This window comes from Notechis scutatus, chromosome 3 (assembly GCF_049901735.1).
Source record: "Notechis scutatus isolate UNSWTSFEM ecotype Mainland chromosome 3, rNotScu1.2, whole genome shotgun sequence".
Taxonomy (NCBI): domain Eukaryota; kingdom Metazoa; phylum Chordata; class Lepidosauria; order Squamata; family Elapidae; genus Notechis; species Notechis scutatus.
The window spans coordinates 47715441-48003798 of NC_142011.1; the positions used below are offsets into that span (position 1 = coordinate 47715441).

Genomic DNA, 288358 nt, shown 5'->3' on the forward strand with positions numbered 1-288358 from the left:
GGAGACCGGCCCCAGGAGGTCACAGGCGGCTGATTGCTTTCTTGTGAGATCCCCCATCAAAGCCCTTTATCTCATCTTCTTACTCTCCTACTCATTCTTTGGCCTTTTTGTAAGAGAACATTGTTAAAATGTTCCTTTTAACAAACAGGCTTTAAAAAAAAGATCCCCACTGATTTCTCCTGAGTAAGTAATAAAAAGAAAGGGGAGAGCAAAGAGCAGAAGAGGGGCACACCCATACAGAAAGAAACAACTGGACAATTAAAAAAAGAAAGGGGCCCCCTCCTGACGGGAGAACAAAAACAATTAACAATTCCAAAGGAAGGAAGAGAAAAGGCTTTGTTCTGGTCGCTATAGCAACAGCTGGGGCCGGGAGAGAAGGGAGGAGTAAGCATCACCATTGAACACTTTCACTTTCCTTTCAGTCATTCCAAGCCTTTTCTCCCATCCTCCAACATTGACAGGGATGGTAGCGACTTACATGTCCTGAAGGCAGATAGAGAAGTGTAGCAATAATATCCAGTCTAATAAATGGACACATAAACTCAAGATGTTTTTGACAAATTGGCAAGAAACGCTAAGGGTTAGGATTGTGTGCACAATTTGGGGAAACTGAACACCAATCCAGTGATTATCAGCATTTATTTTCAATCCTTTTCTTGTTATGGTGGGTTTGGTGACATTTTCATTCTGCTCCAAAGAGCTGTTGCGAGATAATAACAGGTTTGAGGTGCTTGGATACTTTAATGTCTTAAAGTAATACGTACATACATAAGACACTTCCTAAATCCTGCCTTGTATATAAAGTGACTGCTTTGTCATCAGCTAATCAGTCATCAGCTACTTGATGGCAAAAAGTCAGTAATAAAAAAATGCAGAGTGGTAGGGAAATTGAATCCAGGAAGGCATCTTAAAAGAAAACTTATTACTATAATGGTTGATTTCAGCTATCTTTAAGGAAATCGAATAAATACTGCTCAATGAGGTAAAATTATTCCAAATAAGTATGTTGCAAAACAGCCTTCCTCTGCATGGTACTTCCAGATGTGTTAGGATAACTTCCCAAATTCCCCGTCAATGTGGCTACCAGACTATTTATTCCCAGCATATTTTGTTGCAACAGATTTGAGGGGTATAACATTTATCAAGGAGGTGACCCTAGACAATTCCAAGTAACTGTTTCGCCTACAACTGTGTTTTTCAAACATGGCAACATTAAGATTTATGGATTTCAGGATGCTGACTGGGGAATTCTGGAGTTGAAGTTGAAGATGTAAGATTTTGTTAGTTGTATAGAATAGTAGTCACAACACCATCCAGCTTAAATTTATTTTAAATGCAAAAATACTATATTGAAGAAAGCCTACACAGTTATAACTGACATCAAAATACATTCTGAAAAACTTCAGAGGAATTGTTTTAAATTTTATGTTAATATATCACAGCAATAAACCTCAATAAACCTAAATTTGTTGATGATCCCAACATTGTTTACAATACTTTCAAAAAGGGGGATATAGAACTTCAAAAATATGGTAGTAAAATGATATATGACTTAGTGTGATGATACATTCAAATATACTCTGATAAACACTGGTTTTCATTGCCAAGGAAAAGCAACTTGAACTTAGAGTTCAGGTTCTGGAGAACTGAAGACTTATTGTATATATAACAAAAATGAATGGATTGAACATATCTAGTGTAGCCTGTAGACTTCTACTTCCAAAATTACCCAGTCAGCATGTCCCTGCAGAGATTTTAAGTTTTTCTGCACTGCCTATTTGCCTCATACTCAGAACAGGTAGGCAACTGCAGAAACAAACAAGGTTGTCCTCTATCAATGACCCAGTCACTTTCAAAATGACCTATGGGTTACTTTCTCTGCTCCACTTCTGTACTATTCTTTTTATTATTATGTCATTTCCAAGGGAAACTGTCCATTTGGGCTAGAGCACTTCTTATGGTTGCAGGCTAACCTCAACAAATCATTTGCAGAGGAAGGACAGACCCAGTGCTCACCATTGCAGAAATGATAACCATCTTATCATTAAATTACTATAATTGGTGGGACAGTCAGATGTTTTAGAGTGGACTTGTCTAATTATTGAGTCCAAGAATCTGGGATAGGCAAATACTGTGTTTTAAATAATATTAAATATATAATCTAAGGATGTTGTTGTTGTTGTTGTTGTTGTTATTATTATTATTATTATTATTATTATTATTATTATTATTATTATTATTATTATTATTATTATTATTATGGTTCATTGAATATAAGTCAGATGTTTAGACTAGTTTTGGCATTTTTACCTATGGTACCTATTGAGTTCTTCCAAAGAACCTGGGATAGGCAGATGCTGTTTATTAGTGTTAAAAGTATTGACTTTTTAATATTTCCTAGAATATTTCATTCTTCTAGGAGAGAGGCGGGTGCTAACTTTCTACAGATGCTTTAACTTTGAATCTTTATATGTTTTATTTAAGTGTTTATTTTATTTACTTATTTCTTTATTTATTGGAGTGTGTTTATATGTGCATGTGCATGTATGGGTAAATGTTTCATAACAGTGATACAGCCAAATTGAACAGGGTCCTTGAGCATGATGCTCTCAGAAGTAGTGCTGAGCTGCCTAAGCTTTGTCCCACTAGTTTCTTCATCTGATTAAACTTTTATGCTGTTTTGGTTGCTTGTTAGTCTGTTACTCAGTTCTAGAAGAGATCCACCTCCCCTTTCCCTATTTATTAAAACTAAATAAATATTTTATGGTGTAATTACATTGCATTATATTCACTGCTGGGCCAAGCAATGAACATGTATGTCTGAGTGGAGCCATCTTGGGAGATATTTTATTAAGCTCAGCATCTTTTTTAAAAAGAAGAAAGCATATGTTTGTAAGAATGTCAGGAATATCAGAGCCATCTACTTCTTCAGTCAGATTCTAGACTCTTAAAGGCAGTATGCCTTTTTGCATGAACTACAATTATTTTAGAACTCAGCCTTCATATCCTTATTCTAGAATATAATGGTGTTTTTGTTGGATTTCAGTGAGGGCATATTTATTAAGCCAATCAGTCTGGTGCATGAAAAGAATTCCAGTTCAGCCAGAACTAGAGAAGCAGAAGGTTGTGGATATAGAAAACAATGCTATTGCTATCATGGGAGATAAAGACAGATTGCTAGCCAGCTAATCTTTTCTCTTCCCAGGACTGGGAATCTAATTTGCTTGCCCCTGTTGTCCCTGTAAAACCTGGAAGCATCACAATATCATGTATCTCTTCTTTATGCTGGACAAATTGCAATGATCTGGCAACTCAGGTTACATTCAGCTGAATCCTGGGAATGATGCAAACGTGGTGCATGTTTTATGATTGATTAGAGGGAAGAGATGAAGAATAGTCCAGCATTGCTTCCTGTGAAAAGGAACTATTATTTAGAGTTGGGCCTGATTTCTTGCCAGCCAATGGAAATGACCATAATTGAGTTCAAAATTTCAGCTGCTAAGCCAGATGGTTGCTAAGTGAAATTTGCCCCATTTTATGACCTTCCTTGTCACAGTTGTTAAATGAATCACTGGAATTGTTAATAAGTTAGTAACATGGTTGTTAAGTAAATCTGGCTTCCCCACTGCTTGTCAGAAGGTCGCAAAAGGTGATCCCGTAACTCAAGGACACTGTAACTGTCATAAATATGAGCCAATTGTCAAGCGTCCAAATATTGATCATATGATGGTGGGGATACTGCAATGTTTGTAAGTGTGAAAAATAGTATGAGTTATTTTTTTCACTGTAACGTCAAACGGACACAAAATGAATGTAAGTTGAAGACTAGCTGTAGTTTTTTGTTTGTTTGTCTTTGTAGTGCCCAGTTTTGTGAAGACAGGCAAGATAAATAATAAGAGGGAATGAATAATGACATAGTACCAACCGCTTTTCCTTCCTTGGATGTCTCTGCTATAATGAACATTATCCTACTTGGACATACTAAGAAAATTTAAGTATTTGTTGTTCGTTTTATTCTCAGGCTGAATTTAAAAAAAACAATGAAAGAAGCACATATACAGCACAAAACCAAAACAAAGTAATAAATAATCTGCAATGTGGACAAAGAAAACAACCTGTCCAAAGACAATCCCTTCTTCTGCTTTTGATTTTATAATTTGATAATAGGATAGTACGCTAGCTGCTACCAAGGTGCTTGCATGCATTCTTCACAGTCTTACCTGAAAATTCTAAAGTTGAGCAGGGAATTCTGCACTGTGACATCAAACTATGTTGAACAAACTTCTTATAGAGTGTGGAAAGTTCAGAATGAATCATTTTTCTCTGTTAATTGGTCAAAGAAAAACAGAAAGATGACCCATCAGTTAAGCATCATTTAGTTTGTCAACTGTTTATGTAATTTGTGGTTTTGTGTTGTTAATGAAAACGCTTGTGCTGCCTCTTTAGAAACTGCTTATTTTTGGAATGTTGTGTCACTGTTATAATGCAATACTTTTAATTGTGCAAGAGAATGAGTAAATGTCCCTTTTCTTTAGGAAAAGACCAGGAAAATGCACATTGTACATCCTCCCGGAAGCCCATGGAAATGCCTGGAGTCAAACCCAAGCTCCAGTTTCCATGAGCTGATCCAAAAGAACTATCAGATTGCACCCTTGTTCCTTGATGAGGAAAGCATCCCCATCCAGAATGATGGCTGAAACTAACCTGAAATTGGAAAGCTTCTATACAAATACAATTCCATGTGGTTGGGATTCATATTTTATCCTATACTGGTCATCGGGTCAAGACTTCCATCACATGTCCTTCTTGGTTCAGGTGAAGACATAGAGCTGGATGTCATAAGCATACTGCAAATCAACAAATGAGCTCGCTCAGTAATTTCACATAGATATTAAAAAGAATAATTGAGCAAATTGAGCCACAAGTACACTATATATGTCACCATCTGGAAGCACCTGGTCATGAAAGAATCATAAAACTGTGCCCCCAGCCTTACAGAAGGTAGTCCAGAAAGAGACCATGATCAACGATTACTGAGAAAATCAGGAAGACAAGATCCTCCACCCAGGTCATTCTACAGGTTGTCCATAAGAGGATCAGTTGCAGTTTTCATCTCATACCAAAGGCCTGAACCCAGAGTAATTGAACCTTCAAGATAGCTTTGCTATGCTAACATGATACACAAACTTTCCATCTCTGCTACAGGACAATATATGTTTGAGTCAGCGGATTTGGGGGGAAACTGTGAGCAATGAAGTATTAGGGATCCGGGTGATGTATTCCTTGCTAGCCTAGTATATGGTGTCTTGGTAACCGTTGAAGGAAGCTTTCTATACACAATGGTAAAATTAATGCAAAATTTTAGCTCAGTAACTGTTCATCTCAGAGCCAGCTCTATTATCAGGTTGCATCATATCATATTCATGTTGGAAGTACCAAGGTGCTTCCGGGTTGAAAGGATTAGCTGGTGACATCACCGTTGCCTGGGAAATGCCCAGTTGGGGGCTCCTTTCATGTTCCTGTTATTGTGCCCACCAAAATGGTACCTATTATTAGGTATGAATCTATTTCAAGCGTTAAGCTTGGAATATCATAAAAAGGTAGCAAATTAATAGTCTTTAAATTTGTAACTGCTGTATTTTTTATTAAGAATAGTGGGAAATGTTTCTGGGAATTTCTGCCTGACATGCCAAAAGGAGGAAAGTAATTTGGGGGAACCATAATGTGGGATGAGAGGCCATTTGCTGCTGTACTTCAGTTGCTCTACTGCAGTAAATTGACTTTGGTTGGCCCTGTTTTATATAGAGAACAGAAAAAGTGTCTTTTTTTTCTGAAGGAATTAGATTGGTTTACCAAATTAGACTTGAAAAACTTCAGATGACCTATAGCTGGCACCAAAGAGATACAAAAATTTTAATGCTCCCATTTAGTGATAATTCAGTTTTTGCAGTCTAGCTCTATTTTCTGACTATGCAAAGTGAAGTTAAAATTGCTATGCGTATAGTCATACACAATAAACACAAATGTATGTAGGATGCTTTTGCTTCCTATATTAATTTGCATTATATAACATGTATACAACAGGTATTTTTTCTGCTGTCCAAAACGTCTTCTGTATCTGCCAATGAGTTTCATTGTCTGTTTAGATTAATATTTACTAACCACCTTAATGGAGGATAAGCATAAGTGCAGAAAAGAGCAACAAAGATGATTGGGGGCTGGAGGCTAAAACATATGAAGTTGCAGGAATTGTGTATTTCTAGTCTAGTGAAAAGAAGGACTGGGGAGACAACGATAGCAGTGTTCCAATATTTGAGGGGCTGACACAAAGAAGAGGGTGTCAACCTGTTTTTCAAAGCACCAGAAGGCAAGAAACAATGGATGGAAACTAATCAAGGAGAGAAGGAACTGGAACTCGGGAGAAATTTCCTAACAACGAAAACAATTAACCCCTGGAATGGCTTGCCTTCAGAAATTATGGGTGCTCCATCACTGGAGGCTTTTAAGAAGAGACTGGACTACCACTTGTCTGGAACAATACAGAGTCCTGCTTGAGCAATAGTTTAGACTAGAAGACTTCCAAGATCCCCCCCCCCAACTCTGTTATCCTTTTCTAATTAATCCTTTTTAATTTAGCACAATTTATGTTAGTAACTTGGAGACATCTTTCATATTTTAAAATTTATTTCTTATATATGCCAACATATCCTTAGTTTCAATGAATATTCCAATGTTTTATAGTAACAAAATAATAATGTATGATTAATGCTTCCTTTGCAGGCATAATCTACACATTTTGTCTCTTGTCAAAGTCATGTCAGCAATCACTGTAAAAAGCTAAGGAAACCACCACATTTAGCAACAGGATGTACTATCTTGTAGATAACACCATCAAGATCAGAAAAGTGTTATGTCAATTTGAAAGCTTGAACCCTTTTGTATGGGTTGGGTTGCTTCTGAGATTGGGACTGATAGGGAACATTTCTAGTGGTCTCTAATATTAAAAGCATTCATTTTCTTTCCCCACATTTAAAATAATTATAATGAATATGTAGCCTGCTTGAAGAATCTTTTCAAGTTCAGTGCATTTGTCTGTCAGAAATTGGAGAGGTCCCCCAGAACTGTAAATCAAGATTTGACAGCAACGTGTTCTTCTGAGACTTCTGAGCCAATTTAAGGAATTGGAGGGCCCAATGCAACACTAGGTTTAGAGTTCGCTTGCATATGTACAGATCTAGGTTAATCTTGTAAGTACTGTAGGTTCCCACAAAATAAGATGTTAAAGATTATGCATTCAAAATGGAATACCCACAGAACCAAAAGTAAAATTAAAGATGTATTATCAAGAAACCTATCAGATAGAAAACCTAAATACTTTCTAGTCTTAATTTTAAATTTTTAAATTCTTTAGAGAGAAGAAAACAAATGTGTAAAATGCTCTTTCCCTTGCTTCCTATCCAATACTTGTTCTAGAAAATTGCTGCAACAATTGCCTCCATTTCAGCCACACAAGAAAACAGAACAAAACTCCATCACCAGGAGTATCCTCCCACGTCTAGAAATCTTATTTATTATTATTCTATTTATTCCTAGCCTCTATTTGCTGTTCTTTACCGATCAGCTACACTTAAGAGAAGCTTTTCTCTTAGCCCACAACCCCTAAACTTACTCAGGAGTCTTTGGCAAAGGACTGTTAAAAGCTTTTTCAAAGTCGAAATATACAATGCGGGTTCGTATTCTCAAATAACACCCTCTCTCTCTGTTTTTTCTTCTTCCCTTCAGGCACAGCAGGTGGCAAATAGAACAGGAGGGGAAATGTGTGGCCTTCTGTTTCTGGGCGCACTGGTAAAACACACTCCCCACATCCCAGAGCACTGGCACTCTGGGATGGAGTGGGGGAGCAGAGATGCAAGGTGGCATGTTTCTCAGTCTCTTCTCAATCTTAATAGATAGGAGGGCATGTCTGGCCTGAGCAGGTCCAACTGACAATCTGTCCCCCATAGTTGGGGACCTTCCTAAAGTCTGGTAGAATCAGGCTAATCCAAACTCCAGGGGGATGATGTTCCAAAGAGCAGACATCGTGATAGAGAAGGTTAATTTCCAAGGTCCCACAAGATGGTACCCCTTCATTGAAGGAACTTGTAGCATGGATGTGAACAGGAGGATGTACTGTATATCTAACTAAAAAAAGCTATAAAGAGTGAGTTAGATATGTGCTCAACAAACATGTAGACCAGTATATATATTTATGCCGTCTCTTGGAATCTTCTAATAGCTTTCTGTTGTCTAGCAATTGTTTTGAAGAATATCTTGTGCAGCTAATGTCCTCATCAAAGTGACAGAGTAAAAAATTCATGAGGATTATCTTCTTCAGTTTTTATTAAAAATGTGCATTTTTTGATCATTTTGAATTAAATAAGCTCTTTCATTTTAGCAATTTAGATATATTGACGAACCAGGGCCATTTCTAGGAGAAGTCACCGAAGGTCTGTTTCAAAATGCCATAGTGCAGGTCTTCCTTTACATCAAATCTAATTAAATATTTTTCCACAAGAAACATATTTATCTGTTTCTTTTCTCTTTCTCTCTCCCTCCCTCCCTTTTCTTATCCTACTCTTTGTCTCACATATAAGCACAACTCTAGGCTTAATACATTTGCCATAAAAGATGGCCATAGAGAAGTACATTGCGCTAGCTACTTGACTTGAGATTTGCTTTAAGAAGTCCTACAATAAGCATTCTGTATATTTAATCTTGAGATGACTGTTAGGGATATGGCAGCCCTATTCAAAGACATTAAAGGTCCGAACTGTTTGCCACCATCACAAAATTGAAGCTTTGCTAATTAAGAATGGTTTGACTGTGGATGCATACATTTAAGAAAAGGGTAGACAGCCCTTACTATGAATGTTTTAATTTGTATTCCTGCACCAACCAAAGGATTGTGGCTGATGGCTTAGACAACTCTATAATTCTATTATTCTACATATATCTACATATTCTACATATTGCTGTCTATACACATGGGGACTAGGGGTTTTGACACAGGAGCTAAAAAAACCACCCAAATCTATCAATCACATTTAACCCATCCATCAGAGTAGTAAATAGAAACAATGAAAGATTGAAACATCAAACTCTAAGCGACTGATCTGAAACAAGAAGATATCCTTCTCAAGTGAGCTTTTAATAGCTTATGTCATTTCTTTTAGAGAAATATTGGAAACATCTTAAGGCTGGCTTAAATCCAGATAAGAATAGTTCTAATCAAAGGTAGAGTTGAAGATCTAAGAAAAATACAACAGACTAGGGAGTAATACTGTGAAGAGTATTTGTTTTATTAAATTGAAGAGTATTTGTTTTATTCTATTGAAAATGATTTTAGCTATGGTGCTATTATTATAATTTATTCTGTGTGCATGTATTTCCTAGCTGAAGGAGTAGTGGCTGTGATAACTCTTTCAGAAGTCACTATTACTTTCTATCATTGTTCTTTTGTTCATTGTAGAGATTGTGAGGAACGTGTTTAGGAACTCCTTCATGGGAACCAAAGAGATTGGTTTACCTCAACTCAGGTACAGGTAGTCCTTGACATATAAGTTCATTTAGTGACCATCCAAAGTTAAAATGGCACTGAAAAAAGTGACTTGTGGTCGTTTTTCATACTTATGACCATTGCAGCATTCACATGGTCACATGATCAAAATTCAGATGCTTAACTGACTCATATTTATGACGGTTGCAGTATATTGGGATCGTGTAATCACCTTTTGCGACCTTCTGACAAGCAAAGTCAATGGGGAAACCAGATTTACTTAACAACTGTGTAATTAACAACTGCAGTGATTCACTTAACAAATGTGGCAAGAAAAGATGTAAAATGGGCAAAATTCACTTAACAAATTTCTCACTTAGCAAGATAAATTTTGGGCTCAATTGTGGTCGTACATCGAGGACTACCTATATGTGTCTGCTTGTGAACTCTGTTTTAATACTTAAACTTACATTTACTATTTTATTTGTCAACACCTTTGCTATACTTACTGAAGTACCTCTGGGCTGTTTATATTATACTATCAAAATGTGAATTTCATATTGAGGATGTTGAAACACTGATTAAATCCAATGTTTAAAAAGAGCTCATTTATTCTGGGTTTCTGTTCATGTCCTTTTGATGCCTTAATCTTGATGTTACCCAATAAAGCTTTTAGTTTGTTTACATTTTTATGCTGGACACGGTTGCCAGAAAGGTTGGTGGAGCTACCCTGCCACTGACTGAATTAAGGAGAAGTACTGTACTCACATTCCTTCCCTAATTAAGTTGACAGTAATTTTCATAAGACATGGATAATTTTAAATTGCATATCTCATTTTAAATCTCCAGCCTGCCAATAAATCCATACAGAAAACCACCAAATTGGTCAGATCTAAACTATTACCACCATGCATTTATCAAAACTCAAATAATTAGTAATCCCCTATTTCTCTGCTGTAACCTAGAAACAGAGGAACAAGATATTACCGGATTAATTCCAACATCCCTGGCCAATATGACCCATAATAAAAGATGCTGGGAATTGTGATTCAGCAACATCTGGAGAATCACAAAGTCTTATCTGTTGCTCTAACTAAATCAAGCAAACCAATTAAAACTTAACATATGCATTCATATAATACACCAAATTTGGTTAATTTTTCTTGTGGCTTAGCTTGTTGCGTGAACCCATTAAACATTTTAATTAATTACTGTAAAAATGTAAAGCAAGCTCAGGAAACAACAGATGTGAACACAACCACTGAGTTCAACCCAGAGTCATTACATTTTTAATGTAATTTTTCCTGGCCTTGCTTTTTTGCTTTCTTGACTTGCTTCTAACCTGGCTATAGTTCCTAGCACATCAATTTGAAAAAAAGAACACAGGATTCATTGTGTGCCTTGTGATCCTACCTAACAATATCTTAATTTTACTTTGACACTTAACACTAGCTCCGGGATTACTTCCTGCTTACTTCCCATTATGATTTGATTAGTTAACTCGTTGCCCAGTGAGACTGGGTTTTTTTTTTTGTTTTTTTTTTACCCCTGGTCTATTTCTGGCTTACTGCCATCTAATGCAAGAATTAGGTTTGATTTTGATCCTTGGCAGAACACAATTTCTTTGTGGATTTCTGGCACTGCGATGAATTATCTATAAAGCTCTTCATGGGACTGTTGTAGTCTTTTCTTCCCGCCCTGTGAAATCATCAAAAGAGGGGCTCCTCCAGGTCCCAAGCCCTCAGGAAAGGAGGAGGACCAAATTGGAGGACCCTAGTGCTTTGAAGTACTTTACCTGCAGATACACCTAGTTGAATGGCATGGTGGAGCAGAGGTGAACAAAAGCAGTCTCATAACAAAAGCCCCAAAAGAGGTGGAGATTGGAGCACAATGTTACAATACTGTTTTCATTATTCTAACAAAAGGAGGAAAATCCTATGGTTGCCACCAACCTGGACCCCTTATTATTGGCCTTCCATTTAGCAGATGAAAACATTTCATTTAGGAGGCATTTCAAAAAAAAAATATGATGACCTAGGATGCCCTCTACCAGCTTGTTTATTTCATCTCACTGTTTTGTTGTATATTTGATTTTTATTAAATTGTAAATAATTCAGAGTTTTGCAATTGATGTGGCATATAAACAACTGTAATAAATAAATATTTAATGGTCAAGTAAGGGACTCATAATGGCTGACATTCCCTGCAAATATTTAGGCTGATTTCTGTGTGTATGAATATAATTTTGGGCTCTTCAGGGATCATTAATAATAACTGCCCAGCTTTCATTCAGTCTCACTATTATCTCTGCTACATTTGCTTTATCAAAATCCATGTTCTTTTTCTGGACACATTTTTATGACGTATGCCCTAGCAACTTGAAGGATTTAACCATAGAGGGTTGCTGATTTTCCCTCTAAAATAAGAGCAAACCTTTTTTTATGGCTCCAGGAGTGTGTACTGCATATGATTTTTAAAAAACCCCTCAAGATAGCAGCTACAACAGTGCAAAATATCTGTGTGCTGTACATTAAAAAATAGTTGGAGTTTTAAGTATATCACTGTGGCCAGCATCTTTACTTGGTGTGCTGATGAGCAAAGCAACACAAGGAAAAATATGTCAACATAGCTAAGGTAACTGAACAACCCCCGGACATTACTATGACATTGTCTATAATAATATTTCTCAAACATGTCCATTTTAAGGTATGTGGACGTCAGCACCCAGAATTGCTGGCTGGGGAATGCTGGGAGTTGAAGATCATATACCTTAAAGTTCCTGACACTGAGAAAAACTAGTCTGTAATTTCCAGGCCTGATCCAGCTAGTCTCCCATCAGTCTGCTAGGAAATGTTCTGTGTTTTTAGTACCTAATGAGTCCCTATCATAGCAGGGCTTTCTCTATCATAATTGCCAAAAGGTAAGATTTAAAATTCTACAGGAAACCAATAGCCATGCACAGGTAGCTTGTTTCTGCTGAGACATCATATCCGAGCATGTGAGACTCACATGAGATAATAAGTGTATGGGGAATGAAGCCTGCTACCAAGCCTCTGTACCTGGTTATGCTTCGAAAGAGCCACCTATAGGAAAAAAAACTGTGACAAAGAAAGGAAAATTGTTCTCTTTCCTACACCTCCTTGTAAAAGAGATCTACCTGCTTCCAGGATGAAGATGATCTCAGAGAAAGGGGAGGGAAACAATCAATCAACCTGGAATTTTTCTCCTTCCATTTTTCCATCTGCAACCATGCAAAGAATCTTGTTCGGCACTGTACAAAGAGCACCCCCCTGAAAAGAGAAGGCTGGGGGCCGAGGCTGCCAGTGGCTGTGTGAGATAACGTCTACTTGCAAACACTGCTGCCTTTGTATGGCTGTCACTGTCCCTATTGTTTGGGAGCCTCTTGCCTCAGGGATATTGTTCTATGTCTTTTGTTTCAGCCTGGCTTCTTTTTGTTTGACTTTACTTATCCTTTCATTCCTCTCTTTTGTGCTCAGGTTTTCTCTCTCTCTCTCTTTCTCTGTCTCTCTCTGTCTTCCTCTCTCATTCCTCTGTTGTATTTAACAATACTTCCAAGCCCTTTCTGGGGTGGGGTGTGGAAATGCCCTCTGGGTTCTTTTCAGTTCCTTACCTATTGGGGTGGGGGTGGAGGCTGTTGAGAAAGGAGCGTGGAAGGAGATTCCACAGGGCAAAGATGGAAGAAGAGCTAAAGGAGCAGGTGAGAGGCTTTAGAAAATATTGTATAAGGGAACTGTGTAAAATACTCCTATTTTTAAAATGAGCTACAAAATCTAGCCATTATGAATCTCACACAGCCTAATTGCTTGTAAACCTGGATGCTTGAGAATCATAAAATGGAAACAAAGACATATTTGGGTAGTCATGATGATAAAAAATCTGGCCCTTACTATATTTTAAATACATCATTCTCAGTGTGTATATGTCTCTCTCTCGGCATGTATGTCCCTCTATGTGTATATGTATTTGTATTAAAGCTATTGCAAAGGATTAATATTTGTAGATGTTCTATTCCTGCACTGAATACAGATGGAAAAACATTCTAGTCCTTGTGTCACAGATTGGAAAACTGAGGCAAAAGGCCAAAGAATGCTGAAACTTAAATAAATGAATAGATCTGACAGATCTGATGTCTATGTAATAAAAGCAACTGCTTTTGTTACATTTAAATGTTTTAAAAAATAAAATTTCCACACATTTCAATTGATTATTTTTCTTTTGAAAGATTACATTTCTCTCTTTTTTTAAAAAAAACTATGTATTTGAATTGTAAAAGATACATGTAAAGTGAAGTCTCCAGTTTGAACTCAACAGCTAGTGACTTCAAGGATACATTAATGTAGTTTTCTTGGCAATAGTACAACATGGAAATTGTTCTCACTATGCATAAAACAGAAGGAGAAACCATGAAGAATGTGCCAATTTATATGGAGAAACTGGCATTACAACATGGACAGCTATATGTCCCTTTATTTAAGCTGAGGAAAAATAAGTGAAAACTAGAATATTCTTAAAGAATGGCAGCCATAAATGTTGTCATCGAAAGCATCCTTTGTTAAATAAAAAGCATCTATACAGTATTTGTCTCCCTATATCTTTTTTTTTAATGATGTTTTCTTCTTTAATTTTAAAAACAAAATAATAGCAATCCACCCATGGTCATTCTATTTTTCTGTTTAGGTAGGGAAATAGCCCTGAAAGGATGATATTTCAAGTTGTCTGGTATAATAACAGCAATTGTTCTTGTCATATTTCAAATGTTTTGGAAAATGAAATGATGTACATTTCATTTTTTTTGATGGGTTACATTTCATTTTTTCTGAAAGAAATACTTTATTATGTCTTTGAATTGTAAAGTATGAAGGTAAAGAAAAAGTCAAGTCTCCTTCAATCTAAGCTAACTGTTGGTGACTTCAGGGATATGCTACATTAATGTTAATGTAGTTTTCTTGACAATAGTGCAATATGGAAATGTATATACTTGCAATGTAAACATGAAATAGTTCCTGTTAATTATTGGTCAAACCATTTTGAATCGAATGAAAAATGTTCGGAATTTTTCTAGTGTTTAAAATAAACAACTTACATGTCTTTGCACTTATATACCAAACTGTAGACAGCAAGTTCAATTCAAGTTTTATAATAGTTGCGCCCCCTTGAGATAAATGCTCTCATGGGACACCTGTTTTGCATACGGAAGCTCCCAAGTTCACTCCCAATTATCTCTAGCTAAGTAGAAAAGCTTCAAATAAGAGATCATTCATCAGAAAAAGCCAGAAGTCAATGTTTCTTTTCTTTTTTTTTTTAATCCTCCCTCACTTCTCTTCTCCTTGAAAGTACTTTGCCATTGCCTTCTTTTGTAATATTTCCTAAACTTATCAGTTTAGCCTAGCTCGATAGAACAAAATCTGGATAAATTTTGGATGGAATTAGTTTGAATGATAATGTCTTGATGTTATTGTGTGTTTTGTTACTGATGGCTTTTGTGAAAATAAATGCAATTATTTTTAATGTGTGAATTTAGAATCTGGCATATATGGAAGATAACAGGTTGAGGAAGATTCATTTGAGGAAAAAAAATTAAAGATAATATTTATAACCTTGGTATTATGGGTACTGTAAACTATAATTAAATATGTGCACTGCAAGAGCATACAAAGTAATATATTCACATTACATTTCTTCCAAAAGCATAAAATAAGCGTCAATATTCTCCACAACTGTGAAACAATTGAAATTTGAAACTATCTTTTACAACTCAGTTATCCAACATCAGAAGGATAAGAGGGATCAAAACACCAATGCTAATATTTGTAGGTGTAGCAAGGTGTCCTAGGTGTTGTGGAAATACAACTCTCAGAATTCTCAGCCAAAATGTCATATGGAGAGCATCAGTTTGAGAGAGCCTGGATTAATCTCTTCAAAAGATACCTGAAAATAAATCTACTTTTAAAATGTATTTTCTGTATATGAATTTATATACTTGGTGTACTAGGAGAATATACATCCATTTCAGGCTCCATTAGTTAAGTTCAAAAATGGGAAATCAAAGCCAATCAAGGAGAGATCACTTCAAGGCTTATGTGACTTACAAAGCTCTGATACACTGAGGAGTAGCACATTACAATAGCACATTAGATAAATAGAGTCCCAGAACAAAACTGCAAGGGTTGTGTTTCCAGCAGAAAAGAACATAAGACACTAGTAGATCTTGGTGGACATATCAGATAAATCTAATTTTCTTTTGGTTTATTTTGATTCACATGTATTCCTTTGATGTCTTCTGCATCTCTATAGGCTCAAAAACAATAGCAGCATCCTCTGTGTATTTGCACATACAGATTCCTCTCGATCAATCTAGTGCTCACAAATGTAGTAAATTAATAAATCCAACCCAAAAGTATAGAGATTACAGAAGTTTGAGAAGGGGGGCTCACTCTAGCATGCAATATTACATAGGTGGTGTGAAGCCACATTTTCCATATTACAAAACCTATATTATATTGAAGAATAAATAGAAAGGAAAGCAATTTTCAATGTTTACATTATATGGAAAGTCATATGTACCAAAGTCATGCCCCAACAAATAACTTTTATATACTGTTGTAGCACTCCAGCCCCATCTAGTGGCCGGAGGGACAAATATGCCCCAACATACGATCTTTATATACTGTTGTTGCTCTCTAACCCCATCTAGTGGCCGGAGAGATAAATATCAAGTATATTTTTTGAAGCTGACCCACCTCTTTACCCATCAGCCCTCACTCTCAAAACAAGCGCATGCTGGGAAGCCAGACTCCATTTCCTTTAGCATTTGGAGAAGGCAGAAGCACAAAAAAGAATCCATTTTAATCTGTGGCACATGGTCATCCAAGGACAAACCCACATCCCACACACAGAGCATCGCTGGTGAGATTTAAACTACTTGTATTTATTAATTGTTACGTTCAACAGTAACTCAATACTACCTATCTTATATTTGGTTCTCATTGTATGTATTCCTATTCTCCCCAGTTTCACCATATCCTGTTCTTTCAATAAAGTATCCAGATCTACCCACACAGTGTGTTTTATTGGAGAATAGGAAGGTTTAGCTGCATGTCAAGCTGCACACAGACTAACATGTAGTGAGGACAGAACAACTAACATCTTCTTGATCACAAGTGCTTTGACATTGTAAGCTTCCGAAATACAATAGGTGCAAGTATCATTTTGACAGACAACATAATTAATGCTTTCCAAAGCTCCCTGCTCATGTACCACTTTATCTCATCATATCATATCTCATATCATATCATATATCATCATGTCATGTCATGTCATATCAGTGAGCTTTAGCTTTTTTTTCCAAATGAGAAGTGAATGTGCTGCAAAGCAACTTGTTCATTTCTAGCACTTTATAAGGGCTTTCATAACTGGACTGTAAAAATCCAGATGCCTCCCAAATGAGAGCAAACAATTACAATGTTCTGTATCTGTTTGCTAGTGGATACCTGAATTTTTGAAGTCATGAGATGATAGCCCCAATTTTAAGGCCTCGTAATTCTGGCTGTAGTTCAGTAATTCATGCTGAAGTAGTGCCTGGAGTGTGGTGGCTGGGAACGAATGAGGTTAAGGTATTTTGAGATACAAAGACAGTCATTGTAGTAAATGATAAAAGTTAGCTATTTTTCATTCAGGTTTGCTGAGGTATTGAGCAATTACTGGCATATATAGCAATACTGCTGAAGATCAGCAAAGTTTCACCAAAATGTGCTGCATAAATCCATTTGTGATTGTGAGATAGAAATTTGATTAATTAAAGTAACATAAACATAGGCCTTATATATGATCACCTAGTGCTTACTGCAAATGACCTAGTTTGGAAAATCACAGGAGTAAATCTTCCTGCTTTCTCCCCTCACCAGTATCAACTTTCCAAGATCTAAGGATTGGGACTGGAGAGAAATATGTTGTCTACTGGCATTCTCACCCTCTGAAAACATCAGGCAAAACTTAATAGATTGTAGCCAGAAAAAAAATAAACAATGATCATCCCAGGAGACATTAATGCTTCATTTTCTTGCATGGCTTTTCAGTGTTTATATAGTGCTGCCTGAGAAGCCAATTAATACAGGAGTTCAGTGACTAGAAGCCATTTCTATTTCCTATTTCACTGAAGGAAGACATCAAACCTGACCAAGGTGGGAGATTTTGGTAATACAGGTAGTCCTTGACTTATGATCACAATTGAGCCCAACATTTCTGTTGCTAAGTGAGAAATTTGTTGAGTTTTGCCCCATTTTATGACTTTTCTTATGACATTTGTTAACTGAATCACTGCAGCTGTTAAATTAGTAATATGATTGTTAAGTGAATTTGGCTTTCCCATTGACTTTGCTTGTCAGAAGGTTGCAAAAGGTGATCACATGACCTCGGGAAACTGCATACTCTTATAAATATGAACCAGTTACCAAGCATCTGAATTTTGATCACATGATCATGGAAAGGCAACAAAGGTTGGAAGTGTGAAAAATGGTCATAAGTCATTTTTTAAAAATGTGGCTGTAACTTCGAACTATCACTAAATGAACTCTTGTAAATCAAGGACTACCTATAATGTTACATAATAATGGTAATTATTGGTAATAATGTTTCATACTCTTACATAATGTAGGATCATGCTGATCCTACATTATGGAAAGTCTATAAGGAATGAGGGAAAGTCCCTAAGAAACACTTGGGATGTCAGGTTATGCTAAGAAATTAATAAACTAAACAGTTGGGCAGTTATGGCTTCAAATTGTTCTTTTCAGGTGGTTCATTAGGCAATGCACTTTTTCTTGAACCAAATAGACATTACATGAAGGAGAAATCATAAATCATCAGAACTTCTCCCTCCCGACATTACCATCATATACCTGTCAATTAGCTATTCAATATTTGATTTCCTTTTCTCTGTCCATTTATTCTATGTGAAAATAAAAGGAACAGAATGAAGAAACAGAAAACAGAGAGCAGAAGAGGAGGTGAAAAATATTGCCCAACAAAAGGTGAAAAAAGTAGTTGCTCTTATGCCCACAGGAATAGGTGTGAGCCTGATGACTCAGATGCCCATTTCCTCTTTTGCAAAAAGTCCCCATAGTTTATGTGGATAAGAACAAATGATTAGACTGAAAAACATGCATTATATCTTCAAACGCATCTGTAAAATCATGTTATTATCGTTGGTAGTGTTAGGTTATTCAGTGGCAGCAAATGCTGCGGCGAACATTTTAACTTCAAACTCAATTGCTCAATATTTTGTCATCATAGGCAGCATCCTTCATCTCTTAGTTTTTGGTACTAGGGAATCAAACCAAGAACAAAAATGCATGCGCTCCATCCCCCTTCCACATACCAAGATTTAGACATCATACCTAACAGTCCCTCTCAAAATCTCCTAAATTGTAAGTTTAAACATGATATGGCGGGAAAAATGGGAAATAGTGGCATTAACAGGTCATCCATATATTGGTCAAGAGGTTATCTTTTGGCCTAACACGATCCCATGTAAAAGCAGCTGCCATTAAAAAACTGCCTTGATCAATCTTTTAGATAATTCTCACTTGACCTTTTTTTCTCAAGAAATGGAAATCGAGCAGATTCAAGTAATGCTCAAGTCAGAGTAAGGATGTGAAAGTGCTGTCAGTTCATGAGTTGTTGAAGGCTTTGTATGGCAAGGAGCACCACATCCCAAAAACCAAGGTCTGCTTTGGGAAAGAGTTTTGGATATTTAACGGTAAATGGTGTTTTAAGCATCTGCAAGGCATTCATTCTGCCCCCAGGAATACAAAAATGCCCTCAAATCATGGGCTGAACAGCTTCTGGGAGCTGTAAAATGAATGCAATTGGCTACATGCATGTATGTTTTGCACTCCTGTCAAGATAATAAAGAAGCTTAGTCTAAGTATATCATTGGGTTCTAGTACGATGATGAAAAGTGGTACAGACAAACTGTCCCTGTAACTTGATTTTTCTTCAGCACTTAAAAATAACAGAATAACAAAGTTTGAAGGGGCCTTGGAGGTCTTCTAGTCTAACCCCCTGCTCAAACAGGAGACCCTATACCATTTCAGAAAAACAAATGTCCAATCTCCTCTTAAAAACCTTCAGTGTTGGAGCAATTACAACTTCTGGAGGCAAATTATTCAACTGATTAATGTTCTACCCGTCAGGAAATTTCTCCTTAGTTCTAGGTGCTACTTCACCTCCCCAGAAGGAAAAGTGTTGCTTCCTAAATGATTATCTAACACATATGACTAAAAACTGTACAGCAATACCAAAAGAAAGTAGGACTGTTAGGGTGTTTAACGGATCATGATTTCATATCATATCTGACAGTATATGGCCCCAAAAGGGCATATTATGATACACAGTCATTAATTTCACCATGACTTCAACACATATGTCATTCATCTGGATTTCATATCTTAAAGTAATCACGTAAGCCAGTTACGTAGAACTCTCAGGCATTATATGAGAATAAAACAGTTATGGCGCCAGGGCAGTGGATGAGGTAGTTCCCTTTGAGTATTATTTCTGATGCAGCCATTGGCATGGAGGCATGTGTTATTACCAAATATGAAATGCAAAGGAGGTATCATTTGTAGAGGAGAATTGGTCAGATAAATAAGAGATACAAACCCTTCCCACCTGCCAATTCTTCCATCAGTATACATTCATCCCCCTGGACGTTTATAATATTTTCCAACAGCTGGGATAGCAACCTTGAAATGAACCTAATCGGAGGATGGAGGGGCCACAAGCAACATATTTGCAGAAGAAAATCAATGCATAGAGCAATAATTAAGTATTCATTCATTGATTTCCCCTTTTGAATTCATCTTCCTTCCTTTGGGAAACATGGGCTTGAGAACATTGGATTTTTCAGGTCTTATAATACAACCCAGAATTATTAAAATTGATTTAGTTGGCTGATAAAAGTGTTGTTAGTTCTTAGATGCAAAATAGACTTTTGGAGACTTCCTTTAAGTCACACATATCTTAAAGTAATCACAGGAAATCTGACCAACCGAATCAGTATCAAACAGCAGTTCATGGCCTTAACAGGAAAGCTGTCCACCCACTGATCTGAAACTAGCATTGTTCATTAATACATTTGCACTTTTAGATGGAAAGGAAATCTGATAGTGCGTTCTATTTGGCATGGCAATCTTCTTTCAATTGCAGACCCCTTCATGAATGCACCCATTGCCTGAAGAAAGGTTACACACAAAATATTCTGTGAACTGTATTTCTTGAGAAGTAGCTAGTTTAAATTATTTTATTACTTGGCACTAGATAGACAGTCCCAACTGCAAATAAATAAATAAATAAATAAATAAATAAATAAATACACACACACACACACACACACACACATATATATATATTCTTAAGTTTTCGCGGGTACTTACATGTATGGCATTCGGCTTGGTTCGGGTATTTTCCCACGTCATTGTAGTTGTTCTTTTAAAGTTGTAGCAACGTTTCAGCAGAATCTCATATATATATCGTATACACACACACACACACACACACACACACACACACGAGATTCTGCCAAAATGTTGCTACAACTTTAAAAGCACAACTATAATGACATGGGAAAATACCCGAACAAAGCTGAATGCCATACATACATACATACATATTACATATGAGAACTACATGAGAAATGTTAATCTTTTAAAAACTTTACATGGTTATGTGTAATTGTATCAATTTCTTTTTTTCTTTTGTATCAATTTCTATTTTTGCTTAAATCCACCATGCATTATAAAATGTCCCTTCATAGTTTTCAGGTTTCCAACATTGGCTAGAAGTAACTTTCTGCATCTTTGATAATTTCTCTAGTGTCATATACTAAAGATACATCATTGTATTAAAATCAATCTTAAATTATAACATAATTTGAATTTTATCCCATTTATCCACATTTCTGTGTATTATAACCAAAGTTTTGTCATGCAGTTCTTGTTCCTCGTTATAAATCTTAACGTTTTTATACATTTTTGCAATCACATATTCACCATTTGTACATAGTTAATTTTCAAATTCTATCTCCTGTTGTTCAGTTCCCATTATCTACGTAAAAACTTCTTGAACTTTAGTAGTCAATTGTTCTCTTGACTACATCTTAAGTTCATCTTCTTGTATTACTAGATTTGGTTTGTTAACCAGTTTCCTTTGCCTGCTGTTTCTTTTTTATAGAATGCTTCCTATGCAGAGTTCTATAAAGATATTTGGAGGCACAACCTGGGTTTATATTTATTCCATATTCATAATATGGTACATCTCACAAAATGATTTTCTGAAATCTGCATTAACTTTATTATTAAATCCCAGGTTACATTCCTCTAAGGCTCTTTTCCTCCTCAGCAAAACCACTTTCATCCAAACCAAAAAGCAGGTTGCAAAATAGACTATAAAATTAGGTAATCTTTATCCTCCTCTTTCTTTCGCTGTCTTGCCTGATGTGCACTTGAACTCTTCCCTTCTGAAATTATATTTATGTTTTTTTTTAAACTAACTGTATGGTTTTCTCACCAATGAGAAGGAAGGACTCCCTGGAGAAGAGCCTAATCTGGGAACAATTGAAGGCAAAAGAAGGGGATGGCAGAGAATGAGGTGGCTGGATGGAGTCACTAAAGCAGTCGGAGTGAGCTTAAATGGATTCCAGGGGATGGTAGAGGACAAGAAGTTATGGAAGAACATTATCCATGGGGTTGCGATGGGTCAGACAAGACTTCACGACTAACAACATGGTTTTAATCCTAATTATGCATTCCAGAGTTGTATGACACTCACATTATTCAGTAGTTGGAGTGGCCAGATAAGGGATTCTGGTCTTGAATCTGAATGGCATCCATCCTTCTTTGTTTCACTTGTAAACAAATGAAATGATGATCTCATTTGCATGTGTTCATAGAATGTTCATGACAATGTATTTCCTATATTTCTGACTGAAACTGGATTCTACCAGCAAGAAAACCCTTGTCTAAAATGATGCAAATCTGCTTTCCAGGATTAATTCAACATCAATATTACTGAGCAGGAGGAACTGATGACTTCACTTTGTAGAGGGTAATGTGCCATATACTATTAACCCCCACCATAATTTGTATTGATAAAAAATAATGAATTACATCCACAACTTCAAAATGCAGACTGCAAATATATTGAAAATGTGAGAATTATGTCATGTTGTAAAGCCCCTTTTGCAGTGATATCATCCCTAATGAATATGGCAGTTCTTGCTCAATTGCAGTGGGGAGAGCAATAAAACAGTCTTACACATTATAAAACAATACAACTTGCAAAGCAATATGAAACAAAAAGTGAAGCCAATCTGACTTTTGGAGATCATTCTACTTTCTGTTGGCTGGTAAAATAGAAATCTCTGGATAAGGGCAAATTAGAAAGAGTCAAGCATGGTCTTTTGCAGTTATATGGATTCGTACATATACCTGGTAGAATTTCTCCTGTTTCCATATTGTTTTGGAGCCTTTAAAGCAGCAGACAGTAGTACTGTGGGAACCATATTGCTGACACACTACCATAGGATTACTTTTCCAGTTTAAGGCAGGTGTGCCCCCTGCTGTCCATAACAATGACTACATTGTCTACCAAGCTTTGGAAGTTCTTCATACTATGCAGCATTTCTGATATAATTAAATCCTCCTTTCCATTCCATTCTCACAAGAGCCAACAAGGTTTAATTTTCTTTAGGAACCTAAATATATGTCTAAAGAAAATATATGAAGAAAATATCACTGAGCAAATATATGTAATGGAAGCAGAAGGCATGAACCAACAAAACAATACAGCTCATCAGTCTAGAACCCACATTACGTATCTGATATTAACCCAGTTGAGGAAGTCCAGAAATATTTCACAAGAAGTTCTCCACTCCTCTACTCATTGCAGAATACCTCATGCCACCAGACTCGAAATTCTAGACCTAGAAAACCTAGAACTAGGTTTTCTTTGGTCCGATCTAAGTATAGTATATAAAATCATACATTGCAATGTCCTACCTGTCAATGAATACTTCAGCTTCAACCATAACAACACAAGAGCAAACAATAGATACAAACTCAAGCTTAATCGCACCAAACTTGATTGCAGGACATACAACTTCAGCAAGAGTGGTCAATGTCTGGAATACTCTGACTGTGGTTTCTTCCCCAAATCCCAAAAACTTTAACCTTAGACTGTCTACTATTGACCTCACCCCTTTCCTAAGAGGTCTGTAGGGGGCGTGCATAAGCGCACCAACATGCCTACCGTCCCTGTTCTATTGTTTCTTTTATTTTTTATTTTTCTTATATGTATCCATGTATTCATAACTGTTTTTACTTATACCTATTATCTTGTAAGCAATTGACAAAAATAAATAAAAAAATAAAAACCAAGAAGGAAATACAGCAAAATATCATATATTATCTTGTCTTATCATCTTTTTCCATTCAGAAAAGGGTGCTCTATTTGCAATCGAGAGTCATTTACAGAGAATCACTTTTGGGATGGGAAGAAAGACAGACAGACAGCCAGACAGAAAGAAACTCCACTACTTAGAAGGGATTTCCAAAATGTTACATCAATTTCTTGTTCATATGTTCTAGCAGCTGGTAGTCAATTACCTGATTGCTCCTAATCTTGCAGGTAATATATGGCCAAGACTAGAAATACTAATAACCTTATTCTTTATTGATTAGTCTAATTTTATTTAAGTGTTCTAAGGTGAAAACTATTGCATTTTCCTGAATTTATTTTCACCATATAAATACTGGATTAAAAAATATGCCTTTGTTCAGCCATCTATTCATTACACTTGCTTGAATGACTGCAGTTTAATATAACTTTCCTCTATTCCCCTTTTTATATTCCATGCATTACATTTGAGATATTTAGCTTGTTTTTTTCTAAATTCAAATGATCTACATATTTTCTCATAGTAAATTACCAGTAGTTGCACTTTGAAGTGAGGTGATCAAAATTGTTTTGATTTGGTTTATTTCAGTTTAGAATTGTACACTTGTATAGGTGGCAGTTTTATTTTCACTTAACTTTTTTCCTAATGAGCAATGTGAAATTTTTGAGTTTCACAGCATAGTGGTACAACTAATTACTGAATCTGAATGAAATATTACTTTGGTGTACTGGTGCATTTTATGTTTGGATGTTTATTGATTTTCAGATACTTTTTATATATTCATAGGTATTAGGACTTGATTTTTTTAATTAAATTTACTATTATTTTGTCTTTGCTGTATTTTTACATTTTAGGGCCTTTGCTGAAATCTGAAATTTTAGCTGTGCTTTGTTAATAGGTCATACGATTGTACTTCTGATTGCATTTCAGGGCTATTGAGGACAAAAATATGTTCATAGATCATTGACAGTTGAAGAAACAAGAGATACATAGCCTGTAACCTCTCAACAAAGATTGTGCCAGAATCGTATTACAGACTGGGATGGTGCTTCTCATGTGACCTTTGTCTCAGTTCCTGGAATTCCAATTATACAAAAGATTTAGTGAACTATTTAGTGAACCAATTAATGACCCAAGAATCATTTATCACCTTACCAGCTTTAGCATATACAACTGGAATTGCTTTTTTGTTTCTATTCCTTGTAGATAGATACTTGTTAATTTACTATTGTAGTTTATTTATTTGGTCAAATATTTTTTTTCTTTCACAAGGATGGTAACTTGCAGTTCCAAAAGTTATACTTTTTCCGGAAATTGCTATATGGTTGCACTTGCTATAAATATTTCAGATAGTTTTCAAGTAGAACAGAAACATGCTACGTATAGTCTCAAATATAGTGTTCATCTTTACTTCTATTTCTCAAGCAGTCACATACAGTATAGAAAAGCTGTAATTTCCCCTTTCAACCAAGTTTTACTATTGACCTAAGGTTTCTTAAGGATTCTCACTGAGCTTGGTTACCAAACTATTGTTAGCAATTGTGTTCACTCAGTGATTATTAATTCCATGTTTACTCAGTAATTTCACACCTGGAAATTGGTTGTCTTTTATTTTTAAAACTTTCTTGAGAAACCTCTATACTCACAAGGAAGTAAGTCACTCCTCCTTTTATTCTGGGGAATGAAGAGTTCTCTGAAGATATCACTTGCAAAGAGCAGCAATTAAGGAAAGGAACTTTTCACCTAAAAAGCTAGGAAATCTGTATTACCATGTTAACTTTGCTTGTCAAGCTGTTCTTTTAATGTCTTGTGTAGAACAGCGTCCTCCAAAAGCAAAGCAGGGCAGCCAATGTGAATTACCTTAATGTAATTTTCTGTTTGGAGAGCGTCATAGTCCTTTCACATAAACTAGGATCTGATTTCTCAAGCTATATATTCTTTGACTAGTACTTTCTTTAAACAATTGCATCTTCTAATACAACTGTTTATTGCTGCTATTCTTATTATCTGCATTCCAAAAGTTGTCTCCAAATAGTAATAAAGTAAATATATTAACAAAAAATTAATTTATTAAGAAATAGTTACACACCAGTGTAAAAAAGTTATTGAAAATTACAGAAGCATTAAGTTGCTGTCTTCATTCTTGCCTCAGATACCAAATCAGAAATGATAGCATTAAGCTAGCACATTTTTTAAAAGATTAAACGTTAATACTACAACAGAAACACTAGGTATTTTCTAGGTGGAAACACTTTGCAGAAGAGTAATATTGTCTCCTTTTAACATGATTCGACCTGCAAAGGCAAAGAGTAAGATTAAAAATGTAATACATTAAAGCATTTGTGCATTTGTTCTAACAATATTCTATCTGTAGTTTTCCCAAATAATGAGCTAGTTTAAATATCCCATAGCACAATTTTAGCATAAATTTCTCACTTAAAGCTATTCCAATATTTCAGAATAGGATATGCTATATAAGCAAATATAATTACAGTAGGAAAAAAATACACAGTTCTTATCAGTCATGGTGTAGAAATACTGGTATTATTTTAATACATTTTTAGGAAACAATTCCCATATTCAGTCCTGTCCTAGTTTTACAGGAAAATTGTACTATTTTTCTTAATGGACAATATTTGGCAAGAAAGAGGGATTAGTATTCATGTTTTGGCTACCCTTGACTTTCAGCAGTTTTTGATACTATTCACCTAAAGTAACATGCCAATTAAATATATTGAACAGTGAAATGGCAGTTCCAAGCCTACTTTGAGGCTTGTTCACTGATATTCAAATGCAAAATTGAAATTCCTATCATAGATTTTCACAAAATTAAATAAGCTTTTTTTACTAATAACAAAAAAGGATGTCTGATAAGTACTACCAAAAAGCTTACACTTACCCAGCTGTTTTCTTGATTTTGTTTTAGAATGAATTTCCTCAGCATCATCCAGAACTAAATTCATATATTCATCAAAACCCTGTGAACCAGAACAGAGAAATGTGACAATACATTTAATGGAAGGAAGCAACATCAGGGATGGTAGTAAAGATGCAAGAATGGTGGATTCGGTTAAGATTCATCAAATGGGGCAGATTACTTTGTTTTTAAAATATCTCCATCTTGTCCTTTTATCAAAATTCCCACAATAAAATGATGCATCATAAATGAAATAGAATGAACAAGTAACAGAAACAGCAATAAAAAAGTGAATGATTTAACTAAACATTCAGACAAAAATAGTTAGTACTTAACAATTGGGCTAGTTTTAAACACCCCTGAAAATATACTGATGCAGGCTTTCCCGTTAACCCAAGAATGTCCAGATAATACTAGAATGAGTGGTTTTTCATAATTAACTCCAAATGATGATGATTCAGAAAAAAACATGCTTATTGTACTAATTGTTTTCATTTAGGCTGCAATGAGAAACTTAGAACAAAATGCTTTATTTTTGTCATATTTAAGTTACATTTTTCTTTACAAGTATGTGAAAGCAATTGCTACTTACAATGATACAGCCTTCTATCCGCATGTTTACTTGTTCATACAGCCAAACCTGAATCCGGGATCTCTGCAAAGTAAACAGCAAAGAAACCATGACATTGTGGAATTCTGCATAGGCTTAAAATCTTATTTGCATGGCCCAAGTCTTGTGCCTAGAAATTGCAGTAAAACTCTCCCACCTCACCAAAAAAAACCTGATTTTACTGAGTCTTCTCCATTGCCACTTTTCAGTGAAATCCTTATTAAAGCAGAGTTATTTATTCAAGGTGTAATAAGGAGATCTTAATTTAAAACCATTTACAACACCATATAATTTTATCAGAAGCAAAGACTCTGAAAGAAACTGAAAGACTAAGTTCGAACTCACTATTACTGCTTTTAACTTTTTGAGCTTTCAATATTTTTTGTTTCCAACAATGATAATTACTACTTTTTCATATTTCTGAAATGCACAATGTATTTACTGTAGCTATCTACAAAAATTGCTTCAATCACATTAATTGGTCACTTCCCTATTAGAGCTAAAGGAGGAGGGATTGTATTATATATACAAAGAAAACAAAACTTCTCAATGTACATAAATATCAGTAATTATACTAGTATATTGTTAAATTTGAGAAAATATAATTATGTATACTTACATTCTGCAGGTAGCGAAAAATGAGGTTCTATCACAAATAAATTTAGGAAAAAAATACATAAAAAGGCGTGCCCCCATTCATTCTGACAGAAATTCAATATTTCTTCTTCCAACTGTCCAAGTAAACAGGATAGGGAAAGCACCGCAAAGTCTCTTACCCACAAGAACTCCCACAAAATGAAAGCGTCTTGATGGCTGAGGCACCGCAGAATTAAACTTAAACAGTTGCTATCTGAATCGATTTTAGCCACGTTAATCCTATTCCCAACCGGATTAATTATATTTGGGTATTCCATCTAGTAGCATATCCCAGATATATCCAAGGCGGTTTTCTCAGCCAACCTATTTTAGTCTCACCATAACTTACCCGAGCACGCGTGACTGGCCGAGTCACCAAGGGAATAAGCCTTTCAGCTTAGCCACCTCTTTCCACCCTTCCAAAAAGTGCTTCCAGAAAACAAAGCAATGTGCCACTTTCTCGGCGTAATGCCTCCCGCTCTCTCCCTTCGCCTCCATCCCCTCACGGGCCTCGCCCCGCCCTTTCCCAAAGAGGGCCCGTTTCCTCTCCCTTGCCACAAGAAGGATACGATAGGCTGCACCATCACTTTCTGCACCTTCTGGCCTTGCCCGCGGTACGCCATGGCCGACAGTCAGGATAGGCAAACGAGAGGACTTAAAAGAACAGCGCCGGGAAGCCTTTGTTTTTAAAAAAAAGAAAAGAAAAAGAAAGCAAAAAAAAGTGGGGGGGAAAACCGTCCTCCGTTTCCCGCACACGCGCAGCTCCCGACCCGCCGACGTGCTCAAGAGGTTCCGGTGCAGACCGGAAGTGACGTGTTAGCTAGTTGTTTCGTTCATAATGGTGAGAGCGAAGAGATCACAGGTCACGTGGGTGAAACTGGTTTTTTTCTCTCTCTTTCCTCCCCTCCCTCTAATTTTAGCCATCTTGCTTCCGGGCAAGTTGCTGGGCGTCAGGGAGAGGTGCCATCTTAGAGGAGGGCAGCGTTAACGGCGACGACGGGGAGTTTAATCTTCGCCTTTCAGAGAAACGATCGAAGCGCGGTGCTGCGGGAACCGAGAGTTTGCTGTCGTCGTCACATTCTCGGGGTTCGGTAAAGTCCCTGCGCATGGGTGACAAAGACCCGGGTCCCCTTCCCTGTGTCCGATGTAAGGCCAGCGGCTTCCTTGCGTATAATTATGGAATTCTTTTTCGTCAGGGACGCTTTCCTCCCTAGGCCCCGGAGTCTGGGCCTCGGCCTATGTTTATTTCCGGCTTTTCCTGAGCTCTGCTTTACGTTCTCGCCTTAACTTTCCGTTTAACGCCCAGTTCCTAATTTCTGCAAACGGTCTTTTGATGTTTTATTGATTTATTAATTTATTTAGAATCTCTTCTCCCGCTCCCCAGCCCAGCCCGCCTGGAAACCCCCCTCCCCCCCTTTTTTTTACATTTTTTAGGTAAGCGGTACAGCATTACCACTGTATTCCTAGGCCAGCCCCTTTTAATCTTTCTTTGGTTAAATAATTGTTTTTAACCCCATTCCTTAGTCCTTTAAGGGTTTGGAGGGAAAAACAACAACTAGCAAACATTGTGAATTTTGGGGTTTGAAAATTCCTCACCTGATTATTTATAGGCAGTGCTTGTTTGATAATCATATTTTTTAAAAAATAGAATAGTGCTTATTGTAATAGAGACATTGGAGATTTGCTAGAATAGCAAGGTTAATATTAGGATAATTATACTTCCACAAGATGTCATTTCACTAGTGATGTCCTTTGATATCAAGATGTTTTGCATCTAGGAAGTAATTAATATACCTACTAGTTTTTTTAAAAAATAATTTTTCTAGGATACAGTAATTATAGTGGATTAGAAAATGCAGTTCTCTCTAGAATGCAGTTTGGCACAGAGAGACCCAAAACAGTTTATTAATCTAATAGAAAGTAGTAATTTATTAGCATTTGCTGTAGATTAATAGATTTATTTCCTGTATTTTTTTTTTTAAATCCTTGCAACCCACCCACCCACATATGCATAAGCAGAGTAGTACACTTTATCTGACTTTCTTCCTCAATGTGAGTTTGGTGCCTGGTAGCTACAGGAACAGATCCATGCAGGGTTTTTTGACAACTGTGTGAAAGTATTTTATCATTGCCTTCTGTAGCAGTGTAAGTGCAGCAAACTGGAGACTGCAGAGCTGTTATAAAAGAAAGCTGGGCCATATCTGGAAGAACTTTCTTTTATAAGAAGTAATATGGTAAAACCATATTGCTGGAATTGCTTGTTTCTTAAATGAAGTTTTCCATGCTTGATATTTAGTTAGCAAGTGCACAGTGGCATTAGATTAGCTACAAAGGTATATAAAAAGAAAATGCTGGCTATCACTAGATAGCCTCTGTCTAAACAAAAAAGCTGTGACAAAACAAGCAAAATGAGTAGTCCTGAACATGATGACCTATTTTGCCTGTTTTCCTGGCATATAGAACACACCACCAACAGGAATTGCATTCTAGAAGGGCAGTGTGCTGTAACATATAAGGCAGATTCTATAGAATTTTAAAAGCTATCTAATATGTAATATCAAGCACTTTTGTGAGCCAGAGTGGACTTTACTTAATATTTGTATTGGTAGTGATTAAAAAAGCCTGTAATGTAGTTACAGGGCAAAGAAAATTCATTTTATTCTGAATTTACATTTTATTTTCTATGTTATTTCATCAATTGAAAGCTTAGTGTGAAAATATGCCTATTTTATAGGCTGTCTCTTATAGAATAAAAAGGTAGAGTACAAAAGGAATTTATAAGTGATTAGTGCTATCCTTGCATATGTGCCTTGTTCAGCCCTTTGAGATGGTTAGATATTTCTGATCAGTCTATTGCTCTTCCCTCCAAGACCTGCAAAAAGGCTTTCATAGCAAACATACATTAAAGGTAGTGTTTCATATATGCAAACATTATTGTAATCAAATCTCCCCCATCAAAACGCTGTTAAGATTTGCTGCCCTTGGCAAGTGTAGTAGTTGAGGAAAGACTTAATTAGTTGCAACAATTATCAAAGCATAAAAACAGTTTTAGACAACTTACATTGATAAATACTGTCCTATATATTGGTAGGGATAACTGAGAAATTGGATACCAGTACTTTCAAGACAAATCTCTCCACTCAAGACATAAGGTCAGATCATATTTTCACAGTTTTGATTAAATTTTACTTAGAGCTTTGGCAGTTATGTAAATTAGTGCTGTGAAATGGCAAGTTAATTAGCAAAATGATAGCTCTAATTTTGGCTGTTTTGAACAGTTTAAAATGTAGCTGAAAATATTCCCTATAGAGTATTTACAGTTAGGCACAAAGGATCAGGACTATATGTCAAGTCTATAGGCTCAAGCCTATATACAAGAATCTAATTAACTAAAGTTCGGTATTAAATTGACATCAGATAATGGTCAATGGAATTCAAGAGGGATTGGACTTTGCCCGTTAGTGGCAATGTCTTTAAGCTGATGACATGCTTAATTCTACTCCTCAGCTCTGCTTTCTCTTCGATATTTACAGCTTAAAAGAATTGTGTAAACATACGGTAGAAACATCCTGTGTCATCTGGACATGCGAATTGTTGATATTTCATAGTCAAGTGGAGCAACTTGAAATGAGCAGAAAAATTAGAATCTGGGAGCTTCTGCCTTTAGATTATTCACTTTATATTGCTAGAAATAGCAGTTCCCCTCCAGAATGTTAGTGGCCCTCTTTAGGATTTTGTACCAACTAAAAATTACTCAGCTAAAAATGCAATTTAAATACAGAAATTGACTTCCCTGCTGTCAGAGATACAAATTTATTTTTGCAGTAAAAGATGGAGAAAAAATTGTTTTCACATTCTTTAAAACAGTTGGGATTTTAATGCAGCAGTGGAACAGTTCAATAGTTCTGGCTTAATCCACAGGGTAACAGGTCATTTGTTACCCAAATTGGAAAGATGGTATATTCTTAAATTACTTGCAACAAATGGTATGCAAAATGGCTTAGGATATGTACTAAATGGACAGGTACCATAATACTTTTCCCCAAATTATTCAGTGTATATGAAAATGAAATGCTCCTAACAACATTATTTTAATTTTGCTTGTTATGATACATGTGCACCTAAACTTTGTGCACCTAAAGGACAACTTTTTCTACCATTTAAAGACAGTTAAATCTATTGTTTTTAAAATATACATATTTTGTTTAAAATTGAATGATTATGGAAATAATAATATGTATTTGACAGAACCTTTTTCCTTCATTCAGATTTTTCCATCTGGAGTACTAGTATCATTTTGTGCCAGCAAGACAAGTTTATGCATAAAAAAAGAAATGCAAATAAAAAGCAATTTTACAGATGCTGTTTCTTAAATTCCTATTGTTGAATTTCAACACAGACAATATATTTTTTTAAAAAAACATCTCTCTACTCTTTTAGAGTTTGGGAAATATCATACTATGAATATCCAAAGGCAAATTATTTTGTCTGGAGTAAAACTTTCCAACTTACTATTCTACATTCGTTAAAATTACATATGCAAAATTATATTTGGAAAGAATAAATTCTGATTTACACACCTTATTTGCTGTGTGACTGTAAAAACATTGTTAGGATGTTAGCTCAGTGACATCCTTTCAAGCAGCACCTTTTTTTTCAGGGAAATGTTGCACTGACAACAAGAGAACAAAATTAAAATTATTTAAAAAAATGAATAGGTTGGACATAAAATGCTTTATTTTCTTAACGTTATTCTGCCAAATATATTGCTTTGCAGTTGCAAATAATACTATACAAAAGATTTATCCATTTAATCTAAAAAATAATTTTCACAATGCACATGTATGTGTAAGGTTTGACATGCAGTATGAATATATCTATGTTTGTACTGTATGATAAACTATTCATCTAAAAATTTAATTACATGGAAGATTGATTTGTTGAAATGCAGATTATTAATACTGCTCTTGCTTATACATTTTTACATGTATAAACACATAATATGCAACTTTATGTGTGTATATACATGTCTGACTTTATAGCTACTTTATTTTTACTATGCAGTTAATAAAGATCGGGGAAGATTTTTTTCTTTTTTTCAATAGGTGAAGAGATCTTGAAGACCAGAAATTGAAACATTGTGTTTTAATTTAAAAAAAAAATAATCCTGGCTGTGGAAGACGGATCTTCTTTGCAGCTGGTTTGAAACAGAAGTTCCTCTTTAAATGAACTATTTATTTTGAAGAGGCAATTAACCACTGTTTCCAGCTTCCCTGGCTATTCAAATGGACTTACTCCAATAGTTTTAATTCACCCTTTATCTGAATTTTGAATTTGTGTCCTTGGCAATGTGAGGAAGAAAAGTCTTTATATCCCGTTACTATTTTATGGATTGAGTGTTGATTCGACCTACAGGAGAAAAATAACTGGAAGTATTTGAAGATAGTATTTGCTGGTCATACCAAGGTATTTGTCTGTATTGTTGAATTAAATCTGTCTTTTAATAACATTTTTCTTAACCATATTATTTTAAAATATTTCATTATTGTATAGATTTATATGGCTAGAAGTTGACATGACTGAGCTGCCAACAGTCAATAAAATAGCTACAATGATATTAAAGACAAATTGGAAAACATTGCACACATGGAGCAAAGCCCAAATAATACATTAAATGCATTCATTATTCATAAGAGGACTACTGTTGGCAAAGAGCCAGTCCTTAATGCCTTACAGAACACTAAGCAAGCTTGTGTCAGGTTTCCAAGTGATGAAATCCATTTAAAAAGAATAAAACAAAGTCCATCTTCCAAGACAATTTCTTTTATTTAGGAAAGCATCAAATTGGCAAAGTCCATGGTAATTCCGGATCTGACACAACCCGGAATTACCCCACAATATTAGAAGTTAGAAACAACCCCCAAAAGTCACATTCTCCAAGAGAAGTAATTCAACATTGCTTGATATCATAAATCTCCACCTCAAGGGGCCTGAGCAGAACAGCTTGTTTTTCCATGGGAAGAAGAATACCTAGTCTAAACAACTCTATCTCCACTCCTCCCCCCCTTAGGAATGTGGCAAGCCCGAAACTCTTCCCCCCATGACTGCCACAGAGAAAGTAAGAAAATATATACTGAGCCTAACTAAAATGGCTACACATATGTCAATTTCGAGCTTGACAGGCTGCCCATCAATTTCGGGCTTGACAGCTTTCTTGTTCCATAAGGTAGGTGGTATAACAAGAGGCTTTAGATGATATTGCTTAATTGAAGGGACCCAGAGAATGCTCATCCTGCTGGACCTTATGAAACAAGCAGACGCAACAAGGTCATTTCACAAACAAGCCAATCCTATCCCATGACAGGTTTTACAAGTAGTCTTTGACTGTCATTTATCAATTGTTCAAAGTTATGACAGATCTCCCCAGGCTAACTTACGATCCAGGTTTGAAATTTCAACAGCCATACCTCTCCCATCTTGGGATTATATTTTGGATGTGTCTAGCAGTAATTTACAGTAATTTTAGTTTTTCACGTGACCATATTTATATTTGCAGACAATGAATTTACTTAGCAACCAGTGTTCACTTTACAATCACCACATACGCTTAACAACTGCCACAAAAAGGCTGTAAAATCAGATGTCACATGAATTGCTTAACAACCAACACAATTTACAACTCTAATTTCAAGCTCAGTTAAGGTTGTAAGCTAAGAGCTACTTATATAGGTGATAATTAGTATCCTGACTTGCATTTGGGTATTATCACATTGTAAGTCATTTAGAGTTTATAATTAGGGTGTATACGTCAGTCCTCCAAAATAAGCCGTCAAGTAGACACCATAAGGGTTCCAGGAATGCTTCATCGCAGTTGTAAGGCATCTTGCAAATCTATCTCTACCCAATCATATTCAACAAAATTAAATTGGGTTATTTTGAGTTTCTCATGTTTCCTTCCATCTCTGAACTGTGTAATCTTTTCTCCAAGTCTCCCTTAGTAGCTTCTTCATATCTTCCCCAAGATAAGCTTTAATTTTATGTGTACCCATAAATGCATGTACCGTATATGCCGGCATATAAGACGACCCGGCGTATAAGACGACCCCCCAACATTTCCACTCAAAATATAGTTTGTTATATACTCGCCCCTCTTCCGCACGCCTTCCACTTTTGCACTTTTTTTTTTTTTTGAGGCACTTTTGTCTACTGTGGAAGCGAATCCCGTGAAGCTGAAAGGAGCAGCCAGGCTTCTCCCAGCTCCCAAGGAAGCGAGGCTCGCACCGCCCGGGCTCCGCTGAGGTATCCGGCTGGGGCTGTCAGGAGTTGTTACCGCTGGCGCAGCTCGCGCGGCTCCAGTCCGCGTTGCCTCGGGAAGGGAAAGGCAAAAAGGAAGAGCCGCGGCGGCGCTTTGCAATGGCAGCAGCGGCTCCTGGTTTTGCCTTTCCCTTCCCGAGGCAACGCGGGACTGGAGCAGCGCGAGCTGCGCCAGCGGTAATAACTCCTGACAGCCCCAGCCGGATACCTCAGCAGAGCTCGGGCGGTGCGAGCCTGCTTCCTTGGGAGCTGGGAGAAGGCTGGCTGCTCCTTCGGCTTCACGGGATCGCATTCCACGGTGCAAAGTGCCTCAGCCGCGGGCAGCCGCAGTGCTTCCCAATTACTATTTGCCGGCGTATAAGACGACCCGGCATATAAGACGACCCCCCCAATTGGAGGCATCTTTTTCAGGGCAAAAAAGTCATCTTATACGCCGGCAAATACGGTAATAACTTGACTCCTTTAAAAAAAAAAGTACGTATTAAGATTTATACTTTTATGGAAATTGATGTTTCTATCAAATGTAACATTTTCAGTGATATTTAAATATTTTATTCATTTGTTTTTCAGGATTATATTTTAAAGAAGATATTGCTAAATCTGGTATAGAAGATTGTGCCATTTTAAACATCGTTGTGATTAACCATCACTGAAAAATAACAAAATTGTATTCAGCCATTTGTTTCTACACCTTAAGCTTGAAGGAAATTAATTTGAATATGTCTAACAAAGGAGATGATTGTTATTTCTATTTCTACTCTACTTGTACAAAGGTATTTTTCATGGCAGTTGAGCCTTTTAAGCATATTTGTGCTATTTCATGTGTAACTCAATAAGTGCACCATATTCAATTTAACAACCCGCCTATTAATTTTAGTGAATTTCTTGATGTAGTTATGGAAGATATGTACTATGTTTATGTATAGGAAATGCAAAAATGAGTTAATAGAATTTGATTTTATTAGGCAAATATATAATTGACATGTCTCATTTATTATATTTTGGGTATAGTTATTCACATAGTACCAGTAAAGAGCTGATACAACGATCAGCTTTTTTGGATTCTTTATACTCATACAAGTATTACATTATTTTCTAAACCTTTTATATATTCATATATCCACAGTATGGATAAATGGAAAATTTCTCAATTGTTCTTTAATTTATTTTTTTAGTTTGCCATTCCAAAACTGGGGAAGGGGCATCAGAAGAACTAACCCTGCTTCTGGAGCAAGTGAAGTGGAGATACCCACTTTCACATTGCATGCTTTTGTAGTACCAAATGGAACTTTATAGCAAATTCAGTAAACCATTCTCCCATAAAAATGAATGAATGGTTGCTATTCATTGCAGCATTGAAGGCTGGAGTTGCTTTTCACATTTTGAATCATGACTCTTAGGATGTGAAATTATTGCCATCCATCTTATTATTATAGCTGTCTTTATGCTATAAAGAACATTGTTCTTAAATGTAACTTTATGTATATTTGATTGCTCAATGGGATAGGTTTAATTTGATTTAACTTGATTATTTCAATCATAATCAATAATAATTTAAATAATTCATTTGCTAGTCAGGAAAATTCTATTCTCGCCATTTAGAATACATTTGCTTTTTTCTTGTTTTATATGGCCTATAATTTTTTTCCTTGTTTTTTCATTTTTATAAGTACATAGCATGTTCTCTCTCTCTCTCTCTCTCTCTCTCTCACACACACACACACACACACACGCACACACGTGTTTGTACATGCACAGAGAGAGAGAGAGTGTCAGGTTTGTATATATTGGGACGATAAGCTTTTGGGCATTTGGCCTCTGGGTACTACCATTTGAAATGAAACACTCAAGATGTGAGCAAAGTGAAGTTTGTGAAGTATTGGCACTTTTCTCAAATTCCTTGAATTAAAGCTGAAATCCCTTACATCTGAGTGTTTTATTTCAAAGTCAGTGTAAGTCTTGCAGGGAGATCAGCTGAGGGAGAGGTGCTGTGATATGAGTCTATTTGCATGGTGTTGGATTTCACCCATAGATCTTAATCATTCACTCTCTACCATAGGGGGATAATTGCCCTTTTCGTCACTGTGAAGCTGCCCTTGGAAATGAAACTGTGTGTGTGCTCTGGCAGGAAGGTCGATGCTTCAGGAGTATTTGCCGCTTTAGACACATGGAGATTGATGTAAGTGTTTATATAACAGCACAATAAAGCAGTACATTTAATCTGATGGCATTTCGGAGGAAAATATGCACTGTTGAAATTAAATAGATTACAGTACTTTAGTTATGGCCTTGTTTCGACTTTCATAGGGTATTCCCAGACCATCAGTATAAATAATGTTGCACATGTACATATAATGTTAAAGTTCACCATGGATCAGAGCTTCAAAACACCTTTCTAGATAAATTTGAAGTTGGAAAAGTGTCTTTGTTAAATGTTTTAACAATCTAAATTGGAAGAGGCTATATAATCTCTAATTGCAGGTTTATAATATACAATTATTGTATTTACAGGGGCAAAGGTCTGTAAATCATTCTGCCTGTTTTCCCATTGTTTTCTGTCCTTCATGGAGAGAAAAAATAAAAGTGTAAATGTAGAATAGTTAAATGATGAAAATGGTCTATATTTGGAAAAAAAGATGAACTATGAAGGAGTATCAGAGCTTATCACAATACAAGCAGACCTTCAAAAGTTTCAGCAAAGGAGGTCTGGAATGTAAGACCAATTAGACAGTACATCAGATGCCATATTTTGACCCTTAGTTTCTTCTTTTTCATTCATCACAAGATTTTTTAAAATGTTTTAAAATTAAATCATCAATACATTTAAAATTATTATCTGAACTGTATTTTTTCTGTTTTTTATAAACAAATTTTATACATATATTTGAAAAAATATATATACAGTATATATTTGAAATAAAGCAATGTAATTTATAAGTTATAACAAATTTGTTATATTAGATAACAGGTTTATTTGTAAAGGATACTAAAAATTATATATTTCCATTTGTATAAGATTTATTGATTTTTCAAAGTTAAAAAAAAATCATATTCCTTGAAATGTTAAGTGCCTAATTATATTGGAGGATGTAGTTGATAATAAGACCTAGAAAAAATTTTATTTGGCAAACTGACATAAATTCTAATCTATTAAGAGAGAGGTGAAAATGGTTATATAAGATCCAGTATAAGCAGCTGTACTTATATACTGTATGTTTGTGTGTGTTGAGTATTTTCCTTGTTACATCTCCATTCAAAAAAACTCCTGAATTCTGATATACTTTTAGGAGATGTGAGTGATTGTGACCTGAACATCCTTAGAGGACTACCACATGCTGTCCTCTGAGTCTGCCTGTTTTGATTAAAATTGTCTGAATGCGCAGAAGGAAACTGATTTTTTTAAAAAAATTAGGTAATATAATGATATTTTGTGTTAAAATGTCATATTCAGATGCTTTTTTGTAAAGACCATGTTAACTGATAGCATCTTGATGATGTTGCCTGAATGGCTCAAGCCTTGTTTAAATAATTTATATGGCTGTCCAACTTGAAAAGCATGACTCAGGGAAGCTTACAAGAAATACCCCATCTCCCCAGTAAACAATGAACAATAATAATTGGCTTCTTGATTCACATACATACATACATACTCCTAATGGAAACTTATTCATCTTATTCAGCCCCAGTGCTTGGAGGAATAACCATGCTTTTAATGCCTTTCTAAAGATTAGCAGGGTCAGGTTCAATTGAAAATTTAGGGATGATTATTATAGGCATTATTACTGGCCCCCTTTACTTGGCACTATTTTAAGAAAAGGACTCAAAGCATGTTCACTGTATTAGAGTGAGTAGGATATGCAGATATCATTAGGGAGCTTATCCATAGATAATATAGAAGCTGATGAGGAACCAGTGCATCTTGTTATGTGTGCATACTGAGGTGTGCCCATAACTATCTGCACCATTGCATTCTGGACCAACTGCAGCTTCCAGTTTTCAAGGATAAACCGATCTCTCAACCCAACTCACCTGACAGAGTTAATGTGAGGAAAACTGGAGGAGGTAGAAGTATTAGAATGTTCACTGCCTTAAGGGCTTTATAAATTTATTTATTATTTAGTATATGTCTCATAATACATGGACTAGCAATATATATTAACATTTCGCCTAGATTAATACAACACCATAAAATAGAAATGTTAAAAACATCTATGTTCAAATATGAATGTCTGGGCTTAAATGGCCATTGAAGCACAGCATCGTTTATATTTAAAAAAAATCAGATACTGGACTAGTATGTGCCCTCAGCTTACAGTTGGTCACAATGTAATCTACAGTTTGACAAGGACTCCACAGTCACACTGAGGGGAAGTTACTATGCCTCGTTTATACAGAGAGACCTGGTAGATGCTGTGTCAGGTGTGAATCCTATTCAGGATTGTCCATTGCTGACATGGTAGTTCAAAGCCTGGCACCTTTTTGTGGGGTCCTTTATATGTCTAGTGACTTCCAAAAATAACTTTATAGTTATTTATAAAAATAATAAAGATTGGATGAAATAAAAATAAATACACAAATAAATAAATAAGCAAATGGTGTATTATAATAATCTAGTCTAGAGGTGACTAAGGCAGTGACAACAGGCAGGAAAAGTGGATAATGCAAAGTAGTGCAATACCGTGTTTCTCATATAATAAGGCTGGGTCTTTTTTTTTTTTGAGCCCCCCAAAAATGGCTAGGCCGTCTTTTCGGGGGGTGACTTAATTCCCCCCCCCTTGCATCTTTGGGTGGGCAGGCGGCGATGGCTTGGATGTTGACCTCAGCGCTGGTGGGGCACTTTGTATCGGGGTCAACGCAGGCAGCACCATATCCGGGTGTGCAACAAAAGTACTTCCTAATGGCAAGCCCCCCCCCCCATTCCCCCCCATTCCCCATGTTTTAATATAGGCCTTAATTTGGGGGGAGGGGCTTAATTTCATTTCATGCCTATAAAACATGCTGGGACTTCCTATTGGGGGAGGCCGTATTGTTGGAGAAACAGGGTAGTTGCCACATGCTCTTTGTATAATTCTGTGTATCCAGGAGAATCCCCAAATTGTGTTATATGTTATATGTGTGGAATTACATAGTACTATTCAGAGCCAAAGATGAAAATCTCCAGTTCTAAGATGTAGATCCAAAACTCATAGCTACTCAAGTTTTCCCTATCTATCCACTAGCAACAAGCAATGTGCCTTCTGGTAAACAGTATTACTTGTATTGGGTTTTTTTGTATCATCTAAATGCACTGCATGTGCTGCTTTCTTAATTCTGTAAACTTTGCAGGCTCTTCTGTATATAATTAATAACTTGTGATTTGTCTTCAGAAAAAGCGCAGCGAAATACCATGCTATTGGGAGAATCAGCCATTGGGCTGTCAGAAATTGAACTGTGCTTTTCACCACAACAAGGGACGTTTTGTGGATGGGCTTTTCTTACCTCCAAGCAAGAGTAAGTTAAATGTTTTTCCTTGGAAAATTGTGGTAATTTAATCTAAATACAAACTTTCTTGCATTCTATTGTCAGAGTGCGTATACCTCTATAAATATAATAACAAAAACTATTCTGGACTCATTAAGACTATAACACCCCACCGAATCGTTATTATTCATAATAATTACCGGTTCCACGTTAACAAATGGTTTATAATCCAGTGGAAGAGATCCAGGCTTTTGTTGCTTATGTGACAGCAACTTCATCAGTTGAACTTTTTCTGTTGAAAGTTTCCTATTTGATTCAGATAACTTCGTCTCATATACACAAAGAAAACTTCTATGCCAGTCTCTTTGGGAGTAAACTTCTTTTTACAAAATGCAGTACAAGAATAAGAAGTAGTAAGCAGGGTAAGAAGTAAGTAGTAAGCAAAATAAATACAAATGGATGGACAAGAAAAGAAAATGTAATTGCATCTAGTTTATACTAGTACCATTTTCTTTATTGTATTTTATTTTTAATTTATTTTTCACATTTCTGAACCACCATCTGCCTCAAAGAAGGAATATTTGAGGTGTACACAAAATGTTAAAATATAAACATTAGGTATAAAAGTTCAAAACTTTAAGAGGGGGTAAGACTTGCAACTATCTGCTGGCTTCCCATTAACTTTCTGGGAAAGTTGGCAGAGAAGATTGCAAATGGCCATCACATTATTACAGGATGCTTGGCAACTTGTGACCCATTGGCCAAATGCCTAACTAGAAGGGTGATACAATGTTCTACAATGGCCAGAAGTGCTTTACACAGGCCATAAAGTATCGTTTCTGAGTCAATTGTAACTTTGAATGATCATTAAATGACTGTCATGAGCTGTATATATTGACCCTGTATATATTATGAGTAATGGACTGAATTCAAGCATTGCGATTCTGTGAGTAGAATTGTTGAAATCATGGAATTTATGTCAGTTATTACTACTAGATTTTAATGAATGAGTTTGACCAAACTAAATGGATTATTTGATGTTGTTTCATTGTTTAAGCTGTTCTTCTAAACGTGCCTGAGTCTCCAGAAGAGGAGATGAAGACTGCACAACAAAGCAAGCTTTCTGTTCAGTCCAACCCATCACCTCAGTTGCGTGGAGTGATGAAGGTGGAAAATTCTGAAAATGTTCCCAGTCCCACACATCCACCGGTTGTTATTAATGCAGCAGATGATGATGAAGATGATGATGGTGAGCTAAGTGTGATTTGTTCAACCTAACATAATTTTAAATTAAAGGGAGAATGAGTATAGCAGATAAAATCTAAAATGAAGATACTGTTTTCTTGGACCATTTGCTTGGACTGATTTTTCCCCAAACTCATCAAATCAAACTTTTAATTTAAGAAAGATCTTACCTTTTACAAAGAGGAAATCCAGAGATGTTAGCTAGAATTCCCAAATGATTTTAATGGTTGCTTCAGTTGAAGCTTCATCTGGACAAGGTGTTGTTTTTGCTCTCCATGTCATCATATATATTCAGTCACTTGTGTAATTGAACTGCATTGTTAAAGTTGAGGAGGGGAAAAGATGTAAAGCCCCAGGTGAGCGCTATAGTACATTGGCAAATGGCATCTCAGTTATTGCCAGATATCATTGTCTCTGCTTCTGTTAAAAAGGCAACAATACTTCTTTAACAGCTCAAGGATTTGGATCAGTTTAAATCTGGTTGATGAGAGTTCCTTGCTGAGGATTAGGTACTTCTTTCATTGTTCACTAGGCAATAGGATAATATCCCCCCCAAAACCACTTAAAAAGTGAGAAGCATTTGCATGTAAAGTTAAACATGAATCTCAGCCACTTGTTCTGTATTTTCATATGAAAACTGGAATCTATTATTGTTGCAATAATAATCAGTTAATATATGTAGATTCAGGAAACCTTCATGGAATACTGAATATTTAGCAGTTTCCCTTTTTTTTAAAGAAAAGAATTGGAAACTATATAAAGTTCAATAATTTTTTTTTAGTAATGGTATTAGATTAGAATTGCATATCAATAGTAATATAGTAATCAAATCAAATTATCACTTTAAAACCATTGTCAAAAATTAAGAATTAGCAAAGGTAATCAATATAAAAAATCAGGAATATAGTGTAAACCCATGCACAAAATTTAAGTCCATTAATGATTCATAAATTCAGTATCAGACTTGTTTTTTAAATATAGTTACTTTATTGATACCCATTTTTATAGCATGCCATTCTTCTAAAGAAGGTTTAAATATATCTTTTTAAAATGCAGTCCAAAATTACATACTTAATAGTAAGTTGTAGAGTCTCATGATTTAGTATAAAACCCCAAGATATAGCTCAATAACCATCCTAACTTATGAATATAGAAAGTATACATTAAACATTTATTTTAGTGTTAGGGCTACATATCATTTCTGTTAAGAAATTATGGATAGTAAATGAGTAGCACTCCTAGACACATTGAGAAGGGCAACCCGCCGGTCTACTGATTTAAGATAAATAAACAGGATTAGATGAATAAACAGGATTAGAATTAAAGTAACATTAGTGTTCCTTTCAGATCAATTATCTGAAGAAGGTGATGAATCTAAAATGCCTGCTCAACAACCACCTACAGAAAGTCCAAATGGATTGAGGGTAATTTCTACTCGGAAATCAGTGACTAGTGCAAATCAAGATAAAGGTAAGAACAAAGCATGTAGTATTAAGATTATATTAATTTCCTCAATTATCTTAAATGTGGAAAATTTACAATCTTGTCAAATATTGTAAATGTTTGGTTTCTGGAATTTTATATACATTTTTCAATCAGATATCTGCATTTTTCAGATAAAAGTTTTAATTTTGGGATCAAAACTCTTGAAGAAATAAAATCAAAGAAAATGAAAGAAAAATCAAAGCAGCAAAATGGTTTGTTGATTTTATTTCTTTCATAGTGTCCTATCATGTCCTCTTTGATAATTTCTTGGAGAGTGTATTTGTGCATTGTTAAGAAGTCCATTGTGAAGATTTACTTAATTTTGTTTTAAGGTGTTGCTCCTGTATAATCTGATAACACTAATACCTTACTTGGTTATTGCTTAAGGAAATGAAGAACATGACTGTAGTGTTATGTTTTCCTTTAGTTGTAATGATTTATAAGTTTAGTGACTAAGAATATAAAGTTCTGTTTCAGCTGCAAGCTCACCTGGTATTTTGTATTCCATGATATATGCAGCATTGAGGTCTAGAAATGATGTCTATCGACTACGAGTACAATTTGTTCTAAATAAACTTTATTGAATTCAGGTTTTTAAAGATTTTTTTTATGCCACCTTTATTGTTTTAATAAATAATTCAAGGTGGAGAAGATATCTAATACTTCTTCCTCCTCCTATTTTCCCCACAACTGTTAACATATGAGGTGAGTTGGGCTGAGAAAGAGTGATTGACCCAAAGTCATCCAGCTGGCTTTCATGCCTAAGGAGGGACTATAACTCACAGTTTCCTGATTTCTAGCCTGGTGTCTTAACTATTAGACCAAACTGGCTTTTAGTTGGGTTGCTTTCTTACAAAGCATGTAAACATAAGCTTCAAATCATAAATAATGGCTGCTGTGAAAGTTAACATAGCTTTCTTTTTGCTTTCTTCAGATATTCCTTCTGAAATGATTGCTCAACCAGGCCCAGAGAAAGAAAATGCACGGACTGTGGTCAGAACTGTAACTTTATCTACGAGGCAAGGTAAATCTGTCTTTACTTTTTATTTCATTTATTTTTATGTTATTTGTTCTAGCTGTGGAGTAACTACAGTTCTGTTTTTTGTTTTTGATCAGGATTATATGTTTATATAGGAATTTAGGCATGATGGAACTTCATTTGACAGTATTTAAGATTTGCAACAAGACACGGGTCTGAAATTCATTGGTTATAAAATGGTCATTTAACAGAAATATGGCTGCAAAACTATCATGTCGTAATTCACTTTTTTCTTAAGAATGACTTCTATGGAGAAAATAACTTGGTTATTTTTTATATTTAATACTCTTCTAACTTCACTCTTTAATGCACACTAGCATTGCCATGAATAGATAAGTCCTATCTTAATTCACATTCCATGTAACTGAAGGGGGCAATAGTTGTTTATGTTTGTAGTAGGAAAGCAAAAGTTAACTTTTCTTGTATTTCACTGTCCTAGGTGAAGAGCCTCGGATTCGATTAACACTTGCAGAGAGATTGGGGAAAAGGAAGTCTCCCATGGGTGAGTAATCAGATGGGGGGAAAAGGTACTACAGGTAATCCTTGACTTATCACCACAATTGAGCCAAAAAGTTCTGTTGCTATGTGACTCATTTGTTAAGTAAATTTTGCCTCATTGTATGACTTTTCTTACCATAGTTGTTAAGTGAATCAATGCAGTTGTTAGGTTAGTGACATGGTTGTTAAGTGAATCTGGCTTCCCCATTAACATTGTCAGAAGATCACAAAAGGGACATGACCCAGGGACATCAACTGTCATAAATGTGAGTGAGTTGCCAAGCATTTGAATTTTGATCACATGATCATGGGGATGCTATAGCGCAGGGGTGTCAAACTCTATCTCATTGAGGGCTGCATGGTCAGGGTTGTGTTTGACCTTGGAGTGGGGTGGAGGTTGTGGCCAGGGTGGGCATGGCCAGCTCAATGTCATTTGTGTCGGTGGCGCCTGTGGTGGCCTGAGTGCTTTGCCAGCAAAAACGGGCTCCTGAGCTCCGTTTTTGCCTGTGACTGCCTCTTCCAACCCTCTGCCAGCAAAAACAGAGCTCGGAGGGCCACCTGCAGCCCTCCTGAGCTCCATTTTCACGGGCAGAGGCACCGCGGGCCAGTCCTTCACTGGTTCCAAGGCAGCCCCATGGGCCAGATCTAAGCAACCTGCCGGGCCAGATCCGGCCCCCCAGACCTTGAGTTTGATACCCCTGCTATAGCGCGGTCATAAGCGTGAAAAATATTCATGTCACTTTTTTCAGTGGTGTCACTTTGAATGGTCACTGAATGAACTGTTCCAAGTTGAGCTCTACCTGTACTGAAGGTCTGTTCCCCATACCATCATTTGCTGTATATCACAACCATGTTTCTCTTTATCTATGCATAGATATACAAAGTTCAAGGAATGTATTCCCTTCATTTCTAGCACTTATTGAATTACCTCTGAATAGAATTAAAAGCACAATGGATTTTTATTGTATCTTGACTAGAAATATTCAGTTAATCTATTTATTGCATTATGAAATTATTTTTATATGAAAGCGCACTGGGCTCATACCTACTGAAGGCAGATTACAGTATTGTCTAAGTAAATAAGGCCTATAATTTCAAGTAGTGACATATGTGTATAATGCATAAGTAGTAGAAATATTTAAATTTTTAAAAAATGAAACATAAATTTATTATCTTTTTACCATAAGGCACCGAGACTGGAATTCCATTAAAACGTAGCCTTGCTGATAGACTAGGGAAAAAAATGGATTCACTTGAAAGTACAGAAAAAACACCAAAAAGAGGTATGGCTGTTCCATCAATAAAATATATTTTATTTATTTCAGGTATAGATTATATTTAAAAATAGATAATATTCAACTGTAGAAGTGTTCTTAATGTTTGTTTATTTAATATATGTTTGATGAAGAGAGCTTAGAAATAATAACTCATGGTTATGCTCTCCTTTTAGCTTTTCCTACAGCAACTAAATAACTTCAACATCTTCATAAGGCTACTATTTATTCTTAGAATAAGTAAATCATAATTACATAATGAGAAAGTCTCTGACCATTTTTCATGGATAAAATTTAATGTTTTAATTTTATGTAGAAAATATGTTTCTATAGCCTTCCAGAAAATTTTCTCTAAAACAACTCCAAAGTTATATATCATATTTATTGTAGTAGTATGTGTACTTGAGGCTTCAATATATTAGATGGGGTAATAGGTAAATGCATCATGCATGTAATGGTGCGTATAAATTGCAAGAAGCCATGTGTTTGATTCCCAAAAATTTTTTAAAATGAAAAGTGACTATCACTGACTTTATCATTCTTGATTTCAGTTCAAGCTCCCAGAGCTCTTAAAGAAAGACTGGGATTAGCATCTGACCAAAGCAATATGGAAACAGGTACTAATTTTATTTTAATACAATAAAGCTTTCTTTCTATAGTGAATTTTTGCTCAGCTGAATCCTCTGCAAATTTGTTTAAAAAGCATCTTTTTTGGACTGAATGTTATGCCTTGCTGGTTGAATACTGAACTATAACTTAAACTTTTTAAAAAATAATCAGCATTGTATTATAAATTCCTTTTTTAAATTTTAGAAGTTCTGTGTTTGTTGAAATGAAGAATTTCGTTCATCTATTTTTATCATATATTTAATATCTTACAATTTTTTATTTTGAGCTTTTAGGTCATTATATGAAAATCTGGCAAATATTGAAAAGAACTATTTATATTTTTGAAGTACAAGCCACTTAAAGTGAAACAGAGAATAACAATAGTTTGTGTGTTTGTTTTTGTCTCAGTAAAACAATTGGGGAGTACAACATTCTAGTGGGCAAAAAGTGTGAGATCTTAATGAAATTTAAAATATAGTCCTGGTATAAGTTTTAATTATTTGTTTTGGTGATTCAGAGTCTTTTGCCAAACCAACTGGTGAAATCTATATTAAAACACTGGAAGAAATTCGCTTGGAGAAAGCTGGCCAAAAAATGGGAGAAATGCACCCCAAACCCAACGTTGAAGTGGCTTGTATAACAAATCCCAATCCAGTGTCAAAACCTCCTACAGTACGGATCAAAACTTTTTCCGAAGTCTTGGCTGAGAAAAAACAAAGGCAAATGGAAGAGGAGCGAATAAAAACAGAAACAGAGACTGTTTCCAAACCAAAGCATGAGTGTGAACCTCGGAAAGAAGGGCTTCTGAGTACAGCTGTACCTAAAAGAAGAAAATTGGAAGAGTCTTCTGTCAAAACCAAGGACTTTAGGGAAGTTCATATCAAAACTCTGGAGGAAATCAAGCAGGAGAAAGCTCTCCGCATGCAGCAAGGTTTGGAGAGCACATCAAAGACACAGATACAGTCTGAACGAACTATAACTGGGAGAAGAATGTTGCATGTTACAAAGCTGACAGGTATCAAACTTTCCTTGTTAAAGTCTTTAATTTTCTGAAGGATGCATTCAGAATGTATTCCTCCCAGTTTCATCTTGAAGCCAATTATATAGGAGACAGATAAATGCTCTTGGTCTGGATCTTAAAATACAGCAGTACCAGAACTCTTCATGTTATATGCTAGGTGCGTTAGTACCATGCCAAAAATAAAGATGGAGGAAACTAACTCTTACTGTTCCTCAGATTGATCTCTGTATTTCAGAATTGAGAAGCAAAATAGGTTTAACAATTCCCAATCTCAACCATGTCTATTTCATTTTGGAATTCCTTGCTTATTTTTTTAATGGCAAACCAAGTATTTACAGTGATTTACATTAGTTCTGGAAGTAAAGGTATAGTAAATAATGAAATACTTACATGTTTAGAAATTATTATGATATTCATTTACATTATCAGAACAGACTGATGATTGCCTTTTTTTAAAAGTCATGCTTTTGATTGTTTAACATACTAGAAAAATGCATTTCTGAGAAATTCACAGGTTAGAATTACCAACTACAAAAATCATATGATTTGATTTAAATACGATATAAAAATGGTTGCCATGCAATCGTGGTTTGTGATCTCTTCAGAATTATAAATAAAATATAGATAATTCTCAAGTGAGAGAATTATCTGTGCTTCATTTTAGTCTTATTAACAGATTTTGATTAAGCAAACAACATTGACAATAGTCTACTGTGGATTATATCAACAAATTCCATAAAATATCAGGATATTTATCCATCAAGTGCAGCTTAAACAAATGTATTCCTAAACATGCAAGTAAATTTATAACAATGTCTGAAAAAGAAAAAAAAAAATCACATTTCAAAATAACCAATCCAAAAGCCTGAGCTAATGTGTCATGACTAAAGTGAGTAATTCTGAACAACACAGCCCCAAAAGATCCAGTTGAAGCAATTTAGTAGACGAGAGTGGTCCAAAATACGCCCAAGCTGAATGTGAGATCAAGCAACAAGTTAAAATAATTTATACTAAAAAAGTGACATCTAATACTTAAGATAGTTTTTCCAATAAACATAATGAATAGGGGTTCAGTGGATTCAATTGCGACAGTATTTAGTTTTGTATTTGTATTGTCTATTCAGAATCTCTATAAATATCAGCTATTTAAAGCTCAGATCATCTTGTATATCATAGTATTTTATAATTATGGATAATTCTAAAGGTTTCCCAAACTTTCAGCACTCTACACAAAGGTGGGTAGAAAAATTCCAAAGTAATAATAATACGCTTCTTGGCTTCAAAACTTGGGAAAGTTTGTTGAAAAGTTCAAAGAAATTGCTTATTCTTCCATAGTGAGTTCTGTGCACTCTACAAGTCATATCATGCTATCCTGCCCCCATATCTCATTTTCAGACCTTCAGAACACTTGGATGGGAGTTTGGTAGCAAAACAGTACAATTTTAGCAGCTCAGTTCGCAATTTTTAAAACATGGGGATTAATAGTGAGAATAATGACAGTTTGCCTCCGAGAAGCCCATGTGTCCCATTTCCACCTATGAAAAGTTTCAAAAGGCAAAAAGTCAGCTGAAAACACTGGTCATAATGCTTTTAATGATATCTGTGACTTCCTGCAACTTTCCAGAGGGATGGGGAACCTCTGCTGCCCTTGAGCAATCAAAAGCTTGGCACTGCCCTACGTTCTGGATTTGGAATGTATTTTTTTTTTATATATTTATTTAAAAATTTGTATCGTTGCCTACTCACTCATAGTGACTCAGTTTACCTACAACACACAATGTAGAAAAAATGATTTAAAAAAAACCTCAATAACCCCCACCTCGGCAGCAGCACATGATTAAATAAGCCATTGTTATTCCAAACAATGTTATAGAAAACTGGTGGTGGCATTGTAGTTCTTTTAGAATTATCCCTATGATTTGTCAACAGCTCCTGAAAAGGAAGAAAAAACTCTGGTATTGAGGTCTTCTCCAAGAATTTCTATAGGAAAGATTGCTACAAAGGTGAGCTTCATTGTACTGTAAGAAGATAGCTTTTGTGAATGCACATCATCAAGATAGCTTTTGTGAATGCACATTGTGAATGTATCATCCTTTTATTTAGTATATTTGGAAACTAACATCTGGTATTTTAATTAGGAGTATTTGACATGATAAAAGAGATATCATTCTCACTCTTCTGAGTTAATTAGATCCTATTGTCATGAATAATAACCAACAGTTGAGGTTATGCTACGAAATAGACTACTGATTATAAAACAAAAATACTCTTAATGAAGATCAAATATTTAGTATAGAATTTTGTTCCATACAATTGTATTCATTCATCTGTTTTCAGAAACAGGATTTAAGTAGGAAATTATAATCAAGTTGATCTCCACTTCAGTTGCATTTCTTTCTGACTTTAGGCTTCCACCAAGAAGCGAAGCATATGTATAGTCGCCATAGATCAGGAGCGTCAAACTCAATTTCATTGAGGGTCGCATCAGGGTTGTGTTTGACTTTGGGGGGCTGGGGTGGGCGTGGCCAGCTCAACGTCACTCATGTCAGGGGCGCCTATGGTGGCCTGAGCACTTTGCCAGAGAAGACGGGCTCCTGAGCTCCATTTTTGGCAGCAACGGCCTCTTGCAATCCTCTACCAGTGAAAATGGAGCTTGGGACGGCTGCATGCAGCTCTCCTGAGCTCCGTTTTCGCTGGCAGAGGCACTGCGGGCTGATCCTTCTCTGTTTCCAGAATGGCCCTGCGGGCCAAATCTAAATACCCCGCAGGCCAGATCCAGCTCCCAGGCCTTGAGTTTGACACCCCTGCCATAGATTGTGCTTTTAAATAAATATAAAGATATATTTATTTTTTATAAAGTGCATAACACCAAAAACGTAGATTGAGAGATACTGTCTGCCCTAAAGGCTGTAATAAAGATTTATATTTGATTTGGGTGGAGTGATAAGAGCGTGTGCATTTTTAAAGGACTTACATTAATTGCTTATTGGACATTTGTTTTTTAAAAAGTATTTCTTTTGTATCTATGCAGCCTTTGAATGATAGTGTGAGTAATTCACATTCTAAAGTCTATGTGAAGAGCTTAGAAGAAATAAGGAAGGAGAAGCAACGGTTAAAGCAGCAGCAACAAGAGGAAAAGTCCCAGGAACTACAAGTGACTGTGCCACTTGTTGGGGAAGAAATAGCAGAAGGAAAAATGCCAGAAGTGACTACAAATTCTGAATCCTCAGTGACTATGGGGAAAACGCGTCCACTTTCCAAAAGATTGTTGATGAGATCTCAGGAGGGAACATCAGAAGACCTGAGACTTTGCCCTCAGGTTGCAGAACCAAGAACGAAGGGTAAAGTTTTCTTTCCAGAATACTTCCTTGTTTTTAAATAGAAAACATTTCTGATCTGCAAGTTATACTTGAATATTTATCAAGTTCTTGAGCTAATGGCAAACTGTATAATTAATTTCTTTTCTTAATATACTTTGGACTTAAGGAAAAATCAATAATAATGCTAGTTAGGTATCAGCAATTGCTTGTCTTGAGAGATATTATCTCAATGGAAATAAGCACAGTATTGTTGAATGTGTTCTAGAAAATACATCTGGAACTTTCTTTTTCTATTTGTGGATCAGTTTATTCTGATTGTTTCAAGAATAGCATTGATAGTCCTATGGAAAGTAGAACCATTATATATTGGATGATATCAGTCTTCCCCACACTTCAACTTTGCTTCAGGTGTATACATGTCCATACTGGTGGAACAAGGGTTCAACAATCTATATTATTAACAAACAAGAGCAAAATCTTCAGTTCTCAGAAATCATTATTATGTAAATTTCCCCTTTTCAGCATGCAGAATGCTGACTTCATTTTTCAACAATTATTTCTTCCCATTGAGAAGCTCTGCCTCTATGATGAGACATATCTAGTCCTACGTTCTCTGCAGAATACTATGGTTTTTTTTATAATTCCTTTTTGTGTGGGAAGCACTGAAGTGTGGGAAGAATGCCTAGATAGTATTTTGTCATCACTATAGAAATGTAATTTTAAATATTTCCATACATTAAAATTTGGAATTGATTAAAATAGGTCTCTTCGAAGAAGTGTATTTCCAAACATCTTGTGCAACATTAACAGAGAGGTTACAACTCCATTCTCACTGGATTGCTTTTATATTTCAGTCAAGCCCAAGATGAATGTGAAACCATCTGGAGTGAAACCCATTTCCCCAGCAAAACAGACACTGAAGCGAAAAACATCAGAGACTCATCCCTCTGTGGCTGCAGTGAAGCCCCTGAGTCCTATTGCAAGCACAGAAATGAAAAAGTTTGCTTCTGAAAACACAGCTCTGGTAAGAAAACAGACTCATGCTATTGGATTGTGCTACTCAAATTCTGAGATGACAAGGGCATTAGATTGTTTTAGATATACTTTTCTATCTTACAGGAGTAGCAATTTTATGAGATAGTTGAGAGGACTTTTGCATCTAAACCTCTTCAGAGAGTTCTCTACTTATATTGATAGAATATGAATTATTTTGCATAAAAAAAGAACAATGGAATGGAAGTCCAGGAATAAAATAACTGGTGATAGTGAACTTCAGAGAGTGAGTTTATTTTTTATTTTATTTTCCTTAGGGAAGCACACCAGATCTTTCAAAGGACAATATAACTACTATGCCTAAGAGAGTGGATTATAACAGGTAATTATTATTTCTTTATAGCCATTTTGCACATGATTGGAATTTTCTCATACAGCAGCAGGACAAAATTGAATGTTTACTTGGCATAAATTGGATCATATGATATTTATGTTCTTTCTCTTCACATTTATAAGTAGCTATCTGGGTAATAGCCAATGAAAGCAGATTGAGGAAAAATTCTGTAAGAACCTTGAATATACTAGGTCTGAAAAATTTTAAGTACCTGGTTGCTAACTCTGAAAGTATTTGTCAAAGAAATATCTTTAATATGTTATAAACATATTTTTAAAATTCAATTATAAGTAACTAGCTGATAAGGTTTTCTCCTAGTGATTTCTGGCTAGTCGTGATAAAACAAAACTGAAATATTTCTTTAAATATGGCTGTAGATTAGAAAGCATCATAAGCATCATGTGGATACTTCAAATTTCTTAAGTGAAATCTAACTTGCTAATAGTTTTGAAGATGCACTGTGAGTTTGCAGATAACAAAGTTTAAAAGGCAGAAATATTCTAAACCAATTTGTAATTAATCTTGTAGGATTCCCAAGTCAACAGACCATGTATTTGTTTTTATAGTAATTTGTAGGTTATCTCTGATTTAAAACATTGGTAATATTTTGGTAGTTGTACAGTAACAAATAGACATCCTGTGCTATCCTAATTGTTTCACTTGGTATCTGTTTTTGCAGCTTAGCCCTCTATATCTGAAGTAGAGACTTAGTCTTAAGTCTTAGTCTTAAATCTTAGACTTAGTCTTAAGTCTCTACTTCAGATATAGAGGGCTAAGCTGCAGAAACAGATACCAAGTGAAACAATTAGGATAGCACAGGATGTCTATTTGTTACTGTACAACTTACTAAATTTCTTTAGATACTAAAGAAATCTTATATTAAAGTAATTATATTAGACTTTCAAAGTGCTACAAGTTGTTATGGTGTTTTTATTATATCTGATATGTCCATAGCAATCTAATATTTTCTGTGTATTATATGCTGCTTAACTTAATATGAACATTTAAAAGCAAGCAATAGGCTATATAGTGGAAAAATATCAATACGAACTGTTTATTGCCAACATTGCAGTAATATCTAATGGCAGTTTTGTGGAATTGTAGAGTTAGAAGATACATTAGAGATCATCTAGTCCAAACCTCTTCAGTGCAGAATTTGGTAGAGTATTTTTAACAGGTGCCATCTAGCCCACGGGTGTCAAACTCTTGGTCTCACATTGCCATCGTGTGATGTTTTGTGACATTTTCCCTCTTTGCGGAGCTGGGGTGGGCATGGCCTACACATGATGTATCCAGCCCGCAAGTGGCCAGTTTGACACCCCTGATCTAGCCTCTATTTGAAGACCTCCATCAAAACAGAATTCGCTATCTTACGGGATAGCATGTTGTATCAGCTGACAGCTAATGTGCCAGAACGTTCTTCCTGATTTCTAGCCTGAATTACCTACTTGTAGATTTAACACATTGTTTGGCTCTGGGGCAATATAGATTAAGTCCAATCCCTTACTACATGCTGTGAAATATAGGCCCTATTTTTTCCTGCTAGTCTGCACATCCTGGGCTTATTATATGGCCTAGATATTACTACAACATAATTTGTACTTTACCTACCTCTATTCTGCCTATAGTTAACTTGGTTAACTTGTCCATGGTTCCCCCCCCATTTTACTTGAACTGAAAATCCTGCAAAGGTTTACACATGATGTCTGTTTTCTACTTGCAGATGTATAATTGTTTTGTTTTTTCCCCCCTCTTCATGAAGCTCTGAACTGTATATTGAAAACCAGGTAACCTCCACATTGCAAGCAGAGGTAGCAAACCCAAGTTCCTCCCGTGCAGCAGTAGCAAAGACCCGCAGACTGAGCTCAACAGGACCTGGGAAGATTCAGTCTTCAGTTGAAGATGACTTTGATAAGCTGATTTGGGAAATCTCAGGAGGCAAATTGGAAGCAGAGATTGATTTAGATCCAGGAAAAGATGAGGATGAGCTCCTGCTTGAACTCTCTGAGATGATTGACAGTTGATTTGCTACACAGCTTCATTTCGAGAGAAAATAAAAACTACATGTTTTGTTGGATTACCCTTTCTCCTAGAAGAGTTATGACAAGTCTTAAAGCACACTTGAAACTGCTTGAAGAACTTGGCTGCATTACTTTGTTTTGAATTACCCTGCTGGTCAGAGATATGCCCCAACTATTGCTCATTTTAAATATTTTCAGAATGAAACCATGAACATTTCATCTAGAGAAGATCCAAGACCTACTCATAATTCTACATAGGAACTTTTTTTCATCATTATATTTTTTACTGAATTGTCATGCCTATTTTTCAGCTGTGTGGCTCATAATTTATCTGTATTTCAGAGCTTCCTTTTGCTTTTGGGGGTTATTTCGCAGTTTGGAGTCACTTCTTGGGTTATGTAAATTTTAAAAAATCCTAAAAATGGCAGAACTATTTATAATGCAGAGGAAAGGAACATAAACTTGGACCAAGCCTACTACATGTGCAACTTCTATCCTTATACTGTTGAAAATGAAGCAACATTTATATAGAAGATGGAATAGCACATTTTATTCTCATCCCATTCATCTTGTGCCATTTTGACTGATTTCATCTAGTATATAGAAATTCATGGGGAAAGTCACACCCCCTTTGTAATTTATTCATTTGAGAGATAATTTAAAACTTGCCCTGAATGGAGAGTATGATGGCCTGTACTGCTGGCGCTGCATGGGTCGTTTTAAGACAACCTTGGGACTGTTGCCCTCTGACATCTTAAAACAGCTTGAGACATCTCTGCTGAGCTTCTGGTTCTTTAGTTGCTCACTTAACTGTCCCCCCCCCCCCCTAACATTATTTTCAACCACATGTCTACATTGTATTTTCTGAATTTTCTCATGGACTCAGCTATGGCCAAATGAAGATTTAGGAATATTGTGTATCCTGAAATTCTTGTATTTTGTATATTTTTTTCCATTCTTAATACTATTGTTTTTAATTAGTTTAATTATCCCAACCCTGCCAGTTACAATTTATGGTTAAGAAATAATGCAGGATGTGTTTTTTGTTTATATTCCTAGCGGGGGGGAGGGGGCAGTTGCTTGATTCTAATGTAAATATATTAAGCTTTATAGGCAAGGGGGGAGAGACGCAAAAAGACTTAACTTTTTTAAAAGGCTATCCTGAATGAACTGTTTGTCTTCACATTGCTACCAAGACATTGGAAATAATTCTTCAGCAAACTGAAGGGCGATAGGATTTTTAGCTGATTGTAAATGAAAACTAGCAGGTGTCTGACTGAGACTGAAAGAATTCTCCATGCTGTTGCAGGTGTTCTAGTTTGCTTAAGCAGAATCATCTCTTTGAGGTCGGTTTTCTGCCCTTTTCTCTCTCCTGCATAAGAGAAATCCACTGCGTTTTTACATATTTTATTTTTTCCTGTACATATTTCTATTTAAATCATTGTATCTGAATCAGATGTTTAAACAGTTCAACAAAATAATTTGTGTTTTAAATAAAGCTAATGTAAGAAAAAATAAATTGTAAGTATTGTTCCTATATGATGGTAGAGAACATAAGTTAGTGAAACTTACTAGAGTAGGCTTAACTAGAATTTGGTAAATCGTAGTTCAACACTGAGAATCCAGGCGTTGGCATAGCATATTAAGTTTGATCTGAGTTGCCATCTTAAATCATGTTTGGTTATCTTGTTACATGAACAGAATAATTTGTTAATCAGAATATAAGGGTCAATGTCATAGTGGTATAAAGGCTAACAATGCGGTGGGTTCTAGTGACAAAAATATCAAGTGTGTCCTATGATAATTTTATTCTGCAGGTGTTAAACTACCATGCAATAACTATCTTGATATACTTTGAGCCTCCTTGTTAATCTATTTTTAACTTTAAAGTGCTTACTAAGTGAAAAAAAGTATTTTATGTGCAACTATATTTGCATAACTTTAACATAGTTAACCTAATACAAATTTTCTAGCTCTATGACTCTTTCATATGATATATATTTTTAGTCCCTGAGGATACAAGAGAACTTCCAGGTTTAGAACTGAAAATTTGGAACAGGGAAAACAAGAGGAAGAGAGGCAGGGATAATTAGGAAGTAAGTGCAAAATATATCGTTAGAAAAAACTACACTGTGGTTTTGAAACTTCACCTCTTTTCCCCAAAAGCGGAAAGGAAATTACAATTTATTAGAGGGTTATATCCTTCTTTCCACTTTCCAGCCTGCATCAGTAATCTACAAGACTCTCAAGGCCAAAACTTGTTCTGCCTTTTACACGTATCAGATATTCCATATGTTTTGAGTACTTTTCATTTACATTAATCCCAAACCTCATTTCATATTTATACACTATGTGGTTGTAGAAGCCTGGATAAAAAAACAAAAGGCAAAGTATTTAACTGAATTGTGTATTTAAAATGCAATACTGTTCATGTGAAGTGGCACTTCAGCATTTGAATAACAATGGGATTTTTTTTACCAATGAATTACAACTTTCACCTATAAATCAATTGGGGAGAAAGATCTAACATTTCCAGATAATATTCAGGCAAATGATGGGATTATTCAATTAAAAGGTGATAAAAGACTACATTTATTGCTGTCTGAAAGTCTCTTAGGATTTTTTTTGTATAAAAATGAAAATAAACTTGTGTTTGGACAGGATAGATGGTAGAAAGAGTAAAATGTAACTTTAGAGAGAGGTTAACATATATTTGTATTTAAAACACTGGTGAAGAATATTGAATGCCACTTTATACTTTTTAATTTTTTTCCTTTTTTGCTTTTTGATCACTTTTTTTCTTATTTTCTAGTAATTTGTGTTAGTGTTTACCTTCTGGTTTAAAATGTTTTTTGAAATTATAAAAAGATATTCAAAAAGCACTAATATCCCTTTACTTTACATGTTGAAGTGTTTATGTAACATTCTTTTTTTATATAACCACCTAAGTTTCTTTTTCTGGCCACTATGCACTGGAGTAATTTTGGCGTGCTATTAGCTCTTAATTCGATGTGGTTTTTAATTTAACTATTAAACAATTTTAGCATCAGGAATGCAAATTTGATTACTCATCTTGTAAACATATTTCATGAGGCTGCCTTCTCAAGACAGTTGAATTTTGCAGCCGGTTATAACTTTTTCAGTATGAGCTTTTGTCTAGTGAAACATTCTGTACAGGTTGCAAGTGCCTGACTATGCTTCATGTCAATTATTTCATTTTGTGCTGAACAGTTCATGAATGTCAACCTGAGAAGGGTACCAGAAACCAAAAGACCATAAGTCCTACCTTGGCTATGAAAGCCAGCTAGGTGACTTTGGGCCAATTACTTTCAGTCCAACCCACCTCACAGGATTGTTGTGGGGAAGGAAGTAGTATTAGGTATGTTCTCTGCCTTGAGTTATTTACAAATAAAGACAGGTGTGGATAATTCAATTCCTATATACCGGAGGAGCACCTAACCCCTAAGTGGCATGCTTGGAGAACAAGCATTATAAGAGATAAAACCAGAATTAAGCTACAGATGTATCTAAATGGCAAATCTTTGACACTTTTTTTTATACACCAGTGTTCACCAACATTCAGGAACTGTTCTTGAAAGCACACTGTTCTCACACAATTTTTGTAGGCTGCGGAGGCCACACAGCAATGGGGGGTGCTTGTCAGACCTGCCCCAATCTGATCCTTTCTTAGGAAAGAAAGACCGACTCCACTGGGTTGAAGCTAAAGGTTCTTTCATGAAAAAGATATTGACTACAGGTAGGTCAGGCTAGCTCTGGATTTTGCATGCCCAAAAGATACAGAAAGGCTTCCCCTCATCCCAATCCTTCCCCCTCCCCTGGTGACCAGTCTGTCTTCAGCCAATCGGAACTCCGCTAGATGTTTTGGGATAATAGGCATTCTTTCTCAGGGTGCCTGGCCTTGGATTCCAGTGCAAACTGGTGCTGAGCTTCTCTGGTCTTCATCACCTGTCATTCCCCCTTCCCTATTTCCCATCATGTACCCACACAGCTTTATTGCCCATTTATCCTACAACCTCCCCTTCCCCTTTCTAGCCTTTGATGGCAGACCTGACAGTGCTTCTGTGAGGCGTCCAGGCCCTCCCAAAATCTTGTGAGAGGACTGTGCCCTTGCGTGGCTTCCAGAGTTTCTGAAAATTGCATGAGAATGGGGCATGGTTTTGGAGGCTGCAGAGGCCATGGAAGAGCATAATCCAAAGATGCACCAAGAAGGCCTTGTGCTTACCTGGGAGCAGTCTTGAGTTGTCTACAGGGGCCTTTCAACAGAAGATAAATGACTTGTGGCAGATCCTGGGGAATGCTGGGTTGTGGGGGCAATTGTGTCTTGGGGGATGATGGAAGGCAGCCCTTTTGAGTGCCAGCAGCTGTGCTAAAGCTGAAGTTGAGGCCTTGGCCTTTACTTCAGGCCCAGCCTCGGCCCTGCTGCTGAGTCCCACTCTTCAGGATGGCCGGGGTGGGTGGGGGTGGGCATAGAGAAAGGTTTGGGAGTTGGGGGCGACACTCCAGCAGTCAAGTTAGGCATTTTTTGAATTTTGGACAAGCCCGAAGGTTCGCCATAACTGTTCCATAATGCTTAGTTGATAACCATTCATTTGGTGACTGAAATTATGATGGTACTGACTGAGGTGGCTTACATACAATCCTCAAAGCTGTAGACATTGCAGCATCTCCATGGATCTTCATTGCCAGGTCTCAACAAGCAGTCCGCAGGGAAATTGGCACGAGATCACAAATGGTGGATCATGTGATGTGCCTAATGACCATAAGGGATTCACTTAATGACTACAATTGTAACCGCCAGCATTGCTGTTCTAAGCTGGCATGGGCACATTGTACTTTTAAGTCACTTAGAATTGGAGGTCTTGATCCCAATTACTATTATAATACTGAATGTCCTAAAACTATCATCCAAGCAGTAATTTTTGAAGTGCTTCTGGAAGTTTCCTCTATCTTGCTTGGGCATAGATTATGCTATTACAATTTTTTTATTCTGGGAGAATGAAACAAGCCATGGCACAAGCCAATTTATAGGACATATTTTAAAAAATGTAGTAGGGCCAGCAGAGTAGATTTTCAGGAAATTGTTCATTTCATCACTGAATGCAATTTCATCTTACCCAAGTTGAGATAAAAAAATATATACTAGCTAAATTAGATTCACAACAATTCAGAGACCCCTAGGCCCTGAAAACAAGTCAGAAGGTAGCTGCATAACCTAAATGAATTTCTGCCCTGAGGCTATGTTACCACTTCTGATGTTGCAAGAGTAAGATTCTCCTTACTGGGATTTCAGCCTGTGTGGGGCCACCTCCAGCTGTATTGACAATCATAAGAGTTGGTGTATCATCTAGTTCAGGGGTCTCCAACCTTGGCAAGTTTAAGCCTGGAGGACTTCAACTCCCAGAATTCCCCAGCCAGCTGGCTGGGGAATTCTGGGAGTTGAAGTCCTCCAGGCTTAAACTTGCCAAGGTTGGAGACCCCTGATCTAGTTCTAGGTCATTGTTCAAGCATAGTTCTGATTTAGCTCTAGGAAAGAATCTTTTCTTGCCTTGTAGCAGGAAAGATAAACAGCAATATAAAAGGGTTTCCTCATGAACCCATTTAGTAAGTGGAGCCACCTGAAGTCTAATACATCTAAAGAAAACTAGGTTAAACGAGAAAACATTGTGAAAGTACACACTAGATACATACAGCACTGTCCTGTAACTTGGAATGAGACTTCTCACATCCCAAACAATGAACCACAAATATGCACATTTTGGGAACAGGGGATTAAGGAGAAGAATCAGCCATCAGAGCAGGGGTTGGAAGTAAGAAAGAAATGGGCTTCATTTTTGGTATCTTTTTATTTACAATATTAAAAAATGCTTGCCCATAAATGGATGGCCTCACAAGTTCAGTCTGGATTTGTCAGTGATACACTGTGCAGGACCAAATGACAATGACAGACATCAAGGACAGAGGCAGCAAATACTTGGCACTGATATCTATTGAGGCTTTCCTCAGTTTCACCTTTATTTGTAATTATTGTTATTATTCATTCATGTCACAAATTGAGGCAGTGCAATGATCCGCTTGGTCCAGTTTTTGTTTAAAAGTAGGCAAATTAATAGCCTGAACAAGGCATTACAATACCATTTTCTAAAAATTTACATCAGCCAATCAATGAAACAGGTTGGAGAGTTGAGTTTAGCTAATGGCAAGGCCCAAAAGCAGCTAACAAATTAGCCAAAAAATTAAACAAGAAATGATTTTGTTTTCTCAAAGGATAAGAAATTATTCCACAACAGTGAAGATCAAGAGAAAAACTAAGGTCAGTGCAAGATATTGCTGTCTTACTTAACTGGATTTAGTTTTAATTTTGTCTGTTGAAACCAATTAACTCAAAAAACATACATTGGCATATAATATGATTTGGGTATTTTCTCACTATCTCCTCAGATCTCTTCTTTCACACCTGCATTCTTCTGTTTTTCAATACCAACTCACAGAAGATTGTTTTAAAAAAACACATAACTCTTCTTTCCCCATTAATATTTTAGAGTTTATTTAACCGATTCAAAAGCATGTCTTCTGATGGAAACTAATCAAGGAGTGAAACAACTTAGAAATAAGGAGAAATTTCCTGTTAGAACAATTAACCAGTGGAATGGCTTTCCTTCAGAAGTTGTGAGAGCTCCATCACTGGAGGTTTTTAAGAAGATAGGTTCTCCTATTTGAGCAGGGGGTTGGGCCAACTCTGCTATTCTTTTAAAATAAATGTCTATTTGAGAACTATCTGCATATACTTTATCTTTCAGTGGCCCTTTTCAGGCATTTGGGAATACATGGCATCTACACAAGGCACAATGGGAAGAGCAGTAGCTCTGTCCCTTCCAATCATGATCAGCCTCTCATCCATTGGACAGAAATTGCTTGTGCTAACTCTTGGAGGCTCTTCTTGCAATTTAGAAATCTGATTTCTTCAGAATAGTAATTCAGAGTGCCTCTTCTGATATAGAAGGCTTTGGTAATGCAGAAAATCTCCATATTTTTGAGCAAAATAGAATGGTAAAGAGGCAAAATTGTATCTGTAATGCTACCAAATGTGTAAAACTTAAGAGGTTGATTAGTATATATCCACTTATCTGTATGGAGTTATTCAAGGGTATATCTATTTCTCTCCCTCTCGGGAAATTTGAGTCCAAATATGGCATTACCATTGGTTGGGACCCCAATATCTTGATACATTTTTTTAATCATGCAATTCAAGGAACAGTAATTGCAAATCGGTAGTGTTATCAAATTTGCAGAAAACAGCAGCATACCTAGGCAGTGGTGGGCTGGTTGGAAGGCACAAAAATGGCAGCTTTCACATCTGATAAAACTATGGCATGTAAAAGAGCACCAATGACATAGAAATGAATAACCACAGAACACGTTCACTACAGATAACAGATGACTATCACTTGAATTTTAATTTGGTTTTGTGTGGCAGCATAGGAAGCACCTAGAAATGCATCGCAATGCAGCCAGTTTGAATAGCTACATCGTGTTTAAATTTACTTGAAGTTTTTGGAAGCAAAGATAACTTTGGTGACATTTAAATGCCATGCTATATTTTAGTAAGGGTGTTTCATTCAGAGATTATCAGAAGTGGATCACATGTATGAGGAGAAACTCAGGATCCTCTGGAAATCCCTAGAAAGTTTTGCAATTTCTACAAATACTTTGCCCTATTTAGATACTACTTTACTGGTTTCAAAGAGAGCAAACTTCTGTGTTGTGCTGTCTGATTCGTTTGTCTGGTTGTGTTTTTAATCATGCTGCTTTGGTTGAAGGAGCAGCCTAGACCTCTCAAACAAAACAAAACCAGCCAAATTGCATAGGATTCTACTAAAAGCAGCATATTTAAGCTCATGCACCTAAGTGTGTGGTCTCAGGAAGCAAATGGTATGCTAAATTATTTACCCCAATTTTGCTTTCCAAATACTGTATATATAGCGTGGTTGGAGAAGACTTTTTCTTAAGAAAAGAACCTGAGAAACCTACCTAGGCAAATGTTTTTCCCTCCACACATTTAAATAAAACAATAATATATAGAGAGTAAGGTTTGTGAGACAAGAACTACTAAAGTCTCAGAAAGATTTATTTCCCATATTCAGTACAAAAGCAGAAACTGTTGTTCAATTTTTAAAGGGCTTCAAGTTCCCTTGCTAGGTTGTTATTATGACTATTTGTACTGTTTTTGTCTGGTTTTTTTTAAAATCATCATAACCTGCCCTTTATTTGAATGAAACCCATTTGTAAAAATAAAAGAAGTTTCTAAATGTGTAATCAATGTGGACAAAATATTGATGGGGATGGGTTAGTAGCAAACTCACTGAATCTTAACTTTCTCATATATATGGTGTTCCTCCGAGTAGAATTTCCCTCTTCTTACATACACTGGATTCAGTCTATACTCTTTATGTCCTTCCTAATTATTATCTTTATTTTAATTATTTTAATTATGCTTTAAAGCATAAATTATTTGAATTATGCTTTAAACCATTTATATTTAGCTGCTTCTGTAGAATTACACTACTGAACTAGAGTGAATTCCTAATCAAACCTTATCTCCAGTTTTCCTACAACACAGCTTCAAGTCCTTCCCATTAAGGATGCTTGATGAAGGGATTTTTTTCATTGAATGAGGGCTTTTTCTAAAGACCTATCTATCCAAAATATGGATATAAACATTAGACTTTTAGAAAATATCACATTGAAGGTTTGCCTCAGTATAACCACATTGTGCAACAGGACAGTAAAAGCCATGACAATGTTCACGAAGTAATTCTGTTTAATAATCTATACCTACTCTGGATATGATAATATTATATAGTTATATAGTCACATAATATATTGCCAGAAACAAGAACAAATTCAGCTATTGAAAGAGTTCATGCTAAAAGTGTAACATATGAACCGGCAACATTTTTTAATTTAAAATTAGAATTGCAAAGCATTCTGCCTTTTCCACTTTAAAATATTCATTTCAATTTTTGCATGAGTAATTGGCATAGATCCTTAGTCTTGGCTAGAATTTGGTAGCTTTTTCTGGACCTTACTCAGAGATGGCAAAACCGACACATAATATGTTGTGCAATTAACCATCTTAGATATTTTTTAAAAATCATGTCACCTTTTAAAAAGTGTATAATTTGAATTTGGTCCACACTAATATTTTTAATAATTGATACTATTGCAGCTTCAGTAGATGATCAGTGACTTTATAAACTGATGGGACACATATTGAAGACATCACAATTACATGTGGGCACAGTTTATTCTTTCAATGCACTTGTGCACTGATTCTGCTTAACAGCAAAACAAGCTTTATTAGTTCAAAATCCTTTCCCTTTCTGTTGCACCTTACATATTAGCTTAATTTCCTTGCAGTGTTTCCAACCAGGGCATTATCTATATTTAAAATTTCAAATGTTACAGAAAAAGCTTTGTCAACCCCATCCCTCTCTTTATTCTTTACTGAACAACTAAAAAGAAAAAAAAAATCCCAAGAACCATATAAATACATGCAAAACATTTTACATAGAGATTAAATAATAACAAAATGCTATTACAGATCAGGTGCACTTTAAGCTGGACTCTAGAATATGGCAAACACACTAGGGTACATATTGCTTTGAAACCACACTTTTTAAAAAAACCATTTTGTCATGCATACCATATAATATTCAGTCTTTTGTTTGGTCTTTTTCTTTTTTTTAATACAAAAATACCATTGCTTATTATACTAGTTATTGAAAAAGGGGAAACTTAAAATTCTTATATGCATGCTTTTCAAGAGATTTAAATAAACATATATACAGAATTTATGTTAATACTGTATATGTATTTATTTATGGGCAGAAAAAAACCTGAACAAGTAGTCTTAGCCATGGGTTTAAAGGGCACATGAATCTGTAGACTGGACTCCTTTTGTTTTTGGTTAATAGGAATATTGCCAGCTACAAAGCACAACAAAAAGTTAAGTAGAATAGAGTATTAGTGTGCAGCTATATTGGTTGTCACATTGAAGCAATTCTAAAAGCATCATGGGCTGAAGTGAGAGTTTTATTTATTTCCTTTAGCGGTAGAGTGGTAAATCCTCCATCTAGACGACCCTCGTAAAGACTATATAGTCTGGTGAAGCTCATTCATAAAAGACTTCCATGACACATCTAGAAACTGTAATTGCCTTCCTGTACTTTTTAAAGCTGTGCCTGTTCTTAGGGTTATAACAATCCCACTAATTGCTGTAATCTCATCAATTGTAAGTCAGATAAAAAATGCTGAACTAGGAGTGCTCAGCAAATACTGATCCATTAAAAAACACTTTTTAAAAAATGCGGTCATTGAATTGGAATTATTGGAGATCTTTAGTGGACTTGCTTGCAGCCCCGTTATAATGGGTGTTTGTGTTGGTCCTTAGATCAAAAGTCTAAATGAACACTCAGGAGTTTTATACTACTGCTCAAATATTACCCAAAAAAATGGTTATGGTATAAATCTTCATTTAGATTGCCCATGGCTAAAATTACAATTAGATTTGTTTTCTTAGAAATGCCTTTTAAAATAATATTTTCCTAAAACGTATTGCACAAAACTTTAAAAAATTAAACTAGATCCCTGTGCAATAGAATAAAAAGAACCAACTGCACAGTTTTAGCTCCTGAAAATGGGTATTTTTTCACTGCACGTAGGAAACAATGTAATGTCTTTGGTACCAATGTGCCAATTTGTTTAACAAAAAGAATATATTCCTATTATTAAGAAACAGATGAAAAACTGCTCTAGGGCCCATTTCCTTTTTTAAATAAATAATCCCAAGCATAATAATGTACACAAGAGGATACTACCTCATCTTCCATCTGGCATGGCACAATCTTGAATTATTTCTCCCTCCCATTATTATTTGCTTCCTGCAAATATAGTTTTGTTTCTAACGGCATACTTACTGTTGTAAGAAATTATAATCTAACACCACTCCCACCCAGTAAGGATAGACTACACTTATAATTGGAGTTGTGTGAAGGAACTACTTTATTTGGATGCTAGCTACATCCAGAAGAATGCTGCATAGGGTAAAAATAAAATAACATAACATAAAATAAAGTGTGCACTTTGTACTGAAGAGCTGATCTTTGCTGAATTGGGTTTACTTGCCTTTTCTCAGATGGCTGATGTAGTCAACTTTGGACAGAACTGTTCAATTATTTTGACATAAGGAAGGAGAAATCCTTCTTTTTCTCTAGACAGAGGATCAAAAGTATTAACGGAACCAGCAAGGTGGCCAATGGGTGAGGGTGCGCATCCATAAATCTGCAAAGTGGACTCCTTGCTTTCATCTTAAATCCTCTCTCATGGCAGCATATGCTACAGGTTTTTAATAACTTCAGCCAGTCAACTTCAGCTAATTTTATAACCAAAAACTAAATTAGGAAAAACTCAACTATTTTACATTTAAAAATGTATGCACTGTAAAACACTTATACTTTAAGCAACTTGCCATATCAACATAATTTATATAAAAAAACAGTTTCGTATAACACAACTGACTTTATTACAAAGATGGCTGTTTAGAGAAAGGAAGCTGACAAGAGTCTGACCAAACATTCATTTTCCACTGCCAGCCATGTGACTACATTCCACTGCAGTTACGTAACTCACAGCTTTGTTTCTTTTAAACAAAATACATATGGCTGACTTAAAAATATACGTTTCTGATCTAAAGAAAACTATATATTTTTTGCATAATATTTATATAATTATCCCCTGTCCCCTGAGGAAACTAGACAGAAAAAAGGAAAACAATGGATAAAAATGTAGGTCAGATAGCTCACTGCAATCTGTCAATTACAGATAGTTGGAGTGAGTTTCTTCTTCCAAAAATTGTTTCAATTAAAAAAACCACCCAAACATAAAAATAAAATCAGTATTCCCTCCCCCAAATAATTCACAAATATTCACGCAGGCGCCTACCCCCCCGTTTTGTTTTTGCAAGTATTTAAAATAGAAAAATGACCTCGAAGCATTGCAATGTTTTGAACAGAATGAAATGAAAAGGGGCGCCCTTCCCCTTATCTGATAGGTTGCACAACAAGAAATGGAGCTCCACTCCCTAAGTCCTCCCAATTTATATAGTTCAGATGAAAGGAATGAAGGGATGTATCTGGAAGGAGGAAGGAGGGTGAGAATGACTCAGGGCCTTATTTGCAATTCAGAGGATGGAACATGGGTGGGCTTTTTTTTTTTTTTTTTCAGATAATGGCAGTTTGCTGAGCCCAGCATACAAGCCCTCTTTACAGCAACCCTGGAAAAGAACAGCTATGGAAAAGGAATCTTCATCAGTCTACTTTGAACTCAGGATGAAATTCAATGACCAATCAATCAGGTAGAAGGATTTGGGTTTAAAGGGTCGAATCAAGAGACGATTTACTTTCCTTCTTGGTTCATTTTGTCTTTGCTTAAGGAACACTTATCTCTTGGCAAAGGACTGGACTCCTACAAATATGACAGGCAGTGCTTTGGACAGTGCTTAGACAAGGCACAGGATTTTCTGCTGTGCGTTCTTCCAAAGGAAAAGGAAAAGCAATTTAAAAAAAACTAATTTCCAGCAAAAATTTGCACACACTTGAATGCTGGGAAGATGGCCAGACAAGAAAACTTTCGAAAGAAGTAGGAACAATTAGGTTCTCTTTGCTTCCAGGTAATATCTCCCAAGAAAAGCGCTGCGAACTAACATAAGGGGCTAGATTAGTGCACGTTTGGTTTGATGCCCCACAACTCTTGCAGAAATTCTATACAAGCAGTTTCAGCAAAACATCCTATTTGCTCCCCGGATGGCTATGATCCGTAAGGATAAAACAGTGACCTCCCACCAGACCAGCATCTCAATATTGCAACTGTATCAAGATGAGACCAGCAAGCATCCTTTCAGTACAAGATGGTTGGGGGGGGGGCGGGGCGGGGGGAGGAAAAATCGATAACAAGAAACAGGGAGAATCTTATCCTTATCAACTAAGGAAAGTGCTTTGTGCCACAATACTACACAGTATGTCCCAAATGTACGGAACTGATTCGTTTACATTTTCCGTATGCACAAAAACATTCTGTGTAGGTATGTGTGGCCAAGACATTTTCCTGTTATTTTTTCACTCTTCAGCATTCAAAAAGTAGTTAAAAAAACCTGTAAGAACTGACAGACTCTTATTAGAGCTGGCCTTTATAGCTTGCACTCTCCAAAGAACTGGCTCCTTCTAATTATCCAAATAAAAATTGGGCAGAAGTAACAAACCCATACTTGTTCCACCTTGTTTGGAATCAGAGGGGTTGAGATGTTACTGATGACATATTCAGAATGATGTTCAGAATGATGAAGTTCCAATTAAACAAGTAATATGTAATACATAAATGTATCTCAGCTAATATGTAATTCCAAAATATTTTGATCTGAAATCATAAAAAAGTAAATTTCAATTAAAAACCAAACCCCTTAACATTTCAATCTCTCAGGATATATGGCACTGCTGTATCTCCTTATGATTAGCTTTATTCCTTTTTAAAAAATATATTTTAAGACTGTCTATATATTCCTTCTTATCTTTTGTGACTGACACTACCCTGGAAACAAAGAGATAATAGAAATAAAATAGTATAAGGATTGATACCAGTTCTTCCCCAGCTTGTTCTGCGCAAGACTGGGTTCACATCTAACTCCTTACTCAGATCACCCCCCTCCCCCTTAATAACATTTTTATGACACTCATTGTCATCTTCCCAAGGACATATAAAAGCATCTAGGATTCTGATTCCATAAACAAAATTAAGGACATATCTTGCAACTGTGCCATAGATGCTACACATCAAACTTTTAAAGGGTATCTAGAGCTTCTCTATTTAAGCATATAACTTGAGCAAGTACTACTACAGACATGTGGTACCAAACTTGAGAAGATGATGATCACACTGGTGATTTCTTTCATGAGGGAGGCACCTCTGCCAAGCAATTGGTTGAAAATACAACTCTACCTAGGTGATACCATGATTTCTGCAGCCAAGAAATCATAAAGAGGATGCAGAGGAAATTGGCCAAAGTAGCTGCAGTGTATGGTCAGATATTGGTGCCTTTGTTGCCTAAAGAAAGGGGAAGCAGGAAGGTCAAAGTTCAGAGATCAAACTGATGTTTCCAAGCTGTGTAAAGGGCTTTCTGGCTCTGGAATGGTGTCCTCAGCTGTATTGCCGTCCATTGCATTGTTATTTGTGTTGAGAGATGAGGACTCCCCTGGGCTCTCTTCACTTTGCTTTTTAAGTTCTTCAGCTTCCAAGTCTTCATCAGTGCCATCGAGGAATGGGTTCTGAGGCTCGTCTTCCTCGTGGATGAACTCTGGATGAGTCATGAAGTTATGAATGGAGCTTCTGGATTCGGGTTTCTGGAGGCCTTCATACAGGGAGCTACGGAACGCATTCACCACCTTGATCTACACCACAGGAGGATGAGGGACGAAAATAAAAACAAGCATACAAAAAAGTGAGTGATAGCAAGAGGCAATCTTTAAGGATTTCAGGGGAGGAAGAATGCAATAAATATAACAAAAACAATAGAAGCCGCAATAATAGTTTTGAACAAAAAAAATATATCAATATGAGAGAGCATCTATGGAGAACCAGGATGACCACAATGGTCAAAAATCAGGCACTGTACATGTGATGGGGCAATCAACTATGAGGCGGCTTCAGGAGCTGCAAGAAAAGACATGTCACATTTCTAACAGTAATTCTGAAATGCATGGACATTCAAAGCACAGTTATTCTTCAACAAAACCATCCATATGGAGCAGCTCAAAAGCAATTAGAACACACACATTCTCAAAGTGCAGACTTGCTTCAAGGCAAAATTGGGGTGGCAAAAGATGGTGCTGTCTTTAAATTCCCAAACCTATAAAGATTTAATTGGCTGAAATGTGTTGCACACAAAAATGGTCAAGACCATGTACTGTAGCAAATTCAAGCAGAATGACGAACATATCAGTGAGCATGCAGTAGTAAAGAGGCTATTAAACTGGAACCCAGACTAGGAGCTCTTGTGTTTGGAAACTGGCCACTCATTTCCAAAAGCAATTAATAGACAGCTTATTCAACGAGGATGTCCAGCACTCACTGCTGCTTTGGGAAAGAGCCCATTGCTTCTCTTAGTTTGTGACAGTAATGTTCAAAGGTAAGAGTAAGGCAACTAATGCCTAAAGGATACAAGTTCCCTACAGTTTCCAACAGCTGAGATTTAGGGAAGATGGAAATGAATGAGGTCACAAAATCCCATGCTCTCTCTTTGGTTATTTTGATAATGTCTGATTCAGATTTAAGACATTTCTGTCTTTCCATTCCTTCTTCTGATCACAGTTTCTTCGGTCATAGAAATAATATAAATCATATATGCATACCAAAAAAGCATTATTGATATTGGGATTCAGACATCTTCCCTCTGCATGATGAATCATGTTGCTGCGAAAATCATGCTCAAACAAATCAACATATCAAACATGATGATCAAAGCTTGCTATTGTTCATATTAACCATAAACATACATTAGAGGCAATACTATCAGCATTCTACTGAGACTTGAATGCAAAACATATCCCCAAAGCAAATTAAAATAGTGCATCTTAATGCAATCCACATTTTATGCACTGATGAGCTAAAACAAACCAAAATGGTGTAAAATGAATCTCAAATTCAAATAACTGTTCAGGCATATTTATAGGAAAAATATGTTTTATATCCAATTATTCATAACAACAAATACATGGTAGCAACACTTAAAAGCCTTCTCCAAAGCTTTCTTCAGTTCTCAGAAATAGGTAGGTGGGTGGGAATAAATTTGCTCAATATTTTCAATCTCTTATGGCAATCGAGCATTGTAACATACTAATTATATTAACTTATTTAAAGGACTCCACAGTATTTTGAAAATGGCATTTTAAAGGAACACGATGTGATTTTTTTTCTTGTGCTACATTTACAATTTACTTGGATGCCTTATGTATCCATATATTAGTTGTTAGTGCTTCTCTGAAAAATGGTACTGGAAAGTAACTTCCAGTAACACATGGTGGGGTGATGCTGCACTGCTTTCTTTCTGCAGCTCTCTTGCCCAGTAGCCAGATTTAAAGCCACTGTGATTATGACAAAAATCTTGGAGGCAATGTGATTGTAGTGCAGAAAAAAAATAAAGGGGGAGAGGGGAGGAGAAGGGTGTTTCTCTGTTATTTAATTCTTCATTCTCCAGCTCCTACTGCCCATTTTCAGCATTTGAAACAGCTACTAATAAAATGCAAATTAAAATAAGTTAAAAAAAAGTGGATAAAAATAGGCATTTTGAAGACTTTCTTTATAAAAGAAAGAGAACAAACACAACTTCCAAGAATGCCTTGTACTGTCTAAGAGCATACTAGATGAATAGACCTCCGCAAGCAGAGGCATATTTAGAAAGAACCTCTCTGGACATCTTTATGATGGAAAGGTTTGTATTGAAACAGGTAGTCTTTCAAATGCTCAAGCCTTAAGGATTATACTTTGCAAAGAAGCCAGAAATAGGGTTTCAGTATCCAAAGTGGCAAAGTTCTGATTTAAATAGAACAAACTATTAAGATGGCTAAAGCATGCTAGAAGTTTCCAACATATTTAATATTAATGGGTATGAAGACATCTCCAAATCTGATAGAATTTCAACTGACTGAATTAAACCATGAATCTAATACTAAACACTTTCAGGGCCAAAAATACTTAATGTCAAACATGCAAATCCAACCTACGTTTATTTTAGTTTCATAACATAAAATGTTGTCTCAATTTTGTTCATATTGATTAATACAATGTGCTAAGATATATTCGGCTTTATTTTAGTCTCTATGTCTTGGTGTGTTGCATGAGACCACCTGCGATTGTATCCTTTAATGTCTGGTTAAGCAAAACATCATTTAAGTATAATGTATGAACCTGTTATGTTCATGAAGCTAACTGTGGTGCCAGACTAGAAATAGAAGCCAGCTGGGTGACTTTCCCAGTCATGTCTCAACTCAGCCCAGTTCACAGGGTTGTTGTGGGGAAAATAGGAGGTAGAAGCATTAAGTATGTATGCTGCCTTAAACTGACATAAAATAAAGCCAGGATAAACCAATTAAAAAATTATAACTCAATTCTTTTACTATGTCTTTTCCTCCCCTGGCTCTTTCTATGCTAAGTGATGATCAACAATAATCAAATGTTTAGGCACACCTGGGCATATTTCAATGAATTCTTAAAACAGCAACTAATATAGATTCCACAGGTCACATGATTCCAAAAATTCTATTAATCAGCTACAGGTATTTTTTATTTCTTTCATTCATAACCACCTTTGATTTCAATTTCTTCTCTGTCTATGAGACATTAGCGTGTAGGATACACTGAATTTTAACTGAATCCATTCTTCCTTCTGCTTACCCAATATTTCCCATGCCATTGATTTTCACATAATAGAGGCAATCCATATTTAATATTGGCATGGAGGGGCCCATGGTTGAAAGGAGAAAGAACAAGTATTACAATCTCAGAGGTTATAAAAGTGAGACTATTTGTTCAATAACTTTTCTTCTACCCAACTAAAGATCTAATAAGTCAACCATCTTTGGGGACTCATTAACAACTTCATTAAAAAAATATTGAAGCAACTGAAATACTATGCATTCAAATTTGTAAAAGGATGTAATGTTTACTTCGTATCATTTGTGTCAGTTTCTGTTAGGGATTCATTGAAATATACAATTTGACTAGGGATGCCCAAAGCTTTGTATGCAACCTCTGATAATAATATTTCCTTTCTTTTGCTCTCAGAATCTGATAACTAAAGTTAAAGGTTATTTTAAACATACAGGATTCATTCAGCTATCATGGCCAAAACCCACTAAAATATTTATCCTTTATGAGTGTCTTGAAATTGGCTACTTCTTGCAACAATCATAATTCACCAATTTCACTGATTTGTTTATTTATATGTCAAATTTGGAAACTGTAATATTACAAATGACTGAGCAAGTATATTCATATGCAGAATAAGTACATAAGCTCTCAATTGCCTTAATGTTTACTACTTGCTTAGCCTCCAGTTTCTCCTCATGATCTCTTGCTAATCCTTTAAGTTTACTGTCAAGTTTTACTTAGCAAGTTGTGCTTTTCTGAAATTTCTGACTTGCTTTCATTTTAATGAAATAACATACTGGGGTTTCTCATGGACCCAATTTCAAAATGTATCACATCATAGGTTCCCAATTCTGTCCTACAACGTGGAACTCAAAATCATACTGTTTTAACATAAAATGGGCATCAGGTTTTGCTTTTTTTCCTACTTAAAGGTAAATGAGAGGTCTTGATTTAGATTGCCATCCTAGTATGGAAAGTTCAGGAGCTTTATCCTTATTGTGATCCTGATCCATATGGTAATTTCTCCATTCGCAATTTGCATTGGTAGAACAGCTTCCATGTTTCTTCTTCAATGGAGGTTTTTTTTAAGCAAAATTTGAATGTTCAGCTCTTTCCAATTTGAATTGGGATTACAGGCGATGGGGGGGGGGAATCATATAAACATTTTTCTCCCCATACACACACAAGGGTCTTGAAAACAATAAGGTAGAATAGTTAAATTATTGAATTTGGATTTGAGCACCACTGGGTGATTTGCAGAACACTCTCTCTGCCCAACCTATCTCATGAGATTGTTTCCAGTGAATAAAGATTATTGGGAAATGTCAGATTTATTCTGATACCCATGAAAACATTGTTTTGATCAAATATCTTTGGAGAAGGTGCAGGATTGCCTCCTTAGTGTATTTTTCTGACTTTATGTAAATACCGCAAGAGATTAGAAAAAAGCATGGCTCTTTTAGAAGATAACAACAAATACCATGAGACTACTGTATCCTATTTGAATCTGAATATACTGCCTGCTACCATAACTCTACAATAACTTAAATTCCCAAAATTTATCCCGAAGAGTTGGGAGATCCTTTTGAAAAGGCTGAGAAGTTACAAAAGGAACAAAAGGAATGATGAAGAAAGCTTCTATGAAATTCACTTTCAATAAAATTTAAACTTTCTGAAATACTAAAGAAACTTCCCTAAATGACAGCATATTGTAAGATGCTCAGAGTCATTGATTGAGATAGGTGACTATAAAAATTGATTGATTGAATGAATGAATAAATGTATACTTAAACCACTTGTGGGATTCCATGGCAAGTGCAATGTTTACTGGTTATTTTGGGGCAGACTATATGAAAAGGGTCCCATGAAGATAAAGAATTTGAAAAATAATATTCAAGGGCTTCACTAGAGCTTTTCTGGTCTCAGTGGAATCTACTCAGAAGGGCCCACTAAGTTATGAGAGAACTTAGGCACTGAGACTTCCCCATCTGAGGTAACTGATGGCAGGAGGAAAGGGTCATACAACCTACACCTGTCTCCCACAGAGATTTCCCCTTACATCATCAGTCATGCCAAGTATCTTTCCCCTCTTCTTTTCCCTATGGGATGAAATTTGAAAGAGTGGGGCATGAGTAGGCCACCTACCCTTCTTCATGTTATTAATGCTATTTTAGGACACTGAACTAGTACAGAGTTTTTAGAAATCTACATCATTTGTGTCCAGATCAAACATACTGCAGTTAAAGAAGAAATAAAGCATGCCTTCAATTATTCATTTCTTCAAAAGAATCTTCCAGATAATAATCTTCCAAGTACAAGTCTCTGGAAAAGAGACTTGTACTTCTCAACATACCTGATCCCTCATCAAAAGGAAAAAAGTATCCATTAGTTCCACAGCTATCTACTTGTGTCTGTTTCATTAGTAGTAGTATTAGTAGACAGAACATAAAAACAGATGCATTTTCCATTTTCTTTTCAGTGGAATAGGCCCTAGGCTATTTAGTTTTCCTCTGAAAATCTAAGGACATTAATTCCTTCAGAATCTTATCAGAAAACAGTCCATAATTATAAACTACCATGAGCAAGACATACTCCCTATTGCAATTTGCTGTTTTTCTAAGTCACCCTTCAAGAACACTGCAATTGTTTTAAGGACTGCAGAACTTTCAAAGAGGTAATGGAAAAGAGAGAAAGAAGGAAGGAAGGAAGGAAGGAAGGAAGGAAGGAAGGAAGGAAGGAAGGAAGGAAGGAAGGAAGGAAGGAAGGAAGGAAGGAAGGAAGGAAGGAGGGAGGGAGGGAGGGAAGGAAGGAAGGAAGGAAGGAAGGAAGGAAGGAAGGAAGGAAGGAAGGAAGGAAGGAAGGAAGGAAGAGCAGACAGATGAAGGAGAGACATGGACAAGTAGGTTTGTAAGGGCAGCAAAAAAGATTGAGACAACTGCATAGACAGTGCATAAAGACAAAAACATAGTATTTGGTATAATTATTATATAGTGGGAAATTATATTCCCATTTAAATAAGATTTCTTCTTCATATATAAATTAATGTTTCTGTGAGTCATAAAAATGTGAGGTTCCTTAAATGAGGTGCACAAAATTTAAAACAAGCCCGGATATATAATTCGTAATAAATCACTTCTTTCTTTGGAGGCACAATCAGAGAAACAAATGCCAGGGATGTGCTCCTCCAGAAATGATAACTGTATATAAATAGCAATATTAGTTAAGTGCGTGATATAAATCATTTTCATTTTTTTTTCTTGGATTCTTAAGAAAAGTGAGGTAAACAAAGGAATGAATGTTGCATAAAAACATATACTGAACATAATTTTTTTTTAAAAAAAGCCAAAACAGTAGATAACGTACGACCATAGATGCAATACTTGTTTTAAGCTAATTTTTCTGGAGAAGAAAAGGATGGTATTTGTTGAATAGCAAAATACAGCTGATTGCCAGTTCCATGAAGACATATAAAGCAGCACTTAATTAAAATGGGAAAAATTAGTAAGATCCCTTTTACAAGTATTATTTTGCAAGACATGCTGTAGCCCTCCCATCTTTTCTTGGAGAAATAATTACTGCTTTAATATATAGAAAATTTAATTTCTGAACCATTAAACTGCTTAATTGTGTAGAAGCACAACACAAAATTTAGGAATTCATCATATGGCTGTGTCAAGAAACCGAATATAAAATGGTGACCTTGATTGGTATACAGAAAGTTTTATAAATAATCAATTCACTCCAAACGAGAAAGCTAAAAAAAAATTGTAAATGGCATTTCATAAATCATGTGATAAATTCAGTATTTTAGCTAAATCAATTTGTTAAAAAATTCTAAATAAAAAGTATACCTAAGCTTATCTGCTTTGTGACATATACTTTTTTCCTCTACCTAGTTATGGTTGAAATGCTTGCGTGGAAAGGGAGTTTAGGGTGCAAGGAATGTCCAATGACTTTTAAGGAACTGGAATAAAGCTTTCAGAAAATGTTATGTTGCATGTTTATTCAGAAATAATTTCCACAGAGTTCAGAAAGGGTAAATGTTAAGTTAGTAAAACATGCAGAAGACTGCCTGTTCAGTGGCAAACTTGCTTCCCATTATGGAATAATATGAATACCAAAAAGCTAAGCCTGCTATTGCACGCCTTTATTTTCATCTTTTCAAATCTATGGTGGTTATTCCCTTTATTATATGTTCCATCTTTACCTCTAAGAAAGACATCAGACTTTTTATGGGAATATGGGAATTCTAATTCAGTCCTGCAGAAAGGAAAAGAGCTGCAATAGGGAAGGACAAAAGGCAGAGAAAGAACCAGAAGGAATTTTAAAACAACGTTAAGGATGCAAGAATTTTTTTTTTTTAAAGTTATACACACAGAGAAATAGAGAGAAAATTGTTTTTTTTATCCCGTACTTCCTCCCAATTCTCAAGATAAGAAACCATGAATCCAATTATAGGTTAAAAGAAAAGGAAAAAAAGAACAGGTTTGGTTAGCTTTGTGCGAGTGCCTTTGGTGCTTATTAGGAAGTCATGCATTGAATAGACTATCACTCACTGCCCGCAGGAGGAGATGCAGCAGCAGCAGCAGCAGCAGAAGTGGTGGGAGTGGAATTGACGGAGGAAAGAGCTACATGGGTTGGGCTAGAAACATTTTTTACATCGTGGTGTTGGCTCACGATGGAAGGCTGTCTCCTGAGGGCTCCCTGTAAAGAGGAGGCGCCGGTCTGGAATGTGTAAACTACGTCCATCTGCAAAGAATCAGAGAGTAAGATAGCTTTGTCCCACAATCAAAAGAGGAAAAGGAACTAGGACAGTGGAAGGGGAAGCTGACAGACAAAGGATACAGATACATACCATAAGGAACAAAAGTGGAAGGGGAAAATGGAGAAACCCAGTACACCCCCACACAGTTTCAGTAGTTAATCCAAAGGGAAAGTAGTTAAGCAAAGAGATTCCAGTCTTTTTTTTTTTCTTCCGTTCCTCAATTCAACCTGCTGTCTACTAGAGTCTAGCATATGTGAACATAATTTTTTTTGGGGGGGAGGAGAAAACGTTTCTGCAGTTGCTCATCTTATTTCTGTAAGAAATCCTAGGGATACATTTAGACTTTTAGGAGAATGTAACTGCATACATGTGCCTACAGAATTATTATGCAGAGTGAAGCAGCAGGGCAAAAGAACTCGAAATAAAGGTACTCTGCAAGTACAGTGCGACGTGGAGATAATGTGCATGTAAGCAGAATGCTGTATGATGCAAAAGTGCAGCATGCACATCTGGAAACATCAGTGGGATAACACATTTCCAAATGTTTTTTCTAATACAAATGTTCTTAAAAGATATCGATGTCAGCCCAAAACAGGCAATATAAAAGTGTGTGCTAAGTTTATCTCTAACGTACAAACTCTGGGATCACAGTGGGACATTTCTTTTTAGCCAATGTTAGGAAATGAGTAATATAGTAACCAAGCAGAATTAATCGCAGCTGACCAAGTCATCCCAAAGCAGCAAACACATATTAGCATGCAGGGGTTTCACAGTAGAAGATTTTTTTTCCACCTTATTATTCCAGATTTTGCAAATGCAGGCATAGAAATGCTGCTGTCTTGATACAACCCCCGGTGTTCTAGGTTACTAGCAAACGGTTTTGTCTCGATTTGGAAAGTAAGAAGGGAAAACATGGTGTATTTTGTAGTTCAATCATGTAAGCAGTAAAAAAGAATCCCAGCTATATTTCATGGGGAGGATGAGAGAGAAAGAGAGATAAATGTAAGCTATTTTGGGAAAACTGCAATTCTGTAAGCTTTGTTTTTCAGACTCAAGGCTGGTTTGCATGCCATATTATTAATAACAACCACCACAACCACAACCACCCCCCTGAGATGTGTGACTTTTAGTGTTTGCCATAGCTGGCAGTATTTTTAAATTAGTGGGCATGGAAAGCTCCATCAATGGACTGATCCTTTGACAAACTGGACATGGTCACCCCTTCTTCCTCCTTATTAGCTTGATAGGGTGTCTCCCCTCCCCGATTTTGTTATACCACCATTATAAGAAACTAACTCAATTTTATAAATTCCAATTTATATCTATTTGTACCTACCATCCACAGGTGAGTCTGGAATAGAAAGAGGAGGGTATATACTTCTGAATGGTTCTCCTTCCAAAGATTTTGAGCAAATCAGCTTAATGTACTAAACCAAGCTATGTATTCAAGCATTCTGTAGTTCTGCTCTTGAAAGCATTTTGTGCACTTCATGTCTCACAACTACCTCTGTGGCATATCTCAGGCAGAGAGTGACATGCAAATGTGACTTTGCTTTGCTAATAAAAGACAGTACCAGAGTTCAGTAAACACATGCAGTCTAGGATATTTTCAGTGGATTCATTGCCCTCATCTACATCTTTTGTTTTTAATTTGTACCCATAATCATACATTTCGTTTTATTTTAATCAATGCATTGTACAAAGACCCATTTTCAAGATGACATACATTAAAATTCCCAGGCATAAGTACCTTCAAAACAATGTTCCTTCTTTTAGGACCACATTTTCTACTCTGGCGATAAACTCCTACAGCAATATATCTCAACCATGGTAACTTTAAGATGCATGGACTTCAACTCCCTAGCCAGCCATGGAGAATTCTGGGAGTTGAAGTACCTTGCATCTTAAAGTTGTCATGGCTGAGAAACATGTGTCCTTTAGTAATGAATGTAATATTCTCTTCAGAATCTTTTGGAGAGGGGCAGCTTTCACAAATCCTAATAATAATAATGGCTGTGCAACAAATTATAATTTTATCAAGGAGAAGAGAATACTAACATTAATTTGGCTTTTGGGATTTCTAGCCATAAAGCTCGGTGCTTCTCAATCTTCAAATTGCCCTCTTTCCCATGCTCCTTCTTGTTTACTGTACCAATAATCTCTCTAGATAGTGGAACTAAGTAGTCCTACAAGATCATTTGGCAGGCAGAAACAGGAACACCACCTTCCTTTCTAAAATTTGAAGGCTGGATAATGGCTGAGCAAAAAAATATATATCTAAGCAGCATATTGTCTTTATTGTCAACCTTGCATTAGCATTTCATAAAAATTAGCACGACTATGTACCCTTCTCACACTTGCTTATCTCTTAGAATAGATCTGTTGTGAGGCAGGTTTAGGGAGAACTTTCCCCAATGCAAGGATGGAGTCCTAGAAGTACTCCTCAGCTGAATACATCCATTTAACTCCAGTTGCACAAATGTTGCTAGTTTAAACATATGGCTAATTGATCTCAATTACTTCAGCAACAGGGATGTCATATTCTTCCAATGTATGTCCTTAGACTGGTCTTGCTTAAAGCAGGGCTGTCAAACTCCCGGCTCATGGGCCAGATGCGTCACACATTGGCCATGCCCAAGCCCGATTTAGCGAAAGGGAAAAAACTTCCAATATGTCAATATGATGCTGCTGTGACAATGTGAGTTTGACACCCCTGGCTTAAAGCAAAGCAACAGCACTACTGCAAGCTGCACTGCATAAGGGAGAAAAAAATAGGTGCCATACCTGAGTCTGTATTCTGTTTAGACCACGGAACCACAGGATTTGTCCACGTCGAAGCTCCATTTCAGCATGGTCAATTTCATCTACACCTTCATTCAACTCTTCTTCTGCAATATCTTCTTTGGTAATCCCATGACCAGCCTCTTTCAGGAACTTCAGTTGATTTGTTGGAATAGTGCTGATCAACTATAGAAATGGAATGTTCAGAATTAATTCTTCGGTAGCTGTTCTGACTTTATTGTTCAATAAGCCTGAATATCTAGTCAGGTGATGATTCCCAACAGTTCTGTACATTTGTAACATGCCATCCTCAGTTTAATTGGCATTACATTTTTTTAAAAAATTACTTTCTAATTCATTTCAAGTCTGTCTTTTGGACACCTTCAGGGTCTCAAAATGTCCCATGAAATAGCAAACACATTTGTAACATCTTTGAAACTGGCTTTATAAGGCTGTTCCGTGTATTTGTTTCTGGAAAGGATTTCAACTTCAAAAGAAAAACAAATGTTCAGGTTTAGAAGGAAAACAACATTTTTTTCTCAAGAGAAATAATGAAATTATAGGGATTGAGAATCTAATAGCATATGACTTTCCAGAGTTACTGGTGAATTTATTCTCACCTGAAAAACTCCCCATACTGATTTAATTGGAATATTTGAGGATACAAATATCAATTCACATATTTACACAAAATGACCCCAATTGTATCTTGTAAGTAACAGATAGCCTGGGACCGCTATCCTTCCATTTTTATGTATCCCCTAATTCTATGATATACTTCTCAACTTTAAAAAATATGCCACAAAGCATTAAAATTTGATTTTAATATAAAATAGGATAGAAAGTTATGAGTAAAATGAAAATGGTACTGTTACAATCACACATTAAATTTGGTTATGTTGGCAGCTAAATTGATAATATTGTTATTTAAGCAGTTAACGGAACAAACACAAAAGTAAAAACCCTTTTAGGATTTTTGCAGAGAAATGAGATTGGCAACAATTAACACATAACTGAACAACATGCAGGAACAAAACTAATTGTTTAAATAAATGTGGAATATTCACTTTCTTACCTGTCCCCAAAGCAGCTCTCCTACACCAATGAAAATACACCAAAACCACTGACTCAAGGTAAGTCCAGAGCAACTAAATGGTTTACCACCAAATTCCACAATAATAATCTGAAATATCGGGAGAAAAAGAGAACAATGGGAAAATATCAGTAAAGAACAGTCAAACCAATCAATTATAAACAGTGTATTCTTTATGCAATTTAAGAACAGTACTAGCCTAGCCTTTCATAATCCATTGTCCTTCAGATCTGTTAGAATGGAAACTCCCTATATTCCCAGCCAGCTGACTTTAGAAATGGAAAACTGCAATATATCCAGCAAAACCAGGTGCTAAAACTGGCTTTGGCAAACCACCATCCAAAGCAATAAGCTGAAATGCATATAGTGAAATCAAGCCTGGCAATTCTAGTGGGTGAAGGAATTAAAATGAAAGAAAACATCTGCATGATAAACCTGCTGACTCTAAAAATTGCAAACCTTCAGTCAATATTGTTAACCTAAAGCAGGGGTGTCAACCTCAAGGCCTATGGGCCGCATTGGAGCCACAGGCTGCTTAGATCTGGCTCGCAGGGCCGGCCTGGAAATAGCAAAGGACTGGCCTGCGGTGCCTCTGCTAGTGAAAAAGGGGCGCAGTAGGCCACGCATGGCCCCCCATGCCCTGTTCTGGCCAGCAGAGTGCTGCAGGAGGTGTCCGTTCTGTCTGCTGTCCGTCCCTTTGCTCTTCCCCCTACCCCCCGGAGGACAACTACAATGCTGATGTGGCCCTCAAAGAAATCCAGTTTGACACCCCTGACCTAAAGGAATGAAAAAATGGCTGCAATCCACAACTTCAAATGAGGAAGAGGAAAGGGAACAAAAATTTATATTCTTAGACATGAGATAATTTTTGGACTCTATTTGTTGACAGGCAGACTCTTCTAATAAATGCTACTACCAATTGGGATGGAGGTTTTCTCATCTCACAGAGCTCAGAAATAAAATCGTTTGTCATGTAAGAAAAAAATGAAATACACCTAACAGGTTAAGTAATAACAAATACACAAAGAAACAAAAACTGTTAGAAAATTCAGATATACAAAAGTTATAAATTGGAAGTTTATCTTATACGAATATTTGCTAGAAATAACATGTAGCTACATTGCTATGTATCAAAGGATGCATCCTAAGAAGCAAACATAGGATGACACTATAATAATTGATCAATGTGTGATCAACAGGAGGATTAGTGTCTTTCACATCCAGACTCAACCATGAAAGTGGAAGTGGCAGATCCATTCAGGGAATTTATTGTAATGACTTCCAGTAGAGAATGAATTAGCCCAAGTCTGATAAACCAAATGAATTCTATTTCTGATCCAAATCTACTGTGATTATCTCTTACCATAGTCAAGGGAAAAAAAATCAATATCGGGTTCCAGATAAGAACAAATTTTCCCATTCTCCTGATCTTAAGATTTTAAAAAAATGTTTTCCTTTTCTGCTTTAAATTGTTTTTTCCCTCACATCAGCCCAGTAATTTGACCCAGCATTTCAAGAGGAAACTTTCAAACACAACCAAAACAGTTGCATATTCTTCTTACACATAAATGGAGTAGCAAACAGTTTTGGTCCATCTAATAAGATGCAGAAGAGAAAGTTCTTTTCATGAGGGATTAGCCTTTCTAATGTCCAAAAGGATGAATCTTCTCAGTCCTGCTGCCACTTGTTTAGAACATGTTAGACTGGGCTCCATCCTGATTATTTTTCAGAAAGTTCCCAAAATGTGGCTTTTCCTAAGACTGTACACTTGTCAGTGTTTCTCAATCTTGGCAACTTTAAAATGTGTAGACTTCAACTCCCAGAATTCTCCAGCCAGCCTTGCATAAAGTTGCCACGACATTCAGTAAACATTACAATTTAGAATATGTTTGGTGGGAGAATGATGGACTTTTCCATTTCACAATCTCTCCTTTCCTGCAATCTCACCCAAGCCCATTTCATTTACCTGAGCAACAAAGGTTCCTAGCACCACTGTACAGAAGATTGGATTCCGGAAAATGGCCTCAAATACGTTTCTTTCCCCATGAATTTTGCGAGCATTGATTTCATTGAACAGTTGCATCATGACAAAAGTGTTGAAGACAATTGTGTAATGTTCAGTGGGTGGAGAGTGGAGGGGAACATTCCGGCCACTGTCAATATCAAAAAAAATTTCACCTGTAGGAAAAGAGTTTGAACAGCACATTAACATATTCTTTCCATCTACAGATATTCTTTATGATACAATTACAGAGTAAAATATGCCACATATACACACTGGAACAGAACTAGTGGCAAGTGTCTTGCATTCCATGACCCTGAAAGGTATAATTTTCATCATCAAGCACTCTTTTTAAATATTGTTAAATTAAAGCTTAAAAATACAAAGATTCAAAAATGACTTTACAATCTTTTTGCATGGTTGTTAAGCAAATCACCATGGTGATTAAGTGAATCAGACAGTTGTTAAATGAAGCTAATTTCCCCCATGGACTTTGCTTATTGGAAGCCAGCTGGGAAAGTCATAAATGGTGATCATGTGATTCCAGGATATTGCAACTGTCATAAATACATCCTGGTTGTCAAGCGCCTGAATTTTGATCATTTGACTGCAGGAATGCTGCAATAGTCATAAATGTGAGGACTGGGGATTTTTTTTCAAGTGCCATCATAACTTCAAACAATTATTAAATGATCCTAAGTCAAGGACTACATCTAAGGCAATTTTATATTCCCCTTTTTTAACTTTGAAAGTTCTTGATGCTTACTCCCTTTAAATAGTGACCCAGAAACTTATTTCTTTCTATTTTCTGTCTTTCTCAGCAACTCTTTACTTCATATAGCACACCTCTTTTGTAAGTCCAAGATATGAAACTTGTCCAAGTCATTCTTCTGATGTATTATTGGTGAATCCCATTTAATTACTCCGCAATCAGCCAGTTTCATTTGTAAGTCTTGTGTAACATCTTTTTCCATATCATTCTTGTATTTGTCATTTTTAAATCTATATCCAAAGCAGCCTGGTTCTCAGTTGTTATTTGTCTTCTAACTCCTCTTTTAAACTCATTGTTATAATAGCAGAGAATTTTTGGAGAATTTTTTTGAGTGCGTTGATGCTAAATATCCTTGAGTTCTTCCGAAGTCAAACTACTTTTCTCCATTCTGTACTGTCTCTTTTCCTTTAATTATAATCTTTACCAGCTTCTGACTACCTCTACTCTCCAGACTTCAAAGATTCCCCATATGTTTTTTTAAATTCACAACATTTTCTCACAGGAGGATTTCTTACACTTAGGTTCAAAATCTTCATATATTTTTAATAGAATTTTAAACAACCCACAGGAAGGATTCTTATAATTAGTTTCTAAATCTTATTTCCAATCCATCTGGCCCCTTCGTCCATTTAAAACTTCAAAATTGTTCCACTCACCCCTTTGCTGCTTATTTCAGAGTGAAAAATGTTCTTACACATACATACTGTATATACTCGAGTATAAGCCTAGTTTTTCAGCCCATTTTTGTGCTGAAAAAATCCCCTCGGCTTATACTGGAGTCAGATTCCCTCTGAAAAAAAATGGTGTGGAGTCGCGGCCTCCGGTGGCAGCGACTCCCAACACCAGCCGGGAAGGAAAGGCAAAAAGCGCTTTGCCTTTCCCTTCCCGGCGGCGGGACTGGGGCCGCGCGGCGGTAGTGACTCCTGACTCAGGGGCCTCCGAGGAGGGGAAGAGAGTGACTCCTGCCTCCCGCTGTCATCATCATCATCTTCTTCTTTTGGGTTAGTGAATCAATTAAACCTTTCATGATAGTGAGATCGTTTCCCAAATTAATTATTTTTATTTTTGAAATTTACCAGTAGCTGCTGCATTTCCCACCCTCGGCTTATACTCGAGTCAATAAGTTTTCCCAGTTTTTTTGTGTAAAATTAGGTGCCTCGGCTTATATTCGGGTCGACTTATACTCGAGTATATACGGTACATCTTCTTTTCTCAAGGACAGAAATATCACCCAGTATGATGAAATCTGTCTGTTGTAAAGGTTTCTAATCTCTAAAAAGCAGTTAATAATCAGTTTCCTGAAGTGATTAAGAAAGGAAGTGGGCAAATTCAGCGTTCGCTTGAGCACTGAATTCATATGTCTTGGGCAAAACTGACTTTTCCCTCAGCTCCTAGAGCAATTAAGAACCCATTGAAAGGAGACTGCTGTCTTACAGTCTCCTCATTGGGAGCATCTGTTTGAAGCACTTATGAGTGATCCCAGGTTCTCCTCTTTATCCGATATGGAATTTCAAGGTGCCAATCTGTTTGCTGGCTCATTGTTTTGCCATGGTTGTCAGTGCTGCAAAAGGGAAGCTGTCTTCAGGATGGCATAGCTTTCCCCAAAGTCCTTTCATCAAGAACTGTTACTAATTTTGTTACTTTTATATTCCATCTTTTTCAGTAGGAGCTTGCAGCATCTTCCTGTATTTTTCACCCTTTATCACCCTCTATTTTTATTCAGCCACATTTGGTAGGGAGAGAGAGAGAGACAGACCGTGCATGAAATTTCTATGGCTGCAAATGTACTTGAACCTGGATCTCCCCAGCCATATACAAGAGAGAGGGGGGAAATGATCAGCTGGACCCTTCTGTTTGGGAGGAGAGGATGCCAGCCATCATGAAGAAGGGATGAGACGCTTCTTTTTAAAGAGGCCCTCCTTGGATCCAGCAATGTTTGATAACTATTGACTAGGTTCCACTCCTTTAGACTGATGAGTATTAGCAGGTTTCAGTTACTGAGTCTACTAGAGACTTGAGCAATTTTGGATGAGACAGAAACTGAATTATTAATTATAATAATTATTATTAATTATTATTAATAGCTCAAATCTATTAAGATTTCCAAGTGGCTCTGGATACCACAGTATACTCTTGCATTGCTTGAAGGAATTGGGGACTGCTGAAGGCACTGCTTTGCAGTGTTTCTACTCCTCCTCAGGGGTAGACAGGAGAAATTGGTCTGGAAGTATAGTGATGACAGGTGACTACTCCTTTGTGTGGTACTGCAGGGATCAGTCATCTCCCTCTCTCATTTAATATGCACCTGAAACCAATAGGAGAGATCAGTTGGCAGTTTGGGATGTGAAACCATTAATATGCTGATAATATTCAGCTTTGTTTTGCCACCTGGGACCCAGTTGGGGGCTGGATGAGATGAAACAAGCTGAAGTTGAACTAAGCAACAGCAATAGCACTTAGACTTAAAAACCACTCTACAGTGTTTTATAGCACTTTCTCAGCGGCTTACAAGTGTCAACATTGCCTCCAACAATTCGAATCTTCATTTTCCTGACCTTGGAAGGATGGAAGGCTGAGTCAACCTTGAGCCAGGATTGAACTCCTGGCAGTGGTCAGAGTTAGTTGGCTTACATGGAATGCAATATGGAGTGGCTGTTTGTGACTGTTCCCTGTTGGCTCTGTATTGTCTCTTCAAGAGATGGTGTTGATGCTGAGAAAGAGTTTTCTTGTGTGCATGGGTATTGCTGGGTGGCCAAGGAGGGCTGTCTTTGCTCAGCTACTCATATTGCCTGGAATAGGAAAGATTTGGCTACAGTAACTCTTGCCTCTTATGCCTCAACTGGTCTTCTGCAATGCATTCTACATATGGTTGCCTTTGAAAAGCTCCCAAAATTACAGCAGCCTGGCTGCTGTGATTATGCTTGTTTCGATGATCATACTGTTCCTGTATTAGTGAAAGTACTAACTGTTGAGATAGAAAGTTTTATGTGGATTGGCACCAAGATTGCTCAATCCAACCAGAGTTGACTTGTCTAAGGAATTATCTTTAAAAAGCTGCTAATAGTGCCGCATATTGTGAGGTAATGACCAGAAAGTGCCACTTTTATATCATGGTATCAGTTCTCTGGAACAGCCGCCCATGAAGCTAAATTGGTCTTCTGTGATGTCCTTCTGGAAATTAAAGAAAAGTAGATTCTTCCAGAGATCCTGCAAGTAATCTGTCTTTGTCACGGTTAATTATTATACCATTTAAGTGCCATTCATTTATTCATTTGCTGGAATTACATGTCACATCAATCATAATAGACTGAGATAACAATAGAAAATATAATAATGTAGTAATATAGTAACAGCAGTAATTAAATACAATAAAATAGATTACAATAATGCAAAATAAGAATATACTACATTGATACTGACATTTTTGTAGTTTGAACATTGATGTATTATTCATTTTTAAACATTGTTTCCTTAAAGATTAAAAAAATTAGTGGTACTTTTAATGAAGAATGTTTCCTTGACAGTTATTCTGAAATATTTAATAGAATCAAAATAATGAAAAGTAGCCAAATATTTACAAACCACCATGGAAATTTTAAGTTTTCCTATAGAAAATGTACAGTATGGTCCTACCTTAATTGAATAGTATCTGATAATTTATCAGAGAGTTGGACAACATTATTATGAGAAATATCATTGAGAAAAGAAAACCCTTATTTTTCCAGTTATTAAAGCAAAATTAAAAAATAAAATAATTGTTGACAATTGTTTATAATTTAATGTAATACAGCATAACTAGGCAGCAATTTAGTATAACTAGAAAGTGTGTTCTTTTTTTTTTTTTTTTTGCTCTGCTCAATTTCTTGCTCCTCTTTTAAACAAGTCTTTTGTTTTGATCCTGTCTTACTCTTAGCCTTCCTGCCAACTTCTTTCTCTTGTCTTCTGCCAGCCTAGTCTTGGCAAATTTTGCATTCCAAAAAGTCTCCAACTTCCCTAATTAATATATTCAAATTAAACTAGTGAAAAAAAGAATACAGTTTATATTAATTCACTCTCTGAGTACAAATGGCTCCTCATTTAAGCAATGTTAGAATTACCTAAGAGGCTGCTGGAAAAATAGACTGTTCCCTTAATGGAATTGCCTTTCTTTATGCTTCAATTAAAGTTGGTAGATAATTATTTGAAAACCTTCATTACTAAAAACAAAACAGCTTCCAAAATGGAAATGATGAGCTATAAATATATGTATTTCTCAGCCACAAAACCAAAGAAATATACATACAGACTCTGCCTTAGAGTTATAGTGAGATTCTTAGACTTCAACAGCAGTTATTTTTTGCTGCTGCTGTTCCACCCTCCCCTCTGAATTTCTGCTGGTTCTGCAGTAGGTGAAAAAGCACAGAGCCTCTAACAGGAAAAAAGCAAACAGAATAATCCAGAAGTTTTCCTCTGTATGAATCTAGTTTACTGATGAATGGAATAATTCAGTTTAACAGTGCAAACATAATGCTTCCAGTTAGAATGAAATATTTTTTCACTGGAAGCTGTGTGCTATCTCCACTTCTCTTCTCCCTATATACCAATGACTGCATCTCAAACGATCCATCTGTTAAAATGCTGAAGTTTGCTGATGAGACAACGATGAATCTGCATACAGACAGGAGGTTATACAACTTGCCTCGTGGTGTAACCGGAACAATCTGGAACTGAACACACTCAAAACTGTAGAAATGGTAGTAGAAGTGGTAGACTTTAGAAGCAACCCTTCCATACTACCACCTCTTACAATACTAGACAACACAGTATCAACAGTAGAGACCTTCAAATTTCTAGGTTTTACTATATCACATTACTGAAAATGGACACCTAACGTCAAAAACATCATCAAAAAAGCACAACAAAGAATGTTCTTTCTGTGCCAACTCAGTAAGCTCAAACTGTCCAAGGAGCTGCTGATACAATTCTACAGAGGAATTATTGAGTCTATCATCTGCACCTCTACAACTATCTGGTTTGGTTCTGCAATCCAACAGGACAGACACAGACTTCAGAGGATAATTAGGACTGCAGAAAAAACAATTACTACCCACCTGCCTTCAATTGAGGACCTGTATACTGCATGAGTCAAAAAGAGGGCTGTGAAAATATTTACAGACCCCTCACATCCCGGACATAAACTGTTTCAACTCCTTCCCTCAAAACGACGCTATAGAGCACTGCACACCAGAACAACTAGACACAAGAAGTTTTTCCCCGAAAGCCATCACTCTGCTAAAGAAATAATTCCCTCAACACTGTTCAACTATTTACAAAGTGTACACTACTATTACTGTTAATCTTCTCATCACTCCTTGTCACCCATCCCCTCCCACTTGTGGTTGTAGGATTGTAACTTTGTTGCTTGTATCCTTACGATTTATATTGACTGTTTCCTAGTATGATTTGATTGTTGATTGTACCCTATGACTATCATTAAGTGTTGTATGTTATGATTCTTGATTCTTAACGAATGTACCTTTTCTTTATGTATACTGAGAGTATTTACACCAAGAAAATTCCTTGTATGTCCAATCACACTTGGCCAATAAAGTATTCTATCACAACTGAAGCTGTACCAAGTTCTAAAAACACACAATACGATGAGGAACATCCAGTTTGTGTGGAGTCAAATTTATCAGGAGAAACCTCTCAGCCTTCTCATTGTCACTAAGTGCAACATAAAACGTGATTCTTCAGAATTTAATTTTGCAGGTTTTCTTTCCATTTTTTGACTATTCCTGTCATAAGCATGTTACAATGTAATTTCATTCATACTAATTAAATTGATACCTACTGTTTTGGCTGATACTTTAAACAGATATAAGCTTCTACAGCTGATGCTGAATATTAATATAAATTCTGTTATAATCAAGTACAATAAAGGAATAGGCAGTAAACTTCATCCCGAAGTAAGCAGTACTAGTAATCAAAAACCAATTTTCCTTGGCTTGCACTCATGACAATTTAAGACATAAAATTGTGTGGTATTATACTATTTATCAATAACTACTAGTTGCCCTTAAAGAACATGACATCTGCATTCAATATTACTGAGAGATTGAAATATGTCTAATGAAAGAGGACAGAGGTCAATCAGGTGTATCCCCTGAATATTGAAGTATCTTTACCTATTTCTTGGCATAGATTTTCACAGAGGACACTTAATCAAATATGAAAAACAACTACATGACCTTTTTTCATTTTCTCAAAAGCACCAGGAGACAAAACATGTCCCATAAATTGAATTAATCAGCTGAGAACTATCATGGAGATCTTTTAAATAGGTTTTTTTTCTCACTATCTTGGAAGAGCAAACAGATAGAATATAATTAGGGCCACAGATTTGGATTGCAGAATCCAGAACACTGGATTAAGCTGTAAAAAGAGAAAGAAAACTGTTTGCTATCACCCAGAACACTGGGTGATAGCAAAGTTTTCTTTCTTTTTTTACAGCTTAATGGTCAACTGGATTTTTGCAGCCCAGACCTTTTAGCCTTATTTAATCCAACAACAGAAAAAAATGATCCCAGATTACTTAGCTGTTCTATATACTACCCTCTACTCACCTGCAAAAAGTAATGTGAAAATAATGGTGAGCTGGTACACGGCATGTCCCAGAATGTTCTTCATCATGGTTCGGGAAATTAGTGGCTTGTTGCGACCATATGGCCTACGCAGGAGCAAAGACTCTGAAGGGGGTTCTGTGGCAAGAGCTAATGAGGCAAAAGTGTCCATGATCAAGTTCACCCACAACATTTGGACAGCCTTCAGAGGTGAATCCTGCAAAGAAAGAAAGAAAAAAATCCTTTCAAAAACTACTGTAATATACTGCAAACATAGTTCATGGCTATTCTTCCCCTTCCCCTAGTTCTTTAACTTGGGAATTGACTAGTGCTGAATTCATACATCTGGCTTACTATGATAATCCAAGAATGCTAGCATTTCCAGTCCAATATTATTACTGTTAATACAATGATTAAATACTTTGTTAGTTTAGTGTTACAGTATGTCAGAGACAACAAGCATCTCTTTGTGCAGCTTGAATGCTCTTCTTCAAGTTGTTCACATTCCTAATTTCAACTGAATAAAGGGGAATGTCAATTCTCTAATTCTAGTACTGTAGAAATCTTTGCATAAATGTGATGCAAAAAGAACTGCTGCAATCTTCTGATGAAAATATAAATAAATTGTTTATCACCATTAGCCATAGTAATCCATTATACACTGAATTATTGTCTCTATCACCTCTATTTGTGACCTTCCTGGGGTATCTAACTGGCTACTGTTAGAAAAGCTAAATTAATAGACTTTTGGTTTCCTTCTGGAAAATAAAGTTCTTTTTAATCTAATTCTCTTATCTTTGAACTTTTTATCTTTATGTGCATGAAGACGAAGTTTTGATTGTTGTATTTGAAAACCTCTAATGGAGCCTAGATCAGCTCTAATTCATTAGTAAAAGCCCAACTCTTTTAGCTATGGTTACCTGTGTGATGCAAGCACCCGTGAAAGCCACAATCACAGCCACTACATTGACTGTCAGCTGGAACTGCAGGAATTTGGAAATGCTGTCATATACATTGCGGCCCCACATTACTGCCTTAACAATGCTTGTAAAATTATCATCTGTCAGGATGATGTCTGAAGCCTCCTTAGCCACATCTGTGCCAGCAATGCCCTGAGAAAATAAAGACCAGACAGAGGAAAGACAATTAGTCAGAAAGGAAGCATTATATTTGTTTATGTTCAATTTTAAGACTTGCACCCACAAAATGTTAAATGTCAGTTCATTTCAGATGTGACACTGCAGTGTACATTATATGGAAACATCTCATTTTTCCAAAATATCCAAATGAACCAACACAAGGCTCTTTGACAATTAAGATACCTAATCTGTATTAAGACAATTAAGATACCTAGCTTACCTTTTTCCCCTTTCAGATCAAAAACTGTGAGGAAAAGCTGGCCATTGCCTGTTTGCTTGGGACTTGTTGGTAAAGAACCAAAGCAGATGATTAAGGAGGCTGTTAGGCTTATTGCACAACTCAGTTACAAACATGTGGTGGCAGTCAGTGACTAGAAAATCTTTGCCTGTTAGAATAGGCCAGCAAATCTCAAACCCATTAAGTAGGTTCCCTGTAGCTACCAATTTTCCCTAATGCTTGCCTGCTGTGTCCTACTGAGCCCAGGGATGGTGAAATTTTGTCTTGGGCTGCAAGATTTCTGATTTCTACAACTGAACAAGCTAAACAGAAAATAGAACACAATGAAAAGAACTTTAACATATATACAATGTTGCAGGTTTCTTTTAGCCAGCCAGCCAGCATTATCAGTTATTAGTTCCATCATGCAAAAATACACACAAAGAAATAATTATCTCCTTTTTTATTTGCAATGTAGTCCCTAGAATATTAGCTCATACCATAGCAAATCCAACATCTGCTTTCTTCAAGGCTGGGCCATCATTGGTGCCATCTCCAGTTACAGCTACCACCTGCCTCCGTTCCCCAACAGTACTGTCAATAATTCCTGAAAATGAGCTTAAGGTCAGTAGAAGATAAGCAGACCCCTAGGTTTGCTGGCAAAATTCTAGAAACAATTTACATGATTATCAGATAAAGCCCTGACTATCCTAAGGCTATGATATATGGACTGTATAGTTTTCCAAGAGATTAATATCTTGTCCACTAAGACAAATTGATGAGACATCTTTTTTAAATGTGAGGAATGTACAAAGGGCTTTATTTTTTGTTATCATGCCCAGACAGTGGAATTCCCTACTTCTAAGAAGTTAATATAGCATATTCCCTTGCCAACATTCTGCTGCCAAATGTGGATGGAACTGTATTGCTCAGATTGGTGTTTAACAAATATTTGGGTTTTTTGTTTTGTTTCTGATTTGCTGCTTTAAAATAAATAAATCAATATTTCATATCTAGTTTTATTTTTCATTGTTAAGGAGTTTTCACTGTGTAGGTTGCTTCAGGTATTTCATTTTGGAGCCGAATGCCAAAACATGAATACATGTCAATTCAGCAAATCTGGCTCTGTAAATGCAATGTATCTGTTCACTTTAAGTTTTCACATAGTGCATTCAAACCTCTCTCCCTCCACTTATCTTCTGACATCATCTTAGAAAACAAATGCTACCTCTTTGGTTGACCATACCTTTCACAAGGGTGTGTTTATCAGTTGGTGAAGAACGTGCCAAGACTCGAAGTTTAGGCCAGATTTTATCCAGTTGTTCTTGCTCCACCTGCAGAGCAAAACCCCAATAGGACAAGCTAGGTTAGCTCTGAAAGGGGCTTTCGAACCAGTCTTCCCCCTCTTCTGAAAACATCATCCATTTTCTCAGAAGAATTTCATCTAATGCCCAATGAAGAATGGCATAATAATTGCAGGTGGTATGGAAAAACCATTCGGTTAACATTAACACGGATCTGACATATCATCAGAGAACTGCAGGGTGAATACCTTAGAAATCAGCAATATATGACAACAGCTACTCCACTGTAGCAGGCCATAGCACAGGGGTCTCCAAACATGGCAACTTTAAGACTTGTGGACTTCAACTCCCAGAATTCCTCAGCCAGTTTGGAGACCACTGCCATAGCAGATACTTGCAACTTTAGAGAAATGGGCAAAGAAGCCTTCTGTATACCTAACAATACTATCTATTAATCCCTTTCTCTGATAGCTAATGTGCTTTGAATTCCAAAGATTCATGGTTCCACTGAGACCACATGAATGAATGAATCTATCATTTTTTCCATTTAATTAAAGATGAAATTAAATGAATTTTTTTTAAAAAAAAAACTGTGTAACTAGAACTGAAAAAGGATAGTAAAGAAATAAAATCTGGATATACTATGGTGATTAAAATAAACTAGACATGACGAAAAAGAAAACTATTTAATTGGCAAGGAAAAAAAGAGAAAAAAAGAACTGCTTAATAATTATAAACAGCAATGTAAAAATGAATTCAGCCTTTAAGTTTATTTTTAAATCTCGAAATATAGAAACATAGTGCTTGATCTTTTCATTTTTTGAACACTCTCCAAAAAAGTTAATAGACTCATATCCTGGATCTGTAAAACCTTGAGATTTTTTTTAAAAAATTATATAAAATTATCTTCTTTGCCATACACTAAAACTCTTCCTAAGATGACAAATTTCCATGTTTTAGGGATGCACTTTGCCATCACATTGGAATGAATAAATCACTTAAAACAAAGTCAGAAATCACATGTAAAAAGAGGGGTCAGCGTAAACAAAATATTGATTTGTTCTCATTTATATTTAAATGCAATGCAGTGAAATAAAATAGAGCTAATGCGATTATTCTCCATATTTTAAATATTTTTCCCTCCTGCCCCACTTGGTAACATGCTTTGGAGATCTCAGCTTTGAAGAAACTTGATCGGCTTCAATCCCTTCCTCATATTACCTCTCCTTTCTCATTGCGAATGAGCCGATTGAATTCCTTTCCTTCCAAGCATAGGAAGTCCTCTCCGGGCAGCAAGATCCCACACTTAGTTGCAATGGCACGTGCTGTGTTGATATTATCACCTGTAACCATCCTGACAGTAATACCAGCACGCTGGCACTTCTGAATGGCCTCAGGTACCTATTGGCAAGCCATGAAAAACAGAACCTATAAGCAAGGGACCATAAAGTAGGCCAAAAAACATGAGGACTGAAATAAGAAATTAGGGGAGGAAACTGTAATAGCAATAGCACTTAGTTATATATCGCTTTACACTGCTTTATAGCCCTCTCTAAGCGGTTTATCAGCATATTGCCCCCAACAATCTGGGTCTTCATTCTACCGACCTCGGAAGGATGGAAGGCTGAGTCAACTTTGATTTGGTGGGATTCAAACTGCTAAACTGCTGGTAGCCAACAGTTCGCAGAAGTAGCCTGCAGTACTGCATTCTAACCACTGCGCCACCATGGCTCTAATAACTTATATTGTAATGATAAATTTATTCTTCAGTCATGGATTGCGCCATGGCATCGTAATCTGTTTACAAGGAGGGACAACCAACATGGTTAAAAAAGGACTATCTGGGTTTGCAGAAACACAAAACATTTGGAGAACAATTCAAAGAGCACTAAGGTCAGGTGAGGAGAAATTGAAAACCAGAGGTTGAGAAAGGAGAATTCAGGGGCTGACATACCAAGTAAGAGCACCCTACTCTACAACACTTGATTATCAATTCCACTTACCTGAACAATTACATCATGAAACCACAAGTCAATGGCATAAATTGGCTAGTCAAGTGTTGAACAAGAACCAGGGAGATCCCCGTTCCAGTTGCCCCTCATGGAATTCTTTGGGGGCAGCCACTACCTCTTACTAATTTTCAATGAGCTCCATTGGATTCTTAAAATAGTTAATATGATAATGCAAACATGACATAATGCCCAGAAATTTCCTGCTTTTAAAAAGGAAAATATTCTGTATTTACTCAAAGTCCTAATGTAAATCTCATAGCAATTTGTGAGAAGAAACCAAGTTTATAATTGCTTAAAGTCAATGTAACCTATTTTGTGTTTTGCAGGGACCGTGCAACTTGCAATGGAAGGTCAAATATTTCCATTAAGAAGTGAGAAGCTGCAGATTATTCTGAATGGGACTATACAGATGTAATAATAGAAAATGCTCAAGCATTAAATTGCTTTACATTTTTCCTAATGGGCCTGTGAAACTTGTTCTTCTTCCTACTACTCTGCCCTACCATAACTAATAATTTCGTGAACCTGGGCAACACACATGTATTTCAGTGCAATACAACATGCATGCTGGATTGTGGATTCTCAACATAAATAGTCAGGCAAAATATCTGTGCTAAATGATTTCTAGAACAGACATCTTTGCCTATAAGATATATAAACTTCTTGCTTTTCTTCAAATATACAATGCTGTTAGGGGTCAATTTTATCCCTCTCCTGCTATGGGATGGTATATAGAAACAGATTAATGTCCACCTCTTGACTGCATCAGATCATCACTGCTTATGTTAACTCATTACAGATCAAACCATACATAGAGTGATAGTAGTGCTGAGGACTGACTGAGAAGAGAAACATCATTAAGAAATCCGCAAATTGAATCACCGCCTCCAGACTAGTGCATGCAAGGCATCTGTGAAGCCATTTGCAATCCCAGATAATTATGGGAACAGTGTACAGGGGGCAGGTTCTGAAATGTAATCAAGTAGAAGTCATAGGATGATTTATTTTACGTCAGTTGTCTGCTTGTCACCCCTATAGCAAATTGTGAGAGAAAACAGAGCCTGGGAAGAATGAAATAAACCAAAGATAATCAATTTTCCTCAGTAACCAAAATTTCTTCCTAGAATATATTTGGATGCTTTAAAGAGGAATTTGTAAATTATAGTTGCCATTTTTAGGGCAGATATATCTGGTGTTTTCTAATAGGTACACAGAATGCATAATTTTTAAGTGAAGTAGTTATCATTTTCCATTTTTAGATGTCTATGCATCTTTTCCTGACAGTTTCCAATACCTACAACAATTGCAAAACAGGGTGAAATTCAAGAAGGATAGATTAGTCTTTGTTCCTGCAAATCTCTGAAAGAAAATGTGGGACCTTTCCACTATCTCCCTGCTAGGTAGGTACAAAAGACCAAAACCAGAACAGAACTGTAATTCTGCTATTAAACTCACAAGGGCTCTTCCCACAAACAGCAACCTTACTGATAACACAAGGTTGTTATCAATGAACACAAGGTCTTTGTAACTGAGAGTGGCACAATCTTTAACTGCTGGTGGAAAATGAGCAGGGCGAGGAGCATCCTCTAAAGCAGGGGTCATTTTCAAAGAACCATTTGGACCAGTTTCCCACAGAAAACACCGGGAGCCACAAAACCTGGGTGGGCGTGGCCAACACAATGTTACTCATGCCCACCCAGTCACATAACACTCCCAGCCATGCCTATCCAGGTATTGTGGCTCCTGGTATTTTCTTTTATCTGGGAAACAGGTCCCTCTCTCTCTCTCTCTCTCTCTCTTTCCCTCTCTCTCCCTCTCCCTCATCTCTCTCTTGCTCTCTCTCTCATCTCTCTCTCTCCCACCCTCTCTCCCTCTTTCTCCCTCTCTGTCTCTCTCTCACTCATCTTTCTCCCTCTCTCATCTCTCCCTTTCTCTCTCGCTTTCATCTCTCTCTCTCTCTCTCCCTCTCACTTTCAGTTCTCTTTCTCCCCTCTCTCTCATGTGTGTGTGTGTGTGTGTGTGTGTGTGTGTGTGTGTGTGTGTGTTCCCTGTTGAACAATTTCCAAAAACAGGCAAGGGTTGGGTTGTTGTTGTTTTTGGCTGATCTTGTTCTTTCTTCTTCTTTGAGTACTTTTTACGATATGATTTAAATCAAGAGTCATTTCAGATTCCCAGATAAATGACGATCTTTCATCCCCCTGCTGTAGCTCCCTGACGGCTGAACACACCACTGGCTGGCCCCACCCTTCGCCCTCCCCTCCCACTCACTCTTTGTCTAAGAAGCGAAGGGTGACGGTGGTGGATGGAGACTTGCATCGTATTCCAGAGCGGGAGTGAAGTGCCCCTCTACTTGCATCTTCTTCTGGCCCTTCTTGGTGCTGTGCACACCAGGGAGGTGCACGACTTTCTCTCTGCTCCGAGGCACTGGCTGGGCTGGCTGCAGCTGATGTCCACATCATAATGGGCTCCAGGAGGAGGAGGGGATGCTGTCTCCCCCATTGTGAAGCACACTAAGTTTAAATGGGCTGCGCAAGGTGCTGCAAGAGCAGCGAGCAGGCCATAGAGGCATTGAGAGGAATATGGCAAGATGCACATCTTTCTCTCTGCCCTGAGACACTGATGCTGCTGCTCTCACTGCCTCCATGGCCTGCTCTTGCAGCACCTAGTGCAGCACTTAAATTTAGCGTGCTTCACAATGGGGGAAGACAGCATCCCCCTCCTCCTCCTGGAGCCCATTACAACATGGAGCATCAGCTGCAGCCGGCCCAGCCAGTGTTTCAGGGCAGAGAAAAAGTCATGCATCTCCCCAGTGCACGCAGCACCAAGAAAGACCAGAAGAAGAGACAAGTAGAGGGGCGCTTTGCTCTCCAGTCTGGAATACGGAGCGAGTCTCCATCCACTGCCGTCGCTCTTCTCTTCTCAGAGCAGGCGAGGAGTGACTGCGAGAGGAGAGGGAGGGGAGGGACCAGCCATTGGTGGGATCATCCAACAGGGAACTGCAGGAGAGGGCCCAAAGAGCCGCATGTGGCTCTGGAGCCGCATGTTGCCGACCCCTGTTCCAAAGGCATTCATTGATACATGAACAGAAATAGAAAAAAACCCCAAAAAGTTCAGGTAGCTCAAGAAAAAAAAATCAGAATTGCATAAAGAAGTAGATCCAAAGCAAAGCAATGAAAAAACAAAATAAAGGATAAAAGAATAAACTACAGGAAAATAAATGGTGAAAGACAATAGTAAAAAAGCAGAGCAAGTCAAAGAGAAGGGACTGGAAAAAATAAGATAACAGGTACAATATCAAAATGATCAAGGGGAGCAAAACAGGGGTGAACAGGCAGCATGGAAACAAAATTGGAAACAGCAGAAAGAAAAAAGAATGAACATGCATAGAATAAGATTATAATTAGAAAAGAATCACCATTTTATACTGTCTGTGTTTGCTGGACTTCAATTCCTATAATGTCTAACTAACTGGAGGATGCCAGGTTGGGAAAGCTAATTTAATATTTAATGTATTATGTGCACACAGGAAAGAAAGTTATCCTGGTACCTCTGGACGAACAGGATCCTCAATGCCAACAACAGTGATGCAAGTAAGGTCAGACAAAATCTCATTTTCAGCATCCCAGTCAGGTTCAACAACAGCAGAGAAATCCCGGTAAGCTAGACAAATAGTGCGCAGCCCCTGACAAGCCATTGGTTCAATCACTTTTTTCACCATCTCATCCCGGTCTTTCACTTTAAATAATCGAGTTTCCCCATTTTTGTCCAAAATTTTTGTGCACCTGTGTTAAAACAAAAGGATTAAGCACATATTTCAAAAATTATGTTCATACTTTACAAGCAAAGCTTAAGCTATTTGTATATAACCTATCAACAGGTTGTGTGTCTCACATGTTTTCTTAAGGAATATATTAGACACATTAATTTTCAGGTAAATTATTAATTGTGTGAATTCTTTAAAAATGGAGGCTCAAGAAGTGTGATCAAAATGAATTTCTACAAACAGAATGTGTAGAAATGTGTGCATATGGAAATACAAGGGATTTAAGCCTTGAACTGCTAACTGAACCCACATACCTACAAATCTGTAACTTAAATAAAATTTCTTACAGCTGCTAATTTATACTGGAAGGAAAGACTTCGATTACTCCTCGTCAATGAGTTGGGGAAAAGCATTGGAATATCCCAGAGTTCATGCTGGCTACACTGGAAAAGCTTTTAAAACAACTCTTTTAATGTTAATTCAAGCTACTATCTTCATTCACTTGAGAAGGTTGGAAAGACAATCCTGGCAGATGAGAAGAGTTGATTCCAAGATATCGCAAATGGAGGTCAAACATATAGATGCAGCTTACATTCTACTCATAATGACTGAATATTTTTAAAAATATTTTTAACATTCAGGAATGGAAGAGAATCGCAACCTCTTTTCAAACTGTAGTCTATAACTACAAAAGATTAGCACAATAATAAAGCCAATTAATGATGTTTCATCAATTACTTTTATTTCAACCATTTCTCAGTTTACTTAGTTGAAACTTTTCCTGAGTGAAACATCTGAAGGAATCGGGTGAAGAGCCTGAATTAAGCCCATTAAAGCCTTTCCTGGAGAACTAGAAACACACAAGAGAGAAGATATGCTAATAGAATTTTAACTGGAAATAAAATAGAGAAGTTAATAGGTTTTCCTTTCTCTTCATACTACCATAGGTTCTTTCAGATATTTCATACTAAATATTCATAATTTTTTTGAATTGTTCCCATTTAGAAAAAGCACTTCTTCACTACCAGGTTTGCTGTATCTATCTCATGAATGCATCTTATTAAAAATAATGTCCCAATAAGCATGAATAATACCAGCATTGAGAGGAACATTACTTGCGTAGGATGATCTCAGAGGCTCCTTTGCTGTACATGCGAAAACTCCCATCCTGGTTTTTTAGCACTGTACTCATAGATTTACGGACAGAATTGAAGGTGTAGACCTTATAGAGCTTTTCTTCAGGCACCTCACTACGGACAGCTTGATAATCCTGCTTCAAGTCCAGAACAAAGCCCAAAAGTGCACACTCTGTCTTATTTCCGACTTGACGTGGGAGTCCTCCTTCTTTCTCTGGTGGCTAAAATCCCAAATCAAATATAATAAGAGAAATATAGTACTTTCTTGGACCATAGTCACAATTATTTAATCTCTCACAGAAAGACTAAAACTTCAGTGGGCAGTTGTGATGAGATAGAACTTAATATCTGATTAAGATAATTAAGACAAAAATATCTGATTAAGATAATTAAGGTAAGAAAGCTTGTTGGTTTAGAACTCTATTAAGCAGGCAACCAGATTCCAACTGGAGCATACAAAAGGGCATGAATGCAATGGGCTTCTTCCACTAGCACTCCTCAGGCAGATGTGAAGATTCAGAAAACAGAATTTAAGCTCTTTCACTATCCATCCATCCTTTTTTTTTTTTTGAAAATTTTATTTGGGTTTTCACAAAAACAAAATACAAATAAAACACCTTTCTTTGAAAATAGCATGGTCCCAGGTTATCACTTCTTCATACAGACACAAAACTCAATTTCATGCTCATTTTTATATTCTATTCCATATCTTATTACCGTTTTATATTTTCTACATAGTTTTTCCCCTCTTTTAATTTTCTCAACTTTATTTTAATTATCTCATCTCAGTTCAAATCATTATATTTATACTTGTCCTGTTTCAATTTCATATTATCTTTTCTTATTAAACAAATTTTTCCCTGTAGTTACCAATTGGAGTATGACACCTTTATATCTTTTAATTTTATCCATTCAAACTCTTATTTAAGCTTCAATGTATACCTTTAAGATTATAGCATTCAATATAATACATAACTTCCAATCGAATTCTGCTTGGTACATTCTTAAAATACACACTATATTCTTAAAAAGAAAAAATTATATATATATATATAACACACATTCCATTTCAATTCAATTCTATCATTAATATTCATTAAAATCTTAACATCTTTAACATTTCAATTAAATATCATACTTCCTTGGGAACACTTATAAACTTTCCATAGTTAATTCTTTTTTTTCCATATTTCTCACTTATATTTTTATAAATCATTACTAATAATTAAAATGTTCCCATTTAATTCTCTCAATCACTTTAATTCATTTAATCACCTTTCCAAAGTCAAATGAACTACATAGTTGTGTTATATTGCCCTTAACACCACTTACTCTTATCACAATTCTAATAAAACAGAAACTTCCCTGAATTCATTTTAAAACAAAACAGGCATTTAACACCTCAAATTGTTTACATCCAATTCCAAACAGTTTTATTAGAAAATAACAAAAATGCAATAGAATTTGTGGCAGGTATTGAACACTAAGAAATAAAATTTCAAAGAGAAAAAAAATGCTAAATTACATTTTAAAAACCATCAGCAAGTTAACAAGATGGCTGCTGATTTTAGGGCTGTATACTGATATATCTATGGGGCATGAGCCACATGGATAAGAACATTACATTTACTTGCACTTTATTTAATAAGTCTTTTCTAGAGATCACGCATGAGCAACAAATGCGCGCCCATACACATTCTGAACCACTTTTCTCCCTAAATCCAGAAAGCTGACAGTACTCAGAGGCATCCTTGCAGGAAAAGCAACTGTAAGCTATATACATAGATTAAAGGGGTAGAGCTTGTGCCACAACACTGTTTTTGTCTTTTTAATGAAATCTTGCAGATGCCTCTGATATTCCTAGTTATTTTTTACCTTTCAGAAATTGAAGACTTAATCTCTAAAAGTTTCATTTTCTATCTGTGAAAAGAGAATATTAGAATGTTCTTATCTGATTGATTTGTCCATTGGATTTTTTGAGAAAAGTTCATTCACTCATTTCTCTCTCTCTCAGAAATCACTTCTCAATGTTCAGGAGGGAAGTATATTTTGTTAATACATGCTGATTATTGTGAATGTGAAATGAGGAAGAGAAGGATTTTTATCATTTATACACCCTCACACTCAACTCAAGGCAGTGAACATATCTAATTCTCTGGTCTCCTATTTTCCTCACAATGACAATCTTGTTAGGGATAACATTGTTTACCCTAACTGGTTTGGGTAAAAAATAATAAATAAGTTATCATGGTTTGTTGGTTAAAGTGTGTGTAACTTTAACTACAAGAATGTAATTAAGAGTGTGGTTGTAAAAGCACCATAAAAGAAGCAAGTCAATTGCAGCTCTCTCTCTCTGGCTTAATGATCCCTAATTACTGGATGGATTGATGACTGCGTTTTTCCTTACTGGAACGGAGGAGAGAAAGGAGTGTTGATTTCTCAACGGAGAGAAGAGATAATACGGACTGATTTATTGTAAGTGAACTGACATTGGCTATTCAACACGGACTTTACAAATTGAGTATCCCCGACTGGACTGACTGAAATGATACATGACTAATGGACCGTTTATTTTGACTATGCTATAATTCCTAATGGAATAAACTATATTTTTGATAGCATAAGCGTATCTGTATTTTTTTACTGCGTGTTAACTAAAATACAAACTTATCTCACACATTTACCTGTCTGCCTATCTGACTACGCTACACATTCTGTTTAGTTTGTTTTCCTTAACACTCGTTGGGGAATTCAGGCTTAACAAATCTCTTAAAAGAAATTGTTGTTGTTGTTGTCTTAAAAAGAGAGTGACTAGCCCAAAGTCACCCAGCTGGTTTTCATGAGTAAAGGAGGTATAGAACTCACACTCTCCTGCTTCTAGGCTAGTAACTTGACCACTACACGAAACTGGCTCTCAATATTTCCTAAGCATTAATAATTTAATTATTAATAATGAGCCACAGTGGCACAGTGGTTAGAGTGCAGTACTGCAGGCTACTTCTGCTGACTGCCAGCTGCCTGCAATTTGACAGGTTAAATTTCGCCAAGCTCAAGGTTGACTCCATCCTTCTGAGGTGGGTAAAATGAGGACCCAAATTGTTGGGAGCAATATGCTGACTCTATAAACCGCTTAGAGAGGGCTGTAAAGCACTGTAAAGCGGTATATAAGTCTAAGTGCTATTGCTATTGCTAATTTTCCTCTTCTGTCATATTAAAAAAAGGCTTTTTCAAAGGCTCCAAAGCTAGCATCTAAAGTTACTAGTGGGCATGTGCAACTAAATGAAACATAATCCTGATTGTGTACCCTGGACTTGATAAAAGATATTAAGTATTAACCCCCAAATAAACTAGAACTTACCAAGATTTTAGAGGTATAGGCTGAATTTATTGAAACACCATTGACAATAATGTCCAGGACCTTGGGCAGAATAGCTTCTGGGTCAGGAATCTGTCGGTAGTGGGTATCTCCCACATAAGCTTGCACCACAGTCATTCGATTCATGGTAAGGGTCCCAGTCTTATCTGAGCAAATAGCGGTGGCATTTCCCATTGTCTCACAAGCATCCAGATGCCGAACCAGATTGTTATCTTTCATCATTTTCTGTATTAGCAAAACATTAAAAAAATACTGAAACAGATTCAAACTACTCAGTGGCACAGAGAAGATTGGTAATCAAATTAACATGAAGATGCACATATCAGAAAAGGAATGAATAAAATAAAAGATTTTTAAAAAACAAAACAATAAACCAGGGCTGTCAAACTCCGGCCCGTATGCATCACATGCTGGCCATGCCCACGCCCGGTTTAGCAAATGGAAAAAAAAAGTCCTGATCTGTCACGTGATGCCACTGTGACGTGAGTTTGACACCCCTGCAATAAACCATAACTTTCAACAATGAATCTAGAAATTTTCCATCCCCTATTGTGTAACATGGTAAAATTAACAAACAGAAGGCTATATGGATACAAATCTCTTTTTGTATCTAGAAAACTTTCTGTATCTAGAAAAGGCAGGTGATCCAATGAGTGAAGGAAGCAGATGTAACATTTGAACTAAATATCAGGATTGGTATAGCTGCTGTTAATGTTAATACTGTAAAACTGTTTTTCAAAATTCATCTAGTTACAGAACTACAGACATGTCTGCCTAGAATTTCCCTTGCATATTTTTGCTTTTTTAATTTTTCCAAAATAACATTCTTTCAAACATCAAAATATATATTTAAAATCCACTTCATAAAATCACATTTATAATGCCTCATATTGTGATGTCCAAAAATATAAGTAAAAATATAAATCCACTATCAAGTTGTGTTTATCTATTGATGATGCAACCACATGTTCTCAATAACACTACAGAAATGTTTTTCAACTTTTCAACTTCTGAGTCTTATCTATAGACCTGGAACTATCCCATTCAAATTCTGTTTTAAAATTTTTAATAGTAATTTCATTAAAAATAACAACTATAAAAGTAAAAACTTCAAACTAAAAAAATGAAAAAGATGCAGAAAAAAGCAAGAAAATAGACAAAATAGAAAAGGAAGAAAAATAAGAAAACAGTAAAGAAAATATATAAAGAAATGTGTTTCCCCGTTATCGCAAGTATAACAATTTTAGTAACTTATCACTTTCTCTTAAAATACAACAAATAATCTCTTCTTCCCATATCCTACCTGTAAAAAATCCTTAAAACCTTATCATTTAAGTCATGATCAGCAAAAATACATTAAGAGTTACCAGAGATAACAACCAATCATCAATCTCAAACTTGATCAAATAAATCAACTCATCAAATCAACAATTCATTCCTTTTACTTTTAATAATCTGGACCTTTAGTCTCTTCAAATAATACTGTAAAACTTGATTACTTTTTCTTTTTTCTTCTCCTCACAAAACTCATCCAAGCTTTAACAAGCCTCTTTTGTAAATCTAATATAAGAATATTTTCCATGTCACTCTCTTATATAGTTATTTGTATACCCTTTTTTTAATGATTAAGACATCAGCCAGTTCTTATTCTAGACAAGCTCAACCTGCTTAATTTTCAAACAAAATATCACAGACAGGTGTTGCCATCTGTTCAGTAAGATACACGTCTACTTTTTTAAAAAATGCATCTTAATGAAGAAACAAGGCAGAATAAATTTACAAATGAACGCAAATGTATTTCATTGCATCTTATGTCCCTTATCCCACACCCAAACTTAGCCTTTTCACAGTAAGAAGAAAGTACAGTAATTTAACAATGCATCCCAGCCCATCCAACTTCCTGTCATGTCTAGATCCAAAAGCCTTAGAATTTCCTGCGGAGTTCCTATTCTCACCTTCACAGAGTAGGCCAAAGAAATAGTGACAGCCAGGGGCAGGCCTTCAGGAACAGCTACTACTAGCACAGTGACACCAATAATGAAGAACTTGACAAAGTACTGGATATAAATGGGAGTACATTCAGCCAGCCATGATCTTCCTTGAATCCCAAAAGTGTCGATCACAAAATATAGCACCAAAATAATAACTGTGATTGCTGACATAATCAATCCTGAGGAGGAGGAAGAGAAAAAAATGGTCACAAAGGGCTATTTCCAGCAGATTACAGTATTGACTGCATTATGGATATAACTGGAAGTAAGGCAGCAGATCTGGGCTAAGGCTATTTTATTAAAACAGGAAATGTGCATTCTTCCAGATATCGTTGGAAATATCATTTTTGTGTCCATACTTAACCAGGGTTCATGTCAGTCATATAGATATTCTAAGCTTAATATGTTACCTGAGAAGGTTGGCAGGCAACAAAACTGGAAAACATTTCCATCAGGGGCGAGTTATGCCACATGAGCTAAAGTTGAGTCTGATTCATATGCGGTAAAAATACACTAAACTAGAGAAATATTGGGTTGGAACAATACTGAAAAACTGTGTAGAACCTATGTCCTGTAGTATTTGAACTCAGACTGCAAATTCTGCTGATTCATTAATTTCTGGCTTTCTCGAATCTTACCATACCATACTGTACGGTACTGTACCATTCATACTGTTAGGAATGATAGTCACCTAACAGTTGGGTTGGCAACATATAAACCAGGATAGACATTTAATACTGTTGTATCTTTAAGAGAATGTTGTAATTGTGATTGGCTGAGGTTCCTCCAACGGCCATAAGATGGAGCCAGAAACCTGGTTTGTTCTTTTTTGTATTTCCTTCGCTTTCCTTTTGCCTGATTGTCATTCTGCTTGAATTGCTGTGAGTCTTGCAACTATTCGCAAACTCCATTTACTGAACTTTGTTTATGATACTGGTAAAGGACTTCGTTTTTAGATTATCCCTGGACTGATTATTTTGAATACTAACTGCTTTAACTGCGTATGATTTGGACTGTTTGTTGGACTTTGTTTACCTGTTTACAGGAAGTAAAACTTACATTTTACTATTCAGTGTATCTGTGTGCTGGTTGTGTTATTCATCATCACTCTCACTATGTTTCCCTGAGTGCAGTCATTCCCCTAACGGGGAATACCTCAACACATACCATACCATACCACACTACACCATACTGTACCATACATCATACCACACCAAACCAATCATATCATCTGAGTCTAGTCTTATAGACAATCACCAAGCCAGCTGATGTACTCACCTGCTTTTCCAATCTGAACTGCCAAGCGGGTAAGCTTTCCCTGCAACACTGATTTTTCCTTCTTTGGGACCTTCACCTTTTTCTTCTCTTTCTCCTCATTTTCCACCCCTTCTTGGCTTTTCAGTGGTTGGATCTCCAGGGCCACTCCATCCTGAGTTTTGGCTGAATCCAGGATGAAACAAACATGCAGTGAATGAGAAGAACAGTCGTAAAAACATTTCAGATGCAACAGAAAGAACAAGAAAAATGGCAGAGTAAGAGAGAAAGAATCCCAGCGCATGGGAACCCCAACAGCACTCACGGAAACTTGGTAATTTGGAAACCTAGAAAATCAGGCAGTTCTGCTCCACATTCCTGTGGAACTGGTGACTAAAGCAGATTGTGAAAATCCCCCCCTCTTAATTAAATATGTTTCAACAGTTAACTTGCCTATACCAGGAAGGAAGGACAGCCTTGATAAAAAGGTTTTGGGGGCTGGCTTCCTGAGTGCCTCAAATGTCTATGCAAGGCATCTCCTCTATTAGCATTTCTATAATATGTGTTCGTCAGTATTCATTTCACTGAGGTAGTAAAAATGAAAAATCTAATCTGTGAGCAGCTACAAAGTTTGAAATTAAACCTAGAATTTTGTTGTTGAACAAAGCCACTGTTGTCAACTTGAGAGACAACCATAACCAACCAAGCTAAATTTAGCCTACATAGATGAGAAAGTGAAAAACAGCATCTGTCCAGTCTTTATGGATGGTTTATGGTTTGAGAAATTAATGCAAAAGAAGCATATAAGCTATTCAAATTTCTGCACTCTTAATAGAGGGGAAGGTCTTTATTAAAAATAACTAAAATAAATAAGTATTATAAATTCTTTCTTTAAATTGTGATTTCAAAGGTATATTCTAGAAATGAATTCCAAAAGCTATAAAGATTATTTTCTGATCAGGCCATATCTTTTAAAACTACTGTCTTCACACTTATATAGGTATCATATCTTGAGGGTGGGGAGGAGGAGTAAGAGGAGAGGAAGGTTAATTATAAAGAGGTTAGGACTGGGTCAGTCAATGAGAAATGAATCAGTTAGTCTGTTCAACCTCCCCTTCACCCATCCCTTCTAAGCTCTGTGACTCCATTCCTAATATTTTTGGAACTTCTAAAAATATAGTTGGCAGATCCTCAACTGGTGCATATCAGCATAACTGCAGCAATTTATTTACCTACCAAAATCAGAGATTCAATCCCCAAATCCACAGAATTAATAAGAGCTTTAAAAAAAAAACTAAAATCAAATGATGTAGGCTTTTATATTATGCACTTCTTTTAATTATTTATTGCTCATTGGGGTATTTGTATGCACTGAGAATTATTTTATGCAGACTGAAATATAAATTTCTCATCAATAAACAAAGGCAAAATGCCATCAATTCCCAAAATCATGTGGGTTCAGAAGAATGTGGGCAGTACTACCCAATAACTGATTTGCACAGTTAGGATTTATGGACATGATGGGAAGGGGCAAGGAAGAGGATAATCAATGCCAAAATAATCCAAGATTTCAAGGCCAGAAGGAGGGAAAACTCAAAACTGTGGAGAAAAGGAAGAAAAAGAGAAAGGCAAGAAGGAGAACAGACAGGTACAGAAATGAGCTTCTTCACCATAGCCTGGAAAGAACAGGGGGTGATACATATCAGAAAATAAACACTCACTTTGATTCAAAAGCCCATGAGAAGAACAGAGTGCCATGAATACGTATGCTGGACCCACCACACAAGGGTCTGATTTTTATTTTTTATTTTAAAAAAGATCAGATTTGGAACTGGAGATAGAAAGCCAACCCACATCATCTTGGGAAGTAAGTAATTATCCCAATTGTATAGGAACTCACTTCATATCAAATAGTCCTTCATGCATATTTAACTAAGAGATTTCCATAAAGGTTTTACATCTTTTGTGTTTCGTTTTAAAACCATGGTACAGTGGCCTAGTTCTTATAGTGCGTCAGGCATGCATGCAGATATCAAGGCATACACCTCATAGCATCGGCTCAAAAATTCAGTACTCAACTAGATGAAGATTGTGTAGTACTAGATATGGAATTCTCCCAAGTAAGGATGGCTATACAGTGGATAGAAAAAAGAGTGGTGGGTGATAAGCATTGTGGTAATCATGACACTCTCTTCTAGAACAACAAGGCGAGATTCCCGCCGTAGCGACAAAGAGCACAGACTCATGGGAAGAAGGAAGGAGGAATGCTCAGTAGTTAGTGTGGTGCTGGTTCAAAGGATGGAGAGGCTGGTTACCTTTGTTGCGATTTTCAGGGGCTCCGGTTTTTTTACCTGTTTAGACAAAGAGAGAAAGGGTGGAGCACTGAGCGCATGATTCTTGACTCTGATGTCCCTGATGGTGAGGGCACCTTTATGTGGGAACTCAGTGCTCTTATGTGGAGGTTGCAGATATCGAGAGGTAAGCTATACTTGATAGAACTGCCATCTGGACTGACAAATGCAAAAGGCCCAGAGAAGTTCAATGTTTCTCCAACTAATTGCCATTATGAACTCCCTCTTTTCAATTCTTGTGCTCACTCTACTGAAAACAAGCAAGTATAGGAACAACCATTTGAATCAATGGAATAATTTGCTGTTCAGAGTGACAGATTGTATTATGACTGAGCTATCAGCACTAAATATTAAGGATCAGTTCTTACACTGAACTCCACTAAGTTAATTTTTTTCAACAGTGTGGGGACGACATGTTTTTTTCCTATCACGCTGAGCTTAACACTACAACATCTATAATACAACTCACACTCCACTTTGTGGAGCTATGTGGAATAGGGGAATAGAAAGATCGGGCTCTACTCCCTTGAGCATCATGCTCCCTGTTGCTGTCATGATGAATTCTCTATTTCAATCCATATCAAAAGGAAAGACAGGGGACTTCAAGAAAATACTCATTTATTATTAATGCCTAGAATGTTCTACTTGCAGATTTATTCTTTGGCCTCAAGGAGAAGATATCACCCCTATTTCTGCTGAGGTCTGGGTAAGAGTCATCTTGAATGGTAGCTGTGAATCCCCACCCACCCCACACCCTGAAAGGAAAAGATAAAGGAGCAGCTACAGCCCAAATGTTTTCCATTTCACTCATTTGTGTATTCAAATAAAAAATAGGAAAAATAAGCAACTTCTGCTTAGAGGGGTAGATAGAATGACCTTATCTGGCTGCTAACAAAACTGCACCACCATCTTTCCTCAGTCTTAGCCTCATTAAGTCCTGTCCTTTTAACACTGTTTCAGTGGGGTGATGTTGGAGAAGCTATCAGCAGATCATTTTTGCATATCCCTTGGCTGGCCAAGATGGAATTAAAACTCAGATGTCTCTTATGTTATGAGCAAATCAGACCAGCAAGCAGGTTTTTGTTTTCATAAACCACATACCAAAGTTCTGTTTTCTTTGTCTTTAGTTGAAAGCGAAAAAAGCTTCAAAATCTTATTTGGATAAGCTACCATGCACAATGCTTTGTGATTTAATAGAGGCTGAGTAGTCCAGTAGAGGTTGTTAAAATTGTTTGGGTTCAGATTAACTATTTTGTAATAAACACATACACTGATCACATTTACCATTCTCCAGTGATCGTTGCTCAGCGTGAGCTTATTTCACAATATGGAAATATGAATGACACATTTAAGAGGATTGCTCCAAGTATGAATAAGTTTGCATTAAGTAGTGGGTGCAGTAATGATTCCTCTTTAATAAAAATTTAGTCACATGGACTGTGGAAACCACTCTACACTAGCTAAAATCAATGCTAGGTTGAAGGAAAAAATAATAGAATGTCCCTACAAAATGCTTCTTAAGTAAATGTTTCAAAGAGTTTAAACAATAACCTAGAGAAATGTGTACTTATCTTTTGAGTGTACAATCTTTTGGACAAGGAATTTTATCATGCTCCTGATACATCAACTTTATTTTTTAAGAGTGAAAGTACATAAAAAAGTTCCACTAAAGATATATATCCACCATCGAAAACATGTTACCAGAAACTTCACGGAAGTTCATCCAAGCAGGAGACAAAAGCAAGACTTCTCTATACCACTATTTGACCCCAAGTAACTTGATGTGCATAGCTATAATATGATCATGGTTACATATTCAATTGACCTTAGTTATGATCTTAATAATTTTATTCTGGGATGAGAAACCTATGGTTCCTTAGTGTGTCCATAGTGGTGTGTCCATAGTAAACAAGTTACAATTGAAGGGCCATGGATGCTCATCCTTGCTATCTGTTAAGAGCAAACCTGTTTCTGTCAAGTGCCAATTGGTAGGCAGGCAAAAATGTATCAAAGTAAAAGATGTATCAGCAGGATTTTTCTTCTAAGATTTGTAGCAGTACCACAAAACCAATACAAACAAAAAAAGGTGCCCTCAAATGGTAGTAGAGAAGTAAACAATCTTATGTCAACTGGATATGCTCACTTGTCATAGAAAGCAGGCCAGGTATTAAAAATAAAGGATTTGGGTGGGGGAAGGAGGCAATACAATGGGATATTTTGTAAAAGTACATGTTGTTCAACACCCTATACGCAAGTACTTGGCACCACAACTGCTCATTTCAGGTCCCCTTGTCTTTTTCAAAATTCACTTGTGCTTGATGCAGATGATGACTCAATAGACAAAAATCTGCATGTTGTTTCCAAAACCAACTTTTAGATGACAATCTTCTATTGTCTCCATTTCTTGGCATTATTGAGCTACTAGTGATCTGTGAGCATGATCCTTGACCCTCTAATCTCTGGCATGCACAGTGCCGATTACATGTTGCGTTTATAATAAGATGCTTGAACCTTCAGGTTTTACCCCCTTATAAAACTCAAAAACTTCCAATGTCACTAAGGAACTTCATGCTACCAACATCAAGAATGGCTTATGGCTCTTACCTTTCTTGGCTTTTTTCTCCTCATCCCCTTCACCGGCGCCCAAAAGAGTAAAAATTATTCCAGTCTGTGAGTTGATACCCACAGCAGTCACCACCATTCGACCAGAGCCCTCCATTACATGAGTGCCTAACAAGAACAACAGGTGAAGCATGGGAAAGGAAGAAAAAAAAGAGGCAATGGATAAAACAATAGAATCAATTCCAAAATATAACCTAAAAGATGTTCACATCATATCTGGAAGATGAAATTTAATCTCTAGATCACTTGTTCATATTGATGTACATGCATGCATGAATTTCCTGTCTGTGCTAGCTTCAATATTCATAGTGCATATAATACATGCAAGGAAATATATATATAATGACAATTGAATAACTTTTTTATTTTTTAAAGAAGCATGAAAGGCTCAATCCCATTGGCCAACAAGAGTTGGATAAGACTAATTCTTTTACTAAAGCATTCTTGAATGTTGTTATGCTACTTCTCCAGGAAGAAGTAGAAGTTGAGGGATGCTATAGAGAATGTGATGACCCATAGTCTCTCAAAATAACCCAAAACCCAAAACATACATTAAAGTCCGGTAAGGCCTTTAACTTAACTTCACTGTTTTAATTAGGCATAGTTTAAAGTCACAAAAATAAATAATGAGGCAAAAACGAAACCAAAACAAACCGCATTAACAAGAGTTCCGAAGCAAGCCAAGATAACTAATCATACATTCCAGGAAGATAACCGAGGAGAGTCCATGGGAAGAAAGACAGCAAAGATAAACCTCTTTCAAAGAAAACACCAAACTTTGACTCCAGCAATTCTGACTACGCAGTTACAAACTTATATACATAGCTCCCAGATGCAAGCCATGAGGAGGATCATGGTAATCTCCTCCTGAGTAGACCTCGCTTTTCCCTGATCCTCTCCTCCCTGCGTGACCTAGGATGGATAGGGGATGGGCCTGGATCCTCCTCTGGTTGCTCAGCTGGCCTCTGCCCTTCCCCGGCCTTCTCCACCACCTCTGGAGCCACACTCCCACTCCCTGTTGGCTGTTCCTCCTCTTCCTCAGAGTCAGTCTCCATCAGGGGCATGACAGAGAATCAAGTATTCAGTATGATTATGCTACAGCTTCATAGTCAAAAAGAATGGACCAGATAAGTGAAGCTTGTACATGAGATGGTTCAAAGATCCCTGTGAAAAGCAAAATAAATGTTGAATGTTTCCCAGAATGTGGAAAATCTTGCCTAGCTTATCCTAGAGAATAATAAAACAGCTTCTTTACTACACAACTACCGGCATTTTCATAAGGGCAATTATCAGCGTACGGGATATATTTGCACCTAGGTGCCAAAAGGCTCAAGAGATCTGAACTATAAATGAAGTTCCAATTTCCTGCAACCTGACAGACTTACCAGAAAGCAGCATAGGGTCTTTATCCAAAGATTTCTTCACGTGGTCAGATTCCCCAGTCAGAGAGCTCTCATCAATTTTCAAATCATTTCCTTGAATCAAAATGCCATCTGCTGGCAACAGATCCCCTAAAAAAGTCAGAAAAGCAACAGATCACCAGTTTTCTACACCAAATCAAGGCTTTAGAAAATCCATCAGGCCAAAGCCAAATTAACTTTTGTATTTTTTTTTAAAAAAAGCTTAACTGATGACAGAGAGGGGCATGTAGTCATTACTGGAAATGCAATATGTTAGGCAGCATCATTTTTGCTGAATTCAGCAATAATAGGAAAAAAAATTCCTGCCTGTACTCAACTAATTTGCTTTGGAAAAAAAAAAAGTTGAATTCCAATTGTACTGAGAGAGAGAGAGAGATAAATTGAGTTTCCACAGGCTGTGTTCCTGCTAAGCATTATTCCCTTTGCATGTAAGAATTCCATTAGGAATTGAGGAAAATCCATCCATCCTTCAGCTGTGAGACATAATTGCAATTCCACAAACAAATAAGGGAAATTCAGATAAGCAAGTATATTTTGAAGGCTTTGAAAGAGGGTAGTCATCAGGACACATTCATGTAATTAATAAAATAATATTCAATGTTAACTTTTTTTCATACAAGTTTCATTTGAACAAGTACCATAAGGTTATCCAAAGTGCAAAGTTTATATATCTGCTTTCCTGCTTGTACTCTTTCCTATATGCCAATTCTTCAATATCACTTTTAATCAATCTCTTTTTCACAAGAGACCACACATTCATTAGGCCCAAGAGAATTATATAACTGGTTGAATTTCATTCATGTGAACCATATACATACAGTATATAACCTTTTTCTGCACCTCATAGACTTTTTCCCAAGGGGCTTCATGGTACATCCTGATGCTGAACCCATGTACTTCTTCCAGACAGTTAAGCACTGCATCTCCTAAACATCTTATATTTCCTATAGGAGAATGATGCTGGAAGGTCAGCATGGTGCATCTTGGAATAATGCTGTCTTTATTAAGCTGCAGATGAACTACACTGCTGATCTTCTCATCCCATTTTAGTTAAGTGTTGAACAGCAGCAGAAAATTGAGGAAATAAGGACTGGAGCTGGCTTTCTGTGCATATGAGTGCAGAAAGAAAGAAAATAGGAGCACAGCAATTTTTTAATGTAGACAACACACATGGTATCTTGACTCACATAGGTTGTACAGTATCATCCCTCTCGTCATGATACTTCTTCCAGCAGGAAGCAAGGAGTTGGATGTGCATGAGATATTTCCATGGATGGCAAAGATTGTTCACCTGGCTTGTGAATGATAACTGACAAACCTAGAAGCAGCACCTATGTCTTAATGTGTATATGTCCCTTTGGTTTTAATCGCACAGTGATAACTATAAGCACAGTGATAATTTCAATACATGAGAAAAATATTCTGGAAAATTTATAGTTACTCACCATATTTGATTTGAGCAATGTCCCCAACCACAATCTCAGCTACAGGAATTTGGATCACCTGTCCCTTACGGATGACAGTAAATTTCTGCTCCTGCTCGATGCGACTCTGCAGACCCCGGAATTGTTTCTCTTTGCTCCAGTCATTGAAAGCTGTGACCAACACCACAATAATAACTGAGAAGAGGATGGCTGCTCCCTCAATCCAGCCAGCCTGAGCTTCACCTTCATCTTCTGCACTGCCCTTTACTTCTCCACATACTTCCAAGAGAAAAGAATGGTTTAAAATAATACTACATTGAAATAATACTTGGAGAATCACAGAATCAGTATTTTAGACAGACTCAAACTTGTTATATTCCATAATAATTCTACAGACAACATTAAATACAAAGAAGGCAACATTTTTGTTTACTAGCACTTTGCATCCAAAACCCGAAATGAAAAAAAATATATACATTATTTTGTAAAGATTCCAGAGATATTTATCTGTGAACAAACTTCACAGGGTATAATAAGCTTCAACTACTGAAGGTAATTGTAAAAATATATTCTTAGCTTTACTGCGACAATGATTGCAGAAAAATAACCCATCAATCTATATCAGCTTCATGATTAAAGTAGAATTAATTCATTGAAATAATAAGAACTGATGGAGAATCAAAGGTATCGAAGTATGTTAATAACACTTTAAGGGATATCTAAGACACATAAAAATGTCAAACTGTTCCATTCCAGAGGTAGTCTGGCTCTGAAATGGTTGGTTTTTTTTAGAATTACTTCCAAAGTAATTTTCAAATGAAATCATTCAAAAAAAAAAAAATCCAGCAATACAATGCAATAAATATAACTACAATTCAAAATCATGAAGTACTGTATAAAAATAGTTTAGTTAATAATGAAATTTATACAACTGAACAAAAAAGGCTTTTAATTCTTGTCCACATTGTGAACCCCTTTGATCTCAATAAAAAAGATCATTTCATACAGTAGGCATCTCAATCACGAATGATTCTATGTAGCATGATAAGGAAGGATATTTCCTCAAAAAACAAAGGCTAGGTAGGCCAGTAAAATGGTCTTGCATGGAAGAAAGTGGCTCTGGTCCAGATCAGTTGAAGACCTCTCTATTCTCATGCAACATCCCTACTATATAAGATGTCTTAGTTAGCAGTGGGCTTCTGAGTTCAATTTAAGGTGTTCTGAAATAAGCAAAACTGAATGATCCCCGAAGTCACAACATTGTCATAAATCCTTTGATCAAAAAAGGCACAACTGGAAGAAACCACTGTTGCAGTGAGCAAGTTAAGAAGGTTTTTAAAAATTACACTGAAAGAAAGAGAAAGCCTCTTAGCTCTAAAGTTAGGTAACATAAGCTGGTCTGTTTTGCCACCATCTGGAATATGTTATGACTATTTTAAGCTTTACAAAACAGAGTAACAGAGTTGGAAGGGACCTTGTAGATCATCTAGTGCAACCCCCTGCCCAAGCAGGAGGCCCTATACCATTTCTAACAAATGGCAGTTCAATCTCTTCTTGAAAGTCTCAAGTGATGAAGCTCCCACAACTTCCAAAGGCAAGCTGTTCCACTGGTTGACTGTTCTGTCAGAAAATTTCTCCTTATTTCCAGGTTAAATCTTTCCTTGTTCAGTTTCCATCCATTATTCCTTGTCTGGTCTACAGGTGCTTTAGAAAATAGATTGCTCCCTTCCTCTCTGTGGCAGATCCTCAAATATTGGAACACTGCTATCGTATCTCCCCTGGTCTTTCTCTTCACTAGACTAGCCAAGCCCAGTTCTTGTAACTGTTCTTCATATGTTTTAGTCTCCAGTCCTCTAATCATCCTGGTTGCTCTTTTCTGCACTTTTTCTAGAGCCTCAGCATTTTTTTTTATAGTGTGGTGACCAAAACTGGATGTAGTACTATAGGTATGGTCTTACTTAGGCTTTATAGAGTGGTATTAATACCTTACTTGATCTTGATTGTATCCCTCTGTTAATGCAATTTAGGATTACATTGGCTTTTTTGGCTGCTGCTGCACATTGCTGGCTCATATTTAGCTGGTGGTCCACTAAGACTCAAAGATCCCTCTCAGAATTACTGCTGGTAATCCTGGTTTCACCCAGTCTATATGTATAATTTTGATTTTTTTTTTGCATAAGTGTAGGACTTTACTTTTCTCTACATTGAATTTCATTTTGTTAGATAGGGCCCAGTGTTCAGGTCTGTCATGATACATTTGGGTCTTGAGCCTGTCTTCTAGGGTGTTAGCTATTCCTGCCAGCTTAGTGTCATCTGCAAATTTGGTAAGTTCCCCTTCTCTCTAAAACTCATCTTGCTGCTCCCTGTTTTAGTGGACAACCAAAATAGAACCAATGTTTGGCATTAAAGAACTACTTGCTCTCCCACAAACCTTACCAACATGCAGAGTCCCTTTCAGGAAACCTTTCCTCAGCCCTTTGCTTCCTGAATTTTCTAGAGGACCCTCAGGAAATGCTCCTTCTTGCTTGAGGCATTCAATGTTTGGAAAAGGAGGTTCTCTCAACAGCCAATCATCTGTCTTTTAAATGCCAAAGACAGACAACATTTTGTTTTCCCAGGCATCTAAAAAACTACCATCTGATTCTGCCACTGTGAGGTTCTCCTGTACTTGTAGCATCTTCTTTTGTTCCATTACTTTATTAGTTTATTCCTGATGCTGATTGTTAGCTTCTTGAGAATATATGGCCCTTTTCTTTGTGGTGTGCCTGTTCCAATCTAACAACCATGGGTATACACAAACACTTAAATAAAATAAAATACTCATAATACTAGCTTTTACAGCAGGAAAATGCTGAAGAATTATTCTAAGAAAAACTATTGCTTCTCTAGCAATAAAATAGTTGTATCGAATATTTTAAGATGCAGAGAAAATGAAGCACAGAATCTTTTTCCACATGAGAATTTGAGAGAATTTAAGTATAGGAATGATGGCTAGAATCAATCTGGAATCACTGAAATTTATTTTTCTTAAATCTTATAACAGAGCTATTACAGATAAGAATTTCCTTTCCCTCATGCCATTGTTTTCTTTCTGTTTTTTTTAATTCCTGCAGCCTAATATAATTGTCCTTCAAAATTAATTTAAGGCATTTTTAAATTTTAAGCATACCTGCTTGATTTTGGAAGGATTTAAGTTCCTTGGACTGTGAGATTACTATTATATATATATGGCTCAATAGTAATTATATTCAAATAAAAATGTTTTAATTCTATCAAAATCAACATTTCAATAAGCAATATTTAAAAACAAAGCTATAAGTTAAACAGTGGTATGTCAAAAGAAAAAGATATTAATATCTTAAAAGTGTCTCAAAAATTAAATCATAAAATGAATTACTTATATAATCAATCAATCAATCAGTCTATTACAGTCTTACACCAGAGACCAGAATAAAAATGCTCAGTAGATATACAATTAAAAATTCTAGTATAAAATATAAATAACAATTAAAATCTATAATAAAATCCAGCCTTCTCAATTATACTTGGTCTAACTACACTAAAATTACAATCCATAAACTATGTGGCCTGTTGTAGGTTCAATGCTAAAAGGGAAAAGACTAAGCGATTCAAAGGTTTTGTCACATTTGTTAATGTAACTATAGTGGAGAAGATATTGTTTGCAACGAATCCCCAGTGCCGCTGCGCAGAATTTGGCCATCTGAACTGTAGTTATGGACTGTTGCTTGTGTAAAATAAATCAGCTAAAATAATATAGAATATTTAATTTCTGTCTCCGTTTATGTGTTTAAGATTGTATAAATATTTGTGCAACTGGAAGACAATGAGTTATTTCAATTTTTTAAAAAAAGTGAAAACTGAAGTGATTTAGAGAGAATTAACAGACTCTATTTATAGAATGAGTTTAATAAACCATAAAAATGTTTTATAAAATCACATTGAAGATCAAGAGTCAAATTATCTTTTTTGAGAGGACCAAGTTATCTGAAATAAATAATTCCAAGAAAAAGAAATGCATCCAAATCCTTCTGTGAAAGAAGTACAAATCAAATGGGAGAAATACAAATCAAAGGAAGGAAAGAGAAGAAGGCCAGCTGTAAGGATTCAATGGTGTACCACTGAAAGATCTGAAGGTCTCAATTTACGATGGATCATTCTGAAGGTCTTATCTATGTGATCACTAAGAATTGTCATCAGTCTGATGGCACATAAGCAGCCAATTAAAGGAACCAATCGAAAATGACAACAGCTAGGCAAGCTATTACAAGTTGGCACATCCAGCAAAAAAATATTCCATTTGTGATAAGATAGGATAGCCTAGGGAATATTGGTATTTGTCTGTGAGATAAGGGTATCCTAAAACCATTTCATATACTGATAATACTTATAAACATACAAACAAATCTGAATATGTAAACAAGTCAGACTTATAGCATTTTAAGATGAAGAGATACAAATTAACTCTCCTTTCCGTGAGAGTTACAGCAGTCAACTGTAAAGCAAACAGCTAAGTGCCTAATTTGTCACCTGTTTTTCCATTCAAATTGTTTTATAGATAAAATGACTTGCTATTCCAATTAAAAAATGTATTCAGAAGGGCATTCCACAATTTATGAAATTAATTTGGCAAAAGAAATGCAATTCTCAAGTTACAATCAAAAATTTGGAAACATCTAGCATAACAGTCTGACAGTTTGAACAGGTTTTGGTCTTTAAAAAAAACCTAAATGGCAGCAGCAAAATGTCAAATGAAATTTAATGCAATGAGAGCAAAATAATGCACAATGCAAAGAGCTATTTAACTTAAGTACAGAATACTGAGCTCTGGAAACAGATTTTGGAGTCACTGCACGTTGTTGAAATTGCTCCCAAAGATTCTGTTAATACAGGAGACAGATCCATGAAATGAATTATCAGGCGACTTCATAAAAAGCCAATTTTATGTAAAATACAACTATTCCACAGAACTGTAAAGGCTGTAGCATAGCTGTAAAAGCTACTAGCATAGATGTCTATGGAGATTCTCAGTTATCCAGGTCATGGTTGTCCCAAAGGTGCTGTTTCAAGAGGCAAGTGGACGTTCTGGTTTTTCTTTGAAGACGTTTCGTTTCTCATCCAAGAAGCTTCTTCAGAAACCAGAAAGTCCAATTGCATCTTTGGGACTACTAGCATAGAGTAGTTAAAAAAAAAGGATATAGGACTACCTTTTTGGAGTGAGACTATTAACTACTGCTGTGACAGTTCTATGTCAGAGAGAGACAGAAAATGACAAATTGCTCTTCTTTTAAACCTTGACTTTTCTACTATATCAAACTTTCAGCTCAATCATTTCTAATCACAAGATGTTGGGCTAAATTAATCAAGTGAATTTACACAATTTATCTCATCTTAAGTCAGGGGTCTTTAAACTTGACAGCTTTAAGACTTGTGGATGTCAACTCCCAGAATTCCTCCTCCAGTCATGTTAGCTCAAGAATTCTGGGAGTTGAAGTCTACAAGTCTTAAACTTGCCAAGTTTGAAGACCTTTGTCTTAAGTGATCACTAAGGAAATGGCCCCTCAATAACGTTAAATTAAGGTGCCTCGTCCATATTATCAGAATAAACATCGCAAATTTTGGAAAATGGAATATTTTAAAATAAGTTATACTTCTGAAATACTGAAAAACACAGCTAACATATTTATATTAAAAACCTAGTGACCAAATGTCTGCCTATCTAACTTTGTATGTACAAAACTTTCTGTCCTGCCTTTGGTAATGATGTATTACATTATCTCAAATACAAGCTCTTGTAATTTATTCTGTGCATTTGTAATAACATAGCTACAGTAAGAAGAACATTAATTAATTTAATAACCTACTGAATCTATGTAAATAAAAAGTTAATTAGTTTCATTTCAACTGTCTGTTTTCTTGTGCAGAAATAGTTTTCAGGATATGTGCCTTAGAACAGCCTTCCAAAACTTGGCAGGATATGTGCCTTAGAACAGCCTTTAGACAGAGCTCCTTACTTTCCTCTTTAGGCTAATGCTCAGTTTACAGCTCCAAGGATTTACATCCATCATCTCCTTTTATAAAAGATGAGTTGGGGTGGCGGAATTGAGTTACAGCAGTGAAACTAGAACTTCCAATAGAAATTTTCCATAGGAAACTGAAACAAATTTCAGTGACAGCAAAAAACTTTGCTGGGTTTCTCACTATGTCAAAATTAGCCACACAGATATCTTCTCCAAACAGCATTAGCCAGTTTCAGTTTAAAAAATTCCCTAGTTAAAAGTTGATAAATAGTAAGGGATCTGATCATCTCAAAGCAAGATGCTTCTGGATATCTTAAAAATGATTAGACTGGGCAAAGCATTTCCTTCAGTTGTCCTCCTTTAGTTTTCATGGTGTCAGAAATACACTTTAGTTTCAACCATCAATTCGTAATAGTAATACTGACACAATCAAGAAAGGAGCAAATATTCCCCTTCCTTTGCTGAATGGCTTAGAGCAGTGTTTTTCAGTGTTTGGCAATGTTAAAATGTGTTGATCTCAATTCCCAGAATTCCCTAGCCACAATTCTGGGAATTCAAGTCCAGACATCCTAAAGTTGCCAAGTTTGAAAATTACATGGTTTAGAGAGTTGTCTTGTAACCTCTTATGCCTATTAGAGTGTCATATCTTACCACTGATTCTTAGGTGATTATTTTAAATGCGATCATAGCATTTTCAATTGTATAATCAATAGTCACCAGCCAAAAGTCCATGACACTCACATAATACTGAAATATTCTTTCAGTAGATTGGCACTGAAATATAGTCTGATATTTTATTAAAGTTTGAAACATTGCACATTATAAACTCAAAAATAAACCCTAAATTATTGCAAATAATATTGTCTTACTTTTTAATTAACAAAATGGCATTATTTATTTCCTGTGACTTGGCTTGTTTTACGCTTTTTAATGGGTGCATCAATATAACTTTAGTTAAGGTAGTTTCCAAAAACCATAAAACCATGTCTTACATTTCTATTCCTTATGGAAATGAAATTATTATAAACTTGGCATTTATGATTTTATGCACTCTACAATTTTAGCTTATTTCAAACTGACACAAACACTGTTTGGGTGATTCAACTTTTAAAGCCATTTTTGGACGAGTATATGATCTATTTCAATCAAATGTTCGTAACATAGGTGATATGCCAACAAATGTACTTTATTCAGACTTGTGAAGGAAGGCAATTCTTCATTTCTTTTATAAAATTCTGAGTAGCAATTCAAAAGTTACTGGCAAAGACCTCTATGCTGTATTCCAGCACCAGGATGTTTATAAGCAAATGAATAAGAAACAGCCTACAGTAGAACTAGATTATTTAAGTTTTATTTCCTTTAATGGGTAATCAGAATATAATTGCAGTCTCCATTTGCAGTTTAAACCTTTCATTACAAACTTAGAGAAGGAAGTTTAAATAAACAACCCAGGATCTTTCCTTTTTATTATAATGTAGCATAAAGAAGCTTCTAGATATTTCAAAACCTTGGTCCCCCCATTTGAATTTTGCTTATTTCAAAAAGGAATATTTTTCTTCTGTTATTTCAATTCACTGTAATATACAAATAGTTATTGGACTATCTAGTTTATATAAGAAACACAAATTTCAAACAAACCTGTGAAAGCATTCACCATGAAAGAAATCATTACTATCGTCATAAAACTTAAGGAAAACAATTCCTTCATTGGTAATGATGAATGTTATTAGTGATATTTTTATAAACACCAGAAAAGTTATGTTCTCTGCAAGAACATGATTTTTTCAGGTGAATATTGATAATCTTCCTCAAAAACACTTGTTAATTTAAGACTTGAGTTAAGGCTTACCCATATTAGTTAAGCCATCAAAGATAAGAGAGGGAAGCCACATCATAGAAAATATAAATTTCCTTTATAGAATCAAGTAGGGACAGGATGGCATAGAATATCTTGCTTTTAAAAAAAATAATATTATGTATACTGAAATATAATAGAACATATTATAATTACTATGTATATACATATTATAATTACTATGTATACACAAATGTTAGAAGTTGAAAGATTAAGACTATGTATATTTAAATGGTACTATCATAGGAGCCTCTGTGGCGCAGTGGTTACAGTACAGCAGGGTCCCCAACACACGGTCCACGGACCGGTACCGGTCCGCGGAACAACTCCTACCGGGCCGCTGGTTGCTGGCGCCGCCATCTTTTTTGTGAAAAAGTGCTTCCGGTGAGCTTTCCGGTAGAAAGCTCACCGGAAGCACTTTTTCATCAAAAGATGGCGGCCAGCGCTTCGATGAGCTTTTCCGGGAAAGCCATTTCTACCGGAAAAGCTCACCAAGGCTGCGCCACCATCTTTTGATGAAAAAGTGCTTCCGGTGAGGTCACGGAAGCACTTTTCATCAAAAAGATGGCGCGCCCACCTGATGCTGGTACCGGGCCACGGCGCCCAGCTGATGCCGGTACCGGGCGCGGCATAAAAAAGGTTGGGGATCACTGCAGTACAGTATTGCAAGCTACTTCTGCAGCCAGCTGCCTACAATTTGGCAATTCAAATCCCACCAGGCTCAAGGTTGAGTCAGCCTTCCATCCTTCCGAGGTGGGTAAAATGAGGACCCAGATTGTTGGGGGCAATATGCTGATAAACCACTTAGAGAGGGCTGGAAAGCAGTGTAAAGCGGTATATAAGTCTAAGTGCTATTGCTATTATTGTATGTAAAGTATTCTAATACTTCTAATCATGGGACATGCCTATTAGCATCCAATTTCCTGGCTTTGTGAAGCTTGAGACAAATAGCCAAATGAGTATGTTTTTGGATCAGGCGTTATGTTATCCTCACCCTGAATTCATCATTGTACAACAAGCTAAAGCAGACAAAAAGTCTTTGATGCTGCCAGGAACAAATTCAACTGAGGAGCGGGAAGTGGGGAGGAGACAAAATTCTATATTTTATGGTCATCAAAGTGAAAGAGCAAAGAATTAAAGAATATTAAACCATTCAGCTAACACAAACTCAGCACAGATAATATTCTCATAGAGGGACTAGGAAACAGCCAGTAATCTTTCATACTCAAAAATATTGTTTATATGAAATGTGATTTACTTTATTGTCGCAAGGTGAATCATCCATTCAGAAGCAGCAAGCCCTCAGGATAAAGGAGAGACATATTTCAGCTGGTCTGGGCCTCATTTTTAAGCTATAGGAGATTCCTATAGCATTCCTTACCCTTCTCTGCCTCCCAATGTTTTCTCATGTTGTCTGAAATTTCAAGCACTAAAGTTATTAAGCAACCTGCTCTAATAATTTGGCAGAAATAGTGAACTAGCTGAGCATGTTTATGCTTCTTCAACTTATGCGGGGATGTACAACAGCTGTACAATACCTCTATCTGCCCAACACTTTGCTAATGTTTATTAAGAAAATGCAGTTCACTTACTTTCATTGTCACCATCAGGAGGATGATAGAAAGAGAGACCCAGAGAAATTATGGCTGCAATTTCCAAGATGATTAATGTGACATCCTGCAATGCTTCCCAAACTAACTGCAGGAAGGTTTTGGCCTTTTTAGGTGGGATGAAATTCTGGCCAAATGCTTGTCTTCTTTTTTCTAGATCTGCTGGGTTCCCAGACAAGCCTGCAAGCAAGGAAAAAGGAAATTAAACATTACATCAAGAACATGAAATCCCTTTGATCTCTTTTTCTAAAGCATCTTCCATGTTGTCCATTATTTCTAAAACTTAATAATTTCCTGCAAGTGAAAACATAGTGCTCTTTGATACTAAATTGTGCCTGCAAATAAATCTCACGGAAGAATGCTCTCTAAAATAAGTTGAAAACCTGGGGAATGAAATGAAAATTGAAACAAAAAGAGGTAAAAACATACACCATAGCTCTGAAGAACCTAAGTGATTCCAAAATTGAATATTTCTATTTCCAATATTTAGCTCTGTCATGGAGAACATCACTATTGTGATATGCTGTGCACCATCGTCCCCATGCTGCCCTAGTTTATGACTATACAGATAGAGAATCAAATATTAGCTATGAAAAATGAGCATTCTACAAAAAGACAACAAGTAATCCCATAGGAATCAATAAAATCAAGTTTCACTAGACTTCACTAAGGCCAATCTGTTTTACTTTCTCATTTTAAATTCCCTTTCAGCAAGACTGACTAAATAGCATTATTAAAACTACAAGCAGGAAGGCTACATATGCCCACCAGATATTTCAGTCTACATTTCAGTGTTGGAGAACCCAAGCTTGACCTAATTTTCCTTAGTCTAGGTATCCTTCTTGGGATTTCAACATTCAGAATTCCTTAACTTACATGGCCATTGCTGAGAAGATCAGAATACAAAATACAAGAGTTGGAAGGGACCTTGGAGGTCTTCTAGTCCAGCCTCCTGTTCAAGCAAGGAGACTTTAGAATAGAATAGAATATTCTAATAGAATATTCTAAGTCCAAGAACTGAACTCCACATATACTACAGAGCAGGATGTTAATTTCTCCTGTAAATTTAATGCTAAGCTTTAGGAGTAGGTTACTACCACTTTCCACTCACAACCTATTGCTACACAGCCAATTTAAAATTGTAGCTAATTAAAGCCACTATTATAAAAAAAAGTTTCAGTTCATATGACTGTGAAGAAAATGCTAGAAAACATATGGGCAATTTCTCAAGGTTGTGCAGAAATCATAATGGCATCAGTCTGATGCCATTATGGTCTGCATTCTGGAGAACCTCTTTTCATATATCCTTCTCAATTTATTTTAACTTTTCAGAATATCTTGGGCCAAAGTCAACTGCCCTAAATGACAGCTGAACAGATTGATAGTGATCTCTGCAGCTGTCTTTTGGGTTTTATGCTGATTTTCACACAGCTGTTTAAAGTATTTTCAACCTGTCTTTTTCCCACTTGTGTGGAAAATTCTGGAAAACTTGACACAGAATGAATTAAGACATCAATATAAAACCAATGCAGAGAAATTCAAATTCCTTTATTTGAATAAGTGATTTCATTTATTGGATTGGGTATTTTGAAATATTAAATAGGTACACCTGCACTTTAAAAATTAAATTCCTACGTATGTTCTCTAACAAATGCCGTAGGAATAAATAAAATAATTTATTCCTGTATTTAAATATTACTTTCTTTCGTTAAGGGTTTTCACCATGAGACTAATATTTTGACTGCTTGAGGGATAGAAACAGCTGCCTATAATGGGGCTTAATCTATATTTTTATTGAATCATATTATCTCACAGTGTTATCAGAGCAGCTCTTAAAAATGCCAATGCAATCTAATTTAATTCTATTTGCTACCCAAAGTCACTTGTTGAGATGGGCAATCCACATAAATTTGATTTAAATAAATGACTGATTTCTCTCAAATTATGATCAAAACAATAACACAGGTGATGAGATCACCATACCGAAAATTCTCACATGATAAGCTATAATGAGATATGCTCATTTATTTATGGTTTTGTAAGTCAAAAAAAGCAAATTATACAAAAAATGATATATTTAGATGAAAGCATTTATATATAATGTTGAGAGTTATCTATGTAACGATTATGAGATCCCCAAAAGGCACCCCTGACTTTTCCAACGTTATTTACCTGTATCAGAAAAGGTCTATATTTTTCTTTCTTTTATGGTCCCTAGGCCATTTCATCAGAAGAACAACGCCATCACAAAACTTAGCTAATTCCCATACTGAGCCATATATATTATACTGAGGCAAATATATTATGGCCTAGTATGGAATATGGGGATGAGGTGAAGTGGGGACAATAAATTGTCAAGTTGGAATGTAAACAGTGACTGGCTTTGCTCATGTATAAAGTTGGAAGTTCCACTCTAGTTTATCAGCAAGGTACAGAGAAAAGTTGAAAGAACTGCATGTAAGGTCAGCCAATTTCCTGGTCACCAAATAAACGTGACAAATTCTTCAGCACACAATAGAAGAATGGGAACCAACCAGCCAAAGAGTGAAACAACTCCTGTCCCTCTTCTCTTCAAATTTTATCACCTTATTTGGTCAAGCAATATTATGAACCACTTACCACCAACCTATAAATTTTTGAAACTGAACAACCTGCATTTATGTGCTATATAGTAAGTTAACATACATTCAAAACTTGCAATTATTTAATTTATTTTGCTACATTTATATAACCAGATTGAGAATGGGATGCTTTTGGGAGAGAGGATTGCAGCAGGAGCTGTGATGCTTCCTCTTCTATAGGGATAACTAAGAACCATAGTGCTATAGAGGCTGTTAGGTAAAACCTAAATATTACAAAGAAAACATCTGTTTTTAGTGCTTTATTTTGCTAAATTCAAATCATGTAGGTTAGCACATACAATATGCCTGTTTTACTGTCAGATTGGATTGGAAAAAAATGGCGGGGAACAAACACCTCAGAGATCTAAAAGAGTTGTCACTGGGAACTTTAAGAAGTCTAAAAATATTTCTTCCAAACTATTCACTACTCTTCTAATAAACTCTGAATAATAGCTCTGAAACGTTTTAGAAATAAACATTACTAAAAGTAATAGCCTCTGGCTTTCATACTATCCTTTGACTTATTGCTGAAAGCACTTCACACATAAAGTTTTTCTCTTTGGTTTTCCTAATAGAATGTTCCCAAAATCAAACCATTTCTTATATGATGCACAAACACAAAGTGGAGGTGGGGTGGGAGGAATGAAATTAGATATCAGGATTTCATTGTAATTGATGACAGTTTCAACGAACTGGTTTGTTGTGAGTTTTCTTCAGAAATAACATTCCATATTTCTTTCTTCCGTATTTTACCAAAGAAAAATATTTACAAATCTCAATTGGTACACTGCTACCCCAAAAATCTAAAATCAAAAAGGTTTTAGTCTTCAGGATGATGAGTACAGTAATTCATCTGTCCAACAACTTTGTATGATAGGTTTTAATTTCCAGGATCCTAGCTCAACAAACTAATTGTTATATACCACTGTGGCTTTTATTTATGAAGACCAAGCAAACTAATTTTAATGAATACTCAAATACCTCTAGGAAGAACTGATATTTCTCAAGAGAATATATGGATTTGTGCAGGGATAAGAAAACAAAAACTTTGAAAGAAAAAGAAAGTGAGAACATGCTATATTTATCCACAGCTCTATCTACCAAGCCCCCTGCAGCTTAAAGCTGTATAAGTTTCAATCTCTCAAGATCATCACTGCAACTTTCTGCTGTTAGAGCAATGAAAACTTCGAACTGACCCTTAAAACATTCAAGAGCTGGATTTCTGACAGCTCTCATAATGCCTTGCCCAGATAGAAAAGGTCAGAATAATGGTTCTGCATAGTAACCACCTGCATGCCAGTTTCTGTGATAGATGGAATGTGCCTCTGGATTCCCAGCAGCCACACAAATTCAGGAGAATTGTCAAACTTTCCTAAGAGATCCACATTCCCGCCCCCTCACAATACATGAAGGGGCATAAGAAAGAAGAAGGAAGTTTGAGTAACTAAAACTGCTGGCCTCAATACACACAGATAGAGAGAGGGAGGGAGGGAGGAAGGGAGGGGGAGAGACAGAGTGAGAAAGAAAGAAATACATTTTTATTTTTAACCCTAAGCAAGCTGTTCCGAAATAGTGCAGCTCTTTTAAGAAAAGATTGAATGTTACCCAGTGTTTCAGGATTCTAAGGGTGAAGCGGGCACAGAGATGCTGAATTTACACACAAAAAAGAGTTACTATGCTGCTAGATCACCCAAAGACAGGGACAGGGCCCTGAGGCAGAGTAGCAATCTTCAAGGAAGGTAAACCCTCTCCTAAAGCATGAAACTACGGAATTGTCTACCACGTGGTTTAGGAATACCTTCTAACTCTGCCAAAAAGAGATTACACAACTATACTTATGGCTATTATGACGCCTATGTATTGTATCAGCACTAGAGGCAATAGTAATTATGGAAGCATGTATGGGAAAATGCTTATTGCACTCCTGTCTTCCTGTCAGCTCCTTATGGACATCTGGTTGGCTACCATGGAAACAGAATGCTGGACTTGACTAAAAATGCTGGACTTGACAGCAATGCTCTTCCGTTCTCTTGAAGGCATTTTCTGACAGAGGAATCATTTCTTTGCTTCCACTCTCCATGTCCCCAGGTTTATATGTTATTAATAAGAATCACTTCGGGGTTACTTATTATTTTTACTTTCTCTTTCTAATTGGAAAATAATAAATCTAGCAGCATCGGAAAAACAAGGATGATTGGAAGAAGATGAGGAAAGAGATGAAACTCTGTCCTATCTGGAATGAAAGACTTGGTTGTAAACTTCTCTGGGGCTATATTTATATAAACATATGCAAGGCAAGCACAGTCTTACCTTGTCATTCCGTTCTTTTTCTAACAGGTTGAAACATGTTCACTGAAATAATATAGTCTCTCAAAGCTCTCTTTTCCTCCATTTACTTTAAAGGATATACAGAGTCATATTGCAAAAAGACAATAGGCCTTCCAGAAAAATGAAAGGAATCAGTAGGTCACTAATAGAGATACATATTCCACTAGACTTTATAGGGTCAATCTTTTCTCTCCTTACTTTAATTCCCTTCTCAGCAAGAATAATCAAATATTTTTGTATTCAAATAACCTTGGAATAGCAGGAAGATTGTCTGTTTTTTATTTTAAAGCACTCTCAGTTTCATGGTATTGAACGTGCAGTTTAGGATCCAAATCATTGGGAGGATACAAACTTGTGTATTCCTGATTAAGATACTTAGCATAGCTTTTCTCAATATGTGAGCCCTCCAGATGTATAGATTTCAGCTCCCAGAATTCCCTAGCTAGTATGCCACTGCTGATAAATCTGGGAGTTGAACTCCACTATCTACACAATACCAAGATTGTAAAATGATGATTTAGCTCAATAAAATAACTTCTTACATAAGAATGGGGAGGGGGGTAGATTCCCACTGGACGTAAGCTATATGCATTTTGCTGCTAAGATACAGAAACAGGTTTTACCACTTTCTGCTCACAACCTTTTGCTGCCACATCCAATACTTGTATCCAGTAAAAGTTTCTTCACAAAGATAACTTGGTGAATGTTTATCTCTTGAAATAAAAACAGAAATACAGAAAACATCTGCAATAATTATCCCCCTGGGTCCTAAAAGTATTTAATATAAATGTATGCTAAAGCGCTCTCTCTCACATACACACATACACACACACACCCCTACTTACCTCAGATCCACATTGCTGGCTGTTCCATATGCCAGTATAAGTCCCAAAGGTGCTTTTTGAAGAGGCAATTGGACTTGTTTTTCTTTGAAGATCCCAGAAGCTTCTTCAGCTCTGACTGGATGGTGCATTCTTTTGAATAACAAGCCAAACGTCTTCGAAGAAAAACAAGAAAGTCGTTTCCTCTTCAAAAAGCACCTTTGTAACAACCATGACCTGAATGACTGAGAATCTCCATAGACATTATCCAGTATACGGAATGACATTATCAAACACTGATAAACTAAAAATTAAAAAGACTAGTAAGTCTGTTTCACATCATCCTTTTTAATTCTTTTGGGATACTTTCTACCACTTCAGTTTCCTTCTGTCTTTTATCTGAACAGGGGGACAAAGATCCAGCCAAATCACTGGACTGAAGTTTCTGTCATTTTTTTCTAAGAATGACTTCAGAAACCAGAAAGGTTGGGGAACACTGATCATCTTATCTCATCATCAAAACCATAAATCATAAATTCATTTTTTCCTTTTATCCTAAAAGTCCATATGGGGTTTCCAATCAGCAACAAATAAAATGCCATTTCTCTAACTAAACAGGTTGATTTGATCCCCTTAATAGGTCCCTTCATTTTTACCAACCATATCTCCACTGAATACTGCCAGATCTTTCCATCATTCTGCATAAATTAATCTTGCTGTGGTTATCATATATAAAAACTATGGTTCACTTGACTTTTCCAAAAGAGTGGAATAATAATGGTCTAAGGGAGAGGACCATGCTTATGAAATAAGTAGAGGAGTTGGGAAGAAGGTAAGTTTTGGGGAAAGCAAGACAGTTTCAAAAGAGAAATGGTTCGCAGTGTTTTCCCTGGTGGGTTTTAGTTTTTTAATGATTTTATCAGTTCCCCGAATAACAACATTTTAATTCTGTATAGAGTTCAATTTCTTTTGGGAAGATATAAATAATCATGCCTTTTGATGATGCATAGAGCGAAAAGAAAATTGAAAGCATTTGTTTGGTGGCCATTCTTGCAGCTAGTCTAGAAACTCTTTGGGAATTCTATAAAAAAGCATTCCCTATAACCAAGAAGTTAGAGGTAGAACAAGGGTGTTAAACTTGATTTCACTGTGGGCTGCATCAGAGTTGTGTTTGACCTCGGGAGCGGGTGGGTGTGGCCAGCTTGGCATCACTTGTTGAGGCTCCATTTTCAGTGATGATGGCCTTCTGCAGCCTTCTGCCAGCAAAAACGGAGCCTGGTGGGGCCACACATGGCCCACCCGGGCTCTGATTTTGGCTACAACGGCCTCCTGCAACCTTCTGACAGGAAAAACGGAGCTCCCTGAGCTCCATTTCCATTGGCAGAGGCACTACAGGCCGATCCTTCATTGTATCTGGTCCACGGGCCTTGAGTTTGGCACCCCTGAGGTTGAATATGAACATACTGTACAATTTAAAGATTTTGTACAGTGACTCATTCTCTCTTTAGCTACTATCATTTCTCAATAAGTAAGTTAAAATACATTTCTGGCTTTAAAATGAAAAAGATGGAGAGAAGGGAGATCAACCTGTGGAATTAAAAAATTTTTTTTTTACACTGGACAAGATATTTCCCCTCCTACACATATTTCAGAAGATCTGCATTTGGCTGTCAACCAAAACAGATGGCATCCATAATACAGGATGTCAGTAGGAAATTTAGTATTTTAACTATTGGCAATAGCATGTTTGTGGCTAAGAGACACAGGAAATAAGCCACCAGAGTTGACAAGGGTTAAAATTTTGACCATTTTCCCCTGTTTCCAGAGGGGTTGAGTATCAGAGGCTTAATAATCTATTTTCTTTAGATTCCTGATGAAAATCAGAAAGTGCAAATAATGCAATCTTCAGGAATATCACAGTTCTTGTCCTATATAATTTCCAGTTGTGGATGAAGGCAGTACATGACTGAATTTGTTCATATTCTTGCACATATACTGCTTGACATGAAAGTTTCTGATATATAAAATTTTCTTTCCCATAACTGAGCAATCAGCTCATATAACTCCTGATCTCCAGGCTGAATTTTTACACAAGTTTTGTCAAGCCTGGTAGTAAATAGCACTCTAGTTAAGGGCTAGGATATTCAGTGAGGGTTAGGCAGTCCTTAAGAAAGAATCTTAACCTCTTTAAAAGAATTATCACCTCTGCGATAATAAATTATCCTGTATTGCTAATAGGTAAAAGGCAAGTTGACATTTGATAGATAGACCTTCCCTCAGCATGGAATTATAGGAGTAGATAGAAATGGGGTCAATAAAGCAACGGGGGAGTAGAAGAAGACTAGCTATTACTGCCAGCGGGTGAATCATGGTTTTATTTGCTGACACTAGCTTCACCCAAGGAAGATGAGAAAGTTTTTCACGCCAAATGACTCATGGCACATCTTTACTCCACAGAAGCCGATACCTTTGACGTGCCTTCTCCCTTTTCTCTCCCATTTCTCAAAATCAGCCAGACTCACAAAGAGGAATCTTTCTACATAATATTAATTCTGTATAAAAGTCAATACCAGGTACTATTTGTTATTGTTGTAAAAGAATCTTAAACCTCTCTCTTACATGAAAGTCCAGCATTTCAGATTATTTTGTTGGTTTTTATTCAGGTATTTTTGTTATTTGGTTTAGTTGCATTGAAAATTATTCAACTTGTATTTTAAATGTATGGTTTAAAAAAGATCATTTATAAAATGGAAAAAGATCAACCTATCTTGAGACAAGAGGTGTTTTTTTTTTAACAGAACAAAACAAATATGAGGATACAGAGAGGCGCCCATGTTCAGCAATAAACTAAAGCCAATGGAAAGGAAAGTTAACTTTGACCAAAACAAGACATTCCACACTCTCAGATGCCACTTGGTTCACTAGGCTACCTTATGTGGTATTTCAGAAGCTCCATTCATTCTATTCATTTACTGGAGAATATTTCTGAGCTTCTGACAGCTTCTCTCATCCCCCACCTCTCTCTTGAAAACAGCATTGGACAAGCAAAAGCATTTATTCGATCATTTACTGTATATGTAAACTTCAAGAGCTGATCGCCTAAACATTTCAGCTTCCCTATGTTCTTCCCTTTGGAGAACTGTGAGGCATAAAAAAGCCAGCCTCAGGAATTTGGCAAATTAAGAGTCCAAAAGCTTTGCTTCTGTTTAAGGTTATAGTGGGTTTAATGTTAAGTAGAGGAAGGCAAGAAAAAAAAAAAACTGGAACAGGTAAGAATTGGGCACTCACATTCCTGGCAATAGAGACTGCTTGGCTGGGATTCAGCATTGTAAATTGTCCACAGAGAACTCTTATATTTTAATAGTGGAAGACAGAAAGTCTCAGCAGACAGCTTGAATCAGCAAAATGCACTCAATAATTTCCTCATTACTCACAGGAAAGTTTCTGGGCTTCCCATACAATTCATCTGAGCATCATCCAAGTCTCCCATTTGGTACACAAGATAGCTAATCTCGAGAGCTCTATCCAGACAGCAATGTCCCCACGGCTGATTTAGTGCTTATTCACAGCACTGGAGATGAAGTACATGTCAGGGAAGAGGAACAGCTGTGAGAAGTGGTAAATGGCTGTTCCACCAACCAAACTTCACAAACCATAAACCCCAGTGCACCAGAGTACACTGGACTACACTGCAAATATTGAAGTATTATTTGAAATATTGCTGGACTATAACCTCCATAATGCTAAATCATACTTGGTTAGGGATTATGAGTGTTAAGGAGCATCTAGAGTGCTCTAATCTATTATGGTTTCCTTCTTTCCCCAGGAAAATGCATATACGATAATAATAACAAAGTGTGGTGCATGCAGGCATAACACCCTTTCTTAGCCACACCAACACTTCCTGTGATATTGGTATACTAATGATGGCCTTTAAGTGCAAGAATTAGCAGAATCATTTAAAATATTTTTAAATAAGATACCAAGTTTAGAAAGATCATTAATTCCCTGTGCTAGCTGCTTTTTTTAGGGCATTCAGTACATAAAAACCTACAGCAGTAGCATTCACTTTCTACTAAGAATGCCAACAATAATACAAATTAAGCTGCACACACTCAAGTAAATTATAGGTATGATTTCTTTCATAAACCAAAACACTGAAAGCTGGGAATTGGATGGCTTTTTGAAAAAACAACAAAGGAATGATGACTAAACACATTATCTTTTATCTCTACTTCTAAAATGCCTGGATGGTTGCCTTAGAAAAATCAAATGAAAAAAATAAAAATAAAAAGCAAGTTATCTCGGGATTCTGGCTTTTCCAAAAGTCAAGGGTCAGTTGCTCTTCAACTTAAAGGTCAAGGATTGCATTCTGCAGGAATAACCTGCTGGAGACTATATTATATGCCAATGGCAGATGAAAACAAACAGTACTTGAGCAGAGAGCAAAAATGAGTGGAGGCATCATTTTTTTTCCTTTTCCTGTGCTTCTTCTCCCCCCCCCTTTTTTTTTTTACCCTTTTCTGCTTTTATTTTCTTCCAAACAGCAGACTGTTAGAGAAAAGACTTGCCTGAAGTCTGACTCTCTTTTAAAGGACTTTTGAAATTGTCAAAGAACTATATAAAATGAAAACAAAAGCTGTTATAGCCATGTGATTACAAGTTGCCCACAACTGACTTAAGGCCCATTTAGTACTTTAACTAATTTTAGCCCATCCCAGATGCAAAGAGATCTGAAAAGCTGCACATATAGGCAAATGTAATTTTTTTTTGCCGTGACCATAAATATGTAGGTATAATAATGGAGAAGAACTCATTATCTATAAGGACAGAAATAAGACAGATGATCTTTGGCTTCTTCCAGTCATTATTCAGATATTGAAAACAAATTTCTGCAGTGAATCAACTTTTAATCAATTTGGAAACTTTGCTTTTATTGTTCTTTTAAGAGGAAAAAAAAACTTTGGGGAGAGAGGAGATCTGTTTTAACTATCAATCCATTTCCCCCAAAATCAGTATCTTCTCATTCAAGAAGTTTACACTGCTAACATGCTAAACCTATACTTTTATATAAATTATGTAATAATTACTACTTTAATAAAGGCACTATTAGTTGTATTAAATTACTACTTATTTACTATTTGTTTACAGCTTTTTGACAAATACCACTCCTGTGGGTATACCATAAACACTAAAAGACATAAATAATAAAACCATATTAAATTATTATATTACTGTTAAGGGAAAATTTCAGATTTACTAACTTTTAAAAGGCCAAATTGAAAGTATGTATCTTAACTCCTTTGGATGGTACAGACCAAAAATGAGGGTGAATCATTTCCAGAAAGGAAACACTCCACTATCTGGAAAGGATGCAGGAAGGTGTATTTTCGGTCAATGAGTGTGATTTTGTTGGGTAGAGGGGATGATCTCATAAATACTTGGGTTTGTTTATCATAAAACCACTCTAAAACCATTTGAAAGGCTTAAATACATGAATATCATGCACCGAGCCTGAAAGGCAACTAAACAATCCAGATTTTTAAAAATATTTTGGAGTGATATGAACTCAATTTCATGCACCTGTTATGGTCATGCTTTATACCAATTTGAGGATTAATAAAGATCAGCGGTGACAGGGTGGCTCAGTGGCTAAGACGCTGGACTTGTCGATCAGAAGGTTGGCAGTTCAGCGGTTTGAATCCCTAGTGCCGCATAACAGAGTTAGCTCCCATTACTTGTCCCAGCTTCTTCCAACCTAGCAGTTCGAAAGCATGTAAAAAACGAAAGTGGAAAAATAGGAACCACCTCGGTGGGAAAATAACAGCGTTCCATGCGCCTTCAGTATTTAGTCATGCTGGCCATAGGACCACGGAATCGTCATCAGATAGCGCTGGCTCTTCGGCTTAGAAATGGAGATGAGCACCGCCTCTAGAGCCGGAAATGACTAGTACACATGTGCAGGGTAACCTTTACCTTACAGATCAACATCCACATTCTTCAAACAATTGGTTAGATTGCATGCAGTGTGAGCCCAGAATTAATTTTCTTGGAAAGGCCATCAGCACAGTGGCAGCTCTGTGACAATTTTTCATGGGATAGAAGAAAGAATGCCAAATTACCAGGAAGGCCTGATCATTATTCAACCTCTGCTTAGCAATCAGTACTTCATCTAGCAGTTTTCCAATCTATTCTCCGCTAGATTGGAGGGGGGGGGGTTACTGTCTGTCCACTTGCATTAGTCCAAAGTGCCATATGGATCTGAAGGTGAAATGGGGGTATCTCTGAAAGCAGAATGGAGAAGAAAATAAGACTTGATGAGGCACCCAGGCTGGACCATAGCCCAACCAGTGGTCTACCCCCAGATGTATATGTTCATCACTTGGCACAGGAAAAATACGCTTCAGTGATCCAGATTTGGCATTTCCACCAGGACAGCCCTCCTCTAATTACACTTTAGGATTGTCTTTCCCTTGCCACTTCCTGTTCCCAATTGCAGCTGTGAAATATGCTAATCTGCTGCTTACACTACAAAACAAGAGAGCTAATAATAACCTGCAAGTTTTCAAAGTGCACACAGAGAAAAGGGCAGAAGTTGGTGTCTTACCGTTCCTAAAGCAGCTGCCATTCCACACTGGCTGTCCCTTATATCAGTGGTCCCCAACCTTTTTGTACCAGGGACCAGTTTCACGCAGAAACACTTTTTCAAGGACTGGGGGGAGAGTTCAAGGACGGGGGAGTCTGAGTTTGGTGGTTTGCTTGCAGACGTTTCATTACCAGACTAGGTAACATCTGATGTTGTTACCTAGTCGGGTAATAAAACGTCTGCCAGCAAACCACCAAGTTCAGGGAGTGCCAATGCCTCCTCATTGCAACCCTGAGCGACAGATATTCTCTTCTATTGGGACATTTAAAACGGAGGGTTTCAGCTGCAGATTCAGGAACTGCGCCTGGCTGAGGAGCGCCTTCAAAACTGAGCACTGGGCGGTGGCGGCCCACGGCTGTCTCCGCGGCTCAGGACAAGTCCCTGCAGGACGGCTGAGAAGCCCCGCCTCTCAGCCCTGCCTTCCTCAGCCTCATCCCTCAGGTGTCTCCCTCCCTCCCTCAGCCTCATCCCTCAGGTGTCTGCCTCGTTCCTCTCTCAGTCGCTCTCTTGCTCCTCCACCAGCCCAGGAAGAAACTGCTTCAAAGAAGCCGGCAGGGTGGCTTCCTGTCGGCGCAGCTCCTCCGAGCGCCCGTTCACCCTACACAGCCGCCAGCAGTTCAATCCAGTGCTCCGTTCTGCCTGCCTGCCTTCGTTTCTGGTTGTTTCGGAGCAGCTTCGGCTGAGAAAAAGAGGCGAATAGTTATTATTCTCAGCCAAAGCTGCTCCGAAACAACCAGAAACGAAGGCAGGCAGGCAGAACGGAGCACTGGATTGAACCGCGGGCGGCTGGGTGGGGGTGAACGGGCGCTTCGGAGGAGCTGCGCCGACAGGAAGCCACCCTGCCGGCTTCTTTGAAGCAGTTTCTTCCTGGGCTGGTGGAGGAGCGAGAGAGCGACTGAGAGAGGAACGAGGCGGGAGGAAACCGAAGCCGCTGAGCCGGAGAGCAGGACAGGCTTTGGTTGCTTCCTCCCTCCCCTTCTCTCCTTTGTGTTCTTGATCCCTGATCCCAGCAGCATTCACCGAAGGCGAAGAAAGCCGCCATTTTTATTTTATTTTTTATTTTTATTTCTTTGCGGCCCGGTACAAAGTGATCCACGGACCGGTACCGGTCCGGGGCCCGGTGGTTGGGGACCCCTGCCTTATATGACTGGATTTGGCCCATTTTCTTTATAGTACTAATGCCTTCTCTACGAGGAATAACTCCTCATTCTAATTGAAGGCCAAATTTTCATTCATTCATTTCATTTTTCCCCTTAAAACATAGGTCAATTGCAATTAGACTTTTTTTTCTTTTTACCAAGTAATGCTAAAAATTTCTGAATGGGTTAACAATCCATAAAAACAGAGGCAGACCAAACTTTTCCGTCCAATAAATTCTAATTTAGTGAGAAATAATCAAAAATCTTATTTTGAACAGTTTGAATACTAGCTGGTCCTTTCCAGCAGGCTTTATCTTAATTACACCTGTAATCTGTGGATTCTGTAAATAGTGTGGCTATTTCCAGTTTTTACATGCAACTTGTTCCGCTTCAGTTCAATGCAAATGACACATTGATGCAAATGTCATAAATGATACAATCTGCATCTGTGTCATTGTATTTGTGCTATGTACATGCCTGCAATAGACTTTCTGAAGTCAGACACACTATCCCCCAAATTAGTCCATTAAAATGAGATTTCAGTGTATCACATACTTGTTAAAAGTGCCTCTCCTCATTTACTAGGCTGAAAAGAAAACTACAAACAAGATTACAGATCTGGAAAGAGGAAAGGAATGATAAGGTTTCGTACCCCTTCTAGGTTATGTGTAATTTATTTCTATTTATGTGTAGCTTAGGTCACTGAGGAGAGACATCTCTCTAGGTTGTTATTGTTAAGATATTATACAAAAAATTCACAATTAAATGGCTATAGAATTGACAGGACCTTCATGCTATTTATTACTGATTTCGGTCTACAACTAGTTTTAAAGCTGTACAGAAAGACACTGTTATCAAAAGCAGCCATTGTTTTTTCACAAGTTGCTTTACAATTTAATGAAAATTAGACACATATACTTAAACACACACACATACATACATAACCACAATATAAATATTCAGAAAATTCCTTTAAAAAGTTATAATTTCTGTGTCTGAACTACTTTACTTCCATTTTTGAAGCATGCTTACTCTTCCAGGAAATGAATTGCTATTCAAATCAATAATTTCAGCTTGATTTTCTATACTATCAATGGAAGTAGTTTCACATTAGGAATCTTTAGAAGATAAAAATTAGCATAATTAAAGTAAATATACCAATCTCTACCATAACATATTTAAGAGGCAAGAACATTTATTACATTTTTATGTCCCAGAAATGCCCACAGACGGTTTCTTTGAAGGAAGGCTTAGGTACAATAAAGTTCTTATTTACAAACTTCCTGTTCTGTTTCTAAAGTAGAACAGGGACAGCTGGCAAGTTTTACATATAGAAGCACCTACAGTTTGCCTTGGAAGGCTATATATACCCTGTAATTCAGTGTTTTAATATGTGGTGACTTATTCATGAAGGAAATACGTATTCTTCTTCTAATCTCTGTTGGATTAGATAGCGACCAAAAAATTAATCACTACTCTACCCAGCTTTTTAAAAATTTATTCATCCTATTTTCTCTGTTTTTTCTTCCCATAAACACTATAAATAATTTAAAGCAGTAAAGACACCACATTAAAACCCAGAATCAAAAGATGACTTACACTTAAAAATGTTTTGGATTTTTTTCACCTAGCTTTAGTGTTTGGCCAATAATAATAATAACAACAACCAAAGAGAGGAATCTTAACTATGGAGTATAAAAGTTCTAGAATTTCCTGTTCATTTTTAGAAAAATAGAAATAATCCCCCCCCCAAAAAAAGCTATTCTGGCCTATGGTTGCTCCCTGCTCATTTAACATTTCTTCATAGCCACAGGTAGTCTTTGTTTATCAACCATTTGAAAACAATATAAAGGTAACTTTATGACAAATTCTTGCATGGGGGAGGGGGAGGGAGGAGAGAGATACAACCAAGTTTTTAGAATCCATGGAAATGCTTGTTTTCCCACCAAGGTAATGCCTCCTTACCTTCGACTGGTGAAGTCTTCAATCTCTTGCAAATATTATGCACTCCCCCATAGGTATCATTTATTCGGGTCACAGCTTCCGAACTGCGAAGCTCCATAAGATTCCGTAAGTCCATAACGGAGCAGCCAAAGTCCCCTTCATAGCTGCCTTCTGCCACAGAGTTCCCAGGATGATGATCTGCAGAGTTATTTGTCATCTTGACAACAAGGGAGTGGGTTCAGTGAGGAAACAGGCCAGAAAAAGTTGTGTGCTCCGTTTTACCTCTAGATCTCTTTCCTCTACCAAGAGCAGGCAATGAAACTTTTGGAGCTCCACATGAAATGCAGTCCAGTGTTTGGTAGGGGGTTAGACACAACTCCTCGGGGAAGAAAAAGGGTCTCATGCAAGATTGTAAGACTGCAGATCCAGCACTTCCTTCTCTTGCTTCCTAGGTGATACTAGTGGAATTAGCCAAGTTCAACTTCTTCCGATGAAGGTGTAAACAAGATGCACATGTTACTGTGGAAGCAACCTTAGCAACAACCAGCAGGCATCTCCCAAAGAGAGAAATGGGTTCCCTGGATACCGTCTTCAACCAAAACTGCAAGACAAGGATTTGAAGCAAAAATTATAGTTAATAAAAGGCCCAAGAGGCCAGCTAATGTGCACATGGGTGCAGCAGATGTAAAAGCAATAGCATAAGTATCAGAACGGGGAATAAAATTGCTGGGAGATAGCAATGTTTAAAGAACAAGCTGATGGAAAATGCAGGCTTCTAAATTGACCACTTAAAGGGCTTTTATTAAAGTAACCATGGGAGACATTCCTTAATAGTTAACCCCTATTTAGTCAAGTGTTATCCTTTTATCCATATGAAGAATTGCAACTGCAGCTTTTATTTGTATTTTAAACAGTTAAAATACAATCCAAAATACTAAATATACCAATAAAAACCTGCACCAGCATATGTAAGATAATGTTTCATACTGCATGCAGAAGACCATTTCATTTTAATTCATTTAATGATGGATAAATCACATTTTACGTCAATATATTTATGTCTCCTCCATGATGAACGTGATATTAAATTCATTTGCATCCTTAACACATGATTTTTAAATGGCACTCACCAAAAAGTTGAGGCTATTTGCATTGAAAAGACTCAGTTTGTGTCCCAATACAAATAATAGGGATAATAGTACAACTGAGAAAGATAAGCCGCCCCCACTGACATACCCACCTGTAATTCTCTTGACAGTTATCAACTCCTCTACAAGTAGCTGCTATTTGAATTTTAAAAATCTGTACCTTAAATTGTAACTGTGTATTGCTCTCACTAAATTATTTCCCTAAGTTGTACAACACCACTATTGCCATACAGAGGGTAAACAGGCTTTCTAACTAATGTTAAATATTTTCTCCCAACAAAGAAGCAATTCTCTCTAGAATTTTTATAAACAAATCATCCTTAAATCCAAATTATGGTTAAATTGGCCTGGGCTCTCTGACTCATTTGCTCCATGCATTATATAATGATTTTCTGTTTTGCTATCACATGTCTCCTTCCCCTCTGAATTTTTGTTCCAGACAAAACACTTTCTTCATTAGAAACAGATTTATATCTGATCCATTGATATGAAGACTTGGTAACATAATCATCCTAATGTTCACTACAGATTACAGTAGATTCCCAGGTCAAGAATGGCAAAGATTAACTTTTTACAACACAGTCTGCTCATCTAAGTCTCCCATGTACCAAGAACAGCCAATATTTTTTCAGCCATGAATCAGTTTTACTTTTTCACAGAAGCACATTCACACGTAGAATATCACAACAGTAATAAGGGCACTGTTAAGGGCAATTTGGGAAAAAATTTCCGGAAGACTCCAATAAGCAAGTTAAACTTATTCTAGAGCAGGGGTGTCAAAACTCGATTTCATTGAGGGCCACATCAGGGTTGTGTTTGACCTCGGGGCAGGGGGACAGGGTGTGTGTGTGTGGCCAGGGTGGGCATGACCAGCATGACGTCACTGTGTCAGGGGGCACCTGTGGTGGCACGAGCACTCTGCCAGCGAAAATGGCCTCCCAAGCTCCATTTTTGGCTGCCATGACCTCCTGCAACCATCTGCCAGTGAAAACGGAGCTCAGGAGGGCCGGCCACACATAGTCCTCCTGAGCTCAATTTTTGCTGGCAGAGGCACTCTGGGCCGGTCCTTCACTGTTTCCAGGGCAGCACTGTAGGCCAGATCTAAGCACCCTGTGGGCCAGATACAGCCCCTGGGCCTTGAATTTGATACCCCTGTTCTACAGCATTTCTAGTTAGAAGATAGCAAGAAAATTGCACCACCCCAAATCAAGGATCTTGCAGCTGGATTTAGATGGTGGCTCCATTTTGGATAGTTCAGAGGGCTGTTGAGTTCCCAACAGAAAGCCTGTAAGTTTCTTGTCTTTGCTGCTGTCTTCTAACATCCATCTTTTTGAAGTGTGTGTGTCTATACAGTATTTGTGTGGGTAATCTGACTTTCTTCTTTTAAACCTGCAAATTTCCTGAGTTATCTATAAACTACACATCAGCACTTTCCTTGAAACCAAGCATCATTATAATTCTTAGGAGGAAGTTTGCATTAAAACAGAGAATGAAAATGACAACCTCTGCAGCCTTCTGAGTTAAAGAAGATATACTGTCATCTAGATACAATCTATTATTTGCTATTTTGAATCAGAAAAAGACATAGCAGAAGCTAATAGCCAGGTTCTACTATGTACCAGTGCATCCAATAGTGCAAATGACAATATGCCTAAGAAAATCGCCAGTTGCAATAGGATAGAAATAGGAAAAGTATAACAGATGGATGTTGGTGGAATCCGGAGGGATAATAAGTAAGTCTTCAAAGGACACCCTGTTTTGCTCCTTAGTCGCATCCTCCTCCAACCTTGATAACAAGGCAAGAATTGCTAGCAACCCTGTCCCTGCATCCAGAATTCTCAGTTTATTGGAGGAGGTTACTGTTAAGGTTATGTAACAGTAAAGCTTGTGAGTCAATGTATCTCTCATTCACTCCTCAACAGAAAAGGACCTATCTATAACACTCCATCTGTTTGCAGGATTCTGTTCATACTGTACGGCTAACTATTGGCCCTGAAGTATCAATGGAGATGAATAAATAGAAATAAAGTCCCCTTGGCCATTTGGACTCGTGGGAACATTAGAACTTAGGAAAATAAACAGAGACCATTCTTGCAAAATAGAGTAGTTTGGCCATTCAGAACCTGGCAATCAGCATGGAGCTGACCAAATACAACAATGACTAACTTGAAGGCAAAGAGTTGAGGAATGAGTTCTGTCTCCAACACTCAATTGACTTATTACCTTCAAATTTATTTTTGTGCTGGGTGGGAGGGAAGACAGGCAGGCTTCCAAACAAAGCATTGGTTTGCAAATAGCCCTCCATTTTTCTTAAGAAAAAAATATTCTTATTTTTAAAAGCAATTCTAAATGCATTTTTAAAAATAAAAATAATGCTGGATGCTGTCATTTTGCTGCTTTGTGGTGTGAGAGTTTATTTTTAAAAGTTAAAACAACTTAACATTTTTTAAAGGCAAACAGGACAATTGCGATCACATAAGAATCCATTCTGAAAACCCCCAAATGTTTTGGTTTATGAAATACTAGCTCTATACCCGTGCTTCGCTGAAATTATATGATCGGGCTTAGTTTTTGGGGAGGAAAATAAGGGGAAAAAAATGTGCCTCTGCCTACCAGCATCCATCAGTATTCATCTGGCTAGCATCCTGTCAGTGTGTGAGAGAATTCAGGGCTGTTTGGAAACTGAAACAGTATTTGCTGTGTGAGCAAGGAGGAGACAGCAAGGAGCCTGGGTGTGGTTTAGCTCAACTGTTTGGTACTAAAGCTGCTTGGTACTGTGAAACTAAAACTGAAACAAACTCCTCTCCTCTGCTTGTGTGGAACAGATTTCTTTTCAGGTGGGGAGGGGGAGTAGAACTCCTTAGCATCAGAGCGTGTTAATAATAATAATATATGAAATACTAATGCTGTGATTGTCATTTTGAAAAATCCTTTCTTAGTGAGCACCTAGAAGCCAAGAGGAACAAACATGCCAAATTTCAAGCTTGTAGGCTTTACAGTTCTAGAGATTTTGTGATGATGCATGAGTGGTATTTCGCTTTTATATAGAGAGATTTGCAAATTGTATTTGTGGGTCATACATGTATTTAATTAGTACACTGTATGGAAAGAAATTTTTATTTTCTTTCATTGTATTTTATCGAATGAGAAACATCTCCTTTCCCAATATACGGAAACCACTTACCCTTTCTCTTGGGCCATGTTTCTGATCTGAGCTGTACTTTTTCCATCAGACTATTTATTACTGAAAATATGCATTCCATTAACCATACATGAACAATTGCTTTAGATTAGAATAAGATGGAGCTTCCCAAATGTTCTTGGCTCATGGCACTACGAGCAGTTTCTAAACTGTGTACTGTGGGCCCTATGGCACCCTGGCATACAGCTTGGAAACCATGAGAATAAGAAAATAGTCATGACCAGGAAAAGAAAGATGTAATAAAAAGCCTAGAAAAAGGCCCGGAAGCTTTCTTACTTGGGATTCAGGTTATAGCAATGCACCCAAATTGTGTTTCTTCCAGTTCTATGGATTCTGTACTTCATGATCCTCAGCTAATACACCCCAATCTCTAAATCTGAAGTTTAGATCAATACCACTGATGGAGAAAAAGCAAAAAATGATACAGAAGTGTTGTATTGCAAGAGAAGGCTCCTTGGGAATAGCAACATTCCCAAGAGTTGGCACTGGCATGGATACTAATAAGTCCAGACTGAATCCAAGATGGGATGGTTTAGCTCACAGGAACATAAAAGCATACACAATAAGTTAATCTATTTACTACAATTTTTCTGACAGCTAGACATGTGTTTTGCCCTGGAACTTTCAACTTCGTTTTGCTTATTTGGATTTATTGATCCCTACCTGGGCATTAACCATGTTTTTTGTCCCTTTAGATATACATCTTGATTCTTCATTTACACATTGGACTGGATCACTTTTTAGCCTAGTGATCCTTTAGTCAAACTGAATTCTTCTCACTTAATCTTTGCTATCTAACTATCTCCCCTGCCCTCATGTATCTGCCCGACAGAACAGAAATCTAGAGCATGGATATGAAAATAAGATTTGGGGTTTTCCCCCTTCTGATTATAAATTATTTTATTTACTTATTTATTGAATTTATATTGCCGTCTATGGTGACTCAATAAACAACAAAAACTAACAAAAACTATAAAAACTAACAAAAAGAATCAAATAAATTAATATAGTACAATATAACAAAATCACCCCCCAACTCCCACCCCGGTGACAGCAGATCACACAAGCCATTTAATGGGCTCCATCCCACTCTGGGTTCCCCAGGCCCATTAGCAGGACCAGGTCTTCAGTGCCTTCCAGAAGAGTATTAGAGTAGGGGCCGTTCTAATCTCTCGGGGAATGATGTTTCAGAGAGAGGGAGCCACCACGGAGAAGGCCCTTCTTCTGGGTTCCACCAGGTATATCTCCCTCGGGGATGGGACCCTCACATTCCCTGCCTCCCCACTCTGATGGGTCGTGTAGATGTGACTGGCAAGAGATGGTCCCTCAGATAACCTGATTCCAACCATGAAGGGCTTTGAACCTTGAACTGACCCAGAAGCAAATCGGCAACCAATGCAGTTCCCGTAGGAGTCCACATCGGGGTCTGCACAAAACCATGTGGGCTGCTACATTTTGCACCAACTGGAGCTTTTGGATGCTCTTCAAGGGCAGCCCCATGTAGAGCGTGTTGCAATAATCAAGATGGGAAGTGAACAGGGCATGAGTGACAGTCAGTAGGGACCGTTGGTCCAGGAAAGGGCATAAGTGGTGCACAACCCACAGTTGTGCAAAGGCCCTCCTGGCCACGACCACCACCTGCTCTTCGAGCAGGAGTCGTGAGTCCAAAAAAAAAAAACACTAGATTACGCACAGGGTCTCTTTGGGGTAGTGCCACTCCATCCAAGGCCAAAGGGGACAATTCTCCCTGAGCCAATGAATCCCAAACCCAGAGCCACTCAGGTAAATTTATATATGTAAATTATGTATATCTTTCCCTTTTTTGTTCCTTTTACAGGGAACAAGTTTGATCCACAGATACAATAGGTGTACAAGATACTTTGGGCCCACAAAGTTTCAGAAGTGTATGACCCACATCTGTATGGAAAATATGCATTCAGTTCTCAAAAATGTGTAAAATAATGATTTAATGGTGAACGTTAGGCTAGGTCTAACATCCAAGCTGACAGTTAATTTAGTCAAGGAAACCCACTGTACAAATAATATGGGTGTGGGGAAAAGAAAATATTAGGCACACTTTCCTAAGTTCCTCTGAAGGAGGAAAGCTTTATCAGAAAAACTACAAATTAGGATTTTAATTTAAGCAAAATTCAGGGCAGACTTATTTATTCATATAGTCACTAGGCAACATCATCCACAGTTGCTTTAGTCTGCTCTCCCCTGCCCCAAAGCTATCAGGGAATCATTTCACCCTAAATCTTACAGCCCCCAACCCTTCCCTACCATGAACACACTTAGTAGATGCTGAGCTATTGCCCATATGGGCTCTAATGCACAACGTTATAAGGGCTGTAACTGGTGGTTGCCTTGGCTGAAATCCCAGGCCAACCCAACGTCTTCTACTACTGCTACTTAAAAAATCTCCTCCACAATTGGCATCCACAATATTCTGGTTAATCCACATTTAGCGTTGTTTTCTTTCCAAGTGTACTGTTAACCAACTGGACATTTTTTATTCATTCCTTGAAATTATCATTTGATTAACCTCTCAACCAGTAGGTGGTAGCAAAGAACTGGAAGTTTTATACAGGCAGTCTTTGACTTACAACAGTTCATTTAGTGACCATTCAAAGTTACAACAGCACTGAAAAAAGTGACTTATGACCATTTTTCACACTTACAACCGTTGCAGCATCTCCATGGTCACATGATCAAATTTCAGATGTTTGGCAACTGGTTCCTATTTCTGATTGTTTCAGTGTCCTGGGGTCATGTGATCGCCTTTTGCAACCTCCTGACAAGCAAAGTCAATGGGGAAACCAAATTCACTTAACTACTGTTTTACTAACTCAACAACTGCAGTGATTCACTTAGCAGCTGTGGCAAGAAAGGTCATAAATGGGGCAAAATTCACTTAAGAAATGTCTCACTTAACAACAGAAATTTTGGGCTCAATTGTGGTTTCAAGTCGAGGAATACATGCATCTCTTGGCTACTATGTAGGGTCATCTGATTTGTGGAGGTGCAGCCAATGGATAAGTTTAGCTACGGGTATTTGAACAGAAGCTGTATACTACCTTAAGAACATAACATGAGGAGAGGAGACAAAAAGCCAGAGCTCCCAGGGAAGCAACAATCACTGGGGAAGAAAATTCCCTGCTTAATGTAATTGATTCCTTTCAATTACATTTGTTAAACCTGGCACAACCTGATCACTTTAAAGCAGGGGTGTCCAACCTTGGTAACGTTAAGCCTGGAGGACTTCAACTCCCAGAATTCCCCAGCCAGCTTTGCTGGCTGGGGTATTCTGGGAGTTGAAGTCCTCCAGGCTTAACGTTACCAAGGTTGGACACCCCTGCTTTAAAGGTTTTGCATTCTATAGGTCAGTCAGTCAATCAACCCTTTGAAATATAAGGCTGCAGAATTTAGAGTTCCTAATTGGGACATAATTTTCAGAGTGTAGCACTTGAAGCCACCCCCTGAACTATCTCAGCTGCAGGATGCTGAGATATAGGCAGAGGCAGGCAAACATGTCTTCAAGAAATGGACAGTAGGCTCTTCTCAGATTATACTAAGTTGAAGAGCAATTACTAACTGTACCCATGTATCTACACTAAATACGCAATAACTTTTCAATTTCAGTTCAAGCCTGACCAAATGGAATGCTAGCGAAGTAGTTGGTTATGGATACCTTATGTATAGTTATGCTTAGAATAAACAGAGAAAAAGCCAGAATAACAGAGAATAGCAAGGCATAAGGATGGCAACTTAGTTTTGAGAATCTGATAAGAAGTCAAGAGATCTTGAGCCTACTAATACTGAAACAGGAGGAAGGAAGAGAACAAATAACAGGCACTATCTTCTCTGCCTACAAAATACATTGAAGCCCATTCAGAAAAGCTTTTCTGTCCTGTCCTCTGATAGGAAATTTTAATAGCTGTTTGACAGATAAACTCAACAAATGCAATTCTACACTCAAGAAAATGTATCAAGGGAAACTTCACCAGATGAATTGCAGCCTCAGAGCTGGCATTTTGCTAAATTGCTGCTTCACTGATGTAGGCATGCAGGAAGAAATCGTAACAGCATACAATGCAGTCAAATAAAAGCATCCCTGAACATTATTTCCCCCTATGATGAAAGCAGTAACAAGAAAGCATGAGTCCCGAAAAATTGCTATAGCAATTGAGAATTCTATACTTACAACTGTATTTTTGAGATATGTCATTGAAGTGCTCAATTTGTCTTAATCAAATCTCTCTTTTCTGACCTGTCTGTATTACTCTTTCATCTTCAAAAAGGATTCATTCCCTACCAGTAGGACATTCTCTGTTTCCTGCTCCAAATTGCCCTTGGACAGGTTCCAAGTATGGAGATGGAGAGCAGACGTGTATGGAGTAAGCAAAAGAGGTAATAGATGAAGAAGCCATGGAGTAGATTTTATTTAATACAGGAGCTGGAGTAAGAGTTGCACATTTATTTGTCCACTTGATTAATAACATGTAGTCCTGAACTATGTCATAGAGGTAGCAAATATTCATCTATGTGCAAAGGCATTAAAACTGCCCATAGTTTGGAAGCTAAGAAGCCAGATCCAATTAAACTAGCCCCTGTTGTTTAACAGCTTGTTGAGGGCAGCGGTGAGAGATTGTATTTTTCTTTTACTAATGTTTTCTTCTTTAATAGTAAATAACATCTTCTGAAAAGACTTCAGAGGTTAAGGGTGAAAAAAAGCTACTAATTAATATTGTGATGGTGGAGTCCATAATTACCCCTTGAGGAGCCTGCAGGGTACCAATCATTAACTTCCCATTCTAAGCAGCAAGATGCCTTTCCTTTTCCGAAGTAGAGCTCCAGGGATTCCTGGCCACAGGTTGAAAGAAAGGAGATTAAAAACAAAATCCCTCTAGGGGAAGAAAATGTTATCCACTTCAGTTTGATTTTAGGAATGGTCTTCTAAACTAGTACGCCAATGTTTAAGATCAACTGTCAGAAAGGAATCCCGAGAGACGGCAAAGAAAACTGCAGAACAGTTGCTTCCCCAGAGGACTGCGATGGGAGGATTTCCATTATTTTTCTATGACCTTATCATCAGGTCACAGAATTTGTCTTGTATTTTTAAACAGAGCCAGAAAGCTTCTTCTCTAAAGAAGCAACACTGCTCCTCAAACAAACCCTTCATCTAAGAATAATGATGTCCCTAAGGGGGGGGGGGGGCTAAGCTCTTGAGAACCTTGTTCTTAACATACATTCATTAGAGAAAAGAGATATTTTAGAAGAGCCATACTAGTCTAGGGTAACCAATCATCAGAAAGTAGCCCATTTTCAGTAGCATGTTATTACAAACATCAAAAGGTAGTGCCTTTGCCGAAATTATAATTATTATTATTAGGCATGAGCTTTTATAAATACACCTGGTTCCTCAAATCCATGGAATTGCTAAACTTTTATAGAATTTAAAATGAGATGCGATGGGGGGAAAGGGAGGGGGAAGTCAGAATAGTTATGGAGATACAGGTTTCATGTCAGATTACAAGTATCTTGTCAATTGACAGTTATACTTGTTGAGACGTCCTGAAATAGTCTGAAACCTCTTAATGTACTGTGTATGCAAGTTCAGCAATTTCTCATACAATTATGTTGTTAAAGTTTCTTTCCCCCCGAAATGGATACTTTGAGATCTGTAATGGAGTGTCCTAGAACAGTGATGGAAAACCTTTTTGTTGGGGTGGGTCGAAAGCGCATGCACGGGCGATAGCGCGCGTGCTGGCACCCACAATGCAATGCGCCCCTCCCTCCTACACATGCACACGCACCCCCCACTTACCTGGACTGCACATGCGCGTGTCTCTCAGCTGATTTTCGGCCCGTTTGAGGCCTTTTTGAGGGAAGCCTCTGCAGCCTCGGGAGGCCGAAAAACAGGCCTTCTGGAAATACAGGAAGTGCTGAAACGGGCCCATTTTTTGGCCTCTAAAGGCTGCAGAGGCTTCCCTTGAGACCCCAGGGAAAATGGCCTCTCCTGGGCTCCAGAGGCCCTCCGGAGGCTGAAAACGGGCACCTCCGGTATGTCCGAAAGGCCCATTTTTTGGCCTCCTGAGGCTGCAGAGGCTTCCCTCAAGCTTCCAAGAGGGCGAAAATGGCCACAAACGGGCAGAAAGTGCTACCTGTGGCATGCATGCCATAGGTTCGCCATCACGGTCTAGGAGGTTGAAGTACTACGATATTACTTTGTCCTTTTTTAAAATCCTCTTGATCTCAAATTTCTTCTGTGCAGTTTAGTCTATTTGTCCTTTGCAGAATTCAGAGGGCAATTGCTTGAACATGATGACGTTCATCATATTAAAGAAGTAACATATGAAAATACCTCAAAACATATATATGTAGTAGTTGAGATGCGTGATGGTGGTGTTGGTATAAACGTGGGGACAGTAGACATTGGGGTTTGTTATAGACTCTGGTTCCCATATTAGCATCCTGCTGTTTCTTATTTGTGAAAATCTGTTTCAGGTGTCTGTATGCAAGTATGGGTATAGCGCTAAATACCTAAGCGCAGTGTCCAGTATGGGTCATAGCGTAATAATGTCTTTTAGTGGTGTGACAATCAGTAATGTTTTGTTCTGTTTCTGTGGTCTCTTTTAATAGATAATCCCCAAGAACTGATCTGGTTCTATTGATTTGTCTATTGACCTAGTTGGGTGGGTAGCTGAAACTGCTTGTTCTATCCATCCCAACAGATTCAAGAGAAAAGGCATCTTGCGAGTCGCATCTGCTAAGGAATTCTATCTGAAGGAATTAAAAATCTTTTCTGATATGACACCTGTCATTTGGAACATCATCAAGGTGAGGTTAGCCCCAATCCTTGTGACTTTCTGGAAATCCCTTAAAATGGTTTGGTGACCAAAACACTTCCAGGTATCAGATAACACTTACCAATTTCTGCATAATTTGCATGCCAAAAACATTTTTCCTATTCTGAAATCGCTTTTTAAAAATCCTAAATATACATCCTGAATAGTAAGTTTATAGAATATGGTGCAGAAATATACAACACACAAACTTCCATACAGAGGGAGACATAACTGCATTTCAGAATGAATCCCTGGCCATCACACACTGAGTAGTTTTGAATCCTATAGAAGAAAAACAAACTTGCAATTGCATTGTGTTGAAATAATACTTGGGATGGAATTCAGGGTTTTTTAGATTTAAAAGGTTAGCACACTCATTCAACATATCAGGCAGAATATATCTGAAGCACAGGAAACAGGCATTACAATGGAATGAGGAACACACCAAAATAGTAGAACTTAGGAAATTGTGGAGTCAGGCAACACAGAAACCAAATCGCATCAAGTAAATAGTTATATTACCACCAGAAAATGCATAAATATTTGGAGCCCATCACTTCTTCTGGATGTCCATGTGCTTGTTCAAATTGCTGGCAGGCACTGTCTTGAAACAGCCATGTCTTTAAAAAGCAGGAGGGAAAGGAGTGCCCTATAATCTGTCTAACAGTAAATTCTTTCCAGTGGAAATTCACCAAGATTTCTTCTGTAATAGCTTGCTAGCTTCTGGGATTTGTAGTTCAGCTCATCCATGTATAGAAAAGAAATGATGACCTTGCAATTTTAACTTAAGGGTACAATTTTATATGTTTATTGGTATTATTTTTTTGTCATATGTCTTCTGCCTTGAACTTGGAGGGGGATTTTGGGGGGGCATGTAATTAGGTATTTTCTAAAATGGAATAAAGGTAAAATTATTATAGTGAAAGGAGATTAAGAACAATGGGAAACCCTAAGAGATAGAGACTACTCTGTAAAGGAAGTTCAACCTTGCAGTCAGTCCTTCTGAAATCTGTTTTAACTTGAATCCCCTAAAGCAGGGGTGTCAAACTCAGGTTGTCAAGGTGGTGTCACGTGATGTACCCCCTTCGCTAAACCGGGCGGGGCCAGCACGTGATGAATCCGGTCCACGGGCTGGGTTTGGCACCCCTGATCTAAAGGTACCTAGCAGTTCTGGATCCTCTGAGGAGAAGAAGCCGTCATTAAAGGCAAAGAAGTATCATCCCACATTGTAAAATATATATTCTTTACATTCACAGTGCATCGGGTTGAGTTTGTGGCACTCTGGTGTCTGAAAACATCAGGTACAGCAGGTGACCCAAAGTCACTGCACCCAAATCTCTGGAAAACCATAGCTGGCAAAACGTACCCCAAAGTGGGCAATCTTCCTTAATCCTTAAGCACCCTCAGACAACCTCAGACAACAGCACATAATATTTCAGCATTCTCATTATGAAGCAACATCTCAAAACAGAGGAGGATTTTGGTAGGCTTGGAGAAGCCCCTTGGAAGGAAAAGGTGTTGCTTGATATCCTCAGGCGCTGCACTAGAGTCAGTTAATATTTGGCAAGATGCACACATTTCAAGGCATTTCAAGGCTCAGTATGTGCAGCTTTCCCCATAGTCACCAATCTTCTTTTAGAAAACCAGATAACTACAGAATGCTTGACACTTTTCCCCCCTAAAGCACTCTCTCTGCTGACCAATCACTGCAGCTGTCAGTCTACAAGCAATGGAGCGTGTAGCTGAAATCATATCCTTCAGATATTTTGCACCATTCAGGGTAGACAAGCAGGTTTTCAAAGGATCTACTTGGAGAGATCAGGAAATTTGAAGACGAGTGGAGACCAGTTTGTAAAAAAATGAAGGCATTGTACTCAAATGGGTTTGCAAAGTGTAAACAGGAGGCATGTATCTATGAGTATGAAGTGCACATGAACATGAAGGAATGACTGCAGGACTGAAGTGAGAGGAGGTTGCAGCAAGCACAAACAAAGGCTGGGCAAGCTTCAAAATCAAAGCTGCAGAAGCCTGAACAATTAAAGTTATGGGCTTAACTCAAATGAGAAAAAAATGGTGAAGGAAAAATAAAGTGGATGATGTTACATGAAATGAGAAGGTGCATCAAAGAGGCTTTGTAAGGTTCAGATTTCAATAATATTAACATTTCTCCTTATGTGCTCATTCCATTCCCCTCCCCATTTCTTCATTCTAATTCTTCCTTATTCTTACCAAGCCCCATCGTCATAGTGAGGCTAGCAGCCAAGCCTCTCCCCAACTAGTATGTTCACCCACTCACCTCACCCACTCTTCTCCTTACCATTTCAGAGTTTAACCAAGTGAGAAATAAGAGGGGGTTGGTTAGAAAGGGGGGTAGAAGGGAGTAAGAACAACTGAGGGGTAAGGAGAAAGGGGAAAGGGGGAGAGGAGTAAACAGCTGATGAAAAATGATGGCTGATGCAGTGCTGCAGACAAACCTGCCTGGAATAATAAACGGCTGCATTACACCTCTGTCCCGCCAGGCAGAGATCATGATTTCAGTGGAAGAGGGAAAGCCCTTCTAACAGCAGATGCAAGGCAGCCAAAGACAAGCAGCAACAGAAAGGACGCTATCTTGGGTTTATCACAGGAGATGAATGATATGGATGAGACCCAAAGTCTAGGCAATTATGAGCAGAACTGAGAAAGAAAAAAAAAACCCAGTTTATTCTAATGTCTGATTGAAAACAAAACAATACTGGTTACAGGATGAAGGGTGAAAAGGGGGGGGGGCTCTTAGGCAGTAGTGTTTGTTTGTTTTTTGACAATATTGTTTGGTTTAGTTTAATTTTCCACATACCTTTTAAAAATGGGGAGTATGTGAAAGCTGCTGGGTTTTTCATGTTTCTCTCAGTTTCTCTCAGTGCAACCTAATCCCATGTCCACTTATTTGGAAGGAAGACCTACAGTTGGATTGATTTGCAAGTTAATGTTACATATGTGAAAGGACTAAGAAGAAAACTGGCAGGCTAGCATCCTGCAAAATAGACATTTAACCTTATTTTATCTGCTTTTCTTTCACAATCAATCAGCAATCATTCATTCTCCTCTATATTTCTAAACTGAGTATTTTATGAAGGGCACAATTTCTTTGGACAGAAATTAGATCATGCCAATATTCCAAATTGCACTTTTATTCTCCATGATAGAGAGAGCCTTTCTCTATTACATTCATGCTAACATCAATTCAGGAATGCAAAATAAAATTGCTAAACATTCTTCCTCTCTACCAAAGTAATCAGGAAACAGAAACATTTGCAAGGAAAGCAGCTTCCATTATTAAACATAACTGTAAATCACAGTAAATCACTTTAAAATATTTAAAACACACAATCTAAAATACACAATTAAAGAGTCATTTACTGACACATTTATAAGGACTAGCAATAAAGCTACTCAATTTAATATGACAGACAAACTGGTTAGGAATGATGGGAGTTGCTATTCCTCATGTCTGGAAGGTGTTACTTCAACAAAGCAATTACACATGGTCACGCATGTACACCTGACCTATTTGGGAGGGGGGCAGAGAAGCTATACATATATGTCCAAATAAACGAACATGTAAATAAAATGATCCATCCTATCATGTAGCTTCCTTATTTCTTATTTATGCAACTTCCAGTGATGATTTCTTAAACGAGCTTTTTTCTCACAATAAAATCTTATTCCTGTTTGAACTCTGAAGAGTTGCTATATTCAGTGGGAGATGTGTCTGCATTGGTCTGTAATTTTAAATTATTATTTTAACATGGAAAGAGTACACATATTTAACAATCCTTGATTTTGCCAGAGACAGTTTTACATGACAATGCACTGCCTTGCTTCCACTGGGAAAGTGAATGCACTGAATGCTGATTTGTATTGATTTTTTATTTGTCATCATAACTATACATAACATTTCCCCAACAGTAGGAGGGGATTGCAAAACAATAATGAAGGTGTGGCTTTGAAATGATGACAGTTGCTTCATCTATTTCCTTTAAGGAAGGCAGCCTTAAACTTGAATTGGAACTGTTTAAGACTTGAGACAGCTAAAATCCCACCATGGAACCCAGTCACTTTTTAAAGTCTTTGACTACAAGTTTTCAACCAACGATATACAGGTAGTCCTCAACCTACGACCACAATTGAGCCCAGAATTTATGTGGCTAAGTGAGAAATTTGTTATGACTTTTCTTGCCACATTTGTGAAGTGAATCATTGTAACTGTTAATTTAATAACATGGTTGTTAAATGAATTTGGCTTCCCCATTGACTTTGCTTGTCAGGTCACAAAAGGGGATCATGTGACCCTGAGACATTACAACTGTCATAAACATGAACCAGTTGTCAAGCATCCAAATGAAAATCACGTGACTATGGGAGTGCTGCAAGGGTCATAAGTGTGACAAAGGGTCATAAGTCACTTTTTTAGTGCTGTTGTAACTTCAAGTGGTCACTAAATGAACTGTGGTAAGTCAAGGACTACCTGTAATCATGAAAAGCAAAACTGGTTCATTTTAATAGAAACAGAAAAGGGAGAGAAGCAAGGTGAATGTTTGCAGTAAATTCAATTCCCATAGAAGTAACCTGATGACCAGTCCTCAAGGTAAAATATTTACTGGTGTAGTAGTAATTAAGTGGTGATTAAAGTTTGAAAGAAAGGCAGGGCCATTCCACATGTCAGGATCAGGGGTGGGATTCAAAATTTTTAACAACTGGTTCTGTGGGTGTGGCTTAGGTGGTGGGTGTGGCTTGGTGGTCATGTTATTGGCTGGGTGTCGCCAACTCAATATCACTCACATCGAGGCACGCATCTCCTCGCCTGGCCTCTCATGACTGTGGGGATGCTGCAACAGTCGTAAGTGTGAAAAATGGTCATAAGTCACTTTTTTCAATGTCATTGTAACTTTGAATGGTCACTCCACACAAGCAAAGTACCAGCAAAGGAGGGGGGGAAAACTCCAGAGACGTTCCTGAGACAGGAAGTCTAGTCCTGCCAAAAATGTAATAAGGGTTAACGGAGAGGCAGTTTCTGTAAGCAATACCAGCATGTTTCCTTCCTGCCTTCCTTACAGGATTAGGCCAGTAATTTCTTCTAACAACCTGTTCTCTGAACTGCTTAGAATGTTAACAACCGGTTCTAGCAAATTGGTGCGAACTGGTAGAATCCCACCCCTGTTCAGGATCCCATGAAGGTAAAAGCCAGGGTCTTTAGTTGTTTGTAAGTCAGTTATTTCCAAGTCTATCACAATATGCTGAAATGCTGCTGCATACCAAATAACATAACCCCCTAGGTGGGTTAAGCAGGAAAAAAAGCACTCCTTCTCAAGGACAGAAGTGATTATAGCAGATCTCTTTAAGGAAGCAAAAGCAGCAGAGATTGAAGAGAGCAAAAAATCAAGTGCAGAAGATTATTCTAGGGGGGTTGCAGTGAAAATTTCCTTTGCTAATCCAGCAGTCATGTCTAGTGCCCTTGACATTTGCTTGCCAATAACAGGATCCTTCAACAGCCCTACTGTTGCTTCTGCTAGCCTCTGAAATACAGCACTTATTCTCAGCCATCCTGTTGAGCCATTTGGCTGGCACTTATTGAGTTACAGAAGCAAAACTGAACTAGGACCTGAAAGTTGCTCAAAGAGTTTGGTCTTCTGATCGCAACTGCTACTGAAAGCTGCCATATGAGATACTTTTCTCTCTTTGAGTATCCATATTCAACAACTGAGCCAAGATGATTCAGCAAAAATGCAAGAATGTCTCAAAGAAGAATCCAGGAGGAAAAATTATGAATCCTTTCCACATCTCTACCCTTTTGTAGGAGTTACCTTAATTTTAAAAGCAGTAAATTAAGTAAAAAAAAAAAAAAAAAAAGATTAGCGCAAACATAAAAGTGTGGAGAAAGTAGATTGGACTTTTTGGAGACACTAATTCCTGTACATTATTAGTGGTGGCAGCAGCTGTCTAATCCTACCTTGGTGCCAGGTAAGAAGCAACACTTAAAGCAGCATGATAGTCCCCAGACACCTTTGGGAAACATCTCAATTTTCCACCATTTTCCAAAATAGTGTTATGCCAGAGGCACTGTGGGAAATTCTGGCTTCTTAAATCAGACATGATATTGATATGAGTAATGCAGGACAGACATCTGACATAATCCTGCGATCCCAAGCAGCTGTCTCCAGAGCCTGAGCTGGATTTATAAACAGTTAGAGTACCATGTGGATAATAAATAAGAATGCAACTGGCATGTGCATGTTGTTTTGAATACAACTGCAGCAAGACACTTCTGCCTACAACTGTCATAAATAACATAATCTATATCTAAGTCCCTGGAAAATCCCAAGAGAGAAAGGCTTTTCATGCAAAAATTGCTAACAATTAGAAGCAGCCTTGTGACAAGGCAACAGCTAAATACAAATGGGGCTTGAGGAACTGCAGAAACTCCATTTGAATCTGGCTGCAAAAACTCACACCAAGGTGTCTGGCACATCCAGGCATACTAATAGCTGTGAGAAGCCTGTCACTCATCAATGCATAGCTACGAAGTTTGTTTCAATGCCCTCTTCTTTCCTTTTCCCCAAAACTTGAACTTTCAGACCACCTAGGTCAGGGGTACCTCCTGCAACCTTCTGCCAGTGAAAACGAAGGTTGGTGGGGGCGCACCGTTTTCGCTGGCAGAGGGCTGCAGGAGGCCATCATGGCTTAAAATGGAGCCCTCCCGAGCTCCATTTTTGCTGGCAGAGGCACTGTGGGCTGGAGCTTTGCTGTTTCCAGGGTGGCCCATGGCCCAGATCTAAGCACCCCGTGGGCGGGTTACAGCCTGGCAGGCCTTGAGTTTGACACCCCTGATCTAGGTTGAAGTATGTTTTTCTTTACCTACCTGCAACCCGCATACTTTGCTTTCCGTTGCCATGGAAAACTTAATATAAAGATCTGCAGAAAGTGAATATTAAATAATGCTGGTTAAGCTTCTCCCCAGGTCTAGGAAGAAGTACATATATATGCCCACCAATTAGACCATGGGGTTGCAAATGTGTTTCCAAATGTTCACATGTAACAATTCTTTTCAGAGATAGAGAATATATGTATTTACGGTAGATTAAGGTAAGAAGATGCTGCTGAATCCCTCAGTCTAGTCAATGGGGAGAAATGCTCAGAACTATAATTTAACACTGTATAGAAATCCCACCATTCCCTAGCTCTGCTGTCAATCCTTATTACAATGATGATAATTACACATTATTGATTTAGCTGACTCCAATTTTTTCCAAGATACATAATCATTTTGATTATAGGAATATATAAACAAATAAACAAAATTTCTCTTGAGCAACTTACCCAATTCAAGTTCCTTCTGATACATTGAGCTACACTTCTTGTAATTCCAAGCTGCATATTTACACCAGCGATCTTAGCTAAGAATGAGAGAAGATTGGCTACTCTGCAGTATTTGTACCATGCATCCTCAGCTTAGGGATCAAAGGTTAATGCATGGTTGCCATTTAGAGCTGACTCTCACCTGTATGCAAAACAATTATGCAAACAATTTCCCAACATCTGTTCTGATCCATCTTTACTGTTGCCATAGGCCAAAGTATCTCATCCTAATATAGCACCAACTGAATCTTATATTGCCAAAATTGTTCTCTCTCTGTAATATCCAACTGGGTGGTGTATCATAGGGCAACACTTCTTGAACTAAGGAACTTCAAACAAGCTATCTTACAGAATGTGTTCAAAATCTAGGACTTACGGGATTGAAATTTGACAAAGTTGTTGCTGCTTCAGCATCAATGTGCTGCAGTAGTTAGCCATGGTCACAAGATAATAATCTCCAATGTTCTCTTCCAGCTTCACACAAGTCAATAGAGAAGTTCACAGGAAGTCTAAACTCAGTTGTGATTGCTAGCCCTCCCTGATAGCTTCCCAGAAGCAAAGTCAGTGGGAACGGTATGCAGGTGTGCTAGTGGAGGAGGGTGCATGGGGGTGCAATGCAGATTGGGGAGGATGCACGGAGGTGCAGTGCACAAATGGTCAATTGGGGGGGAAACAGGACAAAAAGGTATTAGGGAGGTGGGGAGTTACTTGAGCAATTTGCTATGGTTTCCCCACTGGCTGTAACCCTGTAAGCTTCCCACAAGGAAAATCAGTGGTGAAGTCAGCAGGATATTGGAAATTTCTCTTGCTTCCACATTTTTGCCCCGGCCATTCAGTTCATGTGTTTAGGTAAGTAAAAATTTCTGAAATGACACAATTGAAATGATGATCCAACAGGAGATGTGTTGTCTAATTATAAATAATACCCTCTCCCAAATATGGGATAAGATCGTTAATGTGCTTAAACAGAAAGAAGATTTCAAAAGAATCAAGCCACTGAAAAATAAATTCAATGGTGTATCTATTTTGAAAGAATTGGCTAAATGTAAACTTTCCCAACATATATAGTATACATACATACACACACACACACATACATACATACATACATACATACATACATACAGACACACATATTTTCTTTTTCTTTTTTTTCTAAAAAGTCTTTTTTGGTAATGATACTTTCACTCTCCAAATTGTGCTGTTTTGCACAGGATGATTGCAAGGCTCCCATTACACCTTTTAATTAGCACTCGGAACCAGGGCATATTTGAGTCCCAAGCAAGGTTGACTCACCTCTGCATAAGTTATTTTGTCAGGAAAAAGAGAAAGGGAGAGAATTATGTGAAGTCAAGTGCCAAAGAAACTGCCAAGGGGATTGGGGGAAGAAAGAGAAAGCTGAGAGAAAAGATGTGTTAAGTGCTACCTCTGGGGGTTATTTCTGGATACGAGAACACCATGTGGAGATAGCACTGTTGATTGTACTGTTACGGGGAAAGGCACTCAGTTCTGTCTCTCTTTTTCCCAGGCTATGGTGGAATTTGGTCTTAGCTAAGGGAAGGTTTTATATCAATGAGCATCCCCAGTTTGAAGAACGAAAAGAAGCGTAGTCATGTAACAATTTGGATGTGCTAATCTGGATGTTAGTTCTGCAATAAGAAAAAGAGAAAAAGGACATAGCTGGTTGTGTCTGCACCTAGGATTTTCACCAGAGTTAACTAGCCTACTAACCTAAATATAAAACCATCCAAAATTAAACAGTATCAAGGATGCTCTAGAAACTTTCTTCCTCCACAAGACAATAAACCTCAGGGTTTGAAGATCTCTGTCAATGTCACTTCAGTAGTGAAATGCATGTTAATTTAATGTCTATTTCACTCTAGAGACTCACTGTCCAAGCTTGTCTTCTCAACAAAACTGACATGAATAATGATGATGACATGAAATTGGCACTCATTTAATTATTTTAAAACAACACTGACAGAAATTTTACAATTCCCATTGGATAAAAACCTAACAGGCAAAATCTCAGTTACAAGTAACCACTATCAACAACCAAAGCACTACTTGACATAAGGCATTAATTAGTTTATGTAATTAACTACTAGCATTAATGATTTTTAAGAAGCACTCAATCAGTAATTGAAGAACAAATACACTAGATAATATTAGCCATGATAAATAAACACAGAACGACCATGCTCAGCAATAGTGTAACTCTAACAGACAGTGGGAGCTATTGAAAATGGAAAACGGATGTAGCTCAAAGATCAAGCACTTGTTTTGCAGAAAAACTCCAGATTCAATTTTGATATCTTTAGATAGATTTAAGAAAAATCCCTACCTGAACTCCCTTGCTCAAAACAAGTGAGCTCTACCACTGGATTACATTGCTGCATTCTGTAGTTTAAAGTTCTCTTTTCAGTTTGCAATGGAAAGATGCTGACATACCTTAGGGGGAACTTTTATGAAACCCTTTCACACTTCATTCAGCATGCTTCAGGTGTATAAAGGTATGTGAGAATGACCTTGGGAGACTGAGGGAAGAACTTCAGCCAGAGGCTCAGAGCCTCCAGCAAGAATGTGGTGTGGCAAACATTTCAGAAGGCACCCTCCCTAATTTACTGGATTATAAAGAAGAAGGGATTAGATTTGTATTTTCAGACTTGCAATATTCTGTTATTGTGTCCTTACAATACAATAGAATTAATTCATCTGGGCGTACTTGCTGTCTGGACTATCTCAGAAGACTGACAAGCTATTTGCATAAATAAACCTGTATTATTTCTTCCTAGCTTTCTAACTAAAAAAAGGACACATAGACTTTTAAATCATTTAATTGAGACTTGGGGTGGATGGCTATAGGGGATGGGTGGAAGAAGAGAGGAATCCTTTCACAATACCCATTAGGAGGGTCTCACCACACTGCTGCTTCAGGACAGCCTCTCAACATCAAGATCATTTGTTCTTTTTCATGATCCAGAAACTTCATCTGCAGCTGAAATACTTATCTATGCATTCAACAAAATAGAGTATGCATCAAATAAAATAGATAAGGAAAGACTGGAAGGATTCAACTATCTAATGTGCCTTCTGCTTGGCATGCTTTTTTCCCCCTCTCTTACAGCTTATTAAGCTGGTGAAGCCCTGACCTAAGCAGTAAATTTATAAAGCTGCATATTAACTTTAGTCAGACATTTATCTTGGAAGGTTAATTGAAAAAGAGGGAGAAGGACAAGCCATCCTTTCCTAATCTATTCTCCCAGTAATACAGAATTTTATGGCAACTGTTTCCATGGGCCTTTTAGTGATGCGTCAACCCTCAAGTCCATTCTGCCACCACTGCAATTAAAAGTATGTAAACCAGTGGCCATCCTGTCCCAAACAATTCAGTTTTGGTGAAGGGAAAGGAGAGATGTTGAACTGTGTTCTTCCAACCCCAAGCAGGTTCCCTCAATAAGTCAAATGAGAAAGTGTCCTGAAAACCTGAAACTGAGAATTTTTCCTGTTCACATCACCATGCAAATTTGTTTTTATAATACCCTGTTATATTAGTTTCTCAGCACAAAAGGGAATTGAGGCACACAGAAGAAGCTCAGCATCCTCCAAAAAAAAAAAAAAAGCGGGGGTCGGTGGGGGCGGGCAAGGGAAACTAGTTTCCCAGGTGAGTGGAAGCTTGGAGCCTGAGAGTTTGGAGTGAAAAGAAAGTTCAATTAATTTGAAATTCAAAAACTTTCACTTCATACAGAAACAGATCTCTTTCTCGTACTTCAGCTGCCTACAGACATGCGACAACAAAGACACCTCTCCTTAGAGAAATATGCCACTCCACAGTACACCTTGTTCCAATATGCTCGGTCTATGTATACATGTAAGTAACACTAATCTACAATAAACCAGACACAGGAACACAAGTAGAAGTCTATGGGCCCAAGGTAGACTTCTCCTATAGGGTCTCTTACCCCAACATTAAACCTTACTTAAAGAGCTAAAGGTTATATTTAAGAGAGCAGAGCAGCTTAAGCCCCTGGGGCTTGCATACAGAAATACTCTCAAGAAAGGCAATGATTTAGATTAGATAAATTTATTGTCATTGTGCTCAGGAACCTGAGAACAACGAAATAAGGTGCTCTTTCGCAACATACAACTAAACAACACCAAAAGACATATACAAATAACAATATAAAACAAATTAAAACAGATAACAATTAAAAACTGTACAACCAGGATATATATATGTTAAGACCACCAGATTCATAACTCTGCATTTAACCTGATCACAGCACTTGGGTAAAAGCTATGTTGAAATCTACTTGTCCTGGCTTTCAGCACTCTATATCGTCTTCCTGATGGTAGGATCTCAAACATTGGGTGGCCTGGACGCGAAGGGTCTCTCAAGATCTTTTGTATCTTCCTTCTACATCCCATGTTGTACAAATCCTCCAATGTGGGAAGAGGACATCCGCTGATCTTTTGTGCCCTTTTTATCACTCTTTGGAGTGCCCTTTTCTCCGCCTCTGTACAACTCCTAAACCACACACAGAGGCAATAAGATAAAATGCTGTCTATAGAGCTTCGATAAAAGGCAAGCAACAGACTCTCTGGCAGTTGTTGTGATCTTAATAGTCTTAAAAAATACAGTCGTTGATGAGCCTTTTTTTCTAGGGCTAAAGTATTTGCCCCCCATGTTAGATCCTGTTTCAGGGTGATACCTAAAAACTTACATTCTGCCACCTGTTCTACCAAAACACCATCGATGTACAACGGCTGAATGTCTGAACTGCTCTTCCTGTAATCCACTATGAATTCCTTCATCTTATTTATATTAAAAATAAGATTGTTTACTTTGCACCAGAGGGACAGCTGATGAACTTCATCCCTGTACGCAGACTCATCATTATCAGAAATGAGCCCCACCAACGTTGTATCATCTGCAAACTTAATGATCTTATTACTCAGATGAATGGAGGTGCAATCAGACGTATAAATAGTGAATAAAAGTGGACTCAATACACAGCCCTGAGGAGTGCCAGTATTGAGGATCTTCGCAGAAGAGATATGTCCATTCATCCTAACCCTTTGTGAACGATGTGATAAAAAGTTCAGAATCCACCAACATATGGAGTCCGGTAGCTTCAGATCTTTAAGCTTAGACATCAATCTGTGGGGTAATATTGTGTTGAAAGCAGAACTAAAATCAACAAATAATATTCTGACATACGTTCCTTTTTTCTCCAAGTGAGATAGGGCAGTATGAAGAACAATATTGACAGCATCCTCAGTAGATCTGTTTGTTCTATAGGCAAACTGATAATTGTCAAAGGTAACAGGAAGGCAAGAAATAATACATTTCCGAACTAACTGCTCGAAGCACTTCATTATCACAGAAGTCAATGCCACCGGCCTGAAGTCATTTAAAGCATTTGCAGGTGACTTCTTAGGTACTGGAACAATAATAGAAGCCTTCAGACAAGTTGGAACAAGAGACTGTAGCAAAGAACGATTGAAAATCTCAGTCCACACCCCGGCTAACTGATCTGCACATTCTTTTACTACACAACCAGGAATGTTATCAGGTCCTGCAGCTTTTCTAGAGTTTACCGCTTTCATTATACACCTAACATCATGCTCCTTCACAACAAGAGGAGCACAATGCTCGGTCCACAATGGTAGTGGTGATGGTAACTCCACTTCCAGTTGGTTCATCTCAAACCGGGCATAAAAGGTGTTTAATTCCTCTACCAACTCATGTTCTCCACCCATACTAGCCTTTTGTGCTTTAAAATTAGTTAACTGCTGAATCCCCTGCCAAGCTTGTCTCAGGTTATTATTAGATAACCAGTCTTCTATCTTTCCCTTGTATGCAGCCTTGGCTTGTTTAATACCACGCTTCAAATTTGCTCTAGCCACACTATACAGTGAGGCATCTCCAGACTTAAATGCCTTATTTCTCTTGTACAAAAGGGACCTAACAGTGCCAGTCATCCATGGTTTTTGGTTTGGGTAGGATCAAATACACTTGTTCGTCGTAACAGTATCAATGCAATGGGCCATATATCCCAAAACTGCAGCTGTATAATGCTCTAAATCTTGATGTTCAAAAATATCCCAATTGGTTTGCTCAAAACAATCTTGAATGGTAGCCTGACCCATTTATTGAAGCAGAACAGTGCCAGCAGGTGGTATTAATGTTAGGTTATAAAAATCTGGATTAATGCTAGATGGCAGCAAAATGCTATCTTCCTGATATTTTGTCTGTAGGGTCAGCTAATTTCAGTCCCACATTCCCTGCCATTCACTTCTACTTGCACTTTTTTTTTCATCAATCATACTGCCATAGGCAAAAGCCTACCTTTTTCTGGGGGCATGAGTTCATCCTGTAGCAAACTACAAACAGCTTTGGGTTAAAAAAAAAAGACTGAAAACATCCCTGCTTTGGCTACTTTTATGCTGCTGATTAAATGAGTTAATCATCGGTCAGATTTGAGAAGGCCATCAAAGCATTGCTTACATCTTATCAAAAGAAGTTAATGAAAGTTAAAGCTCAGATATACAGAACAGACGCTAATCAAGAGCTGCCTGTCTTAGAAGTTACTACTAAGGGTTGTTTCATTATGAACAAGGAAGTGAAGTGAGTTAAGCATTTACACATCCACTTCAAAGGAGATATGGTACCATTTATCTCCATTATCTACCATTTCCATCTGATTAAAGAGAAGGAAAAACCAGAAGGAAGGAAGAAATTCCCAAGAGAACGGTTTTCCTATATTTGGTGAGATTTCCTGGGAAAATCAAGTATAAGAGAAAGGACAGCCAAAGCAAAATTAAGAAGCAGATTTTGACTTTAACAATAGTTAAGTTAAAGTAATACCAAAGGGAAATTTCAAATTTTCTTGCATGACAAGGCCCCAATTTTTACCATTACAGAGTCTGGCCTAAATGTTAAAGCTATCATACACATACACACACACAGAGAGAAAAATAAATGAAGTACCGTATTTATCGGCGTATAACACGCACTTTTTTCCCCCTGAAAATAGGGGGCAAATGATGTATGCGTGTTATACGCCGATATAATGTTAAGAAGCCTTCGGTGAATGCTGCTGGGATCGGGATCAAGGACACAAATGAAAGAAGGGGAGGGAGGAAGCAACCGAAGCCTGTCCTTCTCTCTGGGTCAGCTCTCTCAGTCGCTCTCTCGCTCCTCCACCAGCACAGGAAGAAACTGCTTCAAAGAAGGGGCTTTCCTGTCGCCGCAGCTTCCCTGAAGCGCCCGTTTCTCCCCACCCCCACCCCGTCCGCCCGCCCGCCCGCCGTGCTCCGTTCTGCCTGCCTGCCTGCCTTCGTTAATGGTTGAATCGGAACAGCTTCGGCTGAGTAAAAGAGGCGAATAGTTATTATTCTCAGCCGAAGCTGCTCCCAAACAACCAGAAACTAAGGCAGGCAGGCAGAATGGGACACTGTGGATTGAAGCGCGCGCGCGGGGTGGGAGTGGGGGTGAAACGGGCGCTTCGGAATAGCTGCGGCGACAGGAAAAGCCCCCGCTTCTTTGAAGCAGTTTCTTCCTTGGATGGTGGAGCAGCGAGAGAGCGAAGCCTCCTTCTCTTCTCTTCCCCCTCCCCCATCCTTGCAAAAATTTTCTGCTTGAAACCGGTCCCTGGTACAAAAAAGGTTGGGGACCACTGATTTACCTTATAAGTGGTAATAATATTAATAAAAAAAAAAGTTCTGAGCTACCCTTATTTTGCTTCAAAGTTTTTATTTAGAAATTTAATTTTTTTCCCTGAAATTTCCCTCTTAAAATGAAGATGCGTGTTATACGCCTGTGCGTGTTATACGCCGATAAATACGGTAGTTTAATTCAACTACCAACTGCTCCATGGGAGAACACATAATTTGTATGATGAAGATTCAAGTTCACACTGGGGTATTTGGGATTAAAAGTTAAAAGAGAAACCATACGAAGGCTTCTGTTGAGAGAATGCAATGCAATGCCAAACAGAATTAAAAGTATTTTTTCAAATGGACAAGAAATTGATCTGGAATTAGGCAATTTCACAACTTAAGGGTGGTTCTGCTGCATGAAATTACAACCCATATTGCTTCTGGCTTCTGAAGAAAATGGTTCTCTGAGTCCATAGGGCAATTTTAGACCGGCAAGCCAATTCAAACTGACATTTCTCTGATAAAATTTATCTCCTGCAGTGATGAATCTTGTTTTCAGAATTTTTTACTTTTAACTTGAGATACACCTGATGCAATTTTGACATCTGCAAGGCTACAAATAAAAGGAATACCCAAGATATAAAACAATGTGGTGGGTAAACTTGTTTGGACCGAACTATGGATAAAAGAAGACTGGGATACCAAACCACTCCATTATTCTGTATTTGATAGACTAACTGCAAGTTACAAGGAAAAATGATGTATCTGAGTTTCAGTCCGGGAAGCCCAGCTAAAATCAAGAGTCTGCAATGCTTAGGCAACAATCTTGGTGGCTTTGTAGTATGTACCTTGTAGTATGCTCATTCTTCATTTTTTTTTGTTTTGAGGGCCTAGGAAAGTCGCCTAAAGGTTTTTCCTTTTCCTGACTTGTCTGCTGTTGCTTTGGGAAGCATAGCAACCATTGAGTGTGTTTCACGCTCCAGCAGAGAAGCAGAGAAAAACTATTCTAACTTGCCTTTTCAAACCTGACACCCTCCAGTTATGTTGTGGCTGTCAGCTTTAATCTCTTCTGATTGCATTTTAAGGAAGCCTCTTGGCTTTATAGTATGTACCTTGTAGTATGCTAATTCTTCCAGTATTGAGAATTGTTAACTCCTCCTCTCTCACAATAACCCTGTAAGGATGTCCATTTGAGCACTGCTGAACTATTATATTTCAAATAACATGTTACATGGGAGAGAGAAGACTAGATTGTCTAATTTTATTTTTTATTTTAAAAAAAACTGCTATCAGAAGGTACACTTTTGATCATAGCAACAAAGATGGGCAAGGTTTTCTAACCTTTCTTCTGGGTGTATTTCCAGTCAAAATTGTACCAAGCAGCACCAGGCTGCAGGAATTAGCAAATATGTATAGACAGCGCAGGGAGTAAAGTATGCACTCCACCTCCTGGCTGAATTTCAATGTTAAAAAAAATAGTGGGAAAAACTGACTGTAAGAAGTAGCATTGGCATGGCTCACCCAATGAGTTCATACAAAAGCAAAGTTTGAATCAGAGGTTTTGAAGGCTCAAGAAAGGAGGAGGTGTTGCAATTTAGCAACTGATATAATGAAAGGACTTTGCCCTTCTCTTCATTCTTCATACCAACATATTTGAGCTTTGACCATTAACTAGTAAGAAATGCTAATGATTTCTGCAGTTAGAAATCTAAGCCCGTATACCAAAAGTGAATTTGAATCCCTCCTAATAAGAGTGATCAACATTATGCTTTTGTTCAGTATAGCCCAGCCTCAGTAGATACAGACCTTCACATAGAAATGGTTCATATAACACATATAACTTTTGGTCCTGCCAACCAAGGGAAGCAGTTGTAACACTCTAGTTGTGACCTAACAAATGTGATGGGCTTCAGTGTCCGTTATCCATGCTGCCTAGATATTATAGAAGCTTAAATCCAATGTATCTGGAAGACACCAAGTTGGGCAAGGCTGTGCTTGAGCCATCTGGATTCTCTGAATCGATTTCCCACAAGCTACGGAAAATCCTTCTTCTCTATTTAGCTAGAGAAGCTGCATGCCTCATGCAAGTTTCCCCCAATCTACTTTGATGTGAAGGCACACCAACTGGCCTTTTCATTTTCTTTTATACCCAGCATCTGAGACCTGTCACCACTCTCTACTACCTTTCTACAGTAAATGCTGAAAGAGGGAGGAACAAAGGCAGCTAGGAAACAGATCAAATTAAAATCTCCAGCCTCCCACATGGCACTGACTCCTACACACCTCCCTGCCAGCCATAAGCTCTTCTGACGAGCTGCAACTTGAGAGGCGGTAATGGGAAGCAGGAGCTGTTACCATAGGAAGCACACTTAAAGGCAACATTCGCTCTTTTTAAGAATGTTTACTGGTGATGGGAAAGTAGAAGAAGCAATGGTGCAATGTTTCATATGATTTATCTTGATAACATCTCCATCAGCAGACAATGTTTCCCCAGTAAACCTTTCAGAGCTGGGAGACTGAATTTGTGAGTTACTAATCCCTGAATTACTGTTCCCATGAGGCATTTTGGCATGGGCATAAGTCCTCAGGCAGAAGTGAATAACTATACAAATCAGGGTACCTATTCACTGTGGCTTGCGCCAATGATCAATTGTGCACATTACTGTCTAAGATTGGTATTTGCTCAATACTCAAGGTCTGCAGCTAAAATATACACCTGTAAAGCCATAGGTTTACATTTCATGAAATGGACAAGATTTAAGATGACGCAATACGGTACTCTGATGAAGCACACAAATTATTCCTTATATGTCATCAGGTTAGGATTGACTCTTGATGTCCACATAGGATTTTGTCTATGGTAAACTGTCCCTAACCTAGTTCTTCCAATACTGTACCCCATTGCCACTATAACCAAGTCTATCCACCTTACTTCTACTTATCCTCTTCTTTTCTTTCCTTCTACTTTTTCCAGCATTAGAGCCTTTTTGGAAAACTAGGACTTTGTATAATGTGTTCAAAGGAGGGTATCTTGTGACATAAGTTGGGCTGAGGGCGAATGACTGACCCAAGGTCACCTTTCATGGTTAAGGAGGGACTTGAACTCATGATCTCTCAATTTCTAGACTGCTGCCTTAACCACTAGTTATCTAGAAATAACAATAGCACTTAGACTTATATACTGTTCCATGGTGCTTTACAAGGGAAAAAAATGAGGAAGATGAGTTATTTGTAAAAAGAATAAAGGATATAAATAAACAAATATATAAAGAAACAAATCAGTACCATAGTCACTGATTCTTCCAAAACTATACACAACATTTGTAAGGGCAAAATGCAAAGACACCATGCAGGTAAAACTACTCTGATGAGGACAGAACTGCCAAATTTACACTGAAATATAGATATGCTCCAATTTGTCTATCATTTGAGTTCTCAGAATGAATCAGAAGATCACAAACCATTCAGACCTCATTTTTAAACAAACAGCAGCTAGCCAACCAGCTATAACAGGATTTTTATAAAGGCAATGGATTCAAGTTTAAGACAAAAAAAAAAGAAAAAGAAAAAGCTGCTAGAACCATGATGTTTAAAAGCTTCTTAAGAAGTCCATAGACATACAAGGGAATAGGGGTATAAACTTATGATACATATACATGAAATTTATTCTCCAATTTAAAAAAATATCTACTTCATTTTCATCCTTTAAAAAATAATAATAAAAGTTCCCTTGAAGAGAATCCATCGGGTATCAGAACAGAATGCACATTTCCATTCTGTTTTCTAGAGAGACAAAAGCAAATCTACATTTTGCTTTCCATGTATCAAGTTAAAATTATATGGCATTAAGGGGAAAACAATCTACCTCCAACAATTTTTCCATGGTCACGAAGCATTCTGCAATTATGAAAATGGAGCCAACTATACAGAGAAATTTGTCAGATTAATGCTCACTGGCCATTTTATTCAGGGGTAGAGAAACAACTTAAATTATTGTTATCTGTGACTCAAGAGGTGTTTCTAATATTCCTGTCTCAAGGTTTTTCCCCTTAAGACACCACTGTATACTCTACATTAGACAGAAGGGGGGGTTAAGGGAGCTGGGGAGCCTCTAGGAAGATTGTTAGGGGAAACTTTTCCATCTAAGGCATTGGTATGCTTCTTCAAGCATCTGCAACAAATCATCTGTAGCCTCAGTCTTTAGTGCTACTGCAACTGAAACTGGGGACAGTGAGAAAATGACACTGCCAGCGAGTGTACGAAACAGGGTGGAGAAGTTAATTTTGTAAACCAAAACCAACTGAGCAATTATTTCCATTCCACCAAGACCTAATGCCAGTTCTGGGTCAAGATTGCTCATAATAGCCATCAAGCAGATGTAACATGGGCTGAAGAAAAGAGGAAATGGACTGGATACTGAAGAAGGAGGTTTCATACTCAGATCTATTACCCAAGACAAATCCATTGCTCCATACAAAAACCACTTCCCTCTTTCTCCCTCTGAAGGAACATTTGTCTATAAATTCATGTATCATTCTTAGCCATGATTTCTATAACCATTGCTTGGGTTATAGTTTCCAATGCATACTAAATTCCACCTGACCAGATAGCTTGAAATAATATATGAACTCAGTCCTTGTTTTTTTTTTAGTCCATAAATTCTGTCAAATAGGGAACCCTCCATTATATACACAATAGAACAATTCCAATGTTCTAAGGAAGATTTTGAAGAGAGAGAGAGGGGGGGGAGGAAGGGAGGGAGGGAGGGAGAGAGAGAGAATTAAAGAAGAGCAGGAAATTGAGATATAAACACATACTGAGACCTTACTATTCATTGTAAATTAGTCTCATTTATGCTATCATTTCGTCCTCCACACCTCTTCATTTCATCCTCCACACCTCTTCATCACCAGGTAATAGTCTAAAAGCCTAAGATTGCATGAAGTATTTTAAAAAGTGGACCCTTTTATAAAATACACTGCTCAAAAAAATAAAGGGAACACTTAAACAACACAATGTAACTCCAAGTCAATCACATTTCTGTGAAATCAAACTGTCCACTTTGGTAGCAACACTGATTGACAATCAATTTCACATGCTGTTGTGCAAATGGAATAGACAACAGGTAGAAAGCACAGGCAGTTAGCAAGACATCCCCAATAAAGGAGTGGTTCAGCAGGTGGTGACCACAGACCACTTCTCAGTTCCTATGCTTTCTGGCTGATGGTTTGGTCACTTTTGAATGCTGGCGGTGCTTTCACTCTAGTGGTAGCATGAGACGGAGTCTACAACCCACACAAGTGGCTCAGGTAGTGCAGCTCATCCAGGATGGCACATCAATGCAAGCTGTAGCAAGAAGGTTTGCTGTGTCTGTCAGTGTAGTGTCCAGAGCATTGAGGCGCTACCAGGAGACAGGCCAGTACATCAGGAGACGTGGAAGAGGCCGTAGGAGGGCAACATCCCAGCATCAGGACCACTACCTTCGCCTTTGTGCAAGGATGGACAGGAGCACTGCCAGAGCCCTGCAAAATGACATCCAGTGGGCCACAAATGTGCATGTGGCAAACGGTCAGAAACAGACTCCATGAGGGTGGTATGAGGGCCCAACGTCCACAGGTGGGGGTTGTGCTTACAGCTCAACACCATGCAGGACGTTTGGCATTTGCCAGAGAATGGGCGTTGGGAGAAGTTACCGTGAACGCCCTTTCTATCTATGCTGCAAGAGAGCCCAGGATGGGGTTGACTCCTTCCTATGACATCATAGCTGTGTCTGTACTAAGATATAAAAGCCAGCCCCCGGGAGAGACCCCAGCTTTGGCGAAGATACTTGACAGACTGAAAGATGTCTCTGAAAGCCCAAAATAAATGCAGAAATATGTCTTACCCTCTCCGGACGAATCAAGGGAGGGGCTGGGCTCTCTCACAGCATAGATAGAAAGGGCGTTCACGGTAACTTCTACCAACATCCATTCTCCTCCATGCTGCATCGAGAGCCCAGGATGGGACATACCAAAACTTGAACCACTCGTTGAAGCACCCGTCTGCCGAAGGCTGCAGTCGCCGAGGCAAAAGCATCCAGATGATAGTGTCTGATGAAAGGAGATGGGGATGTCCATGTGGCCACACGACAAATCTCCTCCAAGGATGCTTGAGTCGCCCAGGCAGCAGAAGTGGCCGTGCTTCTGGTAGAGTGCGCCATCAGACCTCGGGGAACCAGAAGGGCCGCAGCTTTGTAGGCCTGCTCAATGCAAGACCTGACCCACCTGCTAATAGTAGGAGAAGAGGCCTTGTGCCCCAAGTGAGACGGGAAAAAAGAAACAAACATGGCTTCCGACTTCCTGAAGGAGGAAGTGCGCTTAATGTATGTTCTAAGAGCCCTTCTTACATCTAACGTGTGCCACTGCCACTCTATGTCATGGTGCGGGAGAGGACAGAAGTCAGGCAAAACAATGTCCTGGGACCTGTGAAACCACGTGTTAACCTTCGGAATAAATGAGGGGTCCAGATGAAGAACAACCCTATCATCGTGAAAGGAACAAAGGTCCTGTCTGATGGAAAGAGCAGCAAGCTCGGAAACCCTCCTGGCAGAATTGATGGCAACAAGGAACACTACCTTCAGAATCAGGAAATGGAGAGACACTGTTCTAAGGGGTTCAAAGGGGGACTTTGTAAGGGCATTAAGGACCAAAGGAAGGTCCCAGAAAGGATACCTGTGAACCACCGGAGGGTGCAGGTTGGAAGCCCCTTTCAAAAACCTCCTGACTGAAGTGTGATGGGATAAGGAAGGAAGCGAACCCCATGAAAGGACTGAGGAGAGAGCCACAACCTGCCTGCGTAAGGTGTTGGGGGCCAAACCTTTCTCCAGCCCATGCTGAAGGAAGCTAAGAACTTCTGCCAACTGGGCTGAAGCAGGAGAAAGACCCTCCCTGAGGCACCATCGGGAAAAAGCCTTCCAGGTGGCATCATAGATGCGCCTTGTAGAAGGTTTGCGAGAAGCCAGGATAGTGAGGATGACCCTTTCTGGAAGATCAGCCTCCTCTAGCCGCTGCCGCTCAAGTGCCACACAGTCAGCTTGAACCACTGGGGCTCTGGGTAGAGCAGGGCCCCCTGGTGAAGGGAGATTAGATGGGCAGGGATCCTCCAAGGAGAAGCCACCAATAGGTTGACCAGGTCCGCAAACCAGGGCCTCCTTGGCCAATAGGGTGCCAGGAGGAGGAGCTCCGCATGTTCCTCCAACATCTTCCGAATTACTGCCGGAATTATGGGAAGCAGGGGAAAGGTGTAGAGGAGACCCTTGGGCCATCTGCACCGAAGAGCATTGGTCCCCTCCACTCCCTGGCAAGGAAACCTGGTGAAGAATCTGGCGACTTGGGCGTTTTGAGGAGTGGAGAAAAGATCCACCTCCAGTGTTCCAAATCTGAGGGAAAGATCCCTGAATAGAGATGGAGGAATGGACCATTCTGCCTGGTCGACTAGGCTCCTGCTGAGCCAGTTGGCCTGGGAATTGTCAACCCCGGAGATGTGGTCCGCCGAGATCGATAACAGGTGTTTCTCTGCCCATAACCCTAACCATAGAGCCTCTCTCATGAGGGCTTTGGACCTCGTCCCCCCTTGCCGGTTGACATGAGCCTTTGCAGCCATGTTGTCCGTAAGGACTAGAACATGAGAGCCGGTCACTGATTTCCTGAAATGCTTGAGAGCCAGAAAAATGGCTCTGAGCTCTAGCCAATTTATGGGAAGGGTCTGTTCGGATCTGGACCAAACACCCTGAGCTATCTGGCCCTGCATATGGGAACCCCAACCCAGGAGGCTGGCATCGGTGGTTATCACTAGCCTGTCTGGGTCCCTGAACAGGAGTCCCCTCCAGATAGATGGGGAATACCATCAATTGAGAGATCTCCGGATTTGTGGTGGGAGTGAGACCTTGATGGATGAGTGGCTGGTTCCTGCTCGTTGGTAGGCAAGCAGGAACCATTGGAGGGCTCGGGAGTGGAGCCAAGCCCACGGGATGATGCCAATACAGGAAACCATCTTCCCCAGAGGTTTGGACAGCAGTGACAGGGGGACAATTTGATGTTGCTGGATCTGGCTGATGATCAAGGCTCTTTCCATGAGCTGGGGACAGGAAAACCTGGCACGACATGGTATCGATGACTGCTCCCAAGTGTTGCAATTTGGTTGTAGGAGAGAGCTGGCTATTTTTGGTGTTGATGGAAAATCCGTGGCTCTGGAGACATGATAGGGTAATTTGCAGATCCCGATGGGTTGCAAGGATGGAAGAGGAAAGAATCAAAATGTTGCCCAAGTAGCATTGGATCCTCACTGGAATAGAACGCAGAGATGCCACCAATGCTGCCAGAACCTTTGTGAAGACCCTTGGAGCCGATGAGAGGCTGAAGGGAAGTGCTCGATACTGGTAATGGGTATTCTGATAACAGAAATTGAGAAACTGGCAATGATGAGGCCAAACTGGGATGTGGAGGTAAGCCTCAGTGAGATCAATGGAAGAGAGGTCGTCCTCCCGAACGCTCTCTAAAATAGAATGCAGAGTCTGCATTTTAACTCGCCTGTATTTTACAAATTGGTTGAGAAATTTTAGATCAAGTATGGCTTGCCACCCCCGAGGCTTTGGGAACGATGAAAAGGCAAGAGTAAAGTCCACGTCCCCGTTTAGATGGGGGAACAGGTTGAATAGCCCTGATTTCAAGAAGGTGCTGAATGGCCTGATTCATGAGGGCTTGCCTGGAAATGTCCCGAGACACAGGACAGATCAAAAAATTTGGGGGTGGGGTGGGGTTAGGAAGTCCAATTGTAACTCTGACCTAATAGTACTGAGCACCCAGGCGTCCATCGTTGACTTCTCCCATTTGGAGGCAAAGAAGGCTAGGCGACCTCCGATGGATGGGGAGAACGAGGGATTACTTACAGCGATGGAAGGAACTACCCCTCCCCCCTGAAACGGCCATTTACCAGTAGAAGGTTGTTGCCTGCCAGATGTTTCCACCCGTTGGTCTTGGCGTTGGGAGTATGGCCTGTGAGAGCGGGGGAAGCGAGATGAGGTCTCCGCTCGGAAGGCAGGAGGGCGATAAGGAGCAGGGCGATAGTCGGCTTTCTTCCCAGAGGAAGAGAGAATTTTACGTTTATCTCTGGTTTCGATTAGATAAGGTTCCAGAGCATCGCCAAAAAGCTTATCGCCTGCGAATGGACCTGAAGCCAACTTCCATTTTCGGCGTGACTCCGCCCGCCAATTTCGGAGCCATAAAAGTCTTCTTGCTGCTACAGAAGATGTCATGGCCTTGGATGCAAATTTGGTGGAATTGAGAGTGGCATCCGCAGTGAATTCCGCTGCTGCAATAATCTTATTAAGGTCTTGGTGAGACCAAAGGTCAGAAGCAGGCAATCTATTCTGGAGTTGGTGCAGCCACCGTATGGATGCCCTGGTGAAGAAGGATGCTGCTGTTGAAGCCCGAACAGCCCAAGCAGCAGCCTGGTGATTGCGCTTGAGGGTCTGTTCGGAATGTTTATCATCTGGTTTCAGGATATCTTCTGGCTCCATGGAGTGCCAGAAGATGACAACGAGGCTAGAACCAGAATGTCAACAGAAGGCACTGCCAGGGCATTGTCCAGAGCTGCACTGACATTGCAGAAACGCAATGTTCCTTGACCATGTCCAGGAACAAAATGGGAGAAGGCAAAACCTCTGCATGCACTACAGGCTTGCAGAAGAGCAAATCCCCTTGGCTAGAGGGATTTCCTTGTGGCTCGGGAGCCACTTCCTCTGGCGACAACTTGGCAGTGACCAATGCCTTGCTGAGTAATGGTCTGAAGAGAGTAGGTTTGAACCAATGCAGAGGATGTCTGCTCTGGGCGAGAATCCTCTTCCTCTGAAAGATTTTGGTCAAAAATCTCACCCTCTTCACACTCTGAATGAGAAGAGTAACTGTGTTCAGATGGTGAAGGCCTTCCTTCCTCATCAACCTCCTCCCATTCTGAGGTCCTGAGGCCTGTGTAAATCAGGATGATGAGGCAAGGAACTTATAGATTGAGAAGGGAGAAGGGCCTGAACCCTTTCCAGAGGTTGAAAAATTTGCTTGAAGCCTTCAGCCAATCCCTGCCTAATGGCTGATGAGACTACATCTTGGATATCCCTTGGCCTATGCTCAAAGGTAGAGGCAGAAGGCCAAAGGCCCGCTGCTGTGGGAGTGAAGGTGGCTTCAGGCCTAGATTGAGGAGAGGTTGGAGGCCTGGAGGGAGGGGGAGGAGCATAGGGCACAGAAGCCTGTTGGAAATAAGGCCCAGGTCTGCTTAAATCCTGAGGATCTGACTGTACAGCAAGAGCCTCAGGAGACCAGGATGGAGGATGGAAAGGCTCATAGATAACTTCTCCTCCCCTGGGAGGGCTTGGTTGGGGCCCATGAGTATCACCTGAAACATGCTGTAGTTGCACTCCCTTCTGTTGAATAGTTCTGTTGAACTGCCTCTCTAAAGCTGCATGTCTGCGCTTCTCTGCCCTCAATTCAGCCTGAGTTGCCTTCTTAGGGACTAGAGCCTTAGCTTTGATTTTAGCAGCCACCTCCCTCTAGACTGATTGGGTGCGTTGCCTAGGTCTTTTTCTCCTATTAGGCTTAAGAGACTGTTCCACTGGGGGGGAAAGCTCTGCCTGAGCCTTATCTTGCTCCATTTGTAAAATAAAGGCTCTTGCGTTGGAAAGAAGCTGTTTAGAAATTTTTCTATTAAGCTAAGCCCCTTAGGGTATAAATGGCCCCTGGGCTTACAAAATGGCCGCTCACCTCGTGGTGGAAGGCTTGAATCCAAGATGGCCACTGGCTACAGGAAAACAGGCTCCAAGATTGAAGAATCGCTCCTTAGGCTATACAGAGCCCCAAGCGAAGTCAGCAAGGGAAAAACACAGCAACCAGCTACACCAGGGTCCTCAACCACCGGGCGCGGACGGACGTCCATGGAGCACTCTGTACCGGTCGCAAAGAAAATTTTTTTAAAAAATGGCGGCTTTCTTCGCCGGTGAATGCTGCTGGGATCGGGATCAAGGACACAAATGAAAGAAGGGAGGGAGGAAGCAACCGAAGCCTGTCCTGCTCTCTGGCTCAGCAGCTTCGGTTTCTCCCGCCTCGTCCTCTCTCAGTTGCTCTCTCACTGCTCCACCAGCCCAGGAAGAAACTGTTCAAAGAAGCCGGGGTGGCTTTTCCTGTCACCGCAGCTCCTCCAAGCGCCTTACCCCACCCCACCTGCCCGCGCGCATTCAGTGCTCCGTCTGCCTGCCTGCCTGTCTGGGAGCAGCTTCGCTGAGAATAATAACTATTCGCCTCTTTTTATCAGCGAAGCTGCTCCAAACAAAGGCAGGCAGGCAGAACGGAGCACTGGGTTGAACTCGGGCGGGCGGGTGGGGGGGTAAACGGGCGCTCGGAGGAGCTGCGCGACAGGAAAAGCCACCCCGGCTTCTTTGAAGCAGTTTCTTCCTGGGCTGGTGGAGCAGCGAGAGAGCGACTGAGAGAGGAACGAGGCAGACACCTGAGGGAGGGAGGGAGACACCTGAGGGAGGGAGGGAGACACCTGAGGGATGGGGCTGAGGGAGGCAGGGCCGAGGCACTCCTGAACTTGGTGGTTTGCTGGCAGACGTTTTATTACCCGACTAGGTAACAACATCAGATGTTACCTAGTCAGGTAATGAAACGCCTGCAAGCAAACCACCAAACTCGGATCCTCCCCGGTCCTTGAAAAAGTGTTTGTGCTTGAAACTGGTCCCTGGTACAAAAAGGTTGGGGACCACTGAGCTACACGATCAGCTGGATGGAGCTCTTATCAGTTTGCCGATCATGTTTACGATCGCTCCAAACTGCAGGCGTGGGGGGAGGTCTGCAGACGCTGCCCAGCTTGCCTGCACAGAGCTCTGTGACACTGCTCCCAACGTTGCAGGAGAGAGACCTGCTCTCCTGGAAGAGCAGCTGCCCAGATCCCTGGGAGCTGCTTGAAGAGAGGAAAAAGGTACTGAAGATTGCTGGTGATTGCTATCTAACAGAACGCTTTCAGAGACACAGCTACTGACTGAAAGGAACTGAGTCAAAAGCTGGGGTCTCTCCCGGGGGCTGGCTTTTATATCTTAGTACAGACTCAGCTATGACATCATAGGAAGAAGTCAACCCCATCCTGGGCTCTTGATGCAGCATGGAGGAGAACACCAAGATTGGCAAATTCGCCACTGGCGCCCTGTGCTCTTCACAGATGAAAGCAGGTTCACACTGAGCACATGTGACAGACATGACAGGGTCTGGAGACGCCGTGGAGAACGTTCTGCTGCCTGCAACATCCTCCAGCATGACCGTTTTGGCAGTGGGTCAGTAATGGTGTGAGGTGGCATTTCTTTAGGGGGCTGCACATGTGCTCCATGTGCTCGCCAGAGGTAGCCTGACTGCCATTAGGTACCGAGATGAGATCCTCAGACCCCTTGTGAGACCATATGCTGGTGCGGTTGGCCCTGGGTTCCTCCTAATGCAAGACAATGCTAGACCTCATGTGGCTGGAGTGTGTCAGCAGTTCCTGCAAGATGAAGGCATTGATGCTATGGACTGGCCCGCTCATTCCCCAGACCTGAATCCAATTGAGTACATCTGGGACATCATGTCTCGCTCCATCCACTCACACCACATTGCACCACAGACTGTCCAGAAGTTGGGGGATGCCTTAGTCCAGGGGTGGGAGGAGATCCCTCAGGAGACCATCCGCCACCTCATCAGGAGCATGCCCAGGCATTGTAGGGAGGTCATACAGGCACGTGGAGGCCACACATACTACTGAGCCTCATTTTGACTTGTTTTAAGGACATTACATCAAAGTTGGATCAGCCTGTAGTGTTTTTTTTTTTCACTTTAATTTTGAGTGTAACTCCAAATCCAGACCTCCATGGGTTGCTAAATTTGATTTCCATTGATAATTTTTGTGTGATTTTGTTGTCAGCACATTCAACTATGTAATGAACAAAGTATTTAATGAAAATATTTCATTCATTCAGATCTAGGATGTCTTATTTTTGTGTTCCCTTTATTTTTTTGAGCAGTGTATATACTAGTAGCAAAACAGACAAATAGAAGAGACAAATCCCCTGGCATGGTATCCATTGTGGTACATGCTGGTTTTAGAATCAGCCTGGTTAAATCCTTTTCAAAGAATGGAACACAGCCTTTATGGAGAACCTGACATTATTAAAGAAATGGGGATAGTCTGCCTCTTTGTTCATTCTGACCTTGGTTTGGCTCTGTGGAGAGCTCTTGAGATCAGTTGGGAAATTAAATAGAGAGGAAACTACAGGGTGTCCTGCAAATATAAGTTATTTGGGACAAATTATTACCACCTCAAATAGCTTGCACCATTTTTTAAATATAAAGCAGAGATACATACAAACTCTTAAAGTACATATTACTCATATTTAATTATTTGTTCATATAAGGAAAAGTAAAAAAAAAAAAAGGAAAATGACAACAGCAATTTAATTCCAGACTGTTGCCAAAGACAATGAATGAATGTATCTATGATATTACCAAGAATCAAGCTCAATTAAGTTTTTACTATAAAGGGAGATTGAATTATTCCTTTTGTAAATCATCAAATCAACTAAAGACTCGGACTTTTAATATGACAATCAACATCAAAACATCTACAGGATACAACCAAAATTTAAAATGCCCATGTAAAAATTTAGGGGGAAAATAGAGCTGAAGCACACAGTAAATTAAAGTAATAAAACTACTCCTAATGGTAGTAATATAGATGATGAAACACAACCACCAAATACTCCTTGGAAGAATTCCAACACGAGTAGATTCCAGTAGGCTGTCATAGATGGAGCTAATCTTAATTCTAAGAGGTGCTCTTCAAGCTGATCTAAGGGCTGTGACAGAAAAACCTCACAGCTGATTTAACTTCCCCTTTTAACATTTAATGAAAAAAGTGGACACTTGGAAGATACAGTTCAAAACCCACAGGATAGACATCTGTGGTTCCCAATTCAAATTTTTGGCTTCAAAATTCTCACCTGAATATATCACTACATTTCAAACACAATTGCCAAAAATTAGCAGTACAGTTCCCCAACGCTTCCCTAAAATGAATGGGAATAAATGGAAATAAAATCAGATGCCATTCATTGATTTTTAGGAATGCATTTGAGAACTTCTCTGTACTACTGAGATGCTCTTCTTCTAATATTACATCAAAGAAAAATTAAAATAAGAGCTCCATATCAGTTCTTTCCCCAAGTAGAATTGTGGTTATAGTAATATAAAAATATTCCTGAAGTTAATTAGAACTTTCCTGATTTTAGATTCAATTTACTTTGCCTTTTTATAGTTTTATTAAACATTAAATAACATTTAAAAAGAATGAAAAAACAAAGGATTTCATGAAGATTATAACTTTCCAGCGTAACATGCTGAAAATACTGCATTGCTACAACAGATTAAACAGTGAACTGTTTAAGAATGAAGACCAAGAACTTCAAACTATTTTTTTGCTTTTAATAAAATTAATCATGAACTTGACTGATTTAATCATGAACTTGATTCATTAGTATCAGTTTTCCTCAAAAGTGGAAAGTAAAAGAAATGATAGAAATCAGTTATTGTAACATAGGATAACTTTCAAATAATAGTAAAAGGGGAAAAATGAAAAGAAACCTAAAATTAAATCTTTATTTCAAGAATAGGTAACATTTGGCCTACCAGTTGTGTTGCAATTCCAGTTTGTATCAGGAATGGTGAGGCAACAAGTATTTTCTAATTCACTTGGAGAACCACATGTTAGTCATTCCTGTTGCACCAACAACAAGTTTAAAGTCAGGCTAAATAATAAACATTAAAACCTGCACTGAGAAAAGTTTGAACAAAGGTACAAACTCTGGTCATTAAAATTAGGTAAATATCGTAGAATTCAATGGGAACAACAAGACCATATAGTACATAGTAGCCCAGTGCCATCTATTTTCTCCTCACTGTTCCATCACACTGGAGAACAAACACTTGCAGATAAGAACTCTACTTGTCTAGACAGACTGTGCAATTTAAAATTCTACATCTACATATTTAAAGCATCACACTGCACAAATTACTTCTCCAAAGTACAGAACCAACAGAGTTAGCAACAGGAGTATGGACAGTGAAAGAGGAGTCATTGCACACACATATACAACATTTTCATTTTACAAGATAAAACCACACAAACCATCCTCAAAATTTGTGTCATAGGGTATATTACCTGTATTCTCCATAAAAACTGAATGGATAAAGAATGGTGGCAATTTTAGAAAACAGAATTTATGTGAAAGCAACCAAACACAATGTCCTATTACTGTAATAGCAAGATACAGGTGAAAAATATAGAACAGACTGTGGGAGTTTTCTCCCTAATCAAGTTTAAATTGCTTACGGCTGCCGTTGTCCCTAGCCAGAGAAGCTAGCTTTTAAATTTTGATATTCTCCAAGCGTTTTGGGAGTTATACTTCCAACTATTCTGATAAGTATCAGGTTGGGGAAAAAATGGTCATAAATTCTTGATCTCATGGATTAAAGAAATCAGAATATAGTACAAATCCTTTTAGGAATTTATGAAACAGCCTTAATCTAATCACTAATGTAAACATGATATAGAGAAGTTTACAAGTGAATTCAGGTTCTTTCAATTAAAAATAGTTGTGCTGAAATCTTTTTATGAGAACTGGTAAAGAAGAGGATAATTAACTCACTCTCACATCTACGGTAACTAACTCACATTTCCCATCTTTTTATGCAGTTCAAATTACCCCAGCATAAAATGTTATTCATCTGACTGACACCTGTATCTTCCCAAAGGGCAAAAAAATACAGAATGCACATAGTTAAAATATAATGGGGGAAATAAAATCCATTTGATCTACACAGCTGCTCCAATAAAATTTGGAGCCTCCAGAGCTGTTTTTAAAATGGAAATTAAATTAAAAAAATCAAATTGATCGTTGATACAGGACTGTGTAGATTACTTTATTTAACCTAGTACTATTTACCCCAGCCTTCATAAATCTGTAAATGAAGAGATTGAATCCAGTGTGGGAAGTGAACTTCCAGAAACCACTTTTCTGGCTTTAATTCTTGTTCCAGAGCAACAGAGAGATGTATCCACTATTTCTGTCACCTCCAAATTAGGCTAACAGTACTGTCCTTCCTCTCTCCTAGCTCCCCAATTAAACAACCACTCAAAGACAGAACACAAATTGCTCAGAACAGAATGAATAAACCTAATAATTATAGTGCTGGAAGAAAAGCTGAAGCAAGCCAGAGTGTCTTTGAACTCAATAAACAGAGAAACCTTGACATACATGTAGGGCTACATTTAGCAGAGGCCAAGGAGGCAGATGGTGTGAACTCCACCCATTTTGCCTGTACAAACACACTAATGAAAACCCATACCTGGCAGTTTAGCTTCACACCCTTGGCTCCACCTTTAGTGGGTTTATTTCCCAAGCATGCCTCCTCAAAGGAAAAATAAATGTTTTCAAAGAAGCTGCTTGCATTCTGGCAAGAGAAGATGATTGTTATAACTGTTTGGCTAGAGGTCCCCTAGTTTAACCACAAACTCACCTATGATTTAGTCTGACATTCTAAACAGGTCTGGTGCAAACAAGCTTTCTAAAGCAATCTTCAAGACTGAATTGCATGGGGCTTTAAGCTCTGAATCTTCTGGTAACAACCTTGGATGAATAATTAAGAGGACTCTTAAGCCAATATCTTACTGGGTGCTCTTCTTCAGCTGAGAGCTATCTCCTCTTCAACTAAGTTGTTAGAAGTTACATGTCAGCAAGGAACAGAACCAAAGCAAAAGGTAGGTTGGCAGGTGCCTTCATTCCTTTTTCTCACTGCAAGCTCAGTGAGCTGCTGGCAGAAAGAAAGATTCTTGTCTCGGGCCTGAATTAACCACTTACAGAGAGCATTTAAAATTTTACTGATGGATATAGCAAATAAAGGCAGGGTCTGCATGTGGCTTAGGGTCACAGAAGGTCCATTCCTGGCTTTGGCTATTCTTAGTTCCTAATTACAACATGGTGATGGTCAATGAAATAGCTTGCATACATGAAATCTGTAAAGTTAATGATATTGATTGATATTTCTTATTTCATGATATATAAATGATTTCTGGAAACAGAATGTTATGTTCCCATAATATAACATCCTGCAAACTGATACCACTACCATTTGAGTCTAACAAATTTCTTGTATCTGTTTCCTGGAATGTTAATGGATCACTTGCATTCATGTCACCAGGCAACAGGATCATGTTAAAAAGTGGCTCATGAGTGACAGAGTTTAAGAAGAGTGTCAGAAAATGCACAAGATCAGGAATGGGAGAAAGTACTACAATTCTTCATAGTCCATTGAACAAGAAAACTAAAGTCAAACCATTTGGCAAAATCTGATTTCTCTCCAGAGTAACACCCCAGAGTCAGCTGATAAAATTGTTGGTGCAGTATCTTTGAAGAGGTTCCAAAATATTAATCCTTCTTCTTTCATCATTATACTATACACACATGTAGAATAGATATAAGTAAGAAATAATTCAGCTGCAGACCAGGCCATCATACTTTAATTGCAGGAATGTCTGCTTTAAAGTGTTTGTGTCTCTCACAGCTTAGTGCCTGGCAGATGTGAGGGGCTGCATTCCCAGTTAGATGGCCACTCACCATGCCACACTAAAGGAGGAGTTGGGGAGTAGTAGTCCCAGCACATCTGGTAGAAGCAGCAGGACAGAGGAATGCTGGTCTGTCATAAAGTGCTTTCCAACCGCACAAAGGTCGTGAGCCAAGGAAACATACTGCCCTTCCAAACCTAGCCTCATCTTCTGCCCTGAAATTATTAACAACCACATGGGTATCAGGATTACTCATCTGTGCAACACTATTGAAGGCAGAAAATAATCAGGAAGAAGAAAAAGACAAAGAGGGAAAAACAGACAGCAGCTAAGTTTTCCACATTTTAGAAGAAATCTGTAACTTTAAAACAAAGAAACATAACTTCAGGAAAAGCCAAACAATTATATTCTATCATGCAAACTTATTTCTTTGATTAAAATAATGACTATTTTGATTTTTGCAACTTACCTATTTGACTTTGGTTGCAGATTATTTGTCACTCGTGATCGTTCTACGATGGGCATACATTTGAGAACTGGCTACCAGAACTGTCTAAAAGCAGAATTGGTGTAATGGAAAGATTCTGGCAAGCATTGCCTGTTTATGCAAGCCTTTTACAAAATCTACATGGCAATTAGCTCTCCAAAGGAAAGTGGATGGAAAATGTAATGTGTTGCATAGGTGGGTGGAGTAGGACTGAAACTGTCTTTTAACCCTTAAAATGATTCTTGCTAGCAACACTTTTTTCCTTGTGGGGTTTCGTTCTTCAATTCCTTGAAAGAAAAAAAAGAATGACTTCCATTTGGCTGTAGCAGCCTGAGAAGGGAAGGCCTACTCTGGGATTCTCCTAAAAGGTTGGCATTGGTTCTCCTTCAGTTATTATTCCATAGCAGCTGCTCCAAGAGGCTACCTCAACATTTTTTCCTTCTCCTTTCACCATAACTGCTTCCTTGAGTATTATATCTTTTAGTAGTAATCTCAAGAATAGGCAATGCCTATTCAGAAGCCATTCTGGAACCTCTCAGATTGAAGATCACATTAAAATTATTGCAATAAATACATACACAAAGATACAATTGGAGGGTGTCTATTAGAAGAGGAAACTGATCCCAGTTTGCCTATGCTTTATTTTATCTATAATTGGGTTTTCCTCTATAGCCCCCATGCTTTATTTATGCCATTAGGATGAACAGTGATCAGACTTCTGTGAAAGCAATACCACATCAGATGGAATTATACTTTTCCATGCTACCATTGCTAGTGAAATCATGTCAGTTGTTTACAGCAAGGTGATTTTTGTGCTGCAATCGTGTTCCACCTCAATTGTTTGTCTTCCTATGAAATCCTATAGAATTGATTGGGGGGGAGATTCATAAAAAGAAAGCAAAGAAGAATCTTGGGGTTAAAGGAATGAATTATTTTAATTCCATAATTATAATTTGACAACTTGACATTTGAAGCTTGCCTACAGAATGACATATCCAATAGCCTTCCAACTATGTTTGAAACCTTTCTTGCAGTTTTTTAAAACTTTATTTATTATTACATTTGTTTGTCACCCATCTTACAGTTCAAGGTGACTCTGAGCAGCCTACCATTTGCATGGGCAGTGATGGGCATGCAGTGGTGCAATTCAACAGGTGTTACAACCGGTTCGGCGATTGCGCGCACGCACCAAAAACGCATGTGCACACCATTTTAAAAAACCCATTTTCAGCTATAATACTTACCTTCTACTGCAGCCCCAGTTGAGTAAAACAGCTGAGGCATGGCAAAACTGCTCTGCCATGTGAATCAGCTATGCTCCAAAACAAGGAAATAAAGCACAGGAAAAGAGCAAGTGCGGGCGGGCAGGGCCAAATAATCACCAAATGAATTATTGGTTCTCCCGAACCGGTCCAAACTGGTAGAATCCCACCCCTGTGGGCATGTCTCAATATGCCCAATTAAAATCTCTGCTTCACAAGCTACATTGGTTGCCACTTTGCTTCTGGATGTGATTCGAGGTGCCGGTAGTCACCTATAAAGCCAAACATGGCACAGGGCCTATTTACTTAAGGGGCCGCTTATCTCCCATAGTATCTGCTTGATAGTTTGATTTGGTAGGGTTAACATACTCTGGGCTCCAACCAGGGGTGGGATACGGCAGGGTTAACTATTGGTTCGATGATTTACGAAGTTCAGTGATTTATGATGTGCTTCCCTGCACGCTGCGAGCAGACACCTGTAAATCATCATCAGCACGCTGCGAGCAGAGAAGCAGCCTTTGAAACAGCCCTCTTTTCCTGCTTTTTTAACTGCAGCTGTGCCTCGTTCGGCAGCTGAAGTTGAAAAATCAGGAAATAAAGATCAGGTAAGAGCCTGGGTGGGCAGGTGGGAAAAAACATCAGCAGACATAGAACCGGTTCTATGTCTGCAGCTCTTCAGAGCTACCAGTTCTACAGAGGTGGACAAAACCGGCAGAAACCCACCCCTGGCTCCAACAGTTAAACACTGTACCACTGCTGTACCACCCTATACCACTGCTTGTCCTCTGGAATGAGATCTCCCCTTCCTGGAATTTCGAAGGGCCTAAAATGACTCCTTGCTCAGGAAACTAGACTTCAGAGAGAATGACCGTTGTCCATTTCTTCCTTTCTGTTCCCTTCTGGGTTTTCACTTATTTATTTTGCCATTGTTGTTCCATTGTCTTCTGCTCTTTCTATGTTTCTGTATTGTTCTATTTTTAAAATGTTTTAACAACTGTTAACCTCCCAGAGTCCCGGGAGTTGGGCATTATATAAATTTAATGAATTATCATTAGTCATATTCAGGGCAAATTCTACTAATAAATTTAATATAAATTACATTCTGTCAGCAGTATCTATATATAGATTTTTTTGCTAAGATTTCACTATTATTTTTGTTGACTCCTGATGTATGTAATATTGCAGATATGTTTTATTCACCATGGTAATAATTATTCTGTCTTGGCCTTGTCTAGCTAAATCTTTTCCTGGAAGAAGCAGAAATAATCTAGTCTTACACCAAATTATTATACTGCATTGCCAGGAACTACATGGAACTAAAATAATCCTCTAGCAATGTTCAAATAGAAATTATATATTACCTCCAAGTGCATTGAATTGTTATTTGAATCTACAGGAATAACCAGCACAATTCCCTTTATGTGCTGTGTGAACCACTCTTAATGAATTCCTCTTAAGGCAATGCTACTTGAGACTAAAGAAGGATTTACAAGACACTTCATTCCATATTCCTCTTTGCACAATAGCAAAAACTTGAACACAAAACTGAAAAGAATATACACCACTGCAAAAATAGTAGGAAAGATGACAAACTTGTGGAATTGCTATTGCCAACCTACAAACACACCAGTTACTTTTGGATGCAAGTGAAGTGATGCCTATTCTGAATGTTTTAGGACTAAAATAAAAATTTAAAAATGACTGTGTCTTTTCCTCTTGCTAAAAGGTATGAGACAGCCATGACTGTGTTTTAGGAGACAGCTGGACCAGAAGAAGTTTCATCACTTTAAAGCCTTCTAGGGTATAGTATAAATTGATCAATGGAATTAAAAGTTTTGGGGCGGGGGGTATGGGGAAGTAAACTGAATGAAAAAGGGCTACTGAGAACAATTTAAAAATAGAGGTGTCAAGAGGCACCATATAACATCTAGCTAAAGCTAAATTCATCTTCAATTTCTAATACTCATCACGTAAAAGAGCCTCTTATTTTTTTAAGAAGTCTCACGTGCATATGCCCAGATAAGCTATTTTATGTAATTATCTGTATTTTGGATAAAGATGGTAAAAATAACCACACACTTGACAATGGCAAAACCATTTTGGATTGAAAACAAAATGATACACAGCCTTTGTGCTCCTTCTGAGTTGTTTGCTTATAAGAGAAAACGCTGCTTGGGAAAACGCAGTTCCACAGCACTTTCTCTGAAATGCTTGCACCATCAAAGGTTTCCTTGGCAATAGCTTTGATAAACTTGAAATGTTTTCTTCCATGGAATAATCAATGCCCAATTACACTTAGAAGCATTATTTTATTGTTAATGAGTTCACCAGTCAAAATCCCACTGGGAGAGACAATAACCTGCTGCTTTTCCTGAATCACTTACTGAACCTTCATGAATAAATAAAGAACTCAAACCCCCTATATATTCTATGCACTTCTATCATTCCATGTCTAGCTCCAAAATTATATAGATGTACAGAACAGTTCTTTATCTAGTCCTATTCTTCTCTTCGCTCTACAGATTTTATGTCTGCTGGAGATCTTAGAGAAAAAAATATAGTTATAAAGTGGTCTGGGAATTAACATTGGAAACAGCCTTAAGGTGGCTTCACATTTAAAATTTCTTTATAGAAAGGCACTATAATAATAATTTAAGGGGGGAAAAAGAAAATATGTAGATTCAAGAGGACTGCACTGGTACACATATTTCAGAGGACATATGAAGTAGAAACCTGACACTATAATTGGCTATTCATCAGTGGTGGGATTCAAATTTTTTTTCTACTGGTTCTGTGGGCGTGGCTTGGTGGGCATGGCAGAGGAAGGTTACTCCAAAATCCCATTCCCTCCCCACCCCACTAACCTGCTTTCCAGCTCTGTTCTCCTGTGCAGGGCAACAAAAGAAGACCCAGCCAATCAGCTGGGAGGCAGAGAACAGATGGGGTGGGGCCAGTCAGAGGTGGTATTTGCTGGTTCTCCAAATTACTCAAAATTTCCACTACCGGTTCTCCAGAACTGGTCAGAACCTGCTGAATACCACCTCTGATAGTCATGCAATCCTGACATGTAAAGCATCAGATGGGAACTGTATTGTCTATGTCCTCTGATTCCTCTTGCCTATAATTTAATGAAAAGAAACAGGCTGCCTTTTAAAAATCAGCCAATATATTGGGGATTTTGACAACTAAACTAAGATAGACCCCCACCTCCTCCATATTTGCATTTTCCTTACTTTTTCCATCTTTATCCATTTTAAACCAATTTTAATGTTACAATTTATTGTTTTAATGTTTTAGATGGATGTTTTACTGATTGTAAGCTGCCTAAAATAACCTCTAGATGAGATGGGCAGCCTATAAGTTTGATAAATAAATAAATAAATATAAACTATATTAGGGCTTTTTAATTAAAAACTTACAAGCTTTTATAGTTTGCTGTAAAAAACCAAATTCTCTGATGGGATTTGCTGCATTATTTATGGACGTAAAGGTGATCATCACACATACAGCAGAATCACTGCTGTGTATGATATAAATAGAATTCCTAATGCCTACCTGAGATTTCCCCAGGATATAATAAACAAAAATGCAGTGCATTAAAAAAAAACTTAACTTAAAGTCCCAGATTTATCATTCTGAAACCCCAGAACTTTGCTCTCCAGATTCCAACATAGTGAAGACTGCTTTGGTTAACAAAACCAAACTTCGGAGATTATCTACACTGAAACAGGAGCTTCAATTTGCAATCTCTCTTTCTCCAAGGCCCGGTCAGCTCAGAAAAACATTTGTCATCTGAACTTTGTACAGGGGGTAAACAGAAATACAAAGAGCCGGTACAAATTAAGGGGGAATAAATAAGGATTGTCTTCTGGAGAGACCCAGCTAGCTTGCTGTTAAGTTCCCCTTTCCAGCAAGGCCTGCTCCTGGGAAAGTATAGGCTGTTTTCCATATATATCTGCAAACTGTTCCATGTAATAAGACAGCTAATTAAAGGGAGGGCAAGAGAAAAAGACATACGCTGAAAACTAAAAAGCAATACTTATAAGAAGAATAATGCCTGGGATGGGAACTAAATTAGAATCCTAGAGAGCTGTGTTTATGGTAGTCCTGGAAGATCAGTCCAAATCAGGAAAAGAGAGGTAATTCTCAACAATCATGAAAATGCACAGAGAAGCAACATTCAGGGTGAATGTGTTAAAAGCCAATAATCTAAAGAAGACAATGTTAATTTAGGCAGCTCTGAGTATATTGTGTTTCCTGTTATTTACTTCAGAACAGGTATTTTACTTGGTAATTTCTAGTATTATGCTTCAGGTAGGTTTTATCTTTGATTTTTAATGAAACATTCCTCTGCTATTAATGTAGGCTACATCAGTTTGACTGAAAATGCTTTATGCTCCTGCTTTTAGTTGAAAAGCTTTAGGTATTGGTTTGATAAGTTTTATTTTTTAAGTATAATTTAAGAAAACATTTCCTTTGAAAGAGTGAGTGATTAACCTATGAAACTATAAAATAACCTTACATAGTTTGTAAGAAGAGAATTTTTGCCTGACATATATGCAGCAATAAAGTAGATTCCTGAATGAATCTCCCTGGAATAAGTATATTGCAGCTAGGGAAATGTCCAGTTAACCATCTTTATCTCATAGCAAGGGAAAACTCCCAGTTTACGCCAATTGATGACTATTTCAGGAAGGAGAACAAAGAATTGGTCACTCTGTATTTACTGTCCTTTTAATTTCCCAATTCGGCTTCTATGTTGTGTTTTAATAATTTTATCTCTATGGGGCAGTCAAGTTGTTTATTTATTTATTAGTTGTGGTGATTGATTTTATTCATTTTTAATCTTGAGTGTGTTTCTTTTTCTGCATGTAGCTTGTATCCTCATTGGAAGGAAGAGCAATAGTATGGTGGTCGCTAGATCCAAGTTTTCATGAAATACTTGTGGTTAAATTGGCCTTTGCTTGCATTTCTTGGCAAATGTGCCAAGATCGATTGGCACTGCTATTAGTATTAACATGAAATGCTGCATAGCTACAAACAAGGCTGATAATCTAGACCAGTGATCCCCAACCTTTTTTATGCCGCGGCCCGGTACTGGCATCAGCTGGGCGCCGCGCCCGGTACCAGCACCAGGTGGGCGCCGCCATCTTTTTGATGAAAAGTGCTTCCGGTGACTCACCGAAGCACTTTTTCATCAAAAAGATGGCGCGCTGTTGGTGAGCTTTTCCGGTAGAAATGGCCTTCTACCCGGAAAGCTCACCGAAGCGCTGGCGCCGCCATCTTTTTTCATGAAAAGTGCTTCCAGTGAGCTTTCTACCCAGAAAAGCTCACCGAAGCACTTTTTCGTCAAAAAGATGGCGGTGCCCAGCAACCAGCGGCCCGGTAGGAGTTGTTCCATGACCTGCACCGTCCCCGGATCCGGTGGTTGGGGACCCTGATCTAGACAACACCTTTTTATCTTACTAAAACACATTGCAAAAAAGCCTTAATCAAGGAAACCCATGAAGGAGGTGGAGGTTCCGTTATCTTTGGTTTATCTGGTTCAGTAGCCATTGAGACATGTATGGATGTTAAAAACTTTAGCTGATTTACAGACAGGGTATGATAAACTGAAAAATCTTGAATTGTGGAATGTTTGATGCAAATATGGAGTTGAAATTTGATGCAAATATGGAGTAGAAATTTGGCTGCTGAATGCAGTAAAAGTGATATAATGGGGGAAGTAAAGAATGTATAAAACCAAACATTTAGTGAACATTCTCAGTTTATGCATACTTGGTTATTTAATTTATTTATGGATAAATGGAGAGGAATGATTGTGGTGCCATCAGAAGTGTGTTGGTTGGAGAGTTAAGTGTATATGCAGTTTTGTATGCGGACCATGTTCAGCATATTTGTTGACTAAGAACTGAGGTGATTTCCAGTGAACATTAGATAAATGATACAATGTAAGAAGTCTGACACTAAAAATTAATGTATCAAAGACTAAGATAGCTTTGTTTAAGAGGGAAAATGGAATTACAATTTTATACATAAATGAAAAAGAAAAAAAAACCTAGTAGCAAGTAAATGAATTTGTATACCTTGGCTGACTGCTTACTAAAGTCAGCAAAAGAGAAGGACAAATTTTAAGACATGCACATGTTGTTAGAAAGATAGAAGAAATTATGTGGTCTGTTGAATGAATATAAATGAAAGTGAAGTGAAATTAAAATGTTTATATAAAAGTGTGTGCTTTTGCAACTTCCTATTTGAATTGGTAACTATCGGTAGGTATATCAAGAAAAACAGAAGTTAGTGAATTCATGGAAATAGGGTCCTTAAGTGCAAGTTATAAAAAAAAAAAAGGCAAAGAATGAATGGATACTGAATTGACATGGGTTGATAAAAAAAAGTGAGTGATTGTATGAAAGAAATATTTTGAAGTAGCTTGGTAAGATACAAATAGTCCCTGATTTATGTCCATTCATTTAATGATAATTTAAAGTTTTGGTGGCCTTGGAAAAACTGACTTACAATCTGTATTCACCACCTTGGCAACTGGCTCATATTTATGATCAGTTACAGATCCTATGGTCATGGGAGAATGACTTACAATCCTTTTTGCTGATTTCCTGTTGGATGTCTTTAGGCCAGCCACTGACTCTCATCTCACAAGATAGTCAATGTGGAGAAAATAAGAGAAGGAATCATCATACACACAGTACCATTGTAAATTGCACAAAATAAAAGTGGAATATAAATCAAATAAATACATTAAAATTTGCTGCAAGTCCATCATAAAACTTCTTGTTTAGTAGAACAGAAAGCAGAGTACCGATTTTGTAGTAAGGCACATAGGATTTGAATCTCCTCCTCGCCTCCTCTTTTTACTATTTAAACAAGTAATTCTAAAACATATTGATATGGTCTTGAGACCATTTCCATACCCAGCAGGATCATCTCCGAATTGTATGTTTAGGAAAAACAAAAAACCTAAAGCCATTTATCATTTACCATCAAAAGTAAGACAAAAGAAGATGTGGTTCAGCTGGTCAAAGGGATGGCAAGCAAACAAATGACCCAAAATAAATTAATTTTCCAAGAGAAAGCAGAAGAATAAAAATCAGACAGTGAAAAAGTGATTTTCCTGGAGCATCAATCTTAAAGAAGTGGCCATTCTAGAAGAAAAAAAGGTGTAAAACATTGGGTGTTCTACACCAATCTCCAGGAGACAGTAAGAAGAAACAAAATGCATTCTTCAGACAAGTTCACCCATTGCTGCTGAAGGGAAGGGCAGAGAGTACAAGCACAGTCTCAAAGCACAATCAAGACACCAGAACAATTTTTGAACTACTAGAAGCACAGTTGGAAAAAGAGGGTAATAGCAGTCACATGCAATCTGTGGAAGTTCTGTTCTCAGATATTCCATGGGAAGGAAGAACTTGTTCTAGGCAAAACACTGCTGTCTCATTTCTTGAGAAAGAAAACAGCCATTTGGGGTTATCTAACTCAGACTACCCTTCCACAATCAACAAAATTTCTCAGAGATAATTAAAAGATACATTAAAATAATATCCCTAATAGCTTCAGAAGTGAATTTCCATAGGGCATATCTGATAAGTGTGTGCCATCAAAATCAAATCATGACAAGTTGGCAACTGAAAGCTAGGCTCCCCCAACTGAACCCCAATTTTCAGCAGCAAACCATGTATCTTATGAGACAGATATATCATATAATTGCACAATTAGCAATTCTTACACACATACAGAGCCTTGAATTGCAGATAAAAATATGGCTTCATTTAATTATTTTTCAGAGTTCTTACTGTAATTTAAGAGACCCATTGCTTCTTATTTGAAGGAGGTCAGGAATTTACTATACTCTAATAAAGTAATCCACATATGGTCATCCTTTACTGTTCAAATTTCACCTGTGAAAGGAATTCCCTCTCAAAAATCATTTGGGTCATGTGAGGGATTGGAAATCCATTAAATTTTTGCCAATGATCTACCTTTGGACATATCTCTGTGATGTCTGTTTGAAAACTAGTTTGCAGTTGGCATTTTGGCTTTTACTTTTTGTTGAATTTTTAATGAGGCAAAATTGGGGCTTTAATTTCTAAGATATAAGCACCTTTCTCATCCCTTTAAAAAAAATTCAGAACAATTCTTCCTTTTGAGAGCAGGAGTCAAAGAACAAGAGCCAAAAACTTAGGGATATTGGCCACATAGTCTTTACTGTATAGATTGTCATGCTACAACAGCTGATAAGTAGCAGGAATCCAGCAATTCAAATCTCAACTGAGTTGTGTTATTATTAGTGATCTCTCTCTCTCTCTCTTACACACACACAGAGAGAGAGACAGACAGACAGACAGACAGACACAGACACACAGACACACACACACACAGGAAGTCAGTATAAGAGAGTTTAGGCTTAGGAAGCATAAAACCACAAATGTTTTCTCTGTAGTAAGTCCTACTGTGACCAGTCATACTTATTCCAAGCAAGTATGCTGAGATGGATCTGTTTATTCCAGCTAAGTTTGCATAAACTGGATGAAAATATGGGAAAGAGATAATTGAAATGTTGAACTGGGTTCTTTCCTCTTCCTTGCCACAAGAAAGTAAAATCTTGATACAAGACTTTTATGTTGGCCAGGTAAAAAGAAATTTCTTCATCCTTAGCCTATAGTAAATCTCACTGAATTTCTTAGTTCTTACTCCCAAGTAACTATGTTGAGGACTTCTAGTCCCATTCAGTCAGCCTTATTACTATCTTCTCCTTCATCTGTAAAGGTTAGTTATTGTACTGGAAAGATTGTCCATTTATTTATTTTGTGTGTTGACGAATGTTATATATGCCCAAATTAGTCAACTCAAAGATTCTTCATAAGTCTTTGCAAAGATGAAGGATCTTGATCTTTCAGACTGAATCTTCCTTAGAGTGAGGACTATGACTTTTTTCCTCACTCTGTTTCAACTATAGAATCTGCTTTCGTTATTTGAAACTTCCCACTCTCTGGGATTGTAAGATACTCTTCTTCCAGTTTCACAGGGAACTATGTGGTGAGAAAAAAGGGACAATCTTTATTTCAGACAGATACAACAATGCCTTTATTTGGAAAGGATGTCAGAATCATAAAAGTGTGCTGCTAGAAGGTATCAGAATTAGTTCAATCCTGTGCAAGGTGCAAGAAAACCAATTAAACCATTCTTGAAAAGCAGCTATCCAGCCTTCTCCTAAAAATGCCAAAAATAGATAAGATTATTTCATTATTTTACATCTCTTACCATCAGGAAGTTCTTCCTTAATATTTAAACAAAATCTAGCTAGCCATAACTTATAGCCATTATTCTGGTTCTATTTTCTGCAATGATTAAATTATTTATATATTTATTTACAAGGCTCATTAGCCGTTTCAAATACAACTATGAATAGCATATGATTCCAATTGTTGTAAACTTAGATGTAAAACAATCAAATCCCGCACTATCAAAAATAACCATTAAAAAAAACAGTATGGAAAAAAGGGAATAGTCACAATCAATGGGCCAAATCTTAAAGCATCACTCCTCACTAGAGGAAGCTGTCATAATATTCTGGCTCCTGAATTCTGATGGAACATCCATTCTCAAAGACTATGTTTTTGAAGACAGAAGGAACCATTGTTGTATCAGGGAAGAAGCTATTTCTGACAAATGATAGCCAAGACTGAAAAGCCATCTTTTTGAGATAAATGACTATCTTTTCTATGTATCTTTTAGGTTATGAACATTGAGATTATGTCCCCATCTTAGTCTTATTTTCTCCAGACTAAATATCCCAAGTTCTTTCACAGGGCATGTCCTGTGTTTTCACAGGATATATCCTGTATAATTTTCAACTTATTTCTCTGTTCTTATTCATTCTCATCCCATCTCCTAGCCCAGCGGTCCCTAACCTTTTGGGCACAAGGGACTGGTTCTGTGGGAAAAGGTTTTCCATGGACCGGAGGGGCAGGGTTTCACATGCTGCCTGCATCCCGTGGATGGGGCTTTGCTTATTTACGTGGACCAGTTTCTGGCATGCTGCAGCCCAGTACCAGTCCACGGACCAGGGGTTGGTGACCTCTATCCTAACTTATTGTGCTGGAAAGGAGATCGACATTACTGCAATCTTTATCCACTCCATATACCAACAAATTCTGGTATTGACTATTCCTGAATTCATTGGCCAGAAAAAAACATTAAACAGGGCGCATCTTGGAAACCAATTCTAGCAAATAGTTAAGTGGATTGTTTAAAGTAATCAGCAGTTGACAGGAAAAACGCAGATGGAGGCCACCTTGGCAACAGAACATTTATTCCATATGTTAGAGTGTGCTTGTTTCCTTTGCTACAAACCCACTTGCTTGCTTTCAATTCAACTTTTGAAAACTGTAGGGAATGCTAACAACAGGCAGCAAAACATTACAGCTATTCTTCATTCCCATAGCAGCCACAAAGCTGAAACAAAACGAGAGATGTGAGTCACAGGATTTCCTCAAATCCAGCTGCCTTCCTCACAACCATAACAAGAAGACAATGTCAATCATAACAGTTTGACTTCTCTGGTAAGACAAGACTACCCCTAACCAACAGCTAAATCTGAATCTTTTCTTCAGTGGGTCATTACAAAGCCAGCACACACCCCACTTCTTGAAATTATACTTTATTGCGGAGAGAGAATCCTTCTGGGAATCTGTGTGTACAAAAGACCACAGCATACTGATACATACACTCTGCGCTGCAGCCAATCAGTGCATTCTGCAGAGATTTGATGCATTACACGTTCAACTGCAGCACACTGCAATGACATCAGGACTGCATAGCTGGCTGCCCGAGACAGCAGCACAGCCAAAGGAAAATAAAGGTAAGGGGTGTGGGTGTTTGTGTGAACAATTTTTCTCCCATCAACTCCTCCCAACACAGAGTGGGTTCAGTTCCAGTCAGTGTTGCTAAACGTGAGTTTTTCTGCAGCACAAAGTGGCCACACATACTACCAACATGATCCCAGATGGCAGTCAAAAGAAGCAGCCTTACATCTGGAGATGATGAGTCTGATCAACTGCAGATGGTAGGCCTAGATGAAGGAAGAAATTGTACAGCCAAACACTAGAGGGAAAAAAACAACAAATGTAAATAGAAGATGTAGGCAAGAGGGGGGCTGCCCAAAAGAGATTACATCTGCTTTACTTGATAGCTGCTAACAAATGGTCACTACAAGATTGGCCAATCATTCCCAGTCATCACAGGGAAGTTCATCATCTATTTGTTTAGATTTACATTTGAAATTCAGGATTCCAAGAATGCAGCTACAGTTGTTACAACCAATGCTATAAGGAAACCTCCACAGCCATGAATGCAATAATTACTTTTTTCCAGCATTTAACACATATATGCTGTCTCTGATAGAACCTCTATGATATTTCATAAGTTTGAAAGTTAAGTATCAACCACTATTTGCCAGAATGCCAGGAAGAAGAAAAGAAAGGAAATGCAACACAAAGAGAGAAGAACAGGTGGTACAGGAGGGATAAGAAAAGAAGGCACAAAGCCAAGAATCTTATGGTTCCTTACTCAACACTAAAATACCCCTTATTTGAACTTGTATTGCATTGTGAACTCATAGCAAAAAAACCAAACAAACCACACACATACTTTTTCAGATGCAAGGGTGTGTCTTTTTGTACAGCATCTGAAAAAACAGGCCTTGCTTGACCGTAACTAGAGGCAGAACTTTGGCAATAATGCTGTGGGTGGAAGCAGAAGTTTGGGAAACAACAATATAGCAGCTGCATTATTTGCCACTTCCCACATCTGCATTTAAGCTTTCATAAATACCATTGCAAAATAAACAAAGGCAAAGGAACCCAATAACCATTTCTGAGCTCAGTAAATCTACAAAACATTTATGACAGGCCATGAAGTAATAAAAATGTCAAAATACTTACTCTATATGGAACTCAGATATGGAATTTATTAGACTGTTGGATTAAGATCAGATCAGATCAGTTAAGTAGAACGGAATTCAAAGAGTGATTTGGGAGACTTGGGGTAGGATGCAGTGTACGCACAATGGGGAAGATCTATGTACAAAGGGAGGGGAAAACCAGAATATGCACACACAGAAGCTGTTCTGTTCTACTTTTAATTAATATATAATGGGGGGAATCAATGGGATCTTGACCGGACCAAATCAAGGCATGAAAGTTCAATCAAGTCTAAGCAGGTTAGTTTGACCAGGTAGAATCCAGCTGGCATAAGTGAGTCAAATCAAACCAGAAGTCATATTGTGAGAAAGATGACAGAAACTAGAACTCCATGAGTAAGTTCGGGTGAACTTATCATTCCATCTCTTTTAGAGGACCTAGCTAGAAATATAAAAGGCCTTCACTTAATTCTTAAACTGCTAGGGGTTTATCCTACAACTTTGACAATGATGTCATAGATTGGGAAGACCTTGCATATGAAGCTGATTATGAATTCCTAGGGGAGAAATCTAAGAACTACCCACAAAGTCTTTTGTTGTTTTCTGAAAGATCTACAGTATGTAGTCACTGTGGGGAGAAAGTACAAATATGAAGAAAAAACTAAATTATGGCTTCTGTGTTCAAAGAGAAATGCTGCAAAAGTCTTTGCGATGTAAAGATTAATTAGATGGCACAGACAAGCAGATCATAAAGCTCCATTGTTAGAACACCCACATATAATTTTTCTAACATCATTCATGCAGCAGCATATTTGAAAAAGATTTGGTTTGCTTTAAAGGTGGATTGGAATTACATCAAAAACAGCTTACTAAAGGTAGACTGTCAGGTTTTTTTCCCCACTATCAGCTTTCTAGCACTTTCTAACTGCAAAAAATAAAATATGAAAATGGATTAAAATTAGCTCCAACAAAGAGCTAAAATGTGAAACTACCTTAAGATGATGGAAGACATCAGTATTCTATGGATATGCAAATTGTGTTTTATCTGCCCTAAAGGTAGGAAGGAACAAGCATGAAAAGATAAACATAGAATAACTAAAGAAAGGATTCTAAAGGAGGGACAAAATGAAATGTGCATGTTGAGGTAATTCCCCATTAGGAGAATGAGCGCGTACAGGGAGACGTATTGAGAGAAGTGTTTGAATAATACACACACAGCACACAGATATACTGTACAGTAAATGTAGGTTTTTACTTCCAGAAACGTTTAACCAGTCCAAACACAGTCCAAAGTCATTCACAGGTTAAATCAGTCAGTTTTCAGTCCAGGGATAATCTAATAACAAAGTCCAGTGTCAAAAACAGTTCAGTATCAGACTTACATCAAATCCAAGAATAGCAGTCAATAGAAGGAACAGCAATACTCTCCAACAGAAAGAAAACAGAGACTCACCCACACTCTCTTCTGAGACTAAGACTAAGACAACCCAGGTTTCTGGCTCCATCTTATGGCCGTTTGAGAAACCACACCCAATTACAGTTTTGCATTTTCTTAAAGATACAGTACTAAAATGTCTATCCTGGTTTATATATTGTCGAACCCAAATAGCTGTTAGGTGACTTATATTCCTAACAGTGTATGACAAAAATTAAAATATTTTTAAAATTATTTTAAGTAATTAAATTGAATTGAATTGCCCTGCAATTCAGTGAGTTGTCTTGCAGCGAGTTGGCCGTGGTGAGCTGTCCCATTCCGCATCTAGCCAGTGTTCTCTTTCACACAGTGGCCTACTAGATATATTTAGAAAGCCCATAAATAAATGGGCAGATCCTCTTCCATTGTTGTTCCTGTGCACCTAGTAGGTAGAGGTGGAGAGCCTGGAGTTCAGTAAAGCCTGGCATTCCACAAGCAATTCCAACAACAAGACACATTGACCAGCCTACAAACCCCTCAGAATCCAAACCAACCACACAACCAGTCAGAGGCAGCACCGACCCTCAACCAACCCATGCAACCTCCCCCACCAGCACTTCCCAAATGATTATAGAATTATAATTCAATAAAACTGGAGAGTCATAATGTGGTGTAGTAATTACACCACAATTAAGGTATCCTTCCAGGACCAGGGAGACCTAGACCTCGTCTTCAGCTGTGAAAGCTCAAAAGATGACTTTAGACAATTATTGTCCCAGCCCAAACTACTTCCCAGTTAGTTGGGGGGGGGGGGAATTGGATGAAAGTGTGCTGTTTAAATAATCATTTATTTTAATATACAAAAATAAAGAAACAAGACACCAAAATCAGAAAAGGGGGGAAAAGAAGGAAAAGCAGAAAAAATATCTTATAAGGCATATAAAAGCAGCTCAGTTTTTAAACACAGCATTAAGGCTTGAGCATTTGGATTTATATTGATTAGTCTTTCCATTATATTCATAGCCATTTCATAAGCAGAGAGTAAACGCATAATCTATCCAAGACTGTAAATATAGTGTGGCACTACCTTTCCATTGTAAAATTGTAATCTAAATGCATGGTTCCTCATAAATGAATACTGATAGATTTTTGGCATCAACAGTTAATTTGAAAATCAGATGCTAGATGCAACTGGCAGAATATTTCATCAGCATTCATAGTCAGTTATAGAAGCTTTATAAAGGAAGTTCTTAAATATATTTTTATAAAAGCATTACTATAAAGCTCTAACAATGTAGAAATAAACAACACCAGAGCTGGGAACTTCACGCAAAACAGAGATGTCATGGACCGAGATACAAGCAAGGAATTCCCCATGCTCATACCCTGGAGAAAACACTGGTATTTCAGAAATTACCCTAAGCCTAAATACAAAGCTACTACTGTACTAGGAATATTTTCAAAAGAATGTCAATTGTTTTATTGCTCCCATGAAGCCAACTATTCAACTGCTTTGAATGGCATAGCTAAATTCTATTTGTCATCCAGCAGATGTCCCAGTAACTACAATTTCTTAGGAGAGCAGGGGCCTGTGGATTTAAAAACCTGACCTTCAGCAAGAAGTTTTTTTTGTTCTCAAATATCCTATGTTCCAGGGAACACGTCAGACAGTCTGTCCCAAAGGGTGAGTTTAGTTATGGGAGCAGGTCATCAGGTTACTGCCACAGGTTACTACAGAAAGGGAAATACCATCATAATAGCTGCATAACCTCAGAGTAGGATTTGGGATTCAATGAGTAGCTTATATAAATGAGCAAAGTTAAAACACAAGTACTACGGTATAAAAGGTATCCATTGAAATGTACTCGAAACCTTAGGCCTATTTTTTTAAATTCTCACATTCAAAAATTCAGTGGGTAAAATTACATATTAATCCACATAAATTGGTGCAGAGCATTTATTTCATGCTGTCATCCCAGAAACTTTTAAAGCCTCTTTTTTGACAGAAGATTTGGCAAAGCAGTAAAAACAGAAACTTGCTCCTTTCTTCGTAACAGACTTCATCTGTGCTGAGTCACACACTGCACCTTATTTTGGAAGCAGCAAACAAAACAAGTGGAAACATGGCTGAACAATCCAATTAAAAAAAAAATGTTTACCCATCTTCAGTACGAGCTTAAAATATGAGAAAACTCAGCATAACTTCCAAGAAAATAAATCTCCTATTTTTGATAATTATCAACTTAACAAAAATGTATTATGAACATAGATGTGTATTAAATATTTCATTTCTCCTCCATGTTTGCCCCTGTTGGAAAGTACAAATGAATGGATCAAAACTAATCCTATGCAGCATTTGCCTTGATTACTAGAGAAAGAGAAAATAATGAATAAATCTGTATAGTAGGACAACAGAAGGAAGAGGTACAAAATCTTTCTCTATTCTTTTATTTGAATTTCCAGTGAAACAGCAACCAACTGTAACAATACTATGCCATACCTTTTAGAAGTTAATGGTTGATGTTAATACACAGCTTCACAAAATTCATTTTATAGTTGATCAAAACTAAAATCCTGAACAGTTACTAGATAGTTACTGATGAATGAACAAATATAAAAGACAGCTAACTCTTAAAATTGAACAGCCCCATCCAATTTGGTGTCCCATCATGATCAAACAGCCCCAGATATGGCTAGCAAGAAGGATGGAGTCATTCATTTATAAGGCAGGAGCTTTGCTTCCTACTGCATACTCACATTCTCAGTCATCCAGGTCATAGTCGTCCCAAATGTGCTTTTTCAGGAGGCAACTGGACTTCGTTTTTTTCCTTTTGAAGATGTTTTGCTTCTCATCCAAGAAGCAAAACATCTTCAAAAGAAAAAACAAGAAAGTCTAGTTGCCTCCTGAAAAAGCACCTTTGGGACATCTATTGCAGGGGTATCAAACATGCAGCCCGTGAGCCAGATACAGCCTGCGCAGGCCACACCCACCCGAGCTCCACAAGGGCAAAAACAATCTTGATATGTCATAATACAGACCGCGATGCAATCAGATTTAACACCCCTGATCTATTGGGATGAAAAATGAGGACAAGAGAGAAAAAGAGATGCCTACTTTTGTTGTAAGACCCATCTATTACTGACATATTACCCCAAGAGACTGCAGTTCCTAATAGACAAATCTTATCTTTAAATGCAAATACAGGTAGTCCTCGACTTACTACTATTCATTTAGTGAACATCTGAAGTTACAACAGCACTAAAAAAATAAGTGATGACCATTTTTCATACTTGTGACTGTTGGGAGCATCCACATGGCCACATGATCAAAATTCAGGCGCTTGACAACTGGCATGTATTTATGACAGTTTTCTGGTCCTATGGTCATGTGATCACCATTTATTTACCTTCACAGCCAGCATCCAACTGGCAAAGTCAATGGAGGAAGCCAGATTTGCTTAACAAGGTGCATAATTCACTTAACAATTGTGGCAAAAAAGTTGTAAAATGGGACACAACTCACTTAACAATTGTGTTGCTTAGCAGTGGAAATTTTGGGTGCCATTGTGACTAAAAGTCAAGGACTACTTGTACTTGCAGTGTTTGACAAAGGCATCTAATATGAGCAAAAAACAAGGTGACTCAATGAAAATATGTATCATAAGCAAGATGTCAGGGTTCCTGGAATGGTATCATCCTTTAACTTTTTTTCCTTTGGCTGATCCTAATGGAGCACAGGAAACCTGCCGAGCATGGATTTGTTATACCAGTTTTTGAGGACAACATCAACAGTCCTTATTAAAATTGAAACTGGAACAATATCAAACCATAATATCACACAGAGAATATCTTTTAACAGCTTTTTGGGATTCCTAGCTGAAGCAAAATGGTGCAAAATGGGTGGGTCTGTGTCACATATGTGGAGAAAACATACGGTTAGCCTTTAAAACTGTTTTCCCCCCCTTATATCAATTTAAAGGCTTATACTAATAACATTATTACATTTCTGTTTCCAGGTTCAAGATGGAGACAAACACCATCCATGATATTTGGCAATTGCATGCCAAAATTTGGTGGCACAATGGGCATATCTGGAAACTACAATAGACCCTCAGGTTGCAACCCTAGCCTTCAACAATAATATGACAATATATTTGTTCAATAAAGAAATAGAAAAGCTATTCACAACTAAGATGCTTGCACTTAGCTATCAAAAGTATCATTTTTCAGCAAGCATGTAGAATGTAGAAATCATACCCAAGTCCTCTATGGGTAAGGTTCATTTTACTCCCTGGAAAGTAATAAAACATTTGAATGTCAACAATTATATGACCAAAGCTAATCTTACAACCTACAGTAATTCAATTTTACAAGAGTTGGTAACTTTCTCAAGCTATTTTAACCAGGAGCCTATGTAAGCTATATTAAATATCCTTGCCGATGATAGCATTTTTCATCTTCAGAGATAGCAGAAGCTTTATTCTTGCAAATAACAGATACACCTGTGGTTACATCTTAATGATTTTATCTTTGCTTGTTAAACTAAAATATGAAAAAGCTTTTTAACCCCACGCAAAGGACCTTTCCTCTTTTTCCCCCTAATTCACGGAAAGAAGTTGGGAAGTCTCTACTAATATCTTCCTGTTTTATCTATAGCAGGAGCTATGAGTATCACCTTCAAAGATCTATGGAGTTTCTCAGTCATCCAAACATGGTTGTCTCAAAAGTGCTTTCTTTTAAGCAACTGAAAATTCTGTTTTTTCTTTAAGACGTTTCACTTCTCATCCAAGAAATTTCTTCAGCTCAGTAGTGAAGAAGAGAAAGAAAGAAGTTCAGAGAGAAAAGTTTTTTTTAAAAAAACCCTCACAGATCTTTTTGCAGATCTTTTACCCAAAACCTGTATTGATCCAGATACTGCAGTCTCCAGGAATTAATGAATGAATTAAAAAAGATTGCAAAATGTGTGTGTGCGCTAAAAATCAATGGCCAACTAATCAATGAGTACAGAGGACTAACCACAGGATTTCATCAGTCTGAGCACCTTCTTATTTTCTTGCCCTGAAACCATGCTTAGCACTATCTCTACCCATCGGCAGGGAAGTCCACAGGCTGGCCTGGGAGTCACTCTTGGCTCCTAAGGATAGATTGCTTATTTTTAGGTATGAGAACTGAATGAGTCAGCAAGTATCCCTCACTCTCAACACTTAAAAAGCTGCTACATATTCCCAGTTTGGGCACAGCATCGAAGAAAGAATTTTGAATCTGGGATCAGTGCCCTAATAATACGTGAAGACATGAGCAATGCAGCAATTTGTTTGTCATAACCTAGAGAAAGAGGGTCCTACTTTAAGAAGTAATAACTTCATTATGGGAAAATCAAATAGTGAATGACCTGGTATCTAACCCACAGCAGTTGATGGCATAATAAATATGCTAGTTTTACATTAGGGGGAACATGTTTTCAAATTTATGCAGGGTACGAAAATACAACACAATATGCCTCGTGTAAACTGTTGGTGCTGATTTCTCATTTTCTGATTGGAATCTCCATTCTTCTCTGTGCATAGTACAACCATGTAATTAGCAGTCATTCAACTCCAGTTGGCAACGAAAAAATATGACCAGGCAGCAAAGATATTGGTCTACAAGTTCTGCCAGCCTTTAACTGGTAAAGGAATTGGGACACAGATGGGGGATAGCAGACCAATACGCCACCAAGTCTAAAATATGGGTTTTCTTGGTTTGGACTGCTGTATTCTCTCCATGTATTTCAAGCAACCTTGTTATCAACAAGCACAATAGCTAACATTTCTACAAAGCAGATAGGACCTGAGAAGTTGTTGACAGCTTCAGGCCTTCCTATCAGGTGAGAGGTTAATTCTGTAAACAAAGTCAGCCAAATTCTTTTGTAAGACAAGTGGGCAACTACCACCAAACTGGTTTTACTAAAGTTATTCTGCCAAAAGATAACTAACCTGAAGTGGCTAACTATGAGGACGATGTTAAAAGTCACAAGATAAAAGAGGCAAGGTTCATTCATTCATGAGTGTAGGGACCAACTATTTTTAAATACACTTTAGATCTCTTTATAGCTGATTTAAATGCTAAGAATGGAATTCTGAATTCTTGTATTTCCAGGAAGATAATATAGATTTCTGCTTGGATTTCTAACAACTGTATAGTTTTCAAAAGTTAAAAACAAAAATTTTCCAAGAGTTTATTAGGGCTTTGTTCAAAATGTTGCCATTTTAATTTCAATTTAGTTATGACAAATCGTTAGGATTGTAGTAGAAGGACTACACACTTTGAAAGCCTTCTTCCTAAGAAATGATCTATACAGAAAAGCCAGATGGCGTCTCAGACAATCAAAATTCAATTCCTGCCTTGTCTCCATCGGCCTGAGTGCCAGTACCAACCCATCTTCATATTATTCACAAATATTCCATGTAACATATATTCAAGAACCATTGTTTTGCCCATCAGTTGTTACCAACATTGGTCTGCTTTCATAGCCAAAACCTTTACCTTATGAATTAAGGCACAAAAGCCCTCTGATCAAGTTAATTAATATATATATCAACAGCAGTACATTGAGTGTTGTTCAAGTTAGATAATACATATGCCAGGTAGATTTTATCACCATGGGATAGTCCACACAAACCTGAAATTGGGAAGTAAAGGTACATTTATACTACTTGAAAAATCTGTAACTCCTCTCTAAAAGTGCAACTAGTTTTTAAAAGATGGGCGGAGGGAGAAGGAAAAGAATACAAATGGATCTCATTAAGAATTCAAAAAGCTTCTTACCATTTTTGATAACTGCTATCAGTCAAGTCAGCCTCCTAATACTCATACTGTGAAGTCACTGCTTTCACAACCAAGTTTCCCTGGCAGACAACAAATTGCCGGGCATGGGGGAGGCAGGAGGAGATGAGACAACCATCATATAGCTGCCCAGAAAGATGGATTAATAAGATTTGTAAAGTTAGAGTAGGCTTTCTCATTCTTTTAATTTAAAAATGATATATTCTCAAATGTTATTAGAGTCCTGAAATTAAAACTGAGATTAAATGTTTGGGTTTTGTTTTAAAATGATCATAAGCATCATCACGAAATTTACAAAAAGATTCTGTATGAGGAAAATCACACATGTCCACTTGTATAAGACCAAAAGATATCTGACTCCTGATCTACAGACTCCAATGACTACATTTAACCTTTTGCAGAAGTCTTGGCATTGAATGTCTCATTCTTTAAGACTGAAACCATATATAACTTTTCTCGGTATGCTCCACACTTCTTGTTTATGAACCACCCTAGATTTCTCAACAAGACCTTTCAAAGTTTCTTTTTAACCGTTAAGCACGTAGGCATCCCTGACCTACTCCCCAGGCTGGACTGGGGCCACATAACTTGGGAGCACTGCTGAGTGCAATAAGCTTCCTTTTCAAAGAAGTAAGAAAGAAACAAGGAGACAGATACCTGCGTTTATTTGTTTTGAGCCACCTACATACGTTGGATACAAGATGGGCAGCAAATAAATTTCATAATAAATAAATAAAATTTATTTACAATGCTGATCTACATGGGAATGCTTTTAAGACTCACATTTTAGGGATTATGTAAGATGTGGGTTAGCTAGGCTTTAAGAGAAAAACAGATATTCTAGGGAACTTTATATTTTCCAAAAATGTTATTACCCAGCAAATATTTCACAAGTCTGAAATTGTTTACTATCACCACAAATCTGGATGGGATCAAGAGTGAGATTCTCCCGGTGTAACAACCGGTTCACTAATTGCGTGCTTCACGTGCATAGCTATTGTAATTGCTTACCCTCAATGTTACTTCAGGTAAGTAACACAGCTGAGGCATGGCAATCCGCTCTGCCGTGCTGAGCAGATATAGGTGAATACAGTGCAAGGGTGGGCCGGTGGGCCCACTTAATTGTCAGATCGAACTGGTTCGGAGCCAGCTGATCATTGCAGCTAGGGGTTTGCCCAAACTGGTCCAAACCAGGAGAACACCCCCACCCTGGATGAGATACCTGTAAAATCGGATGCCAAAAGAATCAGCACAATTGCTAAGCTAACTATTATGGGGGCAAAAAGAAAGGAAACAATCTGCTTGGGTGATCATAAGATTTAGTAGTATTTAAAAAGATGGATTATTCATGCAAAATCATTCTTTTGTTCCATTCTATGTACAAAATACCGATCCATCTTTGGTTTTCCCTACTGGTCTGTCAGTAGGACAGATTTGGACAATAGCATCACCTTGCTTGGCTTTATGGGCATGTAAAACAGGAGTCATAAAATAGATGCTCACTGTCATACTAGTTAGTATGTGCCATGACATCATCATCATCATATCATCACACTGTGTCTTTTTTTCTTCATATTCCATATGAAAGCTGCATAGTTTCTGTCTTTTATCTTTCAGATTTATTTCAGAAATAGCATAAAGAAAGAGTGAGACTGGCATGTATGAGTCTTTGTGCACAAGACACAAGAATCTTTAAGAAAAGATTCTAATCCCATGGAAATTTTATTATCTCTGATATTAAAGTCAATAGCTATTAATTAAAGTATCAGTTGTTTTTATTAGTTTAGCCTTGGAATCTTGGCAAGGAACAAAAAGTCATCTCCATTGATTAAGTAGAGGACAATATTTTTCTTGATCTTGTGGATGCTCAGGCAGGTAGCCAAATATACATATAGAAATATACACAACGAGATTTATAAGTAAAGGTGTGTGTATGTGTGTGTGTGTGTATTTAAATATCTTTTTCTGCGTCCATATCCAGCTTAGTAATCCAGTGGTTCAACAGTCAATCCCTCTTCCATTTGCTATAGAGAAAGGAGATATCTTTTATTTTAGAATAGAATAGAATAGAATAGAATAGAATAGAATAGAATAGAATAGAATAGAATAGAATAGAATAGAATAGAATAGAATAGAATAGAATAGAATAGAATAACAGAGTTGGAAGGGACCTTGGGAGGTCTTCTAGTCCAAGCCCCTACTTACGTAGGAAACCCTACACCACTTCAGACAAATGGTTATCCAATCCCTTCTTAAAAACTTCCAGTGTCGGAGCATTCACAATTTCTGGAGGCAAGTTGTTCCACTGATTAATTGTTCTAACTGTCAGGAAATAGGAACTGAATAAGTTTATAATTACTATAGGAGCAGATTATGGAAAGCAGAACACATGTGTTTTATTGTAATATTGGGCTACAAATCCCATTGTGTTCAGTATGAACATTGTCCAGGAATGATGGAGACTGCAGCTTAAATCACCAAGACCCAGATAATCTATTTTTAGCTATCACCAGGAGTCTCTGAATACTGTTGGATTTCCTTGTTCATAAAATACTTTATTTTGAAGAATGCAACATTTTAAGACTATTGTCTATAACATTGCCCTTATGTTTAGAACCTCTAGTCCAATGAAATCATGTATTTTTCATTCTTCTGAAAACTTATCAAATTTTACAACTCCATTTCTCTGAAAGTCAATATGATTGTTGAGCTGTGATCAATATTTAGAAATGCTTGAATGGAAAGGCATGTTGGAATATCTAGAAATATCTAGAAATGCTTGAATGGAAGTGCATATTTTGCTTTTAAATTGCTTCTATGAATAAAAAAATTGAGTTGACAAGGAATATAAGTTTATGTCAATCCTGTAATTATGAAATATATCCTGCAAGTATTTCTTCAAAAGAAGAAATGGAAACAATCCAAAGTGTCAATATGCCTCAGATTACTAAGAGACATTTCTGGCAACAAAATATTGTATTTTTCTTCTTTCGGCCCTTCTATGATTTTCCAAAGAAACTACCAGTATTAACTTCATCCAATATATGTTACCAGATTTTCAAAAGAAGTACTGCATGGTAGAGCTAAGAATCCTTTAGGCTTTTATCTGAGATGGATATACTGTATTATTTTGCAAATTATCTGAAGAGAATATAATAGTAATCAGGCAGAGATGTGTTGCAGACTGAACCTCAGCTCATTAAAAAGCAGATGTTGAATACTGTGGATATATCTCAGACATGAGATCAGCAGAATTCAGTTGTGTTGAAAAGAGGGTATGGCTGGTGATTTTGCATGGAATGGCTTAAGAAGTAGCATATGGAAAAAGCAATGACAAAAATTCCCACCTACCCACTTCCTTCTACAGGAACTTTCCACAGGACACTGCAAGAGAAACTCTTCTATTCATAAAAACAAATCTGGCTCTAACTATTAAAATCAGCCACAACTATTGTTCTTTTTTCTATCCCAAATCTCCTTATCTTTTGGAATTTATACCAAGAAAGACCCACAATCCACTTAAGAGACAGCAGCACTTCTAGAGCTAGAAGTAGTACAACAATATAAATATTACTGTAACACTCCAGGGACTTATAATCCATTAAAGCCCCATCATAGCCAATCAGACAAATGATAGACAGAAGCTGGCACATCTCAGCAGGCAAAGCTGGCAAACTCTGCCGAGATGCACGTAAAGGAAAAAGAGCACAAGACTCGAAGACTAAGAGTCAAACTATGAATTATATAAAACAGTCAGTACTAGAACTCTTGATGGTATGTGTGATTTTATTTTAACGCAGTCACACGAGGATCTACAGTTGATCACAGCAGTAACCCTGGAGATTCTTCTTCTTACATCCAAGAATATGATGCTGCTATCAAGCCCTTGGGAAAAATAGAGGGACTTACCAACTGCATTTGGGCTGGACTGAAATGCTGGGCTTTAGGAATGCACAATCTACCCAATGAATAGAAAATAACACAGTAATTAAAGCAGACTGTTTTAAGTATTACCTCACCACCACACAAATCAATATAAAAGCCAAAAAGATTCAAACCCCAGTTGACTTTTAGTAATGCTGCTTAATTAGCTACCCAGTACTACATTCTTCTGGGTGGAATTGTACTGTATATGACCTACTTGAAAAGAAAGATGGTATCGGCTAGAGTTATGCAAATATGAAGTTTTTCCAGTATTACAAAAATATTATTTGTCTATCTAAAAATGATACTCTATTAACTGCCATTTGGTGACTCTAAGGTAGAGGTGTCAAACATGCGTCATCATGGCATAGTCATGTGACATATCAGGACTTTTATCCCCTTTGCTAAACCGGGTGAGGGCAGGGCCAGCACGTGATACATCTGGCCCATGGGCTACGAGTTTGACACCCCTGCTCTAGGGGCTTAACTTTTATGGAAGACTATTGTAAAAATTACAAGACACTTTTAGTCATATTTTACATGCGTTTAAAGGAACAACTAAATAAAATAACTTCCAGTTAGGCTCAGAACTATATTTGGGAGAGAAATTGTCTTTTAACTCCTTAAACAGCAACAACAACTACAAATCCAAAAGACAGAACATCTGTTGAGACTACAGCAGAGTATTCAGCCGGTTCTGACCAGTTCTGGAGAACCGGTAGTGGAAATTTTGAGTAGTTCAGAAAACCGGCAAATACCACCTCCAACTGGAGATTTTACAGTATCTTCCCCAGCCACACCCACCAAGCCATGCCCCACAGAACTGGTAGTAAAAAAAAATTAATCCCACCACTGGACAACAGCATTGGGAAGGAGACCCACCAGCTCACCCAAACACATAAGCTTCAACTCCCAACATTCCAATCACCAGGGCCATATTCTGGAAGCAAAAGCTTGCTATCAGATTGGGAAAGGCTGATCTAGTCTGCTTGTCTTTCAAATTTTTAATATGGTACTGGGTACTTGTAGTAATATACCAAGAATCACTATAACCCATCATCAAATATTAGATTTGAATCAGAAAGACCAAGTTAACCATGAAAGCTTATTTAACAAGTCATACTGTTCCCAGACTTAAGTCCTGGAGAACTAAACATGTTTTTAATGCCTTCCAAAAGTCAGGCAAGGTTAAGACTAACCAAATTTTAGGAGGATGTTATTCCAACTAGCCTTCCTTTCTTACTGTTTCAAATAATAATTCCTGTTGATAAATAAGAACTTCTACATGGGTGTGAGATATATTGCTGAAATTGTCATTGGTACAATGATCCTTGAGTATTAATTTGTGGCTAAGATATATGTGTGAATGTCCTTTCCTTAACTAACCAATTCTGTCTCAGTTAGTGTTGAAGCTTTCTAGCTTCGCAGGCTTCAATTAAATCCTAGACACATCATGAGGACAGGTGAAAGGGCTTCAGAGTATCTCTGCCACCCACAATAAAGTAAGCTTTTGAAGAAAATTTAAAACAATTTCTCAACCATTCTGAAAATAATATTAAAAACAAAAGGAAGAAAATACTGATGAAATTCCAAGGCAAATTTCAGCTAGTTACTTTGAAGGGCTGAGTACTGAAGCTTGTTTTGTGAAATGTTTTAATAAAATGATGCCAGCGAAATATAGAGAGATATTTTGCTGGACCTATGTCCCCAGAGTAAAGGAACATTACATTTCATTGAGCACCTGGAGATAGAATTTCCACACCTATAAAATTAGCATTAAGCTTCTTATTTCATTTTCCAGAGATTTATCCTTGTTATTCTGCTGCAACTAAAGCAATCAAAGCTTTGAGGCATCTAAAAAAAAAAAAAGATATTCTCTGCTAAATTTCACAGTTGATCTTGTGCCTGAAATGGTCTTAGAATCACTAGGACAACTCAGAAACCAAGCAAATGCCTGTCTTTCCTGTTTCCTGCCACATAAAGTAATTTGCCTAGGGAAAAGTTTTGTTCATGCAGAATTTAATGTTTACTGGTAGCCATAAAAATAAAGAGCAACATTATACATTATAGCCCATTCTTTACTCTTCAAAAAATCAGGGTGGAGAGTATATCCTTCCTGTCATAAAACTGCCCAAGCAGATTTCAGACAACTTACATATTAAGGACTTTGTGCCGATTAGCCAGGCTTCCCTCATATGTATTTTAAAGAGGATCCATAGATCATGCATTTACAATTCTCCTGTGCGGAATGTCCTTTTGAGAAAGCTGGAAGAGGAACACAAATTCCCTAAACACGATTCCTTCATATATTTTTTTAAACGGCCCACTTTTGATCTGGATAATGACATATTGGAGAAGTACATTTATCACAGTCTAGCACACATTTGTTATGTCAGTTAAAAAGTCCCCCAAAGCAGAGATTTGCCAAACTCCTTCCCCCTATCTATTTTTTACTGCTAGGAAAGTTCAGAGACTAATAAAGCAGCAGGCCGCCAGCTCTTCTGGCAGCCTTGATATATATACATCATGGGGCTTATATACTGTACATCCACATATACATTCACCCAGGGGGGATGATGATGATGATGGGACACTACTGTCCTTGTTTTTTCCATGGGATGAGCTTCCCACCAGTTTAGCTACAAAGAAACAGCCTTCACTTTCCTCAATGGAGAAGGCTGTTGGGAGGAAAGCAACACCTCTCTTTTGCAAATCTTTCAAATTCACTTTCTTGAAGTTCCTTATTGCCAAAGGTGATCAGTTAGTTGAAATGCTTGCCTAGAATAATCAAACATTTTCCTGTTATATAGTTGAAGGGGGAGGCAGGGCGCAATAATACATAAATTTAGAGAAAATATTTTGACTTACAAACTCCAAAGTTTTTTTCAACTTCATTTCTTAATTGGAAAATTCTCAACCTACATTCTCAATCTATTTTTAATGAGCAAAATGATATATGTACATGAAAGAATGTTACTGTACAATGTCCTATGCTACCAAAAATATTATGTTATCAAGATGGAGCCCCTCCCTAATTAAACACATCCATTCCACTCTTCTACTGAACAAAAAGTAACTACTTTTTAAAAAATCATCAGTAATGAACAATATTGCTTGGATTATACTCACTTAGCACTAAATAAATTACTTTTTTATTTTGTACAAATTCTACAAATTGTTCAAAGAAACGGAATTTTGTTTCCTTTTCAAAAAGTTACTCAAGAGAACATAGACTTTATCTTATGGTTACTGACCACAGGACCAGAATGTATTAAGATCAAAGATTATTCCAGTCAAATAGAACTGGTTATCACAGAGTTTGTTGACTGAGGTAACAACTATTTCAGCAATTGTCCAAATGCTTAAGATGTATATGATGCTGACTGCACACACAAATAGTACTAAAATAGTGAATTCATACATGTAAATATACCCATTTTGAATGCTACATTTTGCAAAGGATAAAATTGGTTAAGAAATGGTACAGCAAGTAAGAGAAATTAAAGCAATAAGAGAAAAGGACATATAGCTAAAGCTGGTTTACAAGCACATTGTAATTCTATATTTCTGTCTCTATAGACTATACTTGCAACTATCACATCCAAATGCTGTTTTATACATTGCCCTTTATTCTTTAAGCTTGTCATCTCCCCTTTTCAAGATCTCATCAACTTCATCCAACCACAACTTTCTTTGGCTTCCTCTTCCTCAAGTAATTCACCCTCATCCTCATATATTTTGGTAATTCAATCTCAGTTGTTCTCTCACTACAACCAAACACTTGAAACATATTTCTTTCTATTTTTGCTCATTTTTAACTGAATTTAAAGTGGATAGAAAGACACTTTTGCTTCTTTCCACAAATATTCCTTATAAAATATTTCAAACATGCCATTACCTTTCAACCAGTATTTGCACATCTTATAATATTTCCATCCATTGTCTATTATCAGTAAACATATTAAATCTATCAAGATACTTGCTCTTTTATTATTGGTATAACTTGCAATTATGCACTTGATTTTCATCAAATATATGTATTTGATCCATTGATTTTGAGGTCCATATTTTTTGCTATGTCATCCATGAGACATAGAAGGTCTTGGGAATCTATAAGCATAGTGTTGCTTCTTTTGTATTCAACAAATAACTAGCCTAAATTACAGGTCCATTTCCTCACTCAAAAATCTACATTGTCAGTACAAGTAAATAAAGATGAACAGCAGATGATGAACTGTCTTCTAGTCCGACCCCTTGCTCAAGCAGGAAACCTATACCATTTCAGATATATGGCTTCCACTGATTAATTGTTCTGTCAGGAAATATCTCTTTCGTTCTAGGTGGATTTTCTCCTTGATTAGTTTCTATCCATTGCTTTGGAGAATAGGTTTACCCCCCTCTTTGTGGTAGTCCCTTAAATATTGGAACACTACTATAGTTCAGTAATATCTGGGAAATCATTAAGTTCCCCATCCATTCTGTGGTTCTTTATCAGCATTTAGAATTATTACAAACACAGAGATACAGAGAACAGTTATACAGTGAATTACACAATGCTTTGAAAAATGGGGGGGGGGGTAATTTACATTCTGGATAAAAAGTTTGTCTCTCAACAAGACAAAAGAAAAATTCTGACTCTGTGCAATTAGCATGGTAGAAAACCATTACAGTAATGTCTGATATATTTAGTAGCACCAAAATTTATTACACTGACAAAGAGGATAAATCCTCTAATGTGCCTCACAAATCAACAACAGATTTAATAAGCCAGCATAGTAGTTAGGCAAAGAGCATTTCTACAGCTCATCTTACAACTGGTAGCTCATCTGTGCTGCTGTAGTCCATCTGCCCAGTTCCCTGAAATATCAGGCAGAAGAAAGTGGATTCAGTTGTTTGTTGTTTGACAAAAGCAAGTCAGTAATAATAATAATAATGATACCATCTAGCTTGTTAATCTTTGAATGATGATGATGACCAAGTCTCTGAACTGTGAACAGACATTTCATTTTTTCCCATTCTTTGAAATTCTTGTGCTTCTCTTCAAGAATTGCTTGTCACAGATGGTTTACCTTATTACAAAAATCACTAAAATATCACTGAGTTTTATCATGTAGCCTTAGGCAAGTTATTATTTTTCATCCTATATTTCCTTACAATAATGCTGCGAGACCAGAGAACTATTGTGAGATTTTGGAGGAAGAACAAGGTGCACATATAAGAAAATAAATGATATTGGTGTTCGAGGACTGCATTAGGGACAAAGTGATCCTCCTCAAAAAATAAATTAATCAATTAAAACATCAAAATAAGTATCAGTAGTCCAAAAGAACAAGAACAGAGGCTTTTGGATGATAAAATTGTGGTAGTGATTATAAAACATACAGGTAGATTACAGATATACACATCATGTTGCATTATGATTGTTTAACTGCAGGTAAGCCTAAACTTGCCTGAGGAACCCAAACTGGCTGGGGTCACAAAATGTGCTAAGGCCAATTCAAATAAACTATATTTTGGTAGCACTTTATATCAAATCAGCCTGTCCTTACTTTTTAATAGTGTCTAGCTAATTGTTAAGAAAAACAAGCAAACACCAATGGTTGGTTGTTTGGCTGTGGTATTTTCTACACTAGTATAATTAGCAGTGTAACTAAATCCATCCTCATGAGAAGTATACCAAATGATGCAAGACAGATACCTATATGTAATCAGAGCATTTGAAGTAAATGGCTGAAAAGGAGTTCCAACTCTAACAGCATTTGATGTTACTTGGAAGGCTAACAGAAAGCTATCCAAAATTGCCAAGGAACAACTCATAGGTTCTTCTTTTTCATCATACTACATCATACACAGCTGATCCAAAAACCAGACCAAAAAGAAAATATCCCACATGACTACATATATGATAACTTCATTAATGATTTAAATCAGATTTTACTTTTAAGGACAAGAACAAAAGGATTTTTTCTAGAAGCTATACAATTCTCCCCCACCCCCACAAAAAAAGTGGGCATCTGGATTTGAATTCCAAGTTGTGAGGATAATTGCTATATTCTGATATACAAATTTATCAAAGTCAATACCGTAATTAATATTTTAAATGTGGGCTACAACTCCAAAATGCTAAAAGCATGGCTTTATGTTCAGAGATCTATCAGTGATTTAGGAGTTCTGAGCCCTCTCAAGATATAGCTTTTTGAGCTTTTCATTAAACACAATGTTCAAAATTTAAAACTTTGTTGCTAGTTCAAACCTTAACATAACCCCACAAAATAGCATTGTGTAATGTTGAGAAACGACTTCTATATATGCTCAAAATCCTCAGATCCTAGGTATTTATAAGATTGTAACATTATTCCCCACTCAAGTACGTGAATGACTGTAGAAGATGATTCATGCTGTTGCCTACTGAGGTGTGAGATGCTTCTTTAAACTGGCAGGTTGATACAAACTAAGAAATTGTGCTAAAAACCACACTGAGAAGAAAATCAACAATATTACCACATTCTTAGATCCTGAGGCTGCCACCCTACTACTGCTTGCTGATCCAACATCCCTAGTTGGTCAAATCCTTTTTGGCCAACCCTTACTATGCTTTCACTGTGGTTTGTTTTACCCTTTTGCAGGCAGACAACTATAACTTCTTACTGCCTTCCATGCCCCACCTCTGTCTTGTCCCAACTCAGCCAAAGACCATCTGCAGCTATAACTTCATGCTTCCAAACTCCAGATGTATTAGCCTCTTATTCAAATTCTTACAATTTAATTTATAGATCACTGAGGGCTGACCTTGAGTCTGACACAAAAGCAACTCCTTTTATCTTCAGGGTTGTTTTTAGAAAAGGAAGATACACAACTAATTTCTGCTCTTTATCCCTTCTTGCCCCTGGAGTGGTGATAGATAGGGCTGGGCTCAGGGCTGAGATTCAAATTTCGTAACAACTGATTCTGTGGGCGTGGCCGTGTGACTGGGTGGGTGTGGCTTTTGGCAGCACCCCAATTTTTGGTCCTTCTGGGCCTCAGGGAAGCCCCCTGGGGGGTATTTTTGCTCCCATGAGGCTTCCCTGGGGTCAAGAAAGGGAAAAAAAACAAAGCGGGGGGGCATGCAGCACCCCCCGTGTTCCATTTTAGGGCCTTCTGGGCCTCAGGGAAGCCTCCTAGGGGTTGTTTTTGCTCCCAGGAAGCTTCCCTGGGGCCCAGGAAGGCAAAAAGTGGAGGGGGCCAGGGGGATGCTGTGCTCCTCCTCCATTTTTTCCTAGGCCTCAGGGAAGCCTCCTGGGCGAAGCAGTAAGTAAGTGAGGGAAATCCCAGCACAGCTGATCATAGGAATAGCTGATCATTGGGAGGGGGGAAAAACACTTAAGGAGTGACTGGGCAGGAAAGAATGCAGTCAGCTATGTCGGGAATGCACACAATGTTGTGCATGTGTGATGAGGACTGATTGGGCAGGAAGGGGAGGGGTGGGCTGAGAAGGGAGGGGCCAGCCAGGGGCTCAATTTGCCGGTTCTCCAAACTGCACAGAATCATAACAACCAGTTCTATAGAACTGGTCCAAACTGATAGAATCCCACCCCTGGCTGGGCTGCACCATCTGAAGCAGCTGTTAACAGACTGCAGCTATATCCAGAGAAGCCGAGAGATTCCCACAAATTCCCTTTCCAGCTTTTTCGAGAGAAACATGTTTTGATGTTTTCTAATGATGATTCAGAATAAATTCAAGCGGTTAAAGTGTTGCATCTCTTTTCTTGCTGAACTTTATTGAAGGTGTGCACAACTAAAATGCAGTAGATGCAGCTCAGCTCTACGAACACTGAGCATGCAGCAGAGAGAAAGGAGGGGCAACAAATGCCAGGACTGCAGGAGCAGGAAGACCCCCCCAAAGCAAGTGGGAGGGCGGGAAGCAATTCCACCAACCCAGTCCATTCCCCAGCAGTGATTCACTAACAGATGGGTGCTTCCCCCAAATGAGATTGTTTTCCCCTCAGGGGGCTGGCAGGAAGCCAGACAAGACTATCTTGGTGCTAGTGGGGGAAAGCAGGAACTTGGGTAGCCCCATCTGCTTTAAAGCCATTTGGCAGCCCCAGTTATCAGATGTGATAGACTGCATAGGTTCTGCACAGCTACCCAAAAGAGTTGCTAGGGTCAACTTCAGGGAGGGAGAGAGGGGCAGCGAGGAGGAAGTGGAAAATAATGGCATAGGGTGGAAAGTATCTCCTAGAAACAACATCCCCCACCCAATGTCTAACAGTACAAAAATAAGCCTCATTAAGTTTTATAGGCTGCACTCCAGGCATAGAGGGACCATTTAACATGCAGAGAATTGTTTCTCTAGTCGCTAGTATGTCCTTGAAGTTCCTTTCTCCACCCCACCTCCCTCAAATGTTTTTTTTTTGGGGGGGGGAGTTAGAGATGAAATCAAACCACACCAGTTCATCATACCAGAATGCATATTTGTAACAATTAGAAATTTAAAAAAATTAAAACCCAGCTTATATTATAAACCTTATGTGTTTTCTTATTCTTTATTGTTTAAATCTACTATACTCTCCTTGAATTTTAGGTGGGCATTCTGGATTGCTTAAGAAAGAATAGTTTACTTCTTAAATCTGATCATCAGCGTAGTTAAAGGGTAGCTGAATACTGCTGTCACTGCTTTCTTCCCACCCTCGTTCTACAACAAGAATTTGTCATTTGGATAAGGTTTATATAGGGGAAATACAAATGTTATCTACCACAGCAAAGTGAAGCAATGTGTTTTTTAAAAAAAGAATAGATCAGGGCAGGGCAGGGCAGGGTTGGGTGTGAAAAAGATAGTCCCTTCAAATTATGGAAGCTTACTAGCAGGAGAACAAGTTACACAGGCTCACTCTTCTTCTTTACTGTTTACATTTATGAAGGCATAGCCCCAAGTTGCTTCCACCATGGGCTTGCCTGCTGCAGTCCTTTTTGGAATAGATGGGCCCTAATGATCATGAAATCATCTCTTTTTCCCCTTCCAATAGAAAAGCTGTCTCTCTCCCCACACAAGTCTATGTCCTGGAATGGCTGAGGCACTGTTGTGCCTGGGCTCACAAGGATAATCAAAAGCAGCATCTGGAACTGTGAATTTGTTGGTGCCAATGGAAGTTGTTTCCCTAAACTGAATCCCTATGTATGGAGGGAGGACAAGAGTAATGGGGAAAGAACTAGGTGCTTTAGAATTACATAGAACTATGTGCAATACAGTATATTTCCGCAATAGCAACTGGTTGCTAGTCCTGTACCATATGTCCTGTGTTTGTAAGGTAAACTCCTATATGCCCATCTCTTGGACCACCTCTCCTTTAGTCTCCTGTAAGCTGTCTAGTTCTTGTTCCACCCAACCCCCCACCCCTTCTTCTTGTGCCATATCCGTCATATCATGTTGGCAATCCTATTTTTATCAACAGCCGCACAAAACAGTGCTGTGGAGTTTTACCCAAATGCCTATCTTTTTTGAATTCCAAAACATCCAGTCCCTTTCTTGCTCCTGGTTTCCCTGGCTTCATTTTCTTTCCTTTCCATATTTTCCAGACTTATTTTAACACCACTTGCTCCTAACTTTGAGCCTTTCCCCATCATATTCTTTTATTCTGACTTCCATATGTTAATGTTAATCAATCATAAGTGGATGGGATCTTTAGTCAAAGAGAAATCCAAAGAGGGAATCTGAGGTGGTTTCTAATTTGCTGTTGGCTTTCTTCTGGATTAGCATCCTGCCAAATTTTTGAAATTCCATTTTTGATGCAAAACTTCATAGTGAAAGAGAGGAGAAATAAATGGCTCATTAAAAAAAAAAAAAAAGCCTTCCAGCCATTATTTTCCTGTTTTACACACCTACTCAAAGCTATAGTAAATTAACTATAAATTGAAGAGAAATCTTCTTGGGGAAGATATGGGGATGGGCAGCTGATTAATTTAGTAATTGGCTTTAGTTGGGATAATTTAGAAAGGTAATTGGGTGCATTTGCCTTGTAAAGAGTTTAAATAAATCCTAGCCATTACTTCAAAATTTTGCAGACAGAAAAATGCATACGCATTTTTATCATGAATATATATATATATAAACGTCCGAATCCGCAATCTTTCTTTAGGCAACCAACACGGCTTCGGCTCCACACCCCCATTTTATAACAAAATCCCCCTTGTTGGGGCTGCAGACCGTGGCTAGGACCCGTACGGCGAAAAGAGAGGGGTCACCTTTCAGTCCCGCCGCGCCCCTCAGAGGCGACTGATCAACTGGCATTTCTACGCTTCCTCCTTACTCCCCCGCCCCACCCGCATCCGCCTTCCCTCCTTCTGCATCGGTCCGTCTGGCCAGCCAGTCCGTTTGTCAGCGCAGAATAGGAGACGCTGCTCGCCGCCGCCGCCGAAGAAGGAGGGGTGAAGGGCCGGCGGGCGGAAAGATCGCGCCCTTTCCTTTCCAATTGAACATCCAAACGGTCTTTGACACACAGACCCAGTCCTGTGCTCCCCACCGGTAAATAATCAGGTCACTGTGCCAAAGACCAGGAGGCTGAACGCAGCGCGTTACATACGGTGGAACTGCACGGCCCTTCCAGTTGGCTTTCTTTGCGTCGTTGGAGCTGAGCCACAACCCCGAGGCTCAAAAGCGGAACGGGGGTCTCTTCCCTTGGACGAGGTGCTGTCTCCCACAGCTCCGGCAGGGCATCTCCGCACGTTTTGCAACTAAGCTGCTTGGGCAGATTCCGTTTTTTCCTCTTTTCCCCCCCAGCCCCGTCCCGTTTAACGCTTTTATCCGCACACCAGCTAGACGGTTTCTTCCCCTCGGGAATTCTCCGCTGCCTTTTCCCCTCCCCACCCACCTTCGCTAACAAGAGAAGTGTTGTAACGTTGAGGGTGTAGACTTTGTCAGGGCGACTCGGGCGGCTCTAATCTATCAGAGGCAACCATTCTCCCGTCCGGGAGGTTCTGCATGCAACAAGGATCAACAGCCAGAACGTGTTTGTTTGTATTTTTTTTTGAAAGTTTCAACCCAACAGAGACAGGGAAAGGGAAAATCAACACTAGAAAACAAGCTGCTTACTACTCGGCCTTCCCCCCTTGATTTTAATTCATGACTAAGATCCACCATTGAACTTATTCTCCGAAACCCTACTCAGAATAGATCGAACTTCAGACACGCGCGAAAGTCCGAAGATGTTTTTTCAACAGTTTTGCATTCCACACGTTTTCACTGGTTCTGTTTTACGTTTCTCCAAGCGCAGGGAATACCCTAAATTTTCCACCGCTAATTATAGCCGCAAAACTATGTAGCCTTGTCCCTCTGCCCACCCCGCAAGGGAAACAAGACGAGCCGAGGATATTTTGGAGACAAATCCTCCAGCCACCTTTACATTCGCCGGCCAAACAAAAAACAAAAAAAAGAGAGCTTCAACTAAATTCCCGTCTACTCCACCCAAATCTGCCTTTCGTTTTTCTCCCGTCTCCCCTCCTCTCCACCCCCCCCCCCTCCCCAAGTTTGCTTTCTGCCAGCAAAGCGCCAGAAAGCAGGCGTGGGTGATAACGCTTGCAACACTTTTCCCGTGCCCTGCTGCCTTATTTCCTCGATCGGAAAAGCAGGCTAGCAAAAAAGCCAACTCAGTCCTTTAGAGGAGAGGTTGGGGGGGGGAAGCAAAATACCTGATTTACGGTTGCCCCGGGAGCGCGAGACGAGCAGACACGGAGGGACTCTTTCTAGACAAGCAGACAAATCCACTCAGCCGCAGCTCCAAGTCGGCGGCCTCGGGGAACGGCGTGCAGCCAGCCAGACAAATGACCAGAGCAACGGCTCTTGCGCGATCGTGGCGACTCACGGGCAGAGACCAGTCCCACTGATTTCCCTCCACCTCCTGCAATTCTGGCTTCCACAGTCTGGGAAACCCCCCTGGATTTCCATAAGGGGAGGGCGGAAGGGGAGGGGAAACCTTGAGAGAGCTACTCGATTTCCGATTCTGCCGACCTCCTGCTGAAGTTTAGAACAAGCCGCGAACTGGAGAAAGGAGCGAAAGGGCTTGCTTCTCCTATATAAGGCTCGAGCGGGGATCTTCAAACTGGGCGATGTTTATTCTAAGGAAAATGAGGGTCTCTCGGAGAGCGCCCCTCGCTTTTCTTCTCGTCTTCTTTTCCCCCCAGTCTTTTTAAACCCAGCCCTCCGTGAGTTGAGTCCCTCCTGCTCTGAGCCGTGGAAGCTTAAGAAAATGTTCGTCATGGTAACACCACTGCCTAGTCCTGCCAGATTCAGCCCCAGCCTCCGGAGAAGGAGGAGCTCTGTTAAGGTGGTTTCAAACGCACCAGGCCCAGCCCTGGGACTTGGCTTTTTTAAGGGGGAAGAGAAAAGAGTGCTTCCAGAAGAGCGCCGCCAAGGCGGGAGAGAGACGCGAGAAAAAAAAGAAATTCAAAAGCGAAACATGCGAGTCAGGCTCCCCCGCCCCCTCCTTCGGGTGTGGACCCGAAAGGCGAAGTGGATTAAACACCGCTGCTTGGGGAGGTGGGGACAGAGTCGGAGACAGAGAAAAACGTGAAGCTTTCAATACTTCTCTTTTTCCAACCACTATACATTCTTCCTCTCACGGTTTCTAACAGCAAACAGATTCATAAGATGAAAAAGGTGGGGAGGGAACCCCTGCAGTCAAAGGTGACTCCACCTGATGACTGAATGTGCACGGGCACGTTCCTGCAGCTTTCTTAGCAACATGCTGCTGCACCAAGTGGTATAGCTAGACTTTGGACAGAAAAAGGTGTTATAATAGACATGTGCATATTTACATTGGTTTTATAATGCTGTTTCATTATTTGTCTTCCAACTTTTCCAGAAATTCTTGCACTATGAAATACACAACAAGTGTGACATTTATTCTCTGTCTTGATACCCTAGACAAAAGCCTATTACTAGGGCACAAGCTGAACGTAATTTAGCCTCTTTTTAATTTTTTTTCTTCAAAACTCATCCAGCAGGCAAAGAAATATATAAGCTTTTGTCATATCTGATAACTGAATCATTGCTAAATTGATTATAAATCGCAAAATTCAAAGTATAATCTTGTGCTTTGAAATGCAATTAAGTTCTCGATTGATCCACATCCAGTAATTTAGGAGTGCTGATGAAGTATCTTTCTTCAGCTTTTTATATCAGATAATGTAAAAATGTTGCAGACACCAAAGGCAGTTGTGCAATCTCAGAAAAGATGCAGCTGCTTTAAAGAACTTCAGATAACTGCTACATAACTCACCCATACACTCCAAAGATTTTTTTTAGGATAGATCTCTATGGGTTGGTCTGTGTGTGTGTCTGTGTCGCAGGCTCATCATCATCATCATCCCTGAAAAATAAAATAAAAAAAGCTCTGGAAGAAGACAATGGCATCTCTTCTGATTTGTTGCCAAGAAAACTACAGGGAGTATTCGTGTAGAGTCAGCAGGAACTGGGTACAATCAACAAGTCTTTATCTTTATTTTTTTCTTTTTCTTCAGTTAGTCCAGCCAGTCAGCAGAAGAGCACAAATATGGTCATGATGTTGACAAAGCTATAGCCTAACTTCATAATGTAGATGGCTTATGAAGTATAAAATAACTTTTACAAGCATAAAATATCTTACAAGCATAAAATAACTTTCTTTAGTTGTGCCATGGGGAAGACAGACATTAACTCCATGAATTGAATGAGTCGGCATATCAAACCCATTGATACCACTGATTTCAGTGGTAAAATTAATCTAGAAGTCTTTATCTTTCTTTCTTTTCTTAAGCTAGTCCAGCCAGCCAGCAGAAGCAGCAATCAAACATTTAATAGCATAAACTAAAACTTTAAAACTTGTGGTTATGCCATGGGGAGGACAGACTTTAACTCCATGAATTGAATGAGTCAACATGTCAAACCCTATGCATAGGTTCTGGTAAGTGTATTTAAAAAGTTCAGATTTCTCTGATGTAATCAGAGAAAAGTAAAATCAACTTTACCATTGATTTCAATGGCCAAGTTAATGACTTACATAAGTGCTTCTCAGTGAAATTATTAAAACTTAAAAATAGGTTGCACTAAACAATATTTTAGCCTAGTTTGTAGTCTAGTTTCTAGTAGATGAATGGTTAGTGGCAGGGATGGGATTCTACCAGTTTGGACTGGTTCTATAGAACTGGTTGTTATGATTCTGCGCAGTTCGGAGAACCGGCAAATCATGCCCCTGACTGGCCCCGCCCCTCTCCGCCCATCCCTTCCCTCCCTGCCCAGTCAGTCCTTATCACACCTGCGCAACATTGCATACATGTCCAACATCGCTGACTGCACTCTTCCCTGCCCAGTCACTCCTTAAGGTATTTCTTTTACCCCCCTCCCGATGATCAGCTGTTCCTATGATCAGCTTTGCCAGGATTCCCCTAGCTGTCTTACTGCTTGCCCCAGAGGCTTCCCTGAGGCCCAGGAAGGCAAAAAATGGACCGCTGCGTGCCCCTTCCAGGCTCCATTTTTTTTCTTCCTAGGCCCCAAGGAAGCTTCCTGGGAGCAAAAACGGCTCCCCAAGATGCTTCCCTGAGGCCCAGAAGGCCCCAAAACAGAGCGTGGGAGTGCTGCACACCCCCTCCAGGCTCTGTTTTTTTCCCTTCCCGAGCCCCAGGGCAGCTCTGGGAGCAAAAACACCCCCCAGGAGGCTTCCCTGAGGCCCAGAAGGCCCAAAAGACGGTGTGTGGGGGGGGAAAGGGTGCTGTAAAAAAAGAAGAAGCCATGCCCACCCAGTCACAGGTGGCCATGCCCACCTAGCCATGCCCACCTAGCCACACCCACAGAACCAGTTGTTAAAAATTTTTGAATCCCACCCCTGATTAGTGGGTTGTATAACTTCTTGAAAATTGGGTTTATTGGATAAACCTAATTGGTTAGAGTAACATATAAACACAGCTTATATTTAGCCAGGCTGCAATTTTTTAATTCTTCTTTTCCAAAAAGGAATTGTGGAATCCCATGGAAGGAAAACCTGAGTAAGAACTGACTACTGAATCAAAGCAGCACCTGAAACATTCACCCAAACTAAGGATTCCTTTTTAATGATTACTTGTACTGGAGGCTGCAATTATCATGGGTAGTTATAGTACCATGACCAAGGGAAATGAAAGGAGAAATGTCAAAGAAACAAAGATCCTTTTCAAAAGAACAAGCCATATCTGTGCCTGAAAAAAAGTTCCTTATAAGATTAAAAAAGGGAAGAGAATAAGGAGAAATGCAAACGTATTGCTTTCTCCTACCCATATATGGAAAGTCCCTAAAGGTTATGTTGGGTCAGCCTTGTGAAGATTAGACCAGAAGGAAGGCAGAGTATATTATAAGGATTGTACACTTATTTTATGTATACACTACATCAGATCAATATATACCATTACATCAGATCAATAACTGCTGAAACAGTTCACAGTTTTTCCATTTATTTTTTTTCCTCTAAATTGTGATAAGCTGTACTGGTGCTAATACAAGAAGAGGAATATCATACCTGCAATATCCATCCAATCCAGAAACTTCGAATGAAACTAGTTTTTTTTAAATTGGGATTTGGGAGAAAAGACTTGAGGAAGGCTAGTTTTGAACATGGTAATTGCAGTAAGGGTATTACATGCTCAACAATGGAGAAATACCCACAATGGAGCATTCGATTGTGAATATGGTGGAGTTTGCAGAAATGGCAAAATTGACTTCTTTGATTAGATCGGATCAAAAAATTGGAAACCCTTTATGGACTTTTTGCTGAAAACAGAAAAAGTGAAAGATGATTTCTGAATTTGTGACTAAAAATAATTAAATATGAAACATTATGAACTACATAATGTAATTTTAAAGAAGGAGGAGGGATATGAACTTACTTTGTAACTGTTGTTTCAAAGAAGTTTGGAAGTAATTTCTTTAATTAGTTTTTTCTATCTGCACTAAAAAATTAGTTTTTTCTTTGCACTTTTTCCTTTAAAGTTTTTCCCCTTAACTTTTCTTTATATATTTTCATGCTTATCTTTTACATATGTAAAAAACTTTAATAAAAATTATGTTCACTTTTTTATTCATCTCATGCATAATATGGCTTTGTGACATAGCATATTGTGTCAACACAACTATAATAGCATATGAATCATAGTTTATGGCTTAATCTGTGTGAAGCAATCAAGTCTGATTTAACAAACCATGGCTTAGCATTAGAGGTAAATCAGATTTTAATGTATCAACCAAGGCCATCTTTTAAGGAAGAAGCTGGTTTGAACTGTGCTTTTGATTATCTGTAATAGGTCAGTCAAATTTATGAAAAGCCTGAGCCTAAGGTTATCCACTCTTGTCTTATGACTTATTTGAACACAATCTTTCCGTTTAAGGCAGAATGGGACTGGATGTCATGTGAAAGCATTCACATTTCATGATTCATTAGAAAGAAAGCACAGTTCTCTATCCAAGGACAGATTATATATGGTGAATATATGTTAATTCCCAAATTGATGCAAAATTCACTGATGTTAGAAGCAAACTGATACACAACAAAGCAGATTTGTAACCATGACTGAGTCCATACACCATACTCAGTCAAAATATGATTTCCTTGTTTTCAACTTCACATATCCTGGGAATCCAGTTAGTGAATCTGTGAACCAGCGTTTATAGTTTAATATATTACATCAACCCAACCAGTTGTGGTTTACCCATTAAGCCATCATTATTTGCTTATGAATTGTTATATTATAAAATAGGGGGAAGGAATAAAGGAAGGTCTCACAAGAAGTAAAAGACCCTTTGCATCCTTTTGACTGAAAGAGACCATGGCTTTGCTTTCTCCTGTAACTCCTGAAGATTGTATAATTCTAATGACATCGTATTATCTTTCTTTTTCTGGATAGACATGTTAAGCCAGAACTAGAATACTATAAAGCCAAAATTAAGCCATGTTTCTTTTTCCTAGAACTCTTGTAGAAAATATTGCAACATTTGAATGTCTACATCTCATGAATCTATTAAAAACTAAGTTTGTCCAAGGGCCTCCACTAGCAAATACTTTTGAGTAAGGGGAAGAAACTTACTAAAGTTTGCTGTTAAGCCTTTAATAACAGTTAGCTCTTCAAAAATTAAGGAAAGATATACACATTATAATTCCCATGTGCCTTTAAGTTGTTCAAAGCATTGAAGCAGGATGTTGGTACATTTTTGGCAGCTTTAATTGCTTTTGTGTTCTGTTAATGATAACTACTGTAGTTTCATAGAAGAAAAATATTGCACCAGAGGATATAACTTTCTAACACTGTAGAATTATGATAGAAAGAGTATCATCAGGCAAAAGGGCTTCTGTCCTGCACCTTCTTTGATTCATCACTCTAGTTCTTGCAGCATCCAGGTTTTTCACATTAATGAATTTATAATTTCATTGCTATCCCTACTAGGTACTGTGGGACCTCTTTGTACTTTATGTTTGCCCCTTTGGCTCTTTCAACTCAGTAGTTGTTCCTTTTGTTCAGCTAAGAACAACTTATCTGAATATATGCACTCCGTATTGAACTTGAATGTGGACTTGAATTGGAGTACTCTGAACTCTGCCACATGGCAGCAACCTTCACACCAGATTGCATGTGTGATTGCATGTACTCTGAATGTAAGGAGATTGGGAAAGCTGCTGTTTCAACAATCATTGAAGAAAATATAGGAAGATTCTATCGGTTTGCAGATTTTTTATTGCATCATTGCAAAATAGTGCTAGATAAATCTGTCCATTTGGATTTTCCCACTTTCTCATTTCTCCTTGTTCATGCTGTCCTCTTTCTGTAACCTTTGCAGTTTTGTTAAAATAATTCAAAAATGTATTTTTATACATTTTACACTATTAATTTTGTGCATACTATTTGCACCATTTCCCCTAATCAAATACTGTTTTCCTTAATCTGATTTGATTTTGCACAATTTCTCCTAATTTATGTATTTAAAATATTTCTTTCCTATGCATTTTACTTTTTAGTTGCAAACTACAACATATAGTCTGGGAAAATATGTATTTGTAAATTTGGTAAGTTTGCATATGTTACTTTATGACCATAATTAGTGCAGATTTCTAGTTTGCTGTTTCAGGTTTTTAGATAACAACTACAGCTGCAACAACAACCCAAACCTAAACCGGGACTTCCGGTTTGTCGGGCTTCGCGAGCGGCAGGGATTTGCGAAGCTGCGCGATCCCTGCTGCGCTAGCCGCTTTTGGGGCTCCGATCCGGACGGGTACGGAGCTAGGCTGCCCTGCAGGGGCAGCTGAAGGTAGGGGATCCAGAGAGGGGTTTGGGGATGTTGCAGACCCCTCCCGGCCGGCAGAACCCCCTTTTCCCAAGACAGTTGCAGCGGCGGTCCGTAATGGCCGCCACAAAGAAGCTGGCAGCCGGGTAAGAATGCGCAGGAGGAAGTGGAGAAAGTTTTTGAAAGGAGAAAGTTTTTCTTGGTTCCTAGGACTCTAAGACATATTTAACAAAATTCTTGAAAAGTATGACTTTCTGAATGATACCTTCTAGAAGAGGAAAAAAGCGGAAGTTTGGTGGTGCTGAAAGGAAAGCTTACCCTCCTTTCCTACGGAATAAATAAGTGGATATTAAGAAACCTATTTTTTTAGGGTGAAAACTGGCTTTAAGCGATGAGTGGGAAAGAGAGGACTAAAAAAAATATTGGTATGCTAAGACTGTTGGAGGAGATGCCTTAAGGATTTGAAGACTAAAATATATTGCAATAAGACTTTAAGAAACAGATTTGGACTTTCTTTGTCTCTGATTGATACTACCCCAGAAGGAGAAAGTGAGAACTCTGCCTTGGTTTGGACTGATTGATAACTTTGGGACTGTTTTATTTTTCTTTGGAATATTCTGGTTGTTGTAAGAAGAAAGAAGGGGAAAAGAAAAGAAAAGATTTATAATGGCTCTTTCTATTGAGGAACTGAGAAAAGATTATGAACAAGCAAAAAAAAATGGTAAAGCTGGTTTGAAAGAAGCCTTCCTTTTTTTTAGAAATGGCGCTTATTAACTATCAACAAACATTACAACAGATGAAGACAGCAGAAGAAGAAGAAGGAAAGGAAGCCATTTTTAATAAATCTCAGAACTCGACCAAGAAAGAAGTAAGAGGAAAGGAAGAGAAATAAAGGACTTAAGATTTAAAAAACACTTAAGAAAGGGAAAAATAAGGTGCAAAATCAATATAATGATAGTAAACAAAAGGGAAAAGGAACATGACAGAGAAGGGAAGCCAGTAAGGCAGAGGCTAGAAGAAGGGGGGGTAGAAAGGTTTGTTGGGAGAAGAAAGGAAGGGAAAAGGTGGAGAAAAGCTACAAAGTTTTGAAATTAAATGGGAAAAAGGAATCTTTTTAGGGATAAAGGATAAAGTATAATTTCTTCAAAAAGATTTTGCAAGGTACATAAGATGATATTGTAGTATTGTATTAGAAATAGAAAACTTAAATGGTTTAAGAGTTGATAAGAGATTAAAATGGTGAAATGTTTAATAATGATTGGTTTTAAAATTTAATAATATGAGGAGGTTTAGAATATTGAGTTTTAATTAAAGAGTTTAATAAGATTATGGTATTGATGTTATTATAAAATTTCTATTATAGTATTTGTTTTAATATTTAGATTTATTGTTTAACTATGTATTTAATTATTCTGGATGTACTATTTAGATAGAATGTACCAAGCAAAATCGGATTGGGTATTGGGCGTTATTTTAAAGGTTAATTTGATTAATTTAGGGGGGAGATAGAAAGGCATCATACTCTGATTAGTGATTTCAGGAGTTATCTTTCTTTTTCTGGATAGACATGTTAAGCCAGAACTAGAAGGGACTATAAAGCCAAAATTAAGCCATGTTTCTTTTTCCTAGAACTCTTGTAGAAAATATTGCAACATTTGAATGTCTACATCTCATGAATCTATTAAAAACTAAGTTTGTCCAAGGGCCTCCACTAGCAAATACTTTTGAGTAAGGGAAGAAACTTACTAAAGTTTGCTGTTAAACCTTTAATAACAGTTAGCTCTTCAAAAATTAAGGAAAGATATACACATTATAATTCCCATGTGCCTTTAAGTTGTTCAAAGCATTGAAGCAGGATGTTGGTACATTTTTGGCAGCTTTAATTGCTTTTGTGTTCTGTTAATGATAACTACTGTAGTTTCATAGAAGAAAAATATTGCACCAGAGGATATAACTTTCTAACACTGTAGAATTATGATAGAAAGAGTATCATCAGGCAAAAGGGCTTCTGTCCTGCACCTTCTTTGATTCATCACTCTAGTTCTTGCAGCATCCAGGTTTTCACATTAATGAATTTATAATTTCATTGCTATCCCTACTAGGTACTGTGGGACCTCTTTGTACTTTATGTTTGCCCCTTTGGCTCTTTCAACTCAGTAGTTGTTCCTTTTGTTCAGCTAAGAACAACTTATCTGAATATATGCACTCCGTATTGAACTTGAATGTGGACTTGAATTGGAGTACTCTGAACTCTGCCACATGGCAACAACCTTCACACCAGATTGCATGTGTGATTGCATGTACTCTGAATGTAAGGAGATTGGGAAAGCTGCTGTTTCAACAATCATTGAAGAAAATATAGGAAGATTCTATCGGTTTGCAGATTTTTATTGCATCATTGCAAAATAGTGCTAGATAAATCTGTCCATTTGGATTTTCCACTTTCTCATTTCTCCTTGTTCATGCTGTCCTCTTTCTGTAACCTTTGCAGTTTTGTTAAAATAATTCAAAATGTATTTTTATACATTTTACACTATTAATTTTGTGCATACTATTTGCACCATTTCCCCTAATCAAATACTGTTTTCCTTAATCTGATTTGATTTTGTACAATTTCTCCTAATTTATGTATTTAAAATATTTCTTTCCTATGCATTTTACTTTTTAGTTGCAAACTACAACATATAGTCTGGGAAAATATGTATTTGTAAATTTGGTAAGTTTGCAAATGTTACTTTATGACCATAATTAGTGCAGATTTCTAGTTTGCTGTTTCAGGTTTTTAGATAACAACTACAGCTGCAACAACAACCCAAGCCTAAACAATTGTAAAATAAAATGAATGAGAACAGAGGTTTATCATTATAATAGCAATGCATGATATTTTTTCCTCCTTCTGACACTTTCCTTATCAGTTCAGACTTCTAAAAAAATATTTGCATAGTAGATATTTTTTCTGTACATGTTTTGCATTTGACCATGTTAGGGGTGTTGCATGTAAATTCTGCAAATATATTGTATAATTAACATATGAAGACCATCCAAAATCAAGTCCACAGAAACATTTACTAGGATAGGATAGGATAGGATAGGATAGGACAGGACAGGACAGGACAGGACAGGACAGGATAGTTGGAAGAGACCTTGAAGGTCATCTAGTCCAATCATCTGTTCAGGTAGGAAACCATATACCATTTCAGACAAATGGTTGTCTTGTCTCTTCTTAAAATGTCCAGTGTTGGAGCATTCACAATTTCTGGAGGCAAGGTCTTTTCATTGATTAATTGTTCTAATTGTCAGGAAATTTCTTCTTAGTTTTAAATTGCTTCTCTCCTTGATTAGTTTCCACCCATTGCTTTTTCTCCAGCCTTCAGAGGTGCTTTGGAGAATAGTTTGACTCCCTCTTCTTGGTGGCAACCCCTGAGATATTGGAACACTGCTATCATGTCACTCCTAGTCATTTTAAATAAACTAGACATAGCCAATTCCAGCAACCATTCTTTATATGTTTTAGTCTTCAGTCCCCTAATCATCTTTGTTGCTCTTCTCTGCATTCTTTCTAGAGTCTCAACTTCTTTTTTACATTGGTGACCAAACTGGATGAAGTATTCCAAGTGTGGTCTTACCAAAGCATTATAGAGTGGTACTAACACTTCACATGATCTTGATTCTATCCCTCTGTTAATGCAGCCTCGAACGGTGTTGGCTTTTTCCGTAGCTGCAGCACACTGCTGGCTCATATTTAAGTGGTTGTCCACTAGGATCTTTGAGTTATCTTTAGCTATAACATTGTTATTCATATTATTTGAAGCTAACAAAAATTTTAGGACAAAATTTCTGGAGGATATCACTTTAAAGAAGAGAGATGATATACTAGGAAGCCAGCAATTGTAAACAAATTATTTGAATAAAGTACAATGGAACCTTGGGTCATGACCGTAATCCGTTCCAGGACTTCAGTCGCAACCCAATTTGGTTATGACCGGAAACAAGACTGACTGCGCATGCACAGACAAAAAAAAATGGCATGGAAGGGGAAATTGCCATGGCAGGGAAAATCACCGCAGTTGTACTTGATCGGCACCCAAGGATCTGTTCGTACCAGAAGCAACTATTTTCTGAAATTTTTGATCATCACCTAATTTGGTCACGAACAGAAGCGTTCGTGACCCAAGGTTCTACTGTAATTATAATTGTGGTAGTCCTAATTTTGGTTCAATCAAAACTTACCTTTTGTCTTGGCACCTGCTTATTGATTGAGACATAACTCAGGATAGTGATGATAATAATAAATGATTTGCAATTCATTTTTTATTTGCTGTGATCAGGTTGGGTAGTGCTAAGAAATATTTGTATTGAAAGGACCTGAGTTCCACACAAACATTTTGTATTCTGTCAGTGTACAGGTAGTCCTTGACTTATGACCATAATTGAGCCCAAAATTTCTATTCAGTGCCGTTGTAGCTTTGAACAGTCACTAAATGAACAGTTGTAAGTTGAGGATTACCTGTATTGATGTGATGTCTCTGATTAAGTCTTCATTTGGTGGTCATCAGAATTTTTGCTTCTTAGGTATGCCAGTCTGGTACAAAACTGGTTGGTCTGTGGCACTCTCTGTCTTCCCTTTGAGGATTGTCCCATAGCTACCTGAGTAATTGGAAAACACATGCCTGTATAGCTGACAGTTCACAAAGAAACATTTTGCAAAAGTTTTAAGAGATCAATGTAAAAGTTACTAAGTTTTCTTCTCACTTTCACAATCCATCTATTTTTCAGCTCTAACATAGCGCAACTTCTGTAATCAGAGCAACTGCTGAGTATAAGGAACAGCACATAGATTTTGAATCACAGTGTTTTACAGCTGATATTTAAAAGAAGCATGTGGGGGTGGATAAAAGAAAAGTAAAATCAATCTTCAGGAAGAGCACATTTGCCCCTCACATGGAGTATTGATTCAGTGGAGAATTAAAAGGATGCAACGGAGAGAGTTAGAGGGTCAAGGAAAACATTGGTCCTCACCTAACAGAATAACTGCCATACAGGAAGAATGAACTGTTGGGAGATATCCAGACTTTGAAGGATCTTACAAATGGCTTTCCTAGAGAAAAGCTGCCTTTTTAAAAGTACAGCAGTAAACATTGCTTAAAGCAGGGGTCGCCAACCTTTTGGACCTCAGGGACCACCAAACTCATAATTTTAAATCCCAGGGACCACTAACCTGTTCTGTGGGCATGGCCTAATTTGTGGGTGTGGCTTGGTGGTCATGTGACTGGCTGGGCATAGCTTGCATATAAATATAAATATTTTTATAAATATTGAATTTTTTATTAAAAAAGAGCAACTTTTACCCAAAAACAGGCAAAGCCAGCAGGCAGATTGAGTTGCTCACAGAATCACAGATTCATTCAGAAATCTATCTGCCATCGGCTAGCTCACTCTCAAATTTGCTTGTCATGAGGCTGCGCTGAATACTAGAACCTTCAGTCCTAAAGGAGGTTCGGTTGTGCTTAAAAGCAGAGCCGAAGATCTAAAGACTAGCTAGAAAGCAAGAAATCCAACCATTTCCTACTTCCAAGCTAATCTAAATCTCCCAGCACAGCAGAACAGATGATGGTCGGAAAAAGGAAAAATAGCAATTTAGCAGGCAAGTTTGCTGGGTAAGGAGTGAGTAGGCGGGGAGGGTTCATGCGGGCCATGTAGGCTGCGCAGCCTTGTGTTTCTGCGCAGCCTGGATTAATTGCTTTGGGGGGATGCTCTGGGGGTGAGATTTCTCTACGGCCCACCAAAATTTTCTCATGGACCACCGGTGGGCTGCGGCCCACCGGTTGGTGACTGCTGGCTTAAAGCATCCAGTTTGGCCACCACAACACAACCATTAGACATAAGACATAATAGCATTAATATATTGAGCAGATTGGACAGCCTCTCCAGAAATAAGCTACACTCTGGCTAAAACATCAATACCTACAGCCTTACCATTATGAACACTCTGAGGGTATTTATTATATCCTTTTCATCAATTCTTTTCTTGGACATTAACAGTATTTTTCAGCATAGCATCATTAGTATACAGATCTCTAAAATTTTCCTTCCATTCTTTCAGTTCAATTCCATTCAAAGTTATTTTCTCGCTTTTAATTTAATTCACTCTGCTAGAGTTGTTTTATTTATCTGATGGAATGCCTTTTTTTCTTCATCAAAATCACTATACATTTTACCTTTTTAATATTAATCATTTCTTGCTGACTGCATCTTTTACAATTATCTTCCCTTTCTGTACAAATTATGTAGTATCTTTGTTCCATTCATACTTTTTTTGTAGCAATTATTCTCTTATATGCATTTTTCTCATCCACAGCTGCTTTCATTTCATCATTTCACCAATGGTCCTTTTTAAATTATTTTTCAATAGCCTAACTAGCCTAATCATTCCTTTGTAAATTTTAACATAAATCTTTCCATTCTGTTCCAAGGATATACCCCATCATTTTTCTTTATGGTTCCTTTCTTTTTGACTATTACATGAATTGTTCAGATTATCTCTTTCCCTTAGCTTCCCAGACATATAGCTCAACTATTTTTCTATTTTTCAATTCATTGATTAATTTATATATAAATAATATAAATATAAATATAAATAAATATATAAATATATAAATATATAAATATATAAATATATAAATATAAATATAAATATATGTGTGTGTGTATATATATATATATATATATATATATATATACACACACACACACACACACACACACACACACACACACACTCCTCTTATATTCCATGTCATGATCTTTTATATGCTATGGCCAACATCAGATGGATACATAGCCTTGAAAACCTGACTCTTTCCCCAGGCACTTGCCCAGGGTATTGAATAACCTTCTTTTTTTTTTAGATTACTATGCTTTTTGCTGTTTTTTATTTTTTGTTCGCTTTTTTTTAAGGGCTGGTGATGAATCTGTTTCAATCTTATGTACGAGGACAAATCACAAGTTGGGGAGTCATAAACATGTGTTATATAAATAAATAGATGTTGACTTGTGTTGCCCTTGTAATAGCAATACTGGGAAAATTGAATGCTATGAAGACAAATCATCCAATTTAAGCAAAATCTGCTATTTCAATCAGACCAAATGTGATCTACCTAAATGTAAGTGGTAAAACAAATGAAACTCATTTTCCCTTCTGAAAATGGAAAATGAGGCAAAAATGAAACAATCCCATTTTGGGGGGGAAACGTGGGAAATTTTAAGAGACTGTAATAAAAATGCTGAATTGATAAAAATTTGAAGATGAATTTCACAAAATTTCATAAAAATCGAAGAACTAACAATAGCAGAAATGGTGATTTATTTTATTTATTTATTTATTAGATTTAGGAACAGTGAAAAAGATTTAAAAGGGGACATTTGCTGGAAATTATCAACTCCATGGCTTTTGGCTAAAATATCTGATTAGCTTATATCCAATTATAGCCAAACAGCTCAATGACATATTGTCGTATTGCATATAGGAAATATCAGCAACTGGTTAATAACTGGCAAAAATTATCTGATTAAGAAAGTTTCAACAAAAGGGACAACACCCAGAAACTACAAACTGATAACATGCTTACCTGTAGTGTTTAAATTACTGACAGGTATAATATTGGACAATATCCAAGATTATTTAGAAGAAAATAATATCCTTATAGTATTACAAAAAGGAAATAAAAGGAAAAGCCGAGATATAAAAGTTCAAGTTCTGATTGATAAAATGGTTCTGCAAAAACCAAACATCCAATTTACCTGTGATCTGGATTGATTATAAAAAGCTATTTGATTTGTTACCACATCGTTGGATTATCAAATGTTTGGAAACAACTGGTGTCAATAAAAACATTACAATGTTTTTAGAAAAAAAATAATGAAGCAGTGGAAGATAGATTTTGAGGGTGGAAATGAAAAATACAAGTGTGTCAGCATTAGGAGAGGCATTTCCCAGGGTGACTCATTATTATCCTATTATTTGTTACAGCTATGATTCAACTGTTAGTGATTTTGAAGAAAATAAATCTTGACTATTAAACAGAAAGAAATGTTAATAAAATATCTTTTTTGCTTTGTATGGATGAGCTGAAACTTTATGAAAAATCAAGAATTAAAATTCAGTCATCGACAAATCCTGAATATAAAAGGAGGGGGAGCGTCAAACCTGAGGCATGAGGAGATGCAGGGGCAATCTTGAATCGAAACAGACTGCTCAGGAAGGATGTGAATCACTTCAATGCAGTGTCCTCAATTCTAATCCCACAGCCAGACTAGAGGTATACTATAGTCAATGGTATCAAAAGCTTCTAAGAGATCAAGAAGCACAAGGATGGATCCACCATCTTCATCCGGACTCTATCAAAAATCAACTTTTGATCCAACAAATGCACTTAGTGCTGTCTTCATGTTTTACTGAGGTCTGAAATCCATCTGAAATATATCCTAATAATTCATTTCCTCCAAAATCCTCTGTAGTAAAAATCCTTCTTATTCAACCTGCCTTTGGATTATGGATTTCCTGTCTGGCCGCTCACAGAGGGTCAGATTAGGTAATCATACCTCTTCAGCCCTTATTCTTAACACTGGTACACCACAGGGTTGCGTGTTAAGTCCCTTACTCTATACTCTTTATGTTCATGACTGCATTCCCACTCACGGAAGTAATACTATTGCTAAATTTGCAGATGATACAACAGTGGTGGGACTCATCTCCAGGGGGATGAGTCTGCCTATTGAGATGATGTGCACTTGTTGCTTTTGTGGTGTAGAGACAATAACTTAGTCCTCAACATCAATAAGACCAAGGAGCTTATAGTGGAATATAGAAGGATCAGACCAGACATCCAGCCCTTGCTTATCAACGAAGACCGAGTGGAGCAAGTGGCCAGTTTTAAGTTTCTGGATGTTACCCTAAAAGAGGACCTGACCTGAGGTGCTCACATTGCAGCCCTGGTCAAAAGGGCCCAGCAGAGATTATACTACCTGAGACTTCTCAGAAAACAACAACTGAATGAAAAACTGCTGGTGATCTTCTACCGCTGCACTATAGAGAGTATCTTAACTTACTGAACCTCTGTATGGTTTGCCAATTGCACAGTGACAGATAGGAAAGCACTCCAGTGGGGTCATTGCCCACAAGATCATTGGTTGCCCTCTCCCCTCTTTGGAAGAGCTTTATAGCTCCCTCTGCCTTAAGACAGTTCAAAACATTCTCAAAGATCCATCTCATCCTGGACACTCTTTTTTTGAACTATTACCATCTGGCAGACGGTACAGAATAATAAAAATAAGCACAAATAGGCTGAAAAACAGCTTCTATCCCAGGGCAGTAGCTCTTTTGAATTCTACTGTATAGTGTAGTGTTGGTGCAGTGTTGGGGTTTTTTGATTCAATGTGTGGAGGGTGAAGGATATGTGCTTGTGTTTATTTTCATGGTCAAGATGTGCACTGAAGATGGTGTTTGATTTCGTTGTACGAGGTGCAATGACAATAAACTAAACTAAACTAAACTAAGCTACTGTTTTCCCCAACCTTCCCCATAGAAGGAAGACTGGATCTGGATAGTGGTCTAGGATGGAAAGTCCTGTAATGGCCTCTTGAGAAGGGGGTACACCATTGCTGGGGTTTCTATTTAGTCCATGTATTCTTATCAGTATTGCAGACTAGGGAAGAATAATTACTTTCCTTATATTTTGTATGGCACTTATTTTTAACTACTCCTCTCCCAAATCTGTTAATTAGGTTATAGAAATTAGAGACATTAAAATGCTTGTAACCTTTTTGCCTTGCTAGACTCCCAGTTAGACTATATAAGAGAAGGATTTTACATATTTTCTTGTTGTAAGAAAAAAAAGCTTATTCATCTTTGCAGTATTGTGCCTTACCCAAACTCCTTTCTCCATGTTAACAAGGGCTTTTTTTATCATTCTTAACTTTCAATCTATTTTCCCCATACTGTGTGCCAGGTGCAGAATAAATCCTATTGCCTATTTTATCTGGACAGTCAAAATTGTTCCTTAATTTCAATGTATTTGTGGTGCCCAATCGATTAGCTGCCCTTTGTATACAAACATGTAACGTGGGATAAAGGTAGGCAAGTCAGATGAGGAGAAAAGAGGAACTGAAGTGATTATAGTAAAAAGGAGTACAAAGTGAAAGGAGGTTGGAGGAATAAAATTGTACTAGGAAAAGAAGGAAAGAGCCCTGGGCAGAGATGAAACAGAAAAGCAAGCATCATGAAATGATGCAATTAGAAAGAAAAGCAGAATGAGAAACAGTAAACAGGGTGTGAAAAAATGGGATTTCCATCCAAAAACCCAGTAGAAGGCAAAGGAAGAAAATGAAAGACACACAGTAAGATATCAAATATCGAAGCTGTATACACAGAAAAGCAAGTGTTTTATAGGGCTAATCAGTATCAATAATACATGCCTGTGACATGGTACTTGATGGCAATTAAAAAGCATTATGCTTCCCTAGTCGATTCTAAATTATTTCTCACAACCTCACTCCTCACCAAGTCTATTAGAGGATATCTCCTTCCATGCACATCAACTGTACACAGCCAAACAGAGAGACTTAATGTAGGGAATCATAAATGTCAGACAAAAGATGAGAAGGCTTGCATATGTGAATATGGCTGTAGAGAGACAAGGCAAACATAATTATGCAACATGCTGAAAACTCATTTTGGGGTTTTAAAATCTATAGGATATGAATTAGGCTTCTCACATAGCAGCTATGCTATCCTGGTGGAGGAGTTTTGCAGAACATCTAATAAGCTTTTGTTTTCTATAATCTCTTACAGTAAGAAGATTCCTATGTTTAGAAAATGTATAAGGGACACTCTTTCATATCTGATTTTCTCTGATACCAGATCTGCACATTGCAAAAGAAAAGTTGGTTATAGGGACTCCTGAGCTTCTATTGAAATTCTCCATGCTTACAGTCATAAATGGGTCCTAGAAACCTTTCTTGGACTGATATGACAACTCCACAATAACTCATGACCCTAACTTTGCAGTATGAACCCATTTTGTTTGATTTTGCATCTGTGAAAGCCAAAATGAACATGTATGAACCACATTTACTTAAAAAGGGAAATGACCTTTAAAGGAGGAAAAGGCTGCCTCTGATATCAATTGCCAGGAGATCAAAAACAGCTGCCTCAATGGTTTTTTTATTTTGTAAAAGATGGTATGGTATGCTATGCCCATGAGACATTATAAGCCAAATAACAGTAGGACTTAAATAATAAATAACAGTAGGACTTAATCCATATTTCTCATAACCCTGCATATTTACCTCAGTCTGACTTCACATTTTAAAATGTGGATGAAAAACTACTTGATTGGGCAGCAGCAATATACATACATATAAAAGCAAAAGTTATTTGTCCAGATCTAATGTAGACTTTTGATGCAACAGAAGTCTGAGACTTGACCTGCCATAAGCATTGACTCAAAAGGAGGTAAGTAGCCTAAACTCTGTATGGTAAACCAGGTCCTAATGGCTGAACAGAACCAACAGAAGTTGCAATAGCCCAGGGGTATCAAACTTGTAGCCTGCAGGCCGGAAGCATCATGGGCTGGCCCCGCCCTCACCTGGTTTAGCGAAGGGGGAAAAAGTCCCGATATGTCACAAGACATCACTGTGACACTGCTAGTTTGACACCCCTGCAATAGCCTGAACTAATCTCAGGTGCATTGGATTCAGAAGTGTTGGGTAATGGAATGTCTCTCTCTCTCTCTCTCTCTCTCTCTCTCTCTCTCTCTCTCTCATCTAGGGCCCATTCTGAATTAGAATCTAATGATTTGATCCCAGTCAATTTATATGATCAATTCATTAATAATTTGTTTTATGTAGGCTGGCCCTATGATGTGATCAGAGGTAGCCGCAGCTGTTTTCTTTGCTTCTAAATCTTTTTCAGAAGTAGTGCTATTCATTATTAATTTCATCTGCAGTTCTCTGCAACCAGGATCTGCCAAAAATAACACCCACACTGGAAACAAAACGAATATGGTTGGCTTGCTCTGAAATAAACAGAGCCGACTCACTTTTTTCTGCTTTGCTCTTATGTATTCTTTAGCCAACAGGTGACAGATGAGAGAGATTTAAAGTGTTGAGTGTCAGTAGAAAGTGCAACAGGTCTGCTTTGCTTCTTCTGAAATGAAGGGGTCAGGTCATACAGAAAATAAGCAATTGTGAGAAATATGCTGTATTTGGATAAGTGTAGGTGGCTTAACTCCAGTCACATTAAGTATTTTGTTCCCTTTGTGTTGCAAAACTGAATGTGGTGAAATGATGAAACAGTTTCCTCAAATTATCCACTGCTTAATCTTAAGTGGTAAGATGCCTAGATGGCAGATTGTTCATATATAGATTGTAATTGCCATCCATGAGTATTGGGTGTGCTTACCAAGTTATGCAATAATATAAACATTTACTCTCCAATAATAGTGGCAGAACTGCAGATATGGCCGGAGTCCATTTGGGGAGGAACTTCAGGATTCCAGTTTGCCTTTAGATGCAAGAATGGCAAAATATCTACAAATTCCTGCCAGGGATACTCCTGTGTAATTGCCTTGACTTGAGAGGGAATTTACTTTACCTTTCATCTAATGGTATAGCATACATGCATTTGTTTTTACAGCACACAGAAACATGCATAGTATTCTATAAAAGGGGCTATTTTCTTTAGTGTTATTGATCACATGACAGCCCATATGTACATTACTATTAACCACAATAGATTTAGGAATCTATTTTTTAATCCCACCTTTATCACCTTATAGCAGGACTGTCAAACTCCTGGCCCATGGGCCAGATGTGTCACACACTGGCTATGCCCACACCTTTTAGTAAAGGGGGGAAACTCTCAATACGTCACGTGACACCACAGTGACAATGTGAGTTTGACACCCCTGCCTTATAGCAATAGCACTTAGACTTATATACCGCTTCATAGTGTTTACAGCCCTCTCTAAGCGGTTTACAAATCAGCATATTGCCCCCAATAATTTGGGTCCTCATTTCACTGACCTCAGAAGGATGGAGGACTGAGTTCACCTTGAGCCGGTCATGATCGAGCTGTTGGCAGTGGACAGATTTGTCTGCAATACTTCATTCTAACTACTGTGCCATTATGTCTCTTATAAGTCATTCAAAGCAACAAACATACATATACTCCTTCCTCCTCCTATTTTCCTCACAACAATAACCCTGTGAGGTGGGTTGGGCTGAAAGTTACTGACCCAAAGTCACTCAACTGGCTTTCATGCCTGAGGCATGAACTCACTGTTTCCTGGTTTCTAGGCCCAAACCACTATACCAATCTGGCTCTCTTATAGTGCGTGTTTCTGCACATAGATGGTTGAAGGAAAATAGAGAGAGGGTACAAATTAAAAGTTTCTAGTCCAAATATATCTTTCCCAGGAAAATGAAGCACTGGCTCAGCTGTGAGGTGTCAAATTGAACAACTATTCCCTTTCCCAGGAAAACTACAGATAGTCCTCAATTTATGATCACAATTGGGACCAGAATTTCTGTTGATAAGCACAGTGATTCTTAAGCCAGTCACCCCTGATTTTACAACTTTTTCCCCACACCTGTAAAGCAAATTACTATAGTTATTAAGTGAATCAGTGGTTGTTAAGTAAATCCAGCTTCCCTCATTGTCTTTGTTTGTTGGAAGCCAGTGGGAAGGTCACAAATGGTGATCACATGACCCTGGGACATTGCAACTGTTGTAAATACATGCCAGTTGCTAAGCGTCTGAATTTTGATCATGTGATCAAGGAGATTCTGCAACAGTTGTAAGTGCAAGATCCAATCATAAGTCACTTTTTCAGTGCTGTTAGAATTTTGAATGACGATTAAACAAATGGTTGTAAGTCAAGGACTTAGTGTATGCTTTCTGTTTATAAAATAAATCATTGAAATGAAACATTTGGAAGGCCAAGGAATACTGATAAACTGGGGAAAGATAGCTGAACGGAGATTTGGGAAAGCAAAACTCTCTCGAAAGAAACTGTTCATGAAACACTTCCTCTTTGTTTTTCCAGATCCTCATTGTCTTTGTAGTCCTGCCTCATTACCATAGTTACATCATAATGGCCTGACTAACCTCATAAGGCATGTGATGTGTGATATCCTACTGCGTATCCAATCACATAGTGTATATATTCTAATTTAGATCAACGTAAGCTTATAATCCTCTGTTCCTTATTTTAGGCCTGACTTTGCTTCTAGAATTGTTAATCTTGCCCAGTCTATACAAACTCCTTTTAAGGAACATTTGTATACTACATGATCTCCTTTGACTCCTGGTAAAGCTGCTTCGTGATGGTGTTTCCCCTCCCCTCACTTTTCACAGGGGAAGGCAGCACAATGGAGAAAATAAAGAGCATTTGAAGAACATGAAGAAATCCAGGCATTTCTGCTTGTTGTGCCAGGCTTGACCCTTGACCCCCCCCATTAGGTAGAAGGGAGAAAGTATCCATTGTGTGGGCTGAAATAAAAAAGAAACATGTAAATTTAGAGGAGACAGTTTTGTTTATTGGAAATTCAAGATTATTTATTGTGTCATGCTCTGGAAAGCAACAACATATCTATTTACACTGTGCAAGATAGTATGCATTAAAGCCAAAACAGAGAGCAAATAACAGCTGCTGATGTCCTCCTATTACAGTTTAAGCAGCAAGCACTACTATTAAAGCAAAAGCAAACAGAACCAGAATTGCAAAATGTCCAATTTCTCCTGCTCTGTTCCAGCCTGGTAATGTTTTCAATATTGATTATTTTCTTGAAGGAGAGGGGGAACCATCACACTCTTGATGTGAAAGGATTTAACAACCATACCTCCTAAGAGACACATGTGACAGGTTGCCAGTTGTCTTAGCTCACCTAACATTTGCTTGCAAGCACAGCTATTCTTGCTTAGAGGAAAAGCGAGGCGGGCTTGCATCTAGAAAAATTGAAATGAAAGCCTTGACTCTTCATAGAAAGAGAGAGAGAGAGAGAAAAAGACAAGCTTCATGCACACAAATCAAATTTCAAAAGACCCACAGGATGCTATTTGCGATATGTCTGCCAGCTTATGAAACAAGGGGAAATCTTTCTTCCCTTTGGCATTGCTGTCCTTTCCTCATCTCCATATAGATGGACTACGACTGTTGGAAATATTGTCAGAAAAAAGAGGGCCAGCTTTGCTTTGCAGAGAGCTAGAGACCAGAAAGATGAGACACAGGTATTTCTAATTAAAGGATCTTAGTTTTAAAAAAAAATGTTTTAGAGATGCGTAAAAGGAAAATGCCCAATATTTTCAGTGCATATCAGAATAACAGAATACAGAGTTGGAAGGGACCTTGTATCTCTCCAAGGTATATTCCAATCCAGGAATTCTGTGATAAGCCCAAATAAACATCCAGAAAGCAGCCACAAACTAGGTTCCCATTGCCTTGTTGGGAGAGATGAAAACTGAATTCATTCTGGCACAATATGGATCCAGAATTTTTCAATTAGGCAGAATAAGGACAGTTTACAATCTGTGCAAATAAGCTAATTTCATGTAGCAAAGAAGTTTTGATAAACTTGATATAACAGCCCTAAGTTACAAATCAGATAGGGTTGTTTTGGTAAAAATGAGTTGTGATTGGACATAAAGAAGTCTAATGATCTGTAGTAAGCCACATATACAGTATTTTCAGTATGTATGATGTGTTTATAAAACCGATAGCTACATATACTGTATAATAGAAGAAAATATATATAGTTCTGGGTTGAACTGTGATGTTCTTGATGCTCTCTGAGCTTGGTTATTTGCTTGTAGATGTTTCATTACCTAATAGGGTAACATCATATGTGCAGGTAGATGTGGGGTTTGTTCCATGTTTATATACAGTAGCTTATTCTGCCAGTTTTGGTAGTGGTGATGTGGTGTGTTCTCCTTGATAGTTTCTTGATTAGGATATTGTTTTATGCGTAATTGTTTGCCTAGGGTTAATCCCTTCTTCTCTGAGTGTTGGCAGCTGGCATGGTTGTGTTCTGATCTGTGGTCTCAAAAAGACTAAAACATGTCCTGACCAGCGATTATGGCCATGGCTTGTTATACCCATTTTACATTTCACTTTGCTAACTGCATTGCTTCTCAATAGGCCTTTAGGAGCAATTCAGGGAGGGCGGAGCTGGCGTCACGATGATACGGCATGCAATCTTGGAAATCTGAGATCGCTGCCGATATCTTTGCTCCTGGACGATCCAATTGGACCTAAACTGTCCTGAAGAGACAGTGAAAGTGAAGAGCGCATCCTGCCGATCCCAGGAATACCACAAAGTCCCTGGTAGATCCAGGAGAAGCTCTTCTTGCCAGCGGCAAAGAGGCAGCCATTAAAGCTGCTGAAGTTGGGACAGCTCCGAAACGGAAGAGAGCAGAAAGAGAAAGTGTGCCGGTTTGGTGAGAACTTTTTTTTTATTCTAAGATTTGAAAGGACACCCTAAGGGAAAGAAAGAATCTGTAAAAGTTTTGACAGAAGTGATTAAGCGGCGATTTTAAACAGGAGTGTCAAAGTAATGTCTTGTGTTTTTTTTCTCATTGCTGGATTTTTTATATACGATCTTGTATTTTGAAACTGGACTGGTTTTGTCGTTCATATCTATTTATTTTTTTCTTCTCCTTTTTGACTTTGTAATATTTTAGGCTAGAGGCTCCCTTTAGTTAATTCATTTTTAAAAAAAATATCTTTTTTTTCTTTTTATCAACTCTCATTATATTCTGCTTGGAAAAGGAGGGGGAAAGTGAGAGCAAAGAAACTTTGTAACACTGCCAACTAGAGGCTTGAAAATACTCTTTACCTTGTGACCAGACAAAGCTGAGAAAGAAAGAACTGAGACTCTTTTTCAAGGACATTGCTATTTGATAAGATAGAGGGAAGAGCATGAGAGAGTATTATTGCAGGTGCTCTTCTGGGTTTCTATCAACAGCTGGAGTCTGGTGTTGAAATGTAGGGGGGAAAAGGTGATAAGTTTTTGGAGAAGAGAGCTATAATAAAAGCCTTGGATAATTAAATAAAGTGCAGTGTGCCCTTTTTATTTTTCCTAAGTTGTGCTATCCCTCCTCACCAGCTTTATTGCATTTTTTAAAATCTCCTTCTTTGTAATAACTGTTTGGGTTTCTGGCTTTGTTAGAGCTTGCCTTTGTTTCTCTCTCTCTCTCTCTCTCTCTTTTTGGAAGTCCAACCTCTACGTTTGCTTTTTATTTTAAAGAGAAAGCCTTAAAAGCCTTTTTCCCCCCCCTTTCCTGGTATTTTTGTTTTTTCATCTACCTTTTGGTTTATTTTTATGCATTTCTTTCTATTTGAGACCATTCAATTGGATTAAGGTGTTGAAGAACCTGAAGAATTTTTCCTTTTTTCTCTTTTTTTCTTTTTTCTTTTAAGCTCTTTTTTCTTTATCTTATTTTTGATTGGATTAAGGTATACAAGAACTTGAAGAAATTTTGTCCTCTCTTTTTTTCTCTTCTTTTTCCTTTTTTAATTATTATTACTGGCCTTCTTTTTCTTTACTATTTTTATTTTGAATTACAATTGGTTATTTCACAATTGGATTAAGGTTTAGAAGAACCTGAAAATTTTGAATTGCCTAAAATGAGTAGGAAATTTACAGCTCCTGGCACTTCAACTTCTACTTCTTCCTCTCCACCATCTGGAGGACAACGTTTAATACAGACAATGTCAAAGCAAGAAAAAGAACAAGAAAAAGTGACTCTGCAGATGATTATGCAAGGAATTCAAAATATCCAAGCAAGGTCAGAGAATATTGAAAAGAGAATTGAAAACATTGAACAAAGAACAGAGAACATTGAACAAAGAACAGAGAACATTGAACAAAGAACTGAGAGCATTGAACAAAGAATAGGGAAAACTGATGAAAAAGTGGAGAACATCCAACAAATGATGTTGAAGTATGACGAGAGATTCCAAAAAATTGAAGAAGAAGATAAACAAAGAGACAAGAAGATTGGAGATATTGATAATAGATTAACGGTGGTCGAACAAGATAAAAGTGGCATGTTGAGATGGGAGATGGATAGATCAGAATTCTATCTTAGATTTTAAAATGTAGAGGAAGAAAAAGGACAAAACCTAGCTGAGATAATGATAGAAATACTGGCTGAAGCCTTGGAAATAACTCAAGAGAAGATGATGGATGGAATAGATGAGGTTTATCGAATCTTCACAAGATATGTGATGAGAAATAGCTTACCAAGAGAAGTTCACATTAGATTTACAAAGAAAGCCATTAAGACGCAAATATTGCAAGTGGCAAAAGAGAAAATATTGAAATACAAAGACAAGGAGATTGTGATCTTGAAACAAATACCCAGAAGAGTGAGAGAGATGAGAAGAGAATACCGATTCCTGACTAAAATGCTACTCAAAAAAGAGGTGAATTATAGATGGCTGATTCCAGAAGGTTTAATGTTCACATGGCAAGAACAGAGACACAGAATTGACTCAATTGAGAAAGCGGAATTATTTTATACAGAATTTTTTGGAAGGAAAGAGGAAGAGGCAGAAAAAGAGATCTCATTAATTGAATTCCAAGAGGACTGTCAAATGGTGACTGAAAAAGAAGAAGGCACAGTAGGTGGAAAGGTGGAAGCCAAAGAACAATGTGAATTAAGATCCATGAGAGCTGCCAAACCTAATTATAAAATATAACCATGGAAGAGAAAAAAATGATTACAATTAATATAAATGGACTCAACTCAGCTGTTAAAAGAAGGAAAACCTTTCATAAATTGGAGAAATTAAAATTTGATATAATCTGTCTACAAGAAGTACATATTAAAAAAAACAATATGAACAACTGTTGATACAGCCAAAATTAGGGAAAATATTTACTTCCTTGACCCAATGTAAGAAAAGAGGAGTGGTTTTATATATTAAAGAGACTACCTCAGCAAAATTGATCTATACTGATGATGATGGAAGAATACTAATGGTGGAAATAATGGACAATAATATGAAAACACTCCTGATTGCAATATATGCTCTGAATGACAAACAAGAAGAATTCTACAAAAAACTACATATGAAAATAATTGAACTGGACTATGCTAATATAGTTATGATGGGAGATTTTAATGGAATTGTAGACAACAAATTGGATTATACAGCACAGAAAACAACAAAGCAAAACAGAAAGACTCTCCCTAAATCTTTTTTTAAAATGGTAGATGAAATAAACTTAAAAGATACATGGAGAGAAAGAAATGCTAAAACTAAACAATATACTTTCTATTCAAATAGACACTTATCATGGTCCAGAATAGATATGATATGGATGTCAACAGAATTAATACCTAACATTCAAGAAATAAATATTGAAACAAGTACTTGGGCAGATCACAATCCAATGACAATTAAATGGAAAGGACAAAAAAGAAGATCTAGATGGACGTTAAATAATACTATTTTAAAGGAAAAAGACTTTACACAGTGGATGGAGAAAGAATTGGCCTTTTTCTTTAGAGAAAATAAAAAAGAAGATACATCAACTCAGAATGTATGGGACACAATGAAGGCATATGCTAGAGGCTTGATAATAGACTATACAAGGAAAAGCAATACTATGAAAAGGCTAGCCTCTAAGGCCCTAGAGGATGAGCATAAAAGACTTGAAAAAGAGCTACAGAAAATGCCACAGAAAAAGGACATCAAGTTAAAAATGGATATAATTAAACACAAAATGGGTCAAATAGAAAAAGAAGAATTAGCACAGAAAATTAGAGGTGCTAAACAGAACTACTTTGAAGACGCAAATAAACCAGGTAGATGGTTAGCATATAAATTGAGAAAGGAGAAAGAATCAAGGAAAATATTGCAATTAATAGATGACCAAGGCCAAGTTTGCCATGGTAGCAAAGAGAAGAAGGAAATCATTTGAGACTTCTATGGGAAATTATATATGCAAGAGAATATTGATGAAGAGAGAGTTAAGCAGTACTTACAGAATGCTAATTTATCTCAGATACCTAAAGAGACTGAAAAAATGTTAGAAAGCAATATAACGATGATGGAGTTAATTGAAGCACTCAAGAAGCAAAATAATGGAAAGGCACCAGGCCCAGATGGACTTCCGGCAGAATTTTATAAAACATTACAAGAATCGTTGATTCTTTGAAACCATTGCTAGAAGTTATGAATGAAGTTATGTTAAAGAAGAAGATACCTAAATCATGGTCAGAAGCCTATATTACACTTATTCCTAAAGAGGATGCCGACCCATTACAAATTAAGAACTATAGACCCATTTCTTTACTAAATGCAGATTACAAAATCTTTGCTTCAATATTGGCAGAAAGACTTAAAAAATATTTAAATAATTTTATCCATCCTGATCAAAATGGATTTCTGCCAAAGGGACAAATTAAAGACAATGTGAGAGTAATCTTGTACACCTTGGAATACTACGAGGCACATCCTGAAAAACAAATGGCTCTGATATTTCTAGATGCACAGAAGGCATTTGACAATGTGAATTGGCGATTCATGTTATTATTGTTGGAACAGATGGGTTTTGCTAGAAAATTCATCCAAGCAATAGAAGCTATATACTATAAGCAAATGGCAAAGGTAATGATAGAGGGAGAGTTGACAGACTCTATTAATATAAGAAAAGGAACAAGACAAGGGTGCCCACTATCACCTTTGTTGTTTGTGTTAACTTTGGAAGTGTTAAAAAGAAATATTAGAGATGAAAAGAATATAAAAGGAATGAAAATCAAAAAGGAAGAATTTAAGTTGCAAGCATTTGCGGATGATCTGGTTTTCATCTTAGAAGACCCTTTAGAAACAGCATCAAAATTGATAGAAAAGATAGAGACATATGGAAAGGTGGCTGGTTTGAAAATAAATAAAGATAAGACAAAGATTTTGACAAAGAATATGCTATTAAGACAAAAGGAAGAACTGGCAGACCTATTGAAAATTCAGGTCACGAATAAGATCAAGTATTTGGGGATATATTTGACAGCAAGATGTAGTACATTAAAAGATAATAATTATATTAAACTTAAACAGCAGATAGCGTTAGATCTGGTGAAATGGGAAAACTTACAACTCTCACTAATAGGGAGAATCTCAACAATCAAGATGAATATATTACCCAGAATTTTATATCTGTTTCAAACAATTCCAATTATGCTTGGAAAAGATTATTTTGAAGATTTAAATAAAATTGTGTTGAAATATATATGGCAAGGTAAGAAAGCGAGAATAAAGTTAAAACTTTTGCAAGATGCTAGAATTAGAGGAGGATTTGGTTTGCCTAATTGGGAATTGTACTACCAAGCTACAAATCTGATGTGGGTTAAGGAATGGATAACACTAAGAAATGCTAGATTGTTGACATTAGAAGGACATGGGGTGGCATGCTTTTTTATGGTACAAAGGAACTAAAACACAGGGGTATTTTAGAAGACATTATATACGGGAGTCTCTGTGGTTAAACTGGGAGAAGGTTAAAAGACAAGTTTTTTGAAAATTCCAGTCTGGTTATCGACTATTGAAGCATTTTCTTTTCCTATAATATACAAAAAGGAACAAACAGTTAGATATGGTGAAATACTGAATGAAAAGGGTGAACTTAAATCTATGCAAAAACTAGAGGAACAAGGTATGAAGATGAATTGGTTTTCATATGCGCAAATACATTCAAGTTATGATAAAGATTCTAAAACAGAAGGTTTCTATGATAAATTGACTGACTTAGATAAGATTTTGACAGGTACTGATGAAAAGGTGATTAAAAATTGTATGGATATTTATTAGAAATTAAACTAGAAGAAGAACAAGTTAAAGAAACTATGATTGCTTGGGGGAAGAATTTTGGATATGGGATTGATTTAGAGAAATGGCAAAAATTGTGGTCTCAAAATTATAAAATGACAATGTCAACAGCATATAAAGAAAATTTGTATAAGATGTTTTACAGGTGGCATTTTCCCCTGACAAGAATAGCAAGAATGTTCAAGAATAAATCCGCAAAACATTGGAAATGTCATCAGACACCTGGCTCATTTTACCATATGTGGTGGACTTGTGCGGATGCCAAAAAATACTGGACTAAAATCCACATGTGGTTGGAGAAAATGACGAAAAAACATATAGACTTGAAACCAGAGATATTTTTATTGGGAATTTTACCTGAAATATATAGTAAAGACTTGAAATACCCGATTGTAAATGTATTAACAGCGGCTAGGATTGTATTTGCTAAAAACTGGAAAAATGAGAAGATACCATCACAGGAGGAAATCATTAAGAAAATATTGGAATGTGTTGAAATGAGTAGATTGATATTTGAAATTAGAGAACAAGAGGATAAACAATTTTATAAAATTTGGGATCTTTTCTATCAATGGTTAGATAACAAAGTACAGTAATGAAGTATGTAGATTTCTAGAAAATAATAAATATATAAAGATGTACTTCTTTCTTATTATAACTACAAAATGATTTTAGGATAGATTTGGGATGATAATATGAACTGTTATACAATAAATTAAGCAAATTATGGTTATTTTGTAAAACATGAATGAATAAAAGTATAGTCAAATGATTGATTAATAATGATACTAAGGTATTTAGTTTTTGATTGACAATATGAGATTATATGTAATGTAATTGTAATTGAAGACTACGAAATGGAAGCACAAAACAATTTGTAAACCAACCGGCACACTGTATGTACACCTATGGAAGACAGCTTGATGTTTTTATGTTTTGTTTGTTTATGTTTGTTTTTAAAAACCAATAAAATTTAAAAAAAAGGAGCAATTCAGAAATTGGTTATCACGCATAAAACCCTTTATGATATGGGATCCTATTACTTTCTTTATTAGATTTTTATTCTGCCTTTGTTACTTTATAAATAACTCAATGCAGCAAAAATACAATACTTCCTCCTCCTCTTTTTTTCCTCACAACAACCACCCTGTGAGGTGGGTTGGGATGAGGGAGAGTGACTGGCCCAAAGTCACCCACCTGGCTTTTATGCCTAGGATGGGACTAGGTTCTCCTACCGATAGTTTCTAGGCCAGCACTTTAACTGTTACACCAAACTGATTTCTATTTACTCTGAGCAGCCATCTCTTTCCGATTGTTTCCCTATGCTCTAGGTCAGGGGTCTCCAACTTTGGCAACTTTAAGACCTGTGGACTTCAATTCCCAGAATTCCTGGGAGTTGAAGTCCACAGGTCTTCAAGTTGCCAAGGTTGGAGACCCCTGCTCTAGGTCCCATCAACTAAAGAGTGTTATCTAGTGGGTCTCACGAAGTTTGGTTTTTTTTTCTGTATAAGTAATCCTGAGCATTTTTCACACTTATCACTGTTGCAGCTCTCCACGGTCATATGATTTATGTTTGAATTCTTGACAACTGGTTCATATTTATGACGGTTGCAGTGTCCTGGGGTCATGTCACCATCTTTTGTGATCTTCTGACAAGCAAAGTAAACGAGGAAACCAGCTTCACTTAACAACCGTGTTACTAATTTAACAACTGTAGTAATTCACTTGACAAAAGTGGCAAGAAAAGTCGTAAAATGGGGCAAAGCTCACTTAACAAATTTCTCACTTAGCAACATAAATTCTGGCTCAATTGTGGTCATAAGTCAAGGACTACCTGTAGTAATTCCTGTCCTCTGGAAAACCATTCCTTCCAATATCAGATTAGCCCCAACCCTACCATAAAGTCCTCTGATTTTTCTTCCAGGCATTGGACCTGGGGGGCAAAGGGAGTTGAGCCCATAAGTTGAATGGATTTGTGGCTGATTGGTTATTCTAGTGGTTATTTTTCATTTGTTTTTTATGTATTATATTTATTGTATCTTGTTATTGTATTGATTTGTTAGCTGCCCAGAGTCTTTATGTGAAATGGGCAGCCACATCCAGTAAATAAATGAACAAACTAGAAACTTCCTTGCCCATAGTTTGACACCCTGACCACTGTGTTCCTTGTTGGTTCTCTTATATTATTGGCTTTAATCAGGGTTTCTCAACCATGGCAATTTTAAGTCATATGGGCTTCAACTCCCATAATCAGCACATGATGTAAACCATCCTGAATGTTGGAATAGGTAGAAAGGTAGGGTATATATTCAGTAACAAAGAATAATACATTTATATAATTTGTTACACCAAAATACACCCTATTGCAATTACCTAGTCATGCATACACATACACACACTTCTCTCTCAATCCTAATGTTCAAGAACCCTTACATTTGTCTTTAAAATTCACATTTAAACTTCCCTGTTGAAGTGATTAAATCACAACAAATGTTTCTTTGCTCTTAATAGTGTGTGGGAATCGTGTTTGTGATGAGACAGTGTATTACATTATGGCTGATTATCTCAGCAGCAGCCTCCAAGATAATAATAATATGAAGTGTGGCTCAGTCATTCAGCTTCTCTCTGCTGACAGTTTCTGTATGCAAACCATCTGCTCTACAGAATTCAAAGAGCAGAGAAGTCTCTCTAGCGTCTGCTCACATCTCTTGGGAAAGATCTTGAAGTCACAGAACAATCTCTCTGGAATACTTTGCACCGTCATCAAAATGGTCACTTATTCTGTCAATATCCAGATTGTATTTCTGACAAGAACTCACATTTGGCTTCTATCGGGCACCTGGTCTTTCCAGAAGGGATATTATTGTGGCTCTAAGTTCATATAACAAACCATCTTATTGCTTTCTCCACCCTTCCTTCATAAGTTGTAAATTACATTTATATTCCTTCTTTCATCCTACTAGCTTAAAGCTTCATGTATGAAGGCAGCTCTGGTATCCTTGAGCATCCTCTGGCTTTTTTTCCTGCTATATTTGATCATTGCTGTGCTATCAACTAGGAGGGGTCAATTTGTCCCAGATACAGAACTGCCCTTGGCTTTATAGGGCAGACTCTGACATGTATCTCAATGTGGGCGGGAATGTTTTTCTGTAATTATTTTGTTTTTAGCTCACTTTTTTAAAAAAAGAATTACATATGCTTTTGTAGTTTTAACTTTATTTAGAGGATTGGTCATAACAAAACATGCACACATAAAATGATACCACGCTTGTTCCTGCCTTCCATCCTGACTGAAACCAAAAACAAGATTTCAGAAGTTAAAGAACGAGTTGTCACTTCTATCTCCCCTCCACCAGCATAAGATTTGTTTGTTTGATTGATGATTGATTGATTGATATGGCCAGGCCACCTATGTTGCCCAAGCAACTCTAGGTGATTTTTTTCTGCCAAATTGCGGAAGAATTGGAAGGTGGTCATATATTAGTTCTTTAGGTTCATATATTCAAACATGGCATTGTGTTTTAGAAGATCAGAGGGTACATAAATATATGAGTAAATGAAAATACAGGAAGGTAACAGATTCAACATTTATATTTGCAAACAAATTAACATTTGTGTCATCACAGCTTTCTCTTATAGCTATTAGCGGTAATGGAGAAGTAAAATTATGTATAACATTTGTTGAAAGTTAATCAGAAGAATGCATTACTGGTGTAAATAAAATAGCTGGATGCCTTTTTATACACTTCTGTTGGAACTAAAATTATAAATTTGCCTCTTTGAGACAGCTTGACTTCATTTTGTGAGACTCAGGGACAATGCAACTGTCTTCATCAAAGCAAAGGAAAAAGTTGCACAGCTTTGCCTGGCCTTATTAGTGTTAAGAATTTTGTTTAGAAATGAGGTTGTAGTCCTATGCAAATTGTTGAAAGTAGATAATCTGCAAACCTCTTAGAAATTGCGGAGATGTTGAATATTTAATATTAGTTTTTCCATGTCAATTTTTTAAGAAAGATGTTGCACTACAATAATAAAAGTTCTTCTGGAGGTCAACCTGTTACAATTAATTCCTTCCATAAAAATGAACTTGGGGAAATTATCATATTTGTGTGATGTAAGAATCTTTAATTTTGAAATTTATTATAGGATCATATGTTATAAGTTTTGGGCTGATCTGGAGATAATGTCGTATGTAGGGGGCAAGAAGCAGAAGTGACTAATACATCCTATTCTCTATTTTGATTCAAATGGTCAAAAGGGATTTTCATATTTCTCTGTATGTAGAGAATAGAAAACAAGTAAGGCAATAACAATACTATATATACACACCTGCCTTTCAGCTTACATGAGAATATAAAATGGCTTACAAAATATAATAATACAATAACTGCAATTTTAATTGAAATCAACTTTAAATTTAGAAGAAATAAAATAGTAACAACTTGGGGACAGAGTTGCATTTTTGCTATTTTCCTAAGTACTGGGAGAGCTAAATAGAATTCTCTTGAATTCTATTTAGTATTCCAAATGGTATATTCCAAATGGTATTCCAAATGGTATATTCCTATAATGGCATGTGGAAAAAACCTTGGGAGACTGGGTCAAGAGATATTGTTAAAAGAATGATCAGATAACATAATCCACAACTAGATAGTAAACAGGACAAGAAGCTCAGAAAATACCCTCTTTAGTTTCTTTGGCTGTAAAGAGGAAAATTGTACGTTCATACTTGCAAAATTATGTCAATGTATCTTTACTGTTATGTTGGGGAATAATGGAGACCAGACATCTGACCAGTGACTTCAACTCTTTAATAATCGTAAATAGAACAGAACAGAGCAAGGCTATGGGCAACAGCAACCCTTTTATAGGGTTATCTGCTACCTTATTAACCAATGACATGTGCAACAAGTTCAAACTTATAACCAATGAGAAGTGTCGAAATAGTGGCCAATCAGGGACTACTTATGGATCAATCCCTAGTTGTTGTATAAGGGCCAATCAGGTGTGCAGGTTTCCAAACCCTGATTTGCATTTATGCTAGTAACTTTTATTGATTCACAACACCCTCCCCTTGGGTTCCGTTTGAGGGGAGCTGTAATAAAATCCTCAAGATAGACAGGCCGTTTGGTCTGTCTGGATGATTCCGTGGCTCCACCGGTTTTGGTCTAAGGTCCGGTTCGTGGAGCGTTTGGATGATCTTTATTAAATTCAGTTTCGCTGCACGGTGATTCCGTGCTGCTTCCACTGTGGTTGTCTCTGCTACTCCGTGTTTCTTCGGGTTTTGCAGTTCGGTTTCCCCGTATTAAAGTTCCCTGAAAAATTCAACTCCCCCCGCTTCACGTCCGGTGTTTCGCTGGGCCGTAGGGTTTCCGTTGGCCTGCTATTTGTCATATCAAAGTCAATGTCCTCGATATTTCCTCCCCTTGAGTTGGTGAACCCGGGAGTCATGGGTGCTGGGTGGTAATCTCGATCGGAGTTGGTCTATGTGGCATTTCCACACCCTCCCATCGTCCGTTAGCAGGCGGTAAGATCTAGGCCCGGTAAGGTGGGTAACGGTTGCGGGTATCCATAACGGGTCGCTGGAAAAGTTTTTGGCAAAGATTAAATCGCCTACCTTAAATTCCGGCATTTGCTGCTGGAGCCGAAGGGCTTTTCCGGTGCGAATGCGGGTGGAGCCGGTCAAGGTGCGATCGTAGTTTCCGCCCATAAGAAGCTCAGCGGGCATTTTGTTGGTCACGCTGTGGGGTGTGATGTGCTGCAACAAGAGAATTTGATTGATTTTCTCGCCGATGTTGCCAAATTCCATTTTGTGAAGGGTCTTTTTACAAATTGTACCATGCGTTCTGCACGTCCATTCGCCGCAGGGGTGCACGGGCGAGGTTAGCGCATGGCGGATGCCCCGATCAGCAAGATATTGTTCAAAGGGTAATGCAGTAAACTGTGGGCCGTTGTCCGAGACCAACACGTCCGGAAACCCGTGTGTGGCAAATAGTCTGTTTAATTTATTGATAACTGAGTCCGTTGTAGTTGTGTTCATTCGATGGATCTCGAGCCAGTTTGAATAGGTGTCAACAGTAATAAGGAAAGTGTGTCCTTTGGTAGGCCCCGCAAAGTCAATATGAATACGGGACCAAGGTCCCTCGGAGTTTCCCATTCGGTTGGGCTTGCTTTAGGCGGGCGTTGCTGACGTCCTGGCAACGTTGACAAGTAGCGACCCAGGCCTCGATTCTTTTGTCGATTCCCGGCCACCAAGCGTAGCTGCGTGCGAGTGCTTTCATCCGCACGATACCCGGATGTCCTTCATGCAATACCGCCAAAACAGTTTGTTGCAATTTGCCAGGGATTACGACTCGATCGCCCCACAAGATACAGCCTTTTGGGAAAACAGTTCGGTTTGGCGGGCTTTGAAAGGTGCCCATTCCGGTGCTATTTGGTCCGTCGGCCACCCCCATTCAACCCAGCGTAGGATGTGTTGCAGAACTGGGTCACGTTTCGTTTCAAAGGCAATGTCTCTAGCCGTCAAGGGTGGTGCATGTAGAGCTTTGATCTGTAGTGTTGAGATGGTTGGGGCTGGATCTACAACAGAGTCTGGGAGCGGTGTTCTGCTCAATGCATCAGCGTGGAGAATTGATTTCCCGGGCGATGTTGCAAGGTGTAGTTGTAGGCCGCCAAGAATTCAGACCAACGGGTCATTCTGGGGGACAATATATACGGGTTGGTTTATTACCCGCAATGATCCCCAGTAGCGGTTTATGATCAGTAATTATCGTAAACGCACGGCCATAAACATATTCATGAAATCTTTTAACTGCAGCCACAATAGCTAAAGCTTCTTTGTCCAGCTGACTATAATTTCTTTCAGCTTTAGCTAAGGTTCGCGAAAAAACGCGATGGGGGCTTCCGCTCCATTTGGTAATACATGGGCCAGAATTGCCCCAACCCCAAAAGGTGATGCGTCACACGTGATAGTGAGCGGAAGAGTCTCGTTGTACTGCATAAGTACAGAATCAGAAGTTAGCAATTTCTTTACTTGTTGGAAAGCATATTGTTCCCATTGTCCCCAAACCCACGTTGCTTTTTTGTCTAATAGTCTATGCAATGGTTCTGCTACCGTTGCTTTGTGGGGTAAAAAGACATTATAGAAATTGATAAGTCCAAGGAACGCCTGTAGGTCTGCCTTGTTCCTTGGAGTGGGGGCCTTTTAATCGCCCTTAATTTGTCTTCGGTGGGATGGATTCCTTGGCTGTCCAGGAGGTATCCCAAAAATTCTACTTTTTCGGTACATAACTGGCATTTATCTTTTTAACTCTGAGGCCTGCATTTTGGAATCTTCAGAAACCTCTCTGAGTCATTTTTCTAGGATGTCTTTGTTAGGGCGGCGATGAGTACATCGTCGAAATATGGATACGACCCCTCTGATCCCTTGTAACAACCTTTCCATTAAGCTCTGAAAGATTCCGGGGCAACGCTTACCCCGAACTGGAGCCGGTTGCATTTAAATGCACCCCTATGCTACGATAGTTTGCGCCTCTGCCGTGGTCGGATCTACAGGCAATTGCTGATACGCCTGGGCTAGATCTAGTTTAGCGAAAACTTTCCCACCACCCAGGAATGGAGCAAGTGTTGCACTACCGGCACTGGATATGCACTTTGCTGTAGTGCGTGGTTTAAGGTGGCCCGTAGTCTCCGCAAATTCTTAGTGACCCATCAGGCTTGATAGGCGTCACTATAGGGGTTTCCCAGCGGGTGTGGTCAGTGGGTTCCAGCACGCCCTGCGCTATTAGCTTATCGAGTTGTTCGTCGATTTTAGGCTTCAAGGCGAACGGCACCCGACGCAGCTTAAGGCGGATGGGTGCTATCTCAGGGTTCAAGTTAAACGAGATCGGGTCCCCTTGTACTTGCCTAGTCCGTTCGCGAAAATGTCTTGGAATTCTTGCACGAGTGCCTCCTCCCAATCGCTGCTCTCGGCTCGGTGGACTCCGGCCACAGTGATTCCGAGCAGCCTGAACCATTGAAGGCCTAAAGACTAGGCCTGTCGCGGTCCACGACAGTCAGTGGTAGAGCGACGGCACAGTCCTTGAAAGAGATCTGAATCTGCGGGACCCGACGACGGGAATTGCCGTTGCCCTGATAGTCTTTGAGTATAACCCTTTGAGGGTTAAGGTCTTGGTGGCGAATCGTTGGAATGAGCTGTTGGAGCGTTTTCACGACACCATCGAGAGGGAAGATCCCGAGTCTACCTCCATCACGCAAGGTTTGTTTTCGATGGCGACCTTTACTCGGATTTTCCCGGCATCAAGGGATGTAGCGTGGCCTATGGTGATTGTTTGGTGGGTCTCTTCCCGCCTGGTTTCTTCCCGCCTGGTGGAAGTGGTGGACGGCTTGTTTCTGTAGGAGTGGTTTCCCCATTGGTGGTTCAGTTTTTCTTGGTGTGTGCCGAAGAATCCTGAAGATTGGCATTCGGCCTGTCGGGTTTGGAGTTTTGTTTGCTTCTGCAAACCTTTGCGATGTGACCTCGTCTCCCGCAATTGCGGCAGAGTGCGTCGAGGAATTTGCAGCTGGATCGTGGGTGATTTGCCCCACATCCTGCACACGGTCGGGATGAGGGTTGTGTGAACTGGTCTCGTTCCGCTCGGAGTCGGTTGACCTCTTCCTCATCGCTTTCTGATGGGGATTCTAGGTCTTCGTGGTGAGTCGATACCGGTGTCTCTCTGAGCGAGGCGAGGTATCATTGGCGAGTTGACGTAGTGGTGCGTTGGTGCGGCGCATTCTGGCTGCCGACTTCTTGGTCGCCTCCGCTGCCGAGGCTTCTTTAAGGGCATCGGTGAGGCTGATGTCCCCTTAGCCATAATTTTGCTCTGGATCGTGCCGCCTTCTAGGCCCAGAACCAGGCGGTCCCGGAGGGCTTCTTCTAAGTCAGCGAATCCGCAGAGGCCTCCAAGGTTGCGGAGGTCCGCGATGTAATTGGCAAGGCTTTCGCCCTTCCGTTGGTCCCTCTGGTAATATTCGTGTCTTCTGACTAAGGTTGGCACAGTGGGCGCGTAGTGAGCCCGTAGTAAAGGCTCGAGGACGTCCCAGTCCATCTCTTTACCTCGGCTGGCTTGGCAAGTGATTTTGCCATTTTAAACACGGTAGGCCCGCAGTGAGTTAGAAAGATAGCTCTTTTTTTGCCGGTTGTTGCATCTTTCAAATTGTTGGTCTCCAGAAACATCTGGAACCGATCCATGTATGACTCCCAGTCTTCGGTTTCTGGGTTGAATGGAGCGGGTGGTACGGCACCGCTGGCCATGTTGACGTTGATGGTGCGTGTTCGACCACGTGCTCTGTTGGTTGCTCTGTAACTCAGTCAGCTCTTCGGTCTCCGTATCCCACCCTCGTCGCCAGTGTTATGTTGGGGAATAATGGAGACCAGACATCTGACCAGTGACTTCAACTCTTTAATAATCGTAAATAGAACAGAACAGAGCAAGGCTATGGGCAACAGCAACCCTTTTATAGGGTTATCTGCTACCTTATTAACCAATGACATGTGCAACAAGTTCAAACTTATAACCAATGAGAAGTGTCGAAATAGTGGCCAATCAGGGACTACTTATGGACCAATCCCTAGTTGTTGTATAAGGGCCAATCAGGTGTGCAGGTTTCCAAACCCTGATTTGCATTTATGCTAGTAACTTTTATTGATTCACAACATTTACAATAAAATAGAATTAGCTCATCTGGATATCATTCCTATCTAGTTTATCTCACAAGGCTAACAATGTCTTTACAGAAGCCCAATGTGCAAAACACAGGTACAATAGTTCATATAGCTGTTGGTTTCCAATAGTTGGTATTTAAACAAATGCTGCTTTGGGTTCTGTTGGAAGAATGGGTATCAGAGCTGAGCAGTTATGCGTATGATTTCACTGTAAATTGATTTGCAAAGTTTTAAAAAAAATCCTTACAGTGCGGATTATTTAAACACACAAGAGCAGAGAAGCTTTGTAAACTGAAATAAAACAGGAGGATCGCATTCACTGCCCTGGTAACTGGGTGCTATTCCCATAGTGAAAATATTTTTTTGTGTTATGTCACTTGTTATTTAAACACTCAGAGGTGAAGGATGGGGGTCACTGCAGGTATTACAAATATTTCTGTCCTGGAGACCCCTTGTGTCTTTCAATATTAAATCCTGCACAAGAAGGCGACAAATTATGATAAGATGGGATGAACTAAAAATTAAAAAATTAAAAATCACCCAAGAAAAGAATCAGGCTTATGTTAATTAGAACTGGGGCTGTTTGTTAGGGTCTGACAAGATGATGGGCCTTGCTGGGGAGACTTCTGGCAAAGAAAATATCGTTACTAATTACTGAGAACATTGTTTCCCGGAATATTTTGGGATGCAAATAGCTATTTAGGAAGTCTACTTTTAGAACACCTTCCAGAATCCAGGTCAACAGGCAACCTCTTTCTCACACAGCAAGTCTTGGACCTTTGAAGCCTGATAGTGCTTTTACAATGCCCACTGTGGACTCCATCTGTTCACATATTCTTGCACCCTCCCAGGATGGGTCCCAATTGAGACATTATTGTCTGCTTAATGACATTTGTTCTAAGGCATACAGGTGTCTTTACTTTACCCCCTTCTTCTGGAGCCTATTATCACTGATCTTCCCCTCTTTCCTGCACCCACATCTCCGACTTCCCACCCCCCTTCATGTATTGTTTTCTTCTGCCCAATCCTCTCCTTATTTCACTTACAAGTTACTTTTGTCACCCTAGATCACTGTCCTTGTCTATGTACTAGAAAACGTAGCTCTGCTGCTGATAAGTCAGTAACAATATGATAGCCTCCAGTACTTTCACTCCTGTAGGAGTTCCATTAATTTTAATATCTTAAAATATACCAAATATTGCAACCTTAAGGCAAATAAGCATGGAGTGCATTACAGACGATTGTCAATAAATCGGATGTTTCCCTTCCTGGAACAGAAACTAAGTGTTAATCTAGACAGTGATATGTCCTGTATTAAATTTAAAACTGGTATCTCACAATTAGGATGTTAGTGCTTCACTTATTATATATGTTGCATTTTATACAGAAGCCATAAAAACACGTTAGTCTTTTAATATATTTCAACACTGATTCTCTCCTTATCTTTGACTTCTTCATTTGTGCATTTCTGGTTCAGTCTTTTCATTTTAGCCTGTTCTGGTGGTGAGTTCTTCTTTCTGCTTCTTTGTGGTTGTGTAACCCCTTTGAATGTGGGGGAAGGACTAGATATAGCTAGATTTTTGTATGACAGATGTGCCCTTCGAAATAATACACATTCTTTCAGTTATACTTTAAATCAGGAAGAAGGCAGCCAGAAATGGGCTTCAACTGAGTGACTAATTTCTGGCACTGCTGTTCTCTGCTCTATTTGTTGCAACCAAAATATTGTTTACCTAGATCAATCAAATCACTTTGAAGATACAATATAATTTTATTATTATGTAGTTCATTAACAGACACACACACGCGCGTGTGTGTGTGCGTGTGCGTGTGTGTGTGTGAATAGATTTATGGAACTTGGAAGTCCAATGGAGGTTAGAGTCCAATTTAAACTCTTTCAACCAAGTCCAGGATAAGGAGGCAGACTGATGGGAACCAACTCCCAAGATTTCTACAGGACAGCTTTGCTGTTAGCCCAGGGGCAGAAAAAACCCTTGCCTTTTACTTTTGAGGATATTAGTGTCACCAGACAGTTGTTTGTTGTTTTCATAAGATGGGGACTCAGAGTTGCAGCTCTTGATTTATTGATTGATTTATTTTATTTATTTATTTTGTCAAGCAATTCTAAGATAACAGGTATAAGTATAAACATAGTTATGGATACATGATATGGATACATATAAGAAAAATAAAAGAAATTAAAAAAACAACAACAATAGGACAAGGACAGTAGGCATGTTAGTGCGCTTATGCATGCCCCCTACATCAATTCATCAGTATGGCTCACCCTTACTTTGGGGATGGCTGGAGGCTCTATCTTTGTTTCTCTTATTGCATAAAGGAACCTGTCCAAAAGAAAGCTCAGATAGTCTCTGTGGGTGTAGCTTTATGTGGCAGAATACTGTATGTGTCCACAGAAAAATAAGAATAATAAAGCAATTCACAGAAGGTTTTCTAGAGAGTGATGCTTTTCTTTCTTTTAAGAAGGAAATATTTCTTCACTAGGAAATTACATTCAAATAGAAAGCCCAAGTACCTGATCTAATTGTATTCTGTAGAAAAGAATAATCAGTCATGTGATTTGCTACTGGGGTCCGGAAGGAGCCTGATATGGCATTTCCTCCACTGCAATGTGTTTGTGTGTGTGGGAGAGAGAGAGAGAGAGAGAGAGAGAGAGAGAGAGAGAGAGAGATTCCTTATGGGAACAAGAAGTAATAATTGAAAGACATGACAGAATGAGGGTATCAGCTTAATCAGTTAGTGGCATGCTAGTTTCCCATGTTAAAAGAGTAATGTAAAGGAGTTTAAAGAACAAAACACCTACACTAAGTTTGACTATTTCCATTGAACCTGGTGGCCAACAGAATGAAGGTTTTAACAAGACAATGCATTGAAGAAATGGATTTTCCAAAAAGTATATGACATTAACAAATTGCAAAATATAGACATTGTTAATTAATGTTATATTGACCTTCATTTAGCTAAAGGGGCCTAATGCTATAGATAAATTATCTGGCATGTTCATTAAGTATCAGCATTGGATTCATCACAGACAGTGTTTATTTATTTATTTTATTTATTTGATTTGCCAATTGTTTACAAGATAATAAGTATAAATGTATACATAGTTGTGAATACATGAAATGGGTACATATAAGAAAAATAAAAGAATAAGAGAAACAATAGGACAGGGACGGTAGGCACGTTGGTGCGCTTTATGCACGCCCCTACAGACCTCTTAGGAAAGGGGTGAGGTCAATAGTAGACAGTCTAAGGTTAAAGTTTTTGGGGTTTGGGGAAGAAACTACAGAGTCGGGTAGAGTATTCCAGACATTGACCACTCTATTGCTGAAGTCGTATTTCCTGCAATCAAGTTTGGTGCGGTTTACTTTGAGTTTGTATCTATTGTGTGCTCTTGTGTTGTTATGGTTGAAGCTGAAGTATTCATTGACAGGTAGGACATTGCGATGTATGATTTTATATACCATGCTTAAGTCAGACCGAAGACGGCGTAATTCAAGGTTTTCAAGTTCTAGAATTTCAAGTCTGGTGGCATAAGGTATTCTACAACGAGTAGAGGAGTGGAGAACTCTTCTTGTGAAATATTTCTGGACTTTCTCAATTGTGCTAATATCAGATACGTAGTGTGGGTTCCAGACTGATGAACTGTATTCGAGTATTGGTCTAGCAAATGTTTTGTATGCTCTGGTTAGTAGTGTGATATTACCAGAGAAAAAGCTACGTAGGATTAGGTTAACAACTCTTAATGCCTTTTTGGCTATGTAGTTGCAGTGGGCTCTAGCACTTAGATCATTAGAGGTGAGTATTCCAAGGTCCTTTACAGAGCTTGAGTCATCAACAAGATCTTGACTATTCAGCTTGTATTTTATTTTCTGATTTTTTTGCCAATATGTAAGACAGAGCATTTATTTGTTGAGATTTGAAGTTGCCATTTGTTTGACCACTCTGATACATAGTCAAGATCTTTTTGTAGGGTAGCAGTATTGTCTGTGGTATTGAACAGCTTTACATCATCAGCGAAGAGAACGCAATTGCTCTTAATATGATCACAGAGGTCGTTTATGTAGAGTATGAAGAGAGTTGGTCCTAGAACACTGCCTTGGGGAACACCACTATTGACAGGTACTGGATTTGATAGTACGCTCCCGATTTTGACCATTTGTTGTCTGTTTGACAGGAATGCTTCTATCCAGTTATTCAGTTGTCCAGAGATACCATAGGATTTTATTTTAGGAGTTGTATCTCCATCAGGCCAGGGGAAACAATCACAGATCTAGGCTTATGACAGTATTGGTTCATTTTCCTGGCATTATGAGTTATTTTAGAAATTCCTGTTCTGTTCACCTTTGCTCCTCTTTGAGAAAATAGCACTTATGTTGGGGCGTGAGAGCTATGGTGATAAGAAGAAAATGCTCCCAGAGTAAAGCAGAATTCAACTTTGGAACATATGCAATCACAGTAATAACTGCAATTACTATTTAACTCTTTATTGCTGGGTTGGGGTGATAAGAGAAATGTGCACTTAAGGTAACACAAAATATAATATTCCAATCTCAGTGCAAACATGATCAGGGTTACAAGTACTATACTTTCTAAACTCTTTATTGCAATTGCAATAAACAAGGGAAGATCACAACATTTTAACCTGATGTTTAAAGTGGGAGTTAAATTGCCATGGGTGCTAATGGCAATTTTTGTCTGATATAAACACCAGCTTGGTGTGTGGGTGTAAAATTGAAAGAGGACAAGTCTTTAAAATGTTCATCATATAGGAGCACAAATTTTAGCAGAAATATAACTTTGGAGTGGGACATGATGGTCCACAGTTAAAGATGCTGAGCTTGTCAGCTGGAAAGCTGATAGCCTGGGTTCGAGACCCCAGCAGATAACAGGTAATCAGAGTTGGAAGGGACCTTGTAGGTCATCTAGTCCAACCCCTGCCCAAGCAGGAGACTCTACACCATTTCTGACAGATGGGAGTCCAATCTCTTTTTGAAAGTCTCAAGTGATGGCGCGCCCACAACTTCCGAGGGCAAGCGTTCCATTGGTTGATTGTTCTCACTGTCAGAAAGTTTCTCCTTATTTCCAGGTTAAATCTCTCCTTGTTCATGCCACAATGGGCCAAGCTTCTGTCCTTGTACTAACTCCTGCCTGCCTAGCAGTTTGAAAGCATGCAAAAGCGAGCAGATAAATAGGTACCATTTTGGTGGGAAACTCACAGCATTCCGTGCACCTCAGTATATAGTCATGCTGGCCACATGGCCATGGAAATGTCTTTGAACAATGCTGGTTCCCTTAGCTAAGAAACCCCTAGAGTCAAAAACAACTGGACAGGGGAAATCTTTACCTTTATAACTTTGGATAGAAGAAATCTGCAACTTAGAATGCTTCATGTCTTGTATTAAGCCACTGCTTAGCCACTACTGGAAAATGGATGGTAGAGAGACTATTGTGTTTTTAAACCAGGAATAGAGAATCATGTATAAAGGTAAGAATAACTATCCAGATACACATTTCTCTCCAGCCACCAAATATTTAGGTGCAAAGCTATAACACTAATGGTTAGGACTGATTTTCAGATTTCTTCAGATATTGCAAAGATATGCATGACTAATTATTTTGTGTCTCTTTCTTACTCTGCTTTTCTAAGATCCGGACCTTACATCTAAAATTGGCCTAGCAATCTTGCCCTTGAATTGTATCTGTTCCCATGTCAACAATGTAAATAAAAGACAATTAACAGAAACACCGTGTTTTAATGAATCTGGATTCTTTGGAGATATACTGCATATGTGAATGGATATGTCATGATGAGTGACAGGGTAAGCAAACAGCATAGTAACAAGTGGAGGTGTCACAACTGTGTGAAAATGGTATTACAGTATATATAGCTTGGATTTGTATTACCTAATGATGTGTTTGTAGAATGAAGTGTGGCTGTACATAGATGACTGAAAGGACAACATTGTGTGTAACTGATATCTACATGATTCCGATAAGATTATCTTTCTAGACATATTCTCCAAGTGTATGTATGAGGAGAAAAAATGTTCTCATTAAGTATACCAATTTCTGAGATATATCAAGAGATTATCAAACTAGAGTACATTTTAAGATTACACTGCAGTTTATACTATGGACTTTGTTTTCAGCATATCAACTTTGTTTCTTTCATAGCTCTTGCAACCTTTTTTAAAAATACTAAGTTCTGAATATTGAAATATTGTATTGTTATCATTGGAATCTCAAATGGAATGATACGCTGGGCTTGTATATGGTGGCTGCAATTTGTTTCCCTATAGTGTTTTGCACTAGAGATGTTATATCTGCTGGAGGGCAGAAATGTGATTTGACTCAATGAAGAACTTCATGTCACTCAGTAGCTGAAAGAGATTCTGTGTTGTGCATATACAAGTAGTCCTCAACATATGATCACAATGGAGTCCAAAATTTATGTTGCTAAGTGAGAAATTTGTTAAGTGAGTTTTGCCCCATTTTATGACTTTTCTTGCCACATTTGTTAAGTTAATCACTGCAGTATTGGTAACAGGGTTGTTATGTGAATCTGGCTTCCCCATTGACTTGGCTTATCAGAAGGTTGCAAAGGGGGATCATATGCAACCATCATAAAAGTTGTCAAGCATACAAATGTAAATCACGTGACCATGGGGATGCTGTTACTGTCCTAAGTCTGAAAAATGGTCATAATGGGCACTTTCTTCAGTGCCTTTGTAACTTGAACAGTTACAGTTCTACAGAGGAATTATTGAGTCTGTCATCTGCACCTCTATAACTGTTTGGTTTGGTTCTGCAACCCAACAGGACAGACACAGACTTCAGAGGATAATTAGGACTGCAGAAAAAACAATTACTACCAACCTGCCTTCAATCAAGGACCTGTATACTGCACGAGTCAAAAAGAGGGCTGTGAAAATATTTACAGACCCCTCACATCCCGGACATAAACTGTTTCAACTCCTTCCCTCAAAATGACGCTATAGAGCACTGCACATCAGAACAACTAGACACAAGGACAGTTTCCTCCCGAAAGTCATCACTCTGCTAAACAAATAATTCCCTCAACACTGTTCAACTATTACAAAGTCTGCACTACTAATACTGTTAATCTTCTCATTACTCCTTATCACCCATTCCCTCCCACTTGTGACTGTATGACTGTAACTTTGTCGCTTGTATCCTTATGATTTATATGGACTGTTTCCTAGTATGATTTGATTGTTTATTGTACCCTATGACTATTAATAAGTATTGTACCTTATAATTCTTGATGAATGTATCTTTTTTAATGTATACTGAAAGTATTTACACCAAGACAAATTCCTTGTGTGTCCAACCACACTTGGCCAATAAATATTCTATTCTATTCTATTCTATTCTATTCTATTCTATTCTATTCTATTCTATTCTATTCTATTCTATTCTATTCAACATTAAATGAACTGTTGTAAGTTGAAGACTACCTGTACTTCCAAAGTGCCAGAAAGACTGACAGATAAAAAACAATGAGGCCAGTTTGCTTTTTAAAAGTAGAAAACTGCAAGGCTTCATGAAGTACCTTGGGAAGATTCAGACCTTTCCTTTGTTACAAACTATGCCAATGATGGCAGATTAGCTACAAGAAAAAAAATCTAAACTCATATTGTACTAATATTTATTTATTTATTAAAGTTATATGCTGCTCATCTTGCAGTTCGAAAGATAACATCTTTATTAGGACATCTCAATATCACAATAATTTTACAGATTTCTCAGTTCCTGAGATCCAAAGTTGTAAATATAACAAAAGTAGTGGCCGGGATAATATCAGTTTGAATCCCCAACTGCAAATACTAACTAATAAAAAACAACTCTGAGATCTTTTAACTCTATTGGTAACTAGAGAAGATTCGACTAGGTGGACAAATACATTGTGATTACACAAATGATTACAAAACACTTTCCTATGGTCATCAGTGAAAAATGCTACATATTCCTTTAAAAGTATTAAATATAGGCGGCATTTTCCACTGATGACCATCTGGCAGCCTTATTGGTTTTTAAATGTAATTCAGCAGTTTTCCAAGAAGAGCAATCACATGCATTGCACATGCATGCATGCTTGGAAAGCCTTTACTTGTTGAATTTTTGCTAGACATTGTTATTAAAATCACATCAATTCAGTCAGGAAAAAGAAACAGGGAAATCTATTTCCAGACAGAAAGAAACAAAAAGTTACAGATCCCACTTTTCTTCTGGAAGTTCAGGTTCCAATATGTACTTTAACTTTTCCAGGCTTTTATGACAATATCCCTATGAGGGAGTTTGGATTGAGAGAGTATTAATGGCACTTGGGAAAATAAGTCAGAATGCCTCTAAAAAAAGTTTGATGACTGCTTTGCAAAGCTTTGAAATAGCAAAAAAGGAAGCAAATATGGGATATATTAGGTCAGTGTGTCTGTTGATTTATAACAGTTAACTGAATGTACCTCTGGAAGAGGAAGGAGAAGAAACTAAGTTTAAGACCATATTTCCTTAGTGCTGAGTCAAAGTTCCAGTCACTCATGTGCTCTGCCCAGAAAAAAAATCCAACAATCATAATTTGATGAAGATATCTTTTGGCTACAAATGCTAAGAGCCCACATTTTAAGGATATAAGACTACGGCTATATTTGGATTTTTCTGAATGCAAAGCCACAGCCATGGAACCATAACTTTACTGACTGATGGTCCACGCAAAGTCACATCCATGGATACTTTTCCATACAGAGCTTTATTGCCTTTGAATAAAGAATGTGGCAATAGGGCCTACTGTGATCTAATGGGATGGGGCCAAATTTAAACATGCTTAAAACAAATATAATTTTTGTGGGGGAGGATTTATTTTCTTAAAAAACCTGTATACATGATTATGGTTTAAATGAACACATACCTCTCAAAATCCAAAGATGTGTATGCAGTATATATCAAGCTTATTTTAAAAGGTTTTGACAATAAAGAAAATAGAAGCTTTGATATGCAGAGAAAATTATTTCAGTGGGCTGTTAGAAACAGCAGACAATGGGCAGTTGTATGTTTTCATATCTGTACTATGTATGTTTAGTTTCAGCTTTTTAGAATACCTGAAATATTTTCAAATATGCTACTTTGAAATAGCCAAACTTGCCTGGGGTACAAAATATTTTTCAGCCCACACCTCTGCTTTAAAGAAGACCAACCTAAAACCATTCAGATGTATTTGAATTCTATTCAATGTGACCATTGTCAATCTTGGCTGAGGATTTTGAGAACTCTGTCTTTAGATACTGATAAAGACTGAAATAGACCAACCGAAGCTCTCACAGAATAAATCAACTGGGTGAAGTGGAGGCAATTTTGTTATCATATGATATAAACACAGCTCTTGCCAAAGTAGGCGTGCTAATTAAAAAACAGGATTCACAGCTGATTAATAACGAGAGCGCTTTAAAGGATTAGGCCATGTATAAATTGAGCAATTAATAGTTCTTAGCCAGGCTATATGTCTGTAACCATGATTTTTTTTTTGGTGGCATGAAAAATGCAGCATAGGGTGAACTTGTATACATAATTTCAGAGCCATTCACATGAGGATCCATTTTGATTCCCCCCCACCTCCAACAGATGTCTCTGTTTGATAAAGCCCTGATGTACTCTCTGAAATTCTGTCATCCTTTTTCAGATATACTAATCTAGTCTTTCTGAAAATGAAAGAGATTGAGTGTCAGCAAAGGTCTATAACATCACAATGTAACTTAGGGAAGCAGGGTTTCTAATGTTCTTTACAGACCTTAATAGCAACTGTTCTGTTCTAGGAAGCTAAAAATTGGTTGCAGATGTAATCGTCCAGCCATCTGATATGAAGAACAGGTACTGAACTTAATTCCATCATTAAATATTGCCACAGTGACAAAGAAACAGGGTTGGGAGTGAAAAGCATGACTGTAAAAATTAAAAGGAACTGTGACTCCAATTCAACCATTCAAGACATGGCAAGCATCTGTTTATTAAAACTACCATAGGATAGGAACAAATTTTCAAATAATTTATAATTAATGAGATAGGTTAAATTGCCTAGGATCTTCCCATTACAGGTGCCTGCAGGATATAGTAAAAGAAGAAGAAGAAGTCAAGTTGGTGGCCACAATCATGCAATCAAAGCTCCTCCTGTTTTGTATGTGTGTCATGCCCCTGTGGAAATCTCTGCTTTCTATTCTTGTTTGCTGGTGAATTGTAGATGCTCTTCAATATATTCTGTTGCTGTAATTGATATCTTCTTGTATGCATTTCCACTCTCTGAAAAACAGGAAGAATCATTTAAAGCAGAGGTCTCATTCTTGCAGCCCGCGGGCCAATTGCGGCCTGCAGGACGATATCCTGTGGCCCCCACCGTGATATGAAAGTATAATATTAGTGTATAATATAAACATAAAGTATAATATAAAGTATAATATTATGCGGCCCAGCCTCACCCAGACTCTGCCTCCAGCGGCCCCCAGGTAAATTGTGTTTGAGACCCCTGATTTAAAGTGACTCTTTTTTGCTGATCTATGTAGCAAAACAGGCCATGTGTGTGACTGTTCTGTAGGGAAATCTATCTGATTATCACAGTTTATGTTAGATATTTGCATGAGAGGTTTTGATTGGCCAGGAGCAACAGCGGGAAATTTAAAGAGCGGTCACTGGCTGGAGTCACAGCAGCCCAGGAGTAAAAAGAGCTGCCGCAGCCGCTGTTCTTTGTTCTGAACCATGCGAATAAAAAGTGAATAGACTCAGAGCCTCCTGCATCTTCTCTCACCCACGATCTAACATTGGCGACGAAGGTGGGATACTGAGAGAAGCGGGATTGCGGAAATTGGGTGAGCTACTGAATGGAATGGCCGGAAACAACATGGTACCCACACCATTCGATCCAACCAGAGAAGATTGGGAATCGTACGTCGATCAGTTCCAGATGTTCTTGGAAAGCAGCGACCTGGTAAATATTATGGAGTTGAGGAAGAGAGCAGTATTCCTCACGCATTGCGGCCCCAACATTTTTAAAATTGCAAAAGCCCTCGCAGCCCCCACCAACGTAAAGACAATGGCTTGGCCAGATTTAGAGAAACTGTTGAGAGCCCATTTTACCTCCACTGTTTCCTGCCTTGTAAGGAGACACAAATTCTACAGGAGAGATCAAAAGGAAGGGGAAAGCATCAATCATTCTGTGACAAGACTAAGGAATATTGCAGAGGCATGCGAATTCTCAAACTTAGATGAGGCTATGAGGGACCGTGTGGTTTTGGGGTTGAGAGACCTAACGCTACATAGCCGTCTACTAACCAAACCAAATATAACATTAAAAGAGGCCATTGAGGAAGCGGCAACCACGGAGGCTTCCCAAAAGTCTGCAGCAGCCATGCGGAAGATGAATAAGGCAGCACAGCCCCCACAAAAGATATCGCCATCATACACCACGAGGACCTGGGGTCGGACTCGGGATCTACTGAGGAGGAAGAAGTAAATCAACTTTGATCCGAAAGGCAGGCAAAGAGCAGGGACAATAAACAAAAAGAATTCTGGTGTATGGGATGTGAAGGAAATCACCATAGATCAGAATGCCAGTTCCGTGATGCTATTTGCCAACGCTGTGAGAGAAGGAGGCACATAGCAAGAGCATGCCGAGTGTATAAGCCTACCCAGAGAAGACAAAGGCAAAGCTCTCCCCTCCCGAGATGGTGGGAAAATCAAACTGAGAACCCAAAGAGTGGTTCTCCCCCCCCCAAGATGGCGAGAAAATCAAGGGAGCCAGAAGAACCAGGAGTTCAACACAAAAAGAGGCGAAACGCACCAGACCGTGATCGTAGGACATTCCAGCACACCTAATGTGAGGAAAGTGAATGTGTGGATAGATATAGAAGGTGAAACTTGCGAGATGGAGGTGGATTCCGGATCCATTCTATCAATGGTATCATGGGATACCCTCAAAAGAATACTTCCACATTTTAAGAAGACTCAACTGAGAGAACAAAAAATAATCTTAAAGGATTACCAAGGAAACAGGATCCCCATCATAGGCAGAGGCAAATTCAGAGTAACATTCAAAAATCACTCTGAAATCCTGCCACTAACTGTGGTTGACCGGGACAGACTGGGCCTCCTGGAGCTTGAATGGTTTGAACCACTAGGAATTGAATTCACAGGCATTAATAATATCACAGACAGTAAGTGGGAAAACCAACTGATGGAGGACTTCAAGGAGGTGTTCGACGACAAATTAGGCAAGTACTTGGGGTCACCCATTTCTTTTAATCTAGATCCCAATATAGCCCCAATCCGACTAAAGGCAAGGCGAGTTCCGTTTGCACTTAAGCCAAAAATCGATGAGCAATTAGATAAGCTCATTGCGCAGGGAATCTTAGAACCCACAGATCAGGCAAAATGGGAAACCCAAATAGTGACCCCCATGGGTCAGTGCGCATCTGTGCTGATTACTGGAGCACCCTGAATAGAGCATTACAACAAAGTGCTTACCCAGTGCCAGTGGTACAACACCTATTACACTCATTGGGTCGGGGGAAAATTTTTGCAAAATTAGACCTCACACAAGCCTATCAGCAATTGCCGGTAGACACTGAAACAGCAGAAGCACAGACTATTGTCACACACAGAGGTTTTTTTTAATGTAATCGTTTGCAATTTGGGGTTAGCGTGGCCCCGGGACTGTTTCAAAGCCTCATGGAATGGTTACTGCATGGAGTCAAGGGGGTGGTGCCATATTTCGATGATGTCCTCATTTCAGCCGAGGACAAAGAACAATTACTAAAACACTTAAGGGAAGTCCTAAGCCGTTTCGAGGAGGTGGGGCTTAAAGTAAAGAAAGAAAAATGCCAATTAGCAGCCACCAAAGTAGAATTCCTGGAATTCTTAATAGACAAAGATGGCATCCACCCCACAGACAGTAAGACAAAGGCAATAAGGGATGCACCCAGACCAAGCGGGAAAATGGAACTACAGGCATTCCTGGGATTAATTAACTTTTACCATATTTTCTTACCCCATAAGGCAACTGTGGCGGAACTCCTACACAGACTGCTTGATAAAAACACAGCATGGGTGTGGGGGCAGGAGGAAGAGAACGTGTCTAACGAAATTAAGAACTTGATCACATCAGAACGCATATTAATTCAATACAACGAGACTTTACCTATTACACTGACTTGCGATGCTTCACCATATGGAGTGGGGGTTGTCCTCAGCCACATTTTGCAAATGGAAAGGAAGCCCAAATTGCATTTTATTCAAAAACATTATCGAAACCAGAACGAAATTACAGCCAATTAGATAAAGAAGTATTAGCTGCAGTTACAGGAATTAAGAGATTCCACGAATATATATATGGAAGAAAATTTACACTAATAACTGACCACAAACCACTGTTGGGCATTATCGTAGGGGATAGACCCACACCAAATATCGTATCCCCCAGAATGACCCACTGGATAGAATTCTTATCTGCATATAGCTACAACATAATCTACAAACTGGGAAAAGAAATCAAGCATGGTGATACTTTAAGCCAATGCCCCTTGCCTACAGAGGATGAAGATCCAGCACCAGCGACCACTACCCTCCTGATAGAGACATTACATTGAAATTCTATAAATGCAGCGGACATCGCGAGAGCAACAGCTAAGGACAGAACTCTGGGCATGTTTTGAACTGGATAGGGAGTGGGTGGCCAGCGAAGGATATAGATGAAAAAGTGAGACCTTTCAAAACCAGACATACTGAACTCTCCATATTGAAGGGTTGCATACTATGGGGGGATTGGGTAATAATTCTGGACACTTTGAAAGATGAGATACTGGACATGTTGCATGAGGGACTCTCAGGAATTATTAAAATGAAGTCGTTAGCAAGGAGCTATGTATGGTGGCCAGGGATGGATAAGGAGATAGAAGGGTGGGTTGCAGCCTGCCAGAACTGTCAGGAGATCCGGCCAGCCTCACCTGTAGCCCCCACACACGAATGGGAACAACCAAGAGGACCATGGTCCAGAATACACTTAGATTTTGTGAGACCAATAAGGGGAAATACATTTCTAATAATAGTGGACACATATTCAAAGTGGTTGGAAGTTAGCATTATGCAATCCACGATGACAGAGGCAGTAATAAGAGTATTAAGAAAATTATTCGCTACACACAGCCTTCCAGATGTCCTAGTCTCTGACAATGGTCCGCAATTCACAGCTACACAGTTTGAGGGATTCTTGGCGCAAAATGGCATATGACATGCCCTTTCAGCACCTGGACATCCATCCACAAATGGTTTGGCGGAACGAATAGTGAGATACACAAAAGAGATACTTCAGAAGCTAGGACCGGGGGATGTACAAGCAAAAATAGACAGAATGTTGAGCATATAGCACATAACACCGAGTGCATCTACTAACAAAAGCCCCGCTGAACTACTAATGGGAAGGAAGCTAAGATCTCAATTAGATAGAGTGCACCCAAATTACACACCAGAAAAACCACTAGACTCAGCAACCACATGCAGGAACTTCCAAATGGGGCACCCAGTCTATGCTAAAAATCTAACATTATGGGTACCAGCAACAGTGATTCAAATAACAGGGCCCCATTCATACAGAGTAGAAACAACTGATGAAAAAAAACTGGAGAAGGCACATTGACCAACTAAGGACCATGGGAATAAAGGGAATAACCAGAGAGGAAAGGGGAGACCCCTCACAAACAAGAATGGGGAAGAGAAGGGAAGCCCCATCCATTCAGAACATACACGAAACAACGCAGAACAGGCCCTAACAAGTACATGGCCACCACATGGCCAAAACTTAAGAATAGCTCCGAACGCGTCAGAAAGGAATAGTGGAGAACAGGCCCTAACAAATACAAGGCCAACACAGGGACAAAACATAAGTTTAGCTCCGAACGCACCAGAAGGGAATCACGAAAAAATCACACTTACCAGATTTGCAGCAACCATCCAGGGAGGAAGGAGAAAGGGCGGCATCTAGTGGGGATAAAATGGATGCCCAGGAAGGTAGTTTCCAAGAGGTTCCACGGGAGGGAACCGAGAGGCAAAGAACCCCTCTGAACAGCTCGAAGACCAACCCATGACTGAGCTGCACAGGTCCAGTCGCACCCTTAAACGCCCTGCCTACCTACGTGACTACGTACAGTAGGTGGGACGGGATTGGGCGAGCTGGACAAAGAGGGGAGGGGTGTTAGATATTTGCATGAGAGGTTTTGATTGGCCAGGAGCAACGGCGGGAAATTTAAAGAGCCATCACTGCTGGAGCCGCAGCAGCCCAGGAGTAAAAAGAGCTGCCACAGCTGCTGTTCTTTGTTCTGAACCATGTGAATAAAAAGTGAATAGACTCAGAGCCTCCCGCGTCTTCTCTCACCCACGACCTAACAGTTTACATATCCTATCTCTTACAGTGTTACAATATTTATATGGAAAACTGATGCTGATACACAGTTCTTGTAAGATGTGAACCACAAGGACAGTACTCAGATAAAACAACTGCCATCACTGCTATTACTTCTGCTTCTGTTTTAATGGTTGTATTTTGGAATAACACTTTACCATTCAGAAATCCTCTGGATGAAGGCAGTCTATTAAATATTGTTAATTAAAAATATTTTGACTGTTCAATTACATATTAAACAAGAAGAGTCTAAAACAAGCACTACTAAAACAAATTTTGAAATTTTAAAAAGAAACCAGCAATCATAATCTGAGGAAGTAAATTGAAAAACTGTAACACAATAATTTTGATTTTTAAGACTGGTGTCTAAACACATTGCTGAGGCATACTTATATGACTCATAAACAATTCTATTTGTACCATTATTATTATTTTTTACTTTTAAAAACATTTTTTAAAATGAGAACTCCCAGTTCTACCATCCATCATTTTTATAAGACCCATTGCAATAGCACTTAGCACTTAGACTTATATACTGCTTCACAGTGCTTTTTACAGCCCTCTCTAGTGGTTTACAGAGTCGGCATATTGCCCTCAAAAATCTGGGTCCCTCATAGGCTTTTTAACAATAAAAAAATGATGGATAAACGTGGATCTGTGCCATTTTGTCTATAGAAAAGACCAAAGGAAGAGTGGCTAGGGGGAGCATCATACTAGAGGAAGCAGTAGCACTATTCTGGAAAAGTGCTATTTTGTCCTATGACAACTATTTTGGGATTGGCTGTCATCTGCAGACTGTTATGAGATATATATTGCATATATTAAAAATTCCAATACGCTCATTGGCTTAAAATGATTGGGGAGCAGCTATAAAGCGGCAAATCACTCTGTCCTGATTAAAAATGAATGGATGAATGTTCAGAAATAAGAACAACTCAATTGGGAACTATGCACAGTGTGTCAATCATAGATTTGGATTCCATATTCAGCCCTGAGTAAAGATTTCAGGAGCAAACTTTTCCTGCACCATTACATGAAAATTGGCCAAACACTAGAAAGGCAATTCTTTTCTTCCCTTCAGGCTAAAAGCAACATAGCCTGAAAAACAAGTAACTAGAATAAAATAAATCTTCTGCTCTAGCAAGTTTCACCACATTTGTCAGATTTTTATTTGGAATGTTTCCCATGAATGACCGTAGGTATTTTTTTTAGAGTCATCCAACCATTGCTGTACCAAGATAAAAATAATACAAAAAGACTTTCCAACACCTCAGCGATAGCTGGATGACCTTTAAATTACAAGCAGCGCTTAATAGTATCAATCCTAAACACATTTTAAAACAAAGTTTTAAATTTAATTTGTGTTAACACAAATTAACAACTAAAATGAAAAAGTAGATAATTGAAGGCAAGGAAAAAGACCTGGCAAATGTTTGGCCTTTTCAACAAAATAATGACAGTAAAATAATGTTATAGGAGAGGACCTGGTTGAGAGCGAGGGAGGGGGTCAAGTGCATTATCAGTCTCAAGTCTCTTTGCATCCACAAGAGATCAAAGTCCAGTCCACCTTGAATTCGGCTGACTCTTATCTACCACCAATTCTCCTTGACCATTAGTAGTTCAGATTCTTATAGAGAGTGTTAGCGTACAATAAACCTGTATTCATTTGAACTACTTTGGCTCCTGATGTCCTATTTGACATTATTCTGTTATTAACAATGCTCAAGGCAAAGTCTAATATGATTTTGATTTAATTAATCAGACATATATGTTTATGCCTATATTTAACTTTTTAATAATAAGTCAAAAGTTACCATAGAAGAAAATAATCATGTTAAAAAATCTGAAGATCATGACCAAGATTTTTATCTACCCAAATTGTTATCTCTTCAAGAAATGATAGCTACTATTAAGTCTAGGCATACAGGAAAAGCTTCCAGTCCCAATGACTATTCTACTAATGTGCATATTGATTACTTCATCTCTACATTGTTGGGTGTTTATAATAATACTTCTTTTAACAGAGTTCTTCCAACTTCTTTTAATAAGGTTTATAAACTGTGATTATAATTATGCTGCTGATTGAGTAACCTATTGCCACATTTTTTTGTTAAATGTTGGTAGCAACAGCTTAGCACTGCCACTTACAGTACATGTAATTTAGAAATGTCATTGTCTTCAGTTGTTGTAAAGGAATAGCCTTGAAGAGCAGAGCTGCTACTAAGTCAATGATCAGAAAGCACATCTTTTTTTTTTTTTGTAAATTTTATTTGAGTTTTCACAAAAAGAAAAAACACACAATTAAAACATCTTTTTTGAAAGCAGCATAATCCCAGGTTACATTTCTTCGTGCAGACACAATTTCAGGTTCATGCTCATTTTTATATTCTATTCCATATCTTATTACAATTGTACATTTTCTACATAGCTTCTCCCCTCTTTTAATTTCCTCAATTTTATTATATTTATTTCAACTCAATTCAAATCATTATATTTATATTTTTTGTCTGTCCTGTTTCAATTGTCTATTATCTTTTCTCATTAAACAAAATTTCTCCTGTAGTTACTGATTGGATTATGACGCCTTTATATCTTTCCCCTAGTTATAACACTCAATATAATACATAGCTTCCATTCAGATTCTGTTTGGTACATTCTTAAACTACACATAATATTCTTATAAAAAAGAAAAAATTATAAATGTATATAATTAAAACAACATTCCATTCCAATTCAATTCTATCATTAATATTAAAATTCATTAAAGTCTTAAGATTTTTCACATTACTTTTCAGTTAAATATCATACCTCTATGGGAACAATTATTAGCTTTCCATAATCAATTCCCCCCTCTTCACTTATATTTTATAAAACATTGACTAATTAAAGTGTTCCCATTCCTTCCTAATTCAATTTTCTCATTTATTTTATTTCATTTACTTTATTCACAAACATTTCAATAAGTTACACTAACCATTCTATCCCTCGTTCTAATCATATGTTGTTTCCAATTTTCTAAAGTTATTTCTATTTCAAATATAACAACACAATCTCATGTACCTTTAAAAATCCCCCTTTCAGTTAAATTTTTACCCATTATCTCTAAATAGGTCCTGTTTCTTTATATCTTGCTCTGGACCTTTGTGGCTTCTTTTCCTTTCCTTCTTCTCTCTCTTCTTCTCCCTCCCCTTTTTACCCCTTTGTCTCTCTACCTCTACTTCCCTCTTCTGTATTCCCCTTTTCTGTTGTTTTCCAGTATTATACTTATTTTTTGAATTATTTTTCTTTTCTTTGGTTGTTTTTTTAAATCTTAAATTCTCCATCCTCTTTCCCCCTTTCCCTTTTCTTCCCCACATAGAGTTACTTGTTCATTAAAGATGGCTTCTTCTTTGTCCCAGTCTTCTTGTTTTGCAGTCTTTTCTTGTTGTTTCTCATAGTTCCAAATCTCCATTTCTAAGAATTGAAAAACGAAGCCAAAGGAACCCTTCCCTTCTTGTGCCTCTTCTTTGTACTTTTAAAGTTCCATTTTCAATTCATCGAAAAGTGATGCCATTGTAAAAAAATTTAAACAACCACCCGATTGATTTTAGTCATTCAAATATAATAGCCAAAAATCCAAAAGTCACCAAGTAATCCAAATACAATTGTTTCTTTTTGCTCTTTCTTTTTTTCCACTTTCTCTTCCTGGGGTTACTATTTAGTTGCAAAGTTTCAGTTAAAATGTATCTTTTAGAAGTCTTATTGAAATTTCACTTTAGATTCTTTTAAAGTCCAGGCAGTCTCCTCCCTCTTCCAGATCCTGCCCTTATTCTTTTTCTCTCCCTTCCTGCTTATAGAAGAAAAAGTTTTTAATGTCAAGAAATCTTTATTGTCCCTTTGGCATTTAGTAATATTTTCAGCTTAATTGCCTGTTGATGCCAAAGCGGATTTTTCCAATTTCTTATTCTTAATTGTCAATATAAGGAAGGAGAGAGAAGAAGAAAAAAAGCCAAACCTTTCCCTTTTCACTTTCTTTCGCTGCTTCTGACTCTTCTTTGGGAGCGATGTTATTTCTTGTAAAATTTAAATTCCAGGGTACCTTAGTTATTACTTTTTCTACTTAGCCTGGTCAGCCAAAACTTTCACTTCTTATCTTCCTCTTGCACGTTCTTTTCCGGTTGACTATACTTCTCTGAGGTGGCCATTTCTGACCACTGCTCCTACCACCTTCGGGAAAGGGAGTTTGACCAGCTGAGGAGGAGAGATGCGGCTCTCCTCGACTCTGCTGGCAGTCTCCCCCTTCTTCACCACCTCTACGGGGTGGCTTAGCCCCAAAACCAGCCAGCTCAGGGCACTCCAGCGGCGAGCCCAGGCAGAAACCACGCATGATCACGGATTCTGTTGCCAAAGCCCTTCAAACCAGAAGTACAGTACATGTAATTTAGAAATGTCATTGTCTTCAGTTGCTGTAAAGGAATAGCCTTGAAGAGCAGAGCTGCTACTAAATCAATGATCAGAAAGCACATCTTGAATTCATTGCAAGAAATTAATTTGGGTAATGTCTCAAAGTGGCCCCTCTATAATTCACACAAGATAAGGTAAGGAAAGAAGGGAAGCAAATTCAGACAAATTTAATATACCTTGAAACTATGAGGTGAAGCTGATTTCTGGTTTGAGCTTCTTTGGCAATGGAGCGAAATCCGCGATCATGCATGGTTTTGATCCATGCTTGCCGCTGGCGCGCCCTGAGCCTGCTGGATTCAGAGCAAAGCCACCCTTGTAGAGGTGGTGAAGAGGGGGGAGGCTGCCAGCAGGGTCGAGGAGAGCTGCATCTCTCCTTCCCAGTTGGCCATTACTCCCTTTCCCGAAGGTGGTTGCAGCGGTGGTCAGAAATGGCCACCTCAAAGAAGAACTCGACTGGAAAAGAATGTGCAGGAGGAAGATAAGAAGAGAAAGTTTTGGTTGACCAGGTTGAACTGAAGAAGCAGTAATACAAGGTACCCTGGAATTTGAACTATAAAGAATAACATTGTTCCCAAAGAAGATTTTGAAGTGACGAAGGAGAGAGGGAAGGGAAAGGATTTGCCTTTTTTTCTTTCCTTCCTCATATTGACAGCTAAGAGATTTAAGTAAGAAACTGACAAAAATCCACTTTGACATCAATAGGCATTTAAGCTGAAAATAAAATGTCAAAGGGATTACAAAGACTTGGATATTCAAAAACTTTTAAAAGAAGGAAAGGAGAGAAAAGGAAAAAATAAAAGGCGGGATCTGGAAAAATGGAGGAGACTGCCTGGAAGTAAAAGAAATTTACAGTGAAACTTCAACAAGATTCCTAAAAGATACATTCTAACTGAAAGTTTGTAACAAGATAATAGAACCCCAGGAAGAGAAAATGAAAAAAAGAAGTAAGAAGAAACAGCTTTGGATGATTTGGATTACTTGGTGATTTTTGGATTTTTGGTTATTGGATTTAAATGACTAAAATCAATCGGGTGGTTGTTTAAAAGTGTTTAAAATGGCATCACTTTTGGAAGAACTGAAAATAGAACTTAAAAAACAGAAAGAAGATGCACAAGAAGGAAGAGGTTTTTATGGCTTCGTATCTCAATTTTTAGAAATGGAGATCTTGAACTATGAGAAACAACAAGAAATGCTTGTAGAACAAGAACGGCGGGACAAAGAAGAAGCCATCTTTAATGACCAAGTAATTTTATGTGGGGGAAAAAAAGGAAAGGGGGGAAAGAGAGTGAAAAGTTTAAGATTTGAAAAAAACAACAACCAAAAAACAAAAGAATAGATTGAAAAGTAATTACAATATTAGGAAGAAACAGAAGAGAGGATTAAAGAAGAGAGAATTAGAATTAGAGAGACAAGGGGTCAAAAAGGGGAGAGAGAAGAAGAGGGGGAAGAAGGAAAGGAAAAGAAGTTATAAAGGACAGAAACAAGATATAGAGAAACAGGGAAAACACATAAGGATTAAAGGTATAGGCCTATTTAGAAGACATAGAGATAATGGGTGAAAATTTAATTGAAAGAGGGATTCTGCAAGGGTACATAAGATAGTATTGTTATATTAGAAACAGAAATAAACTTAGAAAATATGAAACAAGTGTGATTAAAATGATAAATAAAATACTTATTGTAATGGAATGGAATGTTTGTTAATAAATAAATGAAATAAAGAGAATGAGAGAATGAGATTAGGAAAGGATGGGAACATTTTAATTATTATTAATGATTTATAAAAATTAAAGTGAAGAGAAACACGAAAGAAATATGAAAAAAATTATGGAAATATTATAAGTGTTCCTAAGGAAGTATGATGTTCAATTGAAAAGAAATGTTAAAGATGTTAAAGATTGTAACTAACATCAATGATAGAGCTGAATTGGAATAGAATAAGTATTTTATTTACTATTGTTATATATATATTTTCTCTTTAAGAACATAGTGTGTATTTTAAGAATGTACCAAACAGGATTCGATTGGAAGTTATGTGTTATACTGAATGTTATAATGTAAAGGCATAAATTGAAGTTTAAATAAGAGTTGAATGGACAAAATTAAAAGATACCAAGGTGTCGTACTCCAATCAGTAATTACAGGGGAAAATTTGTTTAAGGAGAAAAGAAAATATGAAATTGAAACAGGACAGACAAAAGTATAAATATAATGATTAGAAAGACATTGAAACCTAGAAAAAGATATATAATTGTATTTAGATAGGTATAAGATAATTAAAAACAAGGTTGAGAAAACTAAGGGAGGGGAAAAATTATGGAGAAAATGTTAAAATAATAAAAAAGATATGGAATAGAACACAAAGATGAATATGAAATTGAGTTTGTGTCTGTATGGAGAAGTGATAACCTGGGATCATGCTATTCTCAAAAAAAGATATTTTATTTGTATTATGTTTTCTGAAAACCCAAATAAAATTTTTACAAAAAAAAAAAAGAAACTATGAGGTGAAGCTGTCAGCTTGGGGTGGTGGTAAATATTGTTTTTATATTTAAAATCTATGAGGATGTTATTGGGCGACCAAGGGTATCATCTGGTCATGACGGTGCCATAGCAAACTGTAAATAAATGTCTATCTCCAAGACTTGATTGTTTTCCTTTCTTTATTTTTAGATTGGATATACTAGGAAAACTTAGTATATTCTTTGTATTTTAGATGAAAAATTTTATAAGAAAAATTTACATATAATTTATATTTATTATAAATTTAATAAATAAATAATTGAAAGGACTTGGAAACAGAAGTCTTTTTTCTATAAAAGGGGACACATGGCACAGACCTGAGTGCTGCCCCTTCTCAATGCATCTTTGAAGAACTTGCTCTTTGACTTGTCTTGAAAAGAGGGTTTCTTTTCTGACTTCTGTATCAGGCACCAAGTGCTGCTGAGAAATGAGATGCCCTGTTTGGACAGACAAAGCTTAACCATGTATTTATCCTGTCTTGCCAAACAACAGATCTATTTCTGCTGTGGACTAAGAATGAGGGAGAGGCCTTATTAAGGATTGGTTTACCAAATTATAGCATGCTGGGGGAAAGAGAATGCCAACTGCTGCTAAAAAAAAACAAAAAAAGGCCTTCTTTTTTTCAAGTTTGCATTGATGGATAATGTTTGGCAAGGTGTGTAATCTTCCTTTCTCTCAAGGTAGGCTGGTGTTTATCAGTATGTTAAGCCACTACTCCCACCAACCTCAGTTGCACTAGATGGGAATGGATGGCCTATCAGAGGTGTCAAACTGGCAGCCCACTGGCCGAATGCGTCACATACAGACCATGCCCACCCCAGCTCCATGAATGGGAAAAATGTCATGAAACGTTATATGATAGCAACGTAATGCCGCGAGTTTGACACCCATGGCCTATAGGGTCACTGCTGAAGTGTAGCAGGTTGTGGAAGATTATATCACTCCTCTCATTTCTGGTACAGTTGGATAACAAGCTCTCAATGGAAACCCTAATTCCAAGCCAGCACAGCCAATAGCCATACTCTTTGGGAACTGGAAAGGCTATAGTCTTACATACAGAGAAAATGTAAATTGGGGGAGGCCTTTCTTATATCAAGGCAGACATGCCCTTCTAAATATATACAACAGAACTACTCATGCTTACAGAAGAATCCAGTGGCATCTGAACCAATATGGTAAAAGAATTCCTATTTAGCCTTCTTTTATCATTAAATAACTGCATCACAGTGGCAGATGAGAAAAATAATTTAGAATGATTCTATTAAGCCTGCCACACACAAAAAATAAATGTGAGTATCTGTGTTAAATGTGTAATTGCAAACTCAAACAACACAGAATAATAAAGTCCAGAGAATGTTCTGCTCCTCCCACTGGCCAGACCATCACTGCCATTGCAAGCCATGTTATATATCATTATGCAAACTGGAGAAACGTTTAAACAGGTGTGCACAGGGAAGACTGTTGGACAGCTTGTCACCTGTTCCAATGCCCCCAGCAAGCTTTGTGTATAGCCTTTGGTACCCATCTAAAGGGAATACTGGACTGAGATAAGAGGAAAGTTACTAACCACAATATTTAAATCATTTAAATACTTCGCATTGCATTACATTTGTCCACTTTACAGAATCTAACAAAAACTAATGAGATATAAAATGTTTGTCAAGAAAGAATCCTGACCCAGTGATTTATACAGCACAGTATCTGATATTTGTTGATGGATGACAAGGGACACTGGCTTTTATCGACTGGCAGGACATAGATTGGTATCACATTCACATGAACTAATTTTCATGTATAGATTAGGACTCAGCAGAGCATGTAAAGGGAGGCTTGGCAAGACACTGATGTGAATGAACTGCTATAATGCCGCCTCCACTCCTTCTGTCTTTCAAATCATTCCTGTTTTGTTTGTATGTGCATATATGGCTTCATATGGGTAAAATGTTCTACAGTGCTCTTCTTCAATTTCAGTGTATAATTTGCATTTTTCCTCTGGTAAAGCAAGTTCTTTTCTCCTGCACTTGATAAGAGGGAGCCAACATTTTATAAAAGAGGATAAGGAGGAAGACAGGCTGACTTTCTACAGGTATTTGGCAAAGAAGAACTTCTGATTAAACAAGTGAATCAGCTCTTGTTCACTTGGGACTCTGTAGAAATAACAAATAATTGCTAAAAGCATTACTGGACTTAAAATTACATTGTAGAAATTTAGCAATGCAAAAAATATTAGCAACGGAAAGATAAGCTTTAAAAACAGAACACTACATTTGTATTTACTTTGCATCAAATGGATGTGCTTGGAGAAGTTTCCTCACTACTCAGCCCCAGACTGTTTCTTATTTAAACACAGAAAAACAAACAGGACAGCTCATCATTCATTATGTCGCACTGCACAAAGATATACTTCTGGAGCTTGTAATTCAAAGTGCTATTGTTTCATCACGAGGAAATGACTCTCAAAAAGGTCTGAGTTAAGTTTTTCCTATCTGCTGCTAGGTGATTGCTGCTGATACGTTTATATCATCTGCTGATATGATTATATAATTCGATAATGTAGGTACAGAAGCATTAATCCAAGCATTCTTGGAAGGCAGGGAACTTTCATTCATAACTAATCAATTCTTTTTAATTATTCATAAAATCATACAACAAATAATGGCCAGTGGGTGTTCAACAAACTACAAATATCAACTGGTCATTTGTTTGCCTGCCAAATAATAAATCTTATCAGGTACAGAGCCAGTAAACAAATTATTCATTTTTAAAGTATCAGGAATTTTGTAATTGACTGAGAGCAAGTGGGAAAGCTGTTAGTCATGTTTAAATGATTTGGATGAAACATAGTTATAATAGTGAGGAAAAAACTATTTTTTTTCCTTTGAGAACTTGCTTTTTTATACTCAAGGCTAAGTTGATTGTATAGTGAGGAAACCCGTTTCCGCCCCTCCACCCCTGAAAATTAGGGTAAGTTGGATTAGTGGATCCTCTTCAAAGATGGAAGGGTGCTTAAGAGCCTTTGCAACTGTGACTCAGATACTAGGAAAGATTGTGGTAATAGAAAATAAAAGAAAAACATCTATCCCTTTAAACTTTTTTATTTTTAAAAATAGGCATACAGACATACCATCTGTATAAATATCACATAGTATGCTTTTACTTAAAAACCACATCTCTGGGGTATTTTTCTAGATTTACATGTCAGTGTTTGGGATTTACTTGCAAAAATATTCTAAGAAATAAGGGATAGTTCTGCCCCCTGCAAAATTTTGTTGAGAGGTTGTAGATGTTCTAGGGCTCTATTATCACCAGGGATGGATTCCACCACAAAGTGAAGTGGAAAACCCTGCTGCTTCATTAACCTGCCTGTGATGCTCTGAAGGCAGGTGAAATCGGGATGGAGGTTCTGATAGCTGAGTGGTTTCATACAATCTTAAATCCCTTCATTCTCCTAGCAGACCACCCTATACCCCCCCTCAGAAAACATACACAGTACATTGCCCTGAAGCAGGCAGAAGTTGTTCCATCCCATTTTTTTCAATTGTAGGGGAAAGGCTATATTAGAAAGGGTGAATACGTGAAAAACCGCACCCTGGCTTCCCATTTTAGAAACTGAGAATGGAAGAAATTCCATATCCCTGATTCCCCTTCCCTGGCTATGAATTGCTTTCAGTCATTTATAGTTACAGTGGAAAAAATGAAAGGAAATGGCAGAATTCTTCTATGCTTATGGTTTGGAGCAGAAGCATCAGGCTGGAAAAGTCTAACAAGTATTTCTAGCTACCATTTTTCAGTACTTGATGTTCTCTCTGTCAGTGACAAGGCTCCTGTTTCAGGTGTACACAGTATACTGGCTGTGCAGACTTTGTGCATAATAACAATTCATATTTTTGATTCTGTAACTTCAGCAGGGTGAATAATACCTTCAATGGAATTCAGTGAAGCAGGTGGGCAATGACCCCCAACTTTTAAAAACAAAGCAAAGTAACTTCATTTACTTATTTCAGCTTTCAGTTCTAATTCAGCACTTCCAATAAGCATCCTAGATGCCTCTGTATCTGTAAGTAGTCTAAGTACTGTAGCAGGTATTCACATACGTATATAAAACACACACACACACACACACACACACAAACAAACAAGCAAACAAATAAATCAATTTCATAAATAACTAATCTATCTTTCCTCACTACTGAATTGAAATGTTATCCACCCTTTTTGACTCAGCAGTAAATTGTACTGGTATGAAATTTGCTGCCCCACTGTTGATTCCTATCCTATTTCTATGGTTCCCGGGCCCTCTTACTATGACTCAGTAAACGCTAGCCTTGCTCTTGAGCCACATAAAGTTGGCATAAAATTTCCTGCCTTCACAGCTGAACCCTAACCTGCCTGTCTCTGATGATGTCCTGATTTGGGGGATGCAGGATATATTAAGCAAAGCCATTGATTAAGCCCTCTGGCTTTGCTGTCCTCCAACTTTCTCAATGTCACCAGTCAGCAGGAAATCATCCATTCCTGAGCCTATTGCTGTGGCTGGAAGCTCGTTTAATAAATAGCTAGACCCATCTGTCAAAATCTGGTATTCCCTTACACATATGGGATTATTGAGCTGCCTTGAAAAGGACCAGATCCTCTTCTACTTTATTGGGAAGTCCTTCTCTCCATTATCCATCCTGCTGATTAGTTGCAATTCCATTCAGCAACCTCATTTTTGGTTTGGCAAAGTGTACAAATTCTATATACTATGATACTGCCCTTGGATAATGTTGGAAAAAGGAAGAGAAAGGCTACTTTAACACCTCTCACTCATGAGCTGGAGACAAGATAAAGACAAAGTTGGGAAGACAGCAGGAAAAAAAAAAAAGAGACCAAAAGGGCATATCTGTGACAAATTTAAAAACAAACAGGGAAAAAACCCTCAGTTTTTTTTTCTTTGCAACCTTATCAGAAGGACTGATGTGATCCCTACAATAATACATAGCTCTTTGGAATACATAATACATAGCTCTTTGGAATTCAATTCATCTGCTGCAGAAGAAATTGCCTCCCCCCAAATAACAAATACTAATCCAATAATTATTATTTAATCATTAATAATGATTAATGTTAATTATTTAATAATTAATCAATAAATGCAGGGAAATGGATTTGATGAATATTTTTTTTGGGGGGGGGGATCCTTTCTCTATCTCTTACAGTATTCTTATTCTCTTTCTTCTTTTTGTAACATGACCAATCCCATTTTTTAAAATAAAACTGCCCCAGAGAGGAATCAAAAGATCTCAGTGCTTTTCTAGTAATGAGCAAGATGACTCCTCTAGTGCTTTGTACAGGGGCCATCATTCTAATTTCTAAAGGGAAATCTATGAACGTTCACTTTTAAAGTCATATAGCTACTTTAGAAATGATTATTCTATAGGGTTCCTTGTATTCCAATAGCAGTCCCACTCCAAGTGGCTAACTCTAATCCTAACCCTCCCTTCCAATAGACTGCTAACTACTATGTCTCCTGCTAGTCAACAGATAATTTAAACACACATACACACACACACACACACACAATCTTGTGATTGACTCAAAAATAGCCAATGAACTACAATATCTTCAACACAAAAAGCTCATGCTCCTTACATCCCCCTAAAGCTTTCCCTTCCTTTACCTTTATTTTTACACATCTTTAAATTGCAAAGTAATAACATGGCTACTTTGATTCTTTGAAACCGACCTATCAGTCTTTCTTCCTACAAAGTTTCCTCCTACAAAGCTTCCTCCTACAACTTTCTTCCTACAAAGGAAGTTGGAACAAAAGAACAGCCTGTTCCCCATCACTGAAGCATCAGAACCACTATAACAACATAAGGGAGGAAGATAGAAAAAAAATAGAAAGAGTCCATATTAATGTCAAAGGAGGGCAGGGAAGGGGGAGGCATCTTTGCATGCCTCGGTGTGGGAAAGCAAGAGGCAGGCATCGGGACCAGTAGGAAGGGAACAATCCCCAAATGAAAAGACAAGTAGATTGGTTCACACACACAGGAGCTAGTCTGTGGAACCTGCCTTTCCTGAATGGATGGGAAGCATGAGAAACAGAAGAATGAGCAATCAGGTCTTGAGGTGGCCATAGGCCAGGTCCATCTCCAATGGCAACTCACTGCAATCCAGACTGGAATTTCTGAAGTTGGCTTAACAAACATCCAAAAGCAGCAAGGAAGGCAGGCAATTTAGGCTATTGTGTGGAGTTGCCCTGTGGCTTCATAAACCCAATACTCCTGCCTCCTATTTTCCAACAACAATAATCCTTTGTGGTGTATTGGACTGAGAAGGAATGACTGGCTCAAAGTCACTTTTAATACCCTTTTAATAACCTAGAACTCTCATTCTCCTAGTTTCCAGATCAGCACTGCACCTAATTGAGTCTCAAAATCTTCAAAAGGGAGTAAAGAAGGTTGCTTTTTTCTAATCTGTGGTTTACCACTTATTTGAGTCTGAGAATGCTGCACCCAGAGTTCATGTGGAGCCTAGAGGAACTTTGATTAGCTCAATCTATTGAAGCTAATGGGGGCCTGGAGACTTAATACGAATCTTCCATATGAATGTCATGCAGGTAAATCCTTGCCTTACGACCACAATTCAGCCCCAAATTTCTGTTGGTAAGTGAGACAGTTGTTAAGTGAGTTTTGCCCCATTTTATGACCTTTCTTGCCACAGCTGTTATCATTGCCAATGTTAAGTTAGTAACACGGCTGTTAAGTGAATCTGGCTTCCCCATTGATTTTGCTTGTCAGAAGGTTGCAAGAGGGAATCACACTACAACTGTCATAAATATGAGTTAATTGGCAAGTATCTGAATTTTGATCATGTGACCATGGGAAGCCAGATCAGTCCTACGTGTGAAAAATGGTCATAAGTCATTTTTTTCAGTGCCG

The 288358-nt window shown here is 37.9% G+C and overlaps 3 protein-coding genes and 2 long non-coding RNA genes across 26 annotated transcripts; 2 read left to right on the forward strand and 3 right to left on the reverse strand.

Moving 5' to 3' along the window:
• Window positions 1–16366: 16366 nt before the first annotated feature.
• On the forward strand, window positions 16367–24157 carry LOC148131167 (uncharacterized). The gene is made up of 4 exons (XR_015748529.1): window positions 16367–16462; window positions 17632–17736; window positions 22602–22660; window positions 24050–24157. It is a non-coding gene; the product is annotated as an uncharacterized LOC148131167 (long non-coding RNA).
• Window positions 24158–26062: 1905 nt separating this feature from the next.
• On the reverse strand, window positions 26063–28963 carry SNRPE (small nuclear ribonucleoprotein polypeptide E). Its single transcript, XM_026676857.2, has 5 exons — window positions 28744–28963; window positions 28158–28184; window positions 27521–27583; window positions 26911–26989; window positions 26063–26305 (listed from the first exon to the last, which is right to left on the reverse strand). The coding sequence occupies exons 1-5, from the start codon at window positions 28795–28797 to the stop codon at window positions 26250–26252; spliced, it is 279 nt and encodes a 92-aa protein (XP_026532642.1). The 5' UTR covers window positions 28798–28963; the 3' UTR covers window positions 26063–26249.
• A 181-nt stretch (window positions 28964–29144) lies between these two features.
• On the forward strand, window positions 29145–56366 carry ZC3H11A (zinc finger CCCH-type containing 11A). Of its 16 annotated transcripts, none has more exons than XM_087959732.1 (19): window positions 29145–29320; window positions 31266–31326; window positions 33280–33640; window positions 36059–36261; window positions 37548–37667; window positions 40855–40978; window positions 42006–42197; window positions 43541–43663; window positions 43810–43890; window positions 44613–44702; window positions 45157–45219; window positions 46403–46498; window positions 47041–47106; window positions 47616–48113; window positions 50049–50122; window positions 51151–51460; window positions 52294–52463; window positions 52750–52814; window positions 54589–56366. In XM_087959732.1, the coding sequence occupies exons 4-19, from the start codon at window positions 36208–36210 to the stop codon at window positions 54848–54850; spliced, it is 2388 nt and encodes a 795-aa protein (XP_087815858.1). In that variant the 5' UTR covers window positions 29145–29320; window positions 31266–31326; window positions 33280–33640; window positions 36059–36207; the 3' UTR covers window positions 54851–56366. The 16 variants fall into 16 exon arrangements, with proteins under 16 accessions (XP_087815858.1, XP_087815861.1, XP_026532649.1 ...); XM_087959735.1 differs by having other exon boundaries at window positions 33590–33640; XM_026676864.2 differs by having other exon boundaries at window positions 29145–29265.
• LOC148131168 (uncharacterized) lies at window positions 53393–53784 on the reverse strand. Its single transcript, XR_015748530.1, has 2 exons — window positions 53691–53784; window positions 53393–53551 (listed from the first exon to the last, which is right to left on the reverse strand). It is a non-coding gene; the product is annotated as an uncharacterized LOC148131168 (long non-coding RNA).
• A 9545-nt stretch (window positions 56367–65911) lies between the features above and the next one.
• Window positions 65912–221411, reverse strand: ATP2B4 (ATPase plasma membrane Ca2+ transporting 4). Of its 7 annotated transcripts, none has more exons than XM_087959749.1 (22): window positions 220807–221411; window positions 139392–139971; window positions 123854–124051; window positions 114390–114647; window positions 112909–113034; window positions 111506–111631; window positions 108866–108901; window positions 106575–106736; window positions 105261–105475; window positions 103288–103530; window positions 99909–100150; window positions 98578–98812; window positions 94240–94419; window positions 92961–93048; window positions 92215–92321; window positions 91279–91470; window positions 90362–90575; window positions 82949–83160; window positions 80965–81072; window positions 79893–80075; window positions 77003–77092; window positions 65912–69366 (listed from the first exon to the last, which is right to left on the reverse strand). In XM_087959749.1, exons 2-22 carry the CDS (start codon window positions 139585–139587, stop codon window positions 69061–69063), a joined length of 3717 nt encoding a protein of 1238 aa, XP_087815875.1. In that variant the 5' UTR covers window positions 139588–139971; window positions 220807–221411; the 3' UTR covers window positions 65912–69060. The 7 variants fall into 7 exon arrangements, with proteins under 7 accessions (XP_087815875.1, XP_026532643.1, XP_087815870.1 ...); XM_087959746.1 differs by having other exon boundaries at window positions 69191–69366; window positions 76900–77092; XM_087959747.1 differs by having other exon boundaries at window positions 69191–69366; window positions 76900–77092; window positions 221126–221405.
• Window positions 221412–288358: the final 66947 nt, after the last annotated feature.

Excerpts from the sequence above, each read along its gene's own strand:
- SNRPE (XM_026676857.2), bottom strand. The coding sequence starts at position 28,797 with ATGGCGTACCGCGGGCAAGGCCAGAAGGTGCAGAAAGTGATGGTGCAG. Across the intron at positions 27,584-28,157 it reads TTTTTCGCTACCTGCAGAAT|AGATCCCGGATTCAGGTTTG; the intron begins GTAAGTATACAT and ends TTTACTTTGCAG. Across the intron at positions 26,306-26,910 it reads AAAATCAAGAAAACAGCTGG|GTCGAATCATGTTAAAAGGA; the intron begins GTAAGTGTAAGC and ends TTGCCTTTGCAG.
- ZC3H11A (XM_026676860.2), top strand. The coding sequence starts at position 36,208 with ATGTCTAACAAAGGAGATGATTGTTATTTCTATTTCTACTCTACTTGT. Across the intron at positions 36,262-37,547 it reads TCTACTCTACTTGTACAAAG|GGGGATAATTGCCCTTTTCG; the intron begins GTATTTTTCATG and ends TCTCTACCATAG. Across the intron at positions 52,815-54,588 it reads AAGAGAGTGGATTATAACAG|CTCTGAACTGTATATTGAAA; the intron begins GTAATTATTATT and ends CTCTTCATGAAG.
- ATP2B4 (XM_087959749.1), bottom strand. The coding sequence starts at position 139,587 with ATGACAAATAACTCTGCAGATCATCATCCTGGGAACTCTGTGGCAGAA. Across the intron at positions 124,052-139,391 it reads GAAGACTTCACCAGTCGAAG|GCTTGTCTGGGAACCCAGCA; the intron begins GTAAGGAGGCAT and ends CCTTGCTTGCAG. Across the intron at positions 77,093-79,892 it reads TAAACAGAATACAGACTCAG|ATGGACGTAGTTTACACATT; the intron begins GTATGGCACCTA and ends GATTCTTTGCAG.